The sequence below is a fragment of the Antechinus flavipes genome, chromosome X (assembly GCF_016432865.1).
Source record: "Antechinus flavipes isolate AdamAnt ecotype Samford, QLD, Australia chromosome X, AdamAnt_v2, whole genome shotgun sequence".
Lineage (NCBI taxonomy): Eukaryota > Metazoa > Chordata > Mammalia > Dasyuromorphia > Dasyuridae > Antechinus > Antechinus flavipes.
This window is the reverse complement of record NC_067404.1, coordinates 65,085,558-65,373,915: the sequence shown is the minus strand read 5'-3', so window position 1 is coordinate 65,373,915 and position 288,358 is coordinate 65,085,558. Positions and strand designations below refer to the sequence as shown.

General features: G+C 39.3%; 2 protein-coding genes and 1 long non-coding RNA gene across 3 annotated transcripts; 1 reads left to right on the top strand and 2 right to left on the bottom strand.

The window, feature by feature from the left end:
• Positions 1-79,945: 79,945 nt before the first annotated feature.
• Positions 79,946-256,050, bottom strand: KLHL4 (kelch like family member 4). Its single transcript, XM_051967934.1, has 11 exons — positions 254,980-256,050; positions 123,116-123,289; positions 122,431-122,567; positions 121,599-121,795; positions 116,363-116,575; positions 111,907-112,093; positions 100,977-101,201; positions 96,706-96,868; positions 90,157-90,369; positions 84,104-84,275; positions 79,946-81,674 (listed from the first exon to the last, which is right to left on the bottom strand). The coding sequence occupies exons 1-11, from the start codon at positions 255,408-255,410 to the stop codon at positions 81,615-81,617; spliced, it is 2,172 nt and encodes a 723-aa protein (XP_051823894.1). The 5' UTR covers positions 255,411-256,050; the 3' UTR covers positions 79,946-81,614.
• On the bottom strand, positions 203,189-204,855 carry LOC127542386 (E3 ubiquitin-protein ligase makorin-1-like). Its single transcript, XM_051967935.1, has one exon. The coding sequence runs from the start codon at positions 204,592-204,594 to the stop codon at positions 203,605-203,607; it is 990 nt and encodes a 329-aa protein (XP_051823895.1). The 5' UTR covers positions 204,595-204,855; the 3' UTR covers positions 203,189-203,604.
• A 166-nt stretch (positions 256,051-256,216) lies between the features above and the next one.
• Positions 256,217-261,438, top strand: LOC127542388 (uncharacterized). The gene is made up of 2 exons (XR_007948658.1): positions 256,217-257,480; positions 259,366-261,438. It is a non-coding gene; the product is annotated as an uncharacterized LOC127542388 (long non-coding RNA).
• The last annotated feature ends 26,920 nt before the right edge of the window (positions 261,439-288,358 follow it).

Below are 288,358 nucleotides of genomic sequence, written 5' to 3'. Positions count from 1 at the left end.
TCTCCTTTTTCCTCTCATCTCTCCAAATCTTGTTCCCTCATATGAGAACAGAAGGCAGTTATGAAAACCTTATCTAGATCCAGGGTGGGATATCTTTGTAATATATTGTGCTTCAACTTTATATTAAAAATGACTAATGATGTCAGAGGATGTGTTTCTCTCCACCCACAGGCAATATAATAACCATGTCACCTTTTTTTAACTTGACTTTTTCTCTGTGATTCAGCCCTGAGCTGAAATCCAAATCAAAGAGAAAGAACAATCTCCTTGCCTTTGAGCAGGTCTGCAGCTTATAATAAGAGCTTAAACCATCTCTATATGATTTTATAGTTCTTCTCAGAAAAGAGTCAATGATAGCCTTTGGGGATTCATGCCATTGTTGAGCTTTCACTCTCAGGAAATTCCTCCTCATGGTGGCTTTTAAGCCACGGTCACTTGTTATGGCCTTAGTATAATAACTTCATTTATTTTAAAAGAGCTACTAAATTACTCTTTTCCAAACCAAATAAGCCCAAGTCTCTTTCTTTGTGGCTTTTAATGTGCCTTCCTCAAATAAGCTGTTATTTGTTTCTGAATTCTAAGTTCTCCACATTCTACATTATCTCAGAAACAGATACAGGACTAGTCAAGAGGTAACCAGTACTGTCTATAATGAAAGATTTCTTTGACCATCCTTAAGTATTTGCCTCATGTTTGCTTTTTGATTATAGTGTTCCCTTGCTAATTTATAGATCCTATTAGCTATATCTGCATCAGGGGCTTGGGGGCCAAGTCTAACGGAGTGCTTAATTTCATCTATCTGTGCCAAGTATTTCTAAAGATATGGATTTTTGATAGTATCATTTTTAATATTGGTAATCATATTTTTCCTATACAAACCTCCAACTATTATCTTATCATGATGGGAAATTGACCCTGAACTCTCAAAAGCCATACCAGCAGAGCAGAACCAATTAATCAACCATTAAGTACTTAATTTGTGCCAGGAATAGTGCTAAACACGGGGGTTACAAAGTCAAAAAAAAAAAAAAAGCTCTAGCATTTTGTACTAAGCTGGATCCGTCTTTGAGTATAGACCCCATGATAGACTGCTAAACTCTGAGAGCCAGTCAACCAAATTACAGAGAAACTTGTTAGCAGCAGGTTGTTTGCCACATGATAATTTTTTGGCTGAGGCAACTCATGAAATACAAAATATCCCATAGTTAGATGCTGACCTTTTCTACTTCTGCAAGCTTGGTGGCAAATTTTAGCAAGGGAGGGAGAGAATGCTTGAAATACCAACGTTTTTATGTTGTCTCTATCCACTAACTTAACTTTTAGTATTCTTTGTTAAATCTTTCTCCAATAATTAGATTTACTGTTGGAGGAGCTGAACCTCATGCCATATATTCTTGGCACACATGAAACCATAAAATATAAAGTTACAGTGAAATGCAAGCACCTAGCATAGAGTCTTCTCAGGGAGGTCAGTGAACTTGTGCTTCCATCACTTAAAGGTAGTAAGAAACACATTTTCATGGGTCAGTCAGTCATTTTCCCTCCCAGTCCTCATGCAAACAGACCAATGTGACCTTAATTGCAGCATATGGTACAATGTCTGTTGTAGAGTGTGGGAAAATCAAGGAATTCTATGAAAAAAAATTAATAGGATCCTATGAATGAAATCAATATCATACATTGATGATTGTTAACTTTAATATGAAAGTGGGCAGCAGGGCAAACAACACAAATATATGTTGGGATATGAGAGACTCTATCCAAAAGTAAAATGTAAAAATGAAACATAAAATGTAAAAATATAAAAAGCCAAAGGGCTATAGACTATTTAGAAATTTCACATTTATACAGCACAAAACCTTTTTTTTTTCCAAGAAAAGAGTTAGGAAGTACCAAGAATATTTTGATAGTTCTTTGGATCTGTGACCTCATCAACTTGGGTACTCCTTCCCACTGTGCAGAACAAAATCTACCTGTGCTTTCTCATCCTAGGCAACAAGTCTTAGCCATGTTCTTTCCTAAATCCTCTATGAGGTGTCCAGGAAATGTTCTGCGAGCCTCCTCACATTTTTTTTATACTTCCTGGGGACTTGAATGATACATAGGCTATTTATCTGTTATTTCTCACACTCTTTGGGCCCATGTCCTTAGAAGAAATAGCACAAAACACCAAATAACATTAATAAATTTATATCTATCTATATCTTACACAGGAAAAACTTGTTACCAAAACAAGTCATGTCAGCATAAGTCAGATTATTGCTTAGAACAGAAGGAAAAACCAATATCAAATTAAAAGAAAGGATAAAAAAAGGATTAAAATGTGAGCAATGAAAGTGGCTGTAATTGTTTAAAGAAACTATCAATTCCAAAAAAATGTGAATCGGGCAAAAGTTAACTCTATTATCATTTTTATAGAAGAGACATGATAGTCATGGTAACACCAGTTGAAAGTGTATGCTCATTTCAAAATATTCTTCCTTTATTCAATTATTTATTTTTGCATGAATTTATCAAGCCCCTACCATGTGCTATATATGTGCTATCCTAGCTGCTGGGGATATACAGACAAAAACAGAAATAGTACATGCCCTCTAGGGACTGATATTCTACCAGGCCAAAAAACACATACAAGTAACATACATAAAATCAAATCTATATAAACTGAAAAAATTCTTTTGGTGTGGTGTTAAATACAACTAGGAGAATAAAGGTACACAGACCTGAAGCAAACTCCTTTCCTCCATTAAGGAAGAAAACAATGGAAAATTATGAGTAGTGTCATTTCACAAACCAACAAAAACCAGTAAAGCTAGAGGAGAGCTTGGTATGATACTCAGGAAAGCCAAATATTCCCATGATCACTTGTAGGTAAAAAGAGAAGGATAACAAACATACATGAAGTGAAGTAGACATGCTGGCTTTTCACTGAATCAGTATTCTTTAGCCAATAGTTAATCCATAAACATTTATTTCCCACTATGTGCCAGGTACTGTATTAAGCACTTTCTTTAGCAATGACAGTAGAATCACCACATTTGGTTCTGTCATCTGAGTACCTAATATGAGCAATTGGGACTTAATATGAAGTTAAGAAAGGCTGGATTAGGCCAAATATGTGCATAAAAATCTGTGCTAGAAGCCACTCAGGTAATAATATTTTAGGATATATGAAGAAACAGAAGATTACATAAGAATGGAAAAAATTATGAATGATGCTGTTATTGAAAATAGTAACATTTTAATTATCACAACATTAAGGCAAGTGATGTAGTGGATAGTGCTGGACTTGGAGTTAGAAGGACTGATTTCAAATCTTGCCTCAGACACCTACTATTTTTGTGACCCTGGGCAAGTCATTGAACATCTCAACCTCAGCTTTCTCATCGATAAAATGAAAAAAAAATAACACAATGTTGGTGTAAGAGTAAAATGAGATGATGATAATGATGATGATGATGATGATGATGATGATGATGATGATGGTGATGATAGTAATAATAGTAGCTACTCACTTTTATCCTTGTTATTAGTAACAACAATAATAAAAGCTAGCATTTATATAGTGCACTAAATTTTGAAAAGTGCTTTATAAATACTATTTCATTTTATTCTCTTAACCCTGGGAGTTAGGTGTTATTATTATTTCTGTTTTACAGATGAGGAAGCTGAGGTAGAAATTCAGTGATTTGGCCAGAGTGACACAGCTATAAGTGTCTGAAGCTGGATTTGAACTCAGGTCATGAAGACTCGTGACTCCAAACCCAGCAACTTATCTCATATAGCACCTAGATGATTCATATAAAGTGCTTTGCAAACTTTAAAGCATTATATACATGCTGGATATTGTTATTGTGACTAATAATAATGATAAGAGTTACTGAGAACCCAAAAGTTACTATTTATAAAATCATTTAAAGAATATCTCATCATCTGTTATAAAAAAGGAATAGGCAGCCTTTTCCATATGATTGTATACAAAAGAACGGGCTAACCAGTATACAAACATGGTATATAAGAACATCGTGAGTATAAACTTCTGCTATGTCTATTGTTTGTCAATTAAAAAAAAAAAACGAAACCAATTGACCAGACATATAACCTTTAACTCTTCAAAGTTTTTTTTCCCATTTTTAATGTTAAATCAAAAATCTTGCTTTGCTTATAGTAAGTGCTCAATAAATGCAAGGGCAGCCAGGTGGCACAGTGGTTAGAGTGCTGAGTCTTCAGTTATGAAAATCTATCTTCCCGAGTTCATTCAAGCTTTGAATGGAATGATATCTCAGGGACCACTATCTAGTACAGGAATCCCATCTACAGAATTGCCAACCTATGCTTGAAGATGGCCAGTGAGATAGAGAAATCCATCTGTCTGATGGCTGAATCCATCAATTTTGTTTTGGGTCAACTCTAAATATTAGAACGTTTTCTCTTCTAGAAGCTGAAATCTATCTCTGAAACGGATCCATTTTTCCTAGCTCAGACTTGGATGGCAAGCAAAGCTAGTCTAATTCATTGATTAGGACAGAGTAGCTCTTACTTCCATATGTGATCTCGGGGCACAAGCCCATTTTCCTGTATCCAGTAATAGAAGAGGGATGAGCTGGTGCTGGCATGAGAGCTTTGTAGCCATCAATCCCTTCCCCTCCCCACGGAATGGGGAACTAATGGAGAAAAGAGGCCCAGGAAATTGTTTGTTGGGCTAGTTCATCCTTGAACTTACCAACTCCCATCTTTAATCAGATTTTGCCCACACAAATGATAAGTAATCCATAATTTCTAGATGGCCTATTCTCATTAAACAGATTTTAGAATTAGTGACAGAGTAATATGATCTCGGGTGCTACTACAAAGACTAAGTCAACCATGGAATGGAAATTAAGAAAAAGAGCAGTGTGGTAGTTTAGAGTACTGCACTAGTGCCCCTAGACCTGGCTTCAAATCCCATCTCCAACATTTATTTGCTGTGTGCACCTGCTGGGAAAATCACCTACTCCTCATCAGTAAAATGAAAGGATGGCATTCAATGACATCTAAAGTATCTCCGGTCTCTATGACTATGGTCTTCTGAACAGTGCATTTCCTGGGAAGATCAGGAAAGGAATGAACATTTCTTAAGCACCAACTTTGTGCCAAATTTTGTCACATTTGTCCTTTACATTTATTGTCACATTTAATCCTCACAACAACCCTGTGAGAGAGGTGTTATTACTTTACAATTGAGGAAACAGAAGCAGATGTAGATTAATTAAGTGACTTGATCAGGGTCACAAAGATAGTGTATGTATCAGAGGAGGAACTTCGACCTAGGTCTTCTTGATTACAAGGCTGGCCCTCCAGCCTTAAGCCATGATGCCTTACCCAAAGTAATGCAATTTTTAGATTATTTGAAATTTGTACTTTCTAGGATCTAGACTGATACTAAGGCATTCACAAGTAGTATGAGATTGCTTGGCTGTCTCTGCTCCTTTTTGCTCTACCAAATCCTTTTAAAACAAAGCCAGACCCAAACTGGCAGCTTTATTGAGTCTTCTCAACCCCTGTTTGCAAATGTGCTAAAATGCAGGCCTCCAGAACTGAAGGAGTTTGAGGAACAAAGGCGTGTCCTCCAACTTGGTGAAGATTTGCACCTTTGCCCCAAGTAATTCTGCCAAGTGAATTATACACGCTTTTCACATTACTGGCAAATCCAATTTAGTAATTTCTGACCTTGAAACCGAGATGGAATTATAAGGAAGGAACTGAGTAAGCCTTTAGGCTTTCTGGGAAGGCACTCCTCTTTCCTTTCTCCTAATTCCTTAATGAAGCTTTTCAGATCAGTAAATTTTACTAACAAATTCTTATGTTGACATTTTGGGCCCAAGGCTAGGGACTAAAACAGGCTGAAATTAAAACTAATCTGTTTTGCTTTTTCCAAGCTCCAGTTAAAGTCTGTGGACTCATGATGTTGCCGATTGGTTTAGATGGGTAATAACCACTAACCACATATTGACGTACCTGGTTCTCCCGGCATTATAGGTGGCCATTAGCCTGCTTATACATTTCTCAGAACATCTCCCACTCAGTAGATGAAAATGTCATTGTAAAGTACAAGAGAATAGAGCACAGTATTAAGGGCATGGACAAAATGTGTTGAACAGAATTCAAGCTATTTGAATATTAAAAATTGAGATGAGGAGTGACATAATGAAATCTTCTGATTTAATCTTTTGCTTTTATTTATCTCTCAGTGGCTACGTAGCAAGCAGCCTGGATGTAAGTTCCTTTGAAATAGCCTCAGAGGACCCTTAAAGACTTTTTGTTCCAATAACAATTCTGAAGCTCTTTTGAGGCATGAAAAATAGACACGAAGGGTACTTTTTAAATGGGAAAAGGTGAAAAAAAGGAGAAAAAAATCTGGCTTCAATAGTGTTCAAAACTGGACAACCTTCTTAATATCCACTTGGTTTACTAGTTTCCATATTAAAAACTCACGTTCTCAAACCAGACGATGAGATACATAAGTGGAGTTTAGAACTGGAGGAGGCTGTTGAAATTGAACCTCAGAAAAGGGAACAGTGGAAGCCGGAGCCCATATACTGAAAATCTGGTGACTCAGTGGGCATTTTTCTGCCTAGAGGAAACTCTGGCTTTGATGCTAGCCATATTTATTAGCTGCATGATTCTGGGCAAGTCACTTAACCTCGGTCTACCTTAGTTCATCACATATGAAATGTGCTTAATAACATTATCTACCATGAAAGATTGTTATAAAGATCAAATATGATAAAATACGGGAAAAGTTCTAAGCATAGTTGATACTATGTAAACACTAGTTGTTGTTGTTACTATTATTATATAGAGCCTAATTCCTTAGTCTTAAATTCAGAATAAAAAAAAATTTTTAAAAGGAAACTTAAAAAAGTTTTACAAAAATTTCCTAAATATTGAATAGTGAAGAGAGGCCTGGACTTTGGGTCAAGAAGATCTGCATTCATATTCCAGTTTTGATACTTCCTAGCCATGTGATTCAGAGCAAATCAATAAAATAAACATAATAATGCTTATAGTACCCCATAAGCTCAATTTATATATTGATAACCTCTCAAATATATGTGAGTTCATTCCATCAGCTCATGTGGACCTTGATTCCATTTATCCACAAACAGGGAAGACCCCACTTTTGATTTCACCATCACCCACAAGCATTCCAGTTTCATGAGCTAAACTCTGAAATTCTTCTAACTATAATTTCCCATCCTTCCATCTCATCCTGTGCCTCATTTCCCATAAACCTAAATGAAAAAGTAATGGACACAGTGGGTGGTGGCTTTCACTAAAAGAAGCCTAACGAACAAACCAAACAGAACTAGAAGTATTAAATGAAATATAATTTTATCCTATTAACAGTTATATGGGTGGTAACTATGTGGCGTGATGCACAGAATTCTGAGCTTGTCCTCCCGAGTTCAAATTTGGCCTCAGACCCTTCCCAGCTGTGGCCTGGTACGTCATCAGGCCAAGGTACGTCACCCTGTTTTCCTCGGTTTCCTCATCTGTAAAATGAGCTGGAAAAGGACATGGTGAACTACTCCAGCATTTTTTGCCAAGAAAATACCAAATGGGATCACAGAGAGTCAGATAACACTCAAATGACTGAACAGAACAACAAAATAGTTATATATATGCTATTGATAAGGAATAGTATACCATACTAATGAAATACTCTAAGTGGTAGATATAATAAATAAATCAAGACCAAAGGAGCAACCATCACAGTTACAATCTATTACTACATGTCAAAAATTGTCTACCTTCAGATTGAGAGCTGATGGTCTCAGGATGCAGCAGATTTTTATTTCCATTATTTTTCTTTGCATGACTTCATCTGTGTGGTGGGTATCACATTTCTTGCCTCTCAATGGGCAGGGGAGAGGTAGATGGAAGGAGACAATTTGGAAATGGAAATTTTAAAAAATCTCCTTATAGCCAGCAAAATTCTTGTTGGGTACTACAGAATTATGAGTCATATTGAGCATTATAGATTCAAATTGCCTGTGGGTCATAATAGTCAAAATGGCTTTTCAGTGTCTTTATTCAACACGTGTACATACAATATGTATACAATAGGAAAGAGTTCAGATTGCCATAAAATATTATATAATATATGACATTAATAGACAAATTAATTCAAATTACTTTTTGTTTGTTTATTTTGCTACAAACCAGCCATTTATCAATGTAGGAAACTCCCAGTATGTAAACTTCCTCCACTGATACAGATCAGCTACTCATCTGTCTATGATTTATTATCTTAATAGAGTTGCCTGTGAGACACTGACAAGATTGAATGACTTACCCAGGGTCACAAAGCCACTTATGCTTCAGAAAAGGACTTGAACCCTGGTCTTCCTGACTCTACCTTTACTGCTCTGTACATCAGGGGTTTTTTTGTACATTGGTTATTGAGTTCTAAATGTGAACAGTAATCAATATGGAATCATAAGATCATAGACTTAGAATTGGAATAAAACCTAGAGACTGTCTAGTCCAACTCCCTAATTTAACAGATGAGGAAACTGAGGCCCAAAGAGGTTAAACACATGTCTTGCTAATTGGAGTAAGTATTAAGGGACAAAGGCAGATTTTGAACCCAAGTCTTTTGACTTTAAAGCCAGTATTCTTCACACTGTAACATGTTGTCCCTCCTAAGATTATAATGATATTAAACAAATGTTCTATTGTGTCAGTTGTGTCTGACTCTGTCACCCCATTTGGGGTTTTCTTGGCAAAGTGGTTTGCCATTTCCTTCTCCAGCTCATCTTACAGGTGAGGAAACTGAGGCAAACAGGGTGAAGTGACTTGCCCAGGGTCACACAGATGGGAAGTATCTGAGGCTAGATTTGAACTCAGCTCTTGCTGATGCCAGGGCCAGACCTACAACACCATCTAGTGCCCCTATTAAGCAAATAGTTATTATGTCTATACATTTTCAGACAGAGAAATGAATTCCATATGTTTGGGTTTTCTCACTTTCAAAAAAAAGACATAAATTCTCCTGTAGGATGACTTTAAACAATCTGTTCATACTAATTAATATTGTACGCACTTCCTTTCTCATAAAACGAATTGCACAGTTTTCTGTAGCCAAATTGGTCCTACTTTTGGTAAGAGAAATTGTAAAACTTGGGTTGAAGGGAAGAATAGTTCTAAATAGCATTACAAAGGAGTTGAAGGGCAGGCTCAGGTTAAGCAAAGTAGAAAGAATGAATGAATGACTCAAATTTAGATGATCAAAAACATTTTTATTAGCATCATGACATAGAGTATAAGTCATGTCAGAATTGAGCATAAATTCTTTTGACATAAAATTATACTGTTTAATGAAAACAAGCCACAGATGGATGGAAGTTTCTGCTGAATGCTCCACCACCTTCTTGCCTTTGCTGGAAAGTTGGTGACAATAAATATAGAGGAAAAAGTAAAGACCTTTCTACTCAATTTTACACATCATTTACTGTACAGGCATTGAGTCCTCCATTAAATGGACATTTTCCAATGTCACTGGGCAGTGTTTAGGAAGCAAAGTTATTTTATAGGTGAACCAAGTTGTCCCAAACAATTCATGGGCTTATTTGAGGCCTAAATTGATTTTTCTCATTTCTTACACAAATATTACAAAAGACATGTTTTTAAAAACATTTTTTTATTAGAAGAGTATAAATATTCCTTCTGATTTTCTCCTACCTTCACACTGATTCTCTAAACTCAAGAAAACATTCTCCTGGTTTATTCAGAAGCAGAAGGATTCTCTATGGGAAGTTACCTGCCTTTCCCAGGAATACAGAGCTGCTCTCTGTTAATCATGACATTTCCACACAAGTGAATACAAATGTTGTACCTTTGAATTTTTCTCCTTTTCATTTCTCTCCCATTCTTCCCTTCCCCCCTTCCTGTTTTCCTTGTGCCCTATCACTACTTTCGCACAAATTCGGAGAGGTAATTTTTGGGCCGAAGAATGAGAAGGAATAAATAGAAAACTTCAACTTGTTTGTTTATTGATGCCATGAATGCATGTTTGTTTATGTTTTTATTTATAAAGTGTTCTTGACTACTATACTGGGTTGACATATGAGCCAAATTAGATGTGGAGCCATACAGGAAAGCAAATATTCTCTCTCAAATGAGGCATTAACAAGTCCCAGGATAATGATCATTTTTTAAAGCTCTTGCTTTATACCAGTGGTTCTCAAACTTTTGTTCTCAGTATCTTCATGTTGTTAAAAAAGACTATCGAGGATCTGTTCAAAGAGTTTTTGTTCACATGGGTTATATTTAGACCTATTTACTATATTAGAAATAAAAAATGATTTTGAATTTGTAGACCCTCTGAAAGGATTTCAGAGACCCCAACAATTTTTTGGACTACACTTTGAGGACCACTGCATCTAGACTAACTGAATACTTTGCTATCATTTACTTCTCCAAATAGTCTTTATAATCAATCTCCTCAAATATTTTTTCATGAATATTAATTTGTATTTTATATATATATATATGTATGTGTACATGTGTATATATATATGTGTGTGTGTATATATATATATATGTAATAGATGATGTATATAATATAAAAGATAAATACATATACTATCTATGTGTATGTGTGTCTATATGCATACACATATACACATATCTCACAGTCCATTTCAGACCTTTATTAATTCTGACTCTGAACTTAACCAATGACTCAATTTCCTCAAATAGTAATAAAAATAAAATCTATCTTATAAGGTGGTTGTGAGGTTCAATGAGATAATGGATTTAAAGTGCTTTGGAGACTTTGAAGTCCTATTATTATTGTTGTTGTCCTCATTCTTCTTATATTTTACATCATTCATATAGAAACTGTCCTGAGACAAGTACATATCATGTTATTATCCTTCTGTATTTAATGTTAGTTGCATTGTTGTTCAGAAAGATAAAAAGAATTGCTTTTCTGTGACTTATTATAGAGAAGATTACGTTATTTATAAGAATCCCCTTTGTTAAATGGTACCACTGTACTGCTAAATTCAAGTGCCAAGCTTTCAATCCCTATTTTTCCTTGCTATGCATTTAGTTAAGTTCCTTGTGACCACAAACATTTTTGTGTTTTTACAGAAAGTTGTAGTTGTTCAAATCCTGTCCCAGACACCACCTTATCATTGTAGTGTTTAAGTACATCAGATCTGACTAAAGTTCTAAGTAACTCTATGGTGGTCACTCTGAGAGATATGGATTATGTATGGCCCTTTGATCATCCTTGAAGATATTTTGCATCCACTCTCCAGCCCTCAAGTCTGCAAACCCACAAAGGAGCCTTTACATTCTGAAAAGTATAAAAATGGACATTCATAACATCATTGATGTTGGAGAATGTTCAAGAATATTTTTTATCTTGTTTTCTTTTTCTTTTTCAAATCTCTATACTATAAGTGTATATATTTTTCCCTCAATTTTAACAACTATCCCCTGAGTGTCATTCTTTCCTACAATACTCTTTACACCATAGCTGATCACATTTTTGTGGGTTCATTGGAAAATTACATAGGCGACTTCTGTGAAAGAACTTGCACTTAAAATCCCTTTTTCATTATTCCTTAGTTTGAGTCCACATTTATCAACTTGTAATGTATAAACCATTTTTATTGTTTTACACAACAGTTTCACTGCAGGTTGTTGGTGAGCTGGTTCTAAAGGGAATGAGACTGAGTAGCTATAGTTTATACATACTAGTGGCAAAGAGGTTTCAAATTTACATTCATCAATTCAATTCAGTCTATATTCAAATGCCAAGAAACAGGCAAATGAAAATGGAAAGAAATTAAAATCTGGATTGTAAATATGTTTTATATATAGCTATTATATGATACCATATACCATGGACATGATCTATATTGCTATGATATATGCTGTATATATATATATATATATATATATATATATATATAGCTATAGGATATCATATACTGTGGACATAGTGTTTATTATTATAGGATATCATATATCATGGAATGGCATATATTGTTGAAGGATATCATATACTAGGGACACAAATAAGGATTGGACCTACAGTTTCTTTGACACAGGGAACTTTCTTGTCAGTTAAGTTCTTCTACCAAGGCAGATTGGAACCTTCTCTGCTTCTTCTAGGTACAGAGGATTTCCCAGAGGCCTTAAGAAATCATAAATCCAGAGCTAGAAGGGAACTCAGAGCCCAACATCTTCATTTTTACAGGTTAAAAAACTGAGGCTCAAAGAAACTGACTTGGGCAAACAGCTAGGAAGCATGAGACAGGATTTGAATCCAGTTCTTCCTTACTCTAGGTTCAGCAGATTATTCTTCTATATTCTCTATCTCTTCATGAACTATATTATCATATATTTATATATTTTATATGTAACCACTATAGTTGTCAGCAAAGTAATTAGTTTCTTAATAGAAAAGTTTTATAAAATAAAAAAGTAATAGTTCTATTATTTTGTAAATAGATCTGGAGTACAGAATAATTATAATAATTATGAAAAGAATCTTTTTTTGCAAATCCATTTGCCACCCATTTTCATTCTTATTAAAATTATGATTTTATAAATAGCTTTCAAGTGCATTAATAATGAGAGTAATCTCCTTATAAATTGATCTTCAGCATATTAATATTTTTTAATTATTAAGAAATATCATTGTTTTATCCATAAAATTGACATACATTTTAGGTATAGAAATATATCACAAAGTCCAAAATGTAAATACCTACAATTATTTCTGAAATATTTCTGAGGGGAAAAAACGATGCTTAAAAATTGTGCCTTTTCCTAAGAAGGTCTTATTTGAACTATAACAAATCTTAGTATATTCAGTTCTTTCTTGATTTCTTTCACTAGCTCAAAAAGAAGTCTAGTAAAGTATTGTTGAATCTATACTAGGGAGCAGGCTATTTTTAGTGAAGGACTATACAACTGGGTCAATCTTGGGCAGTTACTTTGGGATTCAGCTCTCTTCTGCAAAATGTAGGTAAGGCCTGCTGCTCCCTTGTGTGAATTGTTTTGAGGGTTTAAGGTGAATAAAAGAAAGATGGCTCCAGGGAATACTTAGAGACATAGATGCCACCATTCACAAAAAGGCAAATACTTTGGGAATGACAAAGGAGTTAGGGGGAGAGGTGAATGCCTGAACTCTGCTATCAATGCAGAGAGTGAATATCTGGGCAGTAATACAATAAGACCAAGGCTTGGGAGCAAGAGAATTTGAAATAAACTTTCTGGCTTCTGTAGAACATGCTCTAGAGATAAAAGTACAATGTTTGTGTAGACCCACATTTCTTCTTAGCCTTTAAGTAGTAGACTTCAAAAAGCTGACATTTCTATAGTAAAGCATTTTTTATATCCATGATCTCATTTTAACCTCAGAGGAATCTTATGAAAGAGGCACTATGGATGGCTGTTATTATTCCCATTTTACTAATGAAGTAAAGGGATTTGCCATGGATCCCAATCCAATAAGTATCAGAAATTACATTCAACCCTGGGACTTCTTAAGTCTCTAACAGGCCAAGTGCTCTACCCAAGGCTTCTGCTTTACGAAGTATTCACTGTGTAATTTACTATGCTACTGTTTAATGATAGTAATTTCTACTTGTATAGCAGGTTATCCTTTTCAAAGGGCTATTGCACATCTACTTTTCCATTAGCTCTTCACATTATTCATATTATAGAGGGCAACTGGATCTTTCCAAAACAAAATTCCAATAGCTGTCCCTGGTAAAAACCGAATCTGAGGCCAAATGGACCATGGGGCAGACCCAGCATGGTTTTGCTTATGCTCCAACACAAATACTCTTATTTGGGGATACCCAAAGGTTCCTTGAATAGATTTCACTCAGAATTCCATCCCACTTGAATGGAGGAAAAAAAAAAACTTTTATCTTCATTTTCACTAATCTTTAACCAAGACTTAGCATTTCCTTTAATCATGAATGTAGGCAACAATGCTTAGGGGTTCATGGGCTTTCCCAGAGTGATGAAGGGCTCTGTGACACCAGAAAGCGAGGCCATATGCTTTAGTCTGAAATCAGTATCTAGCCCCAAAAGGACAGAGATTTTTTTATGCTCACTGATGGTCTCTGCAGGAAGTATGATATAGAAGAATCAGAGATTCTTGGTTTGAATTGTGATTCTGCCACTCAGTAATTGAAGGACTTTGCTCTATAGAATCACTCAGCTCTCTAGTCTGTAAAGAAAATGTTCAGAATGTCCTGCTCTCAAAGCCTGTGATCCAATACTTCTGGACATGGTCTAAGGTTTGGTTTGGTTAACTTTCAGCCTGATTCAAAGTTTGTATGGGAACTGGAAAAAATTTAAAAAGAAGAGCACAGATGGGGTTCATTTCTCCACTTAAGGTTGAGATCTGCTTTGAAATAAACTGCTCACCTCCTGATGCTTAGGACTCTCATTCTGGGACCCTCACTGGGTTTTTCGGGGATGAATGACTGGCTTTGTATTTTGAGGTCTTTCATGAACACTTCCCCTGTCATCTTTTCTTGTTCTCTTCTTCCAAGAGAAGAATGAAGAGGTCATCTCCATGGTTTGATAATATAGAGGGTTATTTATTTCATAAGGCTTGCTACATTTCTGAAAGATCAATGTCTACATTTCTCCTTATTTGCCATTAGATTCAAGGGAAAATCAACTAAATGGGATGGCTAACTCATTCTGTTGTGATATTTGTATTTTGTACTAAGTGCTTCTATAATCTCTTTGGTAAATTAAATTAATATAGAAGTTCTAAATTAATAGCCCCCCTGAGGTTTCACTCTCCTCTGAAGCTGTTTGTCAAAAAGAAGGGACTAAATTAAGGGATTTTGTGTTTCCTGTGGAGTCTTGTGTATGTACCAGTGTGACAAAGGAATGATAAACCTTTAGGCTTATTGGAAGAACAAGCACAGAATCTCAGAGTTGGAAGAGTTCTTAATGGCCATTTAGTCTAGCCTTTACCTGCCCCCCCCCCAATTCTTATTGTAACGTAAATGATCAGTGCTCATTCAGCCTTTGCTTAAACCCTCACCAAGCATCTCCTTCATTTTGGGACTTAAGATGCTTTTCCTTCCATCAAACCTAAATTTGCTTTCTGCTAAGAGACAGTCTTCTGCTAGACAACTAGTCTAATTATCCCCATCTACAGTGGATTTAACACTTATATCTTCCCTAATTCTTCCTGTTTCCAGTTTAAACCCTCTGTTGTTAGCTGTCCAATCTTAGACTCCCTCCTTAATATTCATTTATTCTCCCAAATGAAACAGGTTCTGATCCTCTCCTGCCCACCCAATGCCTTCTCTTTTCACTCTTTGGCTGTCCCTGAGGGACCCTCCCCATATTCCGTTTTGTGGAGCCACATACCCATTTGCCTATTTCATGCCACCCAGCTACATATCATCATTCAACTTTAACAAGCCATGAGAAAACAAATGTCAAGTTCTTGTAGGACTGGTCTATTCCTAGCTACCAGAAATTTAGAAAATAGTTTAGCTTAGCTTGTAGTTGGCTTTGTCTTATTCCAGCTATTGTTTCACAATATCTACAAAGATTATTTTGCAGGTAGTGACTTTGTATTAATTATTCCTGTAAAGAAATATGCTTCTATTTGCTTTTTTCTTCCTCTTTCATTTGACATTTGATTAAGCCATTTTTCTTAAATGAAGTAGTGTAATAAACTACCTACTATGTACTCAAAAGAATCATTTGAAGGAAGAGGGAACATAATTGAAGCAAGATTTTTCTATACTGGACTTTGGGATTCTCTTGCTCCTCACCTCTCACAAATTGGCAAAGATGGCAAAAGATGGTAATAATGTTGGAGGGGCTGTGGAAAGCCAGGCACACTAATATACTGTTGACAGAACTGTGAATTGGTCCAACCAATTGGAAAAGCTATTTAGAATTATGCTAACAAATCAATAAAAATCCTTTGACACAGGGAATCTCATTATTAGGCATATACTTCAGGATAATCAGAAACATAAAGTTCCCATATACAAGAATATATTTATAATAATAATATTTTGTAGTAGCAAAGAACTGAGAACAGAGTAGATCACCATTTCGGAAATAGCTGAACAAATGTGGTACCGGAACATCATGGAATATCATCGCACCCTAAGAGAACATAAATATTCAGAAGCCTATATAGAAGTATATGAACTGATTCAAAGTAAAGTAAGTACAACCAAGAAAATTTTATATATATATATATATATATATATATATATATATATATATGTACACATATACATGTATATCTATATATAATGATTATAATAGTGTAAATGTAAAGAACATGTCAACTCATACTTTACTTAAAAGTGAATATTATTACCTAGTCTAGAAAAAGAGAGGAAAAACTAAGTCTCCCTCTCTTCTTTGCAGAGGTGGGGGACTATGTGTGTGAAATACCGCATACACCGTCAGAATCTTTTTTTGTGTTGGTTAATTTTGTTCGTCTGTTTTTCTCTCACTCTTTTTTATAAGGCGTAACTTGCTGAGATGGGATATCAAACAAAAGTTATCTGTAAAATGTTTTAGAAGAAAAAAAGAATGTAATTTGTTTTTTTTAAGTGAATATTAAATAACAGGACAACTCTAGATTTAATTTGGTTTTTTTTCTCCATGTGCCTAAAAATGTTTCTTTCTTTTCCCCCCTCTCTATCACTATCCACTGACTCTTCCTGCCTCCCATAAAAGTCTTCCTTGATTTAAAAAAAATAACTAAAACTGAGAAAAGTAAATTAACAGCTGGCCCATGATTGAATAAGTGTCCATTAGCTCTCTGTGAAGAGGCAAGATGAATGCCTGCATCATCATAAATGATTGGTCACTGCATTGATCAGAATCTTGGTGGCAGAAATAATTTTTAAAGAACTCAGTTATCATTATGTTTTTGATCCAATAAACACAGGCAGGTACTTCAGTGTAAGTACAGACTTGTATATTTGAGATTGTTTTCATGGATACTTTTTTTGACTCTCCATTCAAGGGGGAATCATAAGTGGCAGAGCATCCTATGATACTCTACCTTCAGTTGAACAGGTCTGATGTCAAATGTGACATTTTTTTAATGGGAGGTCACTACAAAAGTCTGCACGAAGACTACTTTAGTAGAAGACAAGTCCCTCGGCAGGGACCAGGTCCCATACAAATTTGTATCCCCTTCAGCACCTGCTTTGCATTGCATTGCATTAGATAAAGTAGGCACTCAACAAATATTTGTTAAATCATAAACGAAAAGGGAAGAAAGAAATGAATGAGTGGTAGGATATTTGCCAGCCTATGGCAGGCCCAGGTACAAGAAAAGCACCCTTCAGGAAGAACCAGGAATGTTCTGACAGTAATACTGTCCAATTTGGTTCATTAGGACATTCCTCTAGATCCTAATTAATTTTCAGCATGCATTTCACCAGATGGTATGAAAGTAGAATTTAAAGGCATGTTCATTTCTGTGACTTCACAAAATCTGCGGTGTCTACTAGAAAAGCATTAGTCGAGCTAGTCAGATTTTGACGGCATTGTAATTTATGCCAATTGAAAATCTGAATTGGTATCAGTGAGCTACCACTAAGTACTAAGGTCAGTTGTGCATTTCATACTTCAGCTGCAGAGGAAGAATTTTATTGCTTTTCATAGCCATGCTGCAGTGGCGAAGGTTCGTTATTATGCCACAGACAATTAATTAAGGTACATTACCTAGAAACTTTAAAAGGTCACAAGCGAACATAATCGACACCTCATAACCCCTATTACTGATTACCGAAATGCAAATTGGTACTTTCTCCGTTTCCTTTGAGTAGCATAACTCTTCTTTAGCCTTGAATTACATTTACATTTGCTTACACTCTTTAAACTTAAATGCTTAATTTACTCTTTTCAAGTGTCAATCTAACTTTCAAAACTGTACATCCCATTTTTCTGAAATGCTATCCTGATGAAATTGATGAAATTTTTGTTACACACACAGAGATATGGAAGTCATAATATATAGAAATATAATGTTCTATTTCAATAATCCCTTTTCCCATATGTTCCCACTTTTACATACGAATGTATGGAGAGACAATTTAGCTACAAAGATATATCCCATGTGAATAGGATAAGATGGTGCTCAAGAAGAGAGAGCTACTTTAAGAAATTAAAGATAACACAATACAAAAATTGAGACTCTTTATACTAGATTTGGAGTTTTTCTTCATGATTATAAGTTCTTTGAGGTTAGAGTCTGTGCTTTATTTCATCTTTGAATCCCTCCTCTCTGACAGTGCCATATATAGTTGTCAAGTAATAAAATATTTGTTGAAAGTTGAATGGAAGTAAACTATCCCATAACTTTGGTCACATAATTTGTCCATCTTTTCAATCTGGATGGTAACTTTACAATTTACAATGGTGAATCAGAACATAAGGTGAACCTTTTCCATTTTACAATGGAAGGTACACTCAAAAAAGTGAAAGGTACAATATGCTGGTTGCCTTATTGGTCATAAAGGATAAGACTGACTGATTCTTCCTGACTGGTCTCCTTCCAGCTTTGAGAAATACACTGATCCTCCCAAATAAACATGCATGCATGGACACACACACACACACACACACACACACACACACACACACACCTTATGCCCAAAATAAGAGGGGAATCCATCTTTAGTTTAGCTCATTAAAACAGAATTATGGAGATTATACATCTGGTCAGAATAGAGAATTGCTCAACCACATACCCTATAGGCTTTGGGAAAATATGGGCTTTTCTTAAGCAGCTCTAAAAATCTCTTTCCAAATAGAGAAAGTGATGAGAATCTAGGGGTAGTCATCAGCCTTCTCAATTAAGCATATTGCTAAAGATCTGAGACAACAGCCTCCAAAGAATTCTATTGATCACATAGGAAAAGATTATTTTTATAGCTCTCATAACTCAAACTTATGGTTAGATCCTTGAGGGTAGCTATGCCAAGGTCAAGGTTCTCTGTATGTTCCCTACTTCTAAAACTAGGGCTCATGAGTCCTCAGTGAATAAGTAAGATGGGTTCATCGGAGGTTTCTCTGTATGAAAGAAAAGTCAAGTTGCATCACATGCCAATTTGATAATAATAATATTATATGTTAATAACCCAATCAATTCCTCAGTCATTTATTAAGTACCTAGCATTAAACCAGTCCCTGCCCTCAAGAAGCTTATGCTGCTAGAGTCTTTCATATGACTTATCTTAATAAATATTAGTTGGAAATTATAGTTATGCAAATAACCTTACAGTGTTACCATTATTACCTTGCTTCCCAGAATCTTAACATTGGCAAGGACCTGAGAAAACATTTAGATCCTTCAATATTCCCAATAAAGCATCATTGAATCTTTGCTTGTAGACCTTGGGTGATTTTATACCTAAAACATTGCTACAGGATAATAAAACATGGCATTATGGATCAATTAAGATGTTTGAACCTTGAACCATGTTCAAATGTAGGTTCTTCCCTTCCTCCCAAATTTCTTTTCCTGCGGAACTTACTATCTCTCATTTAAGGCATGCTTGAAAATGCCTCCAAAATTGATACATTGAGGAAAAGAAGTTAGAGAACATCTTGCAATAAAAGACCTGTGCCTTTTATCAGGAGATATGCCATTTTAAAGAGACCCAAGGTCTCAAGTTGAAGTAACATTTCATTTGGTAGAATTTCATCTCTAAGCATGAGTAAAACATTTGATATCCAATGATGAAAGGCTTGAGATGAATGAAAGGTAGGATTGCTGTTTCTGAAAATATTTTATTTGAAGATACTGAAGATGGGTATAGAAATATTCTGGTAGCAAACCGAACTCTGGCAGAAAAGCAATAGATGGGTGTCTCCATGGTTTGATCTCTTCTGCTCTGAAACGTCTACAATTCTGCAGCAAATAAAAGCAATGCTATATATAGGTGCCTTCGAACATGACAGTTATTGTTACTATGAGGAGAAATGGAAGGATATTCAGGTTCAAAGGTTGTAAGTTAGAAATAATAGACAAAAATGTGCTGAATTTTAAGGAAGCCTTTTAAAGTTTTCCCTTCAAACTTTTTTCTTAATTTTGGGAGGGTACTGTTTTACTCCCTATTAATCAACTGCCATGACTGATAAGTGTGTGTGTGTGTGTGTGTGTGTGTGTGTGTGTGTGTGTGTGTTTGGGAGGGAACACTTAAAATTGGGAAGGAAAAGGTGAGCTCAGAATACACTCTGAAATCATAATATGCAGAATAATTTGGGGTGAACTATTAGGAGCAACCTGGAGTCCCTAGGTGATTCCAGAAGTGCATTCAGTTTTCTTTCATCCCACACAAACATTAAGAGATGGGCAAGGGGGCTATTCTTTCCTTAATTTAGTTCAACACAAAAAGCATTTATGACTCCCACCATGTGTTAAACTCAGGTTTAGGCACTGCAGTTACAAAGACCAAAATGAATTGGTCTCTGCCCTCAGGCTTGGATGGGAAAGACCAGATCATCTGTCCTAGATGTTCTGATCGAGAAAGAAAGACACAGGCTTAAAACCCAGGAGAAAGGAGAGGTCCATAAGATACAATAGTATGGAGTTTCATAGTGCACATATTTCACTTTGTTCTTTCCTCTCTCAGAGACATGACTTGAGAGACCCTATATTGTGCCGAGTGGGGCCAAGTTTTTTTTTCCTAAATAATCAGCTCTGACAAATATTCTGAATTGGGGATTAGCGATACTGTGGCACCGCTGGTCCAAAATGGGATGAGCCCTGCCCTGGCCCCTCTATGCTATCTATCTTTAAGTGTAGGGGCATCTTAAGTCAAGAGACTCAGGGAATGTTTCTCCACCCTTGAGGGAAAGTCAACTCAGGAGGGAGGTGAAACTCTAAAGGATGAAATTCTGAAGAGCTCAAGTAGAGGGGAAAGGTAGGCTACTCAGTTGTTGGGAGTGTTGAAGAAGAGATTCCTCAACAATGTAGGCCCTAGCCTGTACCACCAGTTTTGATGGTGTGCCTCGGGCATAAATGGCAGGTTTTTCTTCGACTGCCTCAGAGGCCAAATCCTTCCCCTTTTAGAATCATTCTTGGGACAACAAAGATGTGGTACCCTGGGAGACAAAAAAACCCTGTCATTTATGCCCCAGGCACACCATCAAAACTGGTGGTACAGGCTGAGTGGCAGAACACAGCTGGTGGTTCCATGTAGGTGATTCAGTATAATGCTTTAGGATAAGATTGAAGAGTTTGCCCATCACTAAGGAATGCAGGAGGATTGAGAATGTGGAGGAGCAAGGTCATAAGATCCAAAACCTAGAGCTAAAAGGGACTTTAGAGGCCTACTCCTTCATGACCTACATTGTTAGTGCACTCGCTTCCTTCGCCCTTTCTAAAGGTCTCTATACCTCTGCCTCCTTTCCCCATTGCCCTCTGTCTTTGCAGGCCAACAAAGCTTTATTCTGTGCTTTTGGAAAAGGTGAGGTTTTTTTCACTTTTGGGGATAACATCTGGGACAAATCCATTACAAGCTATGGTACCACTTCCTTGCATGAAAGCTGTTTTCTTTATGGATAATCACTAGATGGGCCAGGAAGAGACAGGTTTGTCTTTCTGTTTCTAAAGCGCCTTGCATCCCCAGTGTATGTGCCGCTTCCTATCTAACAGATTCCTTGAACTTCCAGCTCATTTACAGGACAGCTCAGTTTATCATGTATTAGATAGGAGGACAAGACCTGTTGATCTCTGGTTCCTTTGAGGTCTCTAACTCAATAATTTGCTAAGCTGATTGGTGGGCTCTGGACCCAAGGGTCACAAAATCTCAGAGATGGAAAGGACTTTTTAGCCATCGAGGCCAATCCTTATTAGAGTTAGAACCCCTCTCAAGAAGCAGTCATTTGATCTCTGACTATCAAGAAGGGCCACTCAATGCTCTCTGGGCTCAGGCAGACTGAGGGGAATTCCTCTTCCGAATAACAACCCTTGAAATACTTGGAGACAATTTACCTATCATGTCCTTCCTAAGTTTGCTCTCAACCAGGCTGCACATCCTCAGGCATGTTAACTGATCCTTTTATGGCATGCTCATGGGCCCCTGGCCATCCTGTTGGTTCTCCTCTGGATTTTCTTCAGTTTGCTGATGGATATTCTTTCACAAATGTGGTGCCCACAACTGATTGGGATGCTTAGAGGATGACAAAGGGACCATCACCTGTCCTTGAAGTTCAAGTGTTCGGGAACCCAGTAAGGAACAGTGACACATTCTTCAAGTCTGGCCCACATACTATACCAGTTCACCCCTCTTTTGGATTACTATTACTATTTCTGGCTTAGTCTGTGGTTTCTTTGGAGCCTGGAACTGCTGATGAGCAGATTCTGTTTCCTAATGGTGATTGGCCCCTTCACCATAACTCTCATTCTTACAGAGCTGTGGTTTAAGTAGCTTGCCCAGAGCCACACAGCCATCAAAGGCAGGATTTGAACCGACATCCTCCTGACCATCAGGTTGGCTCTTTAGCCATTAGACCACTTGGCAAAGTCATATCTAATTATCACTATTTTAGAAAAGGACACTGTGATCCATTGAGATTAAATGGCTTCCCAATAGGCACACCTCTAGTGTCAGAGTTAACATTTGAATCTAGCCATGATAATCTTTTCCACTACGGAACACTGCCTTCTCATGGCAAGTTACTTATGGAGCTGAAGTTCTTAACCTTGGTGCTGCAAATTTGCTTTTTAAGTAGTTTGATAATGATATAACAAAATTGGTTTCCTTTGTGTTTTTAGTTATATATTCTAAGGCATTATTCATTATAAAGATGATCGACAGGTTTTCATATATTGCCACAGGACACAAAAAATGTTAAGAACCCCTGTAGTAGAGTTTTATTTGCCTTATCTGTAAAATGGGCATAATATGCCTGTTGTACTTACCTCAGCAGCCTTTGCAAAATTTAAAGCATTCAGAAAACATGAGTTATTCATGCTTCACACCCTCTGGTGCCACCTCAAACAGTCAAAGCACCGTGCTCCCTGCCTTTTCCCTTCTACCAATAAGAGGTTGAAAAGATGTACATAGGAAAAGACACATGTCAAGCCAGATATAGATGGTGTTTCAGATGGTTTTGGAGAGCTTGTCATGTCAGAAAATGCTAGATCTGGAGTTCGAAGAGAATTTAGCCCTCCTCCCTTCTTAAGAGAAGGACTTAGAGGAGGGCACTTGTCCAAAATCACAGACAGAGCAAATATCAATCAGGATTTGAATCCAGCTCCTCTACCTCCTGATACATGTTCTTCCTTGTGCTTTCTCTTAAAATAACCCCTTTCCAGGGAGTGTGGGGCTAGAATTCTAGGGGAGGAGGAATGGTGTATATAGGCTAGTCGAGCTGTTCTTCTCCACTTTGTGTGTGTGTTTGTGTAACTATGTGTGCCTCTTTATGTTTCTAATTTCCCCTCAGTTCTTGATTGCAGAGCCCCTGCTAACTGTTATCCATGTCAGTGCTTTCTTCCTGGGTGCAGTATTTCAGAAATTTTGCCATTAAAAGGTGTGATGAATTAATATTTGAACAAAACCATATACGAGCACCAAATTCAGTTCTTTTTATCAAATGCTTTTTCTGCATCTATTGAGATGATCATATGGTTTTTGTTTGTTTGGTTATTGATATAGTCAATTATGCTAATAGTTTTCCTAATATTGAACCAGCCCTGCATTCCTGGTATAAATCCTACTTGGTCATAGTGTATTATCCTGGTGACGATTTAAATTCAGTTCTTTTTAACAAATGGGATTAGCTCAGCTCATGGAGTTATTAAATGGGCCAGTTGAAGGACACTGGCGCCAGGTATTTCTCCAAAGTAAGTGGGAGCCAAATCAGAATTGACCACACACCCTTTAATCTGCCACGGGGAAGAAGGAGACTGAGACCTCACCCAGATGCTCATTGTAACACAGCTCTAAAATACTTTCTTTGGAAAGAGTGCCTTTGATAACTTTAAAGTTCCCTTCATCTTGAAATCACAAAGGGTTTTGAACTCTTCAGAGAACTTATGTTCATCTTGAATTTGTTCATTTGAGGGGAAAGTTCTCATTATGTTTAATACACCTCTACTTAGATCTTTTCAGTGTTGTTCAGTGCTCACATACCATTGCATCAGCAGTCAAACATTTAAAAAAGTAGTTGACTAAATGGTGATCTACTTACTCCTTAGAGTTCTCAAAGACTGGTCCTGCTTCTCATGGGTACCACCCCTTTACCTCAGCACTCCCCCCATCACATACTTTATAGCAACCCTATAAATAGCTTTATATGTGTTGTTACTCCCATTAAAGTGTAAGCTCATGGAGGGCAGAGACTATGCTACTTGTATTTCTATCCCAACACTTAGCTCACTGTCTCTTTAATTTCTCTCTCTCTCTCTCTCTCTCTCTCTCTCTCTCTCTCAATCTGGGACGGTTCTGGAAGCAATCTGAGGATAGAAAACACTTCCAAAACGAGTCCAAGGAAAGTGTGGGGGAGGAAGGGAATATTTATATAGTTCCTATTATGTGCAATGCCCTGTGCTATGTGCTTTATGAATATTATCTCATAATGCAAAGTTCTAGATTATCCCAGGATCAGACAAAACTTACATAGCTTGCTAAGGTTCCCTGGTCCAGGATTAGCCTGAATGGAACCTGAGTTCATGGGCCCACAGAGAACACCCAGTATGTAGCCCTATCATAGAACAAAGACCTTTGGCCTCTTTTATATCCAATCCTTTTGATATTTCACCATTCTAGCTCTTTATTTGTTGTTTATTTGCTTTCACAGAGGAACTCATGGGAAGAATATTAGCTAGATTAAACCGATGCCACCTGCACCAAATTTTAATTAGCTTGGGGTTAGTAAATAATGCTAATGGGAAATATAATGAAATTTTGAAAAGTAGTATTTCTTTCTCCTTTCCTCTCATTAGCTAGCATACTGAGTTATTTCTCAGCAGAAACCAATAGAACTTAGGGATTCAGTTCCATAATTGAATTACTTTGATGCTAATCTAATCATGTAACACTGTCTCCTAAGCCAAAAAGAAAAAAAAGAAACAAAGGAAAATAAAGCAAATACATGGAGATCGAAAAGTATCATAAACAAATTTGGCAGCTGACTGCTGAGGAAACCACATGAAAATACATGGGCAGGGAAGGTGGTCCTGGGGAATGCAACCTTGAAATAAAGTAATAGGGTGAAGGGGATTTTCAGGAAATTTACCTCATCTTTGGCTATATCAATCCCACAATCCTGAGTTGAGAGTACAAAGAAGTTTGCTGGTATTTACTCTGGCCACTTCACATCTGGATACAGTGTCCCACCCTTGGATGCTATCTGTTTATTAGAGGAGCAAACAGTATATATAGTGTGAGGTAACCAAGATGATGAGAAAGGGGCAGCCCCATTGCCCCTAGTCCAAGAAGAAAACCTGAAACAAACTTGGATGCTATACTAAAATGGAACCTGGATGTTGGAAGGAATTTAATGAAAGAAAATCAGATAATTAATGTGAAGCTTAATTAAACACTAACAGAGCTCACCTTTGATGAATCCACTTTCAAATATTATGCTCCATGTTATTGTGAGTTGTGTTCAGTAGTTTCAGACCTTTAGCTGATGACAGCGTTATCAGTTGATAGTCTTTCAAGTAATTGAATCAATCCTCCCTTACTCCAGTTGGCAAGAGAGAAGTACACTGACTTTGGAAAACAGAAGGAGGATTTTGTTCCTTATTTAAAAAAACAACAACATGCTTTATGCTTCCCAGCCACAATCATACTGCCTGATGATCTATTTCTTAGATCTTAGAGATCTCAGACATGAAGTTTTAAATAACCTAATTGCAATATATGAAAGAAGTTACTCCTAATGGACAAACGCATTGATAGAGAAAGAAATACAGCATTTCTCTTCAGACCCACTAAAGGGGGTAAGGGGACAGGTTTGTTCAAAATTTAAAATACTTTTCAAACTGTCTTTTCCTCCTTCCTTCTCTCCTTCTTTCCCTCCTTCCCTCCCTCCCTCCTCTTTTCTTCCTTCCATCCTTCCTTTGTTTCTAGTTTTGCTTCTCTTTTCCAGGTACATGCCAGGCAGGATATAGGGAAAGAGGGTCTGTCCTTTGATACCATGCCCTTGCCCTTTGCAGTAACTTCTAGTTGGTGTGTGGCTGCCGGGGCTTTCATCCTGTCTCCTTATCTCTCATTTCGTTTCCCTGTGATGAGGTAATAAGGAAGGAGCTGAGAGATGCTAGCCCATACTCTTTTAGAAATGTGCTCCTATCAGTCAGATGAAGGGAGCTGGAGAAGACAAAATGAGCCTTTTTGTTACATACTTAAAACTTTACAACTTCTTCAATTTGAACATGATGTTCCTGACATTTCACTTAATCTACTACTTGTTATGTGACCCCAGGGTGCAGGGGAGGCTGCCTATGGCTTATCTGTCTTATACATTTAGGAGTGAAGTCTATCTTCCAGGGAATTTAAGCCAATTTTGCCAACTTCAGAGAAAGATATGGATGGGATGTTTTGGAGTGATAATTGAATCAGAGTTCATTTAAGCCAACTAAAAAAATAAAGGAGAAAGCATTTTTCTGTGTTAAAATTTACTATGGAACTTAAGTAATAGTCACTAAAATTTCTAACATGAGTATAACTCAAAATGGCCAGCCCTAGGATGATGTGTTTGTTGAAGAAAGTGTTTTGAAAGCTCAATAAAAGAAGACATTTTTTGAATAAAGTTATGAAAGGGAATTTGATGGTATAAAAAAGCTAGGACAGTAATTGAAAAACTAAAGCCTCTCCAGCATTCTCTGGGAAGCGAGTAAAATTTGGCATGCATGAAATGAGATGTTACTTTACAGGTAATTTATCACCCCAAGTGAGTCATTTCAGTCTGTTTCATTTTGCTCCATCAGTTACCCCCACTTCCTCCTTTTCACTCACCCTGATTTGGAAGTCAGGGATGTGTGTGTGTGTGTGTGTGTGTGTGTGCGCGCGCACTCTTCTATACTCTTCTCTTTCATTGTATCTTCTCTTCGTCCAGGCCTGGAGGTTTGGCCTCCAATTTCAGAAAGGAAGTCTAATCTATGTTGCTTTTGACTGAGCTAAAGAAAATTTTAGACATTCATAGTGCTAAATGAACATTTAAAAGGAAAAAGATTAGGATTGGGAAAACATAAGAGAGAAAGACAGAGAGAGAGAGAGAGAGAGAGAGAGAGAGAGAGAGAGAGAGAGAGAGAGAGAGAGAGAGAGAGAGAAATAGATCCAGAAAAGAGACTTAATTAGGAGTCTTATTACAGAGGCAGCCCTGTATAGTGACCAAGAACACTAGAGAGTAAAGGATCCTGAGTTTGAGAGTCAGCTTGATTTTTTGTTGACTGTATGATATTGTGCAAATCACTTAACCTCACTGAAGGAATGGAGATTAGTGAAAAGGGTACTATTTTAGAACTAGGAGATATGAGTTCTATGTTCTTAATTCTATGCAGCTGAGTACCACACCCCGTTAGTCCTAATCTTCAGTACCCTCTCAGCAGTTGCCTATTGGAAATTTCACAGTGAATTTAGGGTTAGGATTAGGGTTAGGGCTCAAATTCAAATATAACTTATTATCTAACCCTCAAGTTTACCGTGCTACAAACTTCCCCATTTCTGTCAAAAACAGTACCATCCTGATCTCTCAGGTTTTTGACCTCAGCCTTGTTAACTCTTTTTCCTTCCTCCCTCCCTTCACATCTCCAAGAAGAAGCCAAATGTTGCTGTTTATGCCTTTACAGCATCTCTTAAACCTAATCCTTTCTTCCTACCCCCTTCAGTTACTACTTTTGTTCAGGCATTCATCACCTCTCATTCAGAAGATGGCAACAGCTTCCTAATTGGTTTCCTAGACTCGTTTTCTCTTCATATGAGTCTATCCCACATACTTCTGTCCAAGTGATTTTCTTTAAGTGAAGATCTGATCTTATCCTTCCCTACTTAATAAACAGCATCGTTTTCCTATTGACTCTAGACTCAAATGTAATCTCAGCCATTTAGCTTTTAAAGTTATTTTTGGCCTCATACTAACCAACTGATCTTTCTGATCTCATTGAATATTGAATCCTCCTATATTCTGGGATCCGGCCAAACCACCCTTCTCCACATTCCTCATACACAGTGTCCCTTCTCTTGTTTCCCTGCCTTTTCATTGATTATCTCCCATGCTTACAACACAATCCCTCCTTTCCCCAATTCAGAGAATCCTTCCATCAAAACTTATTTCTTCAAGATGTAGCTCAAGTACTATTTTGTGCACAGAGCTTTTACTGATCCCCCCAGCTGCTAGTGTCCTTCCTCTCAAACTACTCTGCCCTTAACAATTTTGCATTTAATTCTGTTTATCCTATATAAATTGATTTATGCCCTTGTTATTACTACCTTCTTCCATACCTAATTAGAATGTAAGATTAAGAATTCTTTTATTTGTGGGATTTGTTTCTCCAGTGCCTAACATAGTATCTGAGACATAGCAAGTGCATAATAAATACTTGTTTATCTATTGATTTTATTGCTAACTAGTCTTATGATCTTGGATCAATCAGTTAATCCCAGTTAAAATTCCAGTATTTCAGAGTCACAAGAGACCTTGGAAGCCTCCCATTTCAATTCCTATCCAAGTAAAAATCCCCTCTACCCGATCCCTAACAAGTGTCCAATTTGAGAACCTCCAGGAAGAGAACAACAATCTCTCTGTCAGTCATTCGGTCAGTCGGTCATTGAGTATTCATTAGATGACTACTACATGTCAGGCACTGTGCTAAGCACTGGAGTATGAGGAAAGGTAAAAAATAACCTGTTTTCTCAAGGAGGGCATAGTCTAATGGGGAGATAACATGCAAATAACTAAGTACAAAGATATATCTACATATCTATAAATAGTATAAATAGCATATATACATATATATGAACTGTATATGCATATATATATACAATATAAACTATATTGTTGTTATTTGTCCTTCATTATCAAAAAGGACCATCCTCAAAAAGGACTCAAGAAGGTCCAACATTCTCAAAAAGTACATCAGGGAGGTGACATCTTGACTTGTAAGTAAATTGAATTTAAGTGGTTGTGCACAATCACCTGCCTCACTCTCTCCTCCAGAGCCATCTGGGTCTAGTGGCCTGATACAGATCAGGACAATTGGAGATGGCCCTGGATGCAGTGGGAAGCCTTGGCCTTTTTTTTTTTAAAGCTAAATTCTTTCCCAAGCCTGTTTGTCTGAGGTAACAACCATTCAGTGATTAAGGGTAGGTAAGAAATGAGGCAAAAAATGATTTCTTTTATCTATTCCAAAAAAAATCTATCTGGGAAGGGAAAACCCTCAGGGATTTTAATCAGGACAGAAACAATTGCTATTTACATTCACTCTGAGTAGTCAAAATCCAGACACTTACTATGAAGTAGAAAAGAGCTGAGAGCCTGAATAAATAGGTTGTAGAGGTTAAGATAAGGCTGAATTATATAATACATTAATAAATATAATATATAATTACTATAATATCATGAATGCCAGGATGAAGTATTTAAGCTTGAACATATAGTCATTGAGGAGTTTTTGTAGTTTGAGCAGGAAAGTGACATGAAGACAGTGGTGGTATAGGATGTATGATCTGACAGCCCTGTAGATAGGATTGGAGGGAAAAGAAGACCAAGAAGTCTTTTAGAAAGCTTTTGAAGAAATTCTACCAATGAGAATGGAGAGGAAAGAGTGAGTCTTAGAAATTTTAAACAGAGAATTAAATCAGTAATTAACATGAAAGATGGAAGAGAGAATAATAATAGCCATTATTTATGTGGTGCTTTAGGGTAACTCATTTAATCCTCACAAAAGCCCTGTGGAGTAGGTACTCTTCTTATTCCCATTTTACAGAAGAAGGAACTGAAAGATAGAAAGGTTACATGATATGTCCAGGGTCACACATTTAGTAAATGTCTCAGGAGAGAGATTTGAACTTGGCTTTCTTCTGATTCTACACGTAGTATTCTATCTACTGAGTATTAATTCGGTGACATTAGATGAGTAGAGAAAAGCTTTGGTGGCATTTATAGAAATGGAAGATGAAGAAAGAATAGGCATAGAAGTCAGTATGTTTAAGGAAGGTAATGAATTTGATTTGGGACATGCTTAGTTCAGTGTAACAGCTACACTGTGAAGATTCCTACAAATTGTAGATAATAAATTGAAGGAAGGCACTAGAATTAAGGGGGATAAGTAAAGGCTTCCCGAAGGTGGAATTTTGGCTGAAACTAGAAATGAACCCAGGGACGTCAGGAAATGGAGATGAGGAAGGAGAGAATTCCAGGCATAATGAAAATGCCCAGAGTTAGAAGATGGAGGATTTTGTTGAAGGAAGAACAAGGAGATCGGTATCACCGATTTGCAGAGTACAAGGGGCAATAAAGAATAAGAAGACTGAAAAGGTAGGAAGTAGCCAGGTTATGAAGGGTTTGGAACAACAGAGAATTTTATATTTAATTTGAGAGATGAGGGGCTGCTACTGGAATTTAATAAATGGTAGAGACCGTGATATGTGATGTGTGATTCTTCAGAAGATCCTTTTGATGGCTGAATGGTGAGTAGAGAGGATATGTGGCAGGCAGATCAACCAGTGGGCTATTGTAATAGTGTAGGCATGAGATGATGAAGGCCTGGATCAGTGTGGTGGCAATATCACAGGAGAGAAGAAGTCATAAATAAGAAACCTTATGAAGGTAGAATCTACAGAACTTGGCAACAGATTGGACATGGGGGATAGAATCAGTAGATAGTAATAGGGAAGTTAGGAAGAGAAAAAGTTTTTTTGGGAAAAGATGCTGACTCAGTTTGGGATATATTGAATTTAAGACATAGGATTTAAGATGTTGGAGATGTGAGAGTGGAGGTCAGGAGAGAGTATATTAGATAAAAAAATCATCTGCTTGAGCTTACTGACTGGTCACCAATTTCTTAAGTGATATTAATTAAATGTGCTTAAAATTTCATCGTAAGTATGATGACATACATACAAAAAGACAGTTATGTCTTTTATCCAAGGACAGATCATTTATAGCAAATCAATCATAAAATCTTAGAGTTGGAAGAGATTATAGATCGAGTTCATCTAGTCTGACGTGTTCTTATAAGCAGGGACATCTTTTTAACATTGTCACCGAACCACAAAATCTTGGAACCTTGCTTTTGAGGTTGAGTTCACATTAGGTGCTTTTCCTAACTCTTTTTTTTCTACCTGCATCTTAGTACTCTAAATATTTTTATTTGATTTACAGACTCTCATTCTCATGGAATCCATTTGGAAACTACGAAACTGCCGATACTAAACTGCTATTCAGGAAGTTGTTTCACAGAAGTTATTTCTGTTAGCCAGGTATTGGATACTTAGCCTGAGAGACCACCTGTTTAATCTCAATACATAGTGGTTTTCAGGAGGCCCAAGAACATGCCTCAAAGATGGGAAGTGTGAACTCAGATTTTCCTGTCAGGATTTTACAATGTAGCCTTATTTTCATTGAAAGTGAATCCCTAGAACATCAGATACATTCGTGATTGAATATAGTTGAAAACCACACCATGAAGACAAATATGGATGATTTGGGGATTATAAAGGATTCTGATCATATATGAGTTGGTGATTATTTTCCCTGTCCCTCTTCATGAATTTTGTTAATCAGGAGTTAAATATAGACATGGCTATGATTCCTTAAAGGACTGACATTGGCCTTTTTTTCATAGGAACAGAAATAATCTTGGAATCCTATATAACTCTATAATTGCCTCTTCTGGGCATTGAAGGAATTTTAATTTGCTGACTTCACATTATTTCATTCCCAAGGAAATTCCTAGGAAAAGAAGGAGATAGAAAACTTGGAGTAGAAATTGATAGATTTTTTGAAAGTTCTGAAATATTCCAAAGAACCATGAATCCATAAAATAATGGATGGGTCCTTTTTCTACCCTGCAGATAGTTTTCCCAACTGTGATAAAGTTCTTCATTCAATGTTTCATTAGAATTTAATTCTGCTAATGTAAATCTGCTAGAAATGTTTTCAGTTTGATTTAACTGTATTATTTGGTCAAACCTCAGTTTATAAGTGAAATGATCTCGAGGTTGCAGACCTAGAAGACCATGAGCATGGAGTAGCTCTCAAAAGTAACAGGGAAGTTTGGAAGAGAGGAGGATTTTTGGGAAAAGATAATAAACATTTAATGAATAGATAATGGTCAAACATTCCTGATTAAAAAAAATTCCTGATTAAAAAAAACTAAATAAAAATTTGACATTTAAACACAAGAGTCAAGAGAAGCATAAAAAGGTACATTTGGGTTTTTTTTTATTATAGCTTTTTATTTACAAGATTTATGCATGAGTAATTTTTCAGCATTGACAATTGCCAAACCTTTTGTTCCAATTTTTCCCCTCCTTCCCCCCTCTCTCCCAGATGGCAGGTTGACCAATACATGTTAAATATATTAAAGTATATGTTAAATACAATATATGTATACATGTCCATATAGTTATTTTGCTGTACAAAAAGAATCGGACTTTGAAATAGTGTACAATTAACCTGTGAAGGAAATCAAAAATGCAGGAGGACAAAAATAGAGGGATTAGGAATTCTATGTAGTGGTTCATACTCATTTCCCAGAGTCCTTTCATTGGATGTAGCTGGTTCAGTTCATTACTACTCTATTGGAACTGATTTGGTCTATCTCATTGTTGAAGAGGGCCACGTCCATCAGAATTGATCATCATATAGTCTTGTTGTTGAAGTATATAGTGATCTCCTGGTCCTGCTCTTTTCACTCAGCATCAGTTCATGTAAGTCTCTCCAGGCCTTTCTGAAATCATCCTGCTGGTCATTTCTTCCAGAACAATAATATTCCATAATATTCATATACCACAATTTATTCAGCCATTCTCCAATGGATGGGCATCCACTCAGTTTCCAGTTTCTGGCCACTACAAAGAGGACTGCCACAAACATTTTGGCACATATAGGTCCCTTTCCCTTCTTTAAGATCTCTTTGGGATATAAGCCCAGTAGTAACACTGCTGGGTCAAAGGGTATGCGCTGTTTGATAACTTTTTGAGCATAGTTCCAAATCGCTCTCCAGAAGGCTGGATGTATTCACAATCCCACCAACAATGTGTCAGTGTCCCAGTTTTCCCACATCCCCTCCAACATTCTGCATTATCTTTCCCTGTCATTCTAGTCAATCTAACAGATATATAGTGGTATCTCAGAGTTGTCTTAATTTGCATTTCTCTGATTAATAATGACTTGGAGCATCTTTCCATATGAGTAGAAATAGTTTCAATTTCTTCATCTGAGAATTGTCTGTTCATATCCTTTGACCATTTATCAATTGGAGAATGGCTTGATTTCTTATAAATTAGAGTCAATTCTTTATATATTTTGGAAATGAGGCCTCTATCAGAACCTTTAATTGTAAAAATGTTTTCCCAGTTTATTGCTTCCCTTCTAATCTTGTCTGCATTAGTTTTGTTTGTACAAAAATTTTTCAACTTGATATAATCAAAATTTTCTATTTTGTAATCAATAATGATCGCTAATTCTTGTTTGGTCATAAATTCCTTCCTCCTCCACAGGTCTGAGAGGTAAACTATCCTATATTCTTCTAATTTATTAATAATCTCATTCTTTATGCCTAGATCATAAACTAATTTTGACCTTATCTCGGTGTACAATGTTAAGTGTGGGTCAATGCCTAGTTTCTGCCATACTAATTTCGCATTTTCCCAGCAGTTTTTGTCAAACAGTGAATTCTTATCCCAAAAGCTTGGGTCTTTGGGTTTGTCAAACAGTAGATTATTAAAGTTATTGATTATTTTGTCCTTTGAACCCAACCTATTTCACTGATCAAATAGTCTATTTCTTAGTCAATACCAAATGGTTTTGATAACCCCTGCTTTATAATATAGTTTTAGATCAGGTACAGCTAGGCCACCTTCATTTGATTTCTTTTTCATTAGTTCCCTTGAAATTGTTGACCTTTTGTTTTTCCATATGAACTTTGTTGTTATTTTTTTCTAGGTCATTAAAATATTTCTTTGGGAGTCTGATTGGTATAGCACTAAATAAATAGATTAGTTTAGGGCATATTGTCATCTTTATTATATTTGCTCGCCTTATCCAAGAGCATTGCATATTTTTCCAATTGGTTAGATCTGACTTTATTTGTGTGGAAAGTGTTTTGTAGTTTTGCTCATATAGTTCCTGATTTTCCCTTGGCAGATAGATTCCTAAATATTTTATACTATCAGTAGTTACTTTACATGGAATTTCTCTTTGTAACTCTAACTGTTGGATTGTTTTGTATCCTGCAACTTTGCTAAAGTTGTGGATTCTTTCTAATAGCTTTTTGATAGAATTTCTGGGGTTCTCTAAATATACCATCATATCATCAGCAAAGAGTGATAATTTGGTTTCCTCATTACCTACTCTAATTCCTTTAATCTCTTTATCAATTCTTATTGCCAAAGCTAGCATTTCTAACACAATATTGAATAGTAATGGTGATAGTGGGCAACCTTGTTTCATTACTGATCTTATTGGGAATAGTTCCAGTTTATCCTCATTACATATGATGCTTGATGTAAAATATTTTAATAATAGTCACACAGCTAGTATGAGAGGCATGATTTGAACTCATGTCTTCATACCTGCAAATCTAGGACTGCTTTCCTATGTGATGTTGCTCCCAAGGCCAACTTGGTTTAATTTTCATTTTTTGATTATTAGTTATATTGAAATTTTTTTCTCAGGTGATTGTTGATAGTTTATATTTTTACTTTTAGAGAATTGGTGTCACATTCCAAAACAAAATGTCGTTCCTCAGGTACTACTCCCTCCTATATATATGGTTTCTCCCCACTTAAAATATAAACTCTGTTATCATGCTTTTATATTTGTAACCCTAGTAATTTAACAATGTCTTAGAATCAATGAATAATTAATTTATTCTTTCTTTTATTGACTACAAATTTTGGGATACTGACAGGAATCTGTTCTTCAATATGTACCCTTGAAGATGTTTTTTGAGTTTTCTGAAATCTCTGGTGTGAGTTTTTTGAAATTGAAATTCCTGAAATAATTCCTCTTCATTTTGGATTTAATTAGTTTAATTGTAGTTAATTAACTTTTTGTTATGCTTGATTTTCTTATACTTTACTTCTCCAATTTCCCTGATCTTTTACCATGACTTCTGAAGAGAGGGACTGATGATGTGGCTGGGAAAGCAATACCTAGTTCAAAATAAATTTATGACAAATTCACAATAGCCATTCTCATTAGCAAAAAGCAGATTATCTAGGGAAAAAAGTTATAGGTAAATGAAGGGTTGAAATAGACACCAGGAATGATAAATATGATATAGAGTTGGGAGAGCAAATAGTTAGAAAAGAAAAAAGACAAGTTCCCCAGGAAAACTCACAATTAATCAGAGAAGAGGAAATGCTCCATGAAGTGGGAGAATGCCATTGTCTGGCAGGTTAGACTAACCACAGTTAGCTAGAGTAAAAAGAATGGCACCATTAGAAGGTAGGCACTATGAGAGAGTGGAAGAGAGAACCTCATAGTGGGCTTAATCCTGGAAAGAATTTACCAAAATTCTTGGGGGTTTCTCAAAGAAGTAAAGGCTGGAACTCAGAGGGAGGGGTCAGGAGCCAGACCTGGCAGCTCAGAGGGAGGGGTCAGGAGCCAGGTGGCAGACCAGGTCTCAGAGCTGGCTAAAGATATTCCAATCAATATCTCAAAAGGTTGTTTGAAGATCCCACAGGTTGGGACTGGATGATTGGTGATCTAAAGAATTTCTTCCTTGCTAATCTGGGAATTATGTGATAGTAGCTGCTTCTTGATGGGAAGAGAGTTAAGTCACACTATTGGGTTAGGGTTCCTTTGGGCTTTAACTTCAGTCTGTCCGGGCCTAGCAGATGCAAGAGCCCCCAAAGCAAGACTTGTAAAGCATAGCCTGGCACATAGGTGTTTAACAAATGCTTATTTAATCCTAAATCCATATCAAATGGATAGGCTCTCAGGAAAAAGTCCTGCCGGGAAACCATGCAGAATCCCACTTCTTTTCAGCTCCAACAAGAGAAGTGAATGCTCTTCAGAGGTGTTTTCTGAGGACTTCCTTCCCTCAGAGTCTGAAGTGGCTAAGAGAAGACTCCCAGGTCACCAAAGGAGGGACAGAGTATTGGCTCACTGTAACATCAGAGAAAGTGATGTTTAACTCCAGGCTTACCAAGTAGTAACCCGACTTTTATCATTGTCTGTTTACAACTACTGAAAGCCGTGTTGCCCATTCTCCATGCCTCATCCCTCCCACCTCGGCCCATCTATTATGTCACCCTGCATATAAGAAAAATTTCATAGATATGAAGAGTCCATTGGTGTTGCATTCTGCAGAATTTAATTTGAATAAATTCAATTATATCTTGGTAATGAGACTACTAAATTTTAATGTCCTCTTTAATGAACAGTAAAATACACTCCAAAACAAACTAAACAGCTCTCTCTCCCCCAAAGGTCTTTAGGGATTAATGCAACTAATTGACTAATATAGGAGAAAAGCCCAGTGTGTAAGATACATCTCCTGAAGCCTTCTGTCGTGAGCCTGAAGGCATAGATCTAGTGGGTGGTATTGATAATCACCTGGTAGGGCCAGAGAAAATAAAGGGTTGCTTTCTCAAACTGAAGGATGTTATCATGTCTATCAGGACTATCTTTAAGAGATCATAGAAACGAATAGCAGTGGTCCGAATGGCTCAGAGCTGAATTGTATGTGATTGTTGGAATGAAGAAGTCCATGTGACAGTACTCCTTCTCATTTGGCTTTGTTTCTAAGACCCACTTGGTCCTTTCTCTGTCCATACCTCTTCTACTCTAACAGATTGTTTGGGGGGTTTGCTTTATTGAAAAACAACAGCATAGGAGCACTAAGATATTTCCAGGGCTAGGCCTCTGCTTTTGTTAAGGAGCAGAATTCAGCTCTAGCCGTATATCCATCTCAAAGAAAGCTGGAAGGAAACAATACTGAACTCAGTGTATTGGAGGGATTTCTCAAAGGAATGTCTGGTCTAAGAAAAATGAGCCATATTTAGTATGTTATAATATATGGATGTTATTAACTGAAGAAATGAGTATCTGCTGAGGTGGCTTAGACTTAGTGATAAATTTTTGTTTCCTTGTAACCATACTATAATGATTAAAATCTTACCTACTTTTTGATTTTGCCTATTTCCTCCTTACCAAATGTTCTGTTTTAACAACTTTATTAGGGTTAAAAAATAATACTAAACCTTCCGTAAAGGAGATAACCCAAGTGGCTTTACCAGCCCATTGGGGCACATTTATCTTTATGTAAATGTGACATTTCATATTAGTATGTTCTGTCTCTCTCTCTCTCCCTCCTTCCCTCCCTCTCTTCCTCTCTCTCTTTCTCTGTTTCTCTCTCTCTCTCTCTCTCTCTCTCTCTCTCTCTCTCTCTCTCTCTCTGTCTCTCTCTCTCTCTCACCACAAACTGATGTCTAAATAACAGCCTGAACATGATGACAACTACTCTCTGAACAAACCTTTTGCTACTTATCAACTCAACTCCAAGGGAAAAGCTTCTGGGTTAGCTGCTAAAATATATTCACTTTCATTGGTGAGGTGGTAACATGTTGAGAATTAAGAAAGCATCCCATTTATTGTAGTTTTCCACTGAAAATGTCAAATTGGCCAAAGAATACTGATGATCATGAGTAGCTGTGGCAAACCAGCAAGATGAAAAGACGAAGTTGAGGTGAGAATGGGCCTTCTAAAATTTAAAAGGCTCTCTCTCATTTCTTGTTTTAGTTGATTGTATTAATGATCTTTTTGAAGTACTACACTTTCTTTTGGAGACCAAGGTACATCAGAGAGTGCTGGAAGAAAGGCAATTGAATCTCCATTCCCTGAGTGCCAAACACGTGAAATTCACATTACTCTAGTCTTGGGAGAGAAAGTCAAATGGATTTAATGATTTATTGAAGGCAGCATTTACCGAAAGAGAATAGAAATCATTTACCAAGTTAGTTTTTCCACTTTGGGCTTTGTTGAAGTCAAACAGACAATCAAGAAAGAAAGGCAGCAAGAGACAGCCTGCTGAAATCTTTTTGTTTTCCATTCATCCACTTCAAACATTACTGGTTAGGGGAATTGAGTACCAGTTTCATTTTTCTCCTTCAGAAAAGCAGGAGCATTACATAGTATCCCAATTACTAAAAAATCATCAGGTCTAGACTTTTGTGTCAGGGATGACATCTTGAGGTGATCTCTAGGTAGTGGAAGGAGTTTGTAATTTATAGTTACAAAGTCTGGATTCAAGTCTCAGCTCTATTATTTATGTATTCTTTGTATTTACTCATTGCCTTTCCTCTGAGGATTGTAAGCACCTTGGTGGCAGGGGCTGATTTGGTTTATCTCTGTACGCCCAGCATACAGCACAGTGCTTAGCACATAGTACACATTTACTAAATGTTATCTGAATTGAAAATGATCTTATGTAAAATCACTGCTACTTTCTAAGCCTCTTGGTTCCTTTTCCATAAAATTAGGTATTAGACATGATTCCTTCCCACTATAAATCTACAATCCTAGGACATATTGTGATACTCAGTTTCTTTACATATAAAACGAAGAGTTCAAAATCTCTGGTTTCTCCAATCCCTTACAATTTTAATCTTCTGTGAATTTATAGGACTATTCTTTCTCTGCTCATTGTTTGTCCTAAGTTCAGCATGTTGTCCAGTGTATGTGGCTGCAAAAAGGCTGAAGCTAGCTGTGGGCCTCTCTTCCAGTTTTTGTCCTGAACCTGTTCTCAGGCCCTTCCTGGTCTACTCTTGGGTGTGTTTTTAGGCTAGACTCTACAGCATTCCAGTCCTAGTCTCTTCATTGCAGCACTGCCACTTGGAAGAGAGAGAGAGAGAGAGAGAGAGAGAGAGAGAGAGAGAGAGAGAGAGAGAGAGATTGAAACACAGAGAGAGAAAAAGATAAAAGGAGAGAGAGAAAGACAGAGAGATTGAGAGAGATAGGGACAGAGATGGAGAAACAGAAACAAAGACAGACATATAGAGACAAGAGAAAGAAAAAGAGACTGAGAGAGACAAAGACAAAGAATGAGAGAGACAGAGGCACACAGAGAGGGACAGAAATAGAGAATGAGAGACAGAGAATAGCAGAGACAGACTATAGACAGAGCGACAGATACAGAGACAGAGAGGCAAAAACAGAGTCAGAGAGAGACAGAAAGGAACAGTGAGAGACAGAGACAGACAGAGACAGAGACAGAGAAATAGAGACAAAGAGAGCCACAGAGAGAGAGAGACAGAGAGACATAGTGAGAAAGAGAGATAGAATAAGACAGGGAGACAGAGGCAGAAAGAGAGACAGAGACAGGGAGACAGAAAGGTAGAGAGAGAGAGACAGAGAAAGGCAGAGATAGAGAAAGAGGGAGAGATAGAGACACAGAAAGAGATGGAAAGAGAGACAGAGAAACAGTGACAGAGAGCGAGAAAGAGACAGAGACAGAAAGGCAGAGACAGGGAGAGACAGAAAGAGATAGTGACAGAGAGAGTCAGAGAGAAACAAAAACAAAGATACAGAGAGGCAGACAGACAGAAAGCAAGAGAGTGACTGAGAGACAGAGTCACGGAGACAGAGAGAGAAAGAGAGACAGAGACAGAGAGACAATGAGAAAGATAAAGAGAGACAGAAAGTAACAGAGAGAGAGATACAGAGAGAAACAGAGACAAAGATTTAAAGCGACAGAGAGATAGAGAGCGATAGAGACAGAGACACTGAAAGAGACAGAGAAAGAGAGAGAAACAAAGAAAGAGACATAGACAGAAAGACACACAGAGACAGAGATAAACAGCCAGAGACATAGAGATCTAGAAGCAAAGAGAAAGAGACAGAGATCCAGAAAAAAACAGGAAGAGAGACAGAGACAGAGAGAGAGAGAGACATAGTGAGAGAGGAAGTCAGAGACAGAGAAACAGAGAGAAAGACCAAGAGACAAAGGGAAACACAGATAAAGAGAGAGACAGGAAGAGACACAGAGAAAGATGAGAGAGAGAGAGAGAGAGAGAGAGAGAGAGAGAGAGAGAGAGAGAATGAATATGAATAATCAATGGGACAAGTATCTAAAAGAAACAATAAGACAGTTAGGGATGGGAAATATTGAGGTAGACCTTAACAGTGAGAAATGCTACCACTTCTTCAGAAACAGAAAGAAAGGAGGAAGGACAGGTGAAGTTACAGTATGATTCTGAGGTATGGAATAGGGGATATAAGGGAACTGGGGTTGACCTCATCTTCCTATTTTCTTCAGGAAGAAATGAAGTCACTTACTGAAGATGAGAGGTGGGCAAAACTTAGAGCTTAAAAAGAGAAGAGATTTGGGGAGGGGAGTGGGATAGAGTCAATCCAGGAAGAATAAGAGATTTATCTTGGAAAAATGTGAGCCCATCTGTGATCAGATAACATGGATTTGGACCTTTCTCGTTCCCTCCCCAACTACTACTGTGCTTCCCAAACTATTTTGTATCTAAACACTTTGTACATATTGATTTTTTTCTCTTTGCATTTATGCTATATAAATATATATTTATATGCTTTTAGCTCTCCATTTAAATGAAATCTCCTATCAAATATTGCTTATTTTTTTTGTACTGGTCTCCCTAGCATCTAATACTTTGCCTGGCACATAGTAGACACTCAATAATTGATTGATGAATTGATCGAATGATTGATAGGTTGCACCAGATATTGCAGAGGTCCATACCAGCTTTCGAATTCAGTGATGCTGTGATTCATTCTACCAGACACTCCTCAGATCTTTGATAATTGGGTCTTCACAGCAACAGGCCAAGGGGGCAAAAGAATCAGGGTGAAAATAATGTGTAACTGAACTGGTTAACTTTGGAACAAGACTGGAGGGAAAGTGAGATTGGAGCAGAAAATGATGGCCTGGAGAAACTGGGTTGTGGTAACCATGAAGGAAGAGCAAAGTAGATAAAAAGACAGGACATGGTCACCCAGGAGAATTTCAGAGGCTGAAATCAGACATTGTTACGGGGGATGGTGAGAGTGGTGACTTTCCTTGAGGAAGGAAAACATAGACTATGATCATAGATCATAGATCAGGGGAGTTTAGGAGACTGATGAATTGGGATATGTATTTGAAGGGGCATTAATGTATGTTTATATGAGTGTTGATCATTATCATTATTTGGAGAAACTAGAATTCATAGGAAAAATTGTAATGGGCTGAGGCTCAAGTTGATGCACTGAGGTCCCAAGCACATGAGGCTAAATAGTAATTGGACCATACTCTATTAATATATAAGCTTGGAGAAAGAATGCCCCCCGTCCACTCTTTGTGCAAGTCCTGATGTGTTGTATAGGAAATGACGAATGATTTTGGTGGGTGGAGGCAGGGGAGTGGAAAAGGAAGGAGAAAGAGAGACTGCTTGCATTGCAGTTGCGACGGTTTTTTCAGCTCAGATCCCCCTCTGTTAGCTGGCTTCCTGTCGCAGCTGCCCATATTGCTATCACAATCCTTATTCACCTCTTCACTTCACTAAAGATTGAAGATTTTTCCCTTAACCTGAATTCTAGACTCCAGCTGATTTTAAATACGCGGTCATTACAAAAAAATGGATCTAGAATCTGGACAAAATCCCTAACTTTTCTATCCCACAATAATCCCTCAATCAGAGAGACCATAGGGAATCTCAGTAATTAGTGCCCTGGCCTTGAACTCAGGGAGATCTGAGTCTGACACTTGTGGACAGTGTCATCCTGGGCAAGTCACTCTACCTTTTCTAGCCTCTTTTTCCTCATCAATTAAATGGGAGTAATAACATCCTCATAAGGATGGCATGAGAATCAAGTGTTTTATAAACTTTAGCCTTAAAACTTAAAATGTTATGGAAAGTTAGCTCTTATTTTTATTATAAGAGCCAAATAGGCAAGGTTATTCAAGTTACTTAAGAGTTATCTACAAAGAGAATATAATTTTACCATCCCCATCATATTTGCCTATTCAAGAAAGGAAACCAAGGAGAAAATGGGTTGATTTTGTCATAAGAAGTCACATTTATAGAAAGCCTACAAAATGCTTTACATTTATTACCCTATCTGAGCTCCACAACAACCCTGAGAGTTGATATGGCATAAATTATTGTCCCCATTTTACAGATGAGGGCACTGGGAGTAGGGGCCTTGTGTAGATTCACAGTCTCTGTGTATTAAAAGTAGAATTCAAACACATCTTCTTGACTCCATAAAGGTGTCATAAAAGTTTCCCGCACACACATCTTGTAGTAAACCTAAAAAAAAAGCCTTATTAAAAACATCCCAAACATTAAATGTTGTTGGTGGTGTTTTTATAAAGCTGTTTTTTCCTCTTATTATTATTTTCTTTTAGACAGATTTTAAACAGATTTCAGATATATCACATTACATTTTATCACTCATATTTAATGCAGCTAAAACTGTCACCAAAGGTACCCCATGGGAAATTTGAGTCTTTCATTGTTTGATTTATTTTTATTTTTGTTGGCAATTATCTTTACCTCTAATTTCCTGGAAATCTACTACTGAAATCATGTTCAGGGAAACCCCTAGAGAGTATTTCTGATCTCAGTTTAAGGCTCCACTAACTTCCAGCAAATTAGTTGGCAATTTAGAGCTGTCTGAGGCATTGGGAGATAAGTGACTTGCCTACAGTCATACTCCAGTGACCTAGGTCTTTCTATTTCAAGGCCAGCCCTTATTGACTATGTCTGACACATCATGGCAAAGTCATTTAACCTTTTCTTAGATAACCCCGGACTTATATTGAACTGGCTATTTATATGTGAGGTTATCCTAATTTCTGAGGTTAGGACAGATACCAGTAGCTCACCTAGGAACCCAGAGAATCACTGTACCTGTATCCCCTCTGCCTATATAGAAAATCCTGGCCATTTTTGGATGTTTGCCATTGATGCCATTGGTGTTTAGAATGTGAAACCCATTTCCCATGAGAATGGTGATTTACAAGTCCCATAGGATGGTTGTTCCTGATGAGCAATCATAAAAATGTTTTTCAAGGACCATATCTTAGAAGGATGAGATTTTTGTAGCAATATCCTAAAAGAACTTGCGCCAGTTATAGTTATTGAATTAGCTCCTAGATATTATTTTTACAGTGATTTCCAGTCATCTATTATAATCCTTGATTCTGTGAGCTGATGGTCAGGGAGGTAGCACTGGTCAGGGTAATCTAAAGCCAGACTATTTGGGAGATGAAGAGTTGATTGCCAGGAGAGCTCAGTCTAACTTTGGAATGAAAAGCTATCTGGGAAAACTTGGAATTTAGGCTAAGTAACCACAGCTCCTATCTCTTAAAGCTGCCAACTCCACTTTCTCCCCCTTTACTTTCAAGCACATGTCCTCATCTTCTGCCTTTTTTTTAAACAATCCCCTACCTCCCTCTCCAGCTCCATTCCAGTATTGCCACCTACCAGCTGATTATCTCTCCCTGAATGTCCTCTCCATATTTCAAAGTGTATATGTCCCAAACTGAATTCCTCATCTTCCTACCTCCAATCAAGCAACCTCCTGGGTCTTCTGGTGTTAGAGTCCATCTCCTGACTCCGTGCCTAGGATGTTGTTCCTCCTCACTTTCAGTTTCCCCCTTTTTTTCTTGATTCCATCCAAACACCACCTCTGTTCTTTCCTCTAAAGTCAAGTTTACCCCAGGACTGAGACTTCCTAGTTGCAACTGCCCTTGGACTAAAGAGGAAGACAAGGACAACAAAACACAAAAAGGGCTTGAAGGACATAGAGAAAAACCTTCCATGATCTGGAAAGAAAACAAAATCACATGGAAAATATGGCTAAAAGTAAGCCCCTGGCTTTTTTACAGCTTAACCCTCAAAGAAGATAGACTGTTATGATCCTTGGGCAGCCACAGCTAAGAGAACAAACCCCACTCTCCCTCCCACAAAAAAAAAGAGCTCAAAGGGATTATAGTCTATCATCCCTTAGGCCTCCTAACTAAAATTTTCTCACTAGGTAGAAAAAATGGCAGCATCTCATGATTGTTAGGCCTTCTGACACATCTCCCTGCCCCTAGTAATAGCAGCGATAGGCTAGTCTTGCCTTGATCAGAGTTCTCAAATTTTTCAAAGTGGTTTTTCTCTCTAATGTTACTGCTATTATATAAATTATTTTCCTGGTCTACTAGCACCGCTCAAGATCTGTTCATAAGGATCTTCCCATGTTCTCTTAAACTACATTTTGTCATTTCTTAGACTGCAATAATATTCCATTGCATTTACCTGACATTTCTTTTGCCATTCCCCAATAGAAGAACAGCCCTTTATTTTCTTGTTCTTTGACAATATTACAGAAGGAGCTATTGTAAATACTTTTGCACACATGTGTCATTTTCCTTTTTCTGTGACATATTTTGAGTATAGGCATAATAGTGATATAAGTAGGTCAGAGAGTTTGTCCATTTTAGTAATTTTTGAGGTATATTTCCAAATTATTTTCCACAATGGCTAGACCAACTTAGAATTCTACCAACGGTGCATTAATGAGCCTGGTTTCCCATACTCCTTCAAATATTATCATTTTTCATTACCCTGGCATGGATTCTGTCAATATAAAGTTATTATAAAATAAAATAAAATATATATAAAAAAACAAATATTATCATTTTTCTTTTTTGGGCATCTTTACCAATCTGACAGATGTGAATTAGAACTCCAGAATTTTTTTAATTTACAATTTAGATTTTATTTATATTTATATATAATATAATATATATTTATATATATAATTTATAATTTACAATTATTAGTGATTTGGAAAATAACTTTATAAGTTTATTAACAGCTTGGATTTCTTTTGTTAAAAACTGCTTTAACCATTAAGAATACTTTAACCATTTATCAGTTGGCAAATGACTCATGTTCTTATGAATTTGAACCAGTTCCTTATGTGTCTTGGATATAAGATCTTTATCAGAAAAATTTGCTACGTAAATTGTCTCCAGTTTTCTCTTTCCCTTTTAATTTGAACTACTCTGGTTTTGCTTGTGTAGAAATTTGTTAATTTTATATATCCAAACCAATCCATTTTGTCTTCTGTGATTTACTTTCTCTCTTATTTAGTCTTGAAATCTTCCCCTATCCAGAGGTCAGTAAAGGATGGGTTTAGTGTTTCTGCTTTTCTATATTTCTGAGGTTTCTATGCCCTGATGGGTGAGAAAAAATAGGTAAAATTACTCAAAAATCTATCATCTCTAATTTTCCTTTTATCAAACTAGTAATTTGCATTGCTTATGGCTGACTAATCCCTCATCCCTTCTAAACTCCTCTTATTTGGGCTATTTCCCTGTGGAATTTATTTCTATGCCACACTTTTTGAGAGAGTATGTGTGTGATCAATGGGGAGGCTGTTCAACCTTCCTTTATCTAATTCAGACAAAAGTTAGATTTATGACGTTTCCATTTTCCACACTCCTCTCTCTATGTTTGTTCATCTTCATTTCATGTCCCCCTGTTGTGTGTGAGAGTGTTTCTCTCCCTGTCTTCTGCCATGGGACCTGACAACTTTGTACTTTGTTTTCTATCTGTCCTGCCTTGTTGCTGTTCTGTGCTTCTGTAGGCTTGTGGCACTATTTTTAATGCAGCTCTGACTGGATAGGGAAGTTTACAGCTGATTTTCTTTCTTCTAGGTGTATTTTTGGAGCTTTACTGGAGTGTTTATGAGGCATCTGGGCTCCTTTAGGTTTTAGCATATCTTGATCCTCAATACCCCCTGCAACCCCCATCACTCCTTAAAAGAAAAAAAGCTAAGAATTTGTTTGTGAACCCAGAACAGGGAATGGTCACTTTCCAGAAGGAACTATTTTAAAATTTCTTACTTTTGAAACAAAAGCACATTAAAGAGCCTGTTCTCATGAGGAAGAGAAAGGATTTTAGCCAAAATTTTTGTTGTGTGCCTAACACTATCTGAGGGAGACCCACAGAGCAGAGTAGCATCCTGAAGAGACAAGCCTGGTAGACATCATGGGAAAAGGCCTGGTGGATATAGCACAATCACATGCTCAGAAGACGTGTGGTTCTGCAGCAGCAGAGCTAGTTTACCCATCTATTCTCTATACATGTGCCTCTTCTAAGCATGGTCCCCATATGTGCCCACTGTTTGCATTGAGGGGGGATGGGTGTTTGTGAGACAGTGTGGCCTAAGTGATGGAGAAATTATTTTATGGCTTCACTAAGATGCATGTACTATGGCTCCCCTAGGGTAAAGAGTTCCTCTTGAAAACGGGAAGACTTTGGCTTCAATGTAGCCTCTGACACATGATCTCTGCCCCACCTACATTGGGATGGGGGGTCTCCTCACTTAGGAGCTCCCAAGTGGAGTCCCTCTCTATATTATCAAATGCCCTATTTTTAACATTCCTAATATTCTCTGGCAGATGACCGATTGGGGAGCAGCAAGTAAGCCAGCCTGGCTGGAATATAGAGAATGTGTAAAGGGGAATGAGATAGCCAGACTTTATGTGCAAACTTGTGGAGTGTGTATCTTATCCTAGAGTCAACAGAGCTCCAGTGAAGATTCTTGAAGACAGTAGTAACATGGCTATGCCTGTTTTGGATTTAGGAGAGACTTGAATTCAGCTTCTGGTACTTGCTAGCTATGTGATTGTAGGCTAGTCCTTTGACTTCTCTGGACTTCATTTTCCTCATCTATAAATGGAGATGGTAATACCTACCTTATAGGAGGACTGACAGACTGAATACAGAATGTTTCAAAACCTCAGAACACAACAGGACTGTCTCCTGTCTGTCTCTGTCTCTCTGTCTCTCTGTCTCTCTCTCTCTCTCTCTCTCTCTCTCTCTCTCTCTCTCACACACACACACACACACACACACACACACACACATATGAATGATGCATGTTTAACCTATATTGGATTACTTGCTGTCTAAGGGAGGGGGAGTTAGGGAGGCAAGCAGGGAGAAAAATTTCCAAAAATTTGGAACGCAAGTTTTTTTTGCAAGAGTGAATGTTAGAAACTATTTTTGCATGTATTCTGAAAAATGAAATATATATATATATATATATGATGCATATTAATTAAATTCAGTCTCTTTTTTAAAAATACTTCCTAATATAGGTTGCCATTTATTTGGTCATCATTTCTTATGCTCTAAACAAGGGACATTTTGCCTTTACATAATCATACTGTGCTTATATTTGAAACACAATGAAAAATATTTGTATCATGTTTCTATAATCTTCCTATTAGCCTTGTTAATATCTCTAAATTACTTCTCTACTATATTTGTTGTAGAAGCTTTACCTTCTATTCAGTATCTCAGAAAGCTATACCTACACTATAATAGGCAATCATTCTGCTTCAAAAACATTTACTTAGGGCCTATAACAGAATTAAGGACTTCACACAAGTAACTAGACTAGGTCAGTGAAATATGCTAGAATGCTCTAGTAAGGGTTTTTGAAATAAAGCATGAAGATACCAAGAACCAGAGTTGCAACTAGGGTAGGGCAATTAGGGCTCTATCCCAAGGTACGAAAGTTTAGAAGTCTTTCAGTGTCCTAGGCTCTTTGTCTTCTGCCTTATGGGATAATCTCTGCTTCCTACACCCTCTATCAGATTTGTTTTTAAAAACTGATTTGAGGGATTTCGCATTATTTGCTCCAAGGTACACAAACTGATCGTTATGGCCCTGCTGAAAGTAGTTAATTTTTCAAAGCAGATCATGGTGGCCAAGCAGGAAGTGGGAATGGATGAGATAGGTGGTGGTGATCCAAATGAAGTATGGCCAGAGTTGATACTAGGGCTATGGATTAAGAAGAAGGAGCTGTCTTTAGATAAGAGTGATGGAAAAGCACCAAGATTAAATAACTTAAATGATTTAGGAGAAGAAAGAAGGTAGCAAATCAAACATTAGTCTGTTTCTTGCTTGTGAAGAAGGTAGTGTTAGATCAGTTTCCTTAATAAATGCTTCCCTATTCTATCCCAGGTAAACTTTGGTATCATCTATGTTCAAAATGGTTGACTATTGGAACTGGAGGGTATTTTCAAGTCTTCTAGGGAGAAGAGAAATCAAAAACATGATTTTAGGGAAGCATTTAGTCTATTCATAGAACAAGTATCAAGAAGAAACAGAAAAAGGGCTAACTATGTGGGTAGGATTGTTCATCTTTTAAGGTCCAAATAAAGTCCCATTCCATATTTGAAGCATTCTTGGCTACTTTTGCTTGCATTGATCTTATTCTCTTCTGACTTACTATGTCCTGACAGTACTAAATTCTAAAGATATAAAGATAAAAGGGAAAATCCCTACATTGAAAGAACTTACATTCTAATCAAGGAGTGATAAAAGAAACAATGATCATTTTAAAATAATTTTTAAAAATTTTATATTTTCTTTTTCCAATTACATGTAATAACAATTTTTGCATTTTTAAAAAATTGAGTTCTAAATTCTCTTCCTTATTCCTTTCTTCCCTTCCCCATCCTTGAGAAGGCAGGCAATTTGATATAGATTATACATAGACACTCATACAAATCATATTTCTAAATTAGCCATGTTACAAATGAAAACACAGATTTTAAAAAGCCAAGAAAAAATTTAAACGTATACTTCAATCTGCATTTAGACTCCATCAATTCCTTTTCTCGAGGTAGATAGCATTTTTCATCATTTCGAAGGCGAAATTGTCTTGAATCATTGTACTGCTGAAAATAGCTAAATCATTTTATATATATATATAAAATCATTATGTGTGTGTGTGTGTGTGTGTGTGTGTGTGTATGCTGTTTTTATGCACAATGTTCTCCTGGTCCTGCTTGCTCTATTTTACATCAGTTCATGTAAGGCTTGCCAGTTTTTTTCTCAGAGTATCCTGCTCACCATTACTTATAGCACAGCAGCATTCCATCACAATATATACCACAACTTGTTCTGCCATTCCCCAATTGATAGGCATCCCCTCAGTTTCCAATGGATCATTTCAACCTCTCAGAGCCCTTAGCAAACTGCAGATACATAGTAAACTTGCTGGAGTATTTACTCCTTCTTAAAACGGAGGGAAGAGTCAAGAGGGCAAAATCAGATGGATTCTTTGCTTATAGAGTTGTATTATTTTCATGATAAGAGACCTTAACAACTTTTTGGACTGGTAGTTTGTTTCTTACCAGCCATATTTTTTTAATATTCAGGTGTTTGATAAATTTTTTCACAAATATTCTGGAACTGCGAGTTGCTAGCAAAATGTATGGATATGACTGATTTGTTAGAAGCAGCAAGATATAGTAGGTGAAACACTGGCCTTAGAATCAGGAAAATCTGAATTCAGATTTCATCTCTGATATTTATATCTGTGGATATACCAAAGAGACGCATTTAATCTCTACATGTTTCAGTCAACTTCCTAGGAGAGCCACAGTGTGATACAGTGGGAAGAACATTGGGTTTGGAGGCAGAGGATCTGGAGTGAAAGCCTGGCTCTCATACTTAGCTACTTGTACAATCTTGGATGAATCAGTTAAGCCTCTCTGTGCCATGGTTTCTTCATCTCTTCAGAGAAGGGTAGACTAGATGACTTCTAACATCCTGTTCAGCTCTACATCTATGCTCTCTTGAGTCATAGATGTCTTAGAATTTGTGCCAGTGAAGGGGGTTCCGACAGAAGAAGTTTTGCATACCTCTAAAATCACATCCTTCACCTACTAGTTTATCTATCAACTTTGTAAAAATCAGAACTTTTCCAAATTGACCTCTCTGGATTGCCAAATTGAGATAATCAGATTCTGGAGTTCCTTCCCCTGAAGACAATAGCTATCTAGTCTATATCTTCCATCTCTTTGGTCCTTTATATCAGAGCAGACTCTTCTTTGTGATTGGATTTTACAGTCTCTTCCTACACCAGAAGAACAGGGTTTTGTTTGTTTGCCTTTTGGAGGAATGAAAAATGGATCCCTTACTCTTTTAATGAATGTATCCTAAATTTTTTCACTTTTTGTTATTTTATTTTAGAGCATTAAAATTAACCGCAATCATAAATTTTAAGATGAAAATTTAAAACAAATAACATTGTTCTGATCTTGTATATTCTGTTACTGTTTAGAATAGGAATATATGCTTTCAAACAATTAACTGAAAATGTTAGTACCTGTTTGGCTTGAAAACATCCATTGTCTATCTTTTAAATGAAAATAAAACAAAAAGGGAGGGAAATGTCATTAAGAGAAGTTAGTTTATAAATGGGCCTCAGGATTTTCTCTTAGTTGAAGAGTGGGTGAATTCTGGACTTTAAATGATGTCCTCCACTTCATAAGTGCACACTCGGAAATTGCTAAGTCTCTCGTATCTTATTCTTTTTTCCAGCAAATATCCCTTGATGGTCTTGCTCTATGATTGCCTCCTGACGTTCCATTAACTATGAGAGGAGGCTTATTATCAATCCGCAGCATTTCTTGAGTGTCATCTATGTATAGTTGACTCATATTCATCTTTTCTCATCACACAATAATATCCTGCTCCATTTGTATTTCATAATCCATTCCTTTCGTCCACAGAAACAAAGAAGGAAGTTCTTCTTTGTTACAGGTCTAGTAATGACCTGTTCATTATTTGCTCCTGTTTTGGGACAAAGAAGCTAATGTACTAATAACAGTAAGTGCATTTTCTTGATGCCAACTAGAGAGAAATAAAAAGCCTCCTGTCACAGTCTCCTCTTTGATCTGGGAACAGGCATAAATCTTTTAAAGCCTCAAGTCAGCCATGGATGCAGCCACGTGGGGTGGCCAAATTGAATTGAAATTGGGCATTTCTAGTGGTTTTATGCTTTCAGCCCATTGCCCGTTGAGTGATTTTTTAACACAGAATGGAACTCTCACCACCTTGGGGATGATATGAACTATGGCTTTGGACCAGAACTTAGCTTTCTAAAACTGACATTTTTGACCAGATAGCCTCAAGTATCCAAGCCAAACTGATTATGACAGTTAGATAGTAATGTACATAAATTGTGCTTGAAACCTTAAAACCCAACATAAATATATTAGTTATTAATATTTCTTCTTAGATTGGGTCACCCCGTGAAAAACACAACCAAATCAAGTTCTCCTTCAACTCTGTGCAGAGAAATTTTCATTTCTATAAAAATAATCAATCTGGGAAAAAAAAACTACCCAAGCATTTTAGGAAATGAAAAAAAATGTTATCTTAGACTTTGATTCTTGTATGATGGAAAATAGATTCCTTAAAACATTGGCAGTGAGGAAAAGCGATGGCCATAAATAAACCAGACAACAGGCAAAAACTTCTAGGAAAATTATATTCTTCCCAACCTCACAACTTCTTTTTTTCATATTAAGGAAACTTCTTTTTAGTTCTGTGTTCCTTTGTTATATTCTTCAAAGGTTTTGTTTGATTTAATCACATTGAAGAAAACGTCTGATTGTAGATAAGTTTTTGAGCATTTTCTCATTCTAAGGCTCTTATGATCTTGTACAGTGGAATATTCAGGCAGACTAGTTGTTTCTTATCTGGAAAGAAATCCCTTTTTTAATAGCATTTCCCCTTGTGAAATCAACAGTAATAAGCGTGTTTGTACCATTCTGTTAGAACTAGGTTCATGTTTTCATTGCTTCCATTGCGAAGAGACCCTTCTGACATCTTAACACCTAGAGTGTAAATTATAGGATGTTTCACTCTGGTATTGTTTGAATTAGGGAATTACACTTGTAAGGAGCTTGAAGATTCTCTTATAAATGACAGTGGATAATATAAAGTTTTCCAAATATTTTTCACTTCCAGATAACTAGAAAAATCTTTAGACTAATAAAAGTAGTACTTAGAATGATGCTTAAGTTTCTCTTCCTCATTCTTCACCAATAACTTGCTACTGGACATACGTGATTATTGTTGTTAAGTCGTTTTTTAGTCATGTGTATCTCTTCGTGAACTCGTTTGGGTTTTTCTTAGCAAAGATAGAATGGTTTGCTGTTTCCTTCTCCAGTTCATTTTACAGTTGAGGAAACGGGGGCAAACAGGGTTAAGTGACTTGCTCAGGGAAACACAGCTAGTAAGTGTCTTGATTTCAATTCAGGAAGATAAGTCTTCTTCACCCCAGGCCTGGCGCTCTATCAACTGCACTACCTAGTTACCCCATACATGGCATATATATCCGGTTAGTAGATAGCATGAAGTTAGGAAGAATAACTCTTTTGCCAGATAATGCAACAGAGTTCCAAAATGATCTAACAGTAGAGGACAATGACCTCCATCTAAAAAATGACTAAATTCAATAGAGTTAAACTGAAGTCCTATGATTAGATCCAAAATAGTCAGTAGCAGATATAGAAAGGAACTGTATGGCTAGACAATGGTTGAAAAAGAAGAGAGTTCTAATTGAATGCCTTGGGTAGAGGAGGTGAAGGCCAAGGTAGAAGGAGAGCAGATCTGATCCCAAGTTCCAGATGATACTGTTCCCAGAGTGTCTACGGGGCACACATAAGTAAAGACTAAGCATGTAAAAAGTATTTGGAGCTGATGGAATCTGCCAAAATGTAAGGAGTCAAATATAGGGAGTACTGTGGAATTGACACCACCCAAGCTCCAACACTTGCTTCCTGTAGGCTAAATTCTTTTTTATTCTGGATTCTGATGATTCATGAGGTCCTAGCTACCTTCTGATGACTCCAGTCCCCCTAGACCAGGATCCCCTGAAGCTCCTTCTAACTAAGATTGTCTGCTTCTTGGAAGTCCAGAATTGTACGTTATTTTTCTAGTTCCATGTATGGGTCTCCTCATCCCTCCACTACCACTAGTTTCATGCTAGTTTCAACTTGACTAGTATCAATCCAAATTCACATTTTCTTTTTGATTTCAGCTCTAACTTTTCTTCAACTGTCATTTAAAATGTAGCTTATTTTAAAGTGGAGACATCTTCTTTAAGCAGCAATTTGATTTCTAAGTCTAGTATGACCATTTAGATACTCCAAATCCATTGAAGCAGTCCTGGTTTAAGAAGGATTTCACTTCAAATATCACTAAGGCCCCATCTTTATTTCAGCTTATGGAAGTAAGTTCCGGGTACATTCTGAAAAGGCTTTCATGTGCCCATGCCACATGAAAATTCTCTCCTCACCCTCTTTTGATTTTGACACCTCCTTTTCTGAGAACAAATCTGTTAAAATCCAAAAGAAAATAGAGGTGAAGAAAAGATGGATTTCCTAGTTTAAGAAACTTCCTTTGCTTTGATGTAACTTCACAAATATATCCTTTTCTGTCATTTCATTTACTCATCCCTTTACTTATTGAGAAACGTATTAGATATACTGCACTAAGCATTGGATTGAAGACGTTGTTGTTGTTGTTGTTCTCAAAGTCCTATCACAGACTCAGGGGCATTCTCTTTTTTCCTCTTCACTCTTCCTCTCTCTCTGCATATATGATCACATACCAGATCTTATTATTTCTATGCCCGCAGAATCTCTCCCATTATGTCCCATTCCTTATAGTTCTGCAGCCACCAGCCTAGTTCAGGTTCATCAATTGCCTGCTCTACTGCTATAGACTCCTGTTAGATCTTCTTGCCTCAAACTTCTCCATTCTATGCTATCCTCTCTTCCTAGCCACTAAAGGGGTCTTCAACAGCACAAGCCTGACCATATCACCCTTTCTCCACTCTCCAACCTTCAATCATTTGGTTCCACTGGTTTCCTATTAGCACTTGGATCAAATAAATTTTGATGCTCCATTGGGCATCAAAACCTCTGCTGGAAAGGATGGAGGAGAATGAGTACCCATGTAAAACCATGGTGTGGAGACTGAGCAAATGGAATGATGTCCTAGCTCTCCTGGCCAGAAAGCTCACCTGTCCATGTGTATAGTACTTCTTTCTAGTGAAGTGGACAGAAAGAGAAAGGCCATAGAAAGAAAATTGCAAGAAGTAGTAATGTGTGTGTATGTGTGTGTATGTATTCACACATTCTGAAGTATTCTCTTGATACGTATACATATTTGTATACAGAGACACAGACACACACACACACATAATTATACACACATACACACCACATTAAAAAAATCAATTCTATCAGACAAAAGATTTATTTTTGATGTTGGATTTATCCCTTTTATAATAAGACCATTTGCTGCCTCTTTAGGGAAAAGATTAGAATGAGTAAAGTGCAACTGAAACAACTCAGTCCTGAACCATTCAAATAGCTAATCAACAATGGAAAATGAATATCTCCCTCTACAGCAAGCTAACCCACAGATCCCAGAATGCACCAGACATTTCATTTAGTTTCCAAGCAGAGAAAGACAATACTGCTTTAGACTAGAAATTAATTTGTATGATCTTGCATATAATGCTTCCTGACAGTCTTCAGATTCTGGTCAAGTCACTCCACCTCTGCTTACCTCAGTTTCCCAATCTATAAAATGAAAATAATAATAGCTAGCACCTGTCTCGCAGGATTTATGTGAGAATCAGGTGAGATCATCAGAAATGCTTTATTATTTTTATTATAGGCAGTGACCATTTTCCAGAGAACAGATGATGAAACACATCGTCTCCTCTCAGCAACAAGATGTAGGGGATTATGGAGGCCATTGTCAGATGTGATGCCCACTTGGTTTTGCAAAGCTTTTATTTTGTTCTTTGTGTCACCAGTGTTCACTGCAGCACCTAAAGCCCCTCAGATAATGTGCCTGAATTAACAGATCACACTCCAGCCTCTCAGGGATCCTCAAACTAGCCCACTGGCCAGATGCGGCAGCCAAGGACGATTATCCCCCTCACCCAGGGCTATGAAGTTTCTTTATTTAAAGGCCTACAAAACAAAGTTTTTGTTTTGACTATAGTCCGGCCCTCCAACAGTCTGAGGGACAGTAAACTGGGCCCCTATTTAAAAAGTTTGAGGACCCCTGCTAGCTGATAACCAATGGCAAAACCACAAAGAGATTTTCCCCATTCAATACGTGCACAGTACTTACTCTTGCTTACATTCTAGTAAGTTTAGAGCCTATTAGCATCTAATTTACATTGTGTTTTGCCTGCCCCCTCACCCTGGTGGGCACTCTTAAGTCCATTCTGGGAAATCACATTTGCACTGAGTTTTCCGTTGTCACTTGCCTTGCTTGTGGCTTGCTGCCTTTCCACCAGCCAGTCATAAGCCCTCCTGCTCTATAAAGGACCCACTCTCTGTCCTGGCTGAGCTGCTGCATCTCTTAAGAGCCTGCAGGTACCTTGCCCCAAATAAATGCCTTTACCTGGGTTGGAGACAGTGTGGGTCTGAATTCTTTCAAGACAACACCACAACACATTTTAGTCACCTCCATACTCAACAAGTAGCAAGTACTTAATAAATGCGTATTGATTAATTACATGAGAGGGTTCTTTCTGTTGGAGAAGGATGAAGATGTCTCAACATGTCTGTGGAATAAAAAACAAAAAGCATAGATACAACTTTTTGTTAAAGTTATTGCTATTGTTGAATTAACTTAATTTTAAAATTTAAATTTTTGATTTAATTGGGTTCGGGGTAGGGTAGGGACATATTTGAAAATGTCAGTGGAATAGGATACAAAAGGCATGAATACAACTTTTTTATTTAAAAAGAAGAAGAAGAAGAAAGGAAGGAAGGGATGGACTCTGTAAAGGAAGCACTTAGCAACTGAATATATTCCCAGGTGGAAAAAAAGAAGGCCAAAGAGAGCTTTGATATGGAGGGCAAATTGTTTTTGGAAATTAAGATGGGAATCAGATTGCTTGCTGTCTTGGGGAAGTGAGGGAGGGAGAAAAAGTATGGAACTCAAAATCTTATAAAAATAAATGTTGAAAACTTCTTACATGTCTCTGGAAAAATAAAATACAATTGGGGAAAATACAAATTGATTAAAATACTTTTATGGATAGATCTTGTTTACCAAATAACCTCTTTGGAATAATATTAGAAGTTGATAAGGTTTGTGAAAAGTTTTGTTGCGTTATATAGTTGGGTATGGTGGTGTTGACAGCCATGGTGGTGGTAGTGGTGATGGTATCACTGCTGCTGTTGCCACGCAGGATGCTTGATAAAAGGAGTTTTTCTCAGCAACTGTGCTTGTATAAGATAACAAAGGAGAGACTGGCTCAGAGGAGGTCAAAATGAAACTGGATTTAAGGAGGCTCCATAAGCAAAAACCAAAAGCAAAAAGGCTGAATCTGTTTTTTAAAAAGTTCTTCTCTTCCCCTACACTATAGTAATGACTTATCCTTTAAGTGAAATTTGAATAAAAGAAAACAATTTTGATATTCTGTCAAGTTCATTGGGATGAGAATCTACTTGTGCTGGCCAAAGTTTGCATGTTGTGTTATCTAGAGAGATATTGGCACCTGTCCTTGACTTTGGGTCCTGCCTTGGCAAGTCTTCCTCAAACTGTGCTTTCCTACAGCTTGTATGCCAAGGATTCAGATGTTATTTTCTCAAATTTTTTTTCTTTGCACTCCCATCCCTCACCTTCCACTACCAATATGTATGATAGATAATGGCTCCTGGACAAACTCTAGCAAGTTCTAACCTGCATTTTTATCACACTTATTTCAAATTCCATCCAGATATGTGATGTTAGAAACAAGCACACAATCCCTGTGTGGAGAACATGTTTATTTTTTTTTCTAGAAACTTTACAGATCAACTTTTGTTATTGAATTTCTTTGAACCCTTACTGGGCAAATTAGTAGCAAAGACAGCCCGATATCTGGTCATGATTTAGCAAAGGAATATAGTAGGAAAGTCTACTAGTGACTTTCCCAAGAAAGATGGGCATCTCTTCCATTTATGTTTAATCTGTCTGCTTCTTCAACAATATCTAATTGATGCCAGATTTGAATGATTAGGGAGAGGTGCAGGCAATGGGGACAGTCAATTATAACAAGAATAGAAAACACTTACTGAGAAATTTAAAAGTAGGAGTAGGAGATGCGTGATGAGAATTAATTTGATTTGTGACAAAGAGCAAAGATTCAGGAGGACATTAAGCCTTACTGGACTTCAGCTGAATGTAATAACTAATCTTGCTTCCAAAAGGCTAATAGACTCCAGGCATTCAGTGTTATATATGTATCATCTCAACGGATCAGTTGTTTTTTGTTTTTTTTTTTTTTTGCTTAATTATTTTTCTGCTACAAGAAAGGGTTCTAGTAGGAGGTAGATAGAAATAGTGGCAAAAATGTACAAACATAAAAAAAAAATCGCATGATGGTGTTAAGAGCTTGTTGATGTGCTGTTTGCTCCAGTGATAGAAACTATAGTCCATACATGTCAGCCCATTCTTTGCTGTCTCCCAGCAGGTCACCAGGGGGCCCATCCAATAGACTAGAGCGTTTCTTGACCCTCTTGTGTCATAGTAATGGAGTACTTGGGCCATCCTCTGTTTATACTCTCATCATATAACCCTCTTGTGTTCTTTTTTCATTCATACCTTTCTTTCATGATGTCTTTCATATTGCTTCTTTTACATCATTCCCTGTATAATTTCCTGTTCATGTTCCTAGAAGCCTGTTCATGTCTACTGAGTTCCTATCTATTTCCCTTGGAATGGTTCTCAATTTAAAATTCTTCTGAGACTGTGGTATTGTATGACTCACAGCTATACAGCAGTACAGGAATGAGTTCAGTGTTAAAAAGATGAACTTTACTTTCAGAGACAATCTTGGGGTCATCATAAGAACTTTTCATCCCCCACAAAATAATTCATCCTTTTCTTCTTTATTATAACAGAATTTTAGATATTGTTGGATAAGCTGTAGAAATTGCTTATTCAACTGAATATCATATGGTAATCATATGTCTCCCTGTTTTAATCTTCATATGATAGTAAGGAACAGGTAATCAAAAAGTTTATCTCTATTTGTTAAATAATTTTGTATGTAAGTATGAAAGATCCCATATATACATATATGAATGTGGCCATGCGTGTTTACATGACATATATATGTACAAATATACATGTATGTATGTATAGTTATTCCCTTGGAATGAATGAATGAACAAATGAATGAAACATTAAGTAGCATTGTGCAAAACACTTTGCTAAATTCTGGGCAGACAACAAGAAAAGACACATTCCTTGCTCTCATGAAACTTCTCTTCTAATGACAAGATGGCACATAGGGAAGGTGTCAGCTGCAAGTCACATGGAAATGTCCCATGATCCCTTAGGGGTTGCACTGGAGTCAATGGTAAGGCCTTTTCTTTAATGTCATCACCACTAACAAAATTATATCATTTCTGATTATGGATCGTTTGAGAGTGCCAGGAACTTTGTTGACAAGAACTTTCTGAGCCTTCAGTACCTGTGGCTGTAGCACCAGCAGGTCCCATTGCCAGGCTACCGCTCCACAGGGATTGTTTCTCAAGACAATGGCTGGTCTTAAAGAAGGAAGGAAGGAAGGGACAAAGGGAGGGAGGGAGAGAGGAAGGAAGGAAGGAAGGAAGGAAGGAAGGAAGGAAGGAAGGAAGGAAGGAAGGAGGGGAGGAAGGAAGGGAGGAAGGAGGGAAGGGAGGGAGGGAGGGAAGGAAGGGAAAGAAGGGAGGGAAGGAAGGGAAAGAAGGGAGGGAAGGAAGGGAAAGAAGGGAGGGAAGGAAGGGAGGAAGAAAGGGAAGGAAGGGAAAGAAGGGAGGGAAGGAAGGGAAGGAAGGAGGGAAGGAAGGGAAAGAAGAGAGGGAAGAAAGGAAGGAGGGAGGGAAGGAAGGAAGGAAGTGAAAAGAAGGAAGGAGGGAAGGAAGGGAGGAAGGGAGGGAGGAAGGAAGGAAGGAAGGAAAGGAAGGAAGGAAGGAAGGAAGGAAGGAAGGAAGGAAGGAAGGAAGGAAGACAAGAGGGAAGGAAAGTACTATTTGCTCAACACAAACTGCCTTCGGAGTAAATTTTAAGCCTTTGGAGAGAAATGTGGAGAGAAGCAATATCAACATGGCCCCCTTCCTCTGGGTAAATGGCTTGGGCAGGTGGGAAGGGGGAGCTGGCTGCGAAATGTCCTGTGGAATTGAGGTCTGGCAGCAAAGAAGCTCCTGGGAAGGCCTTGGAGGATCACTTCAGTAGCTGGACTGGCACATTCCCCTCACGGTCTTTCAACAGGCTCTGAACTTTGCTAGCTCTTTGTGGAGAAGTTATTGGGGCACAATGCTCAGGAGCCAGAGTTGTTTTTCCATTCTAATCCAATTGTTAGTGTAGTGAAAGACCTTTCCTATTCCCTCCCCTTCAGCAGCACCAGAGGACTAGCCAGATGTGCATGTCCTAAACAAAGAAATTAATTTCTTCAGAGTGTTTCACTTTACTGCAGATCCTCAATTTGGAGTTTGAAGACCTGGGTTCAGATCTCAGCTCTGCTATTTACTCTTTCCACCAAGCAGTGGCAGTTTCCCTATTTAGAACATGAGAGGGCGCGTTAGCTCATTTCTGGGGCTCCTCACACCGCTAAACTCTTCAGTTTCATTATCCAGTCCTCCCACTTTACAGATGAGTCCCAGAGAGGCTAAGCCATTTTCAAAGGTCCCACTGGTAGTTAGTTTACGGCAGAGCTGGAACTCAAATTTCCAGCATCCTGGTCCAGTTCTCGCTATTCCACTGCTCACCACTAGGTAACAAAGAGCCAAGAGGCAAGGAGACCTGGGTATCAATCCTCTCTCAGACAGTGTAATCCTGGCCAAGTCACATCAGTTCAGGGTGCCTCAGTCTCTGCTTCTGTAAAATGGAGTTAGAAGGAGTGCTTTCCTCACCAAATTGTCAGGATGATAAATGAGGTCATATTTGTAAAGCATTTCGTGCAATGCATGGTTCACATTGGGTGCCTTATAAATGATTTTTTGTCCTCTTTCTCCCCCCCCATTTGTGATTTATGCCCAACCCTCCCTCCTCCCCCCCAAATCCCTCAAGTTTTAGGGGCTTCTTCTGTGTGTTCCAGTGCCCTGTACTAAAAAGGACTGGAGTGGGGGCTGCGACCAGTGTTTCTTAGAGTGTCTCTCCAGAGCTCTGAGTGCAGGCCCAGATAGGTAGTTGCTGAGGCCAGGCTGGAAAACATGTCACAGAGATTGTCATGTGGGCAATGCCATGTACATGGCATCACCCATTTCAATGAATTTGCACTAAAGGAGCTACCTGCATTTCTACCACATATGTTGTTATCCTAATCTGTTTCTGAAGGTTTTACCCCACTGGAAGAACCTCTGTGCTTCGAATCGCTAAGCTTTTGGTTTCTTTAGTGCTAACTATTCTAGTATCTGAAAATCACATGGTATCAGTAAGCTAATAAACCAATATGCTTATAGCGTTTTTAGAAGAATAGAACGCTTTATTGCTTTGACTTTAATCTCTAACCCAAGAGCACGTTAATCTCAGCTGCCTGGGCTGGAATTGCTTATGTCAAATTTAGAGAAATTTAATTTATTTTTTAAAACTTCCAGGTTCACTTGGTATCTGGCTACTGCCAATCCAACATGTTAATAGTTTTCTTCATTTAGGAAAAAATAAAACAAACTATAGGATTTGCAAGTCCTATTATCCAAAATAACTTTCTCTATACTTTCGTGACAAATGGTAAGCTAAAGGTCAATGCACAGTGCCTGGGACAAGGACCTTTTCTAAAATGAAAATATCAAACCCTATGATTTCATGAAGAAAGGCTTTTGATATTTTGCTTCATGATTATATGTTCATATGCTTTAAAAAACAACGTTCTGTGGTACAGTAATCACTTTTATATTGAGGATGTCCCTGTAGGTGGCAAAAGAAACTGATTATTTATGAGATTTGGAGACATTTGGAAGCTGGCAAGGACCTTCATGATTGTTTGATTAAGCTTTAACCCACACTGGGCAAAGAGAGCCTTTCTTCAGGGTACCAGGGTAAGGACTTCTAGGAGCGTATTCTACCTTTCTGTGGGAATCCTTATCCAGCCAGGGCCACCATTCAACTCTCCTTAAGCCTTCAAGGCCCCAGGGTTTTATTGGACTGCTTTTCTGTTTCCCTTCCCCTCATGGACTCCACAGTTGGCGAAGACTCTTTGGAAGGCAGACGTCATCCTCTCCCAAAGTACTGCTCCTGTACTTGTGCTATCTTTTGTATCAGCCATAAAGCTTCCCCTTTTTCTTCCCTCTGTCCCCAACTTGCATGTATATGCATGTATGAGTAGATGGACAGAAAGAAACATACAGATAGAGAGATAGAATGACTAGGAGAGGAAAAAAATAATAAATTTTTTGTCCTCTTTCTCCCCCCCACCATTTGTGATTTATGTCCAACCCTCCCTCCTCTCCCCAAATCCCTCAAGTTGCTATGAACTACAATTCAAAGAGTGAAGACTGACTAGAAAGGACAAGATGGTCTCAAAAATTAAAATTCTAAAGAGCTAAAGAGAAATAACCCTAAGGATGAGCAAAGAGGGTATTAACTAAAGACAACAATGTGAATACAAAAGCTAATTCATATTTTCAAGAGATATGCAGAGAATGGATATAAGGCTACATACCAAGACAAATAACATACATGTGACTCAGTCCTAGAATATGAGGAGCAGGACTATAAAAACTCAGCATAAGCTGAAGCTGGCTAGGAAACCAAAGGGGATCCCCAGAGAGATTTGGTTTTAGTTATATTGGGGAATAAAGGAGCTCAGAGAAGGGACTGAGCCACTGCTGGTTGGAGGCAGAATGATGATAATAGGCAGCAGAGTTACATAAATCTTATTTCAGTTTTGTTTTCAAAAACTGTCTTCAAGGGTCAGGAGTACAGGCCTGTCATCTCTTGCTATGGAGGAGGCAGCTGGTAGATCCCTGGAGTTTGGAAGTTCTGAGCTGCAGGGAAGCTGAAGTCCAGCAATGCAATCTTAGACTGAAATAAGAGAGACAGAGTGCTCGGGACAAGGGAAGTGGCAGTCATGTTCCAATCTGCCCTCCCTGCTCAGACTATATTCAGGATATTCTATTCATTTCTGAGTGCTGCATTTCAGAAATAATATTCATTCATTCAGAAGAAGAAAACCCAAAGGAAGGATAACCAAAATGGCAAAGGGCCTCGGGCTCATGTCATCATTATGTTTAACTTGAGAGGAAGAGTGTAGTGTATTTCATGTGGGAGGGACTTGTCCAGCTTGGCAAAGGAGGACAAAATGGGAGCACTGGGTAGAAGTAGAAACTGGACAAATTGAGAGTTTTAAAGAAAAACTTCTAAAAATTCTACCCATCCAGAAACGGAATGGATGCCCTCAAAAAGTAGTAGGTTCTTTTTCACTCAAAGACTTCCGGAGCTGGGTGAACATTTATCAAACATGTTGCGATGGGGATTTTCTTTAGGTACCAATCAGTTCAGCGTAATACCTGGCATATAGTAGATGCTTATTAAATATTAATTGACTGACTGCCTGACTGAATGGCTTCTGAGATTCCTTCTGACTGAACATCTGTGATTTTCAGAGAGCATATCACCAAATGAAATGATTACATTTAACCAAAGTACTAATTAATGGATTGATCATAACTAGAAGGGAGGTCTCTAGTGGAATCCTATAGGCTTCTGTTTTGGGTCCTGTTTTGTTCAGCATTTTATTATTTGGTGAAATGATTAGAAAATTTGCAGACAATAAGAAGTTGCAAATATTTTAAATGACAGAATTAGGATCCCCGAAAAGTTTCAATAGACTGGTATGGTGGGATGGAGCAAAGAAAAAGTTAAATGAGCAGAAATGTAAATTCCTATGCTTGGTTAAAAAAATCAACCTCATAAGTACTTGTTGAAGTATTGTTGGACAAGAGTCAGCTAACAGAGATCTATAGATTAGTTAGAACAAAGCTTCTTAAACTGTGGGTAGCATCATGGGTCATGAAATGATGATTGGTTATTAGAAAACTTTTGGTTTGCGTACCTGTCTTATATAGCCATGTACTTGGGATCACATAAAATTTTCTTAGGCTAAAAGGAGTCACAAATGGAAAAAGTTTAAGAAGCCCTGATTTAGTAGACCTTAAGTTCAAGATTTGAAGTCAACAGTATGACAAAACACCTAACAAAAGTTTCACATTTTTAGGCTCCACGAATACAGATATTTTCAATCACATCTAGAGCATCGTATTCAGTTGTGGACACTACAATGATCAGTTGATGGATCTGGGGATGTTTAATCAAGAGAAGATAAGGATTAAGAGCAAAAAGGATAATTTTCTTCAATTATTTGAAGGGTCATTGAGGGAAACAAAGTTTCAAACTTGTATTTCATAGCCTAGAGGGCAGAAGGAGAAGCAAATAGTGGAAGTTGAAGAGAGGTAGATTAGAGTTTAACATTTCACAATAATTAGGGTTGTCCAGAAGTGGACTGTAGCAGGTGAGTCTTCCATTGCCAAAAATTCTCAAAGCAATGATGGATTCTGTCAAGGGTGTTAGAGAGGATGTTCAAGTGTGTCTTGGACTAGATGGAGTTCCTTCTGACTCTGACTTGTAGTTTTTGTGATTCTGTGATGCTGTAAAGGTCAGTCCCTTCATTTCCTAGATAAGGAAACTAAATCACAGAGTAGTCACAAAACTAGTTAGTATCAAAAGTAGGACCAAAACTTAGAATTTTGGATTTCCAGCTAAATGTTCTTTCACAGAACTTCCCTTGTGCTCTATCTGGCATCATTCAGGGCATTAGCACCAGTTGGAAGAATAGCCACCTAAGCTCTCAGGGAGCATCTTTTCAGTTCTGTACTATTCCTTCAACTTTGGCAATATCCCATACTTTGAGCTTTCTTGTGGTTAATCAGGTTCATCCTCGCAACCTTTCAATATTGGTGTTCAGTAATCAACCTGGTAATAGATCCAGCCTGGTCCTTTGGGCCATTGTACTAGATAATATTCTGTCCTTGCCCTGTCCAGGGAAAAAACTGCCCTTTAATTATTGGTCCAGGCCAGTCTTCCTCCAGGTGGAACCTAACAGCAATTCCTGATTAGCTTATGTTTTATACTAAGCTAAAAATGCAAACAACAACAACAACAACAACAAAAAAAAAAAACAGAGATAACTGGACTTGGGTAGAGCTGAGACAGAGAGCATTCTGGGAACAAGATGCTAACTCATAAACAGACAAGAAGGTAAGAAGATGAAGAACAATAGGTCATGTTCCCTGAAGCCTGATGGAGCACTCATGGGCTCCTGACAAATTTCTGGAAGAAACAGGTAGCTTTGATCAGGTTGGTAAGCATTCAGTGGGTTTCTTGTAGCTGCTTCTGATTATTGGTCTGGTAACCCTGTACCTCTGCATATCAAGTATGGATTAGATTTCTTTATTCTTGTAACCCCTGTGAAAAAGCAAACAGATCGCTGGATGATAGTCTCATCTAGCCATGGGATCAAATATGGATCCATTGGTCCCAGTATTTTTCTCCATTTAATAAACTATTGAATTGGTCTCTAAAAAAAAAAAAAAAGAAAAAGAAAAAGAAAAAAAGAAAAAGCAAACAGATATGGGAGTGCATGAAAAAGTGGCAAAAAGAAAAGTAGCAAATAAAGGCCTAAAGCTGTAAACTTCTCAGACCAGCCTCTGAGAGTGAGGAACCTGAGAGTGAAGCGTTTCTGCCTTAATGACGCTTGGACCCAGAGATCAATAGGTTAAGAAATTTCAGACAAAGAAAGCAAGTAGCCTGGAGATTTTTACCTTGGGAAAGAATTGGAGTTAATCTGATGTTTTGAGAAATCTGGAGGCATGGACTGAACACCCCCCCCCCCCGATCTTCTTGGCTCCCACAGGTCAATAGGATCTTGATGTCTTGAGCCCAATGAAAGGGGCATTAGGTGACATGTAGTTTAGTGTCTCTCAGTGTGCTGAAGAGGAACTGGGGTCTGTGGGAGTCACAACTTGCTCAGTGTCACCTAAGTGTTGAGCTCCGATCAATCCATCTCTGTGCCAGGCACAGGAGACACTAGGCAAAAATCAAGTTGCCACCATTGTCCTTGGAAATACAACATGGTTTCCAGACACACACAGAATAAATGCAAAATCATCCCAGGAGACAAAAAATAACCGAAAGAATGGACAAAATCTATTCGAAGGAGGAACCTTGAGTAAGTAAGGTGAGAAAAATTGGAAAAGAGGAGGCAGGATCCCAAGAGGAATAGAGGAATCGCTTTACAAGGCAACCCAAGAGTTTGTATTTGATCCCAGAAGTAACAGGGAGGTACTGGAGTTTCTTGAGAAGGGAAGAAACCTCGTTACAAGTGTGTTTTTGGCCTCAGATAGTAGCAGTGAGACCCTGGCCCAAATCTCTAAGTCTCAGTTTCCTCCTCTATAAAATCAGGATAATAGAAGCACTTACTCACCTACTCATCGGATTGTTGTGAGGATCAAATGAGGTAAGACTGGTAGAAGTGCTTTGCAAAATTCTATTTATTAAAGCTTTCTATAAATGTTGTTATTATCCTTATCATTATTACGCCACCACCATGGGCTAGCTGTTGGCTGGGACTAATATTCGCCTTATCTTTGGAACCTATGCACCCACCAAGTGCCTTGCCTATTCTTTAAAGCACATCTCAGAATGCCTGAGTCAGAAGGGTCCATAGAGATCAGCTAGTGTGACTCCTTGGTTTGATGGAAAGATGGAAAGAACACAAAATGCAAGCAAAATAACATCAAAAAGAGTGAAAATGCTATGTTGTGATCCATAAGCAGTCCCCACAGTTCTCTCTCTGGATACAGATGGCTCTTTCCATCACAAGATCATTGGAATTGGTCTGAACCATCTGATTATTGGACAGAGCCACGTCCATCTGAATTGATTGCCGTATAGACTTGTTGTTGCCATGTACAATGATCTTCTGGTTCTGCTCATTTCACTCAGCATCAGTTCACGTAGGTCTCTGTGAAATCATCCTGCTGATTGTTTCTTACAGAACAATGTATAAGAAACTCCTTGTTAGGGTTAGTGAGGGTCCCTTCCCGTCACAGGGCACCATAGTTTGATTCCCCACTGGGGAAGTGTGACTACTTGGGAAGGGGAGCACCCTGACCAATCACACCAACCTTCCGGACCTCAGTTTCCTCTTTTAGAAAGTGGGTTGAAGAAAGGAAGAAATGGCCTAAATAATATGTAGTTCTTTTTAGTTCTTAAAAAATTGTCTGATCCTCATAAATGATTGAATTCAGAAAACCTAGGAGTAAAATGAAATCTCTCTTTCCACCCAACCCAACTCCATCCATACAAATGAAGCTCTTTTGATGCCATTATCTGGACTGTTTTATATTCTGAAGAAAAGAGACAATAGGAAAGAGGAGAGGAGAGGAAAGGAAGATAACAGGAATTATATATATTCTCTCCCAACCCCAAGAAGGGAAAATGAAGGAAAATATCCACAAAGCACACTGGGAAAATATTCATGATACCATGCCCAAAGCAGTTTCCAGGGATGATGGGTCACAAAGAGTGCTGGACTTAATGGGAAGAAAACCAGCTTCTAGTCCTGCTTCAGTGACTTTCTAGCTGTATTATCTTGGACAAGCTAACGAGTGACTTTGATCACTTAGTTTTCTGATCTGTGAAATTGATGTGATGTCTAAGGTTCCTGCCATATCTGCAGTTCTGAAATGGCTACCCATTCCTCTGGGAGACTGATGGAGGTGGGGGTGGGGTGGGAGGGTAATGGGCCTCTTTCTCCCCAGGTCCTTCTATATCTTCTGTAATTTCGCTTCTTTTCAAGATCAGAGCAAACTGAGAAATCAGTGAATGCTAGAAAGCTGTAGTGAGGTCTTCTGCTTTTCGTGACTTTACAATGACCAAACTGCATTTTCGTTCTTAAACTCACTGTCTCTTCTGCTGGATGCTATGTTTTCTTGCCTTGGTGTGTGAACTCAAGGCGGGAAGTTAGTGGTCAGAGAAAACCTTTAGTTTGTTCAGAGCCCTGAGAAGCTGAAGGAGTGGAAGCTTTGGTCAGCTTCTGGTGTCTGGAAGAAACCAAACAGGCAGGATTGATTCACGTTTCCCGCCATGAATGAGCAACAGCTCTGGGACTGGGTAGACACTTCCCAAAGACCACTCTAGAAGTGATCCTCGTTTCTTTTAAAAATGGAAGATCTGGAAAATTCTAGGAGACGGTATAAAGCCCAGAAGATTTTTCTTTGCATTAATGTCGTAATCAGAAGCATAAAGTACTCAGGCTCATAACAGCCAAACACTATGGACATGGCATTCTCTTCTCTCCTTCCTCTCTTCTTCTCTCTTCTCCTCTCTCCTTTTTTCTTTCTCCTCCTTTCTCCCTCAACTACTCTTCCCCTCCCAAAAGGGAACAGAGCACAATGGATAGAGTCCTAGGTAGAGTCGGGAAGACATTGTGCTTTAGTCTTTTTCAGTAATGGCCAATGCTCTGTGACCCTATTTGAGTGGTTTTGCTCCTTCAGCTCATTTTACAAATGAGGAAACTGGGGGCAAACAGGATTAAGTGACTCTCCAGAGTCACAAAAGTATGTTAAACTCAGGCCTTTCTTCCTTCCGGGCCACCTATCTTGTTGGCACTGTGCCATCTACTTGTCCTCCAGGGGGGAACAAGTTCTGGCTTTAAATTTTGTGTCTGAAATAAGTTCTTAGCATTCTGCTACCAGTTCACAGGTGAGTTATAATCTGCCTCAGGCTGATAAGACCCCCCAAATCACTGATTTTTGCAATCGGAGGCTCAGAGTTTACCGACGAACTCGGCATTTGACCAATTTCAGCCTCTGCACAAGCCTTTGTTTCAGGTAAAGTTGGCCATCAATAAACATTGATTGAACAACTACTAAGAGTTGAGATTGTGCAAGCATGAGGACCCAAAGAAAGGTAAAAATGAAGAGGCAACATAGAAACAGCACTTGCCAAAAGAGGGAAATGAAGCTCTGAGAGGTCAGCTCTCCAGCCAGAGAACCTGGGTTCCAGTCTCATCTTTGGTTGTAAGTGTCTGCGCGACTGTGGGCCTCTGTTTCCTGTTCTGCAAAATGCCTAAGTGCTTTGCAAGATCCCTTTAGGCCTCCCATCATAGATGTAAAGACCCCATTTGGGACCCAATTGCCCCTCCTTAGCAGGCTTCACATTCTAACAGGCTGAGTCACTGTTTACATTTTCCCAGGCACATGAGAAAGGGGCCTGAAGCTCAGCCTCTTGTTGGCCCTAACTCTGGGTCCTTCGAGAGGAGATGCCATAGGGCATAGCCAGAAAAAGGGAGCCAGAGCTCACAGTGAGAAGAGGAGGGTGGGGTAACAGCATTCCTTCCCAAGAAAAGCAAAGCTACCAGTTTTGAAAGGCAATGACTGAAAAAGACATGATCAAAGAGCGCCATCTCCAGACCAGATTGTGTATTGCAAAGGATGCAAACTGAGCTGGTTGACATGGGGGGGGGGGAGCAGGTGTAATGGGGTGGCACTTCCTCAGGTGGTAGACGTCATTTAGATTATGAATCCCCGAGGACTTCCTAGCTGGAGCCAGCGGGCCAGAGATCTGATTAGCATATGGAAGCAGACACTTAAAGGTTTTCTTCCCAGGATTCCCCAAGAAAGTAAAATGCTTGGAGCAGGTAATTACCACTGGCCAGTGGTACAAGCCTGAGCTGCTGGCGCGGGCTGGAGGGACTGGACTCTTAGGGTTCCAGAGCAGGGGAGCATCCTGTTTGTGGGAGCTTCCTGAAACCACGTGGCAAGATAGACTGACCCCATGTGCTTGTGTGACTGGGATCACACATTTTTAGAACTGGGAGAGATCTTACATGTGTTATCGGATTCTTCCTCCTTCCCCAGTTTGGTTGTGATTTTATTTGTTCGGTTTTGTTTTGTTTTCAGTTATTTATTTATTTGTAAAGATGAACACATTGAAGCCCTGAAAGAGATGGAAACTTTTAGCTGGACTTCAAAGCCAGACCTTTGTAAGCACTTTGAAAAGAACTTGAGGAAGGGACTGTTTGGGGCAATTGCACCTACCCAAACTGACTACTCAGGAGTCGTTCCAGATGATGTACGGAAAGAATTTATTAGAATCTCGAAAAGCGGACCGTCCTGGCCTGTGGGCCCGAAAGGACAGCAAGGATACCCACAGGAGGAGGGTCATTCACTTGAAGATGCTGACAACTTTTATACATTTCAGACAAAGAACCCCCCAAATCCCACCCTTTACAATCTGTGATTGGTTACATAAACCTTTATCCCCCTATTTGGTCAGTGGAATGCAGTGAAAAACGTGATCTACAGCTTCGGCCACTTAATTCCTTCTTTGGACAATGGAATGCACTCCAGGTCTCATCTAAAATCACGTGACTGGGGCCTATAGGCCTGATCTACTTTAGTTAACAGTCTCTGATCAATGTGTGCTTAATCTGTAAGTTCTTCACCTTTCCACACAGGATTAAGCATTTCTATAGGACTAGACAAGGTACTAATTACTTTCATAGTACCATTTACATTTACATAATGCCAACAATTTGTGCTAAATCCTGGATAAATATTATCTTATTTGAGCCTTACAACAATTCTGGAAGATAGGTGCTATTGTGATTTGCTATTTTATAGCTGAAGAAACTGAGACAAACAGAAACTAACTGAATTGCCCAGGGTCACAGCAGCTAGTAAGTATCAAATTTGAAGTCGGGTCTTGCCAACTCCAGGTGCCACACTGTAGTCACAGAACCACTTAGGTGCCTAAAACAAGATCAACATGAATTAGCAGTGTGATGTTGAAGCAGGTTGTGGTCCTTTTAAAGAAACTATATCCTTTTGATCTCTGATCCCTTTCAGATTCTCAGCCCCTCTTGGGGAGCATATCCTCCCCAGGTCTTTCCAGGATGCCAGGGCCTTTGATTCAATTAGAAATCCTGGCCAAAAAGCACCCCTTTGAAGTGTTGTTAAATTCCAATAGGAGATCCGGGTTGATAAGAATCTAAGCCTGAGAACCTGGGCTGTCCCAGCCCCCCACCCGGTCTGATCTGCTTGGGTTGTCTCAGCCCCCCCTAAAGATACCCAATATAAAAGCTTCCCTCCACTAAAGTCTTTTGCAGATGGATGGACCTTCTGCCTACTGAGAACTGCATTCTCAGCGCAAAACTCCATTGCCCATAATCTGCCACCATAGAAGTCAGTCTCTGGGTAAACTGATAATTAATAATTGGGGAATGAGTGAATGCTTTCACTCTTAAAACCTGTGGCTGATTTAAAGGGGATTCTTAACAACTCTCTTATAGCCACTAATCTCTAGACCACCAGGATTCTAGACCACTCTAAACCTCATCAATGTGACAATAACCCGGACGTTAGTCAGTCATCAGGTCATCAAGGTTTTATGAAATGTTTCCTTATAAGCACCATGCTAAGTGCTGGGGATACTAGGAAAGGCAAAAAGCAAAACAAAACACAGAAGGAAAAAGCTAGTCCCTGCTCTGGAGGAACTCCGGTGCTGTTGAAGGATTTTGACAATATGTAAATGACAAGGTGCATACACAATACATGCAGAGTGGATGAAACTTAATCTCAGAACAAAGGAACTGAGGTGTACTGGTAGGGATAAGAAAGGAGAGGGAGTCCAGGATTCTTAACATAGGGAACAGTAGGTACAAAAGGATGGAGATGGGAAATGGGGTGACAGAATCTAGAACTTCTTTTTTTTAACTGAGGCAATTGGGATTAAGTGACTTAGTGATTTGCCCAGGGTCACACAGCTAGGAAGTGTTAAGTGTCTGAGTTCAGATTTGAACTCAGGTCCACCTGACTTCAGGGCTGGTGCTCTATCTACTACGCCAACTAGCTGCCCCAAATCTAGGACTTCTTCAACTTTTTTTCTTTCCATTCCTTTTCTCCTGTGAAATTTTTATGCAATCCTGGTTGGATAGGGATATAAAATAAGTATTCAAATCAAATGTTTACTGACAATAAATCATAATTTTGTGATTCCCATATTGTTACATGACCCCATATGGGATCATGACCCACAGTTTCAGAATCCTTGATGTTGTCAAAAATAGTCAATAGACATTTACTGAGCACATATTATGTTGTAAACTATGCTTAAGGGCTAGGGCAACAGATAAGATAAGAAAAAGAAAGAGCTTATAGTTTAACAGGGAAAGACAACATATAAAAGGAAGCCAGAGAGGAGAGGGAGAGGTACCCTATAGGGGCTGATGGAGAAGTCAGGGAAGTGCCAGTTGCAAAATGAGGAACTACAAGTTGGTTAATGTGGCTGGACTCTAGTATTCTTGGAGGGGAATGGGTGTAAAAAGACTGTGAAGGAGAAAATGTGTCAGGTTTTGAAGACCTTTAAAGAACAAACAGAAGACTTTGGATTGGATCTTGGAGGTAATAGAAGGCCATTGGAGATGGAGAGATTAGTTTGAAGCTATTGTAGTGTATACAAGTAACAATGAAGATTGGTACTAGAGGCATGTCCGACTAGAAAGAAGGGGACACATATATGAAATGTTTCAAAGGCAGAAAGGAAAAGTCAGGCAATATGAGGAGTTAGAGATGACTCTGAGCTGAAGGTTTGGGTCCCAGCAGGATGGTGGGAACCTTGACAGTAACAGGAATGTTTACAAGGGGGAGTGTTTGAGGAAAAACATAATGAATTCTGTTTGGGATATGTGGAGCTTAAAGTGCCTATAGGACACTCAGTTCGTGATGCCCAAGAGGCAGTTGATGAAACAAGGTCAGGCCTGGCTAAATGAATCAGAAACTCATTTACATGATAATTGAATCTATAGAGATCTAGGAAATCTGACGGTGCCATCTTAAATTGCATCAACTGATGTATAGAAATCAGAGCAGAAGAGACAGTAGTACATCCAGCACTCATAGTAACTGGTAACAAGTGGAGTATTATATTCCAGTTGTGAGTGTTACATTTCAAGAGACTCAACAAGTAGCTATGTGTCCATAGGGAATAACCAAGATGATAAGGATGAATCCTGTTTAACCTGAAGGAGAGGAGATAGTAGTAATGGAACAAACTGCTCAGATATCTGAAAGGCTGCCCAGCATAAGGGGCTCTAAAGCGAGCATAACTTCAGGAGGTAAAAACCAGAAGAAGTGGTCATGTACATGCCAAAATATTCATGGCAGCACTTTTTATGAGAGCAAAAACCTGGAAATAGAAGTGATTGTTCATTGAGGGATGATTGAAAAAGTCAAGGTAGATGAATGGTCCCATAATAGCCACATCTAATGGCCTTTTCTCAGTCTTTATTCATCTTGTCCTCTCTGGAACCTTTGGGATTGTTGATGACCTTGTGCTCTTTCTTCTATGAACCTTCTTTTGATTTTTTTTTTTTTTTTTTGCTGGACCCTCAACCTTCTACTAACAGAGGTTATCTTCTGAGCTGCTTTGTTTTGTTTTTTCTCTCTATAATCTTGCTTGGTGATCTTATAGATCCCATGGATTCAGTTATAATCTCCATCTAAATAATTCTGTATTCAACAGATTTAACCCTAATTTCTCTTCAGTTCTGAATTACCACCTGCCTCATGGATATCTTGAACTTGGGTGTGCCATAGACATTTTACACTCAGCATGTCCAAAACAGAACTCATTATCTTTCCGTCAAACTAGCAGTCTTCTAGTAAATGTTTAACAACCAGATCAGGGGAGAGAGGGGAAATAAACCTACAATACAGTTTTTGAAGTTTAATCTAATCTATCTATGTTTATAGTATATATGTCTCTCTGGGTGCAGTGAGGTTTTCGGTGTTATGCTTACATTTTCTCCTTCGCATTCAACAAAATACCTCAAACCTGATTTGTCACATCTACCAAATTCTGAGATATAAATGAACATTTAATCATTGAGAACTGATTTGATCCATAGCAGCATGCCTCTGCCTCAATTCTCTCTCTTCTGAACTTACTAATTAATGTCAAGGACACATCTATCCTCCTTGTCACCCAGACTCACATCAGTATCATCCTTGATTCCTTATTGGCAGTCACCGCCTATATCCAATCTCTTGTTGAATCTTGTCATTTTTACCTCAGTGTCCCCTCCTCACTCCTCACATAGCCACTACCTCTGATAAGGGTCCTTTTCACTTTATGCCTGACTATAGGAATAGCCTTCTGGGAAGTCTGTCTGTCTCAATCTCTCCCCACACCAAGTCAGTTTCTACTCAGCTTGCCTACGGGATTTTCCTAAAGCTTCAATCTGACACTAACATCTACCTATTCAAATATCAATTGTACCGTTTTACCTCCAGATTCAGACTGCCAATCCTTTATGTGATACTGAAAGCTTTTTTTTAATAAAGCCTTTTATTTTCAAAACATATGCATGGATAATTTTTCAACACTGACCCTTGCAAAACTTTGTGCTCCCCTTCCCCCCAATCTCTTCCCCTATGTGGCAAATAATCCAATATATGTTAAACTTGTTAAAATATATATATGTTAAATCCAATATATGCATATACATTTATAAAATTATCTTGCTGCACAGGAAAAATCAAAAAGAAAAAAAAGAGAAAGAAAATAAAATGCAAGCAAACAACAAAAAAGTTGAAAATGCTATATTGCAATCCACATTCAGTCCCCACAGCCCTCTCTCTGGGCATAGATGGCTCTCTTCATCACAAAATCATTGGAACTGGTCTGAATCACCTTGTTGTTGAAAAGAACCACATCCATCAGAATAGATCATTGTATAATCTTGTTGTTGCTATGTACAATGATCTCCTAGTTCTGCTCATTTCACTCAGCATCAGTTCATGTAAATCTTTCCAGGCCTTCCTAAAATTATACTGCTGGTCATTTCTTATAAAACAATAGTATTCCATAGCATTCATATACCACAATTTATTCAGCCATTCTTCAACTGATGGACTTCCACTCAGTTTCCAGTTTCTTGCCACAAAAAGGGCTGCCACAAACATTTTTGCACATGTGGATCCCTTTCCCTTTTTTATGACCTCTTTGGGATACAGACTCAGCAAAGGCACTTCTGGGTCAAAGGGTATTCACAGTTCCATAACTTTTTGAGTATAGTTCCAAATCACTCTCCAGAATGGTTGGATCTGTTCACAGTTCCACCAACAATGCATCAGTGTCCCGGTTTTCCCATGTCCCCTCCAACATTCATTACCTTTTCCTGTCATCTTAGTCAATCTGAGAAGTGTGTAGTAGTACCTCAGAATTGTCTTAATTGGCATTTCTCTGATCAATAGTGATTTAGAGCACTTTTCCTATGACTAGATGTTATGGGCCAGAACTCTGAACTTAAAAACAAGGATTCTTACAAGGTGTTAAGTCAGTGGAATTGATGAGACAATGATTATCTAGTTTAGCATGGTGCTTAATAGTTCTCTAAGTTCAGTATGATTGACTTAATCTTATAACAAATAATGATTTCCTAGTTATATAATGATTGGTTTATACTCAGTGTAGAGCATGTAAGCTAGGAGCCTCAGCTAAGTTTATTCAGAGAGATAGAGAAGACAAGTAGACTAGAAGCTGAAGCACAAGCCCTTGGACTCATATTCATTCATCCCATCTCACACCATTTTGGTGGCAGGTCCTCCTCCTTAGTTTCTCCACTGAAACCAAGACTCCAGAAGGCCTTTAAGAAAGTTAACTGGGCTCCAGGAAAGGAGACAAGACTTTGAAAGAGATAATAAAGCATTTGGACTTTAAAACCTGGCTATTCTTGTGGTGATACTGAACTGAAACAAAGACTGCTCACAGAGACCCCAAGAAAACCTACCAAAGGACATTACAACTAGAAATGGTTTCAATTTCTTCATCTGAAAATTGTTCATATCATTGGCCATTTATCAATTGGAGAATGGTTTGAATTCTTATAAATTTCAGTCAGTTCTCTATATATTTGAGAAATCAGGCCTTCATCAGAACCCTTGAATGTAAAAATGTTTTCCCAATTTATTGCTTTCCTTCTAATCTTGTCTACATTAATTTTGTTTGTACAAGAACTTAATATAATTATATATACAATTTGCTATATTTTAATAATTATATATTATCAATTACATTAATTAATGTTATATTTAATTATATCAACCTTATATTAACAGGTTTATTTAATTAACTACAATATAAAATAGATTAATATTATAATTAATTGATAATTACATAATCAATTAACTTAATATAATCAAAATTACCTACTTTGTGTTCAATAATGAATGCGGTGTATTATCCTGGGGATGATTTTCTGTAGTCTTTTTGCTAATATCTTATTTAAGATTTTAGCATCAATATTCATTAGGGAGATTGGTCTATAATTTTCTTTCTCTGTTTTCAACCTACCTGGTTTAGGTATCAGTACCATGTCTGTGTCATAAAAGGAATTTGGTAGGACTGCTTCATTCCCTATTTTTTCAAATAGTTTATAAAGCATTGGAGCTAATTGTTATTTGAATGTTTGGTAGAATTCACATGTAAATCCATCTGGTCCCGGGGATTTTTTTTTAGGGAGTTGATTAATAGCTTTTTCTATTTCTTTTTCTGAAATGGGACTATTTAAGCAATTTACTTTCTCCTCTGATAATCTGGGAAGCCTATATTTTTGGAGGTAGTCATCCATTTTGTTTAGGTTATCAAATTTGTTGGCATAAAGTTGGGCAAAGTAACCCCTTATTATTTCTTTAATTTCCTCTTCATCAGTGAAAAGTTCTCCTTTTTCATTTTTAAGAGTGCTAATTTGATTTCCCTCTCTCCTTTTTCTAATCAGATTTACCAAAGGTTTATCAATTTTATTGTTTTTTTTTTCATAAAACCAACTCTTAGTTTTATTTATTAGTTCAATAATTTTTTTTACTTTCTATATTATTAATTTCTCCTTTTAATTTTAGAATTTCAAGTTTAGTAATTGATTGGGGGTTTTTAATTTGGTCTTTTTCTAACTTTTAAAGTTGCAGGCCCAATTCATTGATCTTCTCTTTTTCTATTTTATTCAAATAAGCCTCTAAGGATATAAAATTTTCCCCTTTTTACTGCTTTGGCTGCATCCCATAAATTTTGATATGATGTCTCATCGTTGTCATTATCTTGAGTGAAATTATTAATTGTATCTATAATTTGCTGTTTCACCCAATCATTCTTTAAGATGAGATTATTTAATTTCCAATAACTTTTTGGTCTATTTACACCTAACTTTTTGTTGAATGTAGTTTTTATTGCATTGTGATCTGAAAAGAAAGCATTTACTATTTCTGCCTTCCTGCATTTAATTTTGAGGCCTTTATATCCTAATATATGGTCAATTTTTATGTAGGTTTCATGAACTGCTGAGAAGAAAGTATACTCATTTCTGTCACCATTCAGTTTTCTCCAGAGATCTATCATACCTAATTTTTCTAATATTCTATTTACCTATTTAATTTCTTTCTTATTTGTTTTGTGATTTGATTTATCTAAATCTGAGAGTGCAAGATTGAGATCTCCCACTATTATAGTTTTGCAATCTATTTCTCTCACAACTCTCTTAACTTCTCTTTAAGGAAGTTAGATGCTATACCACTTGGTACATATATGTTTAATACTGATATTGCTTCATTGTCTATAGTACCCTTAAGCAAGATATAGTTTCCTTCCTTATCTCTTTTAATTAGATCAATCTTTGCTTTTGCTTGATCTGAAATAAGGATGGCTACCCCTGCTTTTTTGACTTCACCTGAAGCATAATAGATTCTGCTCCAGCCTTTTACCTTTACTCTGTATGTAGCTCCCTGTTTTAAATGTGTTTCCTGTAAACAACAGATTGTAGGGTTCTGACTTTTGATCCATTCTGCTATCCGCCTCCTCTTTATGGGAGAGTTCATCCCATTCACATTTACGGTTAAAATAACCAATTCTGTATTTCCTGCCATCCTAATATCCCCCGATTATACTTTTCTTTTTCTTGCCCTCCTTCCCTTCTTCCCTAGTATTAAACTTATTGGTCCCACTTGCGTTACACAGCTCTCCCTCTTTAGTATCCCTCCCTCCTCCCTTTGAATCCCTTCCCCTTTCTTGTACCCTTCCCTTAATTACTTTTTCCTTCTCCCTTTTCCTCTCCCACTTTTTAATGAAGTGAGAGAAGAATCTCTGTAAAACAAATATGTCAATTGTTTCCTCTTTGAGCCAACTCTGACAATATTCCTCGGAGTCTTTATTTTAGGGTCTTTTTCAGAAGGTGTTCGATGAATTCTTTCAACACCTATTTTCCCTTCCGGTTCTATTACTTCTGGGCAGTTATCTTTGATGATTTCCTGTAAAATAGTATCTAGGCTCTTTTTTTCATCATAATTTTCTGGTAGTCGGATGATCCTCAGGTTATCTGTCCTAGATCTATTTTCCAGGTCTGTTGTTTTTCCAAGTAAATTGTTAACAATTTTTTCCAATCTTTCATTTTTTTGGTTTTGCTTGACTGATTCTTGCTGTCTCAATGAATCAGTCATTTCTATTTGTTCAGTTCTGATTTTTAGTGAGTTATTTTCTTCATTAGCTTTTTTTTACTTCTTTTTGTATATGTCCAATTGAGTTGTTTTGCTCTATGGAATTTTTTTCCATTTCACTAATTTTTTTTTTTTAGTGAGTTATTTTCTTTTTCCAATTCGCAAATTCTGTTTCCCTCCACTTCTTGGGAGTTTTTTACCTTTTCCAATTCACATTTCAGTAAGTTGTTTTCTTTTTCCACTTTATCAAATTTTTCTTTTAGTGAGTTATGTGCCTTTTCTGTACTCTCTTGCATAGCTTCTCTTTCCTTTCCCCATTTTTCTTCTAGCTCTCTTTTAAGGTTTTTAATAGTCTCTTCTAGGAGAGCCTTTTGTATTGGAGACTAACAATTGTCTGGAGACTGTCTGCTATTAGTCTCTTCAGGGTTGAAAAGCTGTTCTCTTTCTTTATAGAAACTATCAATCATTCTTTTGATTTTTTTACTCATTTAGGGTTAGGGTTAGAGAGAGGTTTAGGGTTAGATGAGACAAGCTTCTTTGTGAAACCAAATATATCTTATATTCTCTCTTTGAGCCAAATATGATGAGAGTAAAATTCACACAATGTTCATCCCCTCCTTTATTTCTCTCACTTATAATAGTTCTTTGCCTCTTCATAAGATGTAATTTCCCTCATTTTACCTCCATTTTCTTTTTTCCAGTACAATCCCCTTTCTACCTCTAGTTTCTTTTTTATATTATCACAGTAAAATCATATTATACTTGACCTCTCTAAGTATACCCATAACAGAGATATAATTCTCAAGAGTTATGCTTCTTTGGAGGTCAAATTTTCTGTTCTGATCTGGTCTTTTCATCAGAAATAAATGAAAGTCACCTGTATCATTGAATGTTCATCTTCTTCCCTGAAAAATAATGCTCAATTTAGCTAGATAGTTGATTCTTGGCTGCAATCCAAGTTCCTTTGTCTTTAGGAATATCAGATTCCAGGCCCTTCGATCCTTTAAGGTGAAAGCTGCAAGCTGCTAGGTCCTGGGTTTTCCTGATTGTGGCAACAGGCAACTTTCTTAATCTGCATTTGGGATTGTTAACAGAAAGCTCATGAGATGAGATTTTTCCCTTTCATTGATTCCTTAAAAGAGATTTGTGAGCTATCATTACAGAATTTGGGCAAAAAACCAGTCATTTCAGTTTAATTGAGTTGGTTATGTAGGTTACACATAGGTTATACAACAGAAATGACTTTCCCCATTAAATGGGCCAGTTTGACTAAAGATCTGTATAACTAGCCTTCTGTGGGGTACAGAGGTGCTACTAAAATTATTTTTTGAATGAATGAATATGTTTACCTGGACTGATTATTTCAGTCAAAAAAGTCAATCTGGTATTGCAAATGCAGGTGTTTACTTATGTTGTCAAGATGGCTATAATTAAAACTATTGAGATATATTTGTTTTGGCGTCAAAAATTTGTACTTTTGTTGATTAGCAAGAGATTATTGACCTGGTGACTTCTAAGTTTTTCTTCTGGGTCAAGACAGTGTTAGCAGTATTCTTTCTCCTCTTCCCTTAGACACAAAAGAAACAGCTTTCTCCATCTAAATTCAATTGTTTCAGCACCACCTTGGCCTGGCTGCTTAAATGCCACATGACCGAAGCTTGCAAAGAAGAATCTTGAGGGAAACTGCTTTACTCTTCTGACGCCCTACCTTTGAATGCTGTGAGCCATGAAAAGTACATATACCCTGCAAGGTAGAGTGCAGCAGTGATAGATAAATAGATAGCTAAGGAGGAAGACAAGGCTGCTCTTCCAAATGGGTGGTGGGCTTTTGTCTATGTGGTACAACTTTATAGATGATGGAGTCTTCTATCCAAACATATCTTCCCATGACTTTCTTATACTCCTTATCCTAAGCTACAGCATTGAAGGCAACATTATATGGTGGAAAGAACTTTGGACCTGAAGTCAGAAGACCTGCCTCTCTTATTTATTAACTATATGGCTTGCTTCAGTTTTTTCCTCTGTAAAAAGAGGGAGTATATGATTTCTCAAATCCTTTCTCCCTCTAAATCTTAGGATATTATGAATATCCATATTAAATTCTAGGTCCTGGTTGGGAATGAAGAATAATTGCTTAGTCTTTAAGTAATCACTATGTATCTAGAACTTTTTAGGTGCTTTGGGTAATAGAAGAGAAGGCTCTGCCATGGCATCTGCTCTGAAGGACCACTTGTGGGGTTGTATAAAGACTTTATCACACTTGGATATTTATGTTACATTACTTTGGGTACTGGAAAGGAGAGCATGAAAAGGAGTGGGGAGACACTTACATTAATCGCATTCAAGAATCACTCATTCTATCAGAGAAAGCCACGTTTATTTGAATTCCACTTACCAAATTCCAAATATCACTTTGTGTCAATTCCATTGTAACATTAAAACCCAATAAAGATGATTCACTCTCTGTATCATTCCGTGAAGATTCTGAAAAGTTTTTTTTTTTTTTTAAACAACCAATGGTAAAAAGCTGATTGAAAGTAACGTGTATTCATTCATAATCTGAAAATGAAATCTAATTTCACAACCTGCAAAGTTGTCAAAAGGAGACTTTCTCAATGATTTATCTTGAATGATTTTATAGCTAAATGAAAGGTAAATTTTAAAGTCAAAATGGTCACTACCCAACTACAATTTTATACTTGATTAGATGTACATTCTAAATGTTCCTTATTGGAACCTTACAAGACTGAAATTATCAAAAGCAATGGCAAGGAAAATCAACTTCATATAAACTGACATATGAAAGAAAACTGTAGAAACAATCATGCATGTTGAACACTGGTGTTTCCGAGTGATTGCCAACTTTCTATGAAGCTTATCTCCATTTTGAATTTCAATCATAATTTTATTTAATTTTTAGCGAACATAATTAATGGTTGATAATCACTGAGTTCCCAGGCATGTTTTAGGAGCTTACTACCCACTCTCTCTTGGTAGCAGGTGGTGCTTTGAAGCTAAAATCATAGTTTGTATTGATGTGACAAATACTGTATTTTTTTTCAATGTGTGAGTTGGTTATGAAAGGCCCCTAACTATATCTTGCTACCAGATCTCTTCCACAATTAAATATAAGGAAAGTCCAATTCAATTGGTGAGTAAGACCTAGCAGATGGTGAGTAAAGAACTCTTATTTTCATGAAGAAGATAGCATACTGCAATTAGCATAACAGCAGTATGGGTCAACAGACTAATTTTTAGTATTTTTTGAGACAGTAATGGAGTAAGAAAAGAATGTCTTGTTGGAATTTAAGGAGATTTGAACGTTCTTACTTTAGAGCCTCAGATATTCACTCTGATGTTCAATCATAATATTTTAGGTACTCAGACAAACTTTTTTTTCCTTTGGCAAGGGACAATTCCACAGCATTTGCCAATTCTGAAAGTTTTTGAAATTGAAAACTGCTACTAATACTGTGAGGGTTTGGAAAACATGTTAAAGTCTCCTTCAAGTTTTAGTGAAGGACACAGAAATGGTAAGGGCTTAGAGACCATCAACTCATAGGATCATAGATTCAGATCTGGAAGGGATGTAGAGGTCATAGAGTCCAACCTCTTTATTTTACAGCTTAGGAAACTGAGGCCCAGATAGACTGACTTGCCTAAGACTAGCAAGTGGCAGATCCAGGATTTGAACCAAGGTCCTGTGACTCTAAAGCCAACACTCCTTCCTCCATTTTGTTTCACATGATAACATGTCCTGCCTTGGTTTTTACCAAGTTTTAGTCAGAAGACTGAAGCTTGGTTTATTAGCTGGGATTTATATGAATCAACTATGACAACATTTGTAGGTGGCTGTCATGTGTAATTTCTGCTTAGAAAATAAAGAAACTCTATTCCAAATCTGATATGATTTGGCTCCAAACAAGTACAGCTGCTATTTCAAATGTGTTTGGTTTCTTCTTCTCCTCCTGCACTGGTTCATGGGCTGGGAATTTGGTTTGCTTTTTAAATTTGCTGGCTCTCATTAGGGCAGTTTCACAACTACAACACATGCTCCAGCTCTTCCGATGTTAACAGGAACTTCCTAAAGAGAAAGAGATACAGATTGATGTCATTAAATGCGATCCTGGGGAATGGGTGTTAGCTCTTTTTGTTTTTTTATTATTATTATAGCTTTTTATTTGCCAGTTACATGCATGGGTAATTTTTCAGCATTGACAATTGCCAAACCTTTTGTTCCATTTTCCCCCCTCCTTTCCCCCACTCCCTCCCCCAGATGGCAGGTTGACCAATACATGTTCAATATATTAAAGTAGAAGTTAAATATAATATATGTATACATGTCCAAACAGTTATTTTGCTGTAGAAAAAGAATCGCACTTTGAAATAGTATATAATTAGCCTATGAAGGAAATCCAAAATGCAGGCGGCCAAAAATAGAGGGATTGGGAATTCTATGTTGTGATTCAGTCATCTCCCAGAGTTATTTTGCTGGGTGTAGCTGGTTCAGTTCCTTACTGCTCTACTGGAACTGATTTGGGTCATCTTCATTATTGAAGAGGGACACGTCCATCAGAATCGATCATCATACAGTATTGTTGTTGAAGTATATATAATGATCTCCTGGTTCTGCTCATTTCACTCAGCGTCAGTTCATGTAAGTCTCTTCAGTGTTAGCTCTTTTTGTGACAAACATTTAGAAATCCAAAACCTAGAAGATGTAAGAGCTAGAAAGGATATCCAGGGTATCTAAGTGAATCAACATATATGGTACAGGATTAAGCTAAGGCCCATAGAAGGGAGATAATTTGCCCTGAAACATCTAACTAGTTAACGGGAGAGCCAAAACCTAGAAGGGCCTCTTGACCTTGGAGTATGGTGTTATTTCTGCTATACCTCTTGAAGTCTAAAGCACAAGTCTAGGATCCTCTGAAAGATGGTCTGTCCTACTATCCAAAGACATCAAAGCCAAAAAAAAGTTGCTCAGCAAAATAGTTTCGTTGTACCTTTTAATGGATAATGCTCAGAAAGTTTGTTCGTTCTTACATCTCAGCTCAATCTCTCCTGCTTCTCTAATAGTGATCTTCTTCCCTTTCTGTCCTCTGTGCACAGGGCTGCCCCTCAGCTCAAATTTCCTGATCACCTCAGTTACATATGGTGATTGGGGGTTACTGAAATAACAGTTTCTCTTTTCTATCACCTCAAACTTCTCTTGTGGATAACTCTTCATGCTAAGCCTCCTTCTCTAGAGGGTTCCAGGTAAAATAAATTTATTTGGGGTGGGAATCTGTACCTCATTTTGCATAGGTTGCTACATTAGCATGAGCAACAGCTTGTTTTGTATGGCATGGCTGGAATGGAAAGTGTGTGAAGAGATAATGTTCACGAAACCCAGAAAGGAATTCTGATTGTATAAAATGTCAAAGGAATATGTGTTTTATCTCAGAGCTCTTCTATCAGACTATTAGAGAGCCATTGAAGCTCCTTGGGTAGATGGATATAGTAGGAAAACTTATTTCACAACTCCATGGAAGATAGACTGCTGATGGGGAGAGACACCAAGTAGGCGATCACTGTCATAGTCGAGAAAGGTGGGCCGACAGCCTCAACTATGGAAGAGGCTGCATGTGAGTGAAAAATATACCAGCGATGATGTGTGGCTGGAACTGACAAAACCTGGCAACTGATCATATATGGTCAAGGGGAGGGAAATGTTAAAGATTACCCAAGTCATGAACCCCAAAACTGGAAAAACAGAGATTTTCAGAAATAAGGCAGTTCCAATGGGGAGGGTTTGAAGGGATCTATTTTGAATTTGGAGTCAAAGGACCTGCGTTCAAATCCCAGCTCTGTCACTGACTACATATATGACCTTGGGCAACTATTCTGAACTGAATTTCATCTGAAAGAAAAGTAGGTCAGACTAGATGACCTTTTGGGTTTCCTCTATTTCATATGCCATCTCCAACATGAAGCCCTTTATGATCCCAGCTTTTAGTAATAAGAGACTGGATCCTATCTCGAAATCTATGATATGAAGCATTCTCCTTAGAGAATGTGGACCCAGGGCTGTCTTGCTTTCTATTTTTGAAGGTTGTTATGATTGTTCCACAGAATGGAGGTTAGGTTTATTATTTATTTTACTTGATTCAAGTGAGCAGAACCAGGAAAGGTGGGGAGCAAGGTTTTATCCTAAACGATTAGTGTTATTCTCCCAAAGAATGGACTGTTATGGGAAGACCTACATTTCTTATGACTGGAAGTCTCTTGAGCAGAATCCAGAGGCTCATTTGTCAGGAAGTTCATCAGGAGGATCCGAGTTGCAGACGGGTCTGAACTGGATGGTGTGAGATGGCACGCCCCACTCCAGCATGCTGTGATTATAACACATTTCACAGAATCCTGCCCCCTCCATGCCCCCTGCTCAGCAGCTAACAGAGTTGCCAAGAGTTGGGATACATTTTTTGAATCCAGGGAAAAGTGCTCTGTGTATTATTGTTTCTATGTTCTTACCTCTGTCCATTCATTATTTTGTGTATCATAGGACTCGACTGTGTTCAAATACGAATGTCCATCATATCCTCCCACAGCATACAAGCGATCTCCAAGAGGACAGATTCCAACAGCATCACGAGGGACACTTAAAGGTGCTACTGTTGTCCATGTGTCTGTCTTCGGGTCATATCTAAGAAATTTTAGAAGAAAAATTGTGGGAAGGTAATCCAGTGGGAAGACAGCCCCAAATAACCATCTACACATATGTAAAATTTGCATATGTATTTACACACAAACACACATATATATAAAACATATATACATATATACACATACATATACATACACACATATTATTGAAATACACAAGGACTTCTCAAAACAAAAACTTGACAGTATAATTCAAGAATATTTAACAGCTCTCCTCAATAAAGTTAGCACTGTTTAATAGGCTGCATGTCTTCGTTCAACCACTAGAGGACTCTCCAAGCACATTATAAATGTACAAAACATTTGCAAGTTATCAAAAATGTCTTTGTTGGCTCAGAAAGGAAGTCTTAGAATTCCTCATAACATCCCTGAAAGAAAAACTGCCCAGTGACTAAAATTATGGTTTTTGAGCAACTTTGACTTTATTTTGTTTCCTGATCAAAGTTCTGTGTGAGGCACCTGTCCCAACCTGTGTAAGGACTGAAATTGAAAATAACACAGAATGTAACTACAAGTTTTTTGACTTTGGGTACCAGAATCAGGGCATCTTGCATTTAATATTGTTTGCAGAGAGGTATTGGCCACGCTCCTAGTTTGTCCTTCTCCTCTATTTCCTTGCCTCTTTTTTGGAGGGGCCCTAGGTTTTGTAGGGTTTTTTCCCCCATTTCATTTTTGTGTTAACTCCTTTCCCCTTAATCTTTTCTATCACTGGAACAGAAGAAAATCCACTGATGCTTACTCATTGGAAAGCCTTGAGGAATTCTTGTCACGAGGCTTGTAGCATTTTCCTAGCTGGTATAGAATAATAAAATCAAAAAGAGGAAACCAATAAACCAATCCACTCACCTTAACCCTTGTTACAAGACTCTCTGATTTTATTTTTTCTACTAAAAAAATCAAATGGTAAATTTATTTGAGTAAAGAAAATTAATTTTACGATACTCTACTATATTTTAAAGTTCAAGCTTCTTGTTAACCTATCTCTTCTATCACATCTACTTGTTCCATCTGTTTCTATTTGAACATAATTGAAACGTAATTTTTCTTTAATCTGACCTAAGTAAGGCCAATTTGTATTTCTTTAATGCCCTTAATATGCTTTGTAACATGTCTAACTTCATACATGTATTCTTTCTAGCAAGTGCATTAATTAGAAGTTCTTTGAGGGAAGGGACAGGGCCTTCTTGATCTTTCTGTCTTCCCCCAAATCTAGCAAAATACATTGCACAGAATAGCTATTTAGTAAATGTGAGTGAGTGAATGAATGGATCATCTTGTCTGTGTAATCAGGATTCTTTTAGATTGTATAGATTCAACACAACATTAAAAAAATATTTAATCACTTAAATTTTAGCAGCATGTACTATATTACATATTATGTGGTAACATTGTTAAATTCTCTGGCTTCATTTTCTATCACACTGAATCCTCAATTCAGCAAAACTGCTATGATCAATTGCTGCAAAACTCATCTGTCTATGAGGACTGCCACATGTGTGAATAACAACTCATTTTAGATAACTTGTTTTTCTTTTGGTCTAAAAGATTCAAAATTTTGTCTTTGTATGGTGACTAATAAAATCTGGCCAATGTTCCCATTAGCCAGAGGAGCTGAGTAATATCTATTCTTCCAAAAGTTAAGTGAAGGACAAATGTCTACAACATTGGTACTAATAAAGACCTTCAGGAAAAGACCATCAGATCCATATGCTTAGTAACAGGCTGATTACAAACCTAAAGAAATTTCTTTCCCTTTTGTTTCTCGTTCCCCTTAGATATTAGCTATGGTATATACACTATACAACTGAGGATGCTCTCAGGAAAAGCACGGTGAGCCAATAGTGAAGAGGTCCAAGTTTCTACTCCTGTTTCGCTAATTCCAATGTTATTAGGACATCTATATAACTTTCTGTACTTCTTTTCCCCCCACTGATGTAAAGGGAATCACCTTCATCCCCCTCACTCCTACTACAACCCAAATCATTTTTTGGTGGCACACAGCTGGATCTGAGGCTCCTCCACATTTTTCAAGGCCAAAAGAAGTCTTGGTGAGAGACAGTCATTTTGTCACTTTCTTTGCAAGGATGTTCGAACATGTTTCAACCGAAGGTTTAACATTTTTTTTTCTTTTTGTTGTTGTTAAAGAGGAAGAATAGTGAATTAGGAAATGGAATGCTGTCAGTTCACATGTTAAATGAGATAATAGAGGGAAAGCAGCCTGAAAACCTTAAAAGTCTATATATAAATGGCAAGTTAATATTAGCAGTATTATTGATGTTATTATGACTGTTGTTAAGCTAAGTGCATCTGGAACAAGAAAAAGGAGATCTTATTATTTTTGCTGTGCGTGTTTGCAAGGAAATTTAACTTCCTGTGGACCTTTAGACCTTTATAGAATATAAAACTCCATGGCCACCAAACCAATGTCCTTGTCCTTCAACTCCTTAAAGTCAAGTCACCTCTGAGACAAGCAGTGTGGTGCAGGGGAAAGCTGGAGGCCGTGGGTTTCAGTGTTGTTGACTGCTTCCTACCTGTGTAATCAGTAGCAAGACACATACTCTCTCTAGGCCATGGTTCCATAATTGGAAAAGTGAGAGGATTGGATGAGGTGGCTTCCACTAGGTGCCATCCAGCATTTCCTGTCATTCTGAGATGATCTGGTACCATGGGAGGAATGGCCTGGAATAAGATGTGTAAGCTAGCTTGGGGGACTGAGGTTGACATTACATCCAGGGGTTGTACAGTGCTTAAAATGTATGTCCTAAGTGAGTGAGGAAACTGAGGCCGGGAGTCTGGAGGTACTGTCTCTCAGGAGATAACTATTTAGCTTAAATTTTCCCAGTCTACACACAAAAGAGAATGCTCAGTTATTTGGATGGTCTACAGTGATGTTTAGTCATAAAAGTAATGTTACTAATTTATTTGGTGCTTTGCTGAGGTTAACTTTACATCTCCCTTGTAAAAATGCACAGCACCGATGGGGCCCTGTTTTCTGGCTATGATCCTTCAGAGAGCCATGTGTTAGGACATAAGTCCTCTCAGAGATGCTGAGCGGCAAACAATGCACCAGATCATGCTAAAAGCATCTTCTACATACTTTCCAATTGCAGCTTAGGGGCTTCACTATGGAACAAATGTTTTCCACAATGAAGAAGTTAATAAAATCTCAACATGGCATGAGTTATGATAATATTTATATAGCTTCTTACTCTGTGCTAGGGATTATGCTAAATGTTTTCTAATTATTATCTCATTTGAACCTCACAACCACCTTGGGAGGTAGGTACTATTATGAAGCCCATTCTACAGATGAGGAAACTGAAGTAAATGGGGGAGGGGGAGAGGGTTAAGTGACTTGCCCAGGGTCACATAGCTAGTCAGTAGCTGAAGCTGCATTTGCATTCAGTCTTCCTGATTCCAGGCCTGGCACTCTATCTACTACAATGCTGCCTAGCTACCCCATAGGGATCTGAATATACAATGAGCCACACCGGATGTGCGTAAAATATACTCCTGTGTTCCACTGGATCTATGATATCATCGATATGGCTACTCTCTCCAACAAGGTAGATGATACCTTATCCCTGTGTAACTTTCCATCATGCCTTTATCACAGTAAATCTGCCCAATATGCTGGGGGTCTTCTTTATGTTCTCTTGGCATTTCAAAGATCCAGGGAGTGCCTATCTATCCCTGGCTCTCCTTATGTTATCAATCCATCTTCCTTATATACTCATACATTTCTTTTTAGGACATCCTTTATTCAACTTTCTCCTTCATGGGTAACTTGCTCACACTAATTAAAACATAGGCTTTTAGATTCGGGGCTGGAAGTGACCTTAGAGGTCATCCTGTGTATTCTTCTAAATGAGTTGACAAAAACAAGGCCCAGAGAGATCAGAGCATCTTCCAAGCTATCCAGAACTGGCACGTGAATCCAGTTCCTTTTGACTAACTCTGGATAACTCCATTGTCCCACATAGCGTCTCATCCACAGGCCTATTTTTACTTGCTATTATGCATTAGCTGATGAAGTAGAGAATATCTTACAGACATTATTCTGTCTGTATAGAATTCAAGATGTTAATTTTTATGGTCTAAAATCAAAATAAAATACTTAGATAACTTACCTATAGTTCAAATCCATTTTATTTGTCTTGGGGGTGAATTTATTTAGGCCACATTAGGGAAGTTAGGTGCCTGACCATTTTTTTCACTCATGCAGGTCACTCTGAATATATGTTGTCTTTAAAATAATTCTCCTTAAATCTAAAAAAGAGGAAACTCTTGCAACTGATTATTTCATTGCTCCCAGACACGTCGTATTTTCTCACTGTGGCTACAGTTTCCCACTTCAGAATGTACTTGTAATGAGGTCTGTACTCGACGTGCCCAAAGATTCCCTGATTTTTTTCCAGCTGACTGTGTGACTCAGCACTTGGGCTCTTAGAGGAAATGGAAATTTTAGACTGATCAGGGCTAAAAGGCTTTGTTGCTTTGGTAGGATGCCTTTTTTTGTCTGGAAGTAGAATGAAAAGGTTTATTTTATTATATAGCCAATAATTTATGCTTAACTCCCACACTCTTATAAGTACCATATGGAGGAGAGTCCAGGCAAAAAACTGGGATCCTTGCCATGTAACCTTTGATAAAAGTCTTATTTTACCTCTCTGGGCTTCATTTCTTTTAAATGAAGAGTTGAACTAGATGCTGTCTAGGAATATTTTCCAAGCCACGCTAAATTATAACTTCTCTATCTTGAGTATCCTATATGGGAGGTACTTCTTTGGTGCCTCAGGGCCACAGACCAGGAGTCTGAGGTTAAAAAAAGTCAGAATACAGAGTTTCTAATGGTTTTGGTTTTGAGGAAGGCCTGTGGTAGTAAAATGTCCTAGGGATTTGTCTTGGGCTATGGACCAGCAATTAGGAAAGGGTGATCTCTGAGGTCCCAATCAGTTTTCACACTCTATAACTCTGGAATTTTATCTGCTGCTCTCTTTGTCAGGAAAAGCATACACAAAAGGACCTGAAGGTGTTTGTAATGTTTTCTGGTGGACACCTAAACAAGACACAGACAGCTTTTGCTAACCTCTCCAGATGGTCAGGAACAGCAGGGTGGATCACATCCATCCAACACTCAAGCCTGTAGGACATGCTCATGAACCACTGTGGCCTTTGAGAGTGGACTTTATTTCCAAAGCAGCCAAATGTCATAATGAGCTAAGTTTGCTAAATAACATCAGTAAGTTAATCTCAGGAATGATAATTGTGGTGGGAGGTCTAGGGGCGATAGGAAGGGAAAAAATCACGCTGAAATTACAGTGAGGAGGCATATAATATGTATGTGTGACTCTGGATGTGGGTGGCTGGGGCTAACATGGCTCTGAAAGCAATTCCAGATGTGATGCTCCCAAATTCATAACCATGGCAGCCTCTTTGGGATAAGTATACTTACCTAGTCCCTAGCAGATGACTACTCTGAATGAAGCACAAGGCTTATTCAATGTTCTGATGTTTGTAAAAAGAACGATCTGTACAGTCACACCTCATTAACTCATAGAGGATGGGGATCCTGTCTCCTACTGTTTCTCCAATAGTTCCTAGCATAGTGCTTAGCATGAGTTAAGTAAAATTTTGTATCATTAATTTATAGAGAGGAAGAAAATAGAAGGAAGCGCAGCAGAGCAAGAAGAAGCAAAGAAGGGAGGGGCAGGAAGGGAGGAAGAGAGGACAAGAAACTGAGGAAGGAATGGAAAGAAAGAAAAAGAAGTGAGCGAAAGAGGGGAAAAAGGAAGGACAAATAGAAGGGCAGGGAAAGAAGGGGATAAGAAAGAGAGAAATACGAAAGCAAGAAAAGGTACCTTTCGACACAATCAGAAAGCCTGGAGCAGTGGCTGGATGCAGGGGCATCATGGCCTCCAACAACATATAACAATCCATTGTACGTAGCAACCCCAACGCCGCCCCGCCTCTTTGACATTGATGCACAAATACTCCATTTATTGGTGTGAGGGTCAAAACACTCCATAGACTTTAAACAGGAGCTTCCATCTCGTCCACCAACAGCATATAACCTAGAAAAAGAAAGATAATGGTATGATGCTCTCCATTTCTTAAAGTGATTGAGCAAGGAAGGAGCCATGGAAAAATCACTGAAATATTATAGAGATTCTAATTAATAGCAGTGCTGAGTTTTGGAGTAGACAAAGAAGGTCATATGCTATAAACTGAGTCTTTTCCTATCCCTCAGCTAGAGCCTGAAATTTCACTACTACAATTATGGTTGTTTTAGTTCTTGAGGCATTTAAATTGTTAAAGGCCCTCAACATTCCTGTATATAAGGATGGATAAGAGATTGTGTAGGGGAAAAGCCCAGTGTGGAACATGGAGAATAATGCTAAAAGGAGACATGAACATCATTAAAGACAAGCTTCACAAGCTATACAATTTTACCTTTGGGTAGCCTGGTCCAACCTAGCAGGACAGCCCAGCCCAGCCCAGTCCAATAAGGCAGTACAGCCTAGCAGGATACCCCAGCCTAACAGGACAGCTAGGTTTAGTAGGACAGTCCGACCTAGCAGAAATCCGACTTAGCAAGATTATAAAGCCTAGTTAGAGAGTGTGATTTAGCAGAAGACACTGGTCTCGTAGAAGCCCAGTCTAACACTACAACTTGACCCAGCAGGAGAGGCAGGCCAACCAGGACAATCTGGCCCAGCAGGATACCCAGCTAAGCAGGACAGGATGGTCTAACAGGACAGTTCTACAAAGCAGGATTTTCTGGCCTAGCAGGGTAGCCTGGCCCAGCAGGACAACCCAAGCTCATAAGATAGTGTAGCCCAGGAGAACAGCCTGGCCTAACTGGACAGCCCAACCTAACGGGACGGTTCTGAGCACGGGAAAGTCTGGACTAGCAGAACAGCACTGCCCAGCAGGAAATTCTGGACAGGCCCAGCAAAACAGCCCAGCTAAACAGTAAAGTATGGCCAAACAGGAGAAATTGTGCTCAGCAGGATCCTCTAGCCTAGCAGCATGGCCTGATGTAGGAGAGCCTAGTCCAGTAGGATACCCTGGCCTAGTAGGACAGCCTAGCATTGTAGGACATTCTGACTTTAGAGGACAGCTAGGCCTAGTAAGACAGTTGGACAGCAGGACAGCTTGATTCAATCAGATAATCCAGCCTAGTAAGATAGTCTGGTGCAATAGAACAGTCAGGCCTAACAGTACCACAGCAGGACCCAGCAGGAGAGTCTGGCCAAGTAGGACAGCGCCACCCAGCAGGATAGCCTGGTCTAATAGAATTATCTGGGCTAGAAGGACAGGCTGGCCCAGTAGGGCAGACTAGGATCCTAGGATAGTCTAGCCTAGTAAGAGTCTGGTCTAACAGAACAGCCAGGCCTAACAGTACTGCCTGACCCAGCAGGAAATCCAAGCTGGACAACGCTGCCCTGCAGGATAGCCTGGTCGAGGAGAGTTGTCTGGCCTAGAAAGACAGGCTGGCCCAGCAGGACAGACAAGGCTAGTAGGATAGTCCAGCCTCATAAGACAGTCTAGTGTAGCAGACGAACAGCCCAGTTTAACAGTACAGCCTGATTGTGCCCAGCAGGAAAGCCCAGTCTAGTAGGATACCCTGGTCTAATAAGAAAGCCTAGCATAGCAGGACAGTCTAAATTAACAGGACAGTTGAGCCTAGTAAGACAATCTGACTTAGCAAGACTGCCTGATTTAGGAGGGGCGTCCTCCCTAGTAAGATAGTCTGGTCTAATAGAATAGCCAGCCCTAACAGTGCCGCTTGACCCAGCAGGAGACTCAAGTAGGACAGCGCTGTCCAGCAGGATAGCCTGGTCTAGTAGAATCTTCTGGCATAGAAGGATAGGCTGGCAGAACAGGACAGACTAGACTAGTAGGGTAGTCCAGCCTCATAAGACAGTCTGGTGTAGAAGAAGAACAGCCCAGCCTAACAGGACAGCCTGACCCAGCAGGAGGGTCTGGCCTGGTAGGACAGTGTGGCCCAGCAGGACAGCCCGGCTAAGCAGGACAGTCTGACTTAACAAGACAGCAGTGTCTAGTAAGACAGTGTGACTTAGCAGGACTGCCTGATTTAGGAGGGGCGTCCTCCCTAGTAAGATAGTCTTGTCTAGGAGAACAGCATGGCCTAACAGTACAGCCTGACCCAGCAGGAGACCCAAGTAGGACAACGCTGCCCAGCAGAATAGCCTGGTCTAGTAGAATTGTCTGGCCTACAAGGACAGGGTGGTCTAACAGGACAGACAAGGCTAGTAGAGTAGTCCAGCCTCATAAGACAGTCTGGGATAGAAGAACAGCCCAGCCTAACAATACAGTCAGATCCAGCAGGAGTGTCTGGGACAGTGTGGCCCAGCAAGACAGCCCAGCTAATCAGAACAGTCTGACTTAACAAGACAGCGGTATCTAGTAAGACAGTGTGACTTAGCAGGACTGCCTGATTTAGGAGGAGGCGTCCTCCCTAGTAAGATAGTCTGGTCTAATAGAATAGCCAGCCCTAACAGTATCGCCTGACCCAGCAGGAGACCCAAGTAGGACAGCGCTGTCCAGCAGGATAGCCTGATCTAGTAGAATCTTCTGGCATAGAAGGACAGGCTGGCAGAGCAGGACAGACTAGGCTAGTAGGGTAGTCCAGCCTCATAAGACAGTCTGGTGTAGAAGAAGAACAGCCCAGCCTAACAGTATAACCTGACCCAGCAGGAGGGTCTGGTCTAGTAGGACAGTGTGGCCCAGGAGGACAGCCCGGCTACGCAGGACAGTCTGACTTAATAAGACCGCGAGGTTTAGTAAGACAGTGTGACTTAGCATAACTGCCTGATTTAGGAGGAGAGTCCATCCTAGTAAGATAGTCTGGTCTAGTAGGACAGTGTGGCCTAACAACACACTGACCTAGCGGGAGGGTCTGGACAAGCAGGACAGTGCTGCTCGGCAGGATAGCCTGGTCTAGGAGAATATTCTGGTCTAGAAGGACAGGCTGGCCCAGCATAACAGACTAAGCTAGTAGAATAGTCCAACCTGGTAAGAGTCTGTTCTAGTAGAACAGCCCAGCCTAACCATACAGTCTGACCCAGCAGGAGGGTCTGGCCTTGTAGGACAGTGTGGCCCAGCAGGACAACCCAGCTAAGCAGGACAGTCTGACTTAATAAGATAGCGGGGTTTAGTAAGACAGTGTGACTTAGTATAACTGCCTGATTTAGTAGGGGAGTGCATCCTAGTAACATAGTCTGGTGTAGTGGAACAGCCCAGCCTAAGAGTACAGCCTTACCCAGCAGAAGAGTCTGGGCTCATAGGACAGTGTGGCCCAGCAGGACAGCCCAACTACGCAGGACAGTCTGATTTAACAAGACAGCAGTGTCTAGTAAGACAGTGTGACTTAACAGAACTGTCTGATTTAGTAGGGGAGTCCTCCCTGGTAAGGTAGTCTGGTCTAGTAGAACAGCATGGCCTAACAATACACTCTGACCCAGCAGGAGGGTCTTGCCAAGCATGACAGCGCTGCCCAGCAGGATAGCCTTGATCTAGGGGAATTATCTGGCCTAGAAGGACAGGCTGGCCCAGCATAACAGACTAGGGTAGTAGGATAGTCCAACCTGGTAAGACAGTCTGTTCTAGTAGAACAGCCCAACCAGACCCAGCAGGAGGGTCTGGCCTAGTAAGACAGTCTGGCCCAGCAGGACAGCCCAGCTAAGCAGGATAGTATGGCCTAACAGGATAGTTTTGCCCAGCAATATCCTCTGGCCTAGCAAGATAGCCTGGCCCAGTAGGAGAGCCCAATCCAGTAGGTTACCCTGGCCTAGTAGGACAGCCCAGCGTAGCAGGACAGTCTAACTTAACAGGATAGCCGAGGCTAGTGAGACAGTCTGACTTAGTAGAACAGCCTGATTTAGATGGGGAGTCCAACCTAGTAAGATAGTCTGGTCTAGTAGAACACCCGACCTAACAATACAGCCTGACCCAGCAGGAGAGTTTGGCCTAGCAGGTCAGCGCTGCCCAGCAGGAGAGTCCAACCTAGCAAGACAGTCCAACCTAGCAGGACAGCCTGGAGAGTCTGGCCTAAGAGAGCAACTCAACAAGATAGCCATTACTTTTCTGGAGAACTTTCTTTTCTCTTGCAGATCAGAGTCTGGAAGGTATCAAGGTACATATTTCTTCCCGATTATCTTATTAATTGAATACAGAGACAACATGGTGGAAGTCCAGCTCTTATCTTGTCATTCAGATCTAATCTCACAAAGCGTGCAAGTCATTTATTTATTCATTTGTTCACTAACTCAACAACGATTTTATTAGGCACCTACTATGGCCTAAGCAGTGTGCTCGTTTCCACTGAAAAAGATTCAAAAAACCAAATCACCAAAGAGCTTCTATTCTACTGGGGGGGATCTCATGTGCACAGACACATAAATAGAAAATACCTACAAGGAAATCAAAGTAAAAGAAAATACATACAAAATAAATTCAAAGTGAGTGGGGAAGAACAGGTTCCAATAAGTAGAATTACGAGGAGAGCCCTCATTTGAGGGGTTGATGCTAAAAGGAGCAGTGAGAGAATTCTGGGCTCGTGAAACGACATGGAAATGGGAGATAAAAGTATGACATACAGGGAAAGCAAGCAGGCTAGCCTGGGTGAAATTCAGAGAACATGAAGGGGCATATGTGATATGAAATACAATATGAAATTATGAAATACAATCTAAAAATTCTATCAGTCTGTCTATGGCTGGAAAATTAGGTTAGCATCAGATTGCATAGGATTTTAAATAGTAAACAGAGTGGGGTGAAAGTGAAAGAAAGGGAGGGAGGGAGAAGGAGAGGGAGAGAGGGTGAAAGAGAAATTGCAATTTCCTAGAAGCCACAGGGAACCAGTGGAATTTCTTGAAGAGGGGAGTGACAAGGAAACCTGTGCTTATAAGTAATATCACTTTGGAAGCTCTCCGGAGGATAAATTGGAAAGGGGAGAGATTTGAGACAGGGAGGCTCAATTCAAAGCTATTACAATAGTAGAGGCAAGAGATCATAAGGACCTAAAGGGAGGGCAGGCCCAGTGCCTTTGTGAATGAGGAGAAAGAGAAAAGAGAATTTATCTTAAGCCTAGTGTCAAGAGGACAAATATTATCAAGATCTTCTGAAGCCCAGGCCATTCCACCCTCTTTGTGACTTTAAGAGCTGTTCTGTAGGCCCAGTGCTGATCTTGGTCTAAGGGAAAAGCATCCATTGGGAAAGAAATGGGCACATCATACAGGAAATGATGATGGGAGCTTCTATATGGCAAAAAGAGGAACTGTTCTATAAACTGTTCAATCAAATAAAAGTTTCAAATAATCGTGTTTTCATAATGATAAAAGATACCTAGTATAATGTTACTTGCCGAAAATCGGGAAGCTTCTTTCCTTATGAGTGCCTTGTTGATGGATTATTATAAGCAGGATTTCTTAAACTTTTTCACTCAAGAAAATGACCCCTTTTCACTCAAGAAAATTTTATATGACCATGGGTGTATAGGCATATAAAATAGGTATGCAAATCTAACATTTACTGATGATAAATCATAATTTTGTGACCCACACATTGTTAGGAGATTCTATATGGCGTCTTAAACCACAGTTTAAGAAGCTGGGAGATAAAGGATGCATATAATGCATGATCTGAGAGGTGGTGAGGTAGTGTGGAGGGAGTGCTGGATTTGGACTCAAGAAGTCCTGGCTTTACATCCCAGTTCAGATACATGGTAGCTTTATGAATTTGGCCACTTAAACTGAGCCTCATTTTACCCATCTGTGAAATGGTAATAATAATATCATATACCACACAGGATTTTCTTGAGGAAAATTTATTCTCATTGTGGCTGAAGATGGGATATTAAAAGAAAATAGGATATTAAAATAATGATTGGCAGCATGACAGAATGGACAAAGCTAATCTCCAGCTCAGAAAGCCCTGGGTTCAAGTCCTGCCTTTGTGGTTCTGGGCAAGTTTTTTAAGCTCTCCCTTTCCACAGGCAACTCTACAAAGACAAATTTGCAGATTACTTGGTGATCTCTATTGGCAAACAATTTCATTGCAGGATATTCAATTTATCAGTGAAATCTTAGGTCTGAATGGAAATATGTAATAGTTAACAAAAAATCTAAAAACACCCATACCGTATAGCAATGCAATCAACTTCACATGTCATAGGAAAATTGCAACGTTGATGCTAACAGATTTTAAAATGCAAAGACAATATACATCGATGTAATTCTCATCATTTTTCCCATCAATTTTATCCTCAACTTAATAAAAACATGGGCCTTGCAAAGTTCACTTTCTTTAAAATTTGGGGGGAAAATGAAAGGATTGGTAGCCCCCCCACACACACACACATGAGCTTGAAAGGATTTCCTTACTTGCTGTTCAATGCTGCGACACCCACTGTGCTCCGAGGAGTTGACATGCTAGCGACATAATTCCACTGCCGTGCTTGAGGGTCCCATCTTTCTACAGTATTAAGATAACTCCATCCGTCATGGCCACCAACAGCATACATCGGTCCTTCAAGCATGGCCACCCCTAAAGGAAGAGAACAGTTTAGAACCTTCCCTAGATTTGACATTTCCCCGTGTTTAGCATATCCCTTTTGAAGTAACTGCCCACTTCAGATTTGGCTTTCATTTCTCAAAGAATCTTCCATTATTCATCGGAAGATAAAGGTGTTCCCCTAATTTGTTTAGGCATAACGAATGTCTCGTGGAAGAGTATCGTTACTGAAAACTGTATGAAGCCAAGGAAGCTTGTAGAATTGCCTTTTCTGGGAATGTCAATATGTAGAGGGCATTTTTCCCCTAGGACAATGAATTGTATGGGAGAAATGGTATAAAGCAAGGCTTCTTATTCAATTCACAACCCTTTTTTGTCTCAAATTTTAATGTGACTGCAGGTATATAAAATAGGCTATAAATCAAACATTTACTGATAATCATAATCTTGCAACCTCAGTTATGAGACTCCATATGGGGTTATGACCCAGAGTTTAAGAAGCTGGGATATAAAGGCTGTCAAACCATCAATGCATAAATGAAAAAAACGGGCTGATCTTATGGTGAGAGATAAACAATAGGTATGGGCATCCTAGCCCATCCAATCCAAAAGAAGTGGAGGAAACCGCCTCCCACCTCCACCTGTCGGACGGGCAACTTTATAAGAGGTGGACACTAATTGCCCCAGTTGGAGTATCTGGGCCATGCTCACTGGAAGGAAGGCATCGCCATTTTGGGGTGGTCATGGCTTCCTCAGCCTCAGATCTTAGATATGGCTTTGTCTACAAGGAAGATCTGTGTGAGTTTGTCTTGTGAAGATCCATCTGAGACTGGGTCCTCTGCAGATGGTGAATGTTTTGTGAGGTAATTGGGGATTAATTGACTTGCCCAGGGTCACACAGCTAGTAAATGTTAAGTGTCTGAGACTGAATCTGAACTCGAATCCTCCTGACTTGAGGATTGGTACTCTATCCACTGTGCCATCTAGCTGCTCCTAGGGAATGGGTAATTTTCCAGGTTTGAGTAGGAGATGGCCTTTCCTTGCACTGCCTCTCCTTTCTCCAGGAATGAATATTGTTGGTTTATCTGCTTCCTACATTTTTTATATCTTCCCTTTGCTGGACATTCACTATTACCTCATCTACATCCTCAGTGACACTGATCAGGACGTTTCTTTCATTCCCTCATTTCTTGTTTCCATGGAGTTGCTATGTCTACACAAACACAGTGAAACTGAGGTCTGAGTAATCAGTGTATTCTACTGATTCAGGTAACAGTATTGATTCAGGTAACCAATTAGAATAATTCAGTTCAAATGGAACTTTCTGGTATGTAGAGAAAAGTGTTGGGGATGGAGTCTGAGTCAAGAGGTGTGGGCTTTAGTACTAATTTTGCTATTTAGTCTGAGATAGACTGTGGATAAGTCACTTAAGATGTCTTGACCTCACTCCTCTATAAAATGTGGGATGGCATAGCTTAGATTGTCTTACAAACAACTGAGAGATGAAAGCTTCAGCAGGGAGTGACCCTGGGGAAGAGCTCTCAGAAACATGAGGGGATGGGCAAGATTGCTGCAAATGTGATGGAAGGTCTTCGGGAGGAGAAGCCGGCTCACCTGAGATGCTTTCGCTCCCTCTCACCAGAAAGGACAACTTGCAATCAGAGAAGTTGTCTGAAAGAGGTTCACTGCAGCTTGAACATTTGAGAATTTTTTCCTCGATGGAAGGCTTCTCCCTTTGAATTACTGTCTTAGCTCTGTATTGGTTCTGTATATGGACAAAACCCTATGAGTCTGTGATTTTCTGTCCTGATAAATGAACTTTCCATCGAATACTTCTTTGGACAATTATTTAGGATAGAAATGCTTAAGCTAGGCAATGGCTGACTTCTGTTTAGTGTTTAGTGAATAATTTGACGCTTATAAAGCAAAAATAATTCATCAGGCAAAGCTGAAATATTTGTGCAGAACGAAGATAACGTTTCATATTTTCTGAAAGAGGAAATCGAGGCTAGATTTGTCTTTTACATATTGCAAACACAGAGGAAACCTCTTTATAGGGAAGACATGGTAAGGCTAGCGTTATGATCACCAGCACCAGGCCCTGCTCTAATGCTGCCTTAAAGAACCCTCTTCCTAATGAGTAAAATTAGTGTTAAAACCTGAATATAATAAGATTGGACTATTAATTATGTTCGATGAGACATGCTTTGACCTGTAGCATACATGAATGCAGTAAATGAAGAGAAAAGCATTATACAAGGAAGAAAACTGAGAAACTGTCAGATGTTGTATAGTGGCAAGATCGCTTGCTGGACTTGGAGATAAATGACTTGACTGTGAGGCCTACCTCTCCTATAAGATGTATGATATAAGGTTGGTCACTTGCCCTCTTTAGACCTCAGTTTTTCGATCTATAAAAAGGGTGGGTTTGACTGGATGATTGTTAAATGGATTCTATATTTTATGTGATTCTTGGACATCTTTCATTTTCTAATCTTCAACCATATTTTCCAATTCCTCTCCTGTACCCAGCTTTGTACTGAAGTGACTTTTCTTTAATAGAGATGTCTTTCACAACGTCCCATTTGACAAATTAGTCATTTCTCAAGATGCAAGAAACGAACTGCTTTGCAATGATTATGAAAATCAAGATTCTGAATGAGCGAACCTCGTGGGTTATAAATGCCCCAGGTTCATATATTTGGAATAAAAAAAATTCAGTTTACGTCAGTGTATAGTTTTATATTTGATGCTTTTCAGTGGTCCTGATGTATCGAGAGTGAAGAAAGATATTCTTGAAAACAACCACTAAATGCTTTCTCTATATCATCCCGGGTCTAAGGATGTGGGTCCATATCCCAGCAGTCTAGAAATAAGTTTCTCTTTCTAGAAATCCTGGGGAGGCTGAGACTGTTTTAAAATGAGTAGGGCCTTATACGGAAGTGACCACCATGAATCCCAACCTTCCTTTTTGTGTGAAGGGTGGGGGAGAGATAATTCAGGGTTCCTTCCAATAGCAGCATTCTTCCTAAATATGTTCTGGTCTAATTTTGCATCCCAGCGACTTTGCCGCAATGCAGATTTGTCCCTATGGGGAAAGGAACAGCATTCACCTAGAGACAGCTTCCTTATCCCACTTACTTATATTCCCATGATAGACTTCTGATGTTCGTTGTTTCAAATTTCTCAATATGTCCCTCCTCAGAGTTTTCATTGGAAAACAGAACCAGTAATGATTGTATCCGCACACCAGACTAACAAGTATATCCTAGGCAAACTATGGAATATTACATCTTGTTTCTGCTATATGTAGTACTTGGGGAAGGGTTATTATTGGACCTCCCTCCACTAAAATCCTACTCCAATCTCATCATGGAATGGAGATGACCTTGGGTTTTTAACAAGCAGTGTGACAAAGTGAGGCAGGTTCAGATTCAAGAAAACCTGGGTTGAAGTCCTATCTCTGACAACATACTGGTTGTGTAACTGTGGCAAAATCAAGTCAACAAGCACTTTTTAAGCACCTACTGTGTGCCAGGCACACTGCTAAGTCACTTTATCTGTAGAACTCCAGGCAACTTTCTGTTTCACGCTCTAGGTTATGCAGTAGATGCAGTTTTACTACACCAAGTGGAGGCACTTTCTCACAAAGAGTTCCCTCTATCGGTAAAACCCAGATCTGGCCAAAAAAAAAAAAGGCCAAAGTTTTCTGGGAGGGAGAAATTAGCTAACCCCTCCACCAAAATCCTATTTTAATGGCTCATCTGTGCATAAGACTGTGCCAGTAGAGCGCAAATTCCTAAGCAAGTGGGAAAGGTTTCTAGTATAGGCCTAACGATGGACCACATGTCCACTGTCTGAAGACCAGGCTTGGTTAATTCAGAGCTGTTCAGCACCAAGTCAGCTACCAAGTATTGACTAATTTTAGGTCAGGCAACCCACAGAGATATAGAGGCATTGTGATCTGCAGCAGAGAAGGGTATTCTCACACCTAGAAAATTACGGATTCTTAAACTTGTGGTTCGTTATCTGACTCACGCCCTAGCCAAATTCTTGCAATGACTAGTGTCACAGCCAGTTTCTACTGTATGCTCACTCCCATTTTCTAGATAAAAGACTACAGTTTGTGTATTTAACTTACCCAGACCGTGTCTATGAGTTGACATAGGAGGCATGACGGACCAGATTTTGGCCACGGGATTAAAACATTCCACGGTATTCAGGGTTTTTAGACCATCTCTTCCACCCACAATGTAGAGTTTGTTGTCAATTACTGCGACTCCAAATTGCAACCGGCGACCATTCATGGTACCGACCTGTATCCAGTTGTTTGTACGAAGGTCATATCTTTCGATTGTGGTTGTGCCTGTTGAAAAAATGAGCCTCATAACTATCATCCCTGTTTTAAGAATGGAATTTGTACATTTCCCCCATGATAATTAGGTAGCATATAATTTCTCATATGGTAATAGAAATCTAAGAAAACAAAGTATCAGATCCTGCAACCTATGGGAAGGTGCCAGGTAAGCTCCGGACTAAGCAGAAATGGAAAGGACAAGTCCAGCAAAATATACTTAATACTTTATTGGCAACTTAGCCATGAGGGTTCCTAAGCATCCTTGCAAATGTGCCTAATTGCTAGAGTCCCCTGCAGACTAATAAAATGCCACGGTCTAGACGGCAAAATCATAGGGGCTGGGGTACTTGGAACAATCAGAAGGAAGTTTCCCATTACTTCTGACTATTGAACAGTGCTTCCTTCCCCATTCCAGCATGCTCTTGGCAGCTCAGGAATTCTCTGGAGTGCTACACTAAATATTAGTTGTATCTGTATGTCCCAGTAACAGATACCTATGGGATGATCAACTATGAATGCCGTAGATCTTTTCAGCAATATAATGATCCAAGACAATTCCAAAAGACTCACGATAGAAAATGCTGTCCACTTCCAGAGAAAGAACTGATGGATTCTAAATGCCCATTGAAGCATACTATTTTCACATACTTTATCTTTTTCATGTTTTTTTTTCTTTTGGTCTGTTTCTTCTTTTACAACTGTGACTATTATAGAAATATTTTACATGGTTGCACATATATAACATCAAATTATTTACCATTTTAGGAAGAGGGCAGAGGAGGGAGAAAAATTTAGAACTCAAAATTTTGTAAAAATGAAATTAAAAATTGTCTTTACATAATTGGAAAAAATACTATTAAAACAGGTAATGTCAGAGCAAAAAAAAAAATGCCATTCCTCAAAATTCCACTGGATAATGGAAGCAATAATGAGGATGATGTTAGGATGCCAGACTGACAACTGTATGGTAGGCAAACTATGGAATATTTATGTTATGTTATATGCATGGGATGGCAGAAAGAAGCATACATTTGAAGCAGAAGGCAAGAGTTCATGCCCTAATCTATTGCTTATTAATCGTGTGATTTCACCTCTCTAGATCTCTCCATTTTGTATATGAGGATAATAATGTCTGTATTTCGGCCCTTGCAAGCTTGTTCTCAGGAAGACGCTTGAGAAATAATCAAGTAACACATAAATATGAGCTAAGAGTGGCTGCACACTTCAGTAATCTCCCAATGAACTTTTATTCTTCTCTGAGCACTTTGCTGTCTAGTCCTTCTCTTCCTGCCACGTGAATCTGGGTGTGTCATCAGGACAGGAGGAGGAGTATGAGAATGACTAGTGATTTTTGCCATGGTTGTACAGTCAGTCCTATTACTGTTCTCAGGAGGAGTGGGTTTGCTTGCAGACATCCCAATGGACAATACTGGAAGGGTAGATCAGACCCTTCTGGTCAATTGGGGGAACCCTAATGGTTGAATTAACAAAGACAGGCTGCCTGTGATGAGCACGGGGCTTTTGGTTAATACTTAGGACGATGACTCAAGTCAAGTCAACAAAAATTTATTAAGCACCTACCAAGGGCCATGCACTGTGCTAGGCCCTGGCGATACAAATGCAATAAGGAACTTACATTCTACTTAGGCAAAACCCAAGAAAAGCCAATAATAAACATATACAAAATCATTTTGGGGACAGGGAGTAGTTACCAGTTGGGGGTTCAGGGTCCCAGGAAGTAGAAATGGAACGTTCTGTGGCAATACAGAAGCAAGAGATACAACGCTACATTCAGGGGCAACAAGTTAGCCTGTCAGGCTAATATCTAGAGTGCGTATGGGAGGGAACTAGGGAATTAGTCTGAGAAGATGGACCAGAGGAATCAGATTGCAAAGGACAGTGAAACCCAAACAGAGAAATTAGTATTTTATCCTATTCTTGCTACCCACGATGAGGCTTAGGAGAAGGTTCATTAGTGTCTACTAGTCCTCTGGAAAATGCTTTTTCAATCCAAATTTTAAGCCCCAATTAAAGGGTTTTGTCCATACTGAGTCACTGAAAGCACAGTAAACTAAATCAGTGCTTTGCACATAGTAGGCATCTAATAAGGTTTGGCGAATTGAATTACAAATATACCATACAACAAGAACCTATGGCTAACTATGTACCCGTCCACTCACATTTTAACGATCTCTATTCATTTAGCATGGTGATTTATGGGCTGCTTCATGTTTTAAAGACAAAAAATTAGTGAGCTAGGACTAAAATCGAAGATCAAAGGGACCTCCAGTGTCGGTCCTTTCCCTTGCCCATGACTATATTGCAAAGGTTGTAATTAGGAGGATAGAGTTCTGAGGCATTTAGTCCTTTCTATACTAATAGAGGCCTCCTTTCTTCTCATTTATTGGGCTATAGCCATTGACTGCCTTAGAAAATTGTACTGCTCCCTGCCAGGCATTCAGTCGCCCCCTGATCTTTTGTCAGTCAAAGCTAATTTAGGTTCTAGTGCCCTAAGATGTGAAATGAGCTGCATTAAGAAGGAGTGGGCTCTGTGACCCTGGGAGCTCTTCAAGAGACCCCAGAGGCCATAGAGTGCAACAGAGACTTTTTTCATTGCATTTTTAATTAGCAAACGTTTCTTTTCTCTCTCTTTCATTTCCCCCAATTTTTGAATCACACATTTTTTTCCCATGAACAAAAATCTACTTTTTCTTCCACTCCTCCACATTAAAAAATACAGAACCTTTGTGACAAATATGCATAATCAAAGAAAACAAATTCCCAAATCAGTCACGTCTCATTCTGCACTCTGCATCCCACGCCTCTGTCAGGAAGTGGGTAGTGTGTTTCATCACTGGTCATTTGGAAGGATGGTTATCACTGTGTTGATCACTGTGTATGGATGTCTTTCCAAAAAAGTGTTTCTCTTTACAATGTTCTCTAGCTCACGCTTGAACAAGAACCTTTACTGCAGAATATCAAACAAAGAGGCTGCTAGCCTTTGCTTGGAAACCTTCACTGAGGAAAAAAAGCACCCCTTCCCCAAACCGAGCATTCCAGGTGTCCCTGTTTGTGTTTTCCTGACCCAAAATGGAAATTCTCCCATAAATGATGCTCGGCCACTGCTCCAGTCTGGTCCTGTGGGGCCAAGCAAAAATTCCCCATGCCCTTCCAGCACCCATAAGATAAACACTTGAAGGTAGCGCCGGTAAATTCTTAGGGGACAAATGTATGCACAATGTACTTCCTAGTTTAATCTTTATTATTAACATGATTAACAACTGGCAAGGAGCCCAATCCAGCACATTCCTGAAGATAACTATCATCTTCCCTCCGAGTCTAGATTGTCCATGAATTTGAATCAAGTTCATTGGCCTATAGTTTGCCGGCTTTGGTCTCTTGTCTTTTTTTTTTTTTTTTTTTTTTTTTTAATTAGGACATCTGCCCTGCTCCAGTCCTGCGCTGTGTAATAATCTTTTAAACAGCAACGACAGTAACTCCACTATCAGATTGCCTCAGTTCTTTCTGCACCTCTCAAATAAGGAGAAAAAATGCTTTGTGTTGAGCTTAGTTTTCTTCCACAGTCTCAAGGAAAATATACTTGTGCTACTGACGCTGTACTTCTAACCTCCAGCCATGATTTCATATTCTTTCCATCACCTGCCCTTGCTTCCCTCTTTTCTCCATGTCTTAAAAAAATCTGAGTTAGTTCTTTTTTGCAGAGGTGGGATATTGACGGACTTGGATGATATATTCATTAGTTAATAATAGCCAGCCTGTTAGGTTTGCAAAGCACTTTGCTCAAGATATCTCATTTGACCCCCATAAATACCCTCTCAGCTGGAGGTACTACTATTATCCCCATTTTATAAATGAGAAACTGAAGCTGAGAGAGATTGTGACTTTTTCAGGGTCCCATAGCTAAGAAGCATCTGAGGCTGGATTGGAACTCTGGTCCCTTTAACGCTGAAGTCCAATGCTCTATTTTGCCAGCTAATTAATTGCATGGGCCTGTGTCTGTTCTTTCTTTTTTATTCTTCATCATAAGGGACAGCTCTCTGGGCTGGGGAAAGAAGAAAGAAATGTTGGAAAATGTAGGTCATATAAAAACAAAAGCTGTCAATAAAATGTTAAAATCTTTAAATATCTAACTTGGTTAATTCCTGTGCATCCTCATCAGTCTATTTAGGTAATTCCCCACTTCTGCCTGAATAGAACTGGTTCTCCTTGTATCTTTAGACTTTCATTCTTCAGAGCTTCCCATCCCAGTTCCCCTATAAAGTTTTCTTCAGGGTGATCGACCAATCTGTTTTTTCTGAGCTCTCTGAAATTTGCTTCCCTAAAATTTAGGGCATAGATGAGAGTAAACACAGGTTTCCTTTCTTCCCCTATTTGTTTCCTCCAAATTCTGTCCCTCTCTCCAGCCCTCTCACTACCCATGGAGAAGGAAAGCTTCCCACGTATGAAGTCATACAAAACATTTTTCCATATTAGTCATGTTGCAAAAAAACAAAAACAAACCAAAAAAACCCCAAGAAAACTAAAAGGAAAAAAATGCTTCCATCTGCACATAGAACTCATCGCTTCTCTCTCTTTCTCTGGGGGTGGATAGCGTTTTTCATCACGAATCCTTTGAAATTGTCGCCTCATTTAAATTCTAAACTGGAGTAGTCACTTCTTCCTGAGATCCCCAACTACCAAGTCATCCTGAATGATGAGACTCAGATGCGTATTAAAGGTTCCCCTTTTTGCTGGTCTATCTTTTAAAGGATTAATTTGTAGTTAAGGCAAGTCAAGAAGAGCTTAGCTTCTCTGCTGTAAGCAGAGAGCTCTAGGCAAAGTCTGACTAATTAAAGCCCCTAGCACCACTGTACTGATGAGTTAATCAATAAGCACTTAACTCTTTCAGGATCTGTACGGATGAAGCAGTCGAGATTTAAAGAAAGAGGTAGCAGTCATCCCCTTTATCTATTGTTTAAATAATCCATTTTAGTCAGATGAATTTTTTAAAAATAGCATCTATTTTCTCCTTTTGCGATTCCCTGACCACCCTCACTCTATCTTCTTGTCTCTTCTTTCCCCAGTCTTCTTCTTCCTAATTATTTTGGTGAGTGAAATTTCTTAGAATGCCACTTTAATTCATCATGAAACGGGGAGGGAAAGAGTCATAAATCTTACAAATATAAGGATGTTACTTTTTTTTCTCCCTGAGGCAATGGGGGTTAAGTGACTTGCCCAGGGTAACACAGCTAGGAAGTGTGAAGTGTTAAGTGTCTGAGGGCAAATTTGAACTCAGGTCCTCCTGACTTCAGGGTTGGTGCTCTGTCCACTGCGCCACCTAGCTGGCCCCTAAGGATATTACTCTTATACTGAAAATAGCCTAAAACAACATTACCTAGGGAAAGTCTAGTTGGTAGTTCCATGACAGCTTTAAAAATTCCCTCAAACCCCAGTAATTGTAGTCAATGCAGAGGGGAACATCTATCTTATACTTCTCGCTGGAGACATTTGTGACTAGTAGACAGCACCACAACTAGGATGGGTAGGTGGCACTTTGTTCCAGGGTGCCCAATTTAGAGGGTGCTGGTAGCACTTGGAGGCCTTCAGCAACACAGAAACAACATCACTTAGCATCTAATTAGCAAGAATAATTAGTTAAAACAGGAAACCTCATGCCAGCATCCTGGAGCTTCTGTTTTTCCTGCACAGAGAGAATGATGTCCACTCTCCACTCTCGCCCCCTGCCACGAGGTCCCACCTGACACTTTGTCTGGAGATGTTTTGTCCCGCTTGCCTCAGAAATAAACATTCCTCATTATGACTGTTTGTGGGAACGTAACCTTGATTTTCAATGTCTGTTCATACTTCTGCCCATTAACATGCCCGTCCACACTTCCCCTTGTGGCTCCCGCCTATCTGTGTTATAGCTGGCTCCTAAAATCTGGCTCCTTCCCTGGCCTCTCATAATGGAGACTATTCAGGAAAGCACACCTCTCATTAGAAATGCTTGGGATCTCTTTTGTTTTGGCCAGGCATTTCAGATTTCCCACCAGAAGAGCCACAAACCCTTACAAAAACTGCTCCCTCATTCAACTTGAAACTTCTCCTCAGCCCTGATTTTCTAGCTGATTTGTTTAAAAAAAAACAAACCCAAAAACAAATTAAAAAAAAAACCCAAAACCCTGTTTTCCCCAGGATACTTGCACTTTAGAATACATCTGTTTTAGCAGTTTCCTTGATCTGTTTTCAAAAGAAGTCAAAAACACTTGCATATTAGCCTATATCCTGCCCCTTCCCTGGTTCCCCCTTATCTTTTCTTCCGTCTGAAAACGAACATCAGCCACCTACAATGGGCCGAGCACTGAAACCTTGTCCTATTTTTGCAATTTTTCACGTGGATATTGTATCACTATAAAGCCCCTGAAATGCTTTGAAAAAGATAACTGCAAAGACACGAACAAGAAATCCAGATGTTCATTAAAACAGATTTGAAAAAGAGTGTAAATCAGGAATATGCTTCTTTCAGTGGCAATTGTTAGAAAAATAAATGTTCGGGTGTCAGTAGTTAACCAGGCAATGCTCTGAAAACGGGCCCCCGTTCTGCTCTAATCAGATCAGGCTTCCCCACAACCCCTCATCCATAGCTTTGCATTAATGTGCTCGTGGGAATAGTAGTTATGGAATTACACTCAGAAGATTATCCTCATTTTCTTCATGGAAGTGACTTGTCTAAGGTCAGACAGTTAACTAGAAGAAGGACTAGAAATGGAACCCAGATACGAAGATTCTCAATCCAGAGCTCTTTCTTCTCCACTTTAGAAGGGATTATGTTCTGGAGGCTTTTCTGGTAAAGCACAGAAGGCTTCCAGCAGCACACTGGATGGCTCTGCTGGGCTATGGTTATGGAAAATATGGAGGAGCATTTTACACATAGGGGATGGTGGAGTGGGATCTGCACTGTCTTCTTCAAGTCTCAAGTCAAAATGCTGATAGGTCTTGGGCCTCCTAAAGCTTGCCAAGTGCTTTACACGTAAGCTCTCATTTGCCTCCTGACCTGACGCTCTAGCCACTACATGATCTAGCTGCCCCTTCGTATCAAATACTCAACCTAATGAAGACTTGCCTCCCTGAGTATGCCTCAGACATACTAGCATTTTGACCCTGGGCAAGTCACTTCACTTCACTATGTGCCTCCTAGTCTTCATCTGTCCAATGAGCTAGAGAAGGAAATGGCAAGTCACTCCAGCATCTCTGTCCAGAACAGCCCAAATTGTTATGAAGGGCCGGACACGACTGTCCTCCACAATCGCAACAGCAACAATAACACTTCAACGAAAACCCTGCAGAAAGAACTGGCTCAAACGCTATTCCCATTTTCCCCTTTTGGCAAAATGGAATCAGATTGCAAGTTACTAATTGACCCTTAATTAGAGCATCTCCCTCACCTCTTCTCTTCTAAAGACCAAGAGTTCCATGGTATGAGTGGACAAGATTTGGGAATAATTACATTTCCAAGCTATTGTTCAAAGCGATGCCATTAATTAGGCTGTCCAATTTCTAGTGACACAGCTAACAGAGAAAAGAGCAGCTTTCTGACAGCAAAATCCTTTGGGGATGATTAGACACACATACGAAGATCTGCTTGATGCTGAAAGCATTGAAGTGGGTTCATCTCGATGGGTACCAAAGTGGCTTGTGACGACCGACCCAACTGGCTACTAAAAACGGGGATAATCCGGCCATATCTTCCTGACTAACATGATACTAGTTCCCAGTCAGTCAAAAACATTTATTAAACACCTACTGCTAAGTACTAGAGATATCACTTTCAAGGAGCTCTGTATAAACAAGGTATAAATGGGCCATCTGAGGAATACAAAGTTTTGCAAAGGCCTTTTATGATCTCATCTGAATCTCACATCAACCTTGTGAACATAGGTGTTATTATCCTTACTTTACATATGAGGAAACTGAGGCTTCAAAAGGTGCAATGACTTGCCCAGGATGTCTAAGGAAGAATTGTAGCTTAGGAATATCTGAATTCCCCAGAAACTTTTCCTTATTTGCAAAATGAGGCTTTCGAAGGGTCTTTCTCATTCTAAGGTTCTGTGACCTTGCTAGAAGAAGAGGCTTCTCGAATCAGAAGGCCTGGCTGCCAAGTCAGTGGTCTGCTTCACCCCATGGCCAAAAGAGAGGCCCATGGTGTGCCAGGACACACCCCCTTGTGGCCGCTTCCTTCAGTCCTCTATGGAAGGGCTCCCCTCCCCTGAGGCACAGTGCCTGGGTCACTTTCAGGCAGCTCTCATTGACCAATAGGTTTTTCCTGCCATGAAGGCTAACTTTGCCCCTCTGTAACTTCCACCCATTATTCCCAGTTGTACCCTCCATCTAACCCACCTCCCACATGACAGTCACTCGAATACTTAAGGGTTTCCTGTTCTCTGTCCCATCACCCCCAACACCCTTCTTTATTTTAACCTCTGAGGCCAGAGGAGGGGGCTTAAAATATCTGAAAACAGCATCGTGGTCCACCTTCTCCCTGCTCTACTTTCTCTTCTCCAGGCTGAACATTCCCAGTCCCCTCACCCAATCCTCACAGGATAGACTGAAGACCCTTCATCATTTTTATTGCCCTCCTCTGGATACTCTCCAGCTTATCCATGTCTTTCTTCAAATGTGGTGCCCAAATATGATTGGAATAGGACAGAGGACTGTGGAGGACTGCCATTTCTTTATTCCTCTCAGTACAGCTCCACCCCTTATAGAAGCATTCTGGGCTGCCACATCATACTACTGACTCATACTGAGTTTGTGCTCCACGAGAACCCGCAGATCTTTTTCAGACAAATTGCTGCCTCCTTCATGAATATCATCTACTTCAGAGGGTTGTCGTGAAGACTAAGTGAGATCCCATCCATAAAGCACTCTGTAAATCTTAAAACACTATATAAATTGCTAAATAATATTGTGGTATAGGGCTAAATATTACAAGATCTGCAACTTCCTTTGTTTGAGAGAACTCAGGTAAGGAGACTCCTTCTACTCATGCAGATTAGCACCGTCTCTATAACTTACTTAATATTAAAGAACTTCCCAGAGCTCTGAGAATGCTGTAGAGGATTGTTTAAAGTCACAGAGCCCACATGGATCTGAGATGAGACACCAACCAGGTCTTCCTGGCTTCCATGCCATCTCTGTGGCTTCTACTGCACATGGCCTCTTATTACTGTTATTATTGTTGTTTTGTACTTAGAAAGTTGACTTTTTGTAATAAATCTAAGACTTATTGACTGTATTCCATTTAAACTTAGGCTTCTAAGAGTTAACCCAGTAGAATATTTTGGGTTCCCTGGTCTGGTGCTTTGGGGTCAGTGCGCTTTCTCTGCACACTTGAGAGAGGTCAAGGAGAGGAGGAAGCTCAAAAAACACTCTGCAGGAGGAGCCTGGAACTCAGATGCTTTCAACCCTCTTTCAACTCCTTATCTTCTTCCAGGGCTGAATTTTATAAGCATCTCAAAGCAGAGTTTGGCCTAAGGACCTTAGGCTTCCTCAGATTGGGCATCTCAGTGGCATACAGTGGATGGAGCTCTAGGCCTGGAGTCAGGAGTGTGAAAGTTCAAATTTAGCTTCTGACACTACCTTCAATTTCCTCAACTGTAACTTTCCCAAAGCCTTTTAAGGGCTTCCATCTGGGACTTCGGGGCAAGTTTTGAGTAAGATTTGGAGAACCTTTTGGTTATATCTTTCAACCCCCTGGCACAGCAGAAAGAGAACTGGTCAGATTTGGAGTCTGAAGACCCGAGTGCAAATTTCAGCTCTGTTACTACGTGTGTGTGTGTGTGTGTGTGTATTGATCAAGCCACCTGACCTTGCTAGGCCTCAGTTTCCCCTCTGTAAAATGAGGGGTTTGGAATCAATCAGGGATTCTTCCTTTGTGTCCTGGGCCTTTTTGGCATTTTAGTGAACACCTTTTCAGAATCAGGTTTTTAAATGCATAAAATGAAATACTACACATTATTAGAAAGGAAATATAGAAGAATAAAGTACACTTCTCTAGGTATTTTTTTAAAAATCAAGTTCATGGCCTTAGGAAAAGAACCCCATGAGTAGATGTTCTCTCAGACCTCTAAATTCTAGAACAAAACTGGAACATAAAGACCAAAGGCAATGCTTTGCATTTTTGAAAATATGCTTCAGGCATATTTGCATGAAAGTGTTTTGTTTTTTAATTTGGGAGAAAAATTTACATAATAACCTCAATTATATGAAAGAGAACAAAAGAATTTTAATCAATGTAATCATGAGAATGGGAGCTCCCTGAGGGCTGGGACTATTTCCCTTCACGCAAGTCAGGTTTTTAATAAATGTCTAGTGAATTTACCATCTCAGTGACCAAGTCTGTCTTCAGAATTGCCAATGAAGATGCCTCCCGTCCCTCTTATAAAAGGAGTATAGGTAAGGAAAGAGACATATAATGGCAGGTAGGACCCATGAGTTGGTTCATTTTACTCAATAGTACTTCCTGGTTACAAGGGAGGACTCAGGGGGAGTAAAAGGAGAAATGATGGTGATGGAAAAAAGGGCAAAATTCTAACATTTTCCAAAGAGAGACAAAAGTGTCCTTTGTCCCCTTCCTTCCTGCCAACCAGGATTTTGTTCCTCAGACATAAGTCACAGTTTTGAGAGATTCCTTTTCTACATTTGCCCCAGTTACCTTTAGTGGCATCCATGCCTCCCACTGCATACAGGGCTCCAACTGTAGATTTCCGTGGCTTGGTCCGAGGACTTTGCATCATGGACCTTCTCTCTGGTAAGAGATGATACTTCATAGCTTCCATCAGGAGCTTCTGACACTCCAGGTCATGCACGAACATGGTACTGTTCTCAAGATCGGCCAGTAACTGGAAAACATTAATGTATGATGTGGACTTCCTGGACTCTGAAGGGGTTTATTATGAACAACTCATGAAGACTGTCTACTAGGAAAGAAATTTCCAGGAAATTGCAGTCATTCCTCTTCGCAATCACAGCAGTGATTTAGAAATACAAATGTGCCCACTTTAAATACTGTGACCTTAACTTCTTTCTAATTGAGGAAATCGATTCCCCACTATGGGCTTCCACTCGCAAAAATAAAGGGATTGGACTCACTAGACAATCTTCTAGCCAAAAACAGATATAGTTTTCCAACTCTAAGAAAGAAGATATTTTATTTATTGAAATGATAAAGAAAAATAGAGATAATGAAAACAGTTGACATTATAAGGTTTATACACATTAACTCAATCCTCACAACAACCATTTTGGCAAATTTCACTTCTTACCTTCACTCTTTAACCCTCTGAAATCCAGCTTTTGATCTCATCACTAAATTGAAATTGTTTTCTCCAAAGTTAGCAATGATTTTTCCATGGCTCTATTGGTCTTTTTTCAGCCCCAATCATTCCTGACCTATATGCTGCAGCTGTCCCTGTTAACAGTCCTCTCTTTCCAGACATTCTCTCCTCTCTGGGTTTTCTTAACATTTCTCTCTTCTGATTTTCCTCCTACCTGTGTGACCAATTCTCAGTGTCTCAAATTTGAGTGGTCCCCAAGGTTCTGTCTTAGACCCTCTTACCTCTTTCCTCTATAGGGTCTCTCTCGATGAACTCATAAGCTCTCATGGGTTCAACTAACATTTCAAAAGTTGGCTTTCAAATATATATGACATATAAATATAAAATGTGTCTTTGTGCATGCATGCACACACACACACACGTCCCATTTCTCCCCATGCTCCATGGAAACATCTCAAATTTAACAGGTCTCAAACTGAACTTTATGTCTTTCCTTCCAAAGCCTCCACTCTTCTAAACTTGCTGATTCCTGCTGATTAAAGACTGGGGATGAGAGTAACAGACTTGCATTTTAGGAAGATCAACTGAACAGAGAGTAAGAATATTCTTAAATCCCCTCTAAAAGAGAGGGTTTGATTGGTTGGTTTGGGACAAGTGAGTCCCAAAGAACTTCCTTAATACTGAATCACTTCTTCAGAAGACCCAGATATTTGTTACCATGATGATCAGCTCTCAATCCCGACATAGTTCCTCAACTTGTCTGGTCAGGATTACATTTCTAGGTGACAGTGAATAGGTGCCGGACTTGGAGCTGGGAAAACCAGGGTTCACATACCACCTCATATACTTTAATATCCATGTGACTATCCTTTTTGTGTCTCAGTTTCTTCAATTGTAAGATGGAGATAACAGCATGTGCTTCACAGGTTGCTCTATGGATCAAATGGGCTATCATACGGGAAGTACTTTGCAGATGTTAAAGCCCAACATAAGTGACTTCTCTCCAGGATTCTAGCTTCCTTCTCCTGGGCCTCAATGCTAAGGCTTCTCTTTTGGCTGCTTTGCTTCTCATTTCCTCACCTAGGTGAAGGGCAGCAGAACGTAACAGAAATGGAATTCTGGGCAGTCTGTTTTCCTGTCCTCTGAAACTCTGGTGAGGAAGGGGACTGAAATCTGATGTATTAAATAAAAGGATTATCTTTGGATCTCCTTCCCCTATGGTAAGAGGAAGGAATCTTTATCAATACTGTGTCTAAGTAATGACTGGATGTAGCCTTTGAGGCTCATGATTCATAGGATCATAAAATCTCTTTAGAAGCAATTTCAGAGTCTAGCCAGTAGCTAAATAAGATTCCCCTCTCCTGGATACCTGCCACGTGGTGACCCTATCCACCGTTGGTTCAATGACCTCTACTGAATACAGAGGTGAGGAATGGTCAAATCCCCTCCTGCTCAGATGAATACAGAGAGGCTTGGAGAGACTTACATGAACTGATGCTAAGTGAAATGAGCAGAACCAGGAGATCATTATACACTTCAACAACGATATTGTATGAGGATGTATTCTGATGGAAGTGGATTTCTTTGACAAAGACTCAGTTTCAGTTGATAAATGATGGACAGAAGCAGCTACATCCAAAGAAAGAATACTGGGAAATGAATGTGAACTATTTGCATTTTTGTTTTTCTTCCCGGGTTATTTATACCTTCTGAATCCAATTCTCCCTGTGCAACAAGAGAACTGTTCAGTTCTGCAAACATATATTGTATCTAGGATATACTGCAACATATCTAACATATATAGGACTGCTTGCCATCTAGGGGAGGGGGTGGAGGGAGGGAGGGGAAAAATCGGAACAGAAGCGAGTGCAAGGGATAATGCTGTAAAAAAAAAAAAATTACCCTGGCATGGATTCTGTCAATATAAAGTTATTATAAAATAAAATAAAATATATAATAAAAAACATTTTTTTAAAAATCCCCTCCTGCTCTCTAGCAGCTTATTTGACTTTTTGATAGCCTTAATTCTAGGACTTTTCCTTCATATCAATTCTAAATCATTGCAATTTGTATCCATTGACCCTAGTTCTACCCTTCAAAACTAGACAGAACAATTCAAGCCCCCATTCAAGTAACAGCCCCTCAAATCCTTGGAAGATGTAACCCCTTAAGTTCTGTCTTTTCCAGGATAAACATCCTCGCTTCCTTCCACATATCCCCAACATGGCATCTCAAGGCCCTTTATCCTCCCATGACCCTCCTCTAAACTCTTTCCAACTTGTGAATATCCTTCCTAAAATGTCATGCTTAGAATTGAGCACCTAACTCTCGATGTGACGCAGGTGGGATGGAGTACTAATATTATCACTCTGCTACCACCACAGGTCCAGACACTTCTGAACATTGACATATCTGTGATGTTAGTGATGTAGGGGAGCAAAACATATTCACTCTTCATTGTATGACCCTTGATCACGTCTTTACATAAATCTTCCATAGGTTGTTGATCTACCATGTCAGGAGCATTTTGGATTTCTTGATATTGGGTGGGTGGTAATGAGACATGTAGGCTTTTCATCAGTTAAACCTCACTTTCTGCTCACGAGCTCTCTGATATCATTTTACGCCACTTCTCCTGTGTGATTCCTCAATGATAATGTCTTGCAACCTACTCACACCCACCATGAATCACTCCAGTGCCCTTTGGGTGACTCATAATTTTAATTTTTCAGAAACTGTGCTATTTTATGACTCAGTGTCATACAACTTCACTAAAAGAACAATAATATCAAAAAAAATCGGGCCTTTCTTTCAGCTGGAAGCTTCGGGACATAAAAAGCACTGCATGATTCCTAGAAACAATCCAACTACTCTCCTTCTCCTATTCAATTCTGGGGCAACTTCACTGTTCATACATAGTGTCTGTCAGAGATATTGTTAAACTAGTTATATTAGTGTATGGTTAAACCAGCTCTACGGGGTGTCCATTCAACTATGTAGCATAATAATCTAGACAAGAAGTTTTCTTCATCCACTTAGGTTTTTATGTGAATGGTTAGGCTGAACTCTTTTGAGAAATTTTTGAATCTCAGTTTAGGAGGCTTTTCAGTATTCTAGTTCTAGATGTTATTAGCAAAATGTCATTTGCCAATGGGAACGTGAAGAAACCTCAGCATCTACAGGGAGTCTTTTTCCACTTTTGTTCCAAACTGAATATCCTCCATGATAGTGGCAAACACCTTTAACAAGCATATATTTCTCTATTTTATGTCTCATTTTATAGTAGTAATTAGAGGGTTGGGGAAGAGGTTTTCTCTATTTTTTAATCTTTCAAAGAATCTGGGATGATTCTGCGATGTGCACTGAAGGTATCGGAGGAGAGCCTCTTAAGGCAGCATTTTATTTTACCAAATCAAATACATAGTCAGCGATGTACACAGTGGGATCTTATATTCCATACGATTTATTTTCTACAAATTATTAATCTCTACAATTATACTCTCTATAAACTTTAGTCAATGTGATTGTAAAGATGTAGTCTGTTGTAGAAGATATAATAAATTAACAAATTATTAATCTCTACAATTATACTCACTATAAACTTTAGTCAATGTGATTGCAAAGACGTAGTCTGTTGTAGAAGATACAATAAATTAATAATAAATTAATAATTTGTAGAAAATAAATCGTCCAGTATGATACCTCCAATGCACATTTAAATTTTGAATTTAATTTGAATTAAATTTCCCTAAATTTAAATTATAGATTAATAAGGATTTGGATTATTCCCAATTTGGGAATTATGATTAGAGTTATTTGTATCTATTTCCTTACCTGTGCTGGAAGTAATGGCAGTCTGATTAAAGATAGCAGCATTCCCAGGTGTTGTTGTCTATTCTGAAAATCATGCTTCACCCATATCATTAAAGCATGGAATATAGATTCTTCATCTGGCACGTTAATGTCATCACTAGACATGAGTTTTGCAATTTCATTAGCTGGAAGTAGAAGAAATTCCTGGTTCTGTATCACCTCTACGAAGTGTTCCTTAAAAAAAAAGCAAGTTATTTTAGTGAGACTAAACACATTTTAACTCCACATCAAAATAGTACATCTCAAAACATTTGAAGGGAATAAGCCTATGAGGTAGATAAAGTGATCCAATTTTAGAAGCAGGGAAATAAAGGCAAAGCATGAAAATGATGAAAACCAATACTAAGTTATGTACATTTTCCACATCACAAAAACGTCACGCCCCTAATCCTCAATGTGGAAAGGATAATTGTATTTGATCTTAGAAGCAACAGGGAGCTACTAGAGTTTTTGAGTAGGGGTGTGACTTGCACTTTAGGGAAAACCAGTTTAGTGCCTAAATGGAGAATGGAATGAGGTGGGGAGAAACTTGAGGCAGAAAGACTCATAGGCAAAAAATCCTAATATTCTTTTTTTAATTAAATTAAATTTATTTTAATACTTTTCCAGTTCTTTAAAAAATTTGTTTTTTAAAATTTTTGAGTTCTAGGTTTTCTTCCTTATCCCCACCCACAATTAAGAAACTACTTGTAAAGTTATGTAAAACATTTCCATAAAGTCAAGTTGTGGGGGAAAAACATATATCCAGAAAGAGAGATATGGGGGGGGGGGGGGGGGGGGGGAGGGGGAGGAGGCGAGGAGGGAGGAAAGGAGGGAAGGAGAGTGAGAGGGAGGGAGGGAAGGATAGAGAGAAAAAGCTTCAATCTGTATTCAGACACAATCAGTTCCTTCCTTCCTTCTTTGGGTATAGATAGGAATTTTTATCATAGGTCCTTCAGAGTAGTCATGGATCATTGTACTGATGAGAATAGCAGTACAATTGGTCATCCCAGAACAATACCATTATGTTGTATATGGTTCGTTTCACTTTGCTTGAGTTCATGGAGGACTTTCCAGGTTTTTTTTCCCTGAAAACATCCTGCTCAGAATTTCCCTTAGAACATCATAAACATACACCATAGTTTATTAAGCCATTCCTCAATTGATGGCCATCCCCTCCATTTCCAGTCCTTTTTGCCCTGTGAAGAGAGTTGCTATGAATATTTTTTGTACATATAGGTAATTTTCCTTTTTTTCTCCTGAATCTCAAGTAGTGGTGTGGTTAGGTCAAAGGATATGCATGAATTTATAGCCCTTTGGGCACAAATCATATTTTTGATCATTTATCAATTACCATGGCTTTTTTTTTTTAATAAATCTGATTCAGTTCCCTCTACAAAACAGTAAGATTTGAGGAATGACATTGAATATTTCTGCGACCAGAAACAAAACTCTTGCTTGGGAACCCAAAGGCCATAAGACTCTGGGTACATTGGTCGGCTGGTCCTTGGATGATCCATTCTATCTCTGTCCCTGACTGTAGCCTCCAAGTCTTTCCAGTCTAGTAGAACTTATTAGAGTTTGAGATCTATTGTGTAGATTTCAAAAGTTAAGGCTCATGATGAAGATTTGCATGAAGGTTCAATAGCTTGTTTTCTATAGTACCAGGCATACAACCCACAGCTTGTATATAAAGAATATGGAATGTAAAATTGGGGGACGGGGGAGGAGTCCTACATCTGTTCCTCTATTACTCAGTCATTAAATATTCAAGGGTTCTATGGATTGAAGAAATGTGAACTCTAAGAATGTGGAAATATGACTAGGTAGATACCAGAACAAGAGAGGATTTGGATGCTACACTACTAGGCCTATAGTCTCCGTATCTCATACTAGTCTTCTGAGTAGTAAAAACAAAAAAAGAGACCTTGCAAAAAGGGGCTAAGTTTATTACCTTATTGCATCACTCATTAAATAAGGTAATAAGGAACAGAGATGTTAAAGCACTTTAAAACATTAAAATCTCTATATAAGTAGAATTATTAATATTATTGTAATCTAATTTGAAAGTTGTATTGCTAACATTTGAGCTATATTCTCTACCTCTCTCCTCAACAATGATCCTACCCATTGTACTTTCCCCAGTAACACCTTGTTAAAAAAAAAAAACACTTTAGCAAAACCAACCAACACAATGACCATGTCTGACAGCATATGCCACACTGTGTGCTCAAAGTTCTCCAAGAAAAGGATGGAAATCGTTTCTAGAAAGTATTACTATTATTATTAAAATGGTTTGTAATATTTTCTGCCAGAAGCTTGAGTAGTAGAAGAGGGACTGGGTTCAATGAGTCATAATGACTGAATCAATGAAGTCTGGATGCTTGTATATCGGCCTAAATAAATTTCTTTATGTTGGATTATCCGTGCACAGTATCTCAGTGTATGAAATTGCAAAGAAACTTTCAATTAAGTTTAAAGACTATGATACAAACTGCCTCTGCTCTGAGTGGCAAGTTTTGCTTGTCAGTTTTGGAAGAAACTTCTTCTTTACTCCATCTTAAATATTTTCTTTGTCACTGTTATAGTTTCTACTCAATTTTGTCTATCTAGCACATCCATTTCATGAAACTCATTCAATGATTAGAGTACCCTTTGTGAAATCCTCTGTCGATAACACTAGAATTGTAATTTAATACATAAAGGAGTTTCGGATTCTTATTCAACACCAAACAATACATCACAAACATTTCATTACGGCATGTCTCTCAGTTACTTCAACAGTGTGCACATTATGAACAAAAATAGCTGGGGCGGGGTGGGATTAAAGAGGACACCAGCATTGCATTTTAATGCACATCCTGCTTTAACACTGCTTCAGTCACATAATAGGAAAAGGAAGACAAATCCATTTGGAGCTACAGAAATAAACTCAAGCTGTTTATCAGAAAATGTTTTGTCTGCTAGAGTCAGATACCAGGCAGGAAACCGTTAATATTCAAGCTTTAAGAACTGAAGTAATCTCTCAGGAAGTTCTCATGTTTGGCTTTTGTGATGGGGTTCATCGCTGAACTATCTAACTGCAAAGTCTTTCTTTAGATTAGAAGGAATCAGCATTTAGGGCAGAGAGATAAAAATAGCCTCTTTAAATGACACATTTTCAAATTTGAGTCTGTCACAAGGCAATTCTACTCATAGTGTCACTGTCTGCTGAAGTATCTTGGACAGTTCATATTTGCTACAGTCTCCGTGAAAAAGACAGTTGCTTTAACCCACTTCAGAGACTATCTTGTGTAGAACTATCATTGTTAAGTATAGTCCACAGTCCTAGAGAAACATTCTCATTTGGTCGAACGAATGAAAACAGAAATGGTGGCTGAACTGGCCTGTCTCAACACCGACATCAGTGAAATATCTTTGCTTATCATATCTAAAATCTTTTTGGTTCCCTTTCATGTATATTCCTTTGCCTTTAACTCTGATAGTATCTTTCACTTTGTCTAATCTGAAGAAAAAGAAAGAATAAATTCTACTGGAGGTTTTTGTTATCCTGAAATAGTTATCGCCTGATTTGTCTTCAGAGCAAGATGTCCTTTGTATATATCACTTCTAGCAGGGGACAACAATGATTTATTCTTCATTAAATCAGGGAAGGATTGGCATTTGTAGGAATGTTGCATTTAATTTCTCTTATTTAGGTTTCTTCTCTGCCCCCGCCCTATACTCTCTTTTTTGTCTTATATTCTCTAATATGACTTCAGGGAGAAATTTTGTGGACAATGAGAAATCCTTGGGAACCATTTCATACAAATATGTAATTGTCCATTACTCTTCCTAGTGGGATTAGTTGGATTTTAGAATTCCTATAATTTAAAGGACTGACTTAGTTCTTTACAGCTGCCCAGAAACTTTTTTTCTTTTATATTATTATAAAACATATAGCAAATATACTTTCAGAAATCCAAGTTGGGAAATTCTGAACCCATTTCAGTTGGTATCAATCCACTCATACTATTAGAGTTCCTTACTTAAGAAAAGAATACCAAAAAAGAATGGAAAATAACAGTGTTCCTTTCAGGAGCCAGCTCCAAATGAAAAATTTGAAATGTTATAAAACATTGTTAAAATCGGGGCCTATTAAAAAAAACCTTCTTAATATACACACAGTTCAAATCCTAGTTCTGCCACTGTGACAACTTGGCCTAGTCACTTCATCTCTCTGTGCCTCAGTTTTATCCTCTGCAAGATGAAGGGTACTTGATAAGATGATCTAGAACATCCCTTTTACCTTTAGGTCTATAATGCTAGAAAAAAAAAATCAAGCTTTCGCTAAGAAAGTCACTAAACAGTATATATGCTTGGACAGCATTACCATGACTAGGTTACCTATGCCAAAATGATCAAAGAAGAAAAGAATCCTCATACACAGAAGTTTATAGCAGGTTCTGTGGTATTATCAAAGAATTGGGCTAAACAAATTAGGCTAAGTGTCATGGACTACCATTATGGTATAAAAAAATGACAAAAGGAATGGTGTCAGAGAAGGGAGCAGAACTGAGGAGAACAATTTATCCAACAACAATGTTGTAAAGATATATGATTCTGAAAGATTTTTCAAACTCAGTGACCAAGCATAATTCCAGAGGACCAATAATGTAGTATCCTCTGCGCCTCCTGAGAGAAAGGATGAATTTAGAATACAGAACTGAAACATACATTTCTGGATTTGGCTAATACGGGAATTTCCTTTACTTGAACATACATAGGTACATTCTTGTAATAATATTTGTTTAGAGAATTTTAAGATTTTTTCCCAATTGGGGGGGGGGGCAGAGGAAAGAGAGGAAATGGATACAAAACGGGCTTTTGTTTATTGAAAAAAATAAATTAGGGGCTGCTAGGTGGCGCAGTGGATAGAGCATTGGCCCTGCAGTCAAGAGGACTCGAGTTCAAATATGGCCTTACTAGCTGTGTGATCCTGGGCAAGTCACTTCACCCTGATTGCCTAGCCAAAAAGAAAAAAAAAATTAAAAAAAGGAACCCATATCTTCGCAAGGTTCAGTTCGAGGCTATGCTGGACCTTTTGTTTTTACAAACTGGAAGGATAAAATTTGGGCATAGATAGTTGGCGTGATTAAAAACCCCACAAACCAGATAGTGAGTTGCACAACCTGCTAAATTCATGGCAAAAGAAATGAAGATCACTGTGCTTACTTACCATTGTATATTCATGCGCCACCTTCAGGAGATACATACATCCCTGTGCATCGCCAAATGAGCGGATCCCTAAGCAGTTGCAGGGATGCAGCTGCTTGATGAGGAAGTTGCAGCATACGTCAATAACTTGAGAAAGTTGAAGGATACAGGCTGCAGACAGTAGATTTTCTATGGTTTCTTCCTTTAATTCTAAGACACCTAAATAAATATATACAAATGTAAACACACACACACACACACACTGAGGATTGCTTTAAGGGATATTTAGCCTAGAATAGAAAATCCCCAAGTCCAGGCTAGCTGTCTTCAAGTTTCTGAAGAGCTATCAAGGGAAAATAGATTTGACCATAGGTGGGAGAACCAGGAGAAATGGGTAAAAGTTTCAAACCAACAAACTGAGGTTCATAGTAAGGTAAAAGTTCCTAACAATGGGAATGGCACAGTGGAAATAACAAAGTAAAAGACTTGGATGTGTACTCATAGGAGAAGCTGTGTGATACAGTGGAAAATGTCCTTGATTTGGGGTCAGGAAACCTGGATTAAAGTTTCATTCTGCCTGTTCCATCCTGGATAAGCCATTTAATCTGTCTGGGCCTCAGTATCTTCCTCTGTTGGCCAAGATGGCTTCTAAGTCTTGTCCTAGTTCTGACAGACTAGGATCCGAGGAAGTGGGGAAGTAGAAAGCACATACAGTTATTTCGAGTTATTTCATTACCACTTCTTCAAATGGTTGGGAACTGGTGCCAAAAGATGTTCTCCTCAGATAGGGGAGGGAAAGGACAAAACTTTGATCATTGCTTTTAGCTTTGGGAACTGGGTGAAGTGATGATTACCTGTATAAGCATAGTGCACCAAAGCCTTCAGTGCATCTGGGTCTATTCCCTCCATCTTGACCTCCTCTTGTTTGGCTTCCAGCACATCATTAGTAAACATTGCAGCAAAATAGTCTGATGCAGCACTCAGCACCAATCTTGAAATAGGAATATTTCAGAAAAAGTCAATTAATTGATCTATCATATTACCAGAAACCATAAAATTCAACTTTAGATCATAGGTGAATCTGCCTTCCACATAACACTCTGTAGGCTTATGAAAGTGTTGATGACCATCAAAAGGGAAACTAAGAATGTGGGCAAAGAACTACTTTGAGGACCTTTCTGTATCTTGGCTTTTGTTCAGTCGATCAAATGCATGTATTTTGTACCCATTATATGTCAGGCACTTTGCTTAAGCACTGGGGATACAAACGTAAAGAATGACACTGTCTCTACTTGTAAGCCCTTTGTAGGAAAAAATGGACTTTCTTATTCAGGATCTTTTCAAAGCTATAATCAGTCCCACCTCTCACTTTCCAGGAGGCTCTGGTTTGTCTGATATTCTGATTATTGCCATAGCAAACCAGAAGTGACATTAAAGTAAACACTCTTTCCTCATGCTTGAGGATTCTTGCAATCTCTCCTCCTTACTTCCACTTCCCTCCCCGTGCTGAAACTGTTCAGCTCAAGTAGAGCAACGGACCTGTGGGCTGGGATTGTGTGACGTCCAACGATGAGGAAGACATCACAGAGCTGTTTCTGCTGGAGGTAGCTCTCCATTTTGCGGATAGTCTGCTCTGCATGATTGGTGGACTGAAAGTACTCCTCAGATCCATCAGAATTCATTCCTAAGGCTGGACAGTTATTCACAGGTAAACTGAAAGGAAGAAGATCAAGAAAAGGAATGGGATTTGCTGCATCTTTTTACAAAGATTTCTTTTTCCCCAGTAAGATTTCAAATCTCCAAGAATTAAATCCTACCAAATACCCCAAACTAACATTTCAATGTGTTTTCAAAATTTAACAGTTTTTTTTCCCTGAACAGCATTAACAACTTCACATAAAGTAGAGTAGGCCAAGTAACATTTTGATTTGAAGGGGACCAAAAACAGATAGCCCTTGATTCATACATAGCTAATAGAAAGTAAAAAACTTGAAAAAATGACTTTTTAAATGATGTGTTTGTTATGAATGTTTTCTCCCAAATATCTAAGTATTTGGTGGAGCTGTGAATTAATCATTAATTAATTAATAATAAAGTCATTCTGGAAACCAATTTGGAACAACGGCCCTTAAATCACTAAATTGTGCATACCCTTTGACCCAATAAGACTACTACCACGCCTATGTACTGCAATGAAATCAAAGGCAGAGGAAAAGTTCCCATACGTACAAAAATATTTACAGCAGCTCTTAGTAGCTTCTGGTTGGAAAGGTATCCACTTAGTGGGGAATGGGTAAACAAATTATGGCATGCAAACAGAAGGGACCATATTCTTGTCATATGAGATAGTACAGAATGGTGTAAACAGAAATCAGAGATCAATTTACATGCTAACAATAACTTTGGAAGACTTTAGAGCTCTTTTCACTACTATGCTGACCCACAAGTCCAGAGGAGAAAGCACACCATCAACTTCTTACTAGGCAGAAAAGAGCTTAAATGCAGAATGAGGTACGAGAACAATATAAGAATCTCCTTGCTGAATTATGCCCATCTTATGATGGTTTTATTTTTTTAATTATTCTACAATAAGGAGACAGAATAAATGCTTGGAAAAATAAAATATGTTTTAAAAGCTAAGTCTCCCGCTGTATAATAGAAGTACTAACTTGGCTTAATTCAGTCAAATTCTCTCAAATGAGAGAACAAAGATATGAACCAAATCTATTATTCGTTTCCTGTGCTTTGGGACTGCCTGTCATCATTTGGGAATTAAATGAAATCCTATCAGTGGCCTTTGTTATCTGCCTTCTTCCATTCTTTGGGACAGGGCTTTTTAAAACAAAAACAAAAACAAATAAACAACCACCCCCCCTCTACCCCCCTACCCCTATCCCCCGCTTTACTTGAAGGCTCCCCTGGCACAATAAATAAAACTAGAAAGCAGTGAGTTTTACTTCATCCTCACTCTGTACATGGATTGGACTGTTCTCCACTTTTCTGTGGCGGGTGGTAAGGCAGTTAGGATTAAGTGACTTGCCCAGGGTCACACAGCTAGGAAGAGTTAAGTGTCTAAAGTTAAGCTTGCATTCAAATCCTTCTGACTCCAAAGCTAATATTCTATCCACCTTGCCATCTCCTCAATCTCCACAGGTTAACTCAAGTATTCATACTGGGTTCCTCGTATATAAGACTAGTATGTAAGTATGTTAGTCTTTAAAGAGAAGGTATTTTGTAAATTGTTAATGCAGTGTCAAGGATGCTAGAATTCTAGTCAAATGACTCGGTTGCAAATTCTAGCTCTGCCGATTACTAGCTGTGTGACGCTAGGCGAGTCACTTAATCTCTGTCTGCCTCGTTCTCCTCATCTGTAAAATGAATATAATAATAACACCTACCTTCCAGAGTTATGGGGATCGAAGGAGGTAATGCTTGTATTTAGCAAACCTGAACATGCTCTAGAAATGCTGGCTATTGATGAAAGCTCAAGAGGATCAAGGTAACACAAAGTGGTAGCTTTACTAGTTTGTCTCTTTGTTTTTGCTATATTAGAGGAAAGTGGGAAGAGGAAAGAAGGGAGAAGACCACTGTTAGGGATGGAGAGGTTAATGATAATGGATGGCGAGGTTAATGATAATGGATGGCAACGAGAAGGTAGAACTGCCCCTCATTTTGCTTGTTTTCTCTGCCAAGGTAAATGGAATTTAAACTGGTAAGGAGAGAACAAATATGGCCAAAAGGGAGTTGAGAACTGAGAGAAGGAAAAAAGACAGTAAGCGAGCACCAAGCTACCCTTCCCACTGACCCTGACCAACTTGCACATTGTGTAAATTTTCTATGAGAGATTTACAAAAAAGCCATGGACAAAAATAATATAGGATGAGAAGGGCATGGACCAGCTGTGATCTGTATTGGGGAGAGAACACCTCCACCAAGGAGAATCACGTGTTCTTTAAAATAAAGAAACAGCAGATTGATCTCTGGAAAGCAAATCTCTGACTGCAGTAAAGAAAGCATGATCACTCAAAATTATATAGAAGTTCTAAAGGTGAGAAAGCACTCAAAACGCAACTGATATATTCATCTAAATATATGAAAATAGATAAAGAACTCATGGCGTTGGATCTCTTAAATTATGACTGCCTCAGTTTCATCGCTCAAGCTTTGTATCTTCTAAGACATTTCTGGTGATGTGTTTATATGAAGATGTTCGCTTCTTAGAATTTTGTAATTGCAATTATCATCCTTCCTCTAGGAGATGCAAATGAATTGTTATTGCTTGCCACAGAAAGAGCCTCACGTATACATGTTTACACACACACACACACACACACACACGTTATATTAATAATTAAGATCTTCCTTCTCTTTTTAGGATCTCTATGTATTACAAGGTTATTCCTTTTCCCCTAGACAAGTTGAATTAGCATTCTTATGTCGAATCCCAAGGGAAAAAGTTATAAGCACATCCATTAGAGATCCTTTGATTCTTGCTAAATATATCGACTCACAACTGTTTTCCAGGAATTCTTCCTGAACTCTGTGAGAAGACTCATATCCAAACATATCATTATACCTATGCAGTTATAATTTCTTCTTTTGCTTTCATCCCTCAACCCTATGACAAAGCCTTCTCTGATTTTCCAATTTAATAAAGACATGTCCAACTAGATCCAAATGGTTCTATATTACTAGATATCACAGATAAACCATCCATATCCCTCTTCTTGTACAATTTTGAGTAAAAGAGAAACAATTTAATCCAACATTGTAACCCATCTATCAATTACTGTACTCAGGAATCCCAAAGCATAAATCTGGAAGAACCAGAACATTCCCAAAAGAGAAAGCACCCCTAGTCCATGACAGAGATGTTATTCTACCTATATTAAATGAGAAATCTTGGAAAGCCAGCTTTGTAGTAGTCACACCACCACCTCAGTCAGCAAGCTCATTTGGAGGCCTGCAGCATTCTACTCCTGTGTCAAGCTGGCAGAAAAGAAATATCTTTTTATATATCTCCCTGGAGAGTTACATGGATGTTTTCCTTTTCCCCTTTTCAAAGTCAGATGCTGATTTGCCAAATCATCGGTCATTTCAAGAGGCTTTTGCTGCTAAATGTAGATGCTCAGAGAGAAAATTCTCAAAATGACCTCATTTCCTCACATAATCAATCAAGACTAGAAAGGTATTTTAGTGCTTCATCCAATCCAACTAAGTACGTAATTCCAACTATAACATTCCAGAAAAGTGTTCTTCCAGCCAGATTTGAAAAATCTCAATAATGGGGTACTCGCTAAGTTCATATGGCAACCCATGCTATTTTCAGCCAGCTTTAATTGTGGAAAAGTGGTTCCTCCTATTGCAACAAAATGTTTCTCCCCTGTGACATCCATTTAGATAATCTGACAGACTAGTTGTCATTTGTTTTCCTGCTCCCTTAACCTAAGGAGCCACCCAGGTAAGTCAAACACAGATCTCTCAACTTTCTTAAACCAGTTTTAAGTTTCCTTATCATAGGACCCTTCAGTTTCCCGCCTTAGACTCCCCAAACCAGTATTCTACCAAGTGTACATTGGTTACAATACAGAGTACAGCAGAATTGTCACTGCCTCTGTGTTGGACTCTAGACTTCTATTATTATAAGTGATCTAGCAAATATCTGAAAGCTTAAGTTCACATTAGCTATTTTTGTTGCCATGGCACCTTACTGATCTAGATAGGGCTTGTAAGCTCTTTTTTTCAGATGGCCTGCCAGATTTACCCATTCTATACTGGTGCAGTTGATTCTGAACCTCAGTACAGGACTTTATATTTATTTTTAATAATAGCTTTTTTATTTTCAAAATATACGCAAAGATAGTTTTCAACATTCACCCTCACAAAACCAAGTCTTCCAAATTTTTCTCCCTCCCTCTCCCTACCCCCCTTCCCTACACAGAAAGTAATCCAATATATGTTAAAAATGTACAATTCTTCTATACATATTTCCATATTTATCATACCACACAAGAAAAATCAGATCGAAAAGAAAAAAAATGAGAAAGAAAAAACAAGCAAGCAACAACGACAAAAAGTGAAAATACTATGTTGTGATCCACACTCAGTCCCTCTAGTTCTCTTTCTGGGTGTAGATGGCTCTCTCCATCACAAATCTACTGCAGTTGCGCTGAATCATCTCATTGTTGAAGAGAGCCATGTCCATAAGAATTGATCATCTCATAATCTTGTTGTTCCTGTGTATAATGATCTCCTGGTCCTGCTCATTTCACTCAGCTCAAGTTCATGTGAGTCTCTCCAGGCCTTTCTGAAATCATCCTGCTGATAGTTCTTATAGAACAATAAAATTCCATAACATTCATATACGATAACTTATTCAGGCATTCTTCAACTGATGGGCATCCACTCAGTTCCTTGCCACTACAAAAAGGGCCGCCACAAACAGTTTTACACAAGTGGGTCTTTTCCCCTTTTTATTATCTCTTTGGGATACAGGCCTGGGTAGAGATACTGCTGGATCAAAGGGGATGCACAGTTTGATAGACCTTTTTGCATAGCTCCAAATTGCCCTCCAAAAAAGTTCAAACAGTTCACAACTCCACCAAACAAGCATTAGTGTCTCAAGAACTTTATATTTAAACTCACACATTCCATCTTGTGGGAGAGAAGCTATTGTTCAAGTCTATGAAGAGCTGCCGGGAGCCTAACTCTGTTATGTAATGCACTGACTATTCCTCCTGAATTAGTCTGCTAGTCCACCTGTTCTAAGCTATTCTCTTAAGCTGAAGAAAGTTAGCCTATTGATATCTAATATCTGCTTTTAGTAAATAATCTATAGGCTTTGAAACTCCTAGACTGGCTGTTAAATTTCTTTGACAAGACTTTATTGTTGATTGTTATGGTGACTATCCTAGTGTGCACTGTTTTTTCTTCCTCAAATATACTATGACATTTGACAGGGAATCACATATAGATAGCTTTATAGCATCTCAGCTGTCTGACTTTTGTTTTTAATTTAAAATATTTATTGATTTCTCATTTACATCTAGCCTTCCTTTACAAATGTATTTCCTTTTAACAAAATAATTTTTAGGAGGAAAAGAAGCAGTTCATTAAAACTAGCAAACATATTAATCAGATGTGATGCTATCCAATGTTCTACATCTCTTACATCTTGCATTTTCAAAGAACAGATAAAGGCACATTTTCTCATCTTTTTTGGAGGGACAAGATTGGTCATTACAACCATATAGTGTGCAGTTTCTTTTTGTTGTTGTCATTGTAAATTATATTGCTGTAATTATTATATATTTTGTTTTCCTGATTATCCTTATCTCACTTGATAGCAGGTCATATAAGTTTTCACATCACATTTGTTTAGTAATTCACTATGTACCACAATTTAATCAGTCATTTCCTAACCAATGGGCACATACTTAGTTTGCAGCTCCTTGCTACCAGAAAAGTTCTGATATGAATATTCTGGTGTCTATAGGAATTTTCTTTCTCTCTTTGGTTTCCTTGTGGTATTTCTAGCAGTTGGCTCTCTGAGTCAAAGGATATAGACATTTCAGTCACTTTCTTAGCATCATTCCAACTGCTTTCCAGAATAAATACTTGGACCATTTCATATTTCCTCAACTAAATTTGTAACACTTTAAGTTCAAAGATGATGTCCTACAGCACTTTATACACTCCACAGGCCATAGCCAAATATTTTACACAAAGAACTCAGCAAAATAATTGCTGATTTGAAATTCAAGAAAATGTCACTCATTTAAGTGCTGTATATCAGTGTTTCTCAAAGTGTGATCCAGAGGTCCCTTAAAACCTTTTGGGGGGTCTGTGAGTTCATAGGTTCTATGAGGTCAACATTATTCTCATAATAACATTAAAATATCTTAGTTTTGAATACAGTAAATATTAATAATTTAAAATCACATAAACAAAAGCTCTTGTGGGAATCTTCAATAATTTTTAAGGGTGTAAAGAGATCCCGAAACTACAAAATTTAAGAAATGCTGCTTTACCCCCATCTTTTTTGTTGTGGCAAAGCTTTAGAACATAGAGGACAGAAGAATCATTTCCAAGTTTTAGCTCCTGCTACAAAATACAGCCTTTTTTCATGGTCCTGTCCTCTCATGGCATCATGGTATGGGAGATGATCCTGAATTCTCCCATGTAAAGAGGAATTGCTAATAGGCACTACTAACATAGTGTCTACAAGGCTAGGCCTAGGGACCATATGTAGAGCAGGCCAATGAGGACCAAGGGAATTAAGTGCAAAGATGTACATCACTGGGATGATTCTAGCAGATAAAGTTGTTAGTGATAGCAAAGCTCAAAGACTAAGTCAGAGAGGAGGGGAGTGAGAACTGTGTAGGAGTGCTCTTGCACACAAGAATTGCTTAATTGTGCTGAATTGGGTGTTGGCTCATGTTACTGGAATATTTGAACAAGTATTATACATAAAAAGGCTCATCTTAATCCAGAATAATCTTTGCAAAAATTTAGCATCTCTTTTCTCTTGGCATGTTTTGTTCTGAGAAGCCACATATTTTATTATGATATGCTTCTATGATTAGATAACAATAGATAGAACTATATACCACGATATGTTAAATTATTCAAAACATATTTTGCTCTTAGCTAGAGGCTGAAATAAGGATGGCATTTGCAACTGAGAGAAGAAAATTAAAACGCCAAATCAATGATCTAAATCAGTCTATGTTTGCCTACATATATTCTTGGAATGGAGTTCAAATGAAAGAAAAAAAGCATTTTCTTAAATACTCGTAGGTCACTGCACAGTATACAAACTACTTCTCTTTCAAAGAATAACACCATTTAGAATGAGCTAATATGGAACTGAATGAAATGTGTCATGGAAGTCTTGCAGCAGAGATTGTGGGTTTCAATCTTATCACTTTAAAGCAAATGCTGACATATGTTAATTCTGACAATAAGGTAGAAACTGTTTTTGTTTTTTATACAACCAAGTAAAACATGGTAAAAAGAAAAACATCTAAAATTCTACTTTGCCTAGGCCAGTAATATTATCAAATGTTCATTTAATCCAAAGTATGTAAATGAAAGGAGGTTAGGCAAGCTAAGGAATCTGAAAGCATTTCATTATTCCAGTCTCACTCATATAATGAAATGAGTGTTAGATTTAGAGTAAGAAGTTCTGTATTCAAATTCTACTTTAGCTACTTAACTATGGGTCTTAAGGGAGCTAATTAAGTACTCTGGACCTCATTTTTCCTTATGTAAAATGAAGAAAATTAGATTAAATAACTTCTCTTTAAGATTTCTAACAGCTTTAAATCTGTTAGTGGAAAAGATTATCATTGTCAGGCATTTCAGTAGTTACTATTTTGCAGTTTTAGAAATGTTTTTGTCCAATCTCATCATTAATACTTACATGATAGATATTAGGGAAGGTATGTTTTTACTACATACTTCCTTTCCTCTAATTTTTTGGCAAGATAATGAGGATTAATTGACTTAGCTAAGGGTCACATAACTAGTAAGCTTCAAGTGTCACTACGCCACCTATCTTCATCATCTTTGGGAAAATTCATTTGAATTGAGCAATTATTTATTAGCTATCTTTTATGCTTTACTATGGTTTTTTAAAATTACTTATTAGTTTTCGTTATTTACTTTTTATTTAATGTTTTATTTTTTTCTCTAGTTACATATAAAACAATTTTTACCATTTGCTTTTGAAACTTTCAGTTCCAGATTTTCTCCCTTCCTTCCTCCCCATTCCTCCACTGAGAAGGCATATGTGGTGTTATACAAAACGTTTCCATAAAAATAATTGATATTTAATTTTATAAAATTCTGATTTACATTTTTTTCCCTCATCCCTCCTTTTTCCCCCTCCTCAAAACACAAACAAAAAACAAACAAACAAAACGTAGGTCATACGTGTTCAATCACATTAAACTTATTTCCATATCAGTCCGTATTATGAAAGATCAGAATAAAAGGAGAAAACCTGTGTTACTTTTTTTAAGGGGATTTACCTTCTACTGGAGTTTATAAAATATCATAGAAAGAAATATAATTCTAGGAAATTGAAGTGAAAGAAGGCAGTAATTACATCTAGAACAGGAAGGGCTTCACAAAAAATGGGGATTCTCAGTTGAGTCTTGTGCAGTTTCTTAGTAAGCAAGAATGGGGGTATGGGAGTATACCTCAGGCGTAGGAGATCACCTTTAAACACGGGAGAGGAACATGGGTAGATGAAATTTGGGGAAAAGCTAGTACGCTAACGAAGTCAGCATTTCTAAAGTCACGTAAAATAGGAAAAAAGGGTAAAGAATGGCAGGCAATATATTACCAAAGGCTTTCAATGGCAGGCTTAGGAGTTGGCATCTCATACACTTTGGATAGGTGGGGGCTGCTAGGAGAGTGAAATAAGACTTGTAGAAAATTATTTCAGTAGATGGGTGGGGGCTGATTGTAGAGGTGAGAGCCAAGGACTTGGTGAAGAGAATCTAGGAAAAGGGTCACTCCTGATTTCAAATGAAACTGAAAGGGGTACTTGTGTGGAGTACCACACAAACCACTGGCTCATCACTTAAAAGACCCCACCACAAGCTGGCGATTGGGTAGGGGACCTGAGACTCGTGACAAAACTACTCAACTATCACCCTCACATACATTAAGAAAATAAGAACTCTTCATTTAAGCATATCATTCATGGGGAAAGAGTTGAATACCTTGACAAGTAGTGGATGAGGACAATGAGGAGGAAGAGGACGACTATGTAAATCTCTAGCCTCCAGTCAAGAGAATTCTTGCAGAAAGGAGCCAAAGTCACGAGGAGGGGAGGAAGTAGGAGAAGGGGGGGGAGGGGGGGAGTACCTTAGCCACGCCCTTGCTTTGTAGCCAATCATGTTGTTCGTTCTTAGCCTGTGGATTTTGTGGGTGGGAGGGTGAGTGAGTGGGACTGTTTTCAAACTCTTCTGCGCCTGCGTCACCTCATAATTTAGAAAACAGCCCCTTGCTTTGTGTCGTGTGCAGAGGCCCACTAGATAATCCAATCCCATCCGATCCCAACAGAACCGATTTGAAAATTTGGGGTCTTGGGAGGCAAGGCAGGAGGTCTCCTTAGGCCTTATAAAGAAAGCCTGGGAAGCTGGGAGGCAAATGTGAGTTGGGGGGTTTTTGGGACATGGGGGACAATGAATGAGGGGCAGAAAATAGGGAAATGAGGGGGGAAAGCCCCCAGTTTTTCACTAAAGATAATTCAGTAAAGAAGCTAAATGATAGAAGTGCAAAGAAAGAGGAAAACAACAGTTTCTGCTATCAAGAAGATCTCGTTTTGAAGGGGAAGGGGATGCCAATAATTATATAAAAATATATATAGTGTAGAAGGAATATAAATTCCAAAAGCCTGAAAGTGAGGAGGATATCTGGGGCTGGTAGGTCACTGTGATAGTGCTCCTGCAGAAGATGCAATTTAATTTGAACCTTAAAGAAAGCCTGGGAAGCTGGGAGGCAAATGTGAATTGGGGGGCATTCTGGGCATGGGGGACAAGTGAGGGGCAGAGAATATAGAAAAGTGTCACGTGGAAGGAAAGCCCAAATAGGCAAGAGCATTTGGAAGGGAATAAAATATATGAAGAATAGTGAGGGGATAGGATGGGAAGGAGTTTAAATGCCAAAGAAAAAAAATTATTTTTGGTTTCTACTATCAAAGAATATTCATTCTTGTGAGGAAGGAAACATGCCAATAACTACCAAAAAGATCCACTAAAAGTAATCTTAGGGATGGCACATGTTAAACCTATATTGGATTACTTACTGTCATGAAAGGGATGGAGAAAAATTTGGAACTCAAGATTTTGCAAAGGTGAATGTTGAGAATCGTCTTTGTATATATTTGGAAAAATAAAATACGATTTAAAAAACAGAATTGAGCCAAGAAAAAGTAGTTTTAGGGAAAATATTAGTAGAGAAGGGGATTAGGGTAAAATAACCCTCTTGCAGAAGGTATGATGGAAAATGAGTCTTTAAGGTAACCAGGGAAGCTAAGCATAGATCACTGAAAAGGTCAAGAATTAGTAGATGGAAGGGATGTGAAAGGGAGTGTAAAGTATAAGAGAAATGGAAAAGTAGGAGGGAGACAGGTGGGGAAGGACTTTATTTTTGATGCTGGGTGTAATGATGACCTGAGTAAGAGAAGGGAAGCTGGTTGAGAAGGGGTCAACAGCCTGGTCAGATAGAAACTTGACCAAAATTCACTTAAGCAGCTAAAGACTGAAAAAGATAATTTATACTGGCAAGGAGCTTGAAGCAGGGGCACCAATAAGAAAGCTATCACAAGCACCTTAACAGTGGAGACTCTGAGTTGAGAAAAGCAGCTATTGACTAGAAATAGTGCATAAGCAGAAATGCAAGGCTAGACCACACATGGGCTAGGCATGTGGGAATAAATGAGAATGAGAAATGGAGATTGATCTGTGGTTGGGATCTTGTGATTTGGAAGATGGTGCTGTTATTGATGAAAATGGAAAAGTAAGAGTAAAAGGAAAGTTTTTGGGGGCAAGAAAATCATTCCTATCATACTGATTTGGAGGTGCCTATGGGATATTCCCACTAAGATGTCCAGAAAGCTGTTACTGAGGCAAAACTGGAAATGAGAGAGATTAGAGCTGAATAGATTGATCTGAGAATCCTCTGAATAGGAAGGATCATGGAATCCATGTCTACTAAGACTATTGTTAACTTTGGAAAGAGCAGTTTTATTGAATGCCAGATCGCAGAGGAAAGATAACGGAGTCAGCGTGAAGAGGGGAGCCCTGAAACTCTGAAAATCATTGAAGGAGAAAATCTCCTTCAACTCTGCCTCAATAAGGGATCCTGCCCCAAGTCCTTTTTCCCTTAAATGAATTTGTTTTGACTGCTTGAGGGGGGAATTTAGAGGGGACCCCCAAACTCTAAAAATCGTTAAAGGAGAAAATCTCCTTCTACTCTGCCTCCAGGGAGGGACCCTGCCCCAAGGACAAACAGTTTCATGTTTGTTATCTGGGTGGGGTCGGCTCATTCCTGCAACTCATTGAATTCAATTCAGATTCTAGCCCTAGCTGAAATCCAGGGAGGAACCAACCTGGGACTCCACCCACAGGCCCCCTTTAGCTAAATCTCTCATTATTAAAAGATCCAAACTAAAATCCTCTCTTTGCAGAGGTTCCAAACATGCCATGCTATGCTATGCTTGGCACGCCAAGGGCTTCTGCCCACTGGAATACTCTTTCCAGTAACATACTCTCTTTATCCTCACCTATTTCCCTAACCAGACTTTAACCTTACTTCCAATCCCCATTATAAACCTCTTTTGTCAATCTAAGTTTTTGGGTCTGTAAATTTCTTTACAGGGAGCCTCTGCGCCATCAGAAGGGAGTCCCCAAAACTCCCTACCCTTGCACCGAAACCTGCCCTGAACCCCGAACCTGCCACTAGACCTCATTTAACTCCCTGACCACCAGAAACCTAATTTCATTTGGGTTCCCCAAATCTAAACCTTATCAAGAGAAGTAGAGCCACTTACTTTATGAAAGCTTTAGTAAATTTAGTTGGAAAAAGAATTAGAGATGCAGGATTATAGCTATGGATGAAGTGAGAGTCGTTTTGGGCATCGTGTTCGTTTTTTCATTTCCCTCCCAGTGACCTCTATATCCCCATTAAAGCAATAACAAACAACAAGGAAAAATGTTCAAGTGAAGGCATTTTTAAGCATGGGAGAGAACTGACCATGTTTATAGACAAGAAGAGAAAGGATACAATATATAGTAGAAATTAAAGATTAGAAAAGATGGTCAATAGGGGGGAGAGTATCTGATGGAACAGAAAAGGGATGAAATTGTATTTGTGAGGGGTTTATATTCATATGAAAAAAGAAGAGGAAATAGTGGGAGAAGATATCTCAGTGATTTGAAATGAGGAGGGAAGAAAAAGGAGAGCCTCCTTTTGAGAAGGCAGGAGAATGGAAATTGAACGAGATTAGGTGAGATCTTTCAAGACAGTTGTGAAAATCGAGTAAGGTTTCATCTATTTCAAAGTTTGAGTAGGCCTGAAGGACTTTTAAGCATTAAGTCAAGAGCATACTTAAAGTGTCTCCTCCCTGCTATCTTCTTAAGGACAAAAGCCCCTTCCTGCTGTCCCCTCCCTGTTATCCCCCTAAGAGCATACTTAAGCCCCCTTCCTGTTATCCTCCCTATTTCAGCCAAATATGGGCAACTATGTACTTGTTGGTCAAGTTCAATTTCTTGGATAGTTCCCAGGTTTAGAATGTAAGATCCTCAGCCAATAAGGATGAGGGTCAGTGGTGGGAGGGGGAATTTGCGTTAGGGATAAAAGCGCCCACCCTGCCCCCTACAGTGCCTCCTCCCTTCGATGGGTGGGACACCCGTTCTCGAGGACTAAATAAACTTTGCTTTGCTTCTAGAGATCTATCCAGTTTTATTAATGGTTTCTGACCCACACAGAAATGAAGGATGATTTTATCTGGAATGATTTTATCAGTATATGTAGAAAAAACTTTTGACAAAATATAACACATCCTGTTAAAAATACTTGATAGCATAGGTATAAATGGATTTTACTTTAAAATGTTAAGCACCTACCTAAAATGATCAGCCTGAATTGTTTGTAAATGGAGATAAGCAAGAAGCCTTTCTCCTAAGAACAGAAGTGGAACATCGGGTACACATTATCACCAATATTTTTCAATACTGTATTTAGAAGGGCTACCAAATAGCAAGCATTAAAAGAAGGAAATGAAATTGGAGGAATCAGAATGGGCAATGAGGTTTTTTTTTTTAAAGCCTCTCATTTTTTGCAGATGATATGGTGATATACTTGAAAATCTTAAGGCTTCAACTAAAAAGCTAACTGAAACAATTCTTTAGTAAATTAGCAGGATAAAAATAAACCCATGTAAATCATTGATATCTGTCACTGGCTAAGAAATTAAAAAGTGGATAGTTTTGATATTTACCATCTCATAATAAGGTTTGGTATTGCTAACCCTTTGTTCTTTACATTTATTTTCATTAATTCCTTGAATGTTCTTCAACTATATAGAAAAATTTGTTAGATTTATACAAATATGAATCATTCCCCAGTTGATAAATGGTAAAAGGAAACTAACAGGCAATTTTTTGATGAAGAAATCAAAGCTTTATATAGTCATGAAAAGATGCTCTAAATCATTTTTGACTAGAGAAAAATAAATTATAACAACTTTGGGATAATAAATTCATGCCTATCAGATTGGGTAAAATGATAGTAATGGGAAATGACAGATATTGGAAGGGCTGTAGAAAAATTTAGATACTAATATGCTGTCGGTGGAACTGTGAACTGATCCAGTAATTTTGGAGAACAATCTGGAATCATAACCAGAGATATAAAACTATATACTCTGATCCAGTAATACCACTATTAGGTCTCTTTCCCAAAGTGATCAGAGAAAGAGGAAAAGAACTCAAGTTCTAAAATATTTATTTATAGCAGTTCTCTCTTTGTGTTGTCAAAGAATGGAAAATGAGGGGATGCCCATCAACTGGGGAATGACTAAACAAGTTGCTGTATATGATTGTCATGGGGAAAAAAAAACTACACTGTAAGAAATTAAGTGCAGGTTGATTTAAAAAACCATGGAAAGACTTGCATGAAATAATGGAATGAACCATGAACCATGAGCAGAACCATGAAAATATTTTGAGTAACAGCAGTATTGTTTGAATAACCAAACACCTGAGTTAGAATGAGTATTATAAATACTCAGCTACAAAGGACTTATGAAAGAAGATGTTTTCCACCGCCAGAGAAAGAAGTATGTGTGAAATGCTGGTCTATTCTAACATTAGGTGGAGAGGGAGGGAGGCAGTTCAGAACTTTAAAATTACAACAAAAAATTAGCAAGATAACAATCCAGGAAGCAGATGCTTTCAAATTAAGTTCATGGCTGTTGAAACTCTAATAAAGGAGAAAATCCATGTCTCAAGAGCTGTTCCTTGCCCTTCCAAACAACATTAAACCATTAATAATCTGAGGCATTTTAGTAATTGGGTCTGACTGAAGTGGGGTTTAGTTTGACTATTTCCCAATCTGTATTTCACCCTGATCAGTTAAGGTCACAAAATGTGTCTTCATCTTTTTACTTAGATAAACAAGTATCCAAGAGCTATCTCTTAGGTAGAGAGCTACCCAACTCTTCAGAACATCCATCCTTCAATAAACAGAATCATGTCCATGCTGCTTTGTCCCCGGTTCTTCTCAAAGAACCTTTGAAAGCATCTTTGCTCATACTGAGTGTCCAGCTGGGAAAGTGATCTATCTGAAAGATTATTTTTCTTTACCTTAGTTTTCTTCTCCTGGGTGAGAGATCAATGGCTGCCCTACCATCCGATAAGGATTCATTCTCATGCATGAATAATGAGTATTCTCAACATTGACTCGCTATGTTAGTAGTTGCTGCCTCATAGAATTAACTCTGCATGGCAATATTTGAGACATCCTCTTTTTGGTGGGGTGAAGTTATCCTGGTGGTCAAGGAACATAGGGATATGTCTTACCCTGCTCAGTACTATTTATTCCTCAAACATTTTACTATAATCCTCAGCAAGTATGAATGCTACTATGTGCTCTGATAAGAAAAGGAACTCATGTTCAGGAAGCTGCCACTCCATTAGAACCATATCTATCCATCAATAAACTGTGTGTGGTATTTTATCAATTGGGCTGATGAGGGTCCATTCCCCAACTTTCCAGTACTCATTTGGGTCTTAAACAGGTGCTGTTTTCAAATGACCAAAAAAAATATTTGTTTTTTTTTTTTCTCCCAGAATAATGGAGGGTCTAGCTACTTCAAAAGCGAATTCCTGGTGATTTCCTGTAATGATGAGGGATTAGTCCTATGACTTAGGGAGCAGCTCTAAATTTCTACACAACCTTCATCGTTTTCAACATGACAAATCAAAATGGCTTAGCCATTTAGGATGTTGTTTGGAGAACATTTCCTTGCAATGTGATGGAACTCATGACATCTTTCCCCCTAAATACATAAACCTCCACTTCGGCTCTTTGCTGAGCTAAAGAATCCTCAATGGACTAGCTATTTTCAAAACGAGATCATGGCTATTTCTGGCACTGAAAAGGGAATGGACTCCTATCTAGAGAACTGTCTCTTCTTCAGAACAATTTTCCCCAAACAGTAAACTGAAGCACCTGAGAGATTGCTCCTGGTTTGGGTACGATTTCTCTTCCTTTAAAATTAAATATTTGTGCTCTCATGAGGAACTCTTTGTCCTCATTTCCCAGTCCATATTTTAATTCTCCAGAGGGTCACATCAGTACAGTACAGAAACATCTCTATCTTCCTGATGAGCTCAAGAAGTTTAGGCTATGTGTGCTCTGATAAGGAAGGGAACTCCTATGGAGACAGTTGCACTGTTCAGAATAAAATCAATCTATTAAGAAAATGAGTCACATTATCGATTCTGATAAATGTAGAGTAGGAAGTCAACATCTTGTGATGTACATTTGGGCTTCCAAATGGCCACTCCACAAAAAATCCACAAAATTCTCTTCTCTTTCTTCAGGGCTTAAGTGCAAATCAATGCTAATTAGCTAAGTAGCTAATTACTTTGGAAGTGGGAAGCTGAATTGTTTTCACCAATAATTGGTAGAGAACTTCTCCATCTTTCAAAATGATTTATATTCAGGAATAAACTGGCATTTTAGCAATTAGGGCTGATGGGTGTGGGTACCTCCATCTTCCTAGAGATTATTTGGGGCCTTCACAAGTCAATTACCTAATAACTAAAGGAGGAGATGGGGCGTCTTTCAAGACAGTTGTAAAAATCGAGTAAGGTTTCATCTACTTCAGAGTTTGAGTAGGCCTGAAGGTCTTTGAGTATTGATCCACAGGCCTTCCTAAGTCCCCTTCCTGCTATCCTCCCATGACATCATTTTCTCCCTATTTCAGTCAAATATAGGTAATTATGTACTTATTGGTCAAGTTCAATTTCTTGGGCAGTTCCCGAGTTTAGAATGTAAGATCCTCAGCCAATAAACTTTGCTTTGCTTCTAGAGATGTCTCCAGCTTTTTTATTACATGGTGACCCCTCACCATTTCTGAACCACACAGTTTGGGGGCTAGTCTGGATCACATTACTTGATGAGTAGGCGAACTCTTGGGCACTAGTGCGGTGGCGCCCTGCCCTGATTTTAGGCAGTCTGCCAGTGTCCAGAGGCTTCTCCTTGCTCCCTAAGGTAAAATGGGCCCAAAGTGGAGAAATTCAGAGCTAAGCAAAGGGAGAAACTCCGGTGGAGGACAAATCAGTCGAGCAATTTACTGCACAGCAACCCAGAGGTAAGCCTCCTGTGAGGCCCTTGAGTCAAGTTACAGACTCTGGAGAGGTGTTCTTGAAGGGATAGGATAGGCCTGGTCTTCTTGAGTGACAGGGGTCAATTGGCAACAATTGATATGTTTGGAATTTAGATTCCATCCAAATTCAATGGGTGTGGCCCAGTTCCAGCCAGCCCTCCCGCAGAGAAATGAGAAAAATGATCAGAAAATACCGGTAGATAGTCCCTTGGGAGATAAATTAGGTAATTGGAACAAACTGCCAAAATATAAGGAAAAAGCAAGAAAAAGATGATAAGGTATTGTTGTTTTGTCTGGGGTGACAAAGATATTGGTGGAGGCTGCTATTTGGCTTAAATATGGCTCCCTTGAAGACTGGGTGTGCCAAAAACTAAATTTGTACCTGAAAGGGAAGGAGAGGATTTAATTCCATCAGCCCCTCCAGGGGCCCTCAGGAGAACTTAGGTCTATTTTGAATTCTCTCTTCTCACAAGAGGAGAGGGGACTAATTAGAGGTGCAGCTATGAAGGAGTGGGACAGGAGAAACCCTCCTGTTGGCAGGGGTAGTTTCAGCTGACCAGAAATACCCTTTGGTAGATCTCAATTGGGATCACTTCGGGGAAGTATGCGGGATTGAGAGAGTGAAGATAGTAGCTTCTTTCCTTTCCCTTCCATGTGTCCTGACTGCAGCAGGGCCACATGGGACCAAGGGAAAGAAACTGCCATTTGGTGAAATTCTTTATTTTAAATATGATGGCGAAAGTAGTTTTATATTATTGGGAATTTCAAGCTGTGTTTGGGATTTTAAGTTAAAATATAGATTATTAAAACAAAATGCCGATACTTACCTTAGGGGAGGTTGTGGTGGTATCTTCTTACTTAGATGGTATGTTGCTTTCTAGAGATATTGGGTAATTTGTAACTGAGTTATGCTTTAAAAATTTGTCAGCTCTGTTGGACATGTGTAAATTTGAGGGACCAAGATGGGAATATATACACTGATTCGAAATATGCCTGGGGTGTGGTGCATGTATTTGGAAGGATTTGGGAAGAAAGGATTTGTAAATAGTAAGGGTAAAGAACTGGCCCACCATACACTAGTTAGAGAGGTACTGGAAAACATTCTGGCCCCTAGGAATGTAGCAGTGATACATATAAAGGGACATCAGATGGGAAGCTCTTTTGAGGCAAGGGGAAATAGATTAGCAGATGAGGAGGCCAAAGGAGCTGGAGACCAGGAGATTTCTCATATAATGGCCTTGATACCTGTACACTTCCCCTAGTCTGCTCTCTCCCAGCTTTACCCAGAAGAAAAAAGAGAAGGCCACGACTCTCGGAGCAGTTGGGAACTCAGAAGAATGATGGCTCTTACCTGATGGCAGAGAGGTACTGACCAAAGCAAGTATGAGGCAGGTCCTTCAGCAACTGCACCAGGGCAGTCTCTGGGATGTCCAAAACCTGTGTGATGCTGTGCTGACAAGGTATGTTACCCCTGGCCTATATACAATGGCCCGACAACTGGTGGACGGCTGTCTCGTTTGTTGAAGGACTAACAAGGCTGCTCAATGCCAGATTCCAAAAGGGGGACGACCTCCGGGAATTGGACCATTCCAAAGCATCCGGGTGGACTTCACTGAGCTGCCACCAGTAGGTCGCCTCAAATACTTGCCGGTCATAGTGGGCCATCTGACCTCATGGGTGGGGGCATTCCCCTCAGCCCGAGCAACTGCCTCGACAGTAAGGTCTTATTAGAACAAATTATTCCCAGATATGGAACAGTGGAGAGGGTAGACTTGGATCAGGGAACACATTTTTCTGCCCAAGTATTGCAGAATCTGACTGGGACCTTAGAAATCACTTGGGATCTCCACACCCCTTGGCATCCTCCCTCTTCTAGGAAAGTAGAAAGGATGAATCAGGAGATAAAACAGCAGCTGACCAAATTATCTTTAGAAACCCAACTATCTTGGACTATATGCCTTCCTCTTGCTGTGGTTAGAATCAGAACCAAGCCACGTAGAGATATTGGGCTTTCACCTTATGAATTATTGTATGGTCATCCTTTCCAGGCTTATCATATGGGAAATTGGGACCCTATTTAGAGACAAAGGGTTTATTTCTTAAGAGATATATTAAGTCATTGCTAAGACATTTACAAGAACTTCAACAAAAAGGATTAATAGCTCAGACTCCTCCTCTAGGTTTCCCTGTTCATAGAATTCAGGTGGAGATTGGGTGTTGATCCGTTCCTGGAAGGATGAGAAGCTGACTCCGTGCTGGGACAGACCTTACCAGGTGATACTGACCTCGGACACTGCAATTTGCACCCAGGTACGAGGCTGGACACACCACACCAGAGCAAAAGGACCTGTGGCGCCACCTTTATCCAAGTGGACAGTTGAAGATAAGGGAGACCTCAAATTATATTTGAGGAGGGAACCGCCACTGAACGGGAACACAAATTCTGAATCCAGTGCGTTGTAACTGTATGACTTTTCTTACATCAATTACTTTGGGAATGTCACCTTAACTTCACAGTGTAATAATAGTTGAACCTCATGGGGCTTTCCCTGAGCTTTGAGTTTACCTATTTCCTCACGATAGCCATAGAAACCAGACCTTTACTTTGCAGAGATGAGAACCAGTTCCTCCTGTTAATGCAGAATATAGGGAGAACTTTTAACTTATCAAATTGTTGGATCTGTGGTGGATCCTAACAACTGAATCAATGGCCATGGGTACCTATCCCCTTAAGCCCAGCCTGGATCCTTAGTAACAGATCCCAAATTCGTAATGGGACTGGTTTCTGGAACTTAGAAGAGAAACATCAGTGGCCATTGCCAGGAGATAGGAAAGGGAAATACTGCTTAAATCAGACAGTGTATGTGAATGGATTTATTCGAGAATAGACCTGAAGCCAGAGGCAATTGATTGTATGAAAATGCCTAAATATTGGTGGGACATAGGGAGGAATCCTCAATTGAAATGTGGGGAGGATTGGAAAAGTTGTACCTTGGATGGCTGTCCCAGAAACAGGAGAGCAAGGATATTGCTATCGACAAGTTACTACTGCTGAGTGTAATGAAATAGAGTGGGATGTATTAAGTTGTATAAAAGAGAATAAGGGGAAAGGGAACATAATGGGTACAGTTACCAATGGGGTTGGTACAATGTCACCCCAGAGACACCTGGGAAACATGGGACTCTGTTTCCCACATTTTGGAATACCTCTAACCTAATAGATCAATGATCAGTTGCCTATTGTAGTTGGAGGAAGGAGCAGGGTCTATGGAAATGTCAGTATGTCACCTTTGTAGGGGAAGGTCCCCTAGGGATGAGAGACCGGCGATATTACCCTTTTACAAGGAATAGTTCAGACATATTTTCAAGGGTCATTATTGGATCTGTGGCTTAACTACCTATACTCACCTACCTCTTAATTGGACAGAGATTTATCATATTGGACTAATAAGGCCAAAATTTTTCTTTCTTCCTGAACAGGCAAACCCATATTTAGGGATTCACTTTACGATGATTTGGGAAGAGGGAAACGAGGTTTAGATACCTCCATTACTCAGACTGGAGATGCAAATGATTGGATGCCTGGCCTCCAGAGAGAATAGCTAAAGAGTATGGGCCAGCTACCTGGGCTCAAGATGGAAGTTGGGGATATAGAATCCATATATATATATATATATGTTGAACAGGACAATTAGGCTTCAAGCAGTTGTAGAGATTATCACCAGTCAGATGGCTAAAGCTCTAGATATTTTGGCTGACCAGGCTACTCAATCAAACCAGAGAGGCTGTTTCACAACATAGACTTGTGCTGGATGATTTGTTGGCTGAGGAAGGGGGAATTTGTGCCAAACTAAATTTATCAACATGTTGTATTAAGATTGATGACAATGGAAATGTAGTAAAAGAAATCACCAAGAACATTAGGAAACTTGCTCATGTTCCTGTACAGACTTGGACCTCACCGTTCAATTTTTCTGGTGGTCCTGGTTTGGGAAAAGCTGGTGGGAGCAGTTCCTTTGGCTTGGCCTTATAGCTCTTAGTGATGTTATATTACTCCCTATCTGCATACCTTGTTTGATCTGATTGATAATCAGAATAGTCCAAAACTCATTATCTAGAATGATTAGATTGGAAGAGAAAGCTGAAGGGTCTGTTAGATTGATGGTGTTAAAAGGACATGAGTGGGAGCCGGTGGCTCAAGAAGACCAACAGGAGCCAGAAGGGGATGAGAAATTAGATAGGGAATGTGAAGTTATGTTCCAAAAAGTTGAAGAGATCTCAGTGTACAAATAAGAGGAGGGACTGAACGAGATGAGGTGAGATCTCTCGAGACAGTTGTGAAAATTGAGTAAGGCCTCATCTACTTCAGAGTTTGAGTAGGACTGAAGGACTTTGAGCATTGATACAAGGGCATCTCTAAGTCCCCTTCTTGCTATCCTTCCATGACATCATTTTCTCCCTATTTCAGTCAAATATGGGCAACTATGTACTTATTGGTCAAGTTCAATTTCTTGGGTAGTTCCCGCATTTAGAATGTAAGCTCCTCAGCATGATGAGGGTCAGTGGTGGGAGGGGGTATTTGTGTTAGGAATTAAAAGTGTTGACCCTGCCCCAGAAGGTGTTTCCTCCCTTCGATTATATGCTCTATGGCCTTCTCGGGAGAAAGTATAATAAACTTTGCTTCTAGAGATCTTTCCAGCTTTTTTATTAAATGGTGACCCCTCACCATTTCTGAACCACACATAACTGAATGAGTTGTTCATTTTTCTGCCATATGTAAGAACAGTACAAGGTCTAGTTACTTTGAAGCTAAGATAATGATGATTCCTATAATGATGAGGGTTTAGCACCAAGATCCAAGCACAAAACTGCAGCACAAATTCTGTCTATCTCGGCATAACAAATCCATGCAGTTTAGCAATCTTGGCTGTTTCAATAGTTTTTCTTGCAATGTGAAGGAATTCATTACACATCATTTCCCTAAATACATCACCTATCTCCTCTTCATCTTCTGCTAGTTAGACAATCTGCTAGAAACAATAGGCCCTCCTGGGAAAAGCCAGCTAAAGTGTTTCCATTTTGTGGGTAAGATGAGGAATTGATGAGGGGAACTCCGAAACACTGATTTCTGGGTGATCCATGAGGTGAAGCACTTGGGAAGCTCTTTGAAGGAGAGAGTTTCCTTGAACCCTTCCTCTGTAAAGGACCCCGCCCAAGGGAAACAGGATAAAGAGCTTTATTCTGTTATCCTAAGAGAAGGACACTATCCTCATTGATAACACTCATTACTGATGAGGCTTCCCATTGAATTAAAGATCAGCCTAGAGACATTCATCCAATTCTAAGATTCCCTATTCTGATTCCAGCTGAAGCTGTACCAGCCCCTCCTGAGAGCAAACCCCAGCTTATAGCCAAAGCCTCAATTATAAAATGAGCCAACTTGGGGCTCAGTCCTTGCAAAACACCTAATATGCCTTTCTTCCTAGCATAGCAACAACCTCTGCCTGCTGAAATGATGTTCTCTTTCAGCATTACCCTCTCTTTATCTTTCTCACCTGTTTCCTTAACAAGACTTTATACCTCTCTGTGGGGATTTCTCTGCTAGAAACTTTACTTCTCTGTCAGGACCTTGCCACCAAGGAATTCAGTCTTTTTATTCATGCATAGCAAAGGCTGACTTCCCAAATGCCAGTAATAAACTTCTTTTTACCAGTCTAGCTTTTGGGGTTCATAAATTATTTTACGAATGATCTCTGTGCCACCAGAAGGAGTTCCCACAACTCCCTACCTTGCACCAAATCCTAGGACTAGGGATTTAGTCAATCCTTTTCATTTTGTTCCCTGAACCCCAAACCTGCCCCTAACCTCATCATTTAACTCCCTGACCAACAGGAACCCTAAAACCTCATCATAATGATCCTCATCGTGTGTTCTTAAGACCAAGTAATAGGTATTCTTGATCAGAAATGACCAGTACAGAGCCCAGCTACTTTGAAGCTGAGATCATGATGATTTCCTGCCTTGGTGAGGAATGAACCCCAAAGTTCCAAGAGTAGCTTCAGCACCTCCACACAATCTACACTCAGCACAAAAGAGATTAAGGGAGTTTAGCCTGCAAGGATCTCCTTTGCCTAGCATTTCCACACATCAAGGAAAATAAACTTCTCATCTATTAAGTAAAGGAGTAAAATATGTATTCACCTAGTTCATTTCTTGAAGAGGAACTTAAAAATTACCTGCTTTCTAAATATGATCTTGGATATCGCTTGCTGTCATAAGGGAGGGAGCTCATATGTAAGAATCTTCCAATACATTTAGAACCACACCACCCAACAATGCAGAACACTTTAGCTACATAGGCTGATGTGGGTTCAGGAATCCTGATTTTCCTCGTACCTCTTGGGGACTCCAGAAAAGATAAATCCTCTCTACATGGTAGCCACCAAAAACTTGTGGAACACCACGTAATGGCTTATCTCCTCTTTCCTCATAAAGATCTCATATTTTGCTCTTGTCCTCTTGGAGTATTTCTCATGGACGATTCTTTAACTCTTGATTTCTAGATTAGATTCTGGTTCTTGCCAATTGTCAAGGGTAAATGCACCATGATCCATGGACTCAGTAATACCCTCAACAGAATATACTATTTTCCTTAATATTCAGTAAATGGAGATAGCTGTGTTGTGATAGCCCTGAAGAGAAAGGGGACTCTTCACTTTCCTCCCTAGGAGTCATCATAGCCCATGGGAGAAGCAATAGTCCCCTGCTAGGAAAAGCCAGCTTATTGTCATGCCATTTTGTTGGTCAGATGAGGAATACTTCATCTGTGACCATGAGATCCAATAACAGGTAACCTGGATCAGGAACTATCATTTTTGCCCATCCTTTCCTTGACTGGAAAATTAACCTCTCAAGTTCTAAGGAAATTTAAGGTATCAACACAGTACCTTACTCATTTGTCAAAAGAAAATCTTAAAGGTACCTGCTTTCCAATTGTGAGCTTGGCTACCCTTGCTTTTGTAAGGAAGGGAGCTCATCCCTGAAAATGTACCAATGCATTTAGAACCCTAAAACTGACTAGAATACATAGGCCTTTTGTCCTCCTACATTGATGTGGATTTGAGACTCCTGATGTCCTCCATATCTGCTGGGGTTCTCCTCAGGTGACAATTCCTGCCTACATTTTTACTACCCCAAACTTGTTGGGAAATGTTATCCTCAAAACAAATGCTTCAACATTTCCAATTGTCACTTCAATGATTTTTAGCCTGCATCTTGGAGAATGGGGCCTGGACTATGCAGACATTATGTGTTTTGCACCTTGATGTTTTGATTTTTCAGCTATCAAGAGGAAAGGACCCTGTGTTCATAGAGGGCCTGAAGCTCTCCTTAGAATATACTTAGGTGACTGCAGTGCAGGGAAAGGGGACTCTGCACTTTCCTCCCTAGGAAGTAGCATAGCCCATGGGAGGGGCTCTGGTCCCCTACTGGGCAAAGAAAGCTTAATGTCATTCCATTTACTTGATCAGAAGGAGCAGGCCAGGGCCCAGCTAATTTCACAATGTTATTAGGGTGATTTGCTGCACTGCTTTAGGATGAACCCCAAGTCCCAGGAGCATCTCAGCACTATCTATACTCATCACAAAAGAGCCTAAAGTAGATTAGCCCCAAAGATCTCCTTTTCCCAGCATTTCCTCCCATTGTGCAAAATAATTCCCTCATCATTTAAGTATGCTGAGGTAGGTTGGGGACTCTGGAATTTCCCAAAGCCTTCTTGGGCACTCCAGGGAAGAGAAATGCTCTAGATCTTTGAGCAGCCTCCTACTAGTAGAACAAATCCTCATGGCTGGAGATAATTTTCCCATTCTTCCTAAAGATCTGATATTTTCCCCACTCTGTGTTGAAGTATTTCTCATGAATGATCCTTTCACGCTGTGATTTCTGGCTTAGATCCTGGTTCTTGTCAAGGGTAAAGGCACTGAAATCAATGGAAACAGGAAAGCCCTCAACAGAATAAACTACATGCCTCAATATACACTACATGGAGATACTTGAGTTCAGATGGCGCAGTAGAGAAACGGGACTTTTCTGTTCCCGCAGAGAGTCATCAGAGCCCATGGGAGATACTCTGGTCCCCTGCTGGGAAAAGCCAGTTTAAGGTCATTCCCTGTGATTGCTCAGAGAAGGAATCTGTCACCTGTGTTCTTAAGATCTGGAAACAAATATTGTGGATCAGGAACCAGCAGTCCAGGGCCCAGTTACTTTCAAGGCGAGACCATGGTGATTAGCTTCAGTGGTGAAAAATGAATCCCAAGTCCCAGGTGCAGGTCAGCTCCACAGCTCAGGCTACTCTGGTCACAAAACAGTTTAAGATAAGGGAACAGCCTAGGATTTCATTTGCCCAACATTTCCTTTTATTGGGGAAAAGAAATATCCCTTCTTTTAAAGAAATGCAACATATGTACTCCATACCTTGCTCATTTATTTAAGACAAACCTAAAAAGTAGCTGCTTTCATACTGTGATCTTGGGTATGCTTGCTACCATAAACAAGGGAGCTCATCCCTGGAAATGTACCACTGCATTTAGAAACAACAGAAAACAAGGCTTGCACGGGTGTGGGTTTGAAACTCCTAATGTTCTCCATATCTCCTGGGGCTCTTTCCATATGACAAATCCTTTCTATCTTTTTAAAAACCCCAAATTTGTAGGTAAATCTTATCCTTGAAAGAAATACTTCAAACTTTCCAACTTTGACTCTAATGAGTGCGGACTCTCTTAGTAACCGAAACTTGTGGGGAAATCTTATATTCAAAGAGAATACTTTAACCTTTCCCCTGTCTCTCCAATGTTTTGTGAGCTGAATCGATAGAATGGGGTCCAGACTATCCCAACATTATGAGCTTTATGCCTCGATGTCTGGATCTTGTCAGCTACCAAGAGAAAAGGAGCCAGTATTTATTGAGGGCCTAATGCTTTCCCTAAAACATACTTAGGTTACTGCATCACAGGGAAAGGGGAGTCTTAATATTCCTCCCTGTGCAGTAGCATAGCCCATGGGAAATACATAGACATTAGACCCCTGCTGGGAAAAGAAAGCTTAAGGCCATTGCATTTACTTGGTCACATGAAGAAAACCGTCATGTGTTTTCTTAAGATCTAGTAACCAGTGTCTGGATCAGGAAGGAGCAGGCCAGGGCCCAGCTATTTTCCCAGGGTTATCCACAGGGTGGAGTACATATGTTGCATTGCTGCACTGCTTTAGGATGAACCCCAAGTCCCAGGAGCAACTCAGCCCCTCAGCACATACTACACATCACAAAAGACACTAAAGTAGCTTCGCCCCAAAGATCTCCTTTTCCCAGCTTTTCTTCCCATTATGCAAAATAATTCTCCCATCATTTAAGTATGCTGAGGTGGGTTGGGGACTCTGGAACTTCCCAAAGCCTTCTTGGGCAGTCCTGAGACAAGATCTATACCTTTAGCCCCTCCTGCTTGCGGAACATTGCTTAATGGCAAGAGGTAATCTCCCTTTCTTACTAAATATCTAATATTTAGCCAGTTCCATCTTGGAGTATTGGTTATGTGCTTTCGTTGGCTCAGTGCTGCCTAGATTAGGTCCTGCTTATTTTGAGCTATCAAGAGTAAGGATGTCACAATACAAGGACTGAGGAAGGTCCTCAACACAATGTACTACTTTCCTCAATGTAAATAGGGTACATAGAGATAGTTGAGTTGAGATTGAGATAAACCTATAGAGAAAGGAGACCCTTCCTTTTTCCTCGAGGGATCATGCTAGCCCTTGGGACATTTATCCAGTCCCCTCATGGGAAAAGCCAGGTACTGCCATTCCATTTTGTAGGCCAAATGAGGAACGATCCTCCTCTGTGTCTTAACATCCAGTGACAGGAAGTCAGGATCCTTCCAGTAAAGGGAAGGAACAGTCCAGGGCCCAACTGCTTTGAAGATAAGATCATGATCATGTTTGGCAGTGGTGAAAAAACCTGAAGTCCCAGGAGCAGCTCAACATCTCATTTCAACCTACACTCATCACAAAAGACACTAAAGCGGTTTAGCCTAAAGATGTCCTTTCCCCAGCATTTCCTTTCATTGTGCAAAATAATTCCCTCATCATTTAAGTATGCTGAGGTAGGGTGGGGACTCTGGAACTTCACAAAGCCTTCTTGGGCACTCCAGGGAAGAGAAATGCTCTACATCTTTGAGCAGCCTCCTACTAGTGGAACAAATTCTCATGGCTAGTGATAATTCTCCCTTTCTTCCTAAAGTTCTGATATTTCCCCCACTGCATGTCAAAGTGTTTGTCATGGATGGTCCTTTCACTCTGTGATTTTTAGCTCCGATCCTGGTTCTTGCCAGTTGTTAAGGGTAAAGGCTCCGAAATCCATGGAATCAGGAAAGCCCTCAACAGAATATACTGCCTTCTTCAATGTTCAGTATATGGAGATAGTTGAGTTAAGATAGCACTTAGAGAAACAGGGTTCTTGTCTTTCTGTCCCAAGAGTTGTCATAGACCATGGGAGGGACACTGGTGCCTTGCTGAGAAATAAAGCTTAAGATCATTCCACTTGCTTGGTCAGATGAGAAATCTGTCTTATGTGTTCATAAGTTCTAGCAACCAATATTCTGGATCAGGAACCAGCGGTCCAGGGCCCAGCTACTTTCAAGGCGAGACCATGGTGATTAACTTCAGTGGTGAAGAATGAACCCCAAGTCCCAGGAGCAGGTCAGCTCCACAGCTCAGGCTACCCTGGCCACAAAACGGGTTAAGATAAGGGAACATACTAGCATCTTTTTGGCCTAGCATTTCCTCATATTGAGGATAATAAACCTCTCATCTTTTATGGAAATGCAAGGTATTTACTCAGCAACTTGATCATTTGTTAAAGACAAACCTAAAAAGTTCCTGCTTTTCAACTGTGATCTTGGCTATCTTGCTGTCATAAGGAAGGGAGCTCATATCTGGAAATGTACCAGTGCATTTAGACACAAAAAAACAGACTAAACACAGATATGGTTTTGAGAGTCTTGATGTTCTCCATATCTGCTGGGGTTCTTTGCAGAGAACAAATCCTCCTATATTTTTACCACCTCAACCTTGTGAGGAATTCTTATTTTTGAAACACATACTTCAACCTTTTTTAACAGTCACTGCAGTGATTTCTGCCCTCCACCTTGGAGAATGGGACCTGCACTTTCCAGACATTATGTGCTTTGCACCTCGATGTTTGGATCTTCTCAGCTCCCAAGAAAAAAGGAGCCTGTATTCACAGGGGTTCTAATGTTCTCCTTAGAAGACATTTATTGTAGAGCAGGACAGGGAACAGGGACTATTTTAGCAGTACAAACTTGTGGGGAAATCATATCCTCCATACAAATACTTTAACCTTCCTGACTGTCTCTCCAATGATTTCTGCTCTACCTTGTGCAGAATGGGACCTGGTCTCTCCCGGCATTATGTGCTTTGCACCTCGAGGTGTTGATCTTGTTAGCTACCAAAAGGAAAGGAGCCTGTATTCATAGAGGCCCTAATGTTTTCCTTAGAATATACTTAGGTTGCTGCAGAGCAGAGAAAGGGGACTCTGCACTTTCCTCCCCAGGAGGTAGCACAGCCCATGGGAGACACTCTGGTCCCCTGCTGGGAAAAGAAAGCTAAATGTCATTCCATTTACTTGGTCAGATGAGGCTTCCATCTTGTTTTCTCAAGGTCTAGCAGCAAATATTCTGGATCAGGAAGGAGCAGGCCAGGGCCCAGCTAATTTCACAATGTTATCGGGGTGATTTGCTGCACTGCTTTAGGATGAACCCCAAGTCCCAGGAGCATCTCAGCACTATCTATACTCATCACAAAAGAGCCTAAAGTAGATTTGCCCCAAAGATCTCCTTTTCCCAGCATTTCCTCCCATTGTGCAAAATAATTCTCCCATCATTTAAGTAAGTATGCTGATGTGAGTTGGGGACTCTGGAACTTCCCAAAGTCTTCTTGGGCACTCCAGGGAAGAGAAATGCTCTAGATCTTTGAACAGCCACCTATTAGTGGAACACATCCTCATGGCTGGAGATAATTCTCCATTTTTTTCATAAAAATCTCACACTTTGCCCACACCATCTAGCAATATTTCTCATGGACTTTCTTTTCACTCTGTGATCTGAAGCTCAGATCCTGCTTCTTGCCATTTGTCAGGGGTAAAGGCACCAAAATCCATGGCCTCAGTAAAGCTATCAATCGAATATACTCCATTCCTCATTATTCAGTACATGGAGATAGTGCTATAGAGAGAGGGGACTCTTCTATTCCTGCAGAAAGAGTCATCAGAAACCATTGGAGACATTCTGGTCCCCTGCTGGGAAAATCCAGTATCAGGTCATTCCATTTGATTACTCAGAAGAGGAATCCATTATCTGTGTTCTTAAGATCTGGAAACAAATATTGTAGATCAGGAACCAGCAGTCCAGGGCCCAGCTACTTTCAAGGTGAGACCATGGTGATTAATTTCAGTGATGAAGAATGAACCCCAAGTCCCAGGAGCAGGTCAGCTCCACAGCTCGGGCTACCCTGGTCACAAAACAGTTTAAGATAAGGGAACATAGTAGGATCCTTTTTGGCCCAGCATTTCCTTATATTGAAGATAATAAATCTCTCATCTTTTATAGAAATGCAAGGTATGTACACCACACCTTGCTCATTTGTTAAAGACAAACCTAAAAAGTAGCTGCTTTCCAACTCTGATCTTGGCTATCCTTGCTGTCATAAGGAAGGGAGCTCATACCTCGAAAGGCACCAATGATTTACAGCCATAAAATAGAACAGGCTGGTGTGGATGTGGATTTGAGGCAACTGATGTCCTCCATATCTGCTGGGGTTCTCCCCATATCACAAATTGTGCCTACATTTTTACTGCCCCCAAACTTTTGGGGAAATCTTAGACTTGAAACATATACTTCAACCTTTCTAACTGGCACTCCAATATTTTCTACCATGGATCTTGGAGAATGGGGCCTGGACTGTCCAGACATTATGTGTTTTGCACCTTGTTGGTTATGTGTTCTCAGCTACCAAGAAGAAAGGAGCCAGTTTTCAGAGTGGTCCTAATACTCTCGTTAGATTACAGTTAATGTAGAGCAATACAGGGAAAGTCCCTTTTAGCATTGCAAACCTGTGGGGAAATCTTGTCATGGAAGCAAATACTTCTCCCTTCCTGACTGTCCCTCCACTGATTTGTGCCCTGCATCTTGGAGAATGGGGCCTGGACTTTCCCGACATTATGTGCTGTCTATCTTGCTGTTTAGATCTGATTAGCTACTAAGAGAAAAGGAGCCAGTGATCATAGAGGCTCTAAGGCCCTCCTGAGGAACTAGTTTAGAATCATTCAAGGAAAGGGGATACTTTAAGCAACCAAAATTTGGGGGAAAACATTATCTTGGAAACAAATACTCCTACCTTCCTCACTACAAGGTTTGTACCTCTTGATTTAGATTTCTCAGTTACCAAGAATAAAGAAGCCAGTATTCATAGTGGTCCTAATGCTGTCCTCAGAGTTTACTTAGGTTATAGCAGTGCAGGGAAAGGAGACTCTTCACTTAACTCCCTAGGAGGTAGCGCAGCCTATGAGAGACAGATTGGTCCCTGCTGGGAAAGGAAAGCTGGTGATCATTCCATTTACTAGGTCAGCTGGGGCCTGGACTGTCCAGACATTATGTGTTTTGCACCTGGATGGTTTGATCTTGTCAGCTACCAAGAGGAAAGGAGCCAGTAATCATAGAGGCCCTGAAGCTCTCCTTAGAACATACTTAGATGACTGCAGTGCAGGGAAAGAAGACTCTACACTTTTCTCCCCAGAAGCATAGGCCATGGGAAGGGCTCTGGTCCCCTGCTGGGAAAGGAAAGCTTAGGGTCCTTCAATTTGCTTGGTCAGAGGAGAAATCTATTATCTGTGTTTTTAAGATCTAGTAACAGGTATTCTGGATCAGGAATGAGCATTTCAGGGCCCAGCAACTTTCACAAAGAGGAGACCATGGAGATTTGCTGCTCTGGTTTGAGATGAATCCCAATTCCTAAGAGCAGCTCAGCCCCTCAGCACATACTACATATCACAAAAGACACTAACGTAGCTTCGCCCCAAAGATCTCCTTTTCCCAGCTTTTCTTCCCATTATGCAAAATAATTCTCCCATCATTTAAGTATGCTGAGGTGGGTGGGAGACTCTGGAATTTCCCAAAGCCTTCTTGGGCACTCCAGGGAAGAGAAATGCTCTAGATCTTTGAGCAGCCTCCTACTAGTTGAACAAATCCTCATTTCCCTTTTCCTCTAAATATCTAATATTTTCCCCACTGCATGTCAAAGTGTTTGTCATGGATGGTCTTTTCTCTCTGTGATTTCTGGCACAGATCCTGGTTCTTGCCAGTTGTTAAGGGTAAAGCCACCGAAATCCATGGAATTAGGAAAGTACTCAACAGAATATACTGCATTCTTCAATGTTCAGTATATGGAGATAGTGGAGTTAAGGTAGTGCCACAGAGAAATGGGACTCTTCTATTCCTGCAGAAAGAGTCATCCTAGCCCATGGGAAACACTCTGGTCTCCTGCTGGGAAATAAAAGTTTAAGGTCATTCCATTTGCTTGCTCAGAGGAGGAATACATATTCTGGATCAGGAACCAGCAGTCCAAGGCCCAGCTACTTTCAAGGCGAGACCATGGTGATTAACTTCAGTGATGAAGAACGAACCCCAAGTCCCAGGAGCAGGTCAGCTCCACAGCTCAGGCTAGCCTGGCCACAAAAATGTATAAGATAAGGGAACATACTAGGATCTCATTTGCCCAGCATTTCTTTGTAGTGGGGAAAAGAAACATCCCATCTTTTAAAGAAATGCAACATATGTATTCCATACCTTGCTCATTTATTTAAGACAAACCTAAAAAGTAGCTGCCTTTGAACTGTGATCTTGGCTATCCTTGCTGTCATAAGGAAGGGAGCTCATCCCTGGAAATGTAATATTGCATTTAGAAACAAAAAACAGAGTAGCGTAGCACAAATATGGATTTAAGAGTCTTAATATTCTCTCTATCTCCTGGGGCTCTCCCCATATCACAAATCCTGCCTACATTTAAAAAACCCCAAACTTGTGTGTTGTGGGTCACGGCCCTAACTCCCTAATGGAACAGGCTTTATGTGACCAGCACTACCTGTCCACTTGAATGGCAAAGACTGTGAGAGAGCCAGGGTGGTGTGATTCTCAGTTTATTACAAAGACTGCAGGTGCTTTTATCATCTTGGTGCTTGTTTCTAGTTCCTACTTCATGCGTAAGCACGTTCTAGCCTATAGTAGATACATGATTCTCTACAGGAAGCTACACGTAGATATGCTGTGTGCATTCCTTTCTTAATAAGAATATTCAAGGTCCTCCCCTCCAAGGTCCAGCACGCCCCTCCTGGGAACTGCCCCGTCGTTCCTTAGGGTGGGACCCCTTCCTCCCAGAGCCAGCTTGTTCACCCTCACAAGGCTACCCTCGGATTACCTGAGCCATGCCCCGTGTGCTGTCCAAGGCTGGCGGGGGGTTGGTAGGCCCTCTTACACCTGTGGGGAAATCTTATCCTTGAAATAGATACTTCAATTTTTCCAACTGTCATTCCAACGATTTCTAGCCTGCATCTTGGAGAACTGGGCCGGGACTATCCAAACGTGTGCTTTGTACCTTGATGTTTAGAACTTGTCAGCTACCAGAAGGAAAGGAGCCAATAATCATAGAAGCCCTAACTCTCCCCACGCCCCCTCCTTGGAATATACTTAGATTACAGCAGTACAGCAGGGGAAAGGGAACTCTGCACTTTCCTCCCTGTGCAGTAGCATAGCCCATGGGAAAGACATTAGCCCCTGATGGGAAAAGAAAGCTTAAGGTCATTCCATTTACTTGGTCATATAAGGAAAACCGTCATGTGTCTTCTTAAGATCTATTAACAGGTATACTGGATCAGAAACGAGCAGTTCAGGGCCCAGCAACTTTCAAAAAGAGACCATGGAGATTTGCTGCTCTGCTTTGGGATGAGCCCCAATTCCCAGGAGCAGCTCAACACCTCAGTTCAATCTATACTCATCACAAAAGACACTAAAGTGGTTTAGCCCAAAGGTGTCTTTTTCCCAGCATTTCCTTTCATTGTGCAAAATAATTCCCTCATCATTTAAGTATACTGAGGTAGGGTGGGGGCTCTGCAACTTCCCAAAGCCTTCTTGGGCACTCCAGGGAAGAGAAATACTCTAGATCTTTGAGCAGCCTCCTACTAGTGGAACACATCCTCATGCCTAGTGATAATTCTCCCTTTCTTCCGAAAGTTCTCATAATTTGCCCACTTCCTCTTGGAATATTTCTAATGGACTTTCCTTTCACTCTGTGATTTCTGGCTTAGAGCCTGGCTTTCACCAGCTGTCAAGGGTAAAGCTGCCGATAGACTCAGTAACACCCTCAACAGAATATATACTGCTTTCCTCAATATTCAGTACATGGCGATACTTGAGTTGAGCTAGCCCTATAGAGAAAGAAGACTCTTCTCTTTCCTCCCTAGGAGTTATCCTAGCTTATGGGAGAGACTGATCTCCTGCTGGGAAAAGACAATTTACAGTCATGCCATTTTATTGGTCAGATGAGGAATCCCTAATCTGTGTTCTTCAGGTCCGGTAAAAGCTATTCTGGATTGGAACCAAGCTGTCCAGGGCCCAGCTACTTTCAAGGTGAGACCATGGTGATTTACTGCAGTGGTTAAGGATGAACTCCAAGTCCTAGGAGCAGTTCAGCTCCACTGCAGTCTACACTTATCATAAAATAGTTAAGATAATGGAACCTATATTTGCAATGGTCATGTGATGAAGAGAGCCCGCTGCACCCAGAGAATGGACTGTGGGAATTGACTGTGGATCACAAGGTAGTGTTTTCACTCTTTTTGCTGTTTGCTTGCATTTTGTTTTCTGTCTCTTTTTTTCCCTTTTGGATCCGATTTTTCTTGTGCAGCACAATTATGGAAATTTGTACATGTTTAACAAAAATTGGATTATTTGCCATCTTGGGGAAGTGGTAAAAGGATGGGAGGGCAACAATTTGGAATAGAAGGTTTTGTAAGGATGACTTGAAAATTATCCATTTAGGATGCCCATCAATTGGAGAATGGCTGGGTAAATTGTGGTATATGAATGTTATGGAATATTATTGCTCTGTAAGGAATGACCAGCAGGATGAATACAGAGAGGCTTGGAGAGACCTACATGGACTGATGCTAAGTGAGATGGGCAGAACCAGGAGATCATTATACACTTCGACAACGATATTGTATGAGGATGTATTCTGATGGAAGTGGATTTCTCTGACAAAGAGACTTAACTGAGTTTCATTGGATAAATGATGGACAGAAACAGCTACACCCAAAGAAGGAACACTGGGAAATGAATGTGAACTATTTGATTTTTGATTTTCTTCCTGAGTTATTTTTACCTTCTGAATCCAATTCTCCCTGTGCAGCGGGAGAACTGTTCGGTTCTGCAAATATATATTGTATCTAGGATATACTGCAACATATTTAACATATATAGGACTGCTTGCCATCTTGGGGGGGGGAGGGAGGGAGGGGAAAAAACGAAACATAAGTGATTGCAAGGGATAATGCTGTGTAAAAATTATCCTGGCATGGATTCTGTCAATACAAAGTTATTATTAAATAAAATTAAATTTTCAAAAAAAAAAAAAGAAAATTATCCATTTAACATATTTAACATAGCAATATATGCCATCCTGCAATATGACTACCTGCCATCTAGGGGAGAAAGTGGGGGGAAGAAGGGGAAAATTTGGAACAGAAGGATTTGCAAGGGTCAGTGTTGAAAAAATTACCTATGCCTATGTTTTGTAAATAAAAAGCTATAAAAAAAAGAAAATTTTTCATGCATTGTTTTGAAAATAAGAAACTCGTAAAAAATGATAATGGAGCCTAGTAAGATCCTTTTTGCATGTTATTTCCTTATATTAGGTAAAACAAACCCCTCAACTTTCAAAAAATATTAGGTATCTACCCTGTACTTTGCTCATTTCTTCAAGAGAAACTTTAATACTAGCTGCTTTCCATGTGTGTAAATTTGGCTACTGCTTGCTGTAATAAAGGAGGGAAGTCATACATTGGCAGATTGCTTATGATACACTAGTATACACAGCCCCTTAAACCACCTGCACTGATGTGGCTTTGTGATTCCTAATCTTCCCAATACCTTTTTGGGCTCTCCAGAGAAAACAAATCCTCTGTTCATGGTAGGCAGTACAAACCTGTGGGAAAATCTAAGCGGAAAGAGATCTCCCACTCTGTCTATGCCTTCAATGGTTTGCCTTCTCCATCTTGAAGAAAGCATCCTGGGCTTTACAGACATTACCCACATTCAAACTCAGGTGTTGAATCTTATTGATAGCAGAAATGGGAGCTGTTATTTATGGAGTCACAAAGGCCCTCATCAGAATTTACTTAATTTACAGCATTACGGAGAAAGGAGATCCTTCCTTTTTCCTCCTGTGAGATAATCATAGCCCTTAGGACAGACACAAGTCCCCTCATGGGAAAAGTCAGTTACTGTCATTCCATTTTGTAGATCAGATGAGGGATGATCCTCCTCTGTGTTCTTAACATCCAGTGACAGGTAGTCTGCATCCTTCCTGTAAGGGGAACGAGCACTTTAGAGCCAATTATTTTGAAGCAACAGTAGTGGTTAGGGAGGACCCCCAAGTCCTAAGAACAGCTCAGTACCTCACCATGATCTATACTCATCACAAAAGAGATTAAGGTAGTTTAACCCAAAAGGATCTCCTTTGCCTAGCACATCCTTGCATTGTGGAAAATAAATCTCTCATCTAATTAAAGAAGCAAGATACCTACCCTTCACCTTGCTTGTTTTTTCAAGAGAAACCTAAAGACTAGCTACTTTCCTTTTTAAATTTTTTTTAATTTAATAGCTTTTTATTTACAAGTTATATGCACGGATAATTTTATAGCATTGACAATTGCCAAACCTTTTGTTCCAATTTTTCCCCTCCTTCCCCCCACCCCCTCCCCTAGATGGCAGGATGACCAATACATGTTAAATATATTAAAGTATAAATTAGATACCCAATAAGTACACATGACCAAACCATCATTTTGCTGTACAAAAAGAATTGGACTCTGAAATATTGTACAATTAGCCTGTGAAGGAAATCCAAAATGCAGGCGGGCAAAAATAGAGGGATTAGGAATTCAATGTAATGGTTCTTAGTCATCTCCCAGAGTTCTTTCGCTGGGTGTAGCTGCTTTAGTTCATTACTGCTCTATTGGAACTGATTTGGTTCATCTCATTGTTGAAGAGGGCCACATCCATCAGAATTGATCATCATATAGTGTTGTTGTTGAAGTATATAATGATCTCCTGGCCCTACTCGTTTCCCTCAGCATCAGTTCGTGTAAGTCTCACCAGTCCTCTCTGTATTCATCCTGCTGGTCATTTCTTACAGAACAATAATATTCCATAATATTCATATACCACAATTTACCCGGCCATTCTCCAATTGATGGGCATCCACTCAGTTTCCAGTTTCTGGCCACTACAAGAAGGACTTCCACAAACATTTTGGCACATACAGGTCCCTTTCCCTTCTTTATTATCTCTTTGGGATATAAGCCCAGTAGTAGCACTGCTGGATCAAAGAGTATGCACAGTTTGATAACTTTTTGAGCATAATCCCAGATTGCTCTCCAGAATGGTTGGATGTGTTCATAATCCCACCAACAATGTATCAGTGTCCCAGTTTTCCCACATCCCCTCCCACATTCCGCATTATCTTTCCCTGTCATTCTAGCCAATCTGTCAGGCGTGTAGTGGTATCTCAGAGTTGTCTTAATCTGCATTTCTCTGATTAATAATGACTTGGAGCATCTTTTCACATGGCTAGAAATAGTTTCAATTTCTTCATCTGAGAACTGTCTCTTCATATCCTTTGACCATTTATCAATTGGAGAATAGCTTGATTTCTTATAAATTAAAGTCAATTCTCTGACTATTTTCCAACCACAATTTTGGCTACTACTTGCTGTCATAAGCTAGGGAACTCATACCTAGTTATCTGTCCATGCATTTAGAACCATACTCCCTACCAGAACACCCTGTCCCTTTAGCTTCTTGTACTGACGTGGGTTTGGTACTCCTTATTTTCTCAATACCTGTTTTTGCTCTACCTAGACAACAAATCCTCTGTACATTTTTGCTACCCCAAACTTGTGGGAAAATGTTATCCTAGCAACAAATACTTCTTCCTTTCTGACTGTAGCTCCAATATTTTGTCCCCTGAATCTGGGAGAATGGGGCCTGGATTTTCCAGACATTATATGCTTTATACCTCACTTCTTGATTCTTACAGCTGTCATGATGAAGGGAGACAAAAGCATCCTGGCCTTCCTAGCTATTGCCCATATTCTAACTCAAGTGTTGCATCTTAGTGGTATCAAGAGAACGCATGCTATTGTTCATGGAAGAACTAAGGCCCTTATCCGAATATATTTAGGTTACGGCATTGCAGGGAAAGGGGACTCTTCACTTTCTTCTTTATCAGGAATTATAGCCTGTGGGAGAGAATTTAGGCCCATACTGGGAAGAGACAGCTAAGATCTTTCCGTTCTGTGGCTCTGATGAGAAGTGACCCTCATCTGTGTTCTTAATGTCCAGTGACAGGTAGTCTGAAGCCTCTCTATAACAGGAATGATCTAGGCAGGGCCTAGCTACTTTCAAGCTGCAATCGTGGTGATTTCCTGCGGTGGTGTGGAATAACTGGTCCATGTGAGCCAGAGTATTATTCTCCTGAAAAAAACAGTAAGGTCATTCCATTTTTCTGGATCCTGTGAGGAATGATCCTCAAATGTCTTCTTATGATCCACTGATAGGTAGTCTGGATCCTTTCTGTAATGGGAATTACCAGTGCAGAGCCTAACTGCTTTAAAGCTGAGATCATGGTGATTCTGTGCTATGGTGAGGTCTTACCTCCAAAAGGCTCCTTTCAACACTTCTATATAATCTATACTCATTCACCACAAATTAATTTGTCTAGATAGCTTGGTTATCAGGGTAATTTTTTTCAATAAAATTACCTTCTAATGGCAACTCTTATCTTTTAACCAAAGACCTAAAATATTTTCTTCTCTTTATCTTTCTTCAAATCTGAATGGACAGCTGGAGACTGCTTTCAGAATTAGATCTTGTGTATTACCTTTTCCCCAAAGATAAGGAGCTTATTTTTCCTGAGCTGCCCCCTCCTTTACTTCAAAACAATATTCATCCATCGATAATCTGTGGCAATTTAGCCATTGAACCTGATGGAATGTTGGGTGTTTCCCTTTCCCAATCTTTTGTAGCCTTCTACGGAGCCACAATCAGTAAAGCCCCATAACACATTTTTGTCATTCTGCTAAACTAAAGAGCTGTCTAGGGACTTGTTATTTTCAAACTGAGTTCAAGGGTTCTGTGTTCTGTTAAGGGAGGGGCCCCCTTCTGAGAGAGCTTTCCATTTCTTCAGACCAACATCTGTCCATCAATTAATTGATTGACTTCTGTTGTCTCCCTGTGGCTACTTATCAAATGACCTTCGAAAGCCCTTTTATCAAAAAGTGAGTTTCCAGTTTAGAATGCAATCAATCTGAAATAGGTTTTTTTCTTTACATGGTTCTTCTTCTATTGAGTGAGAAGTCAAAAGATGTTCTAGCTTTAGATGGGGCTTCTTTCTTATACTTGTACATTATCTGTTCTTAGAATCAAGGTGACTGTCCGTGTTAGCATTTGTAGAACCAGGTCTGCGTGACAATTTTGGAGATATCCTGTGGAGTAAAGTTCTCCTGCTGTTGCAAGAGCTGGGGTTCTACTTCACCCTGTCCAGTACTGTCTATTTCTATGTCTTAATGTAACTCTGAGCAAATACGTGGGCTTCTTCCCACGAAATTCAAATGCATCGCTTCTACTGCCCAGTAGAATATTCCTGAAACAGCCAAACACCAGCTGTCTTGAAGTGGAGCTTTTGTGGGTAGATGGGATGATCTTCAAAGGTCCTATAAATGTCTTCATCAATGAGCAGAAAAAATTATCTCCTTTCCTCTAGAGTTCCCCTAAAACCATGCACCCTTGGAGACTCTGCTAGTTTTCAATTCCTAGCTATGGTCATAGTTAATTGGTAGAAGGGTCCTATTTGTTAACCTGGTCCCTTTCTCCCAGTGTTCCCTGACAACCATAACTTCTACAAGACTCTGCTGTACTGAGTTTCTTGCTTAGATTGGGATGATTTGGGAAAGGCGTAGCATTGTGATCCTTGATAATTTGCTTCCTAGCCCAACCCTGCTCTCTTCTTTCTTCTGCTTCAATCACTCCTTCACTGACTGGCTCTGACCATGGTGCTATTGTTGAGATATCTGTTCGCAGAGAATGGAGAGGGTTTTTCCTCTTTCTGTTTCTTGGAGACTTGCTCTCCTCGCCCTGGCCTGAAGTCCTCACTTAAGGCATCATTTCTACTTAGTGTTCCACCTGTAGCTTTTCTTTCTGCGTGCTCCCAGAAGTCTCAGGGTTTCAGCCTGACCAGAAATCATGTGGGAGGGTATTGTTGTTGTTGTTTGTCCTTCCATCTTGAAAAGGACCATGACGTCAGGGCAGGGACGCCATGACGTGCAAGCTTCCCTGCTGGACGAAGGCTGCCTTTCCTTTGCCTGACTGCCCCCTCTGAAAAACTCCATTTAATGAGTGGCCCTGCCCTGGTTCAAGGAAACTCACATGTATTTTCTTCATAACTGCTCCTCTTTCCCCTCTGAGGCAGAGCAAAATAAGTCATTGACTAAATACATATAGAAAATTGAAAAAATTGGCACCAAAACCCCAGTCTTTGGAGATTTTTCTCTTTTATGTTAAACAAGGGCTAGATCCAAATAATTCATAGGCCATTCCCTGAGAAGATTTGCTGTTGGCTGCATCTTAAATTAATCTCTGAATGTTTTAGAAGTTAAATTATACAGCTACCTTTGTGATATCCCTCAGAGAGATTAAAATCACACATACACAGAAGTGAATGAGAAGCAACTCGGATGAACCTGCTCCGATCTTCAGTTTCCCCTATAAAAACTCTTGCTTCCCACTTTTTGACTTAACTAAAACCGCTCTCTGCAAATTTACTAATTGCCAAATCGAAAGGGCTTTCCTCAGTCTTCATCTGCCTTTACCTCTCTGCTGCATTTCATGCTACTCATCACACCCTCTTCCTGGTTGTCCTCCTACCTGCCTGATCAATCCTCAGCATCCTTTGCAACTTTTTCCATATCATGTTTTCCCGCTGTAGCTATCTTCTGAGATCAGGCTCTATACTCACTCACTTGGTTAGTTCATCACTCACATGGGTTTAATTATCCTTGTGCAGATTACTCCCAGATTTATGTAGGCAATCCAGTGGAATTAGTGCTTAATAAGCACTTAATTTGTGCCAAACCCTGTGCTAAGTTCTAGTAACACCAAGATAAAGGCTTCATAGTCTGAACTCCTATTCCAATTGGGGGAGATTACTCATATAAAAGAGTTTAGCTGAAGAATATGTTCAATCATCTAGTTGTCCTTAGGATTCAGTGGGAGGGTTCATGGCAAGACTTGGAGGAGGGTGGTTGTGGGTATTTAGATTCCTTTCTTGGAAGGATGAGATTCCTGGTGGACTCTGGCTAGACAGGGATCAGTCTGGGGCTTTGGGAAGTATGGGGATGCTTTTAGAGCTAGGGTCTATTGGCAGTCTTGAGAGATTGGGATGGTTGATGGATTGCCATCTGGGGATCCTGAAGCAGTTTGGGGAGTGAGGGAACTCCATTGAATTTCTGAAACCCATATGGCCCATCCAGAGCCCAGAATTGACACTGACCACAGATTTAAGAAGTTTTTCACAGGCAATAGAACTAACTATGCACTGCTTCCTTTTGCCATAGTGGTCATCAATATCCCATATCATCTGCTTTCTTGAAATTATGGTCACTTTCATTTCCTCCTGCTGCAACAGTATGACTTTGTACCTGAGATCACAGAGATGCCAGTTCAGTCAATGGCTATGATTATTTCCTTAAAATCTTCCTTGCTTCTTCAGCAGAGGGACTAGATAATCGGTTCATTTTCTCCCTCCAGTGGGTGTTCCCAACCATATCACCAGGGTTTACTTCCTGGGTCTTTGGCATCTGTGCTGATGTTGAATTTGTAGTTAAGATTGTGATGGCTCTGGCTAAGAGAGCCTTCTTTGCTTGCCTTTCTGTTTACTCTTGCTGGATAAGAAGCCAATTATTGCTCCAGTAGTAATTCTAGATACTTTCCCTTGCTTCACCTTTGCAGTCCCTATTTGTTTGCCAGTGACAGGGCCCTAAGGGCCAAGGCTATGTCCTCTTCTTCTTCCTGCTACCACTTCTGCTTCAGGAGTTTGGACCTAAAAACTAACTGGGCTCACCAGTAGCTGGCTTAGACCCTGCCAGGTTATAGCAAATGTTGGCCTTCATCTAGTAATAGCCTTTAGCTCCATCTGCTTAACCCTTGCCACTCCAGTACTGGATCAGCCTTCATATTTTTGTTTTCCTTTGATGCATTCTCACCTTAGAAGACCTGATTTGGGATGCTAGTAACATCATATTCAAGTCTGAGTCTGAGGCCACGGTAGATGACTGGAGGGAAGCAGAGCTTCAGTTGAGCCCCAGAGGCCTCTTTTCCTTTCTGTTGCTATTGGTGCTCTGGGCAGTGGGGGCAGGCTAAAGGTGATGAAGGAAAAACATCCTTTATGCCAATTTCAGTTGGTGGCTGATGATACTTTTAGGCTTTACTATTGAGTTCAAGGTACAGGGGCCTGAACATGCCACTAATCTGTTTAAAACCCACATTATGATGAAATGGGAAAAATACACTAAAGGAAACCACTTCTTAAAAAATAAATTTTGGCAAAATGGAGAAAGAATAACTCCTTAAAAATAGAATTGTTGAAATGGGGGGTGGGAATCCAATGAAGAAAACAGCTCCTTTAAAGTACAATTGGTCAAATGCAAAAGCTATCCAAAGAAAATAATTCAGTAAAAATTAGAATCGGACAAATGGAAGTGAATGACTCAATGAAGCGTCAAGAATCAGTCAAACAAAACTGAAAATGAAAATTGAAAAATAGAAGAATTTTAGAAGAAAAATAGAAGAAAATGTAAAATACCCACATAAAAAATCAAATGACTTGGAAAATAAAGCTAGGAGAGAATCTAAGAATTATTGAACTACCTGAAAACCATGATAAAAAAGAACCTGAACGATATCTTTCAAGAAATCATCAAGGAATATTGCCCTGATAGCTTAGAAACAGAAGATAAAATAGCTACTGAAAGAATCCATCAATCATTTACTTACAGAGACCCCAAAATGAAAACTCCAAGGAATATGGTAGCTAACCTCCAGAATTATGCCATCAAGGAGAAAAAGGAGCCAGAAAGAAATAATTCAAATATCTAGGAGCCACAATCAGGATTACCCAGGACCTAGTAGTTTCTACTCTAATGGATCAAAGAGCCTGAAATGCGATATTCCAGAGGGCAAAGGAGCTTGAATTTTTGAGACCGAGAATCAACTACCCAGCAAAACTAAGCATTATCTTTCAGAGAAAAAGATGGACATAAAATGGAATAGGGGGTTTTCGACTATTTTTGTTGAAAAGACCAGAACTGAACAGAAAATTTGATCTTCAAATACTGAACAGAAAATTTGATCTTCTAATACAGAACTCAAAATAATCATAAGAAGGTAAAAAGGCAAGGGAAAAAATTGTGTTGTTTAAAGATTTAAAGGTTATATATTGACATCCCTATGTGAGAAGCTGTTATGTGTAACTCTTGAGAAGTGTATCTTTGTTAGGGGTGTACTTAGAGGGTGTATGTTTAAGTTGACTTTAATGTGATCATATTAAAAAGAAACCAGGAGTGGAAAAAGGATTGTGCTGAAGAATGTATATTGCCTAAGTTCCGATCTTAAGTCAGAACTCAAGAGCATCAGTTAATCTGTCAGGGGCAGAGATCAGGGAAAGGAGCATTGTAAATGGACACAGATTGGCCCCAGCAATGAATAGGAGATGGTGATTAGAACAGATTGCTTTGGGGAAAGTGTTTAGCAATTTCAGTAATCCCCAATTAGCTGCCTAACTCAAAGGCCCATATATGTTGTTTAAATGTTATGTAAATGCTAATGATAGAACATCTTTTGTCTAAGAAGAATCAAAATTGGGGGTGCCCATACTTATTGTACAATTTCCCAAATGCAGTTCAGCATTTCAGTTGCTAAACCAAATGAGTTCATGCACAATCTGTAAAGGTGTTATGATAAAGTAGAGCAGTTACAGGTTACAGGGGGCCAAAATGACATCAGCTGAGGTCATGGTATTAGAATGCTCCAGACACCCAGCCACATGTGAATTCTAAGGTTTTCGCTTTGTTATTTTTAATTTTTAAAAAGGACAAGTGTGTTTGGGAGAGCCCAAAAAAAGCAGCCTGAGAAATTCTGAACACTTAATCATAATTCCACCCTTCGTGGTAGCGTCACAAATCCACAACATAAATGCCCACTGTGTGCATATGCACATATATGTCTATATGTATATGTCTATAACCAATTCACAGGTTGAATATCATCCTAGCCATGATTCAACATTCACGACAGTATTTTTAACCTAAGTTTTTATGGTGAGAAAAACATGTCTTTTGTCCTTCTGGATTTTCTCTCATTATCTTTGTTTCCTGGTATGAGACAATTGAAGGCTCTTTTTAATTTTTTCTCTGACATCCCAAAGACCTTTAAATGCTAACTTCAGACAGGCATTCACTAAGTGTTTCGGTTTCAGAATTCTTTGGAAATGTCAAATGTCCCTGGCAATATTTCTGTCACATTGAATATACATCCATTTGCTACATTCACAAGCTCGCTTGTTAACCTCAGCAGGTAGTCAAGAAAGTTTAGTGCATTCCTCCACCAAATCCAGTTTTTATACACATGCAGCTTAGTAGATCATTAATTTACTATTTTTTGAATTCTTCTCTAAGACATTAGGTCTCTCTAAAAATGTCATATGAGAAAATTCATCATCAGAAGACTATCTCGAAAAAGAACAATGTGTTTTTATACTTTTCATGTTGTTTGCACTTTTCTTTTTTAGCAATAATTAATAGTAAATAGAATTCTTCACAATTATATTAACAACAGATGTCTGTCATTTATAATACAATATTTAGAAAACCCTGACAGCTCTGTAGATGGTGACACATATCACGTGTGACACAAGAAAGGGATGCGTGCCTACTATGTGCCAAGTTCTAAGGGTACAAATGCAAATGCAAGACAGCTCCTACTTTGAAGGAGTTTACATTCTAATGGGAGAGACAATTAGAATATCTGGTAAAATGTAGGTATCTTCTTATTCATTCCCTAGATGCCATTTTGAGGTTATCGAACTGCTAACATAGGGAGTTCACTTAGTATATGTAATAATTCATAGATGTCCCATGACATTTTGGAAACTTGTTCTGTCAGTTCAATAATCAGGTTTCCTAATTAGTTTCCTAGAAATTATCAAGGCATTGTATTCAGTCACCAAGACAATCTGTCTTGAGTATCTGGGATCAATTCATGTGGTCAGTGCATAAGGGTTCACGAGACAAAGATGACAGATTTAAGCTCTTTATAAACCACATCTAAGTTTGTCCCTGGTGCACGATGCCCTCTTTTTTAGCACCATCATTCTCAAATCACGGAGCACCCCAATCTCTGAAGAATCAGCGCTGTGGGAGATCTTTCAAAGGGCAAGGAAGAAATGATGGGTATAACTAGACTGCTAATTAATTCCCATGATGAACTAAAGACAAAAATTGGTATAAGGTCTCTCACCCAGGAGCGGGGTAGGTCATCCTGTGAGAGTGAAGGTAGGAGTCAGCCTCAGTCCTGCACTAAAACCCACAGAATGTCATAGATGTAGCAGAAGGCCTTAGCATATCGATCAGGTCTCTTAACAAAAATTTAGAGGTGGCCAGGGATAAGAATTGTGTAAGCTGCCATGGCATAGCTGAATTGATAATCCATGCCAGGGCGGGAAATGACCATATCATTAAGGTTGCAGCTCCACTGGAGTAATGAAAGCTTAAACTAATTAATTGGAGCAATAAAGCTTATCTCTCACTCTTGGCAATCATTCTTCTGATTTGTCCTGTTTGCCACAAAGAGGGCTGGGCAGGAGAATGGAGATGAATTAGTACAAAGTTAGCTCCACAACTGAGCAAAAGACAAAGTCAACCTGTTTTTTTTCCTTCACCAGCCATCTTTTATATACTTACTGTTCCACTGGAAAAAGGGATCAGCAGTGTCTTCCTCAGTGATGAATTTAGACATTTTGAACTTGAGTTGAGTCCTCACAAAGAACCTGCCTTTGCTACTCATAGGTCAGTAATGTTTTATTCCTCCTGTGCCTTTTTAATATCCCAATTTTATTGTATTTATCACTCTATGTTACTATATATGAATAGCTAACATTTATATAGACTCGCTGTATATATATATATACATATATATATATATATACATACATACATAGAGAGAGAGAGAGAGAGAGAGTATATATTTGATTTTCACAACAGTCTTGCAAGGCACATGTTGTTATTATCTCTATTTTACATAAAAGGAATTTACAGCTTAATGATGTTCAATATTTTCCTTAGGGTCATACAACTGGCAAATATCTGAGTCAGGATTCACCTCCAAGTCCCCTTCACTCCCAGTCCAGTGCTGTTTTCACATATGCTTATATTTCCATCAAACTATTAGAAAGTAGGCAACATGGCTTTCCCATTTTTTGTTTCCCCTGGCACCTGATGCAGCACAGCACACAAAATAAATTCCTGACGAATGGAAGAATAAATGGTCTAATTTGAAATTGGTAGGTATTCTTCATCTGAGCTGTTTAAACTTTGATAGAGTAGGAAGGAATTCCAAAGTGGTGATTGGATGGGATCTTAAAGTTAGAAGGGATCTTAGTTGTACAATTCCAACCTTCTCGTTTTAAGGATGTGGAACATGATGCTCACTGAATAAAATGACTTGGTCTCAGGCAGCCCCGCTAGTTTACATCATGGTTAGGGAGAGAATCCAGTCATCTTAACTCTGAGTCCAATATTAATGTTTGGTTTATTTCAGAAATTGTTTTTTTTTTCCATCAAATTGATTATCCATGTGCAAAAGGACCATTATATAGATGAGTTATTTCCCTAGATATACCAACTCTAATCTAGGCACTTGGGACATGAAGACAAAACAAAACAAAACAAACTTTAAAACAGCTTCTGCCCTTGTAGAATGTAGATGAATTGGCCATGTCTTAACTGTTTCATTCATGATAAATGATTGTCAATGCAGATGGAAGCGGGGAAGCAAGAGAACAGATTCAATGGAACCAGCTTTTGCATGGAGGATTGCAATAATCAGATCAACTAGGAGGGTAAAGTGTAGACTCAAGAGGGGAGAGAAGAACCCAGATAGCGAGACAGAGACAAAGATAGAGAGAGGCAGAGAAAGGGGGAGACAGAGGTAGAGACAGAAAGAGAGACAGAGACAAAGAAGAACAACAGAGACAGAGAGACCTGTTTATCTATGTATGTCTCTGAGAAGAAAGAGAGAGAGGGGAAGAGAGAGATTATATATATATAATATATATATATATATATATATATATATATATATATATATACATATACATATATATATAGAGAGAGAGAGAGAGAGAGAGAGAGAGAGAGAGAGAGAGAAAGAAACAGACATAGAACAGAAAGACACACTGACATAGATACACATACACACACAAATACAGAGAGAGAAAGACAGAGATGATAGAGACACATAGAGAGAGCAGGGGAGAGAACCAGAGATAGCAGGAGAGAAAGGAAGATAGAGAGAAACAACAGGAGAAAGAGACACAGAGTAGAGACAGACACACACCGAAAACGACATAAACAGAAAAGAAGAGAGGGAGATATAGCTATATATTCAAGAGAGCAGGAGAAGAAAGAGAGAGAGAGAGAGAGTGTGTGTGTGTGTGTGTGTGTATCTGCTGGAGAAGAACAATAAAAAAGCTTCTGGATACCATTAATTTCACCTGCAAAGAAAGGCCTTCAATGGAAAACAAATCAGGTCAGGGGAGATTTGGACTTGGACAAAAATAAGAGCAGCTTCAGTAAGTCATGTTGCCTTCCATTTCTATCTGGTATTGTCAGCAATTTCCCACTTTGTATTTTTGTAGCTCACCAAAAAGACATTCTTGGTCATATTTCTCAAATACAAATGGTTTTGTCAACACTTATTAATAAGAATACTGCATTTTCCAGGTTTATTTTACTATTAATTCCATTATCTAAAATATATTGTCACAAACCTCCTGGTCTTCCCAAATGGCACATACACCAATGTTTGATGCAGGATAATGAGCATCATTTCAGAGATGTGTCCATTGGCAACTGTATTTTAATGAGATGAAAAATGCTAGTATTCATTCCCATCAAGTCCGGATGAGCTTAATGTGGTTTTCTCTGGAGGGAGCTCTTCTGTGTGTTTTTTTATATGAAGAAAGGGTTCCTCTCCAAAGAACCCAAAAGGCCAGGATGAATATAAACATCCCAGTTTAAGTACTGTGAAATTCTGGTCTTTAGTGAATAAAGATTTTAGTGGACCCAATTACTGAAGCACTTTGAGATTTATCCACACATTTAGAGTTTAGGAAAAAATAAGCACTAGACCACAGGTGCATGCTTCTGTTTCCTTGTCTTCTAGGCAAGGATAGAAGCCTATAAGAGCACTCCTAAATGCATTTGGGAACCTGACCAAGTACTTCAATAATGGTTTGGGTTTGAATGGACTAATGAGATGTTTTCTATAAAAGAAGACAAGAAACACGAATGTCATCAACATATGCTTCCAACATGACTGGGACAGAGCAGCAGAGAGGATGGTGCTCTTGGAGAGGGCTAGCATTGAGGCACAGTGGAAACAAGGGCTGGATTCAACATGAGAACTTACCTTGGTGTGAATCCTGGCTCTGCCATTTACTACCTATGTGCTTTTGACAAATTCTTTTCTCCCTCTCTCTGTCTCTCTGTCTCTCCCTTCCCTCCTCTGGCTCTCCCATTCCCTCTTTCTCTCCCTCCCCCCTCTGTCTCTTTCTCTTCTCTTCTCTTCTCTTCTCTTCTCTTCTCTTCTCTTCTCTTCTCTTCTCTTCTTCTCTCTTCTCTTCTCTTCTCTTCTCTTCTCTCTCTCTCTCTGTCTCTCCCTCTTTCTTCCTCCTTCTCTCCCTCTCCCTTATCTATAAAATGTGGAGTGGGGTGGGACAGGAAGGGTTGTACTAGGTGATTCTGTTTCCTTCAAGCTCTATCTTTCTAAAGGCTTACAGATTTCACCTTCAGCAAAATTGCAGGATACAAAATAAACCCACATAAGTCATCAGCATTCTTATATATCACTAACAAACCCCAACAGTTAGAGTTACAAAAAGAAAGTCCATTTAAAATAACTACTGATTGTGTAAAATATTTAGGAATCTATCTGCCAAGGGAAAATCAGAAACTTTATGAGCAAAACTACAAAACACTTTCCAAACAAATTAAGTCTGATCTAACCAACTGGAAAAATATTAAATGCTCTTGGATTGGGCAAGCAAATATAATAAAGATGACAATGCTACCTAAATGAATCTATTTATTTAGCGCTATACCAATCAGACTCCCCAAAAACTACTTTGATGAACTAGAAAAAATAACAACAAAGTTCATATGGAAAAACAAAAGGTTAAGAATTTCAAGGGAATTAAAATCAAATGAAGGTGGCCTAGCTGTACCAGATCTAAAATTATATTATAAAGCAGCAGTTACTAAAACCATCTGGTATTGGCTAAGAAATAGACCAGTTGATCAATGAAATAGGTTAGGTTCAAAGGACAAAACAGCCAATAAGTTTAATAATCTAGTGTTTGACAAACCCAAAGACCCCAGTTTTTAGGATAAGAATGCACTATTTGACAAAAATTGCTGGGAAAATTGGAAATTAGTATGGCAGAAACTAGGCATTGACCCACACTTAACACCGTACACCAAGATAAAGTCAAAATGGGTTCATGACCTAGGCATAAAGAATGAGATTATAAATAAATTGGAAGAGCATAGGATAGTTTACCTCTCAGACCTGTGGAAGAGGGAGGAATTTATGACCAAAGAAGAACTAGAGATCACTATTGACCACAAAATAGAAAACTTTGATTATATCAAATTGAAAAGTTTTTGTACAAACAAAACAAATGCAGACAAGATTAGAAGGGAAACAATAAACTGGGAAAACATTTTTACAATCAAAGGTTCTGATGAATGCCTCATTTCCAAAATATATAGAGAATTGACTCTAATTTATAAGAAATCAAACCATTCTCCAATTGATAAATGGTCAAAGGATATGAACAGACAATTCTCAGATGAAGAAATTAAAACCATTTATAGACATATGAAAATATGCTCCAAATCATTATTAATCAGAGAAATGCAAATTAAGACAACTCTGAGAGACCACTACACACCTGTCAGATTGGCTAGAATGACAGGGAAAGATAATGGGGAATGTTGGAGGGGATGTGGGAAAACAGGGACACTGATACATTGTTGGTGGAATTGTGAACACATCCAGCCATTCTGGAGAGCAATTTGGAACTATGCTCAAAAAGTTATCAAACTCTGCACACCCTTTGATCCAGCAGTGTTTCTACTGGGCTTATATCCCAAAGAGATACTAAAGCAAGGAAAGGGACCTGTATGTGCCAAAATGTTTGTGGCAGCTCTGTTTGTAGTGGCTAGAAGCTGGAAAATGAATGGATGCCCATCAATTGGAGAATGGTTGAGTAAATTGTGGTATATGAACGTTGTGGCATATTATTGTTCTGTAAGGAGTGACCAGCAGGATGCATACAGAGAGGACTGGCGAGACTTACATGAACTGATGCTAAGTGAAATGAGCAGAACCAAGAGATCATTATATACTTCAACAACGATATGTTTGAGGATGTATTCTGATGGAAGTGGATCTCTTCGATAAAGAGAGCTAATTCAGTTTCAATTGATCAAAGATGGACAGAAGCAGCTACACTCAAAGAAAGAACACTGGGAAATGAATATAAACTGCTTGCATTTTTGTTTTTCTTCCCGGGTTATTTTTACCTTCTGAACCCAATTCTTATTGTGCAACAAGAGAACTGTTCGGTTCTGCACACATATATTGTATCTAGGATATACTGTAACCTATTTAACATGTTATAGGACTGCTTGCTATCTGGAGGAGGGGGTGGAGAGAGGGAGGGGAAAAATCGGAACAGAAGTGAGTGCAAGGGATAATGCTGTAAAAAATTACCCTGACATGGGTTCTGTCAATTAAAAATTATTAAAAAAAAAAAAAAAAAGGCTTACAGATTTCTAGTCTTAACCATTATTTGCATAGAGTTATATAGGAAAAGGGCAGGAAATGACCTGGATTTGAATCCATCCTTGCACACTTTGTTGCCATGTGACCATAACCAAGCACTTAATGTCTATGGGCCACAATTTCCTGATCTATAAAATGAGGACCCCCAACAGCTCTAGTGCCTCCCTCCCAGAATGTAAAGGCATCTACTATACAAGTTGAAGATCTCTTCCCAATGGCATATCAGTGTTGCCAGGAGAAATTAGTCAGAGGTGTTTGTGGTTACTGCCATGGACAATGTAAATTTAGAAGCCATTTTGAGCTTGGATTGATCGAGGCAAAGCAATACAGATGCCTCCAGAATGTATCCACCTATATGATACTTATATCCACCTGCTTCCTTTTTCCCCTTTCCTTCTTACAAGGGAATCTTTCTGAGAAGGGGAATGTGATATATTTAAACAGAAAGGTGATATAAAAAAATAAAAGATAAGAAAAAAGATACAGTATACCCAGCTTCCATCAGCCATTTTTTAATCATTGGATACCATTTTGATTACTTTGGTTCATAAAGGCCTGCCCTAAGTGGTCCAGTAGTGCTACTTCCCTGTCTTGTTCCATCTCAGCATTTTGGGGTCCTGGATTTTCACAAAGGTCTGATAATTTATTCACATTTTGTCACTGTCCAAAGTCAGTGATTTTTTTGTTTGGCCTTTTGCCTTTCTCTTGAAGAGTGTGAGAACTTTAATTCTCTCTTTTTTGCTTTCTTGAATTCTTTTTATTAATCTCCCAATTAATACTTTATTAACTAATGGGCTTCTTGCAGTTTTCTTGGGGTTTGGTCGTATATGTCTTCATGGCACAGGACCACCTGCCATATACTTCCCTGTGCCTCCCACAAGCCCTGGGAAACAGCCTGGCATTTCTATGTGTGTATTCAAAGAGGGGAAGGTTCATAAGAACTGCAACTTTGTCAAAATGTGATTGACATCCGCATGTGCTCAGATAATTATAATAAAGACTGCCATTTTATCTGAGTTAAATAATTCCATAGTGCACTTGGTATGATAACCTCTCCCTCTGTCCTTTCTTCCTTCCTGAGGCTGTTTTTTGTTTCACGTTAGGCAGCAGCTCGAGAGATGCTGCGGTTAAGCTACCCGGGAGTCGGTGGCGTAGGCATTCAGAGTATGTCCCTTCCAGGAGGAGGCCTAGATCATGCAACATCCTGGCCAACATCCCTTTCTTGACTTGAATGAGGATGGTGGTATTGGGGTCAATTCAAGGCAAAATTATGAAATGAAGAGAGTGAAAGCTTGAACTTACTATGTTCTTTATCATTGGGGAAATCACCGCTTGTCTAGTTTGAACAAGGTGTGCAGCATGACCTTTTGAAGATAGCACAAAAAAAATGGGGGGGGGGGACATTAAGTGACTTGCCTGGAGTCTCACAGCTAGTAAGTGTCTTGAGTCTGCATTTGAACCCAGTTCCAGGGTTCGAGCTCTATCCACTGACTCATATAGCTTCCCTAGCACTTTCAACATGTCCTTTTCTTGTTCACAAAATTAAATCTCATCTTCCCCTTCCCAAGAAGCATTTATTAAGCATATGCTATGCACAAAGTACTAAGCATATAAGGACAAAAGTAAAGATTGATTCTTGTCCTCCAGGACTTGACATTCTACTGGGACTAAAAACATAAGTATATACAAACTCATTTGAGCTTGAAGAGTAACACTTCTATCTTCCACAGGAAACAGCTCGAGGACTGGGCCATAAAAGGATGTGAAGAAGTGGAGGTGAGGAGAGAATTATTTCTAAGCAAAGGAGCCAGCTTAAATCTCTTTAGCTTTTATGAATTCAGTTACTCTTTCCCTGTACCTGATTCTCAGATCTTCTCATCTCATCCTAACCTTTCTCTGACCTTAGATATCTCAAACTCAGCATGTCAGAACAGAATTCATTTTTCTCTTGCCCCATCCCCAAGCCCTCCCTTTTGCACGGTTTTACTATTACCATGGAGAGAACCACCATCATTAAAGTTATTTATATACGTCAGCACATCAGTATTCTTGTCAACTTGGCAGTCTCTCTCACCTCATATCCTTTATTTATTTATTTATTTTGCTGAGGCAGTTGGGACTAAGTGACTTGCCCAGGGTCACCCAGCTAGGACGTGTTAAGTGTCTGAGGCCACATTTGAACTCAGGACCTCCTGACTTCAGGGCTGATGCTCTAACCACTGTGCCACCTAGCTGTCCCAAATCCTTTATTCTTGTTTACTTTTTTGTGTGTATCCCTGAGGGGAGGGACCATACCCCGGTTCTATGCTTACAACAAGTTTTAGGTCCTTGGTGAGTATTGACTGAATGACTCAATTGAGTGATATGTGCATACGCGCGTGCGCGCGCGCACACACACACACACACACACACATACACTTGTCTGTGTTCGAGTACTAGTGATATTTGTAAAACTGCAGATGGCATTGATCTAATCACTGAGATCAAAAATGGAACTTTCTTGAGTAGTGCCCCAGACTTCTCTAGAAGTTCATCTGACAAAATGCTTGGCACTCCCTCCCTGGTTCCAGCTAATGCTTTTAACTCTTTGACAATATTGTTTGCTCATGGTCTGACATCTTTAGGTCCTGGATCATGGGACTGCTTCATCTGAGATGAAGTTGTCTAGAGAGGTCCCTGTCCAGAAAAAGAGCCTCAAGCAGCAATCAGGGAAGTGACTTGTCTAAGATTGTGCCTGACGTGGCAGAGCTGAGCTTGTGATCTTGCTTGGGGTATGCTACTCCTTCCTCAGATTGGCTGGTTAGGCCACATTTAGAGTGCATACTGTATGTCTGCAGGGAGGGAGCAGTTAATCACCTTGTGCCTCATCTTCCGGAGGAGCACAATCTTACTAAATATCCACTGGTCTCCTGTAGCCAAATTGGCTTATCTCCCCCACCTCCAAAAAAAAAAAGCGTTTCAGAATTACTATGCTTTGCTGTCAGCCAAGGATGATCACTAAGACCCGGGGATTGAGACCTTTTAAAAGCTTCTTAAAAACCATTTCTACACTGAGGAAATAAAAAGATTACAAGTTGCTGCCCTAATCGTTCCATTCTTAGCTCCTGCCATGGAAAAACAGACAAGGAAGGGAATTTAGGTAGCCCGGCTTGGCAGGCTTTCACATGGTATGGCCATTTCCTTGGTCAAACAGCTTCTTTGAAAAGATTATTGGTTATTTTCTTTGCCAGACGCTGTCCTTTTCAGGAAAAGCTATTTCTTGAAGCCACAACATTTGTTAAACTCTATAAAAGATCTATCTTTTGATGCTAAAATAAGAAATTGAGTCCCTTGGGCTCAATTTTGGAGGGCATAGATAAATGGCAGAATTTACCCAGGTACCTTTTCTCTCTCAAATAATGACAGAGCCTTTTGCCTTTGTTTTATTTTTTTAAGGCTTCTTTTTAACATCTCTGGATTCCAGTATGTCTGGCAAAACGGGAATTGTAAGAAGAAAGAAAAGCAGCAAAATGTGTTTCCTTTGAGTCTAATGCAGTTTGACATTTTTATTGCTATTTGGAAACATGATTTGCTGGAACAGTTAGGCCATGGCCAATTTTCGGAGCTTTCCCCTCACTCGGAGAAGGACTGATGACAAGCAGTACAAATAAAGGGGCCTTGTGGAAGGTTGATGCTGTCAGCAAGTGGAGGGGGCATTCCTATTATACCAGTCCTGCTGAGGGAAGCTAGCTGCTCTTGGGGGAAACTTTTCGCTAGACTGCAACTTCCCTGGTCCTGCTACTGCTGAGATTTTACAGAATTCCACGATACGTAGGTTAACAGAAGGATCGTCATTGTTCAGTTATTTCTTATGATTCTTCTTTGAAGGTTCGACTAGAACAAGAGGATGGCCCCAGCAGTGTGGCGGATAAGAATCTGAGTGACTTCATAGGCTCCTAGAGCTGAAAGGGACAGAAGAGAACAGCCAGTCGGGCCCTCTGATCTAAACCACTTAAAGACTATTGAAGGATGGATATTTTGGTTGCTTAATAAGGTACATATTGTCTCGAATTCTAATCTATGCAAATTCATCTTCCCTTGGATAAATGATTCAGTTGCTTTCATGTAAATGTACTCAAATCCTTTTATACAGAAGATACATGCTTTTCCCCATCCCTTGCCTACTTCCAAGTACTCATTGAAAAAAAAAATATGTGGAAACAATATTTGAATTAAAACATCAACTAGTTAAAATAAAAACCAGCATTATATTAGAAGGGAAAAGAGAAAACATTGCAAAGAATTATAATAGCTTCAGATAGGTTGTGAATAAAAATCAGAAATGGGGGAAAAAAAGGAAAGAAAAAAATGTTCAGTGACTTTCAACCTCCAAAATAGACAAGCAAAAGTGCAGTGCAGCCTTAGAACTTCAACCTATTTAGATGTCCACATTTTTTTTTTTATGCAAAAGAAGTCATCTTTATTTATTTATTTTTTTACTATTTAAAAATCAGTTTATTCATTGCCTTTTGTTTCTAAGTTACATTTTCAGATATAACATGTACCCCTCCTCTCACACAAAATGAGCCATCTCTTATAACAAAGAAAAATAATTAAGCAAAACTAACCAACATAATGACAATGTCAGATAGTATATGCAGTATTTTATACCTATAATCCTCCTATCTCACAAGATGTGAAATGCTTCCTTATTTCTTTTTTTTTTTTTAATTTTTTTTTATTATTTTTTAAAATTTTTTAAAATAACTTTTTATTGATAGAACTCATGCCAGGGTAATTTTTTACAACATTATCCCTTGCATTCACTTCTGTTCCGATTTTTCCCCTTCCTCCCTCCACCCCCTCCCCCAGATGGCAAGCAATCCTTTACATGTTGAATAGGTTACAGTATATCCTGGATACAATATACGTGTGCAGAACCAAACAGTTTTCTTGTTGCACAGGGAGAATTGAATTCAGAAGGTATCAATAACCCGGGAAGAAAAACAAGAATGCAAGCAGTTTATATTCTAGATGTCCACATTTTTAAATAGCCAGTGACTTTCTCTTTCTGCCCCTATGACTGTTTTTCTTACTCATGATAGAAACAGTATCTGATACTTTGGGAGCATGCTTGGGCTACTCCATCCAGAATGGATTGTCTTTTGTACATGGCAATGCTTTGTTAGCTTAGTTCATGTCAGTTGTATGTGATATAATTTTATTTTTATTAAGCTCCAAGGGGGCAGCTAAATGACATAATGGATAGAATACTGGTCTTCAAGTCAGGAGGACCTGAGTCCAAATCTGGCCTCAGCTACTTAACACTTACTAGTGTGTAACTCCCCATTTGCCTCAAAACAAAACAAAAAATCCAGAAAAACTTCAGTAGCTCAGACTTTCTACTGATTCGAACTAGTTTCTCACCGCCCCCCCCCCCCCATCAGTCCAAGTTCCATGTAATTCTATACTGCTTGGACATTACAGAGTTCTTATTCTATTTTGACTTTGTTTTTAACTGATCATCCTGTGGTCTTGAAGTTCAAATGAGTTTTTTTTATTTTAATAGCTTTTTATTTACAAGTTATATGCACGGGTAATTTTACAGCATAACAATTGCCAAACCTTTTGTTCCAATTTTTCCCCTCCTTCCCTCACCCTCTCCCCCAGATGGCAGGATGACCAGTAGATGTTAAATATATTAAAGTATAAATTAGATACACAATAAGTATACATGACCAAACCGTTATTTTGCCTGTACAAAAGGAATTGGACTCTGAAATATTGTACAATTAGCCCGTGAAGGAAATCCAAAATGCAGGCAGGCAAAAATATAGGGATTGGGAATTCAATGTAATGGTTCTTAGTCATCTCCCAGAGTTCTTTCCCTGGGTGTAGCTGGTTCAATTCATTACTGCTCCACTGGAACTGATTTGGTTCATCTCATTGCTGAAGATGGCCAGGTCTATCAGAATGGATCATCATATAGTATTGTTGTTGAAGTAAATAATGAATTCCTGGCCCTGCTCGTTTCACTCGCATCAGTTTGCATAAGTCTCTCCAGGCCTTTCTGAAATCCTCCTGCTGGTCATTTCTTACCAAACAACACTATTCCATAACATTTATATATCACAATTTACCCAACCATTCTCCAATTGAGGGACATCCACTCAGTTTCCAGTTTCTGGCCACTACAAACAGGGCTGCCACAAACATTTTGGCACATACAGGTCCCTTTCCGTTCTTTATGATCTCTTTGGGCTATAAGCCCAGTAGAAACACTGCTGGATCAAAGGGTATGCACAATTTGATAACTTTTTGAGCATAGTTCCAGATTGCTCTCCAGAATGGCTGGATGTGTTCACAATTCCACCAATGATGTATCAGTGTCCCAGTTTTCCCACATCCCCTCCAACATTCCGCATTATCTTTCCCTGTCACTCTAGCCAATCTGACAGGTGTGTAGTGGTATCTCCGAGTTGTCTCAACTTGCATTTCTCTGATTAATAATGACTTGGGGCATCTTTTCATATGGCTAGAAATAGTTTCAATTTCTTCGCCTGAGGATTGTCTGTTCATATCTTTTGACCATTTATCAATTGGAGAATGGCTTGATTTCTTATAAATTAGAGTCAATTCTCTCTATATTTGTTCAAATAAGTTTTTAAAAAGGTGATTATTTTATACATTGTCACATTTTTTTCAATTTAATTTAAAGACAGGCTTGATCTTCCTATCTTGCCCGGGCAGGAAGTGCAGTGACTACTTACGGATGCAGTCCTACTACTTTGTTTACAACATGGGCTGGTTGACCACTCTATAGCCAACCTGGTGGCCTGCCCTTCTCACCATCCCAAGTCCCAACGACTCGCCCTAGTGTTGCCAGGCTTAATTATTGCAGAAGTCAGACTGTTTAGCCCCCTACGCTTGAAACACCTAAGCTGCAGAGGGCCACCAACCTCAGCCTCCCTGGGAGCAGGCACTGTTGGTGTGCCCTAGCCAGCCACACATCATCAAATTTACAGGAGCTTAAAAATGTACATCCTAGACCAAAGATGCATGCAGTTTCCATGGAGTAGCTGACATCCTCCATCTTTCCCATAATCAAATGGAATAGATAAAAATTCTCACTTAGTTTTTGTTTCTCTCTTCTTCATTCTTATTGAGTTCAATCATTCTAGGTAAAGAAAACGTGCTCCCCAGATAGAAGTTGTATAAAAGATTTAATAGGACCCTCATTTGTCAGGGAAGCCTGAAAAGGTCAATTTCACATCAGGATATGTTCCATCTGCATCTGTACACTTAGAAAGGAGGTATGAAGGAGCCTGCTAAACCAGAGGGCCAGTTGTTAAATTGTCATTGTCACATTTACTCTTCGGAATTGGTAGACTCCTTAGAATTAGGTAAACAGGAAATGATTTTTAGCTTCATTATTGTTTTGTTGATTTTCTAAGCTTTGGAAAGCCATGAAGAAAATGTTAGTAATTCATGTTAAACTTTAAAAAGTATGTTGTGTATACATCCTCTTACCCCCCCCCCCAGTTGGTTGTTAAACATTTACCAGCACATCTCACTTTAGATGTATGGGAATAGCCTTAGAAATGTTAACAGTTAAGTTCAAGATAGCATCTGATTTTCTATAGTCTTAAGAGTTTTATAGTAAAAGGTCCTTAACGTAGAGTTTATAAACTTTAAAAAACATTTTGACAATTGTGTTTTAAAACAACTGGTTTCCTTTGTAAATGCATATATTTTATGCATTCAAATACTATTTTGAGAAGTACAGACTGCCAGAGGGGCTCTCTGAAACACAAAAGGTTAAGAATTCCTGGTTTAGTACTTGAGTTCTTCACTAATCTCTGAGGTGATAAGGGCATGCTATTCTACTTCACAGACAAAAAAGATTTCACTGTTTTTCTAAGATGAGAGATTTAGATTTGTGGCCTTCTTTAAATCCTGGTAAGAAAAATAGCATACAAAGCCAAGTGAGACTTGGATGCTCTTCGTGATATTCATCTGTAATCATCAGGCTTCATCCCCATCATTCAATAATTAAAACAAAAAAAAAAAAAACATCTCAGAGGGTTTTTTGTTCCTTTTCCATTTTCTCCTAACTTAAATTTGGAACGAGGAGGCTCAGCTAGATTAGGGAGGCAGTTGAAATGACCATGGCATGATGCATATTTTTGTTGTCATCTGTTCTGAAAAACTCTACTCCAAAATATACTTCTCAGCGCTTTTGTGTGAATTTGTGGAAATGCCTTTATTGCCTCTGCAGAGGGTGGGGTACAATAGAGGAGACTCTCCATTTTTCATAGTCAAGGAATGCCAGACATCTCTTTCCTGGAGTGAATCCAAGAATATCAATATCAAAGAATGTCTTGTTCAATTTGACTGCTTCTTCCTTAGCTAATTATGGAGCTCAAAAACAGAGAGCTGCTTTGGACTAATGATGCCTGAAATTTGGCTGGGATTGAACAAATGAGTCCTTTACCTGGCCTGTAGTGTGTAGGCTTCCAAAGAAAAGATACCCATTCTTCCTCACCCACCCACAATTCAATGCTCTGTTTCTGTGATAAAGTATCGGCCAAGCCATCTGCTTGGCCATGGTACCGCCCACCAATGAGAAGGAGATGAAGCTGGCTCCCACTTGCAGAAGAAAGCCAATCTCTCTCTGCCCTATCTTGCCCTGACTGAGTACAGTCTGGTCCCGTTGGAGCTCATTGCTGCGGTAAGTCTAACCAGCCGAGGGACACTAGCCTGTAGAAAAATGGTGACTGCATTAGGAAAAAGCTTCATGAAAGGGAAAAGGTAGCCAGAGCACGTGAAGGGATCAAGGGACAGGCTTCCTTGCTCCACGAGCTGCTGAGCTGAGCGATCAAAAGCCAACAGACTCTCAGAGTCACAAATTGTTTTAGAAAACGAAAGAATAGTTGTAGAAGTACTTTGAGAAGACAGAATATCATATTTGTACATTTTGCTTGCATTTTGTTACAGTAATTGGCCGTTATTTCTTGGCAACCAAGAACTGTGCAGTTTGTGAATATATTTATCCAATTTCTAGGAGAGTGGGAATAGAAATGAAAATGAATTGGCAATAGCTATCCCAAATGAACGTAATGAAGTGTGACCGATGCCATACGTTTTCCACTGAGAAATTATTAATTACATTCAGGATGCAGTACTGTCCTGTGGCCTCTGGATGTCTAGATAAAGTCAAAATATAGTTATTAAATTACTCCACTAAAATTGCCCATCAAGTACAGATGGTACAAGTTGGTCATTCCAAGCTATCCTGGGTCTAAGGTGTGTCCCTTTTAGGCACAAAAGCTATTTTCTTTGCAGACAACGGCAGGCTCTTTTGCAGGATAGGAATAATCTCCAATTCGGAGCCTCGTGCAATCATTATGAGGACCGTAATAAGGACTGCTAACATTTACGTAGCATTTACTATGTGCAAGGCCCTCTGTTATGTGCTTTACAATGATCTCATTTGATCCGCACAACAACCTCAAGAGGTTAATGCTATTATTATCCCCATTTTATAGACCAGAAAACTGAGGAACAAAGGTGAAGTGACTTGGCCGGGGGCCACATAGCCAGGAAGTATGTGAAGTCACATTTGAATTTGGGTCTTCCTGGCTCCAGGCCCAGAGCTCTATCCACTGTGCCACCTAGCTGTCTACAGACTAGGGGAGAAGAAGAATATAAAAGCTTTTTGAAAACTGTCAGATGTGGAGCAGCGAAGTAGCCTCAGTGGTTAGAGACCAGACCTGGAATCAGGAGGACCGGAGTTCAAATGTGCCCTCTGATACTTGTCACTTACTGTGTCACCCTGGGCAAGTCACTTCATCCAATTGCCTTGTTCAACAAACAAACAAAGTCAAATGCTGCACAGACTTAAGGTGATGAGAGAATGAAGAAAAATGAAAACAAATGACTTTGGTACTAAAAGCACCGGAAGAGATTTTTTACCTCTGGTTCTTCTGTTTATATGACAGAATCCTCTATGCACCCGCAGAGGGACAACCTGCTAAGATTGTGTTACAGAAACATAAAATGTTCTCTTAGGTTCCTAAGTGATAAGATAATGAACCCTATGGTCTGATGTCTTCCCATTATTTAGCAGAATAAAAGAAACATAGCATTTGTTATCATGGCCATATATTTATGGGCTTATGTTTATTACAAACATTGTACAAAGTAGGATAAAGCTTCGGGCTCCATAGATTGAGGTCAGGCAAATAAATATGTGAAGTTCCCCCCTTTTTATTTTGGAAGGGGAGAAGTTTGGACCTATGGTTTCATTGGTATAGAGACTCTTCATCTCATTGCAGATGGCCAGTTAGCCTGGAACTTAAACAGTCTTGGGTGCCTAGAATATTGGGAGCGTTAAAGAATTTATCATCCAGGGTTAATTAGGTGGAACTTGAACGCAAATATTCCTGGTTCAAAGGCTCTCCCTCTTTCCACTGTACCTTGCTTTTTTTTGCATGATCTCTCTGCCTTGACATTTCATTTTAATGAAAAAGAAGATTTGGGCTGATCGAGCTCTACCAAATTTTATAAATTCCACTTATACAGAGAACATTCCGTAGTTGTTGTCTCCTATTGTCTTCAGCAAGAACTCGGCGCTTTCTGCTCTTCTTCCCATTACCTTGCATTTTATTTTGCATGGATTTGCTTATATATGTATATATAGTATGTTTGTTTTCCCCTAGAGAAGATGAAACCCTCCTTCAAGATGAGTGCAATTCCATTTTTATCTTTGTATACCCATCACCTAGCTAAGTGCCTGATATGTAGTAAGCAGGTGTTTAATGAATGCTTGATTGATTGATAAGGAAGCATATATTGACAGTAACCATTGTAATAGTTTTGGAGAAATTTTATTTAATTTAATCAAGTAAGTGCTTCCTTTTTCTTTCTGTACCCAAAATTTAGCTTCCTACCCATACTTCCATCCCCACAAAAGACAACTTGGTTTAGCAGATAGAGGACTAGATTTGAAGCCAGGAAAACCTAGGTTGAGTTTTACCTCTGACCCATCCTGGCTGTATGACACTGAGCCAGTCAGTGAACTTCTCTGTGTTTTAGGTAACTCTCTCATGCAGGGTAGGAGCAAACAGAAAGTGATAGAAGGAATTTCTTCCAACTTGGATTCAAATTCACACTATTTAAATTTAAAATTCTGTAAAATATGGTCATTGGTTCCAGTTGAATGGAGATATGTAGTGCAAATTCCAATAATATGAGCATTTTATGGGATTTGTTATTCAAACTAATTGAAATGTTGGCTATATCAATGAAATCCCAGTTCTAGCCCCCATCTCTGCAACTAACTATTCGTGTACTAATAGTATTTTATTTTTCCAAATACATGCAAAGATAGTTTTCAACATTCACCTTTGCACCAACTTGTGTTCCAAATTTTTCTCCCTCCTTCCCCTCTCCCCAAGACACTGTCAATACAAAGCCAGGATTTTGATTCCAAATTTATACTACATTTTTACCGGTCGAAATCTTAAAGACCTCAAGTTCATCATCAACTTCAAGATCATTTACTAAGTTGCTGGAAAATATGAACATTTCTCAATTTCACAAGGCGCGGCATTATGATAGTAAAGTAATTTTAACAGTGTGAAACAATATTTGATCACAGTGTAAAGGAAAATTAACTGATTTGTTGACCTGATTTAGATCAGAGGGAATATTGCACAGTTTAAGAATATGAGAAAAACTTAGCATTTCACCTAGTTTTCTTTATAATAGAGCTTTATTCATTTTCAGCCTCACCTTTTGTCAGTATTTCTTGTGAAAGGTAAACATTTATTATTTATATTCTCAGAAAAGACCAATTTTATAACTATTCACTTCTGGTTTCTCCCCAACACTACAGGCAGTTGTAAAAATTGCTTTGACTCTACATAGCTATCAGTGTGGCAAGTGCTGATTATTCTTTGAGTGAGTTTCTCTTTTTAAAGATTGACTACTGAACTTTTCCTAATTTGAAGATATAAAGAGGTCCCAAAGACAACCTTGTGCAACTAGTTGTACTATTTAGCCCTGTATGCTCCTTTATAGAAGTCACGGCTAAAGACTAGAATCCTGCTGATGTTCACAGCAAGGAAGAACAACTGGCAAATTCATGAGTTGTAGGCTTCAGTTTATATTCACATATTGCGGGCTAATCATTTTATAGAAGAACTTTCTCTTTATTGTAGCCGCGCAAAATGAAAGCATGTTTGAATTTTGACAGGTATCGCATTTCGTATTGGAGATCCGGGTTTCTAATCAAGATAGAAAATGGAGGCTGAAGCCAGAGAAGAAAAGACCTTGAATGTGGCCAGACTGAAGAGCTTGGATTTTTTTCTGGAGGAAATTGCAAATCATTGAATTTTTGGTAAACGAAGGGACACGTACAATTTGGGGGTGTAATTCTTGAGAAGTTATAGCAAGACTGATATAAGTTTATATGTGTGCATAAACTATTCTCCAGAAAGTACAGTGATATTGGTGTTCACTAGCTACTCAGATCATTGCTTGTCATTCATTCTAGACTTTCATTGAGTACTTTCTATATATGCATCACTGTGAAAGATACAAAGTATGGGACAAGGTTCCTGCTTCAAATATCTTAGGCTCTAGTTGGAGAAATAAGAGCAAAAGAAAAACTTAATATACTTTTGTAAAATACATAGAAAAGAAATACTGTGAACTCCAAGGAGGTGGGGATGGTTACGAGTTTGGTTGTGATGAGGGAGTTCACAAAGGAAGTTGAATTTGATCTGGCCTTAGAAGAGTGAGCAGGATTTGGATGGGCAGGGAAGATAGGAGAGGGCATAAACGAGCTAAAGAAGCAGGTTTCATCTCTGTAGCAGTATTTGTTTAACTATGAAAAAAAGTACCTGAAAACTATAAAAGTTGACAGGATGATCTATAGAAAAAACTGGCTTGAGGCAACATTAAAATAAGGGAATTACATTGAAGCTCAGATTGCCTCCATGATATTCTCCCATCCATCCCCCTTTCTCCAAGCACACAGCCAACAGCCTAGTTCAAGCCCTCATCACCTCTCACCCGCATTCTCCAAGCCCATGTCCAACCCATCACTCACACAACCACCAAAACAATTTTTCTAGCATGCAAGTCTGAGCATGTGATTTCTGTACTCAATCAGTTGCAATGGCTCCCTTGTTCTCTGTGGAGCTTTTAAAGCCCTTCACAACTCGGGCCCAATCTACTTTCCAGACTTCTTTTTACATTATCTTTCCCACACCCCACATTCCAGCCAAACTAGTCAAACTGGCCCTCTTGGTGACTCTCATATAGGTGATTCCATCCCCCATTCTCCATTCCTTAGTACCAGTTTTCCTCCAAGTCTGGAAAGCACCCTCACCTCATCTTTGCTTCTCAGAATTCCTTTCCCCCTCAAAACTGCTCAAGCTTGCAAAACCTTTCCTAATCTCTCCAACTGTACCCTTCTCAAATTTACTAGTATTTATTGTGTGTGTATATACATATACATATGTATACATTATATATACATATACATACATACGCACGCACATAAATACATACATACACACACACGTGTGTGTGTGTGTGTGTGTGGTGTGTGTGTGTGTGTGTGTGTTACTGGCCTTCAGAGAAAAAGCTTCCTGTAGGCAGGGAACCTTTAATTTACTCCTTTGTATACCACGATTACTGACTCTTAACAGAAGTCACTTATTAAATGTTTATAAGTTGATTGATTTTTCCATTGTTTACTTAGGGAAAGTGCTTCTTCTAAAAGCACCCAAACACAGAGATTTCCTCAGAAAGCTAAAGGATGGTGGAGTCCCAAGAACCCAGCTCTCAATCTATAGGACCCTATAAAATTTAGTAAGTTAAAATTCCTACCTAGGAAATCTAGTCAAAACTAGTTGGAATGCTCATCATAGATTAGTTTCCTTCAGTGATGATTTAGTCTTGCAGCCAGTTAGTTACATACAAGAGAGAACTAGAATGTAAGTAGAGACTCGTACTGGTACTTGCACAGCCAAGGGGTGAAACAAAACAAGCCCCGATGTCCTCAAACCTTCCCTATGAGAATCGTTAGTGAGTCTCCCTATTTTATAAACCAGCTAATACAAGGATCCATGTGATAGTTTTCAGTCTGTGCTGTTACTGTGGAGACACAGACCATGCCAGAGTGAGTGAGTACTGCTCTATTTGTGGCACCACAGTCTGGGCTGAGCCCACTAAACTGATTATCTTATCTGACTAGAGCCTAGATAGAGCCTAGATTTCAGCTACCTATACTGATAGAAAAGACTGCTCTGTCTGTCTCTCTCTCTGTCTGTCTCTCTCTCTCTCTCTCTCTCTCTCTCTCTCTCTCACACACACACACACACACACACACACACACACACACACACACGTGTCTCTCAGGTCCTGAGATTCAGGTCTGCATTCATTTCTAACAAGAGAAGGCTCATTGATTTCATAGCAAGGTGGACTAAGCAGGTCAGTCTTAGAGCAGAGGGCCTTTTGTGTGTGTATTCTTGGCCTCTTTGGCCAACCGATGAAATCTGAGAGCTTTACAGAATCATGTTTTTAAATAATTGAAGGAAATGCTAAATTTTGGTTTTAGATCTGTAAAAGTAAAGTTGTCTCCCCAACAATCTAATCCATAGGCCCGTTGGAGGTTAAAAGTCATATAGGCACATAATATGAAATGACTTGCCCAGGATCAAAGCTAAGAATATTAGCAGATCAGAACTCCATTCCATAGAGATATTCCAATCCACTCCACAAAGATAGTGTTACTATTCACTATAGGGTTTTCCTTTCATACTAACTCAGTTTTATCAGTCAACTAACATTAACTATATATTATGTGACAGGCACTTGTGCCCAACAGATACAAAGAATAAAAAAAAAAATCCTACTCCCAGCAGGCTCAAATTCTGACTAGGGATAAAGCAAATACATGAAAAAAGGGAAGTAAACAGACATGTATTAAGCACCTATTATGTACCAGGCATTAGGAATGCAAAAACAAAGAATTGTTTAAAACCCTCATAATCTCACATTCTCACTGAAGATAAAGCAAGTCCTTGAAAGGAAGGAATGAAAGAAATACTTATTAAGCACATACTACATACCAAGCATTGGGAGTTCAAATACAAAAACTGAAAAAGAATCAAACTCCCAATAAGCTCACATTCTGATTGGGGATGAAGCAAGTACTTGAAAGGAAGGAAGCAAGCAAATATACATTAAGCACATACTACATGACAAGGATTAGGAATACAGATAAAAAGAATTTTTAAAACCTCTCTCAATAAGTTCACATTCTGACTGGAGATGAAGCAAGTACTTGAAAGAAAGTATGGAATCAAATATTTATTAAGCCCCTACTATGTGTAAGGCACTAAGACCATAAATACAAAGAATTTTTTAAAAACCTCCTCTCAATAAGCTCCCATTCTGACTGGGTAAAAGGGCAAATAATTGAAAGAAGGAAGGAAACAAATACACATGAAGCATGTACTATGTGTAAGGTACTGAGAATACATATACAAAATTTTAAAAAAAAAACCCTTTCAAAAAATTCACATTCTACCTGAGGATGATGTAAGTATTGAAAAGAAAGAAGGAAACAAATGGGTGTGAAACACCTACTAAGTGTTAGTCACTGGGAATATATATACAAATAATTTTTTAAAAAACCTACTCCAAAAAAATCACATTCTACCTAAGGATAATGCTGTAATGCCGGAGAAACTGAGGCAAGATAGAGATTAGAGAGTGTTTAAAATTTTATTAAATAGAGAGATTTACTGGGACCAAATGGATCCATGGTTTGGACCCAGGGTTGAATAAGACTGTCCTCTCCAAGAATCCAGCAAACAATGTGAGTTCTCAATGACCTATATATACACGTGGCTCAGACTCAGGGGGTAGACTGAGGTGGGGACAGAGTCAGAGTGCTGAGAGCGGGAACAGGACACTGACAGGGTGGGGTGACCCACTGGAGATGTGACGACATAATCAGGGGGAGGCACCCTGGAGATGGGAGAGGCATCTTGATAAGATGGTATCTGATATTCTGGCAGCTTGGGATGGAGAGAGGCATTCTGATATTCTAAAAATCTTTTATCCTTATCAAGTATTCTGATAAAGAGGGATGGGAGGTTTTGCAGGACTGAGCTTTTGGGAAGCAGGGAAACTAAGTCAGGACTGGGTCAGGATAATTATAGAAATAACTGTGGCATAACAATGCAAATATTGAAAGGAAGGAAGGAATCAAATAATTATTAAGTACCTACTATGTGCAAAACACTAATAATATAAATACAAAGAATTTTTTAAAAACCTCCACTCAATAAGTTCACATTCTGACTGGGTAGAAGGCAAATACTTGAAAAAAAAAGAAACATACATCGTAAACACCTACTGTGTCAAGCACTGGGAATATATATATACAGAAAATTAAAGAAATATACTTACTCCCAAGACCCTCACCTTCTAACTGGGGAAAATGCAGGTATTGAAAGTAAGGAAGTGATGTAAATGGTATCCCCCTTAACCTTTAGGGGGGCCCTGATGTAAACTGTGTCCCTTTTGGGGGGGAAGGGTGCTCCTGACTCTCAAACCCTCCTAGCCTCTAAGGGGGGAGGGCAAGACACAACCTTCCTTCCCAGATAACTCCCAAGATAAGTAATCTCATTCCATTTTGGATTGAATTGAATGAAAATCAGTCTCTCAGATTCATTCTGAGATTGGCCCCTCTCAGGGCCAAAGATCAGAGATGCCCCAGACCTCAGAAGACTAAGAAATGATGCCTCTGAACCCCGAAGCTTTGCTAAATGCTGTTCTGTACTTAGACAAGGATGAAGATATTTTCTTCTCAAAGTAACCCCATCTTTGCTACATTCCAAAGCAGGAGTTTGCCCCCTCAGAAAGCTGTCTTCTTAGCATACTGCTTGCTTAGCATAAATAAACCCATTCTTTGCCACAAACCACTTAGGTGTTATTTATTAGGGTTTGCTTATTTTTTCCCAAAACCTGCCACTTTCCAAGGGGATCCCTTTGATGTTAGGGGATTTCTTACCCTCAATTCTGGAACCTCAACAGAAGGAATCAAATATTTATTAAGCACCTACTATATGCAAAGCACTAAGAAATAAGTACAAAAAATTAAACAAAGCTACTCTCAGTAAGTTCACATTCTGACTGGGTATGAAGCAAATACATGAAACAAGGAAGGAAATAAATATGTTGTAAAAACCCACTATGTGCCAGGCACTAGGAATACATATACAAACAATTAAAAAACAAACCTACTCCCCAAAAGCTCACATTCAAACTGGGGATAATGCAAGTAACGAAAGGAAGGAAGTGATGTAAATTGTGACCCCTTTAATCACTGGGGGGAGCCCTGATGTAAACTGTGACCCCCTTTGTTGGGAAAAGATCTCTTACCCTCCATTCTCCAACCTCAACAGAAAGAATCAAATAGTCGTTAAGCACTTACTATGTGCAAAGCACTAAGAATATATAGAAAGAATTTTAAAGACCTACTCTCAATAATCTCCCATTGTGACTGTGTATAAGACAAATATCTAAAAGAAGAAAGGAAACAAATATGTATTAAGCACCTACTATGTATCAGGCACTATATATACACACACAAAGAATTTTTTAGAAAACCTCTCAATATGCTCATATTCTGACTGGGTGTAAGGCAAATATCTGGAAAAATGAAGGAAACAAATATGTATTACACAACTACTATGTATCAGGCATTGGGAATATATATAAAAGAATTTTTAAAAAGGAAACTACTCGCCAAAACCTCATAATCTAACTGGGGATAATGCAAGTATTAAAAGGAAGTAAAATGTGTATTAAGAACCTACTATGTGTCAGGCACTAAGAAAATACAAACAAAGAATTTTTTTAAAAAGTAGTTCTAAAATCCTCACATTCTGACTGGGTATAATGCAAGTATTGAAATGAAGGAAGGAGTCAAATATGTATTAAGCAGGTAGTATGTGCAAGAAGGAATATAAATATAAGAATATATATAGAACAATAAAAATATAAGTATACAAAGAATTAAAATCGACTCTCAATAGGATCACCTCAATAACTTCACATTCTGTCAGGGTGAGTGGGTATAAGGCAAATACCTTAAAGAAGGAAGGAAACCAATATGTATTAAACACCTACTGTGTGTCAGGCCCTGGGAATAAGTATATAAAGCATTAAAAAAAAAAACCCTGCTCTCAAAAACCTTACATTCTAACTGGGGTAATTCAAGGATTGAAAGGAAGGAAGGAATCAAATATGTATTAAGCACCTACTATGTGCAAGGCACTAAGGTTCTAAGTCCAAAAAATTTAAAAACCTACTCTCAATAAGCTTCCATTCTGACTGGGTATAAGGCAAATAACTGAAAGAATGAAGGAAACAAATATATATGAAGCACCTACTATGTGTCAGGCACTAAGAAAATACAAAGAATATTTTTTAAAAAATAGTTCTAAAATCCTCACATTCTGACTGGGTATAGTGCAAGTATTGAAATGAAGGAAGGAGTCAAATATGTATTAAGCACCTAGTATGTGCAAGAAAGAACATAAATATAAGAATATATATATATATATATATATACACACACACACACACACACACACACACACAAGATTATGAATATAAAGACAAAGAATTAAAATCTACTCTCAATAAGGTTACATTCTGACAGGTTGAGTGAGTGTAAAGCAAATATCTGAAAGAAGGAAGGAAACCAGTATATATTTAAAAACCTACTATGTTTCAGGCACTGGGAATACATATACAAAGCATTAAAAAAAAAAAAAACCCTGTTCTCAAAAACCTTACATTCTAACTGGGGTAATTCAAGTACTGAAAGGAAAGAAGGAATCAAATATGTATTAAGCACCTACTATGTGCAAGACACTAAGGTTCTAAATCCAAAAAATTAAAAAAACCTACTCTCAATAAGCTCCCATTCTGACTCAGTATAAGGAAAATACCTGAAAGAATGAAGGAAACAAATATGTATGAAGCACCTACTATGTGTCAGGCACTTTGTTTTACAAACAAAGAAGTTTTAAAAAAGTGATTCTAAAAATCTCACATTCTGACTGGGTATAATGCTAGTATTGAAATGAAGGAAGGAGTCAAATATGTATTAAGCACCTAGTATGTACAAGAAAGAATATAAATATAAGAATAAGAATATAAATACAAAGAATTAAAATCTACTCTCAATAAGGTCACATTCTGAGAGGGTGAGTGAGTGTAAGGCAAACACCTGAAAGAAGAAAGGAAACAAATATGTATGAAGCACCTATTATGTGTCAGATAGTAAGAAAATACAAACAAAGAATTTTTTAAAAAGTAGTTCTAAAATCCTCACATTCTGACTGGGTATAATGCAAGTATTGAAATGATGGGAGGAGTGAAAAATGTATTAAGCACCTATTATGTGCAAGAAAGAATATAAATATAAGAATATATATATATATACACACACACACACACACACACACACAAGATTATGAATATAAATACAAAGAATTAAAATCTACTCTCAATAAGGTCACATTCTGACAGGGTGAGTGAGTGTAAAGCAAATATCTGAAAGAAGGAAGGAAACCAGTATATATTAAAAAACCTACTATGTTTCAGGCACTGGGAATACATATACAAAGCATTAAAAAAAAACCCTGTTCTCAAAAACCTTACATTCTAACTGGGGTAATTCAAGTACTGAAAGGAAAGAAGGAATCAAATATGTATTAAGCACCTACTATGTGCAAGACATTAAGGTTCTAAATCCAAAAAATTTAAAAACCTACTTTCAATAAGCTCCCATTCTGGCTCAGTATAAGGAAAATACCTGAAAGAATGAAGGAAACAAATATGTCTGAAGCACCTACTATGTGTCAGGCACTTAGAAATTACAAACAAAGAAGTTTTTAAAAAGTAGTTCTAAAAATCTCACATTCTGCTGGGTATAATGCTAGTATTGAAATGAAGGAAGGAGTCAAATATGTATTAAGCACCTAGTATGTACAAGGCACTAAAGTTATAAATCCAAAAATTTAAAAACCTACTCTCAATAAGCTTCCATTCTGACTCAGTATGAGGCAAACACCTGAAAGAAGGAAGGAAACAAATATGTATGAAGCACCTACTATGTGTCAGGCACTAAGAAAATACAAACAAAGAATTTTTTGAAAAAGTAGTTCTAAAATCCTCACATTCTGTTTGGGTATAATGCAAGTACTGAAATGAAGGAAGGAGTCAAAAATGTATTAAGCACCTAGTATGTGCAAGAAAGAATATAAATATAAGAATATATATACAAGAATAAAAATATAAGTATATAAAGAATTAAAATCTACTCTCAATAAGTTCACATTCTGACAGGATTAGTGGGTGTAAGGCAAATAGCTGAAAGAAGGAAGGAAACCAATATGTACTAAACACCTACTGTGTGTCAGGCCCTGGCAATAAGTATACAAAGCACTTTTTAAAAAAACCCTGCTCTCAAAAACCTTACATTCTTACTGGGGTAATTCAAGGATTGAAAGGAAGGAAGGAATCAAATATATATTAAGCACCTACTATGTGCAAGGCACTAAGATTCTAAGTCCAAAAATTTTAAAAACCTACTCTCAATAAGCTCCTGTTCTGACTGGGAATAAGGCAAACACCTGAAAGAAGGAAGGAAACAAATATGTATGAAGCACCTACTATGTGTCGGGCACTAAGAAAATACAAAGAATTTTTTAAAAAGTAGTTCTAAAATCCTCACATTCTGACTGGGTATAATACAAGTATTGAAATGAAGGGAGGAGTCAAAAATGTATTAAGGACCTAGTATGTGCAAGAAAGAATATAAATATAAGAATATATATATATATATATGTATATATATATATGTATATATATATATATGTATATATATATATATATACATACATACACACACACAAGATTATGAATATAAATACAAAGAATTAAAATCTACTCTCAATAAGTTCACATTCTGACAGGATTAGTGGGTGTAAGGCAAATAGCTGAAAGAAGGAAGGAAACCAATATGTACTAAACACCTACTGTGTGTCAGGCCCTGGCAATAAGTATACAAAGCACTTTTTTAAAAAACCCTGCTCTCAAAAACCTTACATTCTAACTGGGGTAATTCATGGATTGAAAGGAAGGAAGGAATCAAATATATATTAAGCACCTACTATGTGCAAGGCACTAAGGTTCTAAGTCCAAAAATTTTAAAAACCTACTCTCAATAAGCTCCTGTTCTGACTGGGAATAAGGCAAACACCTGAAAGAACGAAGGAAACAAATATGTATGAAGCACCTACTATGTGTCAGGCACTAAGAAAATACAAAGAATATTTTTTTAAAATAGTTCTAAAATCCTCACATTCTGACTGGGTATAATGCAAATATTGAAATGAAGGAAGGAATCAAATATGTATTAAGCATCTAGTATGTGCAAGAATGAATATAAATATAAGAATAAGAATATAAATACAAAGAATTAAAATCTACTCTCAATAAGGTCACATTCTGAGAGGGTGAATGTGTGTAAGGCAACTACCTGAAAGAAGGAAGGAAACCAATATGTATTAAACACCTACTGTGTGTCAGGCCCTGGGAATAAGTATACAAAGCACTTTTTTTAAAAACCCTGCTCTCAAAAACCTTACATTCTAACTGGGGTAATTCAAGGATTGAAAGGAAGGAAGGAATCAAATATATATTAAACATCTACTATGTCCAAGGCCCTAAGGTTCTAAATCCAAAAATTTAAAAAACCTACTCTCAATAAGCTTCCATTCTGACTGGGTATAAGGCAAACACCTGAAAGAAGGAAGGAAACAAATATGTATGAAGCACCTACTATGTGTTAGGCCCTAGGAAAATACAAACAAAAAATTTTTTTAAAGTAGTTCTAAAATCCTCACATTCTAACTGGGTATAATGCAAATATTGAAATGAAGGAAGGAATCAAATATGTATTAAGCATCTAGTATGTGCAAGAATGAATATAAATATAAGAATAAGAATATAAATACAAAGAATTAAAATCTATTCTCAATAAGGTCACATTCTGAGAGGGTGAATGTGTGTAAGGCAACTACCTGAAAGAAGGAAGGAAACCAATATGTATTAAACACCTACTGTGTGTCAGGGTCTGGCAATAAGTATACAAAGCACTTTTTTAAAAAACCCTGCTCTCAAAAACCTTACATTCTAACTGGGGTAATTCAAGGATTGAAAGGAAGGAAGGAATCAAATATATATTAAACATCTACTATGTCCAAGGCCCTAAGGTTCTAAATCCAAAAATTTAAAAAACCTACTCTCAATAAGCTTCCATTCTGACTCGGTATGAGGCAAACACCTGAAAGAAGGAAGGAAACAAATATGTATGAAGCACCTACTATGTGTTAGGCCCTAGGAAAATACAAACAAAAAATTTTTTTAAAGTAGTTCTAAAATCCTCACATTCTGACTGGGTATAATGCAAATATTGAAATGAAGGAAGGAATCAAATATGTATTAAGCATCTAGTATGTGCAAGAATGAATATAAATATAAGAATAAGAATATAAATACAAAGAATTAAAATCTACTCTCAATAAGGTCACATTCTGAGAGGGTGAATGTGTGTAAGGCAACTACCTGAAAGAAGGAAGGAAACCAATATGTATTAAACACCTACTGTGTGTCAGGCATTGGGAATAAGTATACAAAGCATTTTTAAAAAACCCTATTCTCAAAAACCTTACATTCTAACTGGGGTAATTCCAGAATTGAAAGGAAGGAAGGAATCAAATATGTATTAAGCACCTACTATGTGCAAGGCACTAAGGTTGTAAATCCAAAAATTTTAAAAACCTAGTCTCAATAAGCTCCTATTCTGACTGGGTATAAGGCAAACACCTGAAAGAAGGAAGGAAACAAATATGTATTAAGCACCTACTATGTGCAGGGCACTAGGGTTCTAAATCCAAAAAATTAAAAAACCTACTCTCAATAAGCTCCTATTCTGACTGGATATAAGGCAAATACCTGAAAGAAGGAAGGAAACAAATATGTATGAAGCACCTACTATGTGTCAGGAACTAAGAAATTACAAACAAAGAAGTTTTAAAAAGTAGTTCTAAAATCCTCACATTCTGACTGGGTATAATGCAAGTATTGAAATGAAGGAAGGAATCAAATATGTATTAAGCACCTAGTATGTGCAGAAAGAATATAAATATAAGAATATTTATACAAGAATAAAAATATAAGTATACAAATAATTAAAATTTACTCTCAATAAGGTCACATTCTGACAGGGTGAGTGAGTATAAAGCAAACACCTGAAAGAAGGAAGGAAACCAATGTGTAGTCAACACCTACTGTGTGTCAGGCATTGGGAATACATATACAAAGCATTTCAAAAAAAACCCTGTTCTCAAAAACCTTACATTCTTATTGGGGTAATTCGAGTATTGAAAGAAAGGAAGGAATCAAATATGTATTAAGCACCTATTATGTACAAGGCACGAAGGTTCTAATTCCAAAAATTTAAAAAAACTTACTCTCTATAAGTTCCCGTTCTGACTGGTTATAAGGCAAACACCTGAAAGAAGGAAGGAAACAAATATGTATGAAGCACCTACTATGTGTCAGGCACTAAGAAAATACAAAGAATTTTTTTAAAAAATAGTTCTAAAATCCTCACATTCTGACTGGGTATAATGAAAGTATTGAAATGAAGGAAGGAGTCAAATATGTATTAAGCACATAGTATGTTCAAGAAGGAATATAAATATAAGAATATATATATATATATATATATATATATATATACACACACACACATATACACAAGAATATGAATATAAATCCAAAGAATTAAAATCTACTCTCAATAGGGTCACATTCTGAAAGGGTGAGTGAGTGTAAGACAAACACCTAAAAGAAAGAAGGAAACGGATATATGTATTAAACACCTACTGTGTGTCAGGCCCTAGGAATAAGTATACAAAGCATTTGAAAAAAAAATGCTCTCAAAAACCTTACATTCCAACTGGGATTGAAAGGAAGGAAGGAATCAAATATGTATTAAGCACCTACTATGTGCAAGGCAGTAGGATTCTAAATCCCCAAAATTTAAAAACCTGCTCTCAATAAGCTCCCATTCTGACTGGGTATAAGGCAACTACCTGAAAGAAGGAAGGAAACCAATAGGTATTAAACACCTACTGTGTGTCAGGCCCTGGGAATACGTATACAAAGCTTTTTTTAAAAACCCTATTCTCAAAAACCTTACATTCTAACTGGGATAATTCCAGGATTGAAAGGAAGGAAGGAATTAAATATGTATTAAGCACCTACTATGTGCAGGGCACTAGGGTTCTAAATCCAAAAAATTTAAAAATCTACTCTCAATAAGCTTCCATTCTGACTGGGTATAAGGCAAACACCTGAAAGAAGGAAGGAAACAAATATGTATTAAGCACCTACTATGTGCACGGCACTAGGGTTCTAAATCCAAAAAATTTAAAAACCTACTCTCAATAAGCTTCCATTCTGACTGGGTATAAGGCAAATACCTGAAAGAAGGAAGGAAACAATTATGTATGAAGCACCTCCTATGTGTCAGGCACTAAGAAAGTACAAACAAAAAATTTTTAAAAAGTAGTTCTAAAATCTTCACATTCTGACTGGGTATAATGCAAATATTGAAATGAAGGAAGGAGTCAAATATGTATTAAGCACCGACTATGTGCAAGCCACTAGGGTTCTAAATCCAAAAAGTTTTAAAACCTACTCTCAATAAGCTTCCATTCTGACTGGGTATAAGGCAAATACCTGAAAGAAGGAAGGAAACAATTATGTATGAAGTACCTCCTATGTGTCAGGCACTAAGAAAGTACAAACAAAAAAATTTTTTAAAGTAGTTCTAAAATCTTCACATTCTGACTGGGTATAATGCAAATATTGAAATGAAGGAAGGAGTCAAATATGTATTAAGCACCTACTATGTGCAAGCCACTAGGGTTCTAAATCCAAAAAATTTAAAAACCTACTCTCAATAAGCTCCCATTCTGACTGGGTATAAGGTAAACACCTGAAAGAAGGAAGGAAACAAATATGTATTAAGCACCTACTATGTGCACGGCACTAGGGTTCTAAATCCAAAAAATTTAAAAACCTACTCACAATAAGCTTCCATTCTGACTGGGTATAAGGCAAATACCTGAAAGAAGGAAGGAAACAATTATGTATGAAGCACCTCCTATGTGTCAGGCACTAAGAAAGTACAAACAAAAAATTTTTAAAAAGTAGTTCTAAAATCTTCACATTCTGACTGGGTATAATGCAAATATTGAAATGAAGGAAGGAGTCAAATATGTATTAAGCACCTACTATGTGCAAGCCACTAGGGTTCTAAATCCAAAAAATTTAAAAACCTATTCTCAATAAGTTTCCATTCTGACTGGGTATAAGGCAAACACCTGAAAGAAGGAAGGAAACAAATATGTATTAAGCACCTACTATGTGCACGGCACTAGGGTTCTAAATCCAAAAAATTTAAAAACCTACTCTCAATAAGCTTCCATTCTGACTGGGTATAAGGCAAATACCTGAAAGAAGGAAGGAAACAATTATGTATGAAGCACCTCCTATGTGTCAGGCACTAAGAAAGTACAAACAAAAAATTTTTAAAAAGTAGTTCTAAAATCTTCACATTCTGACTGGGTATAATGCAAATATTGAAATGAAGGAAGGAGTCAAATATGTATTAAGCACCGACTATGTGCAAGCCACTAGGGTTCTAAATCCAAAAAATTTAAAAACCTACTCTCAATAAGTTCCCATTCTGACTGGGTATAAGGCAAACACCTGAAAGAAGGAAGGAAACAAATATGTATTAATCACCTACTATGTGCACGGCACTAGGGTTCTAAATCCAAAAAATTTAAAAACCTACTCTCAATAAGCTTCCATTCTGACTGGGTATAAGGCAAATACCTGAAAGAAGGAAGGAAACAATTATGTATGAAGCACCTCCTATGTGTCAGGCACTAAGAAAGTACAAACAAAAAATTTTTAAAAAGTAGTTCTAAAATCTTCACATTCTGACTGGGTATAATGCAAATATTGAAATGAAGGAAGGAGTCAAATATGTATTAAGCACCTACTATGTGCAAGCCACTAGGGTTCTAAATCCAAAAAGTTTAAAAACCTACTCTCAATAAGCTTCCATTCTGACTGGGTATAAGGCAAATACCTGAAAGAAGGACGGAAACAATTATGTATGAAGTACCTCCTATGTGTCAGGCACTAAGAAAGTACAAACAAAAAAATTTTTAAAAGTAGTTCTAAAATCTTCACATTCTGACTGGGTATAATGCAAATATTGAAATGAAGGAAGGAGTCAAATATGTATTAAGCACCTACTATGTGCAAGCCACTAGGGTTCTAAATCCAAAAAATTTAAAAACCTACTCTCAATAAGTTCCCATTCTGACTGGGTATAAGGCAAACACCTGAAAGAAGGAAGGAAACAAATATGTATTAAGCACCTACTATGTGCACGGCACTAGGGTTCTAAATCCAAAAAATTTAAAAACCTACTCTCAATAAGCTTCCATTCTGACTGGGTATAAGGCAAATACCTGAAAGAAGGAAGGAAACAATTATGTATGAAGCACCTCCTATGTGTCAGGCACTAAGAAAGTACAAACAAAAAATTTTTAAAAAGTAGTTCTAAAATCTTCACATTCTGACTGGGTATAATGCAAATATTGAAATGAAGGAAGGAGTCAAATATGTATTAAGCACCTACTATGTGCAAGCCACTAGGGTTCTAAATCCAAAAAGTTTAAAAACCTACTCTCAATAAGCTTCCATTCTGACTGGGTATAAGGCAAATACCTGAAAGAAGGACGGAAACAATTATGTATGAAGTACCTCCTATGTGTCAGGCACTAAGAAAGTACAAACAAAAAAATTTTTAAAAGTAGTTCTAAAATCTTCACATTCTGACTGGGTATAATGCAAATATTGAAATGAAGGAAGGAGTCAAATATGTATTAAGCACCTACTATGTGCAAGCCACTAGGGTTCTAAATCCAAAAAATTTAAAAACCTACTCTCAATAAGCTCCCATTCTGACTGGGTATAAGGCAAACACCTGAAAGAAGGAAGGAAACAAATATGTATTAAGCACCTACTATGTGCACGGCACTAGGGTTCTAAATCCAAAAAATTTAAAAACCTACTCTCAATAAGCTCCCATTCTGACTGGGTATAAGGCAAATACCTGAAAGAAGGAAGGAAACAATTATGTATGAAGCACCTCCTATGTGTCAGGCACTAAGAAAGTACAAACAAAGAAGTTTTAAAAAGTAGTTCTAAAATCCTCACATTCTGACTGGGTATAATGCAAGTATTGAAATGAAGGAAGGAATCAAATATGTATTCAGCACCTAGTATGTGCAAGAATGAATATAAATATGAGAATATATATACAAGAATAAAAATATAAGTTTACAAATAATTAAAATTTACTCTCAATAAGGTCACATATTCTTACAGGGTGAGTGGGTATAAAGCAAACACCTGAAAGAAGGAAGGAAACCAATGTGTAGTCAACACCTACTGTGTTTCAGGCATTGGGAATACATATACAAAGCATTAAAAAAAAAACCCTGTTCTCAAAAACCTTACATTCTAACTGGGGTAATTCAAGGATTGAAAGGAAGGAAGAAATCAAATATGTATTAAGCACCTACTATGTGCAAGGCACTAAGGTTCTAAATACAAAAATTTTAAAAACCTACTCTCAATAAGCTCCCATTCTGACTGGGTATAAGGCAAACACCTGAAAGAAGGAAGGAAACAAATATGTATGAAACACCTACTATGTGTCAGGCACTGGCAATACGTATACAAAAAATAAAAAAAAAACCCTTCTCCCCAAAACCTCCCATTCTTACCTGGGGATAATGCAAGTATTGAAAAAAAGGAAGGAAAAAAATTGTATTAAACACCTAATATATGCCAGGCATTGTGAGTTCAAATATAAAGAATTAAAAAAAAAAATCCTAACTCCCAATAAGCTCCCATTCTGACAAATAAGAAAACATATATATCTGTCTACCTTGGGGTCTCTCTAAAGAAACCGAATTAAACGCAAAACAGTTTAGGAAGAAGGGAACCAGAAGTTCAACGGAAATAGCAATGACTTCAGGACTGTGCTTGAGCTCTGTATCTTTAAGGAGGAATGGCACTCTGTGAAGGAGGTAATGAAGGAGTTGGTCCCAGGAATTGACAAAGACCGTGTAGGAGATGGATTGTTGCATGTGATGAACAGAGAAAAAGCTGGTTTGGTTGATGGAAGCCCCTGATGGGGTAATGCCCAGTGGAAAGGGAGTTTGGAGGCCAGATTGTATAGGCCTTTCAAAGCATAACAGAGTTTATATTTAATCCTGGAGGCAATAAGAAGCCACTTGAGTTGTTTGAATAGGGAAATCACTTGGTCAGACATGTACTTAAAGGAAAATTACTTTGATAACCACCTGTTAAATAGAATAGTGGGTCCTCACTAGGCCATGATACAAGTCAGGGAGACACATTAGGATGCTGTAGCACTAATAGGTAAGAGAGAATATGTCTGAACTGGTAACTGTGCCAGGACAGAGAAAGGGTTGGATGAGAGGGATGTTGTGGAGGTAGGATTGGCCACGTTTGCTAACTGGATCTGTGGGTGGGGGGAGAAGGAGAAGGCAAGGATAACATTGAAACGAGGGTGGTACCTCACTTTTCCGTCCAGAGCCACCTGGGTCCAGTGGGAAGATACAGATCAGAATGACCTGAGATGACGAAAAACTGAGACTCGTCACATAGTAAGTTTTTAATGACTGAGATGGGGAACCAATTAGGGAGAATAATTATACTGCCCTACTTAGTGAGGACCCATTTGAGGTTGAATAAGGTGGATTTGTAATGTACCTGGCAAGCAGAACTAAAAGGCCTCTTCCAGCTGTGTTCTACAGCTGGTGAGGAGCAGAGGTGAATAGTGGCAGTGACTGACAGTTGAGGCTTGGCCAAAGAAGTCAAACTCACTAAAGCCTGAAGTCCTGGGTTCTGCTTATTCATTCCTAATAGTGACATGCAAGTAAAGGAAATGGCAGACTGCAGTTGGAGACCAAGTGTCAAGGATGGGGTTATGTGATAGAAAGCAGTCCTGCTCCCCGGATTTTTAGTCCTGTCTCCCCACTGGGCCTCTAGTCCTCTTCCCTCCCCCACTGGGCCTGTAGTCTTCTCACTCCTCCAGGCCTCTCAATCTCCCCCCAGCCCTCCAATCCTCCCACCCCACACCCTGGGCCTGTGATCTTCCCACTCCTGTGGGCCTCCAGTCCTCCTCCCTTCCCCCCAGACCTCTAGTCCTCCAGTCCCCCTGTGGTTACTAGTGTTTTGGCCCCCAGTCCAGCCCTAGCCCCAGGAGATCCCAGTACAAGAAGCCTGGCTGAGCACCAGGAGGAGGCAGATGATTTGGAGCCATGGAGAATAAAACACATTTGACCAGAACACACATCAAGCTTTATTTCTCGTGATTTTTTTCAACCGCAACTCCCAAAGGGAGAATAGTTGAAGGACACCAGGGAAAATGGGTTAAAATGGCTAAGAGCCCAGGCAAGTAATTACAAAAAGGCCTGAGCAAAAGAGTGCTCCCAGACTCCGCCCTCCTGAAGTATTTCCCCCCTCCCCCTCTCCCTCACTGCTCATGCTCCGCTGCAATCTGTTGCGTAAGCGTTCTTCAACCGTTAGCTTCTTCTCAGGTCTTGCTTTCGAATAGGTGTTTGCTCCCTTCTCCCAAAGTTCCATTGGTGTTTTCCCTCCTCCAAGGTTCCCTCGGTGCATGAGGGATGTTATTAGATTGTCGTTAGATGTTGCCGCTGTCCCCCGCCGCCCAGCCCCCGGGAGTGCTCGGCCGACCGCAGCTCTTAAATGGCCTTGCTGAACTTGTGAGCCCTGGCCCTGGTTCTCTCGGAATAAGCGTGTTTGTAAAAGCAGTTGGAGCCGAAAGGGCAGCTGCCCCGGCCTCCATCAAAGTAACGGCAGGGTTTGTTGCTCATAGCCTCTTTGTACTTTTGAATGAGTCTCAGTTTTTCGTTGCGCTCCTCCACCCAGATCTCGCTAGGGATGACAAAGTTTGAGGTAACCCGACACTCGGGGCAGGCCTTGATGATCTTACTCTCAAATTGTTTGGCACTTCTCCACTTACGAATGCACTTAAGGCAGAAAGTGTGGTTGCAATTGGAAAGGATCCCGAATCGAACCTCGTTAGGATTGGCCTTTTCGTAGATCACTTCCCTGCAAATACCACACGCCAGATGGCGGCTGCGCTGGACCGCAGAAACCCGCCCCCCGTCCTTCAGATGGGAATTGAAGCGAGATTTGATACGTCTTACTAGTTTGGGGGCAGTCTGCTCGGTGTTTGAGATTGTCAGTCCGCTCAAGTCCGGTGGGTCTTCACGGACAGATGTGGGGCCTACCTTATGTGGACGTTCCCCGAGCCCGAGCTTCCTAGCTTCGTCCTCCACTGAATGTCTGCCCCACTTTTTCTCGGTCGGGTGGCCCTGTTGGTTAGCTCTGCCGCAGGCATAGGAATAACGTGCACAGTACGGCTTCCCCGGGACAAACTCCATAGCGTGAACCCAATTATCTGTACATGCTCTCAATTTGGCTACACAACTGGCATATGTTGGTTTTACCTTGACTTCACTGAGATGATCTGTCAGTGGTGGGAGGCCCAGGGAACCCGGGGGAGGAAGTTTGGGAGTGGTCGATTTTACCATAGGAGAGCCATTCTGTTCGTCTTGGCAGCAGTCTTCAGGAGAACGTTGAAGATGGCGGCTGGCTTCAGCCTCCGGCTTCTCGGACGGCCCATCGGAGTCCGGGTCGTCGTCCTCTTCTTTACAAGTCTCACTCATAGAGTACCTGCTGGTGACGTTTTTGGTCCGGGTACCTTCTTCTCTGCCACTGGTGCGCCCTTCCGCTTCCCTTTCCCGACGACGTGGAGATGGAGTACTCGCCCTGAGGATGGAGGCTGAGCCTACCTCCCCTTCAGCCACGGCTGCGCTTGATATTTTCCACGCCTAAGGTAACACTCAAGTTTAAACAGTTGGAATCTGGAAAAGAGTGTCCGGACAGAGGCGCATTTCTGAGATGAGTAGAAAAGGCAACTGTCCGCTCTTTATACAGATGGCAGACTGGCCTGCGTAGGTAGTTTTCTCAACTCTGGTTGGCCCGTAGGGACAGGAGGGGCTTGGTTTCCACGGAAACAATAACAAACAAACAGTTACCCTTTATGATGAAGTTATTGATTATCGCATTTTCACCTCTAGGCCCTGACGTCAAGGAAAGGGGAAAATGGAGATCTTTGGGGGTAAAGGGTGAAAAGTTAAAATGAGTTTAGGGGCTCTTTAAAAATCATTCGAATGGGAAAAAAGAAGCTATATGGTATAAAGCACAACTATGTCTGATTCGATTTCACTGAAACAGTGAATTCCTTGACTTCAAAACAAAACAAAACATATGTGGCCCCTTAGTAATTCACAAGGAAGATTTTGACACTGAATGAAAATGACCCCTTACAAAAGCTATTTTTAAATTCTATTTCCAATCATTTTCTTTTTTTTTCCAAGTTCCTAAAACGGTAGTATATTTGATAATGTCAAGAAATTACTGAATTGGAATTTTGATAAAAACATATGTGGGAGTGGGGGTGGGAGAAGCATAGGGGGGTTAGGACTAGAATCTAAATACATTCTGCTAGCTAAGCTCCAATTAGATAGTCAAATTAATCATCACCTTTTTTTTAAAGAGTTCTTTATTTGATAGTTATATACACAAAATCCATATTTAATATTTAATTCTTCAACAGCCTAATGTTGCATTGAATTATTTAATGAGAATTTAGAATATTTATTAATTTGAAATAAAGTGGGATTTTTTCTCCTTGAAAAAGTATTTACCTCAAAACAAAGTTGCTGTTTTTTAAAATATGACAAAAGAATAGCTATTATGTGGGATACCATATGTAACGTTCATTTATCCACAGAGTAAGTACAAGAATAGAAAACATTTTAAATGTCAACTTAATTAGGTCACTTTATATTTTAGAACAGTGTTTTCAAATTCTATTTTAAGGATTTTAGTATTAGAGGTACTATGTTACTATGCTACATTTGGAGAATTTGTTAAAGTACACACACACACACATCATGAATTTGAAAACCTTTGCTGAGTTTTTGGTTTTCCTTTTGGCTTTGATTTTTGGCTATTACATTTCTTCCTCTCATTCTGGTATAGTTGTCTATGGCTCTTATTTTTTTTCCTCTTTTGCCTAAATTAGATATAGATAGGATGAGATTTAAACGAATACACTGATAACAATTTATCGTATATCATAAAGTTTAATTTTGTCCTGGTCAATGATCCATATTAACTTTGCTTTGCTGAAGTGAATATTAAGAAGAAATACAGTATAAATGGATATGTTTGAAAATTCCTTTCCACTAGTACGCATAGATCATATATAAAGTGCTTGCTTAGTGTTTGGACATAAACACAAGAATGTAATATTTTCTTCTTCCCAGGAGGCTACATCCTGTTGTGTCCTGCTTTCTAGAGCCCCCAAGTTGGAGTGACAAAACGTGCCATGCTTTCTAGAGCCCCCATGGTGAGTGATTAAAATATACTGTCTTGATGGAGAAGTGATGAGGCAGGACTCCTGAGGATGGTGGAAAAATGGAGTCCATTTATTCCCAGTTCTTTCCCTTAATACCCTTATGTAACCAAAACAACACTGTGCATGTGCTAAGTTTATACTGCAATGGGACCACATGAACAACTTGCTATTGTACATACTTTGCCACCTGATGTCACTGTGCTTCAATGGCAACACAGGTTGTCACCGCCCCCTGACTCCTCAGGAAGGCCGAGAGCCCTTAGGGGAGAAGGGGAACCGAACCAGACCTTGTCAGTAGGTTCTCTCTGGGCTGAAGGGTCTTATACCTCACCCAGAGTTCCCCTACTGTCTGTGACCCTCTACAACATCCCTTTGGAAGAGGCAGCGCATGCACACACATGCGTACACACGTGTATATTCACCACTCCCCATGAACACAGGTTCCAAGTAGTTTGAGGAATGAATCACTAACAACTGAGTAGGAAGGCACGCATGTAGAAATTGTCATTTGAGCTAAGTTTTGTTAGAAACTACGAATTTGAAGAGGTCACAGTTGAGGAAGGAGTACATTCCAGCAATGAGGGACAGCCTGTGCAAAGATGTAGGGACAGAAGCTGAAATGCCGTGTGTGAATAACAGTAGGAGAGATGTTATACATTGTATAAAAGTCAGTTATGTATATAATGAGCCTGGAAAGATATTTTGTATAATGTATCAATTGTCTGATGGTTCTGTTATCTCAAAGTTTGGGGGATTAGCTCCAAACACGTGCAGATCCCAAGTTATGTTGCCTCATGCTGTACTACTCTTATCCAAATCTGTAAAATTATTTACTTTGAGACCTTTGTATTCTGCATACCTCTCAATCATGTGACTGTAAAGATATCTTTTAATGGAGAGTATCATTTTCGAGGAGGTTTCCTTTAACCTTTCTTATACTTCATCAAGGTAACCCTCCATAAGTGTGTAAATAATTTTTATAAACCTTTTGTATAGATCAGAAACTAGTGTCTAGTTGTTGATATTCTCACAGTTATCCTTTTCAATATGATTGACCTCCATGGCTCCCTCCCTCAAAATACCCAGTTTATTACCTTCCCCTCTTTCAGATATCTTGAAAATTGATTCCTCAATGGCATCATCACCTAGTGGTCCACTATGTTGGTCTTTATAGCACCTATTAAACTTTGGAACCAATCTTGACAGGGTAAGCCACATCTTGAGCCTGCCTGAAACAGATTTCTTGGCACTCATGCCTTGTCAGGAAATGATCTGTGAATCTTTGAAATGTTTATTCCTTCTCTCACTTTCTCTATGGACATGCATTGTGGTTCAATGGACAGTGTTGGACTCGCATTCAGAAGGCTAGGTTCAAAGAGTGCCTTTGACATTTGCTATATGACCCTTGCTAAGTCATTTAACATCTCTGCGTATTTTTCCCTCCCTCACTTTCTTTCTAGACAGTTGGTGTGGTTCACCTGGACAATGTTAGACTTGTAGTCAGGAAGGCCAAGTTCAAAGAGTGCCTTTGACACTTGCTCTATCACCCCTGCTGAGTCATTTAATCTCTGTGAGTTAAAGGGGAATAATACCAGGACTACCTACCTCCCAGGAGGGTGGTCAGGCTCAAATGAGATAATATTTTAAAATATTTTGAAAACTTCAAAGCTATATACACATATGTATATATGTTGTAAAGCACTAGAATCTAAGGAATTATAGATCATTTCTCAGCCTTTATTGGGAATTTATTTTGATATGAAGAAGCTTTGCCTTTCCCGGCTAATTCCTTACTTTCTGCCTTGCCAAAGTAGGATGCTGTATCAGATGGATTAGAAGATGCATAAAAATTAAGATTAGTCTACAATTCTTTTCCATAAGGAATGTAAGAATACCTCCAAACCTTGTTTTCAAATGAGGGATAACTTAGCAAAGGCTTTCTAAGTTTTTGGACACAAAAATAATTTGTCTGCATTTTTTTGTCTTAACTGACCTGATTTTCTTCAATAAGTATTTATTAAAAGCTGATTTATTAATTACTGTGTGAAAAGCACATTGATAAGCACTGAGGGTAGGATAAGGCAAACAGCACAATGAATCTGACCCCCAAAGAGTTTACATTTTATTTTGTGCATTCATTATTACATTTAGCATAATTTTACTATTTGGGGCATTAAAATTGGTTGTGACTAAATAAGACGGCCAATCAATGAATAAAAAAGGGTCCTATCCATAAAAGTTGCTGCTGCTTTTTGCGGTGGATCTTTGGATGCACGAACTGCCAAATTTGGAGGATATAGGCCTACAATATATGTTCCTTGTGAATAATTAGGACACTTCTGCCCCAAACGCCTTTCTAAACTATTGCTCCTCTCTTTATCTCCCAGAACTGATTGTGGAATAGAGGGAAAACGGCATGGTCCTTTTCTTTTCTGATGTTGCCTTTTTTTTTTTTTTTTAACATGGTTTTACACTAACTCTCCATATTCTAGTATCTAGTCCAGAGCATTGGAACATGAGGTCCAGGATCCTGGAAAAGATATTTTTATGACTTTCTGATATCGTCCTGGAAGTGCTTTCACTTCAGTTGGAGCCTCCAATTACGTGGGTTTATGTCTTCTCGTGAACTTTGACCCACTTTCATTAGTCTTATATGTATTTTTCTCTTGTTCCTAACTCATATATGTGCTTTACAGTTTGAAATTGTTAGAGTTTCTCAGGTAAAGTAGTTATCTGATTGAGCTAATTTTCTTTTCATCTACAACATTTTGCATATTTCTTTTTGAGCTATTTTTTTTAATGTGATCAATGTAATTCTGTATGTTTAGTAAATTTACAATCTTGTTTTCAAAGAAAGATTCGACAGGTTCAGTCTGCCAAGACACACAGTTGCCGAGGATAAAAGATCCCATGTTCATCAGACTCTTGGAATATGTGTGAAAGTAGTACATGTCCAGGCATTTCCATCAGCAGATGTCGTGGAAATGAGAGAATGATAAAATCGACAGTGTGAGTGGGGGGGGATTGTCCTTGGCAAGGACCACACCATCCTCTAAGGAGAGAAAACATTGAGAGAAAAGCCTTTAGAAAACTCAGGAATGCTTAGAACAGCTGCTGTGTGGACTTGAATGGGAAGTTCATTAGAGATGAATGTAGGAATTGTATGATACTGAGGACCCACTTGAATTTGAGAAAATGTGAAATAATGCTTTCCGTCCAATTCAGTAAACAGGTATTGGGTACAAATCACTATCCGAAGCTCTTGGGATTAAAAAAAAAATGAAAACAACCATAGTTTAGTGGCAGAGACGCTGGAATCTTAACCTGGAGACCTAGCTTTGGCTGTTTACTGAATGCTGGGTTGAGAGTTCGTTTCTCCAGTGCTAGATTTTCATCTCTAGTGCCTTCCTCAGTGAACTGCAGTAGAACCTGAGTGTGATGGCTTCTGTAAAGCCCTTTGGAAAGCTTGAAAAGACTATAGAAATGTTGTCTATTATATTTTGTTCACATGTTGTTTTTTCTCTGTGATCGAATAACTATTACTTTTATTGTTATCATAGGCAATGTATACAGGCCTAAGGGAACCTCCAGCTTCCTAGGCTAATGTAATAAGTGGTCCTAAGTTGTACGGTGAAGAGGGTCCCAAAGATGAGGGATGCTGTTCATCATGAATAGGATCCCTGGGTACCACTTTCCTCTGACACCCTCCTGAGGAGTCATCACTGCAGGGGTGAGAACAGCTTCTGCCACCTCATAGCAAACAGTGTAGTATCTCCCTTCTATCTTTTTAAGCTGGAAGTATGTTTTCATAGCACCTTTTCTTATACTTAGTGTTAGTTTTTCCTGGATCAGACTTCATCGCTGAAGGCCTGGAATCAAATTTTGTTTTACCCAACAGATCACACAGTGGATTGCTTCTGATAAGCAACCTCTGCCCCCTGAATCCTCTACACCACCTTTCTCTGTTAAGATTGGACCCATAGCCTCAGTATTACTTGTGCATACCACAGTCACATTGGCTGAAAGTTTGCAAGCCTTACAAAAGGATGCAATTACAAAAAAAAGCAATACTTGAACTGCCTTTTGGTCTCTATCTATCCTCGCAGGACGATTCCGCCCTGGTGTAGCTGCCTCCTCACTCTGCTCCTGAAGGTCTCTTCTCCCACTGGAATCTATATTTTGAGGAAGTGTCCATCCAAATCATCCCCAATTACTTGGACTGTTATGCTTCAGCTGCATCCTCACTCATCTCTTATGGGTCTCTTCTACCACTGATGAGTTTTTCCTGAAAATTTCCATTTTGGAAGTTCATTTCCAGTCACTGTCCCTCAGGAATCTCCTTTTACTCTACTCCTTGCCTTTCAGCTCTCCTTTTATGTATTGTTTTCTTCCATTAGAACATAAGATCTTTGAAGGCAGAGACTGTATCTTTACTTTGATTTGTTAGCTCCAGTGCTTAACAAAGTGCCTGGCATATAACGCTTATTGATTGACTGACTGACTGATAGGCTGGGGAAGTCATCCCAGTGAAGCAGTCTGTCAGTTAACTCTCTAGCCTTTTTATGGCTTCATCCCATTAACTGACTACAAGGTGAGAGTAAGTGAAAGAGGAAACAATCAAGAAAGGGCTGGACAGAGGGGACAGATTCAGCTAGCATCCTTGCTCACTTGCTCAAGACAGAATTTGATAGTATCCTTTTTGAGATCCATGCTTATTCTGAGGAATAACAGTATAGTAGGATCTATTCTCTTAGATATGAGAGCCCCAGCCCCCTTATGTAGGTGCAAGTTGGTAAGTCACAGTACCAGTCAAATATTGCTTACAGTACATGATTTAAGGGAAGCTCAAGGCATGTTGTGGAAGGTCGCCAAGTAACAGAATGTTCATAAAACCTGGTCATTTGTCGCTTTCATTGCTTTCATAGCCTTTACCTAGCCAGTGTTCCCAAGGAATAATAGAAGTGACCGTACCTCTCAGATAATATAAACATAGCTGGTAAGCCACAGACACAGGTTGCAGTATATTCTTCCAAGGAGAGATAAGGCTAACCTTTTTTTCATAGACAACATATCTCTCATAAAAGGCCAGAAGAAATCAAGATCTCTTGGAAATAACTGTCAGGCCTTCCTCTGTTAGTCCAAATTTGAACTAACAGATTGGAATGAAAAACTGCACTCTGACTAGGACCCATCGTGCCAGAATGATCACGTTTACCTCTTGCTGTTTGCCCCTATTCCTGAAAGACATGAACATTTCCATTTTCCATTTCTAGATCTGTGACCCTTTAATCAGATGGCAAGTAATTGGCAAGATAGTGCATACTGAGAAAGAAGAAGCTTTGGTCATGTACAATGCATTCAAGAGGTTCAGTGGCAAATGGGGATGAAAGAGAAGGGACATTGGCTAAATTGGCTAGGACAATCAGAGAAGGCTTTTTTAGAATTAGACATCTTTACACAATTGTGGAGAAATGGAAAGGAACAAGTAGTGAAGAAGTCCCATAGGCAAAAGGTAATAAGACAAAGAGTGCAAGGAGAGATTTGTCTTAGCGAAGGATAGGGATACCCACTTCTGTCATCAGAAGAAAAGAGGAGAGAATGTATAATGATGCTTAAAAGTTGTTAGGAATGGAAGGAGAGGGGTAGAAAAGTGCTTTACCAAATGGCTTCGATCTTCTCAGTGAAATTAGAATCTAAGTCATCTGCATCAAGTGCAGGGATTGGGGTATGCTTACAATGGAAAGGAAAGAAGAAAAGATTTGGAATAGACACTGTGGGAAAGGAGAGAGAGAGCTGTTAAGGATAAATAAGGATTCAAAAGGCCTAGCTGAGGTTATGTAACATTAAATGTGGATGAAGTCCATTCAGTTTTGTTCTTTTTCTCAAGCAGTGTTTCACCAGGAGCAGGAGAAAGTTCGGAAAGTATTTCACAGTTCATAGTGCTTCTTTCTGGCTGTTAGCTACCTGAGTAGGATTCGAGCTGAATGATGTTATATATTTTAAAGTCCACAGTACTTATTACCAAGAAACAAACAAAAATTATAAAACCACTGAATTAGTAACACCACGTTTTGAAATACATGTCCAATACCATTAAGATTCTAAGAGTTAAAGCAAAATGGATAAATATAGGCATTATCTATATCTCCTATTGGGTGCCTCCTTTTTGGAACCAACAAAATGTTAATTTTCAGATATCATTTTCTCATTCTCATTCTCTAGTTTTTTTAAGTCTTTATTTTTTTCAAATAGAGTATATAGCTATCACTTGATAAAAAGTGACAGCCTCATATATTCAACAACTAAAACTTGGAAAACTTTAACCATTTAGAACATTCTAAATTTGGAAGTTTATGAAACATCTCATAGGGTTCTAGTAGGGGGGAATAGTCTAAGTTATATCTTACCATCTTAGTATATAAATGTCATCTCAATAGTTATCAATACCACCTTAGGGATACCTTATTAGCACAATGTCTCCTGTATAGTCTGTTATACCATGAACTCTCTCCAGTGATTTTAAAAGAAAGAACAGCTATGAAAGCATAATGGTATGAGACTAGTTATTACGAGTATTAGCCCCAAATAACCTCTTATACTGTATTATAAGACTCTGAAATTTAAGTATATTTATGATCTTATAAATGGTTGGTACTGCCTCCTGTGGTACAGACCAAAGCTAACCTTGCTTTCTCATCCTGACCTCTGTCCATTTTCTCCTACAAATCTCCCGCTCCCTGTTCAGAAGGCCTTTCCATAGCTCTTTTAATTTGGGGGGAGGGTATAGTAATGGGCGATGTGACTGTTAATTGGTTGTTCTTCATTTGAACCAGAGAGCAAAGTACAGATCAACAGAGTCCATGGGATATCCCTAAAAAGAAACCACCCATTTTAGCTACCCAGAAACTTGGTTGCCAATCCCCAGAACTTCTAGATATATCTTAGAGGAAAAACATTATTTTTAAGACACTGGAAAGAGATACTTGTAACAAGGCATTCTAGTCAGAATTACCATCAAGATAAGATTAGAATGTGAACATAATACACCACAAAATGAAAGAAAATGGCTCTTACTCAAGAATATCTACTTATGCAAAACTGCAATAATTCTACTGGGGAAAAACAGGCTGTTAACAGAACTGATGAATAACAAGCATTTCTTTTGAGAAAACTTTTTTTTTTAATAAATGTAGTTGACAAAAGAAACTTCTAGGTGAACCAAGTTTAACTTGAAGATAGTAGGTGATGATGCAGTACTTAAGATCAGAAAGGGAGAAAAAGACCTTTGTCCTTCTATTGAGAGTCTCAATTCATCTAAAATTTATTTAGACAAAAAACGACAATCTCTGGGTATGGGGCATGAGTTTTAAAAAAGTAAACCCTCTAAACATAGAGAAGGGAGCTTGGTATTTCTAATAATCAAGACGTCACCAATGAATGCCCCTCAAACATATGTGGTGGAATGGGGAAGGTATCATTACACTCACCCTTTTCTGGGCCTGCTAAAGGAAGGTTAGGGAGAAAGAAAGCTGTGTTGAAATTGCATGTTACCATCCCCATGACTACCCCATCAATTAGTGTAGTAAGTGTTTAAGTAGCCAGTATTAGGTAACAATAAATAGGAATTAGGGACTTAAAAGATAAAGGGGAACAAAAAAGCCACATGTCAAAACTGTCTCCTAAGTTAAGACCACATCTAGAGACCGTGTGTTAAATGAAGAGAAGCCAGCTAGGTACCAATAAATGGACCTCAGTCTGCAAGCTACAGATAAGCACCAGAAATATGCATTAAAACCAGAGAAACATTAGGCTAATAAGGTATCCTTAAGGTGGCATTGATAACTTTTGAGGTGACATTGCCGTACTTATCCTAAGATAGTAAGATACAACTTGGGCTATTCCCCCCTACTAGAACCCTATAAGAATGGGACCCTAAAACCTTTCCCCTCAAGCACTTCTCCAGTACAAGTCCATGCTTCTCCAGCACTTCACATGTTTGCCGTCTTCTCCCATCCTCTTCCCTCTGCCACCTGCCTCTATTTTCTCTGTGCCTTTTAAAAGTATGATTGATAGATTATTCCCTTCTTACTGTCAGTGTGAGCCTTTCTGACCACTATCCAAAGAATTCCCAAGGACTGACCCAACCTGAACCCCTTGTGGGTCCTTCCCCTTAAAGCATGGTCCAGATATCTACTGGTGGGTGAGCATAGTGCCATGAACCCACTGGTAGGAAGCAAAGATTGACAAAGGAACCCATGTCCGTCCAGATAGACCTCCCCTTATGGTTGGAATTATTACAAAAATATAAGTGGAAGTCTACACCGGCAAAGGGAAAAAAATTGAAGGATGCCTGAAGCAGAGATGGGCAAGGGGAGGGCACTGCTTCAAGTAATAATCAACCACAGCGGCTAACATGTCTGATTATCACTGGGGAGAGAGAGATTTAGCTGGAAGAGAAGGAAAAAAGGATGATTGTAGGGATCAGATTGGGTCAAACAGTACAAACAGTAGATACTTATGCACTAGATAAGCAAGACCTAGAAACAAATACACACCATGGCTTTGTGTTCAAAAAGTCCAAGAACAGAAACTAGTGTGGAAAGGATTTTTTGATGGCCATGACTGTAAAGCAGTCCTCCAAATGATAGATTTAGAACAGCCTCTTACACTTTATAAAATCCCAAATGTATAACTCCCAAATGAATAAAGAGACTACAATTTTAAAGTCATATTACAAATACATAGAGAAGAATAGGTTATAGCTTTCATAAATTTGAAGGGGGAAATATCTGTGACCCAAACAAGATAAAAGCTCTTAAAGGGCAAAATAGACATTCTTGATGGGCTTTTGCATAAGAAAAATCAACCAACATTCAGAAGAGAAGACATTTACATTGACTAAAAACAAGCAAACAACCCTTGTATTAAATACCTTTGATAAAATTGTAGTGTCTAAAATTTATAGGGAATTGACATAAATATATAAATTTGGGTCATTCTCTAATGAGCAAATGGGCAAAAGATATGAACAAATAGTTTGTATTTATGCTTTTGAAAACTATCTGTAGCCACCTGAAGAAATGTTTAATCAATAATCATAGAAATACAAATGAAAACAACCTTGATGTGTCACCTCATACATATTAAGCTAGTGAATATGCTAAAAAATAGGGGGAAGTACCCTCATTGTTGCAGTGGCTGTGGGAAAACCACCATGCTGTTTCCCTGCTGGCACATCTGTGAATTGATTTGACTGTTCTAGAAAACAGTTTTGAATTACGCAGTAAAAGTTACTAAATTGTTTGTACTGTTTGACACTGAACTTTTGCTACTGAGACTGTATAACTAAGGGGTTCTTGATATCCAGCAAAGCCTCATGTGTACAAAAGGGTTCATAGCAGCATTATTGGTGATGACTAAAAAGCTAGAGACAAAATATGTTTAGGAGGAGAATGGTTGAAAAATTTTTGGTATATCAATAATCTAATTTTGCTACTCCTTAAGGAATGATAAATATGATGAATTTAGAGGGAAAATGAAGTGGTATATAACACAGATCAAAAAGAACAATATAATTGTAATGATGTAAATATACAGTTGTGGAAAGGGAACAAAATTCTGGTCACTGTTAGCACCATACTCTCAAGGTTTGTGTTAACAGCTGTTATTTCCTTTTGTTAGGTTTCTTTGGATTAGTGAGAAATTTCGTTTTGTCCAAAAAAATTAGCAATAAATTAGAAAAAAAAGGCAAGGAAGTATGTAGTATTAGGTCTTAGAAAACTTTATATAAAATGGCTGAAGTAAGCTTTATCACTTAAAGTAATAAACTTCTATTATATTATAAATTTATCTACATAGAATACCTCCTTTCCTGATAAGGAGATACTTGTGGATTATGTGTAGCTTTTTTTTTTTTTTTAATAATGTGATCAATGGTAGCATCCAAGTTTGTGTGTGGATGTGGCTAAAAAGATCTGTGCTTGACTGGAAGTCATTTTCATGTTAGGCACATGTGATGTTCATTTCAATGTATAAATCCTCTTTGATTAGGTACTTATTTCAGTGGAACTAGGCAAAGAAATCTGGCTAATGCTTCATGTCAGTTAAGGCAAAAAATGACTTTCCATGAGTATACCTGACACGATTTGGAAAAAGACTCCTGACCACAATTAACTGTACTTTAAATGAAAAAAGAAGAGTGGTGATAATAGTATGGGGACTTCGAAATATACATCAGTATTTCAGAAAGCAAAGTTTAAGAATATGCTTCCGAGGAGATTTATCTGAGAGGATTTTGAGAGGTTTCACATTTCAGACTCCCCATGTCCATTTATACAAATCACAACCTCCAAAGCACACAAGATCTTTCAGTACAGTTTTGATTGGATTCCCAGAAGGCTTAAGTTACTACTCTATTGTGATGAATGGATAAACTCAACCATCATAGTGAATGTATTCACAAAACACCAATCCATAAGGCATCTGTTCCTTCTGACAAATCATTTTATTAAGTGGTAAGAGACATTCATTCTTTCAAGTATGTCTCGAGGGAAAGAAGTTGTTTATCAAGTGTCCTAAGCCCTTCTCTTACTTTTATGTTGAATATACGTATCTGTTAAATTTTTAATAACTTAATGGGTGAAATTCTCTTCTTCCACACTTAGAAGGTAGTGGTAGTTTTCCCCTTTCCTATGATCTCGCAGGCTAGGTTGGACAAGCATTCAGGCTGTAGTACCTTATTAGAGCATGGTTCCAAGACGATGCCAAGAGAGGCCGAAGAATGTTCCACTTCAAAAGTTCTCCCAAGGCACTTGGCCCATTTGATTTTCTGTTGTAACTCTGTGCGCACGCGCATGTTTGTGTGTGTGTGTGTGTGTGTGTGTGTGTGTGTGTGTTTCTTCTCTGTACATGTTAAGGTCAATCAGGGCAGGGATCATATCTTATTTAGTCTCACCAGTGCATACATAACAATGACTCAATGTATATCCGTTACCTATACAGATAAAATCTTTTTCAGTTGAGGTTTTTTTTTTCTAGCTTCTCAGGGGAAGCATGCTTTCTTGAATTTCATATCACTGTCAAAGTATTAGCAATCTACATTTATTCAGCTACTTTGACTATGGGGAGGACACCTTTATACATAAATGCAGCCTAAACAGGGCATCTCATCAAAAATCTTTTGAAAGACTTAACAGTGGGGATGCTCAGGGCTTAGTCTTACCACTGTTTCCTGTAGGAATCATGAGTCTTTAGGGCCTACAGTCATTCATGACCTTCTAGAACATTAATACAGCGCAGATGGGAAGTAAAAGAGCTCATTATCTTAATTTTCATAGGTTGTTCGTGGAAATTCACTATGATCAAAACGAGGCAGGGCTGGACAAAGTGGACGACTGAATTCCTCACATTCCATCTACTAGTTTCGACTTTTCTCCTTTAAGCACACTTGTGAGTGCTGTCACCTCAACCCAATTGAGCAAATGAAAGGCGAGGCTGGAAATGGCATTTTGGGGTGCAGTGGTATTTTGGGAGTTGTGACTGCCAAAGCTAGACATAGAAAATTGACCTAAATCGGTGCTCAGGTTTTGATATCGGTTTACTAAGCAAAGATTAAATTCATTAAGGGTGATTTCTAGGGCAGTCTATTAACTTGAATATTATGAGTTGTCATGTCAGTTGCCTGGAGTATCAGGAGGCGCCTGTAGTCTATCAAGTGAACAAAAGCCTATTGGAGGAACACAAAAGGAGTACACACATTTCTTTGGAGGGATCTGTGCCTTTGTTGCACATGAAGTTAATGTTTTCAGCTTGTTTGGGGCAGCAGTTTGAGATAAACTGTATTGTTTGCACAGATTAATTAATTTGTCCCCAAAGCATGTTCTGAATGCTTTTTTGTTCCCATCAGGTTTTTTTAAAACCAATGATGCCTGGTAATTTGAACAAATTAGATGCAGACAATCTGACTGGGGATTTAGATGTAACAGAGACTAATCAAACTAAGTTATTCATCTAAGCAGAATGAACCATAAAGTACAAAGCCCATATTTTGTCTGTTGCTATCCATAACAATTACCTAGTCCTCTGCACAATTGGAAGCAGAAGCATAGGGTTGAATAACAGACATGAGGAAGAATGAGTAACAATTATTGTGGCAGGGATGGACTCCTGTTATCACAGCCTTCAGCTCTCAAGAGCTTTATTTCTGGTTGGAAAGGGGGGAGCTGGTGTCTGTTTCATATTCATAGGTGGGATTCAAGAAACGAGGTTTGACCATCTTTTTCTCCCAGACCAATTATTCACAGCTGGCTCTTTCAAAATTGAAACCAGGTACATTTTCATATCAACACATTATGTTAAATATTTTACATATTGTTTATGTTTCCATCGTGAATTCCACTTCAGCCCACTCCCCATCTGCTCAACATTGCCCTTTGGGAACTTGCACAGAATGGTTCAAAGGATTGACTAGAAAATGCTCAGTGAGGAGGTGGCTCAGACTTGACTAGTTCCAAGTAGCCTGTTTGGTGTTCCCTCTCATTCCTAGATAGCTGGTTGCCCACAATAAAGGCTGTCCTCTTGGGTGCCTGTTGTGTCCTGCTTGCCAGAGCCCCCAAGTTGGGATGATTAAAATATTGTGTCTTACTTTCAAGAGCTCCCAAGTTGGGGTGACAAAACATACCATGCTTTCTAGAGCCCCCAAGTTGGGGTGACAAAACATACCATGCTTTCTAGAGCCCCCAAGTTGGGGTGACCAAATGTACTTAATTTTCTAGAGCCCCCATGGTGAGTGATTAAAATATACTGTCTTAACGGAGAAGTGATGAGGCAGGACTCCTGAGGATGGTGGAAAAATGGAGTCCATTTATTCCCAGTTCTTTCCCTTAATACCCTTATGTAACCAAAACAACACTGTGCACGTGCTAAGTATATACTGCAATGGGACTACATGAACAAATTGCTATTGTACGTATTTTGCCACCTGGTATCACTCTGCTTCAATGGCAACACAGGTTGCCACCGCCCCCTGACTTCTCGGGAAGGCCGAGAGCCCTTAGGGGAAATGGGGAGCTGGACCAGACATTGTCCGCGGGTTCCCTCTGGGCTAAACCTCACCCAGTTTCCCCCCTGGCTGTGACTCTCTACAGCTACCAGGATTTTGCTTGGGGCCAAACCCAGGCATTGACAAGGCTGCCCAGGAGGAAAGATACCTTTTTCTCCCAAGAGAGGAAATGTGCCTTAGTGGATAATATACTCTCTATTTTACTGCACTTGGATTCTCATCCCCATCTCTGATGCTAGGTAGAGGACCTTGAGCAGATTGTTTACCTTTTCTAGGTCTTGCTTTTCTCATTTTTAAAATGGGGATAAGTTTCATAGTGCCTAATACAGTTAGTGTAAAGCCCAGATACTATGATGTGTATAAAGGGCTATATAAATGTCAGGCTGTATTATTGTTACTATGAGGGATGACAGATCGGGTTTTCCTTATCTAGGGATTCCAGTGGAGTTGTGAACCAGTTGTAATCTAGAGCCATTCAGAGCATGAGGGTGTTCATTACAAACTATTCCAGAGCCAGCCTAGACAAATTATAGCACCGGACCCTTCCTTCCTTTGTTACCCTGCGTCCTCCTCCCTATCTCTGTTTTGAGATATCTTGCAAACTTTCCCAAAGCAGTGATAGGAAGTTTTCATTTTTAAAGGGACCAGAGAGAGAACTCATTGTGGATCGAAGCTGTGCATACTCTTTGAGCTAGCAATACCACTACTAGATCTGTATCCCAAAGAGATCAGAGGAAAAGCACCTTTCTGTACAAAATGAGGTATACCAGCTCTATTTATGGTGGCAAAGAATTGGAAATTCATCAGTTGGGGAACGGCTGAACAAGTTATAGTATGGCATTGTAATGGAATGCTATTGTGCTATAATGAAGAGAACTGTTGCCGAAAAATCTGCAGAGACTTACATGAACTGATGCTAAGTGAAGTGAGCAGAACCAGGAGAACATTGTTCGCATGTAGTAACAGCAATATCATAAGGATGGTTGACTAGGAAAGATTCTGATCAAGACAGTGATTCAAGATAGTTTCAAAGGATCTGTGATGAAAAACACCATCTACCTCTAGAGAGAGAATTGATGAACTTTGAGTGCAGACTGAAGCATATGTTTTTCACTTTATTTTTCTTGGGGTTTTATATATGTATATGCACGTGTGTGCATATGTGTGTGTTTTCTTTTACAACACGACTTAATATGGAAATATGGTGTGCATGACTTCACATGTGTAATCAATATCATATTGTTTACTTTCTAGAGGAGTGGGGAATGGGAGAAAGGAAGAGAATTTGGAACTCAAAGTTTTAAAAGAGAATGTTAAAAAAATGTTAAATGCAATTGAAAAATATTTAATGAAATAAATAAGATAGATTTTTTAATTAATTAATTAAAACAAAGGCAAGAACCAAGGAGCCTATGTGTTTACTGACAGAATGAACAGAGAATCACAATGGGCATATACCCAGAGAAATAGCATGGTACATAGCACATCAAGTTTTGAACTTAAGGTTCATGAAGACTTGGGTTCAAATGTCACATCAGAGAAATCTCTGTGACCAAGGGCAACTCCCTTAACCTCTCGGAGCCTCAGTTTCCTCATCTATAAAGAAGAGATAGATAGATGTTTATATGTTACACTTTGCAAACCTCGAAGTACTTTGTCCGTTATTGTGATCTGTTTTTTGAAGTTACATAGTTGCAGTCCACTCATAGCACAATCCGGGTCACATCTCTCCATCTTTTCTGCCGTGCCAGTATGACGTCTCTATCGGCAACTTTGCTAAATATAGGTGAGCCCTATCGGCAACGTTCCTCTAATCTTGTCATCATATCCTATGTCATGGCTAAGTGGCAAGCTCCAAACAAAGGCAGTTAGCTGCAAAAGAATAGCCTCGTTGTAACACATATGCTGTTTTCCAAGGTGATCGCTCTTACTGGACGTAGCACGTAACGATGCAAAAAAGGGCCTGAGTCATGTTACTTCCTCTGTATACACAAAGGGACGCGACTGGATCTGTGATTTTCTTAGCCTAGGGAACTCCCAAGTGAGGAAATGTTGTACTGCTGCAGGTTGACACTTCTCTGCGACTTGTATGATCTCAGAGATTACCTAGGCTCACAAAGCTTCTTTGTGTTAGAGACAGAACTTAAACCCAGGATTCATTGGTTATTTATCCACTATATAACACTGCCTCGCCTCTTCCGTCACCATCATCACCTCAGTGTTTTTAAGTGGTCTGAGACCAAGATACAGAGGATAAGCTCTAAAAAGTCCAGAATCAGGGGAGGCCAAGAATAGTAGGAAGAGCACTTGACAAGGAACAGGGTAACTGGATGTCATTTCTCTTCCCCGCTGTGTGACTTTAGACAAAGTCACTTATCCTTTGTGGGGGCCAGGAAAACTTCTGCAACGTTTTCTCTGCAAATATGAAGGTATTGACTTCTGTGGGTTATACTCACTTGGCATTTATGAATATACACTAATACATTCTTTTATCAAAACATGCTATTTTAGTAAGATTGTCCCAAGAAACATGACTTGCTAAACATATTGAGAGATGTTGCTATGTTTGAGAGATACTCTATTTATACATTCAAATTATATATATATATATATATATATATGTATATATATATATATGTATATATATACATATGTATGTGTGTATATATATTAATATATATGTGTATGCATACATATACACATATACACAAATATGACGACTAAACTTAAATGGATTTCTCATCTTTTTAGGGCTACACTAACATTATATCTAGGCTCAGTCTCCAAATGAGCAGCTGTTCTAAACACATACAGTAAAAGAAATGGTTTCCTTAGCAACTGCAACCATAAGAAAAATCTTAGAATAACTCTGCTTCCACACTTAGAATTTCTTTGGTTTTCAAGATTCACACATTCCTTTCCCTTTAGACCCAGGCACCTAGTTTTTTGGTCTCTAATTCACCCTATCTGGGGAACTAAAACAAGACAAATGGGACTAGCTTCTACCATCATTCATTTCCTTTTTTTTTTTTTTTTTTGCATCAAAGTAGGCATATAGGAAGAAAGGAAAGTGATTTTATTGTAATTGGAACTTGCGGGCACCAAATAAACTACAAACCGTTTCCAACTTTGAAGTAAGTGGTTATAGTTCAAAAGCGTATTCAAGGCCCTTGTTTTGAATTTGGAATGAGCTGACACACAGACAGGTAGTTACTTTTCCAAGATTAGCCTTATTTAGATGGACTTGTTAATAGGCTTAAGCATTTGAAGTGACCTTAGAAATCACCTAATTAGACCTAATTAGAGATAAGAAAACTGAGGGTCAGAAAGGGAAAATTTTATAATTAAGGTAGCTAAGGCAAATATTGTTGTTTTCCCAGGGTCACACAGCTAGTAAGACTATAGTTAAACTCAGACCTTCCTGATTCCAAACTCAGCACTCACCACCTATCTGCCAAGGAGAACAGCTCAGAGATAAAGTGGCTCCAACTAGAATGGCTCCTTTAGTCTTGCCTCAGCTTCTCCGAGTAAATCTCACCTAAAATGAGCTCTGGAATGTATAAGAGAAAAGGTAGAGATGGAAGCTCACTCTCACACACATGTTTTGATATACTGTGCTACACACTATGCTAGGGGGTTGGGTCTTTCTCCTCCTGAAAAGACCTTGTGGTTCCATTAAATCCCCTGGAAACACAGTTTGTCCAAGGGTAAGATCTCTATTTCTTGTATCACCCAGCAGATAGAATCATTGTCATTGTCTAAGGTGATGCAAAATGACTTGTTTTCTTCAACATTTCCATAGAATGCCTATCCGTTTGATCAAGTGACCTAAACTCATTGCTTTTGCTGAACGATTCCTTGGCAATCATTTCAAGAAAAAAAACAATCAATTTCATGGTATGTAAGTCAGTTTTGTTATTTCATTCTCTCTGTCTCTACACACACACATAGAGACACGCACGCGCGCGCACACACACACACACACACACACTTAAAAAAAGACCATAGGACAACTAGACTATAATAGCCATCACAAGGTTGCCCCCAAAGAACATACTCACACTGGAAGACATATGTTAAAAAGCTTATGTTCTACTGCAGGGATACATTCATATACAAACATATACAAACACACATACATTTACACATAAATATATACATATATCATAATACCTGGCAAATAGGCTTAATTAATGTGAATTCATTCAGATATACACACGCACATATCTCCTTGATTTCTCTTACATCTGAAAGATCCTGCAGAATTTGAGACTTTCCTTGAAGGACTCACCAGTCCCTCTAATCTAGCTGCTCAGCCTTTCTGATTATGACACATTTATGAGGAGAAAAAATATTGAGGGAAGAAAGGCCAAGTTCTACAGGGCAATAAGGCACTTGGGCTGTGCTGTAGCTCTCTGAGAGGGTTTGGAGGGAGATCGGGACCGGTATGAGAGAGTTACAAAGTTTTCACTTTCCTTCTGACTTAGGTCTTCACAAGGAGGTTTCATGATTTGGCCTGAAGTTCTGGGAATTCTCAAAATATCGGGCTCATCTACTGTCAGATGGAAGCCCAGAAACCACACTGCTTAGCAGTTTATTTCAGAGCTTGATTGGCATTTAACGTGCTACTGCCTCACTTGGCATACATTGCCAAGATTTGATGGCAATGACAAAATGAGAATGAGCGTTGTCTATTCCAGGCAAGGTATTCTTGGGTGTTAATAATACTGGGGCAACTCTAGACACTGAGGTTATAAAAAGTAGTAGCTACACTAACGAATGGAGGAAGAGGCTCTAGAAACTTAACAGTCAGAGACGATCTGCCTGAGGCCTTAATCTAGAACCGTACCAACTCCGTGAGATGAGAGCAGGACCAGGGATTGATAATTTTAGTCAGTCATCCCTCCCACTTGACAACAACAACAACTGCTACTACCACCTACCATCTCTCAAAGCTATTGGCCTATATCTCTTCTTCCATTCTCACTCAAACGCTTTTTAAAAAGTGATGTACATTCATGATCTCCACTTTCTCTCCTCTTACAGCCTTCTAAACCCTCTGAATTCTGGTTTCCAATTTTATCATTAAGTTGACAACAATTCATTAAAAAAAAGTTAACAGTGATGTCTTACTTGCTAAATCAAATGGTCTTTTCTCAACCCTCAGCTTTCGGGGCTGCTCCTCCCATATCCTCTCTCCTCCTGGATTTACTGATACTTCCCTCTTTTGGTTGTCTTCCTATCTGCTTGCCGGTTGCTTCTTGGTCTCCATTACTCAATCATCACCCATGACATACCTCTTAAGTATGTCTATACCCTGAGGTCCTGTCCTGGGACCTCTTCTCTTTACACACTCTTCACTACATGACCTCATTTAGATCCTTTGGCTTAATTTTCATTTCTATCACCTGACTCCCAGATCTATATATGGAGTGGAATGGAAAAGCAATCTCTCTCCCTCTCTCTCTCCCCCCACCTCTCTCTCTGTCTCTCTCTCTCTGTCTTTCTCTCTCCCTCTCCCTCTCCCTCTCCCTCTTCCTCTCTCTCTCTTCTAAACTCTAGTCTCAGATTACCAACTACCTATTGGATGCTTTCAACTGGAAACTCCATAGATATCTCAAATTGAACTTGCCCAAAACAGAATTCATTATCCTTCCCCCCAAAGTCCCTTCCCATCTTCCAGACTTCGGTATTTCTTTTCATGGCACCATTATTCTTCCAATTGCAACTTCCACATCATCCTTGAAGGTTCACTTTTCCTCACATATTCATTTAGTTATCAAATCTTCTTGTCTTTCTCTCTACAACATATGATCCTTATCTCCACTCATACAATTGACATTCCAGTTCAAATCCATATCATGTCTTACTTAGACTACTGCAATTGGTCTCCCCTCTTCAAGTCTCTCCTTATTCCGCTCTATTTTCTATACAGTTGCCAAAGTTATTTCCCTAAAGGGCAGGTCTACTAAGTCACCCTTTTCCTCATTAAACTCCAGTGTCTCCTTACTGTCTCTCGGATCACATTTAAATTTTTGTTTGGCATTTAAAACCCTTCCTAACCTGGACTCAGCCCCACTTTCCAGTCTTCTTACACATTCCTCTCCTTCCCAAACTCTGTGGTCCAGGCACCTTGCTGTTCCTTAGACAAAATACCCTGTCTCTCACATCTATGCCTTTGGGCGTCTGTCCTCATGTCTGGAAGACACTTCGTACCTACCCGTGTTTCTTGGAAACCCTCGTTTCCCTCCAGTCTCAAGAGTAAATACATCCTATCTAAGGCTTCTGATTCTATCCTGTCTCCCCCACCCCTGGCCTCCCACTTAGTGCTCCCCTCGTAGTTGGTTAGCAATTTGGTATGTGTTTTGTATATAATTATTTGTCTGTTTGTCTCTCTGGGTAGATTATTACTGTTGTAATAGTAGCATCAAGAGTAATAGAACCTGTAGTATCTGCCTGCCTGCCTGCCTATCTATCTGTCTGTCTGTCTATCTCTCTCTTATTTCTGGAAGATTGCCTTATTACAACGGGATCTACTTAAAACAAGAATTGCATTGCTTTTGTCCTCGCATCCCTAGCACCTTGCACGTAGTAGGAGCTTAATGAATGCCCGACAGCTACGTGCAAAGCTTCTTAAACTGTGCATTGCAACCCCATATGGGGTCCTGTAATTGAATGTGGGGATCACAAAAAATTTGGCAACCGCATGCAATCACCAAAAATTCAAAACCAAACATGTGATGGATCTGAGGTGTTTCTGGCAGAGCTTGTCCGTGGTGCACTGGGAATTCACTGCAGCCTCGGTCCTGAGCTTTGCATCGTGTATGCACAAACGCGGCCAGAAACACGTTGGCTCAGATTCTAGCCGGTCGGGGAAAAATTTCTTGGGCAAAAAGGAGTCCGGAGTGGAAAAAGGTGAAGAACCCTTGCCCTAGTGAAGTGATGAACTTGAAGTCAGGACACCAAAGTTGAGGGCAAGTCACTTAACATCTCTCAGCCTCAGTTTCTTCGTCTGTAAAATGGGGATTGTAATCCCACAGGATTGTTGGGAAAATCAAATGAGATAATTTATGTAAAGTGCCTTGTAAACCTTAAAGCACCAGCCTTGAGTGGCAGTTACTATTATTAATAAATGCTAGTGGATCGGTGGCTTACTCAGTATTAAAGTGAGGCCTGGGGCAGAGGTGCCATGGCTAGGGGGGTACCCTGTTCTAGGCAGCTTGACCCTTCCACTTTGGGATTACAGTCATCAGGTGAACACTATGATTTCCACTGATTCTTCAGGGAGTGATCATGTAGTCGGCATGACCTTTGCTATGTCAGGGCTCTCACCTTTCCCGTTGGCCCTCTGGCTCTATTTGAAGTCACGAGCGGCCCAGGTTGGCACTTTCCCCATCGCCACTGGTGGCTTCCTTAAGCCTTGGCCTAGCAGGCTTATCTTCCCAATACACTGGGCCGCTCTGCCCTGGCCTTTCATTTGGGCTCTCCCCACCATGAATCACGCCATCTATATTTTCCATTTACTCGTATGCCTCTCCCAATATATTGTGAGGTCTCGGGCAGGGACATTTTTTTGGTATCTTTGTATCTCTGTAAGGACAGCGCACATTTCATAGGGCTCTGAAGTTGGCAAAGCATGTTAACATCTTCACAACGGCCCTGAGAACTGGGAGTTATTATCTCCATTTCACAGTTGAGGAAACTGAGGCACATAAAGGTTCAGTGACATGACCAGAGTCATGCTACTAATTATCTGAGGTCCCATTCAAAGTCAGGCTTTCTTGCTTCAAGGCCCAGCACAAGGTGCACTGCGCCACCTGGCCGCCCAGTATAGAGCCTTGCACATAGTAAGTATTTACTGAATATTTATGGTGGCTAATTGAATTTAAAGGACACAAACTCCTGTTTATTTGTTTCAAGCTTCAGTGAAGCACTGCATTGCTAAAACAAACTATTATTAATTCATTATAGCTGAAGGACAAGCTGAAGCTTTGTAGGTCCTGACCTTACTTTGGGTACCCATATTATTCATATATATATATATATATATATATATATTGGGTACCCATATTATTCACATATATATATATATATTGGGTACCCATATTATTCATATATATATATATATATATATATAATATATATATATATATATATATATATATATATATATATACACACACACAGAGAGAGAGGGAAGAGAAAAGAGAGAGACAGAGCCAAAAGGACAGACAGAAATGGAGAGAGAGACAGAAAGAAAGAGAATGAATTTGAAATGTGTTTCCAAATGGGCGGGTAATGTACATCTTTGCAAGTGGAGGGGAATAGCATAGCTCCTGCAGTGAGCAAAGTCAGTGATGGTTAGACAGGTTTTCACAAAGAAAACGTAAGTCCAAAAATGGGGTTTGAGTTCACTAAGTAGAGTGTTTGGACTACGGGATGTAGGCCCAGAGCTCTGCTCAATAATCTATATCTTGTTTGTTGCGTTTTAGAGCCTGCAGTGTAATTCACTAATGGCTTTGCATTGATCACAGAGAATAAGGGAAGCCTTGTAAATACTTTCGATGCAAATGGATTAAGCATAAAGAGAACGTAATAGTCCATTAGTTTTCAAGTGGCTCTCAGCTGGCGTTTCAAAATTAAGCAATTATCAGTGAAAAAAAACCATGAACAACTCTGCTATTTCTATTGATTTATCAACCTCGGGGAAATAGGCAGAATTTAGCTACAAAAAATAAAAATACAGATAAGCGGTTTTTCCCGAGCTGATTTTGAAGATAGATAACCAAATCATTTGAGAACTAATTCATCTGCCTGCCTTTCTTTAGGCAAAAATTGTACCTTAAAGAATTAGAGGGCAATCGTTTTTATATGTTTAAAGGATCATAGATTTAGAGCTGGCAGAGACCTGTGAGGGCATCTGTCTCATTTTACAGAGAAGGAAACTGAGGCCCAGAGAGGGGAAGTGATTGGTGCTGAGATCATACAAGTTGTGAGTGTCTGAGACAGAATTCAAATTTTGTCACAGAATACCTCCAGGTTACTGATCAGGAAGACAGAAGTCTAGGGGGCCTTCTGAGGCCCTCAGGATTCTCACTCGGTTTCCAGGATACACCCAGATATGGTAGAGGCTTACATTGAGGCCCAGCCTATCACAATGTTTAGGTGCAAACTGCTACACCAGGAACAACCTGGAAATATCGATGCACCAGGACTTAAAAGCTCCCAAGGGATCAGCATCCAAAGTCAGAAGGGTTACAAAAAGTGACTGTAGAATCCTGTGGAGTTTCCCATTGTGGGGGTGATCAAGTGCGTGTTTGGGGGGCATGTTTTTACTTACTGGCTCAGATACCTCCCCGGAGGCCCCCAAGACTCCCGGGAAGGTCTCTATTCACAGTTGTTTCTTGCAGGCTCAGTGGCCTCAGCATATCATTTACAAAAACACCACAGGAGGACAAGAAGGAAAACCCTTGAAATGGTTACTTCCCCGATCCTTTAGGGTCAGCATGGTGACTGACTCCATCATTGGGTCTCTGCTCACCAAGGTTTCTCCACAGGTGATTCCCACACTGAAGTATGATTGCACTTAGAGGACACGCCTTTCATTCTCAAATCTTCCCACTTTGGGACCTTGGGAAAATCACTTGACCTGTGGGTTTGGACCAAATGATGATGATGGTGACTGTCATATAGTGCTTTAAGATGTGCAAGGCACTTTACGTTTATCTCATTTCTTCCGTATACAATTGCAGGTTAGGTGTTATCACTCCCATTATAGCAGGCTGAAGCTGCTAGGTTCAGTTGACCATTACGCAGCTGGCAAGACTTGCCTGACATGGGATTTGAAGTCGAGTATTCTAGATTCCAAGTCTGGCTCTCTGCTGTTCTGTCACCTAGTTGTCCCTCAGGTGCTTTTTACCTCACATTTATAGTCCCTTCCAGCTCTGACTCTATGGTTTTAGAATCTAGAATACTTTAAATGAACAAAACAACAGAGTCTAGGTCATTTGAATGGGCTTTGGCAATCATCTCAAGGAGGCCCTGATAATTCTCCATCGTAGAGCCACTTGGTCATTTGAAGAGAAGTCTTGCTCTTTTATGAGTCTTGGTCACGTGGTCTTCGTGGCCAAAGTCTTGTTCATTCAAGAAAGGAATGTGGGTGACAGAACTATCTCAAATTGTCCTCACCCCTGAAAACATTACTTGGAGCCAACTTAGGCTTCTCCTTTGTTCAAGACCACATTGTTAAATGTGTGTTGGTAAAAATGACCTCCCATTGTTATTTAGCATTTTAGCAATCACTCATAGGGTCAGCTTGGTGCAGTGGGTGCAGATCTTGCCTTTGACAAGTTATAGAGGCATTGCTGCTACGCAGTCTTGAGTTCACCACAGGGATAAATTCACAGGTATGGACTAAAAGAAAAAGCAAGCATTCACAGCCCCTTATTTTCTCTAATAATAGATCTGAAAGCTTTGTATGTACCTACATTTGGAAAATTTTCCATCAGACTCTTATTACATTTAATTTGATCAATTAGAAGTAATTTACTATCTGCAGAGGCAACCTGCTAAAGTGGCTAGAGTTCTGGGCTTCCAGTCTGCAGGCCTCTTACACTTCCCAGCTTTCTGACCTCCATGGCCACAGATGACTCTGTAGGACTTGGCTGCTAACCCATAGACTAGTTGTGATGGTGCTATAGGAAATTCTGGTACCAGGAGTTTTCCAAACCAATAAAACCCCAGATCCTTTTAGGTTGGCATCCTTGTGATCTCAGTAAGTAAAGCTGTTTACATTGTTATTTGTGTAAGAAAGCTTGCTTGAGAAAGTCCCCGGTCAATCTGGTAAATGATAGGATGACAGTCTTGGATTTGGAGCCACGATTAGTTCAGTGACTCGGTGTTGTTGTTCACTTGGTTTTCTGTCAGGTCCAACTCTTTGGGACTCATTTTGGGGTTTTCTTGGTAAAGATATAGACTGGAATGCTTTGCCATTTCCTTCTCTTGCTCATTTTACCATAAGGAAACTGAAGCAAATAAGTGGTGTCCAGATTTAAACAGCTAGTAACTATCGTCTGGGGTCAGATTTGATGTCAACTATTCTTGACCCCAGGCCTGGCCCACTATCCACTGTGCCACCCACCCAGTCTACTTGCTTATGAAAGTAGAGGTGCTGATTTCCCAGGTAGCAAGATTCAAGAAGCTAGCTTTCTGGCAAAAAAAAAAAAAAAAAGGTTTCTTGCACCTTAGGGTTATCTTATAAGATTCCCTAAGGTTGAGAGTTCCTGTATCTGAGAGCTCAGACCTGAACCTTTTAGATAGAGCACAGGGGTGCATGCAAGATATGCCAATGGTACTCCGACGGGCACCCCTCCAGTATCAAAAATAGGCTGTTTCTTCATTTTTCATATTTTAGTTTGTATTTTTCAGTAAATTTTAATTGTTTAAAAGTTTAGTTATGTTTTATTTTCTTTAGTATGAATAAAAACAACTTTCGTTATGATTTAGTATTGAATAAATGTTCACTTTTATTAAAAAAAAATATTTCTTTGGCATACTCCCTGATGAAATTTGTTGCATCTGCCTTAGAGACAGAGAAAGGAATTTCCTGCAGCACTGTGCCTCTTGAAGAAAGGAGATCATCTATATGATCCCCTGGAATGGAGGGGCTGGAAAATTCATCTGGGACTTGGGGCAGACAGGAGAGTTGGTCCTTGTCACCCTCCCTCTTCCCACACTCTTACTGTTATTCAAACGGTTCTGGTTTAATGGGAAGGAGATTGCTTTGTCATTAGCCCCCAAAGTATGCTTTCATTTCAGCCTAACCCCAGGAAGAAAAAGAAAAAACTCACTTGGATCAAATGAGATACTATGTGTAAAGCACTTATCATGGTACCTGAGACATAGTAGGTATTTAAGAAATGATAAAATCCTTCCTACCTGCCTGTCTTCTTTCCTTCCCCTCCTTCCCCTTTTCTCTTCCTTCCTTCCCTCCCTTTCTCCCTCCTTCCCTCCCTCCCTCCCTTCCTTCCTTCCTTTCTTCCTTCTTTCCTTTCTTCCTTCTTCGTGGAGTCCTTAGGATTGAACCAAATCCCTGTGATTCTGGATTCCTTGGGGACTCTGGGTAGGCTATAATGTTAAAAATAGCTGACATTTATAACATTTGGATGTTTGCAAAGTACTATACTCGTTTGACTGTTATAACCAGGTAAGGTAGGTATAAGAGCTAATAATATCCCCATTACTAGGAGCAAACTGAGGTTTAAAGAGGTTCAATGAATCGCCCATAATCCCACAATCTTGTGATCCCAAATACCCAGAAGGAAACACATGTGATTAGAAGACTTGCCACTTATTGCCCATAAGTCATAATACATAACCATTATTAATCTCAGTTTTCTCACCAATAAAAAGAGCTTGAACTCAGTGACTTCTGAGCCCCTTTCCATCTGTGACTGGGATTCAGATTGGAATTTCCACTCTGCTACTGAGTACGATGTGTCTCTGTAGACACAGCAGAACTTTTCTGAATCTCAGAGTCCTCCAGGACCGGAATCTCGGATGTAAAACACATTGTAATGGTATCTTGCTGTATGAAGCTGAATTTCTTTACTGACCCTACTTGGGGAACTGGCAGCAAAATATCCAGAGGGTGGACCCATATTTTTGAAATCTTTCCGTGAATATGTCTTGGTACTTGGTACAGTTAAGGCACACGTTCAGACTTTGGTAGAGCCATGCTTCCTCTCCCATGGAAATGCTTCTCATTCTCATACACCTCTGCACTTCCTTGCTATGTCGAGAATAGTAAATCGGAGTAAATTGCAGCCTCAGGGTGGTGCTTATTGTTTGGCTGGAGCGGAAATAGCACCAGCTGGTTTGCAAAAATCCTGTTGCTCCCACTATTTTCTTCCACTTCTGGGGACCTAACACTTATGAGTAGCACCTGAGAATCCTGCCTTTTGTAGCCCATTTTAAACAGGTCAGTCAAATCCATAAGCAAGTCCTTCCAGGTATGGGACATTTGGTTGTTGTCAGAGGAGGCTTGGAAAGGAGCTCTCAAAGCCTAACCAAAGGATATTAAAGCAGAAAAAGTGGAGGGTAAATTATTCCACTTGCAGTCATTTGGTCTGAAAATTGCAGAATCGTTTTAATGAATGTCTCCAGCTACATGGGGGGGGGGGGTTGTTATACAAACCCAGCTGTTTATTATCACAGAGAACGGAATAAGAGGATGTGGGTTTAAATTATTGTAGACAAAATTTAGGTTAGAGTTCCAAGAACATACTAGTGATTTTTTGATAACTTTCCTGTTAATGTCAGTTATGAGTGTCCTCTCTTCTACAAAATCAGTACATTTGTTTTGTGACTATAGTCAGTTCTCGGTGACCCATACTGTCCTAAGACAAAGGCAGAAGAGCAAAGCAGTCATCTATTTGTAAGTCAAGAAGTACACTCTATGGCTAGATGTTCCTTCCTTTTTTCTTATCTGTATTATTGATGAGAAATGGGAAGAAGATCCTCCAAGGTCCCTCCTGACTCTTAAGAAAACTCTGAAAGTGGACAGCCCGCTCATGGGTAGCTGAGCTTTGGAACGTTTTGCCTAATGCTTATTTGAGGACGAACACGTGAGGAGATCTCACTCTCTATCTCGATCTTCTGAGAAGCCAGATCACCAGATTTAAATGCCACACCTATTTCAAGTCATCTTGAATCCCTAAAGTTCAAAATCTCAGATGAGCTTGACACCTGTGTATCTAACATCAGCTCCGGGAATCACGGGATGAACATAGAGCTTTTGCACCAAAAGACACCTTATCATTAGAAGGAGAAATTAACCAAGAGGAGAATTACTAGTTTTAGAACAAAGCAATTTTTAGGCAACGCCAGCCTCCATTATCCTCAGATATGCGATGGTTATGCAGATGACTACAGCACATGTATTTGTTCTGATCTGCTACAGAATGTTCAAGTGTATCTCTGATATTTAAAATAGGTGATTAGAATCCCTTGATCATTTGCGAGAAGTGTGCCGGGTATCATAAGTTTTATTTTGTTGTGTTATTAAGACCAGTTAAGTGTGTCTTAAAGGCAATTATTTGGCACAATTAATCTCTTCATCGGTGATGGATTATAAGGAAAGAATCTTTAATCCTTCATCTTTTTTCCCTAGTTTGCAGAAGCAGTTGGGTAGAAACCATTTCCTTCCCTCCCCAACCAGGCTTTGGGTGTGAAGAGCTATAAGTGTCAATTTTTCCATCTGAGGCTAGCAGCATAAAATGCATCCTGGAGAGGGCATGGGATTGGGGCAGATGGGTGGGGGAGGTGAGGAAGCAAGTGTCATCTGGTAGATCCCCATTTTAATAAATTATTCTTGTTGGCTTAGAATGCAAGTACTGGTGTTTCTAAGTTGTCAAAAGGATTGCCAAACTCTGTGAGCCTCCTCTGAGTTCAGCACCCTCGAGTAAAGCCCTAAGCACCCCACCCTAGTTATGACTGAATTGCCTTTCAGATTTCTGTACTGTGTTAATGGAGTTTTCCCTCAATAGTATTTTATTTTTTCCATATACATGTAAAGATAGTTTTTAACATTAATTTTTGTCAGACTTGTGTGCCAAATTTTGCTCCCTTTTTCCTTCACCTTCCCCCTCTCTAGGACAGTAAGCAATCTGATATGGGTTAAATGTGCCCTATCCTTTTAAACATAGTTTGGTGTTTTGTCACGGGCAAGAAAAATCAGACCAAAAGGGAGAAAGACCGCAGGAAAGAAAAGCAAACAAACAAAATGGTGAAAATCCTGTGCATCCATCCACATTCGGAATTCATAGTTCTCCAGCCATATTCTCAAAGCTAAGAAAGCAAACATTATGAGGAAAGAGAAATCGCAAGGGAAGTGAAAATAAGAGTGAAAGGCAAAGACAAACTCTTTGAATTTGGAAAGGAGGCCAGAAATGCAGGGCCGGGTGATGTTTGCCAGTCAGCATACTGAGCTACAGCCCTTGCTGTTTGCTCAAAGAGCATTGGCCAACCTTTGAAGTGGAAGCCTAAGGTGCTGAGGTGGGCTCTAACAATGGCTGGCTAATGATGGCCACGTGGTTTCTAAGTTTGTCTACTTGATAAGGGAACCCAGACCGTTGGAATGCTGCTGAAAATGCACTTCTTTCTGGGCCTGACAAAATAAGTTCAAGGGAATCATTTGCATTCTCATTTCCCTTTGCCATTTCTTTGTTACCCTGATGGGTCCAGGAATTCCATTATGTGCTTCTGGCTAACGTGTCAGTTCTGCACATGAAGACTTTTTTCTCCAACACGTGGAGTGTATGTAGTGATTTCTCTAAGTGTGGAAATGAATCATGTCACGAGCCTGTGATGAATGAGCTATTGTATGCCAGAGAGCCTTTTCTGTCTCAATGGGTACTCCCTCTCTCCCTCCTCCCAATATATGGTAATTAAGGTATTATATCTTTGAATCAAAAATCCACTGTAATCAGTATAAGTATACTAAAACTGTCTTATTCTTTATTAATATGACTAATTTCTCATCTCATGTAGTCCTCAAAAATGAAAAAAAAAAACAACTTAGTGAATTGATGACCTAGAAATCCATCTTCTTTACTATGGTCAGATTTGGAGAGGATGTGGTCCGTTAGAAATGATAGCACTTCTTCCTGTCGTTGACTTTACCACTCAATTAACTCTCAAGATCCCCGGACCCTCTCACCAACCATCAACTTGCAGAAAGTCCTGACGAACATAGCAGATTTTATATCCTGCAGTGTGCCCCTTTTCCCATTTTTTCAGTTACACTGAAAAACATGAATGGCAATAGGCTTTCACTTCATCCCCCAGACTATGTGTTTTGTATTTTGGGAACAGGTTTTCTTGGAGATAGTAGGCTAGGGATGGTTAAACTGCTGTGCCTTGAAAGCTAAAACAGCAATATATCTTTATGAGACTGTGACCCATTCAGTAGTGCAGGCTACATGAGACAAATAGGCAATTCTCTTCAACGGGAAAGTTGCATGCATCGTTCTGTATCAGGGAAAACCCACCTGCAAAGATCCTAATGGCGAATATCACATTGGAACTTGGTGGGGGTTTTTTCTGTGACTGTGGCAGGAGCAGAGCAGTGCCCAGACAAATGACACAGTAGCAGGCCCAGATCAAGACAGGCGTGTGGAGTATGTGAATCCCTTGCTCAGAAACCATGGCTGCCAATAGGATCAACCAAATGAATCAACAAGCGGCTGCTCTGTGATCCATATGCTGGGCTAGGATCTGGGAGTCCAAAGAATAAAAGGGATCCCCGCTTTCAAAACAAATGCACATTGAGGTGGGTACAAAATAACAATAGAGAATCATAAATACGAGGTTTTCAGGGAAAGAGGGAGGACACCTGCAGCTAGTTGGGGGATCAGGAAACGCTTCCGTGCACCTTGAAGTCACTCCAGTGGGTCTCTCTTGCCTTCAGAATAAAATAGAAATTCTTCCATTTAGCTTATAAAGCCCTAAACAACAACAATAACAACAACAACATTCACAGCCTGGCCCCAAACTATTTTTTCAGCCTCATTGTACAGATAGCTCTCACTTTGGAAATTCATATTCTGCAAATTTAACTTTACCTAAAGAATTCTAAAAGAAATTCTCATTCCAAAACACCACCAAAGTTAACTTTACTGGACACTACTGTGTTCTCTTTCTCTCCACTCCTATCCCTTTTTGCTCAGCACTCTGAGGCCTTCCTTCTTGGCTGTCCCTTCTGCCCCTCCCAAAAAATTAAAAACCACCCCTCCAAGTGAAAGCAGAAGAACAGATGCATGGAGAAGCCGCCTGCCCACCCTCCCCCAGGAGGGGCCTTGGCTGGAGCCCTCCTTTGCTATGTGCTCCCAGCCTTGCCGGGCCCCCTTTGTTCCTGGCCATCGTGTGCTCCCTACCCACATGCCCTTGAACCTCGTGCTAGCCTCCTCCTTCCACTGGAGCTCACCCTCTTCCTGCCTCCCACCCTTCTGGAAAATTCCTATTCTATACAGTGGGCCATTCCCCAGTGATATAAAGTGAGAACTGTCTGTATACTTCTCCCTCCCCTCTATCCTCTAAATCGATACAACCAAACTTGCCTTCCCGCCATTCCTCAGCTCCACCTCCACTCTTTGCATGGACTTTTCCCTCTGCCTGCAACACACTTCCCTTCCTTGTTCCATGTCTCCCAAATCAGGTAAAAGGATGACCTCATTTTTATCCCAGACAAATTCCTGAGCCATGAATAAACCATTTTAAATGGTGTTAGGAGGTTGTAAGGAGAAATTCGATGGAAGCTCCCTCAGAGGCAGTGGCACCTGGTAGTTGTTTCCCTTTATTTTTCTTCATGTGCTCATAGAAAGTCCCCTCCTTAGAGGAGAATTGTGTGTGGTGAGCAGAGCAAAAGTCATCTTCGATAGCATGACAAGGGGCAGGCTGGAGAAGGTTTGTTCAACCTACAGGAGGATCGACAATTCCTCTTTAGCCAACATCAGCTACCTGCCCCAGCCAGGGCTCCCTTTACAGGAAGGGGTCCATAAATGTTTGTCAGATGAACGAAACGATCAGCTGTAAACAGTGAAAAGCTAAAAGTAATGCTGCTCGTTACTTTTCTTAAGGTTAAAAGAACAAAATGTCACGTCTACTAATAGCAGCATCAAGCAGTGGTGAGAAAACTGGATTCGGAGTCGCAGTCCCTGGGCCCTGAATCTTGGCTCTGCCTTTTATTGTCTGGGTGTCTTGGGGCAGGCCAGTTAGCCTCTCAGAACTCCAAGTTTCTTGCCGGTTAAATGAAGCAGCTGGACCATATGACCCCCTAAGGTACCTTCCAGCTCAAAGCATATTATCCCATTTCCAGGTCCCTAGAGTTATAGTCACCATATAGTAAAACAATCAGAAAAGAATAGTTTCTTAGTAAGTTAAGTACACGTTGAGGATTTTCCTGTAATCTGGGAGTACACAGTGTTTTCATATTAACATATGTCTATGTTTTGAAAGTGCCGAAATATACCTGAAATGCCACAGACCCAGCCCTACCCATAGTATCTCCAGTAATGAAGAACTCAATGATTTTCTGACACAGCTAACCTTGATCTAGTGTCTCTCTGCATGAGGCCTTTTTCAGTCCTCCCAAATGCTAGTCATCCCTCCTGAAGCGCCACTTTTCTATTGTGTGTGTGTGTGTGTGTGTGTGTGTGTGTGCGCGCGCGCATATTACACACACACACACAAATATATCTATATATAATGGAGTGCATACTCCTTGCTGGCAGGAATTATTTGGGGGCCTTTTTTCATTTCTCTAGTGCTTAGCACAGCCTCTGGCACATCGTTGTCATTGTTCAGTCATGTATGACTCTCTGTGGCCCCATTTGCAGTTTTCTTGACAAAGACACTAGTTTGCCATGTCCTTCTCCAGATCTTTTTACAGATGAGGAAATTGAGGCAGACAAAGTTAAGTGACTTGCCCAGGGTCATGAAGTATCTGAGACTACATTTGAACTCAGGGAAGATGAGTCTTCCTGACTCCAGGCCCCCTGCTCTGTACACTCTGGCGTCTGCTATTGTCCTCCCTGATGCATAGAAAATGTTTAATAAGTGGTTATTGATTAATATGCATTGCACAAATGAATCTGTGCCTCTGGATGGCCAAAGGTGGCGTCCCCATGTAAAAATCACAAGTGTCTCCCAGCGTGCCGAGCCCTTGCACTCATTGCCACTCAGTTTTCTAAATCTGCTTTTGAAGGAATTTTTTAAAAAAGAATTGCCCATATTTTTCTCATTGTAAACATTTGGGCTCATAACTTTAGAGATAGTGTTTCTGGTGCCTTGGTTTTCCTTTATGTAGTTGAAACATGCATACACACACCTCACACACACACATAAAACCTCATTCCCCCCCTCTCTTTCACACACACACACGAAGCTCTGTTACACACCTCACACACACATATCTCACCCATACATCACTAAACACACACACACACCTCACACACAAACCTCACACACATACACATCACGGTTGGTAATCTACCAGTATTGATTTCAGAAATGTGTGTTTCCAGGTATCACTACATTTGTATGAGTTTCACTGTTGAAATTCCAATGTGTCCCCCTCATGCTGCCTCCTTGAGCTCGTTTAACAGTTACCATAAAAATAATTTTAATCTATTTTAATGGGTAAAATAGACACTTCTTAGGGATGGGGTTGTGAGTACCATGGTTGAAAATCAAGGGAAAAAACAGCATCACAATTCCCCAGAGGTGTCAATAGTGGATTAAAAAGACAGGGGTTCATTAAATAGATTTGGAGGTGAGAGATTTTGCACACTCAGTTTCCATTAAATACAGTAGTAAAATATCAACCAGAGGAAGGACAAATGTGATTTTAAATTGGGCAAGGGGAGGATTTAATGATTGAGTCCTTTTTCCTTTTGTATCTGTCAGTAGCACTTTAAGTGGCTGTGCATTGCATTAGTTCACACTGTATTAAACAAGGGAAGATTTCCCCTAAAAGGTCCTTATTTTCATTCTTTGCTTTTGCTTTTTGAGAATGGAGAAAACAAGGAGAAAAGATATTCAATAAACTCAAGCCCAGAGGCTTCCATGGGGCCAAAGGAGAGATCAGAAGTGTATTGGAAAAATGTGCGGAGGAAGAGAAGCCAAATTCCTGGGGAGATGAGTGAAGGTTTCCTAGAGGAAGTGTCACCAGAACAGCCTTAAGGAAAGATAAGGATTCAGCAAAGCATGGATGAGGAAGGAGTACATTCCAAGGCAGGGAGGGCAGATTGTGCAAATGTATGGAAACCCCAGCTGGAATGGTGAGATTAGCGAATGGCGCAAGGGCCATTTCAGCTTCTAGACTGGATATCCAGAGGATTATTGTGATATAGAGATAAGCAACATAGGTCAGGGCCTTTAGGGACTTCTCTGTTTTCCTCCAGGTAAATGGGAGCTCCTATTGAAGCTCTCATCTAGACCCTTAGTAGTAACTGTAGTCACAAAGCAGATCAATACTTTTACATTTACATTTCAACAGTATGACCATATATCATTTGATTTCTCCTTCATAAGCACACGCCTGCCTTTGACTACGAAGGATGTGTGTGTTTCAGGAAAGTATGGGACAATGGCAACATCTGCAAAGTTTGTCCCTGGTACCCTTCAGTGCTCAGGCCCCCAAAGTCTGCCTGCTGCTTCATGGCCCACAATACTCCAGGCTCCAAAATTACCACTTCCTTCTCTCTTTGCAGTTTCTCTCCTCTTTCTTTTCTTCCCCATTAAAACCTTTGCCCTCAGTGAAATACTTCACGTCGGGGCTAGCCCTCATTCATAAGAAGATGTGAATGGTTAAGATCTAAACTCCCTAATGATTTATACATTAAAAGAGGTTAAACCAAATGTTACCACTAATTGGTATAGTTTTAGGAGTATGACACTCTAAAGGGAAAATATTTTAGCTGACAGTTCTTCCTGAGCTCCTCCTAAATAACATTAAGACTACCACCTACCATATCTATGTACAAAATTGGAATATAAACCTATGATTCTGGAAAAAAACTGTATTATGAACCCAGTATCTCTCCCCTATAACAATATTCTTTTTTTTATTCTTTCAGATTTCTTTTAATTTATTAATTTTAGCAGGGACAAATATTTCTCTTATTCTTTAAATTGTTTGCAATGATAAGAATAGTATTATATATATTTATATAGTACATAACAGTTTATAAAACAATTTTTATACATAATTCCATCTTATCCTCCATACAATTCTGTGACAGTCACAACAAAGAAAATATTGTCTTCATTTAATACATGAATGTTTCAAAGCCAAAGAGATTATGTAATTTACCCAATTTACAACACAGACTATATTATTAATGTAGAGAAAGTAATAAAAAGGGAATAGATCTAAATCCATGTGACCTGAATCCAGGTCATCATTCTGCCATTTACTGTTTCTTTCATTTGGACAAGTCTCTTAAACTTCCTGAGTCTCATTTCCCTTATCTATTGTTTGGGAATAATATTCTCTGCAAAAAGTACCTTCCAGATCTATGAGGAAAGTACATTGTAACATATAAAATGATAAACAAATATAAGTTATGACAACAATACATGAAAGTTGATTTTCTTAGGCTAAATCATGATAAGATTTGGGAATAACCATTCTTTTTTTTTTTAATAACTTTTTATTGACAGAGCCCATGCCAGGGTAATTTTTTTACAACATTATCCCTTGCACTCGCTTCTGTTCCGATTTTTCCTCTCCCTCCCTCCACCCCCTCCCCCAGATGGCAAGCAGTCCTATACATGTTAAATATGTCATGGTATAGCCTAGATACAATATATGTGTGCAGAACTGAACAGTTCTCTTGTTGCACAGGGAGAATTATAACAATATTCTTAAAGAAAACTATCCCTTATAATGAGATTCTTAAAGAAAAAAGAGAGCAAAGTTAAAAAATAGTAAAACCAATCAATACACCAAAAAAACAAACAAAACACACACACACACACACACACACACACACACACACACACACAAAAAAAACACTAGGTACTATGTCTATTGACCTCCCACCTCTGCAAAGATGTGGTGGCTTCATGGTATCTTCTCATTTCTATTCTTTGGGGCCATGCTTATTCTTTGTAATTTTACAACATTCATTTGGATTGTTTTGTGGTTCTTTCCAATTTACACATTGTGTTTATTGTTTTCTTGGCTCTGGAGGATTTACATTTAAAGAACAATTAATTCCAGTACTATGTAAACTGAAAAAAGAGGTAAAGAAGGAGTCCTGCCAAATTCCTTCTATGACACAAATATGGTAATGAGACCTAAACCAGAAAGACTCAAAACAGAGAAAGAAAACTACAGATCAATCTCCCTAATGATTATTGCTGCAAAAATTTAAAATAAAATATTAGAAAACAGATTACAACAACTTATCAGCAGGATAATAATACACTATGACCAACTGGGATTTATACCAGGAATGTAGGGCTCGTTCAATATCAGGAAAACGATTGCCACAATCGACCATATCAATAATAAAACCAATAGAAGTTATATGATAATCTCAATAGATGATGAAAAAGCTTTCAACAAAATACAGCACCCATTCCTATTTTTAAAAAATAGTATAGCACATAGATCATCTGGATCTTTCCATGCTTTCCTGTACAATCATAATCACTGTTTCTTATACCATAGTGTACTATAATTTGTTTGGCCATTCCTCAATAGGTGGATATGACTAATATATTTTCAAATCATTTTTTGGGTTTATCATTTTACTACCAAACTAGTTGGGTAAAGCCTTCTGTCTTAGACCTTGAGTTTGTCAAAAGTGCTGCATATCTCTAAGCTCTGGAAACTTAGATGTTACTTAACAACTAATCTTGGGATTAGATCTTAACCTTCGTGTGTGTGTGTGTGTGTGTGTGTGTGTGTGTGTGTGTGTGTGTTTATTTGGTATTAGAAATCATAGTAGAGATAGTTTTGTTCAGTATTCAGATGAAGATGTCCATCAGGAAACTAGAAACAGGATGAGACTTCTGAAAAATCGCTAAAGACATAGATATGGGGAGTCACCTGTGGAGAGTCGACTGAAATAATCAAAATTATAAAAAGAGAGTATGTATATAGAAGTCCAAGCACAGAACTGTGAGAATGAGGGTTAGATGAGTAGGAGAATGATGAAGAGCCAGCAAGAGTCTATTCCTTTTGTAACAGACAGAGATAGCAGGACCGTGTGAGAGCAGAGTCACAGAAAATAATGGAGGAAAGGCTATTCAGAAGGAGGAGGTCCACAGTGTCAAATCTGAAAGAGGACTATTGGATCTAACGCAATTGAGGTCATGAATGGCTTTAGAAAGAGTTCCCCAGTAGGATGATTCCATCTCCTGAAGCCAAATTGCAAGAACTTGAAGATATGGGGAAAGAAGTGGACATGGTCAGTGGAATCTAAACTGTCTAGAGGTTAAAGATGATCCTAAGGATTTGTCAGGCTCAAATCAAAGTTCTTTCAGAAGAGACAAGACCTTAGCAGTTTTTGAAGGGTGAAGGGAAAGAGCCAATAGAGAAATGATTAAAGAGAAAAAAAGAAAAAAAAAAGGAGCCGATTGTTGGATATACAAGAGGCTCATTTCTTTCTCCGAGACAGAAAGGAAGGAAGAGGAGATGTAGGAGGATATGAAAAATGCCTCACTTTCTCAACCCGTAGCTATGGAGGAGCTACAAGTGAGGGGTTTTAGCTACAAGTTATTTTACATAGCGCTTAGTAGTAATGGATGTTTACCTCTAATTTAAATGTTTTAATAAGACCTTATTGTTTGAACATCCAAGTACTGCTTTGTTCTGGGTAATTGAATTGTAAGGAACTTTTGGAGTACTTATTTTGTTTCCTTTAGTTTTTTAAACAGGAAGCTATGGAGGGACCTCTGTTAACAAACTCAGACTTCGAAAGCTGGGTTAGAATGCCAATTCCATCCATTTTGAAGACTTCTAATTTTAAAGTGCTGTTCTTGCATCCTCAGTTATGATGAATTATTAATATTTTTCAAATCATTCTGAAATGGAAAGCACTATTAATAATCTCATCTCAAGCCCCACAAAGTTGATCAAGCCAAAATTTGATTTTTCAGTTGGCTTCACTTAAGTAGAGCAGGATGGGAACTAAGTTGAAAATTAAAGAACACGATAGAATTGTGCTGTCTTACCCATTACTTTTATGAAGGTACAGACATCATCCTTTGCCAACAATCTCCAAATGGCTAAAGTGTCTTGGAGTTCCTGAATGGTATATTTAGGTTCTATCTCTGTGGGGATATTAGGCCGAACTAGAACCAAAAATTCCATCTGGAAGCAGAGATTCAACAATTGAAAGATTTTGATATTTGCATTTCTGCTCTAGTTCAATAGTTTAGAAAATCTGTTTGCTTCCGATTCACGTTAGTCTAGTTTGCCTTTCAATTAAAACTCACATCTGCATTAAGATTACAGCACACTGCTATATTTCATTCTGATTTGGGGTACCATGGAATAATGAAGAGTTCTGGCTTCAAATTCTGTCTCCAATACTTTCTGGGTGTGTGGTCACTAACAAGTCCTAGAATCTCACTGGGTTTCAGTTTTGTTATCTAAAACTGAGGTATGTGGAGCACTTATCTCCCAAGGCTATTGTGCAGTTCCCATGAAATCATGTATATAAAACAGTTCTCATTTTTCCTAGTGCTACAGAGATGTTAGTAAGTAGTATGATCATGCTAATTTGGTCCACGTTTCTCACTGGAAGGAAGCCATAAATTGGGAGTTCCATCTCTTGTTGCCTAGTGAAAGATCTGATTTGCATTTGAACATCCCTGTACAGTGGGAGAAGCACTTGCTCTACAGCCCGAGGGCTTGGATCTCATTTCTTCCTCTGAGAAATACATGATCTTGGCCAAGTCTCTTCACTTCTCTGAAACTTCACTTTCCTTTTCTGTCATTACATGGTTTCTGAAGTCCCTCCCAATTCTAAATTGATGATCCATTCTCTGGATATATGGGTCAGGCTGATTAGGTAAAGTCAGAATTGGAAGCTTTCACAGCAAACAGACTTAAAATGTTCACCTTCTCCATCCAAGTGAGACTGCAGAGACCCCAGAGGAGTAGGAAGTCTTCTTTCAAGATTTGAATATAAAGTCTAGTTTTACTCCCATTTGGATGGACCCAAATTTAGAACTGAGTATCATGAATCAGATTAACACCAACAATATTCATTTAAAAGGTGAACTATAGAAAATTGAGCCATAGAAAAAGAAAATACTTTAAATGAAGAATTATATATAGTTTTTTAAAAAGCTTTATTATTCATATCATCATGCCTTTGGAAAATTCTTTTTAAAATAGAATATGGAAACTCTTTGAAACCAATTCTCTTACTTAATGACATCTGCTCAATAAAACATAGCTCTAGGTAGCATAGAGGCATGAGTTCATAATGTTGTCCTTGATTTCCACGATGGTATTTGGGTCAACACTGATAAACTGAGATGTAAAAAGCCTTGAATGTGCCTATCAAGAGTTGAGATTAATAGAGACATAAATTGTTGCCAGATCAGAGCGGTTACACAGATAACTGAGATCTAACCCATCAATTTCATTTCAAATACCTAGATAATTGAGGGAAAATATTTTCAGTATTACTGTACTGAACAATCTATATAATTGTTTCAGTGCTCCCCGCTTCACTTAGAATAGACGCAGAAAATGTGTGGGCTTTTTTTCCCCTCAAGGCACACTTAAATAACATTTCTTAACTTTCGGCATGACTCTTTTCATTCAGCATACATATACATCCACAATCCCACAAAATAGAAATATCCCACAAACTAGAAGACGTGTGCATTCAAGATGGCAAACCCCATTCAAGACAAAAGGGCAAAAGCCAGCTACTTCTTGCTTTTTCTCTTTTTCTAACCCAAACCTTCTCTGTTCTCTACTCCTTTGGGGTCATTATGTATTACCTACCCCCTCTTTGCCTTATCTCCTGAAAACTATTTCTATCTTTCTCAACTGAACCAAACACTACCTTTTCTGCCAAGCACCTGAAATCTTTTTTTTAACCCAATGACTTAATTTCTATGCTTTGACAAACACGATTTGATTTACAAGAATTTTTTTAATCTCTTTTTTACACTGCAAATAAATAGTTCATAAGTATCTACTATGTGGCGAGCAATGTACTAAAAACCGAGATTTCAAAGAAACAGAAAAGACAGTCCCTAGCCTTGAGAATTTGTAAGATTAAAATTGTGGGCAATGATAACAACTTACATTATATATCACTTTACTGATACAAAATTACAGAGTTTATATCATTTGATCATAACTGCTACTGAAAATTATAACCCTGAGGACAGCCTTTCCTAATAGAAAGAGAACTGGGTTTGAGGGAAAAGACTTGCTTTCCGATTTTAGCTCTGCCAATTCAAAGATGTGTCACTTCTGAGACTCAGTTTCTTCATCTGTATAATCAAAGCCTTGGACGGAGTGATGTCCCAAGTCCCTTTCATCCCCACAATCTTTTGGCCCTTTGATTCCTCCCACAGCTCCCTGCTGTTATGCTGACCCTAGCACATTGGCAGTCTCTTTTAGTTAGTCCTCTTATTATTTAAAGTATTGTGAGACACAGCAGTACAGCGGCTACCTTGCAACTGGAATTTGTGTTTACAAGTAAACTTGGCTTCCTTGGACATTTACATGAATATTATAATCCCCCATGCTTCAAACACATTTATGCTATCAGGAAAGCACTGTCTACCATTTAAAAAAGAGAGTTGTCAAGTTATGAATCAATCTCTAGAGGCAGTATGGCATAGTTCACTGAGCTTTGGACTCATGTTCCTTGGAAAACACTGTTAGGGAGATAGGCACAGAGGGTTAATGGCTCTTTGAAATCTTCTGGTAGAATAGGAAACCTCACAGTTGAGGCCATCCCATTTATCCCATCAGAATTGCAGGCAAAACTGTTTAATAATGAATTTTTCCTGATTCAGCATATTATTTGATATTGTAGCTAAAGGAAAACCATAGTGATTAAGTCTCTTATTTTCATTCCCATACTGTAACATTAAGCCCTTTTTCATAGTATTAGACTGTTCTAATTACTTCAAAACTAACAAACCCAACTAGGGCTGATCCCAGCATCATTTCCATAGCTGAATATACCCTTATGGCTCAGGTTAGTCATAGGCTTGGCAAAGAAGTTGCTTCAGTTGAATTAGAGGGGTAGAGCAAATGTCCAGTTAAGCCTCTTGCTTCCAACAAAGAAGTTACTCAGTGTTGCACAAAGGATCTCTACACTTCTTTTTTTTCATTTTCTTTAGTAGGAGCATCAAAGAATTATGGAAAGAACATTGGTCTTAGAAGTTAGAAATCTAATCTTGATCCTGCAGGTCACTTGCACTGTGATAATGGTCAGGTACATTTACTTTTCTGAGTCTCACTTAATTTGCCTGTAAAATGGGGAAGGTGAGTTGGACCAGATAATTTTGACCAGTTTTCCTTTTTCTTGACTATGAGCTTGACAGACATCAATAACACAAACTTTTACTTCAGAAAAAAGACTTCATAGGAAACCATGTATCCATTATGTACCGCTTGGTTTTTATCTAGTCAACGATATAGTAGAAACAGTACTAATCTGCTTATCTGTGTCTCCTTCTGAACTCCCTTCTATTTTCTTGTGTGGATTTCATTGTTGCTCATTTCTTTGCTTAATAAGCAAGTAATTTTCCAGCACATTTTAAGTGCCCAGCATAATGGGTTACGCCTTCCCATAATCATGACAATCATAACAAGGTAATGTTATATCCTTCAAGATTTACAAAATGCTTTCCCAACTGTATTTCATCTGTAAGCCTATTCAAGTAATTCATCTTCAGTGGTAGGATTTCAAATGGAATGATCCAGTAAGAGGGAGGGACACTGGGGAAGAAGGTTCTTCCCTTTCTCCCTTGAATTACATAACACAGGCAGCTCACTACTCTATCTCATGCTTAAGGCCCATCCTATTAATGGGAAAGAAGTTGTCAGAAAGCAGTGAAGGCTAAGAATAGCCAATATAGTTTGGTTTGTAAAATGAAGAGCTGGTGTTCTCAGTCACTTAGAATATAGAATGAGGTAGAAAGCAGCTAAAACTTAACCTTGGAACCCATCCAAGGTATCTATTTAAAAAATAAGAGCATTTGATGGATGCCTCAATTGGCTTCCCTTAGGAAATATGGGTTGGAGGATGTTTTGTACACTTTGGTGTTTCTTTGCTGCCATGAAGCCATGAATACAATGACAGGGGCTGGGATGTGATGCTCCTTCCCCTTGTTATCTCTCAGTTTGATGGAATATGGAAGCATCCCAAAGTGTGGGTTCTGTCTCTTTACTACATAGAAGAAGAGGACAGAATAGACAAAAAGATTTTGGGCAAAAAGTACAGCTAGGAAACATTTGGCTGCAAATTATTTTCTCTACCTTTACACACACACACACACACACACACACACACATATACAGAGAGAGAGAGAGAAAGAGGGAGAGAGAGAGAGAGAACCATAAACTCTACATAACTTTCCCAAGCTGAGGCATGGTTCCCTATGGAATCTTCTACCACGTAGATATGTATATGGAAGTACACCTTCTCCATACTTGTCCTCATCAGCTACCACCTGAGGCAACTGGCTGGCAAGCTCTCTTCACTTGGTTTTGGTGTGCACACATCAGTCTCCTGTGCAAAAATGTCAGACTCTTAAGGGAAGAGGGGTGATAGAAGGTAAGGAAGGTAGAAAGTGGGGTGGGATTAAAAACAAAACAATACTAAGGAGGGATAAGGTGGAAAAAGAGGACAAAAGTATATATGGGGAGAACATCGGATGGAGGGAAACACAGAGCTGGTCATCATAACAGTGAATGTGAATAGTTCATTCTATTCTCCCATAAAACAGAAGTGAATAGCAGAGTGAATTAAAAAACAGAATCCTACAATGTTCTGTTCACAAGAAACACATTTAAAACAGAGAGATACATACAAAGTAAAGGTAAAAGCTGGAGCAGAATTTATTTTGCTTCAGCTGAAGAAAAAAATAAAAGCAGGGGTAGCAAGTCTAATCTCAGATAAAGCAAAAATAAAAATAGATCTCATTAAAAGAAAAGGAAGGAAACTACATCTTGTTAAAGGATACCATAAACAATGAAATAGTAACATACTAAATGTGTATGCACCAAGTGGTAGAGCATCCATATTCTTAGAGAAGATATTGAGCTATTTAAAGGAAGAAACAGACAGCAAAACTATATTAGTGGGGGACCTCAACCTTCCCCTCTCAGAATCAGACAAATCTAACCACAAAATAAATACAAAAGAAACTAGGAAGGTCAATAGAATCCTAGAAAATCTAGATATGATCGCTCTCTGGAGAAAATTGAATAGGGACAGAAAGAAATACACCCTTTTCTTGGCAGTACGTGGCACACCTATACAAAAATTGACCATATATTAGGGCATAAAATCACACAATCAAATGCAGAAAGGTAGAAATAATAAATGCTTCCTTTTAGATCATGACACAATAAAAACTACATCCAATAAAGGACCAGGGAAAGATAGTCTAAAAAACAATGGGAAATTAAGCAAAAATGTCAGGATTTACATCTGCTCTAAACAAGTGTAGCTCATATAAGCTTGGGAATTAATCTTCCAACTGAGCCCAAAGTAGGAGGCCTAGGTGGGAAAAGGAAAGGATCATTTCCACTGGCAGTGTGGATCCCCAGAACACATGTGCTATTTGTCCTTTCTGTCTAGGAGTAGTTTGAAGTGTGTCTTCCTAATAATATAATTCATAAGCACCACTGCTACTCCTCTGTCCCTCTATGTGCTCTTCCCCATGATTATCAACGGATAGCACATAGACACTCTTAATTACTCTTTAGAAGGAATATTTAGCAAGGAGGTACAATAAGAACAGTTGAGGCAAAACATTCCCTCTCCCCAAGTCTCTTTCCCCACCCTCAGTAGATAAGAGTCCAGGAAAAAAGGGACTCAAGCTTAAGACATATGAGAAATGGGTGACTCACAGTTGACAGAAGTTCTTTTGCTGGCGTCCGGGATATGTTCCTCTTAGGTAGGAGAAGCTAATTCTGGTAACGTTTCTTCTGGGAACCTTGTCGAACCTTGAATTTGTCTTTTCTCATCACATGCAGCCTGTTCTTGGTTTTTTGTGAAGACACTGCCACAATGTCTTCTTTCCCAGGGTTGATCCTAGGGCATCCGTAGGAAAATGGGGAAGTCCAAAATCCTTCAACTCCTTCAAAGTTCACAAGTTCCTTCTCTTATCCGGGGGAGGAGGGAGGAAGTTGAGGAGATTTTGTGCTTCCATGGAAGAAATTGTTTCTTAGGGATTTAGCTGGAACTCTCATTTTTCTCTGATTTCAACCAGCTTAATGATATCATAGAGATTCCAGAGTGTATGACCAATTCCCTCAGCCAAACTAAATAGACTCACTGCCACATCTGTATTCCTCCCAAGTGATCATTAAAGATGTGTCCTCACCTGAGAAATGTATAGCACCTAATTACTTATTTTAGGAAAGATGAGGCTATTTGATTGATTTACTCAATATACTCCCATCCTTACTCAAGATTGATGATTTCTTAGACAGGAAAGAAATACAATGAGAATGTAGAGAATAACTGGTGGCTTTTGGTCAACTACTCAATCTGGTTATTTGGGAAGTATTGTGTTCTCTGATGGTTTGACAAATAATGTGGTTTGGTTTTTTTTTTTTCCAGAACAGAAATAGCTCTAGCAAAATCTGTTAGGTTGATTAGTTCATTGTATGCATAATCAACCCTGAGTGAAATGAATATCTTATTGTAGATATATTAGCTGCCTTTTCAAATTTAAATAGTCCATTCAGTTTACCCTATTGTAACAGTGGGATGGTCTTCAATTTTCTAGAGACCCAGAAATAGAAATATAAAATGATGTTGCCCTGGAGAGGAGGTCAGGGTGCAAGGGATATTCTGGATTTCCAAATGTGAGAGTGATAAGTTCTGTTCTTTCCCCTTTTGAAGTAATTCTTCCCTCTTTTCCCAAATTCTTTTCTGAGTACAGGTGTCTGCCAAAGTCCATCAGAGAACAGTGATCCTGCCTCTGAGAGTTCCCCACAGAGTTTTTAAAGGCCGGTGAGTGCCATGACTTTTGCTGAAGGGTGCCACAGTTAATCACAATACAAATAACAGGTGCAGAGCAAGGATGTACTGCTTTAACCAAGATTCCTTGGGGTCTGTCAAGGCTTTCTAGCTAAAATGACACATGGACCAAGCTCCCTATGTATGGGACAAGAGGAGTTATTCTCTAAATTCTTCATAGAACTCCCCCACCTCCCAACGTTTGCTGATGAGGACACTTTGTGGCTTATTTTCTTTGTGGGAATAAGAACACTGTCTTCTTTGGGGCAATAATATTACATGTATTTTTCACCGTGTATAATAAAGGCGCATCACTCGCCCCTAGATATGAATATTGCCCCACAAAATTCCATACCGAGTAAAGGCCTATGCCGGGATTGAGAGAAACAAGTGGCACGTGACTTTGGGCTAAGGACGTCTGACTTTATAGTTCAGCTCCCTGGTCCAGTATCCTATGTACTACAGCTATTACCTCAAGGAGATTCCTAAGTAGGGTACTTCCTTTAGCTCTATCACTTTTCACAATCCCCTTCTAAACAGTTAGCCCCAAATGCTCCCCTATAGCTCATTACTTAATCAGTCAACAGATTAATTAGTCAAGAAGCCAGGGTAGATTTCTGAATTAGCTGGTTGACCTTGGTGATTAATCAATGAATTATAGGAAAAGACTCAGATCTAATTGCATATGGAAGAGAATATTTGGCAGAGTTGAGATCTACCTCCTTGGTTAATTCCCAGGGGGTAGTGAACAACAGCTCTGACCCCCTCTGTTTGCTTGGGACGCCAAACCTTATAGAATTCCTTTTTCACTCTTGGAGAGGCCTCAGAGTAGAAGAACTGCAGTACTCTTCCTGGCCCAGCCTTAGGAGAGCAAGGGCTCTTGGGAGAAGTGGGAATCATGGTTTATGTTTAACATGGTAATACTGGTCCAGCTAATGACAAATTAGAGATGACCCATCTAAGTAGCAATTTCCTTGAGCTTTTTACAGCCCTCTAACCCAAGTAGATTGGGGCCTCCCGCCCAGGCCCCATCAATACTGTTCCCTACTCCATGGTCCCTGTTTAGCTGTGGGCCAGGGAAGGCCTTCTGCAGTATAAATAATCTACACATACAATGAAGAGGTGATTGGAGTTATTTTAGGCTGACATTTTCTCATAACATGAATATTCTGGCATCTACTGTTCATGCGCGTGCACATACACACAATAACAAATGTCTATGGCCTGTTATGGTTTACAAATGTAGCATGCATGATAAATTCAGAATTTTTTTTATCAGTTTTACAATTGTGAGAAATAGGATGTTATTGGAATATTTGTCTCAATACTTGGAATATCATAGATCAGTTTGGAAAAGGGACACCACTTAGAGGGGAGTGATTTGGCAGTGGTGATTCAGTAAGTCAGAGAGAGGCAACTGAACCAGAAGTCTGAGATCAAGACAACTGGAATAGGAGAGAGTCAGTGTCCCTGATGCCTAACAGTTATGTACGTACACCGCAGATGTGAAGAATCAGCACGTGGCTGTTTTTAAACACAAAAGATCCACACATGTTAAGCACACCAGGGCAGAAAGAAGTTTTATTTGAGATTTTTTTTTCGATACCACCATGCTCATACCTACAGATTGAACTTTAATGTGATTCTGCCTTTATTTTTTCCTTTAAGTGGGTTTCTGTGATATTCTCCAAATATAGCACAAATGATTATTTGTGCGCCATTCTCTACCTCTGTCTCTGCAGTCTAATACTTTATGATACATGAGATTGTCTTATCTAAGGGAGCGTGAGGAAGTGCGGCATAGTGAATAGAGTGTTGAGCATGGTGTTACAGAGGCCCGGGTTTAAATCCTGCCTCAGATACTTATCAGCTGTATGACCTTGCACCAGTCAGTTAACTTCTCTCCCCTACTCTTTCTTCCTCTGTAAAGTGAAAGGAGTGGATTAAATGACCTCTAATGTTTCTTCTATCTGGAACTCTGTGATCTTACAAGGTCCTCAATTTACTTCTCCCAGTTGGCTCAGAAGCCCTTGAGCTAGATTATTGCTACAGTTTCCTGTATGTATTTCACTTTTCAAAGACAACATTGTTGTGGCACAGTTAACAACATATCGCTCTGCAGACGGAGTTCTTATCCATCTTTTGTGGTATGGACCCCTCCTGCATACTGGTAAAGACAACAGAGGCCTTCTAGGGGCAGCTAGGATCTGGAGTCAGAAAAAAAACTGGTCATCAGATTGGTCTCAGACAGCAGCTGTGCGAAGCTGGGCAAGTCACGGCACCTCTGCCTGCCTCCGCTTCCTCAACTGTAAAATGGGGGCCATAACAGCCCCTCTCTCACAGGATTGTTGTGTGCATCAAATGAGATTCTATTTGTGAAGCACTTAGCACAGTGCTAGGCACACAGTAGGCACTTAATAAATACATCTTCCCTTCTCAGAATAGTGCTTTTAAATGCATAAAATGCACATGAATACGAAGGAAACCATCAAATGGAAAGACAGAAACACATGTGTGCTATTTCATTTTCAGAACATGAACCACCTTGCAAAGAATCAGCAAACACATTTAAAAGGACTCTGTGCACACAGGGACACTTGGCCCAATATCCGGCATCTTATCCCACCACCAAAGCAAGTGCTGACAGATCATTTCAAGAATCTTCATAGAATTTTGTCAGGAGGTGATGGTACCTAAAGCTTAATTTCCCATGCACTCGAGACAGATGTATACACTTATTTGAAAAGAAACATCTCCTCAACTTGAGGATTCAGCAGGAGGGTTTAAAAATGGTTTTGGGCAACATCGTTGGGAAATAGCCACCACCATCCTATCGGTTTGCCATCTTCCTTCATCACACAAAACCGCACAGGTCCTCGATCTCATACTTGTCCGTATCTGGAGGATAGGGACTGGATCTGGGATTTCAAGGAGAGAGGAAGCTCCCAGATAAAGAAATTCTGGCCGTCTGTGTAGGTCAGCACCTCCTCTGAAACTTCTACGGTCACAGTTGCCAAAAGCACTGAGAGGTCAAGTTCCTTGCCCAGGCTCACACAGCTAGCATGGGGCTCACTGGAACTTGAACCGGGGTTTTCCTAGCTCAAAGGCCAGCTCTGGATAACTTTGTTCTGGGCTCAGATATTTTGAACATCTATCTATCTATATGTAAATACTTCAGCCCCAGATCACAATGGTCCCGCAGAAGTCTTTATTTGGCATGTTTTTCAAGGAAGCCTTTCCTTTAGCATTTCCCCCTCAGCCCGGAGTTGCTTTTTCCTGGAGCCCTGTCTTTCTGTGACTCGGGGAGTCCGTTGCACGCGTAGAGGCCACGAACCCGCTTCAGTTTGTTGGGGAAGCTGGAGGGACGGGACGGGAGCCTTTACCTCCCAGAGCCCAGACTGCCCTTTGCCTCTCGGTTTCTAAAGTGACGCTCTAGACCCCCCACAGGTAGGCTCACAGCCGGAACGGGACTTCTACCAGCGTGCCGCCGGAGCCGTTACATAATTCGAAAACACCCAGGAAAAGCCTGTCTTTGTCCGGAGCGCTTTCCCACTTCTGTCGCCCAGATCTTTAGCCTGCCCTCAAGATGCTAGAGGAAACAAACGAGCACACGCACTGCTCCCCTTGCGAGAGAAAAAGAAGGCGGCTGGCCTCCGGCTTCCCAGGTGCGGCGGCGGCCGGGCTCCCTTTTGCTCCGGCTTCCCAGGTGCGGCGGCCGGGCTCCCTTTTGCTCCGGCTTCCCAGGTGCGGCGGCCGGGCTCCCTTTTGCTCCGGCTTCCCAGGTGCGGCGGCCGGGCTCCCTTTTGCTCCGGCTTCCCAGGTGCGGCGGCCGGGCTCCCTTTTGCTCCGGCTTCCCAGAGAGAGGCCGGCCTCTCTCTTGCTCGCACACTGACAGTCTCTGGGAGTACGTGGAAGGAGCGAGCTCGGGCGGAGACGGGCAGCCGTCTCCTCAAGCCGAGCGGCCCCATCGGCCTCCCCCACCCCCCTACGCCTGGCACTCGGCCCTCAAGTTCCCGCAGAGCCGGCCTGCCCCGCTGGAAGGAGCATCTCCATGTCTGCTCCGGCCGGGAGGCCCAGCCGCCCGCCTTCCCCCCCACACCCCCTCCACTTCGCAGCCGAGCCACCTGGAGAGGGAGCGGGCGCTGAGAAGCCACGCACAAGTTCCCTTGGCAGGTGGGAGGCGCGCATCCTCACTAAGAGGCTGGAGGAAAAGGAGCCCAGAAAGAGTTTGCGAGGAGAGCCGTCCTCAAAGTTGCTGCGACTCGCAAAGTCAGAACATCTGTCCCAGGCGGCCCAACGGACACCTAAGGGGAACGCCGAAGGTCTGTCTGCCCAGAACCCCCGGGCGAGTCTTCAGAGTGAAATCTCGACCACATTAACTGGAGACTGGGGGGGGGGCAATCCCAAGTGACCCAAAGAATTTTGCACTCGGCTGAAGGAGGAAGGCTTCTCAAGTTGGGGCTCCACTTTTCCTGGGGGATAGGGCGATCCCGTCGGGCTCCGCGCTCATTCACGTCTCTATTAACACCCCCCCTCCCCGGGCCGAGGCAGGGAGTGAGGCGACCCAGCTCGGGCTTCCCGCCCCCTCCCCCCCCCCCCACTCCGGGCCACGGTTGGGGACTAAGGCCACCTAGCTCGGGCTCCCTCTCCGCCTGCAGCCCGGGCCAAGGGTGGGGAGCAAAGCAGGGAGCGAGGCCCCCCGGCTTGGGTTTCCCCCACCCACCCACCCACCTCAGGGCCGAAGCAGAGGACTAAGGCCACTTAGCTCCGGCTTTGGGGGGGAGGGCGCGTCGCCGCCGCCGCTAACTCCTACCTTTGGGCAGCGTCCTGGGGGTTCTCTTCCGTGATCATCTGCAGATCCGGGGGGCTTTCCTGTGCCCCTTGCGTGAGCAGCTTCTCCTCCGGGCTTGCTTTGGGAATGTCCTCATTGGCTCGGAAGTGTTCGATCAAGCTGTGCTGCTGCCACGTCTGAGCGGCTCTGTGCTGGGCAGGGGTCGGTCCCGGCACCGGGGCCAGGATGTTGTGGTGGCCGGGACTGTTGCCGCTGCTCTTCTTGAGCCCGTTGCCCCTGTCCCGCGAGTGGCTCTTGAGCCGGCTCTGCGCCGCGCTCCCCCGGTGCTCGTAGCCTTCCTGCTGCGGGCAGCCTCCGGGCCCCGGGGCGCCGGGCGAAGGGTGGCTGAACCAGCGCCAGCGGAGCCGCAGGATCTGCTTCACGTCGAACTCCTTCTTGCCCGACACTGACATCTTTGCGGGGGGGGTGGGGGGGCGGAGAGGGAGGGAGGGGGGGAGACCAAAGCCGGCTCTCCCTCCCGGAGAGGAAATGGAGTCTTTGTTACGTTTCTTTTCTCTGCCTCTTCGGAACAGGCTACGAAAGCCCAAGTGCCGGGAGCAAGCGCCTTCCTTTCCCTCCTTCCCTCCCTCCCTCTTGCTCTGCCTCCCACCTCCCGCTCCCCCCAGCTCTGCCTCTGGGGCTCGGCAGCATCCACTCGGAGCTGAGGCCGGGCTGCCGCTGCCGCTGCCGCCGCCGCTAAGCGTGTAGGTGGGAACCCATACAGACAGGATGATGAGGTCAGACCTTAAACAAGTAAATCGGCTTAGCACGGGAAAGCAGCCGCCAGCGCGCACTCCCTCCCGCTGCTGCTTTGGCACACTCGCGGCCCCTCCGGGTCGGCCCACCTTGCGACCTGCCCCTCCTAGGGGAGATTGGGGGCAGTCCGTGGGACCCGATGGCTGCACCGGCGCCCCTTCCCCCCACAGCCTGCGCCCCACTGAGGGCAGGGCTCCTACCTGCAAGATTTATGAATGAAAAGAGAATCTTATATAATTGTCTTCACCAAGCCTCTAGAACATGGACCCAGCTTCCCCCTCCACAGAATTTTCAAGGTTTTTCACCTCACCTCCTTCTGCCCATGCGAACTAATCTTTAAGGGCCTCCTGGAGAGAGGAAGGGTGTCGGGAGAGAGGGGGAAAAGTATTGGAACTTCAGGCTGCGAGAAAGGAGTTCGCCTAGGGGAGGAAGGGGGGGGGGAAGCTTGAGGGATCCTGTGAAGGTAGGGACACTGCTAACTTCTGAAGGCTTTCCTCAGTGACCTGAGCTCGGAGACAAACTCGGGCTGGCCCGCTTTCGTGGCCGAGTGAAAATCTTCCAGTGGTCGCAGGCAAGCTGAAAGGCCCTGGCTCTTGTGGTTATTTTTGGTCCCTTACCGGAGGATTCAACGTGACCCGCCATCCGAGGGACCACAAGGGACAGCGGGAGAGGAGGAGACTGAGGCTCAGAGAGAGCTACCTGGGGAGTAAGTGGCAGAACGTTCGGAGTTTACCCCAAAGTGCTTTTTATCTGGAGGGTCTCCACTTGTGATTTCACAGGGCTGGGGCAGTCCCGCTGTGGAAACTACCTCCCTCAATCAAGAGGGACAGTTTTTCTGCGCCTTTTGATCTCAGGTGCGTGGGGCCATGCTAGGTTCTTGACAGAGGGACAGCTAACACCTTGAGTAACATGGTCAGGTTGGACCCAAAAGATCACGACGTGGCATGGGACAAAATCTGGGGAGGTGACCTAGATGAGAAGTTAAAATCTCCCTCTTGAGTTGGAGAAGTTGCTTTCACAAGAATAAGATGTTGCAAGCATGGTTAGGCAAGTTTGTCTGGGAAAAGGACTAAGGGTTTTAGTAGGCTGCAGTCTCGTATGTCCGAACAACCGGGAAAAGCTGATTTGCTCGTGGTTTGCCTTTAGAAAGGCCAAGGCGCCCGAGGAGGTGGCTCCTGCTGCGCTCCCGCTGGTTGCGTCCAGTCCGCAATACTCGGGCCGCTTGCGGCCTTGGCATGTTAGGGATAAAGTGTGTCAAGAGGAACAGAAACAGAACGGCGAGCGCCGTATGCGGGCCTGTTTAGCCTGGTGAAGAGAAGACAGGGGCAAACCATAACAGTCTTCACGTGGTTGCCTGGCTGTCACGTGGCAGTGGGATTAGACTCTCCATTTGGCCCTAAAAGGCAGAAGGGAGAGCTAAGGGTCTACATTGAGCCTGGAAGTCCAGGGAAACCTTGGGAACAATAGAGCCATCCTGTGGGAGAATGGATTGCCCCAGGACGGGTGGGTTCCCTCTCCCTGGAGGTCTTGAAGCAGAGCCTGCATTGCTGGGAGCCCCGGACACCTCTTTGACTTCTTTTCTTCTGGCAAAGTTTACATTTAGGTAGCTGTCGACTTCTCTTCCGACTTTGAAATTGAATGGCTTGTCCTACAGCCTGATCCTGGAGCCAGCCCTTGGCCCTACCCTCGGGCTCACTCAACTTCTGCTGGCCGTAACTGAATACAAGGTACTTTGAGATCTGAACTCAGTTAATTGATGTGTCGAAGGCTAACATTTCTATTACAGATTTACATTAGTGGTAGGTTTGCCAAGGTCCTTCTGAAGTTTATTCTGACAACTTGAGCTTGTTTATTGTTGAGACTGGGAAGGGTGCAGCCTGAACCCTTTGTTCTGATCTACCCCACACGTATCAGCGAGCAGCTGGAACTTAGTCCGGGACTGACAGCCCCCAAATCTGGAGCTGCCACTCTCTTTGTCGCTTCCTTAAAGACAGAAGCTCCGTTTTCCACTTACTCTGAAAGCCCTCCAAGCTGGCATTCAGGCTGTGGTCCTGGTCAATTGGTCTAAGTCATTCGAGCTCTATGAACCTCGAAGAACAGTGCTAAGAGCCTGGAGGACCCAGATATGACACTGCCTCCGCTTATGTGTCTCTGGGGAAGAGTTTGGGGGTGAATTTAAATCTGAGCATGAAGGAAACCTGAACGATGGAAAGGGACTGAGAAGCCCTATGACTTCATCACAATGGGTATTTTCTTTCAAAAAGAGTGCACCTTGGTTTTGAATCATGGAAGTGGAATAAAACTCCTCCAAATAAACAGTTAGCACAAGCTTATTATGTGCAAGGAACTGGGGGATGTGGAGACAAAAATAAAATGTCAACGATAAAATGTCTAACTGAGAAATGTCAACAATTGTGTTACTTGGACACGTGTTGGGGGGGCTTTAGGTGAGGGGATACGGGCCACAAGAGAGATGGCCATTCTTGGCCCTCAGGGAACTGAAAATCTCTAGTGGGGGGAGGGGCTAAAATGAAAATAATGGTAGCAGTGTCTATGCTTTCCAGTCCCCGTGTTCACAACCATCAGGGCATTCTCATCTTCTCATTATCCCTTGCCCCACATATACAGGCTTCTCCTGGTCCCATCAACTGCTAATACCTCCCTCTCAAATCAACCAACCAATCAAGTATTTCTTAAGTGTTTTCTTATCTGCCAGGCACATAGCAATGGAAAAACAAAGGAAAGCAAAAGCAGTCTCTGCCCTCGAGAAACTTACATTCTAATGGGGGCCGCAAGGTGGAAACAAATAGGCTCCTACAAGTTATCTACTGAGTAGATAGAAAGTAGCCTTGGAGAGGGAGGATGAAGTCACTGAGAAAGCCATGAAAGTCCTGCAGAAGCTGATAGCGAAGCTGAGGCACGAAGGAAGCCATGGATTCAAAAAAGAGCTAGGACAGTAGCCCAGGTACAGACGTGGTGGCTGGAGCATCCTCTGGGATGGACTGACTGAGAGCAGGCAATCGAGCTGGATCGTGGAGGGAAAGAGAGCAAAGTATAAGACCTGAAAGATAGGTCAGAAGGGGCCGCCTTGTCGAAAGTTTTAAATGTGAGACAAACAGATTTTTTTTTATTTGATCTGGGAAGCAATGGGGAGTCACCACAGCTTATTGAATAAGAGGCATTTTTTATATCCCACCTGCATATACATCTATTTTGTCTCTACCTAAAGAATACAAATTCCTTGTGGGAAGGAACTGTTTTCTTTTCCTCTTGATGTCTCCAGGACTTGACACAGTGCCTGGCACATAGTAGGTGTTTAAGAAAAGCTCACTCATCGATTGATAAGGCCATGCTACCTCTCTCTGTATTACCTTACAATTTCTAATCGCATAAGTGCATGGCATCAATTGCATTACTAGAGTCAGTTTAATAAACACCTATTTATTAAGCAACCCCTATGTGTAATAGAAGGTGAGGGGAATACAAAGGTAAAAAAGACACAGGTTCTTCTCTCAAAGAATTTACAGGATTACAGAATCTTACATTTGAAAGGGACCTCAGAGGCCATCCTGTCCAAACAGGACCTGAATTGTAATCTCTTCTTTTACACAGCTGACGGGTGCTCGGTCTACTTTGGCTTGAAGTCGTCTATTCCCAGGGGAACCCACTGCTTCTCAAGATAACCGGGACACCTTCCGAGAGTTGCGATTGCTCAGAAGTGTACCCTTGTTACTGCACTTTAGAGCCAAACAGAACAAGTTGAAACCCACATTCACATAAAAAACTCCTCAAATACTTGAATGTATTTGAAAACTGCTTAATGAATTTGACTCTCCTGCAGCATTCACCAATTCACCATTCCCCCCTTCTTGGATCTTTTGGATTCTTCTATCTCGCTCATTAGCAATCCTTCCTAAGTTTGTATCATTGGCACATTTGACTAAAAAAAACCCCATCTATGCCTTTATCTGAGTCAATGGACAAATATAACTCATGGCATAACACATGGCTCATAGCCAAACATAGATCCCTCGGTCACTTCACTAGAAATGTCTTTTGAAGTCAACATCTAACCAGTAATGACTCCATGTTGGACATGATCCAAGCAGGACCCTGATCCATCTACCTGTACTATTATGTATCACACACTTCTCCAACTTGTCCGTAAGAGCAGCAATCCGTAGATCAACAAGCATTTATGAAGTGCTTTTCATGTGCCTGATCACTGAGTTGAGAGCTAGAAGCTTAGCATGAAGGACTGCGTGGTATACTTTGACTTCAGTTCCTAGCAAAATCTAGAATGTGTTATTAAATCGCTGGCAAGTGACCATCTAGAAAAGGAAGCAGTAACCAAAACAGCTAGGGTGGCTATGTCAGAAATGGCTTGTGCCAAAGAACTAGAAGCTGAGGGAATGTTCATTAATTGAGGAATGAGAATAGAAGTATATGACTTTTTCCTGTACTATTCTGCTAGAAAAAAAATGAGATTAGTCTGGCATGACCTATTATTATTTCAAGGAAAACAATATCCATATCTTTTGTTTCGACTTCATCATCATTTCCCAAGATGTCCTTTCCCATTCCCTCGCTCAGAGGACCACACTATATCACAAAGAATTAAAAAAAGAAAGTGACTCAGCATAACTAACCAATACATCAACTTCGGTCCAACCTTATTTTCAATGTTCCACAGTCATAATTCCCTTCATTGGAAAAAAAGGTCATTGTATTCTCATCGTTCATGTTTTTTTCTTCAGGGACAAACATGGTTATTAGAATTCCATACCAATCAATTGAGTTTCTTTTTGCTATTTACATTTACATTATTGTCATTGTGTAGAATTGTCTAGTTCTGCTTAATTCACTTTGCATCAGTTCATCTAAGTCTTTCTATGCTTCTTGGCCTTCTTCATAGTCATCATTCCTTTCAAAACAGCAAAATTCCCTTACATTCATATACTGCTATTCCTTTTCCTCAATTACTGGGCATCCCTCTTGCTTCTAGTACTTTGGCATGAGCTATTCTCGTTAAAGCCATGCTTCCTTTTCTAGATGGTTGCTTACCAGCCATTTAAGAACATGTTCTGGATATTGCCAGGGACCGAAGTCCAGTTCATTAGCCAATAATTTGCCACTTTTGTGCGCTTCTCTTTTTTGAAAGTTGACATATTTACCTTTTTTTAGTTCCAGAAATTCTTTTCCCATGGTCTTTTAAAGATCACTAGTGGGGAACTGAGTGTGGACCACAACATAGCATTTTCACTCTTTCTGTTGCTGTTTGCTTGCATTTTTTTCTTTTTCTCTTGATCTGATTTTTCCTGTGCAGCCAGATTAAGAATTTCTAGATATCTCCCAACGTCTACTTTTTTTATGACTTCCTATTGCTTCTCGAATATGTATATACTGTATAAATATGTATACATATGTTGGATTTAACATATTTTTGACATATTTAACATGTATTGGATTACCTGTCGTCTAAGGGAGGAGGTGGGGGGGGAGGGGAAGATTTGGAACAGAAGGTTTTGCAAGGGTCAATGTTGAAAAATTACCCATGCAAATGTTTTGTAAATAAAAAGCTTTAATAAAAAAAAAGATCACTAGTGTTGCCTAAGCAAACACAGCTGCTAGTTATTTCAGTACCTTAGGCTGACTAGTGCATCTGGACCTGGTAGCTTGAATTGATCCATGACATCTGTGTATCTCTTATTTTATTCCTCTTTATTTTTGGTTAACTCCTTGTTAGCTATTTTGATTCTATCTTTTGTAGGTCAAAGAAAATTTTCGTTGGCAGAGAACATGGGAGGAAAAGGAGATTTGAGCAACTTACATCCTTCTTTACATCCTTCTGTTATCAGGATTCCATAAATCCAGAGGAATAGTTCTACCCTTTTTTTTATTCTGCTTCTCTTCCCAATATAGTTCAGGGGGAGGGAACCCCACCTTTTTGTTGTCTTTTGCTTTTCCTCACCAGCTTCAGCTCATTCTGAGCTTTAACACTCCTGACACCATTCTTACAATGTGCCACCTTACAATAAAAAGGGGGGGGGGGAGACATGTACACAAATAACTGTGATACAAGGGAGAGTGAGGTAAGTGCAAAAGAAGAGGTCCAGGCAAAGTGCTATAAAATTCAAAGAGGGAGAGATCACTTTGTATACAAGGTGTCCCGGAAGGCTTCATGGAGGAGCTGTTCCTGATTTGGACCTTGAAGGAAGCCAGGGAGACAGGGGGAGTCTGTTATAGGCATAGGAAATGATACAAGCAAAAATAGAGAAGAGAGAAAGCAGGATAAGAATGGGAGGGTAGAGAGTCTGGTTGGAGCACAGGCCATGATGGAAAGTAGTATAAAATCAGACTTGAAAGGTGAATATAAGAATTAGCTCATATTTATATAGGTTTTTAAGGTTTTCTTTAGGCTTTAAGGTTAATAGAGTATGTTACTTACAACAGCTCTCTGAGACTGGGAGTAGAAAGCAGAATGGACCTAGAGTCAGATGAGTCCCATCTCCGATCCTTCCTTGATAAATGGGCAAGATAATCACCATATCTGAATCTCAGTTTTCTCATAATAATAGTCATGTTATCTACCTCCCAGGTTTGTTCAAAGTATCAACAGTAATAAAAATGCTTTGTAAGCATGAAAGTGCTCTGCAAATGTCAGAGCATTATTGTAATTCTGTCCATTTTACGTCCTTTAGAGTTTGTCAGCTGTCTGTGGTCATGTGGCTACTTAATATTGAATCTGAGATGGGGATCCAAGTCTGATTCTTTTGGGCTCTTCACACTACTTGTGGAGTTTTGTGGCAGATGATATGATCACATTTGTTTGGAGGAGGATAAAGAAAGGCTTAATGGTGAAAGTGACATTTGACTTGTGTCTTAAAATAGTGGGTAGGATTTTTACAGGTGGATATGAGTGAGAAAATAATTTTCTGCGAAGCTGAAATAGAAATTATGAAAATGTCTTGCAGGCAGGGTTTTTGTTTTGTTTTGTTTTGGCTGAGGCAGTTGGGGTTAAGTGACTTGCCCAGGGTCACACAGCTAGGAAGTGTTAAGTGTCTGAGCCCAGATTTGAACTCATGTCCTCCTGACTTCAGGGCTGGTGCTCTATCTACTGAGCCTCCTAGCTGCCCCCTTGGAGGCAGTTTTAAAAGAATTTATATTGTTATCTACTTTGAATGAGTGTCTCCCTTACTACCTTATATTGAGCCAAGTTGACTCCAGCTGAGCTTCATTTTACTCTTTCACCATCTCAACTCACCAGTGCCATTCCTTTGCCCATCTCCAGTTCTGATCCCATAACTAAACCAGTCTTGCTTTTGTTATTGGAAAGAGTATGCCAGCTTCTTACCTATGGCTCCAATCACTCTCTCTGGAACTTTCTAGATTTTACTAAGGTAAAGAAGAGTTGTAAGCAGCATGGGAGGAAGGAGAACCCACATCAGGCATACCACCAATTTTGTTGCCTTGAATTATTATAATAAAATGAACTTAATCTCACACACAAGTCCACAATTTAAGAAGAAAAAGAGAGAAAAAATAGCTTTGGGGCTAAAGGATCCATTTGGGAGATGAATCTCCCTGAAAGAGAGCAGGTGTCTGTCTCCTCTGAGCTAACCCTTCCAACCCTTGTCTCAATTTCATCCTTTCTTAGCCCTTTTGGCATTTTGTTCCCATCCCTCTTTTTTTAGCTGTAAGTTTCTTTTCTGTTTATTTAATATTTTATTATTTCTCAATTACACATAAAAACAATTTTTAATATTTGTGAGGGTTTTTTTAATTTTTGAGTTCCAAATCCTGTCCCTTCCCTCTCTCCCCATTCCTATTGAGAAGGCGAGCAATTTTATTTAGGTTATACACATACATTCATGCAAAACATATTTCCATATTAGTCACACTATAAAAGAAAACATGGACCACCCCCACCAAAAAGGACGAAGAAAATAAAAATTTAAAAAGTATGCCTCAATTTACATTCAGATTCCTATCAGTTCTTTCTTTAATGACAAATAGTATTTTTATCATTAGTCCTTTGGAATTTTCTTGGAGCATCATATTGCTGAATAACTCATTCACAAGTTGATCATTGTATAATATTACTGATACTGTGTACAATGACAATGTTCTCCTGGTTCTGCTAATTTCACTATGCAGAAGTTCATGTAATACATCTTTCCAGATTTTTCTAAGACTATATTGCTGGTCATTTCTTATTGCACAATAATATTCCAGTGCAATCATATATCACCACTTCTTTAGCCATTCCCCAATTGATAGTACCTTGCCTCAATTTCCAATTCTCCATTACAAAAAGAGCTCCTATATATAGGTTTGTACACACAGATCCTTTTCCTTTCTGTTTTTATCTTTGTTAGATACAAACTTGGTAGTGTTACCGTGTTACCAAGAGTTAGTACGAGGTTAAAGAGTATATAGGGTTTTATAGCCATTTGGACATAGTTCTTAAGCAGAATGGACAAATCAGTTAACAATCCCACCAGTGTATTAGTGTTCCAGTTTTCCCTCATCCCCTCCAAAATTTGTCATTTTCCTTTTCAGTCATATTAGCCAATCTAAAAGATATAGTGGTACTTCACAGTTTTTTTAATGTGCATTTCCCTAATCAGTAGCGATTTAGAGTATTTTTTTCATATGAATATAGATAACTTTGATTTCTTTATCTGAAAAATGCTCATATCCTTTGACCATTCGTTTATTGATGGGGAAATGGCTTTTATTTTCAAAAATTTTGCTCGTTTCTCTATATATTTGAGGGAGGGAGCCTTTATCAGAGGAACTTGCTTTTTATATTTCTCTTGAGTCTTGTATTTGAAAGTCTAATTCTCTTTCTAGCTTCAGGATTTTCATCAGGAATACTTGAAAGTCTTTTGTTTTATTGAATGCTGTTTTCCCCCTGGAGATTAGATTCAATTTGGATGGGTAGGTGGTCCTTGATTGTAATCTCCTTGGCCCTTAGGATACTCTATTCCTATGTCTCTGGTCCTTTAATGTAAACACTAATAAATCTCATCTTAACCTAGCTATGACTCCATAGTATTTTAATTGCTTCTTTCAGGTTGCTTGCAATATTTTCTTCTTGGCCTGAGAGTTCTGGAATTTGGCTGTATTATTTCTGGAAGTTTTAATTTTGAGGTCTCTTTCAGGAGGTCATCAGTGGATTCCTTCAATTCCTATTCTACCTTCTGATGCTAGAGCACCAGGACAGGTTTCCTTGATAATTCCTTGAAAAATAATGTCTAATATCTTTTTTTTATCATGACTTTTAAGTAGTCCAATAATTCTTAAATGATCTCTTCTCAATCTGTATCCCAGGTCCTTGTTTTTCCAGTGAGGTATTCTACATTATCTTCTCCTTTTTATTCTTTTGATTGGATTTGTTTTGATGTCTCATAGAGTCATCATCCTCTACTTGCCTAATTTAATTTTTAAAGGATCATTTTCTTTAGTAAGCTTTATACTTCCTTTCCATTCAGCAATTCTGCTTTTTAAGGAATTCTTTTCTTTAGTATTTTTGGTGTCTCCTTTACCAAGCTGTCGACTTTTTTTTCATGATTTTCTTGTATCATTCTCATTCCTCTTCCCATTTTTTCCTCTATCTCTATTACTTGATTTTGAAAATCCCATTCGAGCTCTTCCAGGGATTCTTTTTGAGCCTGAGACCATTTAACATTTTCCTTAAAGGCTTCATATGCAGTGGTTTTTTTGACCTTTCCTGTCACCATAATCATTTTCTGTTGTCAGGTTCTTTATTTGTTGTTTGCTCCTTTCTCTAGCCTGTTATGGATTTACAACTATGTTTAAAATTGAGCTCAGCTCTGGGGCTGTCCCAAGTTTCGACGGTTTTGGCAGGGGGGGTGGGGGTGGAAGGGAGCTGCTGTTATCAGAGCTATTTCTGGAAGTCTTGATATCACCTGAGGAGAGGTGTGTTTACTGTTCTCCTGGTCCATGCTCTAGTCTGTGAGGGGCCACAAGCACTTTTTTCTGTCTTGTAACCATGACCAGGGGTACCACTCTTCTTGCTGCTGCAGACTCTGTTGTGCTAGTGCTCTTCCTCGTTCTGAGACTGTGATTCAGGACTGCAACCCATATGTGCAGATGAGCAACGCAACAGAGCCTTGCACCCTGAGCCGGCAAAGAACCCTTGTAATCTCCTTCTGTCCAATCTCCTTATTGTCTGTGACTGAGAACTCTGAGACCCTGCTGCTGCGGATTCATTTGCTCTTAAGATGTCCTTTCTCTATCTTGAAACATTATCTTTAAAAACCTTTTGCTTCATCTTCTCACCCTTACTTCATTCTGATCAGAGATAAATTTATTATTACTATGCTATGTGATCTGCTACTTCCATTTTCTCACCATTCCCTTCTTCCTGAAATGTCTTGAAATCTGAATGCCAGCTTCTTTACTTCAGTAGAAACTGTTATCTTGATGATCACTGCTGCTGACCCACTCATACCTCGATCCAGTAGTGTTTTCCCAGTTTCCAACTTTGAGGTTCTGCAGCATTTGACATTGTTCGTCATTCTTTCTCTCCTTTGTGAAACCTGCTTGGATTTCATTACTCTGCCCTATATCAGTTCTCCTAGCTGAGTGTTCCTAATTGGCATCTTGTCTTCACTTTTCTTTTTCCTGCCCTCTTGCCTGCTTCTTTCCTGTGGGCATTATTCAACCACTCATCTACCTCTACATAGACTATGGTGGAAAGTTCATCGTTCTCAAGCCTTAAGTGCCACCTTTATGTTAGTGACTTCTGCTCGAGGCCCCACTACCACCTTTCATCTGAGCTCCAGTCTCAGATCTCCAATTGCTTATAGGACGAGAAATTATTCTTCTAATAGCTCTTCTGATTTGATACTCGATAGCCTTTTTATACTTTAGTGCCTCTGTTATTTTATGCAAAGTGAAAATGATAGGAAAAAAGAAGTTTTTTATGGCCTCATTAAAATTGCCTCTCTTTGAGCTATCAGTGAAAGAAGCCTGCTAGGCATTCCCTGTACTGTGTATTTCATTGCCTGGATCCATTCCTTTGTATAGATGGCCTTCTGTATCTGGACTCTATGCCTTCCTCATCTCTTAATGTTACAAGCCCTAGATTCCTTCAAGGAATAGCTTAGGTAGTGCCTCCTTACTTAGGCCATTCCCAATTCCTCTCTCTCTTCCATCCCCACCTATCTCTCACAGGTCTCTCGCTTTTGAAATCACTATGTATTTACTTGTTGTTGTTCAGTCGTTTTTCAATTATGTCTGACTCCTGGGCGAGCCCATTTGGGGGTTTTCTCGGCAGAGATCCTGGAGCAGTTTGCCATTTCCTTCTCCAGATCGTTTTATAGATAAGGAAGCTGAGGTAAAAGGGGTGAAGTGACTTGCCCAGGCTCATAGAGATAAGAAGTATCTGAAGCCAGATTTGAACTCAGAAAGATGACTCTTCCTGACTTCAGGCCTGGTTCTCTGTCTTTTGCAATGCCTCCCAGTTGCCTGTGCATTTACTTACTGGTGTATATATTATACCCTCTATGCAACCTTTTTGAGAGTAAGGACAGTTTAATTTTGATCTTTATTTCCCTAGTACCTAGCATGGCACTTTGCACATAGTAAGCACCTAAGAAATGCTTATTGAAATTTGCTAAACCTGTGTCACAACTGTTTGATCACTCTGAGGATTAAATTCATCCCTCAAAATTTTTTTAAGAAAAAAAATTTGACCCTCATTAGGACCAAATTAGAGATAAATGTGGAAATAGTCAATGTTTTTTTAATCATGTGAGGAGATGGTATTTATTAATGTTAGTCATAATAATTGGTGACATTTAAAATGCCACAATACTTTCCAGAGGTTATATAATGAAGCTATTTGAAGTAGTTAAGGGGAAAAACTCCAATTCTCTACTTCTTAACCTTTCTGAATGTTTAATTTCTGTTATATAGATAAACTCAATTACCATCAGCCTTCATTTTTATTCACTCACAAAGAACTGAAATGTAAAACTTTTGAGTCAAAGGCAATATGGTATAATGAAAAACGTACTCAAATTGGAGTTAGGAGTGACTCCAAATCTACCCCTGCTGCTTACTAGCTGTGTGAATCTGAGTGAGTCACTTCATTGCTGTGAGACTCATTTTCTCTATCTGGAAAATGGAGATAATAGCTACCTCACAGGGTTGTTGTGTTGATCAGATGAGGCAATTAATGTTTGTAAAGTGCTATCTATATTAATGCTAGCTATTAATATTACCAAGCCTTTAGATTCAGTTTCAGTTTTGAGGGTGTCTTAATTGTAGCTTCTCAATGGTTACGTCGACACAGATAGAGTTGAAGAAATTATTCAGATAATTTATTCTCAAACAGTCTACGGAAGAAAAGATTTTAGAATAACTAACAATTCTTGTCTTTCTGAGCTAAGCTAATGTTGCAGAATCTTTCTGGGTCCAGTAAAATAGTAAGTGTTTTGAAATCTACTTGGATCCTATTCCTATTATAATACAGACATGGAAATACTGTGCATTGATTCTATTCCCCAAACCACAAAATCCGTGTAATTAAAAAAAAAAAAAAAAAAAAACAAACTCAAATCAACCTGACCTAGAAGACTCTCTAAGAGATGGTATCTCCAGCCCCTGCAAGCACTATTAGAAAGAGGTTCTACTCTGCCTATGATCAAAGTATTCTTTCCCTCATTTGTGCCACTGTGATCTCTGAATGGTGATCAAAACCAGTTGAAATGATCTCTTGATCTCAGGTATTTGGAAATATGAAGAAATTTTGACCCAGACGGAACCTTTGACTTAATGAGTAAATCTACAAGCCCATCTAGGTCTACACAGTTGGTTAGCCAAGTAACAACATACTTTGACCTAGAGTGCTCAAGAAACACAGGTAAAGGGATCAACCCCACAATTTGTCGGTAGAAGAATGGAGGGCACCCCTGCCATGCACACGTGCACACAAATATTTTTACTAGATATTTACATAACGTAGCCCTCTTCCCTGGACATGGTACATGCTCAGTGAATATTTTTAAATGATGATAAACTAGTTTGAAATTCAATAATTAAAAAAAATCAAATTAGAAAAAGCCATTAAGTTTTTTCAGGGGAAGTTCTTTCTCTACCACTAGAAGGATATTTGTGTCCAGTGGATTTAGAGGAACATTTGGATACTATTTAAATGCCTGGAGAAAGGAAATGATAGAAGCAAGTTGGTGGATTGGGGGGGGGAGGTCTTGGAGAATCCCAAGAAACATACTAACTTTTGTGACCATGGACGAGCTACTTAATCTCTTGGTGGTCCCAAGTATCCCCCCTGAATTGACATTTTATGTATGAGTTGCTTCCCTCCTCATCTCCCTTTAAGAGTTCCTAACACTGCTAAAATCAGTGTTAATTAATTAATTTATTAAAAATTATTCAAACAAATTTACAATTAATAAAATAATTTATTTTATATTATATATATTATAAAAAATAAACAATTAAAAATTTTCTTCCTCCTTGCTACAGACAAGACATCCCTGCCTTGCTGAAACAACAGCTTGCAATTCTGTGTCTACTTGTAAACCTGTATTAAAAGCTTTAGCATTTTTAGATGTATTTCTAAAGCCAGATAGTATAACAAGAAGTGTGACAAATAGGGTAGCCCTTACACTTAGTACTAAGGTTCCACTCTCTTTGAAGAGCTTTCTTACTAAAGTATGTGTCAGATGTGCAAGAAGTAATAGTGAGCTTTTTTTGCATTTAGAGAAACCTCTATCTTCCTTTAGATCCAGCTGTTTTTAGGGGGTGTCGTCATCACCTCTGACTCTAGCTTGGATCAGTCTTTGGTCAGGGGAATACAGAGATAGCTAAAGAAAAGTTAGAGAGGAATGAGAAAGGCCCAATGGGCCTGGCAAAAATAGTCAGCTAGAATAATGAAGCCTAATGGCTAGTAGTCTAAGTGATTTTGACTCTCTAATATAATTGATCTCTAGAACAGAAGCTGTGATCAGAATGATAGAGCTGCCTTAAAAATAATACTATGTTTCATTTCTGATCAAATTTTATGTACCATTTTCATGCTATTAGCAATAGGGTTAGTTTTGAATGCAATCCAGCAAACTTTTATTAAGGACAGATAAGCCAGAAATGGAAATCACCCCTGGGCTCATGGAACTGACATTTCCCGCGGGGATGTAATATTTAAATGTGTAAGTAAATATGTGATGAATTATGGAGTGAAGGAATACTGGGGAGGGGGGGGAGAGGCTTCTGAATGGCGGTGACCTCTGACCTGAGCCTAAAGGACGTCAGAGGTCCCAGTAAGTAGAGCCAAGAAGGGCTCATTACCAAGACCAAAGGCATGACTATGCAGCAGGCAGAGGTGGAGCGCTAACTTGGATAGTAGCAAGGAGGTCCTTTGGGCTGCCACAGAGAGGCCCGAAGGGATTTATGCAAAATAAATCTGGCAGGATAAGTGAGAGAACAGATTAAGCCAGACCTCCAATGTACTACTCCCTCCTGAAACATTCCACAAAGTTAAATGAACATGTTTGTGTAGAATTTAATAATAATTTAAGAGCTCAATTTAACATTTTGATTTCTTTAAAATCCAATTAGTGGCTACTTGTTCATGCAGAAGTAGCTAACTCTCAGAAATTCCTACAGCACTTGTGCCATTTTGACTTAGCTGCCCTTTAAGAGGAATATTTGGGGCTGAAGGCAGAAGAGTGAGCTAGAAAGGAGCTCTTGGCCAAGGTTATTCCTGGTTGGCCCCACGGACCTGCCCTGTGAGCAAAATCCAAAGCCCTGTTTCAGACCTCACGTCCGTGTTTTCTGAAATGAAGAGGAAAACAGACTCACAGGGGCTGTTGTGAGGATCAGGTTTTGTAAAGAAATCTATAACGACTTTATAGCCATCCAGAGCTAGGCCGTGTCTGAAGGCGTCAGGTTCCCTAGACTTTGTAGTGAAACGGCTACTCTGGGGAAGCTTTAGTCTAAGAGATATTGCCTTGAGTGTCTTCTTTTGTCCATATGGATTCCGGGAGGGAAAAGCTAGGATATTTCTCCTTTGCCTTCAAGGCTGAGTGAATCGTAAGCAGATTCTGGGGAAGAAAGAAGTGCTTAAAGGCACCATGCTCCTCTTTTCAATCACAGGCTTAGTAAGAGGCTCCTTCTCCAGACACTGCAGTTCACTAAAACGAGGCGGCTTACATTTTCTGGGGAAGCTCCCGGATGTAGCGGTCAGGTTGAGCTATCAGGATAGTATCACAGAAGCCACATATGGAGCCCCAGACTCTCTCTTTTCTTTGAGGGGGAAGTGCATGCATTATACTAGAAAGCTACTCTTTTCATTCTGACCTGTCTTCTAGGATATTTTATCCAGGGCTGCAACAAGCGTGAAATCTTCGTTTTGGGAAAATACAGCCAAATCTTTTCTTTGCTGCTCTAGGCACTCTCTTACTACTTCCCCTTCCCCCTCCCCCCCACCCCCTCCGCTTTTTCGGCCCTTTCTAACTCACAGAACAAATGATCTTGCCTCTTCGTTTCCCGAGAGGATTAAGACCCCCTTCTTCTAGTCTTCAAAAGTTCTCAGCAGCAGCGTCTCATCTCTCCTCCTTTGTTCTGGTCACAGGAGGAGCATCTCCCCTCTTCCCAAGGCTGATCCCTCAAGGTGTGCCTTTGATTTCATCTCCCTCCACCTGTGTGGAGAAGGGACAGGGAAGGGAGCAAACATTTATTAAGTGCTTTCTGTGTGCCAGGCACTATACTAAGTCTTATTGAGACCCCATTGGATCCCACAACCTTATGATCTAGTTAGGGGCTCTTATGATCTGCATTCTATAGGTGAAAAAACTATGGCAGACGTTAATTGACATAGGTCCAAGGAGTGTCCTGACAAGTAAATGAGAAAGCTCAGAGCACTAGATAAATGCCACTACTACCTCTCCAGTCATTCACCACATTCCAACTGTGTGACATTTCCTATGTTATCTCTTTTTCTGAACTGCCACCAGTCTACCTTTGGCCCTCATTACCCCCTGCTTGGAATATTGAAATGGCATCCTAATAGGTTTTCCCACTTCTATTCTTTCCTTCTCCTCCCATCTTTTTTTTGTTCCTACTCCCAGAGTAATCTTTCTTTCACATGAATCTAGGCAGGGTATTCTTTGGCTCAAAAAAAAAATCATTGCCCATTCCTTGTTGCCTATTGAATATGTTCAAATTCCTCTGCCAGGCATTCGAGGCCCTCCATAATGTGGTGACACATACCCTCCAGCCTTATTGCATCCCTTCTACACTCATCACGGATCCTCCAATCTCTTTTTCTTTTACAAAATGTTCTCTATGCCCGAAATCCACTCCCTCTCCCTCTTCATCTTTCAAATTCATTCCTATAATTGAAAACCCAATTCAAAAGGCATCTCCTCCTGGATTTCTTCCCAGATCTCTTCAGGCGGTAGGGGCCTTTCTCCTAAGACATCACACAGAACTCGTTTTACTCTTCTCTCTGATGTCCTGCTCATGGAATGTGCTACAAAATCATCGCCTGGCTCCTGTTTCTTCCTCTAGACTGTAAGTTCTATGAAGAAAACAACAAAGTGTCACCTAAACTTTGTTTCTGCCCATTAATACTAGCATATAGTTCTGTACACAAGAAGTACTTCATGTTTATTAAATCAATGAAAACAAAATTCACTCCCTTCCCCCCAAGCCATCCAGTTCTTTTATACCATTGTAAATATATTGCGCCGTATGGCCTAAAACTGGGGACTAAGAACACTTAGATTTCTGATTAGAACTGCCTGGCAACAAAGTAGATTGAATTTCACTGTGGTATCCATATGGGATGGGATGGGAAATGGAATGCTGGACTTGGAATAAGGCAAAAACTTTGAATCTCACTTCTAGTGCTGATTTTATGATTGTGGGCCACTTGGCTCTCTCAGATTCAGTTTCTTCGTCCAGAAAATGGGAACAGGTCCAATGCTGGTAATATAGACTTGCAAGATTCCAAAGAGAACAAGTTTATAAAGTGTTTTGTGAACCTTAATGTGCTATTGATTGAAATGCCAGTTAGGTTGATGATGATAATTCTAACAAGTATAAAAATGTCATATTACACAAGGACCAAATCATGTGATCTACGATACGGGATTTGGCCCCAGATGATGTATGTGGGTGATGTAGACACCAGATGATGGCAGGTACCAAAAGCTGAGGTTCAATCATATGAAGAATCCGCAATGCCCTTTCTCTTTGGCAAAAGGTAGATTTATTTAGGGGAATAGGTTACAGACAAAATGAAGAGATACAATAGATACCGGGAATGACGAATATGAAATAGAGTGGGGGAGAGGTGAAAGACAAGTTCCTCAGCGGAACTCACGATCACCCAGTAGAAAGGGAGCACCCCAGGAGGTTAGGGCGTGCCCTTAGCTGACAGGCTAAATCCTGGAAGAGACTTGGCACTCGAAACGAGTTAGTAAGCTGGAAGGAGGTATAGTGAGGTTGAGGAGTGTAGTGGAGTTAGGAGAGCTACCACCTGGCATGGAGGAAGGGAAAAGACCCCATGAGGCAGAGTGCTTGCCGTGATGAATTGACCCAAAGGAAGGCAGCGGCCATGGCATCCCATGGTACCCGTAAGTAGATTTTATAGAGAAAATTTAACCTCGGGATCATGAAGGGGATTTCTGACGGCCTGGCAAGGTGAGGCCGCTCGAGACCACCACAGAAGGTGGGTCTCAGGGGTTTGACGTGACTTGGATTTCAGACTGGTCGACCTCCCAGCTAAACTGATCTCTATCAGTGCCTTCTCCCTGCCTGCCTCAGGGATCAATTCTTTAGTTTCTCTGTGTCCAAAACGCCATTGAGGACCTCATCACCAGTTTATGCCCCAATTTTTTGACTGAATTATTTTTAAAAACTATGTATGTATGTATAAATTAGATCTAAAATTTGACTTCAGCCACCAAATAAAACATGTGATATCTTTTTTTCAAAATACTTGGATATTAACTGATTTTGTTTTCATATGTGTGTGTAGTAAACTCATTTGTGTGTATTGTCATAAATCTGAAGCATCACTCTTATATTATCATAGGGAATGGGTTCAGGGCATCAAACACCTCTTCTGCATGGGGCTTTTCAAAAATGGGTTGTACATGACTGAACAACAGCCCACCTTAGCCAGGAATATTCTTGCGCTGGTGAATGCTACTTTGAAACTGATTCATATACCGGCTTATGAAAATTTTACATGTTCTAAACACATGGGGAAGATGATGCCTTCTAGCTAACTTTGACAATTTGAAAAAAATACTTTCACCCTTTCTTCTAGTTGATTCGTGAATGACTCTATGTAACCCCATGATCAGAATGGTTTGCCATTTTCTTCTCTAGCTCATTTTGCAGATAAGGAAACCGAGGCAAACAGGGTCAAGTGACCTGTCCAGAATCACACAGCTAATAAGCATTTATGGTTGGATTTGAACTCAGGTCTTCCTGACTCCAGGCCTGGTGCGCTATCCATTGTACCATCTAGCTGACCCTAAATTTTCTCTTTTTTGTTACTATTTTGTTAAATTTAATATTTTTTTAAAAAATAAATGAAATGTACATATCAGAAGTTCAAAGTTTCATATAGCCATCTTTTTTTCTTTGACTATCAGAATATTTAAATTTGTTGATAAGTTTAAAGTTCATAATAAAAAAATAAAGAAAAAACAAGGATGTGTTAAGAACAAGGTAAATAAGAGGATGATGGGAGAAGGCAAATATGACACAATTTATCCTTCACCTTCTTAGAGGAGAGCCATGCTTATCAATTCATGTTCTGATAGCAACTTGTCTATCAACAATACTCTAGTCTGGTTCTTGCTAAATTTTCACTCTGTCTCATACCCCATCGCTGACTGTATAGATCCTCCAAAATATAGAAGGCTCAAACTAACAGTGTTTTACCTACATTATCCCAGTAATCCCACAGTCTCGAGTCAGTCCAAGCCTATTTCGTCATCTTCCTGCTTGCACAGAATTTTGATTTGTGCCATCTTTGGCTTATCCTGCTCCTTCATCTTCCAAATTCTGTGGGTACTCTTTTTTCATTGGTTATTTTGCTTACATCCATTCTTTCTCCAGTCTTCTTGTTATGGGACTTCACCATGGTCCTATGGATTGCTACAAATCAATCTTACGCTGTTTTTAACCCCGTGTAACTGCACTCTAAATAGGGAGGAGGAGCTATTATACAAGTGTGAAAAAGGCCATGTGAATGTTTATGCTATTGGCTCTATTCCACCTGGGCTGGGTCTCAGTTTGAGTTGTCTGCATGCTGCTAAATGCAACCACCAGCCAGCCTACAGCTGTTGTGTAGCGCCCCCCTCTCCCCAAGGAAAGTTTTCTCTCAAGATATGCCATCCTAGAGGGAGAAAAGCAAGTCATGCTAGTAGGGTTCCCACTCTCCCTACCTTTCCCCACTCCACATCCAAGGCAAGGCAGAGAGCTGAAATTTTGGTTGGTTTTCTATGTTTTTCTTTGTTGTTCTTTTTTCACGAACTCTTTGGGTGTGAATATAATCAAAATTGAACCCACTATAGCAAGAATTCTCACTTTGTCTCTGTTCTTAACTCCCATAGGTTCAACACATTCAGGATTAGACTTTTGCTAAATACCCCTGATTCAAGCTGGTCTGTAAAAGAGGCTTGATGAGATGGTTTTATTTACTCTGAGATACTTTAATGCTAAAGAGCAGAGGCATACTAAAAGGTCTCTAAGCATCTTGCCAGCCAGCAGAGATGGGAAATAAAATGAAAACATGTGTGGCACAGTATAGCTAGGGGGAGGAGGCAATGGTGAAGTCTCCATTCAGGATCATATTAATGAACCACTATAACTCTTAATGAATCACCATGGAACCCTTAGAAGTGATCCATAGTAAAAAAGCTATTTTCCCTTAGAAATTCACATTGATATTTACTTTGTTGCTGACTATACAGAATCAAATGGTTTGTAGGTATTTTCAAGCTTCTAAAACATCTTTTCAACCTTGAGTTCAACTCTCCAAAGTCATATTTATTTTTCTAGCCACTTAAAACAATTCATAATAAAGTAATACAAGCAAATTCCCAATTCCAGGTATATAAATGTCAAAGAAAACAGAAAATACCATTCTGTGTATCTTTTCTGAGCCATGAAAATCATAGGTTGATTAGGCTTCTTCCTTGGCATCTTTACTTTTATAAGTCAAAGAAAAGGTTTGGGATGTGAAAGATGTTTCGTTACCTATTGTTATGAAGTATGATACATCATAGATCATTTGGGAACTGATAGGATTTAAACTATTAGTCACCCGATTCATATTTTTATGGTGCTTAATAAATTGTTAAATTCATTGCTATTCAACAAAAAATATTAAGGTCCTATGCTGTACAAAGCCCTGGAGATTCAAAGAAAAAAATATCCCAGAGTTCCTGATTTCAATGAGTTTACAATCTAGTAAGAAATTCAATGATAATGCCATATTGTATCGTACTGTAAGGAGCTCCCAAGTAATTAATGTCTCTGGTCCCAGGAGCAAGCTGATGAGTGTCTAAAGGAGATCAACCAGAAAGAGGAGGTTCCTTCCAACTATACTTGATATACAAATATTAAGTTTGGCTGAAAGAACTGGGGAATGTTTGTTCTGGAGAAGAAAAGACTAAGTGAGGATGTGATTGGTATCTTCAAGAACTTAAAGGAGAGTCTTGTAGAAGAGGGGGAGCTAGGTGGTGCAATAGCTAGGGTATCAGGCCTGGAGTCATGAAGACTCCACTTCATGAGTTCAAATTCAGCCCCAGACACTTCTTGCTGCGTGGCTGAACACATCATCAGGAAGATGAGCTGGAGAAGGAAAAAGCAAAGCCCTCCAGTACCTTTGCCAAGAAAAGCCTAAATGAGATCACAAAAAATCGGACCTGATTGAAGCCGCTCAACATCATGACATTAGAGTTGATCTGCTTAGCACCAGAGAGCAGAACTGAGAGAAGTCAAAGAAAATCACAGAGAAATGAGTTTAGGCTTGAGTAAGAAGATACTTCCTGCGAAGTTGAGTTCTCTACTTGTGGAATGGTTTGCCTTAGAGAAAGAGTTGATTCCTCGCAAGTGGACAGCTTCAAGAAAAGGATCTTTGAATACTCAGAAAGTATGGTGGAGAGGGGATTCTAATTCAGGTACTGGTGACAGATAATGCATGGACTCCTGAGTTTTATACACTTCCGACATTCCGTGATTCTGGGACAATGTTCGGGTTCACTTGGTCCACGTGAGTGCTATGTCTATTCTTAATTGCTAATAACAGTGGAAAATACTGGATAGTTAAAAATCATGAAATAATTTCAAAGATAGATGTGGTTCTATACCGCAAGGATTGTATAGATCACATTTCTAGTAATTTTTTATTGGCCGAGTATAACCAGAGACTGAACTGTATTCTTAAAATATACTGCTGGATAACCTTCAGAGAAATTATAAATCCCCATGGACTAAACAGGCCCTTGCAAACAGATTGGTAATTCCCAGTTGCTGCATTTCTTTTTGGATTGGATTTGTTTTGGTTTCTGATGTGTATGCTCGTGTGTGTGTGTGTGTGTGTGTGTGTGTGTGTGTGTGTGTGTGTGTGTAATTCACAGAGGAAGAAAATACAATGATGGATACTAGAGGAAGTTTCCTGGGAGGTCATAGTCTATGCTTCCTAGAAATCCAATACTCTGTTTTACCTACTAAATGAAATCATATTGAAATAGAGCAAATGTTACTTCAGAACAATTAAAGCTCTTATTTTGTTGGACTTCAATGATCAGTTTGGTGAAATGAGTTGGCAAACAGACCTAGATCCTGAACCAACAAAGTCTAGTTATTGAAATAAACTTAACACCCAGTTAAAAGCAAATAATTGGATTGTTTAACAACAACCTTAACACCCAGGTTGTATCAATTATTTACAATCCAATTGTTTGCTTTTTTAATGGTTTCTTATTTATTGGCCAAGTATGTTTACAATAATACAGTTGTGTTATGCTTGGAAAAAATCCAATAACCAAAATCAGACCCTGCCAAGGAGATAGATCAAGGCATGTGTGTGTGTGTGTGTGTGTGTGTGTGTGTGTGTGTATGAAGAATTATTTATGTTGTAAAGCAGTCAGAATGCAAGCACTGAACAAGTGCTTACTTACTGTGTGCCAGACATTGGGCTAAGTGGTAGGGGATACAAATACAAGCAGAAAAAAGACAAGCCCTGTCTTCAAGGAGCTTAAAAAAGTTTATTGAGATTTTTACATTGAAAAAAAGATTGATTACTTGATGTCTTGGCTATGTTTGCTCTATACAAATTAAATAACCAATTTTCCAGCTTGCTAGGAAACACACTCCAAAGGTGTCAGTTTGAGGGAAGAAAACATTGTATATCACTAACATAAGACAAAAGAAATGGTTTGTCAAGCATCTTCCACATCCTTCCTCTCTGCCCCCCTAGCTCAAGGCTTTCTCCAAGGCCAGCAAGGAATTCTGGTCACCTGAGACTGACATATTCCATACCTGCCTGTGTTCCTGCCTCTTATAAGCTTGGTCTCCTTAGGTTTTCCTCTGCCCGGAGACTAAACCTCAAGAAAGGATCTCAATTGCATCAATGAGTAATTTCATTCTTCCCCACCAAAACCAAAACAAACAAAAACTAAATCAAACCAAACAACATGTTAAGTCTCTTCTGCCATTGTACTCTCCCTGAATTCATTGCTTAATATTTAGGATATTCACATCACAAATATTCCACTTACACCTACTTATGCTCACCCAACACGACTGCTGATGTACAAATCCCATTCCTCATCCTTGACCATATTATATCTCTGTCTCATCTCCACTCCCAAATCCAGATTTATCTGCCCTTTTATACTGAGCCCTCTGGAATGTGTATTCCATCATTAACAAACTTCTTCTCATAAAATTCTTCCTTTCTCACTCCTTCCATCTTCTGACCCTCAATGAAATATGATTTCTTTTGCATAATAATACTTCCCTGGGCACCCTTTTCAGTACTGGCTATGCTGTCTCTCATATTGCCATCCTTTTCCCTTCTCCCCCACTCACTGGCTATCGTGGGGAATTAGAATATTCCTTGTTCCTCATTGTCACTTCCAGATCTTCCCTCAACCACTCCCAGGCAACTGTCTCCTTTGAGGTAAATCCTATCCAAATTTATCACCTAATCCACAACGTGGTGGCTATTATCTATAGATTTCTAGTATATTCTTTTCTTCTTCAATGAGTTCAGTAGCTGCCTCGCTGTTGTGTCCTGCTTTCTAGAACCCCAAGTTAGAGTGACAAACCATATCTTGCTTTTTAGAGCGCCCACTCTGGGGTGATTAAAATATTGTGCCCTGCTTTCTAGAGCCCCCAAAATGGTATGGTATGACAAAATATACCATGCTTTCTAGAGTCTTCATGCCCAGATGGCTAAAATATACTGTCTTAGTAGAGGAGTGATGAGGTGAGACTCCTGAGGAAGGGGGAAATAGGTCCGTTTATTCCCAGTTCTTTCACCCTTATGTACCCTCATACCTTTATATAACCAGAACAACACTGGGCATGTGCTAAGTATATACTGCAACATGGCACCACATGAATAACTTGCTATCGTACGTAGTTTGCCACCTGCTATCACTCTGCTTCAATCTCCACACAGGTTGTCACCGCCCCCTGACTTCTCAGAAATGAGAAGAAGTTTGTTAATGATGGAATACAAAGTTCAGTATAAAAGGGCAGGTAAATCTGGATTTGGGAGTGGAGATGAGACAGAGATATAATATGGTCAAGGATGAGGAATGGGATTTGTACATCAGCAGTCGTGTTGGGTGAGCATAAGTAGGTGTAAGTGGAATATTTGTGATGTGAATATCCTAAATATTAAGCATTCCCCTGACCGCCCTTAGGGAAGAAGGGGAGCCGAACCAGACCTTGTCAGCAGGTTCCCTCTGGCTGAAGGATCTTATAGCTAGCTCACCCAGCGTTCCCCCACTGTCTGTGGCCCTCCACATCTTGAAGTTTTTTCTCCTTCCCATCTCCTACCATGATCTTTGGAGACTTCAATGCTGATACTCCCTCAAATATCCTAAGATCTCACTGTTCAATCTACTCCATTCCCATGGCTTACTCCTCAACTTCACCTCAGCTACACACAGAAATGGTAACATCCTTGGTTTTACCATTATCCAAAGTATGCTACTTCCATTGTAAAGAACTACACAATGACATTACGTAGTCAAAATTTTGATAATTCCATCTTTCTCTATAATTAAAAGCCCCTAACCCTGTTCTTCACCATCATTGTTTCCTCCATTCCCTCTATCCCTTAGTTTTTTTTCACAGGCTACCATTTCTGTACTGGCTACACTCTTCTTTTATTTCTCAATTTCTTGGTACACCCATTCAATCGTATACTGTCTTCTACTTTCAATTTCTTTGCCTTCTTGTCTTGTGGCCATTCATAGCTTTGCCACAGTGCAACCTTGGATTACTCCCACCATCTACCTCTTTTGTTCCTATTCATATGCTGTGAATCCTAATTTCAAGCTGGAGAAAATCATAAAACTGTTATGATTGTCTACTTCAAAATTATGCTATATTATCTCTACTGGGCCCTCAATAAAGCAAGGCAATCCTCTTATACCTCTCTAATGAATTCATTATCCTATTCCACAGCTACTGTTTCAAACTTTAATCTCTCCTTAAGTCTCCCACGGCAGTATCTCAAGAAAGCAAAAGCAAAAATAGACCTAAGTAAAAGAGATCATTACGGAAACCACATTTTGCTAAAAGGTACCACAGACAAGTTCTATAAAAAATTTACAGCAAATTGGTTTTTTTATATAAAGAACTTGTTTTTCAAATTTATAGAGAATTGAATCAAATTTATTTTTTAAATTTCAGTATTTCACTTTTCCAATTACATGAAAGATAGTTCAATATTCATTTTTGTAAAATTTCGAGTTCCAATTTTTTCTCCCTCTTCCCTTTCATCCTTAACTCTCCTCTCCCCAAGATAGCAAGCAATCTGAAATAGGCTATACATGCAAAATTATTTTGAACCTATTTCCATTTCAGTCATGTTGTGAAAGAAAAATTAGAACAAAATTGAAAAACGACCAGAAAGCAAAAGCAAACAAAGTGAAAATAGTATGCTTCTATCCACATTTACTCCCTATGGATGTGGATGGTATTTTATTTTTTTTACATTATTATCATTTTTTAAATTATAACTTTTTATTGGCAGAACATATGCATGGGTAATTTTTTACAACATTATCCCTTGCACTCACTTCTGTTCCGACTTTTGCCTTCCCTCCCACCACGCTCTCCCCTAGATGGCAGGCAGTCTTATACATGTTAAATATGTTATAGTATATCCTAGATACAATATATGTATGCAGAACAGTTCTCCTGTTGCACAAGAAGAATTGGATTCAGAAGGTAAAAATAACCTGGAAAGAAAAGCAAAAATGCAAACAGTTCACACTCATTTCCCAGTGTTCCTTCTCTGGGTGTAGCAGATTCTGTCCATCATTGATCAATTGGAACTGAATTAGATCTTCTCTTTGTCAAAGATATAGATGGCATTTTCTATCCCAAGTCTATTGAAATTGTCTTGGAGCACTGCATTGTTGAGAAGATTTAAGTCTATCATAGTTAATCATCACATAATCTTGCTGTTACTATGTACAGTGTTTTCCTGGTCCTTGTCACTTCACTCAGCATCAATTCATGTAAGTCTTTGAATCCAATTTATAAAAAATAAGAGATATTTCCCCTGATAGTCACAGGATATGAACAGGCAGTTTTCAGAAGAAAAAAATCAGAGCTATCTGTGGTTAAATGAAAAAAATGCTTCAAATCACTATTGATTCGAGAAAGGTAAATTAAAAGCTCACATCTATCAGAGATAAGGAATGCTTGAGGGGATTTGGAAGAATAAAACACGGTCCAACTATTCTACAGAACAATCTGGAACTGTGCCCTTAAGACTATAAAACTGTATACCCTTTGATTCAACAATATCACTGCTAAGAATGTATCCTAAAGAGATCAAAGAAAAAAGGAAAAGGACATATATGTACAAAAATATTTATACCAGCTTTTTGTGGTAGCAAGGAATTAGAAATTGAGGGGATACTCATTATTGGGGAATGGATGAATAAACTGTGGTATATAATTGGAACAGAGTACTATTATGCTGTGATAAGAGGAGTAATTTCAGAAAAACATGGTAGGATCTATATGAATTGTTGCAAACTGAAATAGGAAGAATTGGGACATCATTGGGCAGAGTAACAGCAATGTTATAATAATGATCAATTGTGAAAGACTTGGTGACTCTGATCAGTATAATGATCCAAGACAATCCAAAGGACTCATGATGAAAAAATGCTATCCACCTCCAGAGAGATCTGATGAACTCTTGAGTGCAGATTGAAACATAGCCTTCTCACCTTCTTTGGCCTTTTTTTTTTTGCAATATGACTAATATGAAACTATGTTTTGTATGATTTAATGTGGATAATTAATATATTGCTTGCCTTCTCAGTGGGTGAAGGGAGAGAGGGAATTAGAACTTAAATTTTATTTATTTATTTTCTTTTAAAATATTTTCTTTTAAAAGTTTTCATTATTATTTGTTAATGGCATTGAACTATAGTTCCTCTCCCTGAGTTATTCTTTCTTGATTTTTTTCAACAAATATTTATTATGCTCATATTATGCACAAGGCTCTATATTAGGTGCTAGGACTACAAAGTCAAAGGTGAAAAAAATCCATCCTCAGGATGCTTATATTCTTTTGGTTGGATAAAACATATGAATATATATGTAAAAGAAAGGACATACAAAGTTATACGAGTTATATACCACTTTAGAATTTGCAAAGTGCTTTACATACATTTAAAATTTGATACAATATAATTCAATCACAAGTGATCCAATGTCATTTTTTTCTTTCTTTTTTTTAATGGTGCCAAGAGATCATTTTAATCTATACAACATATAAATAATATCTGAAATTTCTCTGAAGTGCCTATTCAGCATATATTCAGACTTGGCATATTTTTTACATTTTTAAAAATTTTGACAATAGCTTTTTATTTTCCAAATACATGCAAAGATAGTTTTCCTTTTTTTTCTTTTTATTTTCTAAATGCATGTAAAGATCGTTTTTAACATTCACCTTTGCAATATCTTATGTTCTAAAATGTTCTCCCCACTTCTCCCTAGCTCCCCATCCTAGATAGCTAGTAATCTAAGTTAAACATGTGCAAAGAACTCAAAATTTTAAAAGAAAAGAATGTTAAAAATAAATAAATGAAAAGAAAAGAAAACCTTTTTACCCCCATTGCCTAACACAATGTTACCATGTTGAGAAGCTATATGGATTTGGATAATTCTAATCAGTCAAAATATCTTTATTGATATTATTAGTTAAACACAGAGCAGATGCTATAGAAATATAGGAAGTTTGTTGAAGTGCTTAGTCATTTTTTTTACTTAGATGCTTGGAAAACATTTAGTGATTGGGAAGGAACAGACAAGTTGGAAGTTATGTTGGTCTACCTTCAGACTACTTTAAGATTTCTCCGTGCTTGGTTCCCATTTTCTTCCTTTCTTCCAGTGCTCTTCAAGAGGTTTTGTTTTTGTGTCATCATTTTAAAAATATTCTTCACCAAGAAAATTGCAAAAACAAACAAACAAAAACTAGTGGAAGCAGCTGCATGTATCCTCACATGGTTAATTTCCTGCTAAATATCTGCATATAAATTGCTTTGAGATCTTTATTGAGAATTGGCATATCTTATTTTGATCATTGATATTTTACATCAAGGGGAAAGTATAATCTGCTAGAAATTGAGATTTAGAAGTGAAAGCATTGAGGGCCACAGAGTAATCATTCAAGCTAAGAGTTTTCTCCCCTTCTTCCTTTATAATTTTCATGGTCAAAGAAAGTTACACCTGAGGTAAATGATAAAAGTGAATGATGATGATGACCAGCTTCATTTCATTTCCATATAACATATCACATGCCATTAATCACCCATACGTTATTTCTGAATTGTTAGAGATGATAGTTTTGTAAAGAGGACACCGAAATAATCACAAATGAGAGAAGTCAAATTGGGTTTCCCAGACTTTTGGGTATTCAAAACTTTGTGTTTTGAATGCATTTCAGCCCGTGCCTATTGGAGCTGCTGTCTAATGTGAGTGGTAATGGAAAAACATGAAGGTTTTTTTCTAAAGAATACATAGGAAACTAGAACAGTGATTAATGTGTTTGCTTGTTTGTATTTTGTTGATGCAATTCTACAAATATCCATAACTCATCTCCGATAGACTTTGGAAATATGTTTTTTTCCTGGCACAAACAAAATAAAACAGAACATTCATTCACCATGTTTCTAAGCACATTTACACCCTGCACGATTGGTTCTCATGCCTAGGTTACTTGGTAGACTTTGCATATTTAAATCAGAAACTATTTTGAATGTTTCTCCTGGATGCCCCCTCCCATTTCTGTTAAAAGATTGCCTTCATAATCTCTTGGACTTTCCCAGGAAATTTCTCTTACACTTCTGTGACTTCTTATTTTCTCCGGAAAAGCTTTTGCTGCCTTATTGGTCTTTGACAGTGTGTTTGATGTCTTGAAAATTTTCCCCATCACTAGTATTGATTTTTTTTTCAAGTTCATTAAGGATCTGGCCTGTTCTAATATCATTTAGTTCATTTTTGCCTAAAGGCTTGAAACATCGACAGCCAAAACACAAAGAATGTTAGGTACTAGGCATAAGTCTCACCTATTGTATTTTCCAACATAAATGTGTAAGTAAAATTAGGTGAAATTCCATATGTGTTTCTAGTCTGTTTTAGATATGGGGAAGGAGATTCAGCTTAATATAAGGAAGTATTTCTTTAGTGAAAGCTGAATATTGTTGAAAATCTCTTCTCCCTGTGGGAAGTTTAATGACATGATTTGTGCAGTAATAAGCTCCCAGGCCTTCAGGCAGAGGCTGTATGGCCACAGTAACCATTTGTCGGGCATACTATATGGGGGATTTGTGTTTAGGCTAACAGACTAGATGATTTTTATGTTCTGTTGGCATCTGAAAGTCCGGGAAGTTTGTTGACAGCCATGTTTCTATGTGAATGGTAAAACTTGAGAACAAAGGATTTGAAGTTCCCAGAAGGGCCTCCAAGTTGTTCAGTTCTTGTCATCCCCCCTCCTCTGTATGTATGTGGGGAGATAAATAGGTTTTGGGGGGCCAAGGCAAGCTGTTATATCCATTGCAGTTGGAACGTTTGAGTGGGATGAAGGTTGACAAGCAGGAATTAATTGGAATTAAAGGAGACTTTCAAACCCTAAGTCAAGTAGAAGCTTGGGACTGGGGCTTTGGCTCTGCTAGCAAGAAGAAATGAGTTCAAAGGTGGACTGCTAAATGATGGCAGTTTTTAATTAAGCCCCGAGGCTAAGGCTATGGGAGCTGAAAAATCTCTCTCCTTATGGAGAGAAAGCCCCTTGGTGTGTGAAGACCTGTCTTTTCCACTTAAAGAGAGGAAACATAGCTTCTTAGCGGTAAACTAGAAAAAGAGGTGGCACTTCAACTCCCCTTATGGGGAAGAGACAGCTACCTCAGATGAAAAATGCTGCTCAAGTCTAGTGAGTGCCAGTAGGGAGCAAGGACAGTAGGACAGTGTGATGACATCACCAGAAGACATAAGCCAATCCTATAACATCACATGTCCCATCATCCAAATGTGGGACCATTCATGTTTCCTGTTTCCTGTGTACATGCCCCTCTCTCTCTCTCTCTTTCTCTCTCTCTGAGAACGTTTATCCCTCACCCAGCGCTATGAAGTTTCTTTATTTAAAAGCCCACAAAACAAAATTTTTGTTTTGACCATAGGCCGGCCCTCCAACAGTCTGAGGGACAGTGAACTGGCCCCCTATTTAAAAAGTTTGAGGACCCCTGGAGTAGACTCTGCTGACATCCTTTCTAATTCCAAGGTTCTATGGTTTTGAAACTTTGATTCCAATATACTTGCCAGCATGTGACTTTGGTCTAAATTTTAAAATTCAGCACACCATATATTATTGTCTTTCTTTTATTTGAATGTGAGAAGGAGTTGGACAGGAGTCATACTAACCAAAATGATGTCACTGTCTCTCTAATACTAGGATTTTTCACTCAATCGAAAGTGTCTTTGGGAGCAACTAGGTGGCTCAACGGATAGAGCACTGACCTTGGAATTAGGAGGACCTGGGTTCAAATCCGCTTCAGACATTTAACACTTCCTGGCTGTGTGACCTGGGCACGTCATTCAACTTCAGTTGCCATACACATGCATACACATACACACACAGGCACAGGCATGCACAAAAGTGTCTTTGGCTAGGCAGCTGTATGCTGGCCAAGTTTATAGAATCTCTGCAGATATAATGAAAAGAGCAGTAGACAAAGTCAGGAGCACTTGGATTTGACTTTGCCTCGAGCACTTCCTAACTACATGACACTCATGTAAAACACTGAACCTTTCAGAATATGTTACCTTTTCTGTAAGATGTGGATAATAACAGAGACTTCCTTCTCACTGTATTTCTGAGAATCAAGTGGAATAATGGATACAATAGGTGTTAAAAATCTTGAAGAACTAGTTGATAGAGTGCCAGGCCTAAAGTCATGAAGACTCATCTTCCTGAGTTCAAGTGTGGCTTCAGTCATTTACTAGCTGTGTTGCCCTTGGCAAATCACTTTATCCTATTTGCCTCAGTTCTTCATCTGCAAAATGATCAGAAGAAGGAAATGTCAGACCACTCCAGTATCTTTGCTAAGAAAATTCAAAATGGGGTCACGGAGAGTTGGACTTGAATGAATAACCACAACCAATTTATAAAGTTCAACTGCTGCTTCTGTTATTTTATTTTCATAGAATTATTTATTGTTATGGTTATTATTTTTTCATTGTCATATTTATGCTCACTTGAATTTAGGTAGAAATGGTCCTACCAAAAATTGCTGCCCTACTATTATTTTTTCAGTCTTAATGTTTGGTGAGCTACTGCACAATTATCATTGATTTTATGTAATTGAATGAGGTTGGGACACAAGCTCATCTTCAGTAGCCTCACTGAAAGCATCTTCAGGAAACCAAAGTAGTTGATAGGATGACTATCTTTCTTCCTGTTAGTATAAGGTTATTATTATTATTATTATTATATACTTCATTCCTCTCATCTTTGTGTATGATGGAGCTCAGACAGAAACAGTCGTTATCCTACTTTCTTCTTCTTTTATATCTAGGGATCAGAAAAAATTTTACTATATATGTAAAATAATTGATTTTATTTTTGGTAATTGATTAAATGTATTGGGAACTGACTCATCTTCTATATGCTTACCCAAAGCATCTTTGGAAGCACCCTGTGACAGATAGGATGAGACCAGTGTTATACACTTTTTGTGACTATCATGTGATTTTGATTTTTTTTTCTGCTAAGTTGCTATATTTTGAGACTTTCGTTCTACATAGTTTAGAGGTTTCGAGTGTTTGATATGGAAATATCTGTTTAAAAAACCATCATTTGTCTATTTTTGTGTATTAGTGTTAAGTCTGGGAAATTGTGGGTCATAGCTTTGTTTGGTTACAGTATAGCTTACTTGCTGAATTGTCTAAGATATTTGGAGTTTGATATGTGTAGCACAGGGACTTGTGTGTTAGTCAAAATTCTGATACGTATTTCTAGCCACTTGATTATGCGGCAATATGTTACATTTTCTTGTGAAGTTTGCATTGATTAATAAGTCTGGGCTCCTAAAGAATACAATCTTCACAATGAGTTGATCCTGTATCATTATCACGAACCCTTCAGTTTCCCAAACCACACCAACTTATCTCGGCCATTTTGTTCAACTTTTTTTGTTTTTATATCGTAACTTGTATTTCTGTGGCTGATGTCATGAAGGGCCTTATCCACTTCATTGGCTCCATCTGGTATAGATCAGCATTGGTTACATATGATAAAGAGAGTGGAATATGTTCAGTATTTTGTTATTGGTCTGTTTGTGGTGGTGTGCCTGTTTGTCCTGGAATCTCCTCTGCCAAGTTAAGTCAACTAGCATTTTTTAAGCATACACATTTAAGAGTACCAAACTGTACCAATCACTTGGAATACAAAGAAAGACCACAAACAACCCCTGTCCTCAAGGGGTTTATAACCTAATGGGGCAAACAACATGCTGACAAATGCATAGAAATCATACCTACATCACATTTGTCCATGAAAGCAAGGAGAGCTAGCTATTGAATGATACCTAGCATCAATGGACAGATGCTAGGGTTTTTTCAAGATGAAGGAGTTATGGACATGTTTGTGGGCAGTGGGGAGGCAGAAGACAGGAAGAAGTTGAAGATGAATGAGAGTGGTGATGAGAGAGGGGGCAGTCTTGGGATGGAATGAGATCGCTTGTGCAGGTAGGAGAGCATGTGTTGACAGGGAGCAGGGCCACTTCTGCATGTGACTTGCCACAGTGAGGGCCCAGTA

Excerpts from the sequence above, each read along its gene's own strand:
- LOC127542386 (XM_051967935.1), bottom strand. The coding sequence starts at position 204,594 with ATGAGTGAGACTTGTAAAGAAGAGGACGACGACCCGGACTCCGATGGG.
- KLHL4 (XM_051967934.1), bottom strand. The coding sequence starts at position 255,410 with ATGTCAGTGTCGGGCAAGAAGGAGTTCGACGTGAAGCAGATCCTGCGG. Across the intron at positions 122,568-123,115 it reads CACACAATCCCAGCCCACAG|ATTGGTGCTGAGTGCTGCAT; the intron begins GTCCGTTGCTCT and ends TCCTATTTCAAG. Across the intron at positions 84,276-90,156 it reads CTTTCTGATTGTGTCGAAAG|ATATGACCCGAAGACAGACA; the intron begins GTACCTTTTCTT and ends AAAATTTCTTAG.